Source organism: Oryctolagus cuniculus, chromosome 8 (genome assembly GCF_051225735.1).
Source record: "Oryctolagus cuniculus isolate XC-2025 breed Fujian yellow rabbit chromosome 8, ASM5122573v1, whole genome shotgun sequence".
Taxonomy (NCBI): Eukaryota; Metazoa; Chordata; class Mammalia; order Lagomorpha; family Leporidae; genus Oryctolagus; species Oryctolagus cuniculus.
In genome coordinates this window covers 83,867,677-84,156,034 of record NC_142874.1, presented here as the reverse complement: position 1 = coordinate 84,156,034, position 288,358 = coordinate 83,867,677, and the positions used below count along the sequence as shown (strand labels likewise).

Here is a 288,358-nt window from a genome sequence, read left to right as displayed (position 1 = left end):
ATCAAATATAAGTTGGCTGTAGAAGTTTGGATTGATTTCTGGTGTTTCTATTCTGTTCCATTGGTCTATCCATCTGTTTCTGTACCAGTACCATGCTGTTTTGATAACTGCCCTGTAATATGCCCTGAAATCTGGTATTGTGATGCCTCCGGCTTTGTTTTTGTTGTACAAGATTGCTTTAGCTATTCGAGGTCTCCTGCATCTCCATATGAATTTCAGCATCATTTTTTCCAGATCTGAGAAGAATGTCTTTGGTATTTTGATTGGTATCACATTGAATCTGTAAATTGCTTTTGGGAGAATGGACATTTTGATGATATTGATTCTTCCAATCCATGAGCATGGAAGATTTTTCCATTTTTTGGTATCCTCTTCTATTTCTTTCTTTAAGATTTTGTAATTTTCATCGTAGAGATCCTTAACATCCTTGGTTAAGTTTATTCCAAGGTATTTGATTATTTTTGTAGCTATTGTTCAAAAATAATTTTATTTCTAAGGGGGGTGGCTAGAGAGAGAGAGAGAGAATGAAAATGTTCTCATTCACTTGTTCACTCCCTAAATGCCTGGGAGCCAAGAGTTAATCCTGGTCTCCCACATGGATGAAATGGATCCAAGTACTTGGGCCACCACCTACTGCCTCCCAGGGTGCACATTAGTAAGAAGCTGTAATTGGGAGCAGAGCTGGAACTTGAACTCAGGCACTCTGGTATGGGATTCGTGCATCCGAAGTGGCATCTTGACCACTGGACCCAATGCTCACACTAAAGGGAGGTTTTTAAAGGTGAAATGAGGAAGATAACATAGACATTTTGAAGCAATAATCCTTGTCTACAATGATTGATAAGAAGGGTGGTGCCAGTCCAAAGTTGAGCAGACAGTTGTTGGGCAGATGTCTTTATAGACTTTTTTTGTGTGTGTATGCAAGATTGCAGTGGCCTTTGCGCAATGTTGTGGTTCTGGCAGTCTTTTGTAATACTTACAATCAGACAATCTAGCATGAGAACTGTAAGGAGCAAAAATTAAACAGCTTTGAAATCATTTTACTTATTAATATTTCTGAAATTAATAAGCTGTGTGGGCTCTGGCCATGTATTCAGAGAATTCTGAATACTGGCTCAAATAGACCAGGCAAATAAATAAATAAATAAATAAATCTTAAAAAAATAGGATAGCAGTGGGAATGTGTGTGCATATTTAACTATGAGAATATTCAAAAAGGCAAATAAACCAGTAAGTTTATCCTTAAAAACATGGTAAGTTTTAAGGATTTTATTCAGTGAGAGAAATGCCTAGGAGAGTGAAGGCTCTATTTAAGGGAGAAAGAAAAGTCTAGAAATTAAGTTGGGATCCATACCAAGCAGAGAGCAGTCCTGGAACCACGTGCAGCAAGCATTTGGTTATGAGCAACCACGAGCAGCTTATCACTGCTAGCGAAGCAAAGGCAGAGAGAGCAATTCTGGGGCGCTTCTTGCCTTTTATATGCTTTCCGACAGGCAGTGGTTACATTGCTGAGATCAGGTAGTGGCGTGAGATCACACAGGGTGCGTGGTGGAGGGTGTGGTCTCCAGCTTACAGACCTAATAGGCTTTATTCTATTGGCCTGTCTATATCAGCTTCACCATAATATTAACAAGAAATAAGCAAGAGCTAAGCTGACTGCAGATCTGCATAGACTTGATAAGAACCACCCCATGGCCCATACACACACTCCTTGGGACCTTATGGCCCTACCCTGACCACCAAAAGTGCATATAAACTGCAGAGCGAAGAGGCCCAGTGCAGCTCTCTGAACAGACTCCTCTAAGAGGGGCACGGTGAGAACGCTGGGTTGACCCACCACACTCAGACTTTCCTGCTAGAGAGTTCTTCCAGCCAGCCCTGCGCTTGCCCAGCGCTGAGGCTCTGCACCCGCCTGACGTTGAAGTGCTGTTTGCCCAAAGCAGACACTCTATCTGCCCTTTGCAGAACCTGTGTTCTCTGTCTCAAAGGCACCACCCTTGTGGATGGTGTAGAAATCCCCCTTCTGTGTCAGGAGGAGCACTGGAGGTTACTTTGGGAACCTTGGGTGGTTGGTTTGCCCAGTGTGTTGTGTGACTTCCCCACAGCGTAATAAAATCCTTATTGAAATCAATACAGCCTCCTGGCTTTATTTATTATGATAATGATAATTATTATTTGTTCTGATTGACATAAGCAACTTCAATTAATTACGACCTTGTTCACTTGCTCTTCCTTAGCCAAAGGTTGTATCTGGGATAGCTGTGTACCAAGCTGAATGACTGTATTTCCAAACTTCCCCTGCATTATGGGCAGGCGATCAGGAAGATGTGTGAGGACAGCCACTGGCTAGGGCTTCCCAAGAAGCTCTATGGAGGTCCCTGTTCAGCCAGTGGGAGCCTCTTTTAGCCCCCACATAATAAAGAGCTCTAATTTTTAAGCCACTCTGTTTGAGCCACATTGCAAATAGCCTGAATCAATTCCTAACCCTAAAAATTATCTTAAGTGTTGAAAGGAGTGGGATTTTGTAATAGAAATCATGCTACAATTCTTATGTGAACTCCACAAGCCTGCAAGCCTGTTTATGCACTGCAATATGTAAAAACTGCTTTTCTCATTTGACCAGTAAGGAAAGGCCCACCTATGCTTTTCTGTTCCCCCATTTAAAAAAAAAAAGATTTATTTATTTGAAAGGCAGAGTTACAGACAGAGGGAAACGCAGTGAGAGAAGTCTTCCATCCACTGGTTCACTCTCCAAACAGCCACAATGGCCAGAGCTGGGCTGATTTGAAGGCAGGAGCCAGGAGACAGGATCATCCCCCAGGTCTCCTGAACTCCTGGGTTCAGGGACTCAAGCACTTGGGCCATCCTCTGCTGGATTGGTAATGGAGCAACCAGGGCTTGAACTGGTGCCCATATGGGATGCCAGTGCTGTGGGTAGAGGCCTAACCTGCTATGCCACAGCACCAGCCCTGGCCTACACTTTTTTTTTATTATTAAAAAGAGTTATTTATTTACTTGAGAGGAAGAGTTACAGAGAGGTCTTCCATCCACTGGTTCACTCCCCAAATGGCTGCAATGGCTGGAGCTGGGTTGATCCAAAGCCAGGATCCAGGATCTTCTTCTGGGTCTTGCATGCAGGTGCAGGGGCCCAAGCTTTTGGGCCATCATCCACTGCTCTCCCAGGCCATCAGCAGAGAGCTGGATTAGAAGTGGAGCGGCTGGGACTTCAATTGGTGCCCACTGGGATGCCAGCGCTGCAGGCGGATGTTTAACCTATTATGCTGTGGCATAATAGGTTATATACTTTTAGTATAGTGGGTGAGGAACCTGCTGAGGCAGGGACTGGGTCCTGTGATGCCAGCTTCCCCCGCCCCCCGCACTGGATATCACAGTAACCAAAACAAAATAATAAAATAACTTCATAAAGCCAGTTTACCTAAAGTATAGTGGATTTAAAAAAAAAAAAGGTTTCCATTTACTTGAGAGGTAGAGTTATAGACAGAGAGAAGGAGAGACAGAAAAAGGTCTTCCATCCACTGGTTTACTCCCCCAATGGCCACAATGGCTGGGGCTGTGCCAGTTTGGAGCCAGGATCCAGGAGCATCCTCTGGGTCCCCAACATGGGTGCAGGGGCCCAAGCATTTGGGCCATTTTCTACTGCTTTCCCAGGCCATAGCAGAGAGCTGGATTGGAAGTGGAGAAGCTGGGACATAAACTGGTGCCTATATGGAATGCCGGTGCCACAGGCAGAGGCTTAGTCTACTGTGCCACAGCACTGGACCTAGGATAGTGGTTTTTAATGACTGCAATCCACATGTGCTATGAAAGGCAGGATGGAAAAAAAGGCAGGATGGAGAAACGGCTAAGAAATGGTTAAGACTGGAATTCTGGTTCAATCACTTCCTGCTATAGTCTGGATGTGATTTTCCAGCAAGGGTTCATGTGTTGGAAGTTTGGTCTCCAATGTGGTGGTACCAAGAGGTTATGGAAACTTTAAGAGGTTGGGACTGGTGCTGTGGTGCAGTAGGTTAATCCACTGTCTGTGGAACCAATGTCCCACATGGGTTCCAGTTCTACTCTCAGCTGCTCCTCTTCCAATCCAGCTCTCTGCTATAGCCTTAGAAAGCAGTAGGAGGTGGTCCAAGTGCTTGGACCCCTGTATCCATGTGGGAGACCTAGAAGAAGCTCCTGGCTCCTGGCTTCAGACTGGCTCAGCTCCAGCCATTACAGCTATTTAGGGAGTGAACCAGTGGTTGGAAGACCTCTCTCTCTGTTTCTACTTCTCACTGTTTATAACTCTGCCTCTCAAATCAATAAATAAAATCTTAAAAAAAAAAGAGGTTGGGGCTAATGGGAGCCGACTATGTATCTGAGGTATCACCTTCAGAAGAGATTAATGCTGGCTTCCTGGGGTGAGTGAGTTCTCACAAGAATGAGTTGTTTCCAAAAGAGTCAGATGGCTCCTCCTGGCTCTCTGGCTTCCTGTCTCGTCCTGTCATCTCTTCCACGAGTGCCTGCCTTTCGAATGCCACCTGCTGTGGGGGCTTTGCTAGAGGCCAGATCAATGGGGCTGCCTCCCCTTGGAAGACACTAAAACTCAAAGGCTGTGAGCAAAACAAACTCCTTTTATTTATACATTCCTTAGCTCAGGCATTTTGTTACAGCAACATAGGATGGGCTAATACACTCATTGATTGTGGGACCTCGAGCCAAGTTCTTAGAAAAAGTTTCATCTAAAAAGCAAGAATGATACTGTAAACCAGAGAGTCTGTGATGATTAAGTAAGTTTACCAATGTCCAATATTTAGCACTGATCTTGGAACATAGTAAACAGTTAATGCTGGCCATTATTATTTTCATGGCCCATGGAACTGAATATTTTACCTATAAGAAAGTTCATATTTAAATAACAGAAAGAAGTCAAATAGCAGTAGCTTAGGCAAGATAAAAATATGATTCGGTAGAAGTCCAGGTTCCTGTTATCTGTGCTTTTCCCTATGAGAATTCTCATTCAATTTAAATATTATTTCTACTATTTATCTTTACCTAGCAAATAGGTAATGTGTGGAGCAACTGGGAGCAACTCGGACTAGACTAAGTTACTGGAATTAAGACTTATTCTATGCATCTGCTCTCCCACAATATGGCGCTGAGAAGGGAAACAGCTTCTACACAGCTGCCTCCAGTTCAACCAATAAACTGTAGGACCTGCTCCTGATTGGAGGAGAGCAGCGTACTCGGCGTGTGGGTAGCAGAGTTGGGATTGGTGGAAGAGGTCTATAAAGGAGGAGAGAGACAACATGCACCAGGAACATCTAAGGGGAACATCTGAAGGAACACCTGTGCAGCCCCCGAGAGAGCCGGCCAGCGGTGTGCCGCCCCCCCGCGGAAGTGGGGAAAGTGGCAGGGGGAACCGCCCTTCCACGGAGGTGGAAGGGACGGTAGCCAACCCGGGAAGAACCAGCAGCAAACCCAGGGAGGGCCGAGCAGACAGAAGAACAACGCAGTGTCCTGTGTCGTTCCTCCACGAAGACGGGGAGCGACATAATGGTGCCGTGACTCGGATATGAAGCCTAGGCAGGGCTTAGCGTCGTTCCTCCATGAAGAGAGGGAGCGACAGGTAATATAGTATAATATAGTAACTTTTTTTTTTGACAGGCAGAGTTAGACAGTGAGAGAGAGAGAGAGAGAGACAGAGAGAAAGGTCTTCCTTCCATTGGTTCACCCCCCAAATGGCTGCTACGGCTGCCGTGGGTGCTTCCTCCTGGTCTCCCATGCAGGTGCAGGGACCAAGCACTTGGACCATCCTCCACTGCCTTCTGGGACCACAGCATAGAGCGGGACTGGAAGAGGAACAGCTGGGACTAGAACCCGGTACCCATATGGAATGCCGGTGCTGCAGGCGGAGGATTAGCCAAATGAGCCGCAGTGCAGGCCCATAATATAATAACTTTAAAACTTGTGACTTTTCATAAGTTAAGCCTTCGCCTTGGCCCCAGCATCCCATCTGGTCACTGGTTTGATTCTCAGCTGCTCCACTTCCCACCCAGTTCCCTGCTGATGGCCTGGGAAAGCAGTAGAAGATGGCCCAAGTGTTTGGGCCCCTGCACCCACATGGGAGACCTGGAAGAAGCTCCTGGATCCTGGCTCTGGATCGGCTCTGCTCTCTGACTGTTGTGGCCATTTGGGGAGTGAACCAGCAGATGGAAGCTTTCTCTCTCTCTCTGCCCTCTCCCCCACCCTGTAACTCTACCTCTCGGATAAATCTTATAACAAAAGAAACAACTTGTGACTTTGAAGAACAATGTCCAACTACATCAGCAATTAAAGTTATGTTATCGGAGATGGGTAGAGATTATAAATCTGCATGTGGCATTCTCAGAATCCAGACAAGAGAGAAAGTTCTGAAGTTGCTGAGGTTCAAGTCCATAAAGAAAAGAACCCTTAGAGAAAAAGACAGAAAGTCAGTTACTACTTGCAGATATCCTTGTTAGGATGTGCAAGGAAAATAAACAAGTGAAAAAGAAGAAAAATTGAAAAATGATTAGTTTTAACCCCAAAGGTTTGTTTGTAGACAGATACTTGTCAGGATCCATGGAGACACAATAACCCACATACAAAGGGAAGCAAGAAGGGAAGGCTGAAGATGAGAAACAGCAGGACAGCTACCAGAGGCGAGGTGACAGAGAGGCTGAATGGAGAGGATTGAACGCTTACAAGTCACAGATCACGGTCAAGGCCTCAGCGTTAGCATAATGGCTCCGTGAGTATTTATTGCTTAGCAATATTACTCTTTTATGAGGATGGATATCAGAAAAGAAATAAACCCTAACAGACTAACTATAGAATAAATTACTTCCAAACAGAAAATATGAAAGGGGAAAAGACCACAGTGATAATATGAACAAAAAAGATAAACTCTTAGAAAGAAAATTTAATAATGGGGCCAGCGCTGTGGTGCAGTGGGTTAAAGCCATGGCCTGTGGCACCAGAATCCCATATGAGCACCGGTTCGAGTACCAGCTGTTCCACTTCTGATCCAGCTCCCTGTTAATGCGCCTGGGAAACCAACAGAAGATGGCTCAAGTCCTTGGGCTCCTACATCCACATGGGAGACCTGGAAAAAGCTCCTGGCTCCCAGCTTCGGCCTGGTCCAGTCCTGGTCTTAGTGGCCACTTAGGAAGTGACCCAGTAGATAGAAGATTCTCTCTCTCTCTCTTTCTGTGTGTGTGTGTGTGTTGCGTGTGTAACTCTGCCTTCCAAATAAATAAATAAATTTAAAAAGATAAATATAACTAAGAAATGTCTACTCTTAGTGTTTAGGAGATTGGGGTTTCCATGTCAGCCTTAGAAGTGATGTCATTTTTCTGGTCTCTGCATCCTCTTTTAATAAGAGAGCTGGGTTAATTTTAGGGTCTGTTTCAGCTGTATTGTGCCATATGAATCAAATCTTCCCTGTTGACATCTTCAGTGAACTTGACCATGACTACTCATGGTCTCTAGTAGATACCTCAGGTAACTGAACAGAACAAGAAAAAGAAAAGCATTCCTTCTAAAACCTGAGCAGGAGAATTGTTTAAGGCCGATGTCCTTGCATTTGTTTCTTTTATTGGGGGAACTGATCCGAGTGGCTGGGACATGAGATCTCGCCTGCTGGTTAGTGTGATCTGTGTTACACCTTTCCTTCTGGCTTTTTTTATGCATGTATTCCTGAAATTATCTTTGAAGGGGAATCATGGAAGGTGGTGGTTCTGTAATGAAGCAAACAATATATTTAGATCAAAAGAACTGTGTTCAAACTTTAGCTTTGCTGCTTAGTAGCTATTTGACATCACACAAGTCAGTTCACTGCCACATAGCATAGCCCTGGTCTATACAACAAAAAACTGTATTTTTTACAAGGTGCTTCCAACATTGAAAGGAATAGTACTATGTTGCTTCATAAAATGTAGAACACTAGAGTCTGTGTAACTGGGCTTGTCAGAGCCATTCCTCCAAAATCTAGCACAGACTCAGCCCATCATAGGGTTTTTTTCTTTATTGTTCTTTTATTTAAAAAAAAAGTCCCTGCTATGTCAGTTCGAGATTTTTAAATCTTCAGTTGTAGGAGGGTAATCAAATCAACTTGCTTTCTTGCTATCCTTGCTTCTGCTAAGGATTCATGTGCAATTGGAAGCCTCTGTAGTATTTCCATTCACAGGGCATTGGTAAGCTAAAGAAAACACAACCCGCGGACCAGTGCTGTGGTACAGTGGGTTAAACCAGTGGCTGCAATGCTGACATCCCATATGGGAGCCAGTTTGAGTCCTGGCTGCTTCACTTCCAATCCCGCTCCCTGCTGATGCACCTGGAAAGCACTGGAAGATAGCCCCAAGTCCTTGTGTCCCTGCTGTTAGGAACTAAGAGGCGCAGAGGGCCGGCACTATAGCATAGCATGTTGAAGCCATGGCCTGCAGTGCTGGCATCCCATAAGGGTGCTGGTTCGACTCCTAGCCACTCCACTTCTGATCCAGCTCCCTGTTAATATGCCTGGGAAAGCAGCAGAAGATGGTCCAGGTAGTTGGACTCCTGCTTTGGATTGGCTCAGCTCTGGCTATTGCAGCCATCTGGGGAGTGAGCCAGAAGATGGACGACCTTGTCTCTGTCTCTCTCTCTCTCTGTCTCTCTCTGTAACTCTATCTCTCAAATAAATAAATTAAATCTTAAAAAAATACAAGAAAAGTGGCACAGAATAGAGAGGGTGCAGTATACAAATTTATAGCCAGACCAATTGTATTCAGAGAAAGTAAATTCATAGAGCTGGGTGACCAAGTGGCACGCACTTTGATGAAACATGAGGCAGGAGCCCCCATCCCAGGGGCCGGGCCTTTTTATATCTTAGGAGGGCTAGGGCTAGTGATGGGGGTAGGGGCAGCAGGCAGAGGTGAATTCCTGGAATTGGTCTTTCAACTGGCCGTGTGGTACCTCTGAACCTGGGGAACAATACAAGGTGTGAGATGGAAATGATCTCTTGAAAGAAGGCAGAGGTAAAAAGAACTTAAAATGGTTGAGGCTTATGTCCTTATTCCATCACCTGCACACTTGTGGAAGACCTGGATGAAGCTCCTGGCTCCTGGCTTTAGCCTGGCCCAGCCCCAGCTATTATGGCCATTTGGGGAGTGAACCAGCATTTGGAAGGCATTCCTCTCCTCTCTCTCTCTCTCTCTCTCTCTCTCTCTCTCTCTCTCTCCCTTTCTCTCTGACTCTGCCTTTCAAATAAATAAAATAAACCTTAAAAAATAAATAAATACATATAACTCTTAGTCTTGCTTCTAATTGTTTTAGGAAAAAGCCAGTCTGCCTGATATTATCCCCCTAGGCAAAATTTCCTTCTTTAGTAAGTTGCTGTCATCTATTCCTTATTCAGACAGAAAAGTAACATTTATACAAAGCAGCAAATGATTTTCATTTCATTATAAACAGAGATGGCAGTTGAAATCTGCCAAGAATTGCAGTAAGTATGCAAACATGGCATAACTCCGGGGCAAGTTACTTTCTTATATTTTCATTAAGGAACTCTTGTAATCTTTTATTGCCAACAAAGGACTATTGCTGGAATCCAAGAGCCCATAAACAACTAATTCTGACCACTCTCTAGCACAGTGTCCAAAAAACCCACAGGCAGCCTCTGTTTTGGAGTGGGTTCCTGCACAAGTCAATCTAAGAATGCAATCACCCATGCTCCAGTTCCTCACCATGGAAGGGGGACTAAATGGTTAACTAGCATTCCAAGAAACCAGAAGTCATACCAGCTAAATTTCCCAAAAAGGCTAGTTTTCATTAGCATGATAATGAAGTTCCTACACTTTTAATACATATATTAAAAGAAAAAAAATAAAGCAGTAACTTGGGGGGAAGGTGGTTGGTATGTGCTTGGGATACCCGAATCCCATGTTGGAGTGTCTGCTTCTAGTCCCAGTTCCACTCTGATTCCAATTTCCCGCTAATGTGCACGCTGGGAAGCAGCAGGGATAGCGCAAGTATTTGAGTGCTCACCTCCCCTGAGGGAGACTGTGGCTGAGTTCCTTGCTTCCAGGTTAGGCCTGGCCCAGCCCCAGCTCTTGTGGGCACTTGGGGGGGGGGTGAACCAGCAGATGGGAGATCTATCTATGTCTGTCTCTGCCTTTGTCTATGTTTATGTGTCTATTTCTCTGCCTTTCAAATAAATTAAAATACAGTAAATAAAGCTTAAAAAAAAGGAACCAGATGTTAACCAATTAATTTTCGATTGTTGTGTTCTTGCTTTATAAAGAAAGTCAGTTTGAAATGACTGATGTGCTTTTTGTTCACTCTTTCTCCTTCTTTCATCCATAAAACCAACCTCTTCTGCTCAGCTCATGGAAATCCCTACTCTACTGTCTGGAATGAAATTTCACCTTATTCTAGAATCATAACATAAAGCCAAATAGGATCTTTAAAGTGCTGTAATTTTGTCCCTTGAGAACAATAAAGGATAACGTGGTTTTTTTTTACTGCTAAATGTAACCTTTTTTTTTATTTGACAGATAGAGTTAGACAGTGAGAGAGAGAGAGAGAGACAGAGAGAAAGGTCTCACTTCCGTTGGTTCACTCCCCAAATGGCTGCAAAGGTCGGAGCTACGCTGATCCGAAGCCAGGAGGTGCTTCTCCTGGTCTCCCATGTGGGTGCAGGGCCCAAGCACTTGGGCCATCCTCCACTGCCTTTCCGGGCCACAGCAGAGAGCTGGACTGGAAGAGGAGCAACCGGGACTAGAACCCGGAGCCCATATGGGATTCCAGTGCTGCAGGTGGAGGATTAACCAAGTGAGCCATGGCGCCGGCCCGTAACTTGTTTTTCAGAATTGCTGGTGTTAAATCTTGCTATCAGTGGCCAAACCACCAGCTTTTTATTGTTAGCCCACCACTCCGACACGGGAATTCAGAGGAGTACTCACATAAAGGCTCTGACCACAACCCGGAACGAGGATTTGTTTTATGTCCTACAGGTGAGGATGGTAAGGCCCAGTGGGGTAATTGATCAGAATCACAAAGCAATACAGTGGAGGAGGAGACATCAGTCCAAGGTTGGTTTAATTCCAAACTCAGGGATCTGTGTGGTCACGCTTTACTGGTGGTTACTATACAACACTTTGCAGAGAGCATATCAGGGGAGATTCTTTTGTTGCACTTAGCAAGAACCCAAAGACATTCTCAAATGTCTCTAATGGAAAGTTAGAGAGCTAGGTGGGACCAAAACCACCTTAGGACAATCCCCAGATACCTAGAAGTGGGGTGCACTCTGGCCCTGACTTTAGAATGATTTCCAAAAGTTATTTCCATCACCTTAATACAGTTTGCTGATATTTCAAAGCTCCAGGGGAGAGATTTCTAATGGCTCTAATGAAATGAAATGCTTCTCGACGAAGGGAAAGTGGAGGTCCTGAATGCATACAGTGCCATTAAAACTGCTTGTAACAGGAAGAAATAGTTCTCCTACAGGAAATAAGGGTGCTCTTAGGAAAAAGGGGTGCTGAGATGCAGCCCCCCAGAAGTCAACAAAAATCCATCAACAGTTGTCCTTCACGTCATCAACCTCACCAAACACTAAAAACAGTCCTTAATTTCACTTAATAGTTTATTATGGGGTTCTTCTTACATGGGTTTGTTCGGATCCTGCATGGGTTTCTTCTTATACAGGGCCATGACTGATGGAACAGACATAAGCCTCAGCCGTTCTTGCTCATTGCCCAAATGATAGATAAAAATCAGAATTCATCCCTCGTCTCTGCTCCCTACCCCACCCCCAGCCCTCCTGAGATATAATAAAAGCCGAGTCCCTGGGGTCTGGACCCTCTGCCACGTGTTCTTTGTGTGCATGCTGGCAGTTAGTTGACCTCTGTAAGTTTGTTTTCTCTAAATAAATGTGGTCTGGCTGTGAGTTCGTGTTCTGTCTCCTCTCTGATCTGCACCCCTTCTCCTTACATTTGGTGCCCTGGGTGAGGAGGTGCCAATCTGCACTCTTTTCCTTACAAAGACCACCGACTCTGATAAAATTTTGATCAATAGGTCATATGTAACTACTTTATGCCAAAAGTAGTACTTTGAGCTAAATGTCCTCTTTTAGGATCTCAGTAATGTCTATATTCACACAATGAACAGTGCTGTTTATTCGCACGTGTTGGGATTTGTAGGAGAGCTTGAACGTTCTGTCAGGTCTCTGCTTTGCAGCGTGGCCCACTCAACTGTAACAGGATGAGGCAGTCTAGTCGCAGCCAGAGCAATAAAGCCCTAACCACCCAGGTGGCCACACTCAGAATGTGATGGCCAAAGCCTGTGATCAATGATCTCGGACTTCCAAACAAAACCCGTGCAGCACCAAAGACGACAAGCCCAAGAACAGGAGACACTCTCTCATTTCTAGGTAGATTGGGGGGTCAATATCGGAAGCGTTCGTCAGAGGCAATATGGTTCAAGCCAGGGAGCTGTGGTGCAAGGGGCAAAACTCTGTCACTCACTTGTCCTCTAAAATCCTCATCCGTCTATAGAAAGGCTGCTACAGACTCCGTGCTCTTTGGTTGGAAGTCCTCCATTCTGCCTCCTACTTGGTCCAGCAGGTAACTGTCATTGTGGCCTTCTTAGTGCATTGATTTCCTGCACTGGGATCTTGTCCCTCAGCCTCCTTCTCCTGAGCCTGCTTGCTTTGTAAGAAGCTCCTGGTTTTTCACCTTGTTCATGTCTGCTCGCTACCTCTGGTCCCTGCTCACTATGGCATTAAACAGATCACTAAGAACACTTGGCTCTGGAGTCTGGCTGGACCTCCTTCCACCGGAGCAAAATTGGACAAGGAAGAGCATGACCAGCAGTGAAGACACTGGATCTCTCCTGCTAACCCTCAGACTAGTCCCGGAGGAGGAAGGCAGAGGCCAGAAACCAGCCAAGGCCTGACACTTGCGAACAAATAGCCCCATTTGTTCTCAATCCTTCAGCCTGATTGATGATTTTATTTGGGCTCTTCTGCCTGTAGTGGCTTCATTATATCTTCCCAGGGGAGTGGCAGCAGTAAGCCTACATAGAAATTGAGGTGCACATCAGTCATGTTTGGGAGAAGATTAAGAAAAAAGTTTTCCCACATACCTGACAGCCTTCTTAGCTCAATATTACAGTGGAATGTTCTAGGAGGAAGAATAAACTAGATAGAACTGCTAATTCCTGTTTTAAGAATTCCTTTTCTTAAAAGATTATCTTAGAAGAAAGTTCAGATTGCATTCTCCCAAGGGTGTTTTTCAGATCCCTTTCAGCCTTTCAAAAGCTGCTGACAGTGATTTCCACGCACTTGGAAATCCGTTCACACCGAGGCTGCAGATTGGTGTCTCAGGCTTCTGATTTGGTACACTTGTACTTTAACAAACATATCTTTTCCATCTTTGTGGTTCTTCATAACTGCTTGCTCCTGTGTCATGCTCCCACATTCTTTTTATTGTTATAAAGGTATTTACTGCATTTCTTGTAAATTCCCCTTGGTTCTGCATTCTCTGGAAGAGGGTGCCCTGTTTATTGTCTGTGTTACAAGGCTCTCCTTCCTCAGCTGCTGCCTATAGCTTCCCACTGTGAATTTATCTTTATTGCCTTGGGACAGCAAGAGTTCCATGGCAATACTGTGGTTTCATTGTTTTCTGTTTTGTAAAACACTTAGCACAGTGACTGCTGAAAGAGGCACTCAATACTTACTAGCTACGGTACACTGTGTTTTGCATGGCTGCATAACAAATTACCCTGAACAATTTCTCAAAACAACAATGGTCCATTGGTGCCCATGGTGAGTTGATACCAGGCTCCCTTGTCTGTAAGACTCGGTTTCTAGCTATGGTCATTTTCACAGGGAATGGGGGTTAGGAATTTAACTTCTTTCCTTCCTTCCTTCCATCCTTCCTCCCTACCTTCCCTCCTTCCTTCCATCCTTCCTTCCTTCCTTCCTCCTTTCTTTTTTCTTTCTTTCAATATGTAACTATTTGTAGACTTAACTACATCTGCAAAAATACCTTTTGGCTATACACTAGAACATAATTGCTGGAGTACCACCAAAGCAAAGCATATGGTGGCCATTTCAAAATGGTTATTCCTATGTCTTGTAGTACTTACCTCTGAGAGGTTTCAGCCTACATTCTTAAGGGCAAAAAGTCATACCTTCTGGAACCTGAATCTAGATAGGATCTTGTTCTAACCATAAAGGTCTGAAAGGGAATTACCATATTTTAAAGACATAGTACCAAATATTGAAACTACTAACTCATTTCCTATTTCTCCTTAATTACTGATGTGAAAATATTATAATTACCTTAGAAGTATTGCTTTATTTTGAGAAATAAGATAAATAATTGCAAAAATAGAGGGTCAGACAAGATATTCCGAGTTTTTGGCCCTTATAACTGTAGTAAAATCTTTTAGCTTAGTTAATAAGAATGCTGGGAAGTAAGTCTTACAGAAGGCCATTCATTTGGACTAAGCTGAACTAGACCAAAAATCAAAACAGTCACCCAAATTAAATCCCATGTCACCAACCCAAAACTAAGCTGTTACCTGACTTTCTAAGAGATCAGAAGAGAGATATAACAGCTGATTTCTCAAACAGATCAGCTTCAATTGGCCTGATGAAGTTCTCTCTGCCTTAATCCTACACAAAAAGTAACCTATAGTAGAATGAGGTTAACCAGTTGTTTTTCTTTTGTGTTTTATCTCCCTGTCCCTGCTTAAAAGGAAAGTAACTTTTTGAAATGATCAATACGCATTTTCCCCCCAAAGAAACCTTTTATTTAAGGAATATAAACTTCATGCATTTTGTAAGCACAACTTTAGGGATAAATGATTCCTCACACCATACCCACCCTCCCACCCACACTCCCACCCCTCCACCTCCTCCCTCTTCCGTCCCCAGTCCCATTCTCCACTAAGATCCATCTTCCATTAACTTTTCTTAATAGAAAACTTTTATTTAAATAAATATAAATTTCAAAATACAGCTTTTGGATTACAGATTCTCCCCAAAACCATCCTCCCATCCATAAACCATCCCATTTCCTACTCCCTCTCCCATCCCGTCCTTTATTAGGATTCATTTTTAATTATCTTTATATACAGAAAACCAACTCTATACTAAGTAAAGAGTTCAACAATTTGTATGAAAAAAAAAAAAAAAAAAACAACTCTTCCCCAACAGTTGAGACAAGGGCTGTTCAAAGTCATTGCATCTTGAAGTTAATTTCCCTTTTATTTTTATGAAATTTAATTGACTTTAAAGAAGTACCCAAGAATGATACATCTTTTGTATATAAACATAATTATAATACAACTATTTGAGGATAGAGGTCCTGCATGGGAAGTTAGTGCACAGTGACTTCTGTTGTTAATTTAACAATTAACACTCTCATTTATGACGTCAAAGATCACCTGAGGCTCTTGCCATGAGCTGCCAAGGCTATGGCAGCCTTTTTGACCACAAACTCCTTGAGTATTTGGACAAAGCCATAAGCAAACTGGAATTTCTCTTCTTCCTTCAGAGAAAAGTACACCCTTCTTTCTACTGGGGTCTTACTCACAGAGATCATTCATATAGGATATTTTTTGCCCCAGTGTCTTGACTTTCCATGCCTGAAATGCTCTTGTGGGCTTTTCAGCCACATCTGAATGCCTTAAGGGCTGATTCTGAGGTCAGAGTGTTACTTAAAGTGATTGTCATTCCATGAGTCTGCTGTGTGGACTGCTTCCCATGTTGGACCACTCCCTCCTTTTTAATTTTATCTATTGTTATTACCAGACCCTTCATCCTATCCATATGATCACTTTAACACTTAAGATGGTATTTTTACCACTGTGCTTAAGGGGTTTCCCCATGGCAAGTTTTTAAACTGTAGTCTTAGAAGAAAGTCTGTAGGAATGTATGCAGACCTATACAGCTTTACAGTTATAAACTTCATACACTTCATAATTACAACTTTAGGAAAATGGTGATTCTTCCCACTGTGCCTGCCCTCCCACCCACACTCCATTCCCATCCTCCTCCCTCTCTTATTCCCACTTTTTTTTTTTACTAAGTCTATTATCAATTGACTTTAAACACATATGATTATGTTAAATAAAGAGTACAACAAATAGTATTTAAAAGAAACCTGTTCCTCAGCAGCCAAGACAAGGGCTGTTAAAGTCATTAATTCTCAAAAACTAAGTTTCTTGTCTACAGATTGCCTTTTAGGTGCTGTATTAGTTAACACAGGTCAAGGAGAACATATGGTGTTTCTCCCTCTGGGACTGGCTTATTTCACACTGCATGCTGTTTTCAATATTCATCTAATTTATTGCAAATGACCAGATTTCATGTTTCTACTTCTGTGTAGTATTCCATAGTGTACATATCCCATAATTTCTTTATCCAGTCTTCAGTTGACAGGCCTTTGGGTTGATTCCATGTCTAAGATATTGTGAATTGAGCTGCAATAAACATGGGGGTATGGATAACCCTTTCACATGCTGATTTCATTGCCCTTGGATAATTCCTAGGAGTGGGATTGCTGGATCATATGGTAGGTCTATATTCAGATTTCTGAGGTATCCCTATACTGTCCTCCATATTGGCTTTAACAGTTTACATTCCCACTAACAATGGATTGGGGTACCTTTTTCTCCATGTCCTCAACAGCATCCGTTTGCTATTTCTGAATGAAAGCCATTCTAATTGGGGTGATGGGAAACCTCATTGTGGTTTTGATTTGCATTTCCCTGAAGGCTAGTGATTCTGAACATTTTTCATGTGACTGTTGGCTATTTGGATTTCCTCTTCGGTAAATGTCTGTTTAAGTCCTTTGCTCTGCCTTTTGCCCACTCCAGAACCCAACTTAGGAGTGTTGACACCAATATCTGAAACATTAACAGCAGGTGAAAAAGGAACTGTGGCATGTTTCACATCTTCTATTCAAAATGGCAGATCACTTAGGTTCGCATTTCCTTCACCATGGTAGTTAACACAGCCATACCTAACTTTGTTAGGTGAGAGGACTGGGAAAGTAGTCTGACTAGTTTCTTAATGTGTTTTATGCTGCTGTCACAGAATCCCACAGATTGAGTGATTTATAAACAATAGTTTATTTGGCTCATGGTTCTGGAGGCTGGGAAGTCCAGTATCGAAGGGTCATATCTCGTGAGGGCCTTCTTGCTATGTCATAACATGGGAGGTGTGTGTGTATGTGTGTGTGAGAGAGAGGAAAGAGAAAGCAAGGTTTGGGGGGTGGGGTGGGGCTAGCTTATCTTTTTTTTTTTTTTTTTTTTTTTGACAGGCAGAGTGGACAGTGAGAGAGAGAGAGACAGAGAGAAAGGTCTTCCTTTGCCGTTGGTTCACCCTCCAATGGCCACCGCGGCCAGCGCTGCGGCTGGCGCATTGCGCTAATCCGAAGCCAGGAGCCAGGTGCTTTTCCTGGTCTCCCATGGGGTGCAGGGCCCAAGCACTTGGGCCATCCTCCACTGCACTCCCGGGCCACAGCAGAGAGCTGGACTGGAAGAGGAGCAACTGGGACAGAATCCAGCACCCTGACCAGGACTAGAACCTGGTGTGCCAGCACTGCAGGCGGAGGATTAGCCTATTGAGCTGCGGCGCTGGCCGCTAGCTTATCCTTTTTGCAGGAACCCACTCCTACAATTACTAATCCATTCTTGAGATAAAAGCATTAATGTAGACATGAAGGTAAATACCTCATAATATCATCACCTTTTTAAAAAAATATTTATTTATTTATTTGAAAGGCAGAGTTAGAGAGAGAGGGAGAGACACAGAGATTTCTTCCAATCACTGCTTCACTCCCCAAATTACTTCACAGAGCATCATTCAGGTCTCCCACATGGGTGCAGGGGCCCAAGGACTTGGGCCATTTTCCACTGCTTTCCCAAGTGCGTTAGCAGGGAGCTGGATTGAAAGTGGAGCAGCTGGGACTGGAACTGACACCCATATGGGATGCTGGCATTGCAGGCAGCAGTTTAACCTGCTATGCCACAATCCTGGCCCCAGATCTCTTCATTTTTTAAAGGTCCTACCTCTCTATGCTCTTGTCTTGAGGATTAAGTTTCTGATACGTGAACTTTGGTGGTGTGGGGGCATGTTTAAACTATAGCTTGCTTGGAAAGAGACCTCATGTAGAATATTTGTGAAACCCTTAATATCAATGGAGACCACTTACTAGTGAGTGACATTATTGAAGCAAGTTATTTGGACTTCCTAGGCCCTCATTTTCCATAATTAGGAACAAAAGGGAGAAGGTGCTAATATTAACTATCAAAAACGTTCTTCTGAGAATTAAATGAGACAATGGAAAAAAATACACTTGGCATAGGTTTGGAAGAGTGAATGCTCAATAAATGTTAGGTATTCTTTATTATTACCAAAAATAACATTAGAGTTGTCCTCAGATGGAAGGAACTGTAAATGTATAGTCAACCTTCCTGTTTGTAGATGAGGGAACAGAAGCCGAAGAGTCTATGGTAGAGCCCAGGTGACACAACCCATACTTCCATCCTTTATAGTGTGTTGCCTTTTAGTCTGCCTCAATGTCTTTTAGTCTGCTGTGTGAAGGACAGTAATAGTAATTTAGAATTTGGGAAAACTTCTGATCCCACAATGCTTTGATGAACTGGAAGACCACATCTGCTTTGCAGCACAGCCTCTTCATCGATAGCTTAGTGACTGTGAGGTGGAGAAGGGAATCCCTTGAGGAAGAGTCAGATGAGTTGCTGAAAACAAGAAAAGGTGAGCTGGCGCTGCCGCTCGCGAACAGGAAGTCTCATGTGCTGACAGGTGGACTATGAACTGCTTACAGCAATACTAGGTAAAAAGAGCTATGAGTATCCACAGCTGCCTTCTCACCGCAGGGTTCCCCACCCCCTCCCCCCAACATATTTCCTACACTAACCGTTCTCAGCAGAGAAATGTTCTCCCCGCTGGGAATAGCAAACAAGACTTTCTCTACAGCTGCTTGCACTCCGCGGTCTTGTGCCTGGGAGGAGTCTGCACTTTGCTGTAGTTTGCAGAGTGTCCAGGAGAGGAACATGATATGGGAACTTGCTTTCTTCTAACTCTCAGAAAGACATGCATGACAGTCTAGTAAGAGTCTGTTGAAACGATGTGCTGGCACTGAAAGATTTAGGAAACAGTGATGGCAAATGCAGAATTTCTGAGAGACGCAGAATTTTCTGGAATAGATTTGGCTCAGACATAACCTCTCAGCAGAGAACATAGAGCTTGGAATTATGCCAAGTGACCTGGGTTATAACTCTGGCTCCAATTCTTTTAACTATGTAACCTTGTACAAATTACTTAATGTTCACTAACTTCCCTTTCCCTAACTATAAAATAGATAATAGTGATAATAATAGTAACACATTCATACTTTGTGCAACGCTATGAAAGTCAAATAAAATCCATCATCAAGAAATGTTAGCTGGAATCATCATCTCATAATCAAATTCTTTTCAGACCCAAATGGGATATTTTCTTTCTTTCTTTTTTTTAAGATTTATTTATTTGAAAGTCAGAACTACACAGAGAGAGAAGGAGAGGTGGAAAGAGAGAGAGAGGTCTTCCACCCTCTGGTTCTCTCCCCAGATGGCCACAATGGCCAGAGCTGTGCCAATTGGAAGCCAGGAGCCAGGAGCTTCCTCTGGGTGCAGGGGCCCAAGCATTGGGCCAACTTCTATTTCTTTCCCAGGCCATAGCCGAGAGCTGGATCGGAAGAGGAACAGCCGGGACTAGAACTGGCGCCCAAATGGGATGCCGGCACTGCAGGCCAGGGCTTTAACACGCTGCACCACAGCACCCACCCCCCAAGGATATTAACAGAAGTAGTTTTTGTCATCTAAAATCTATCTTTTCTTTTGTAAATTGTTAGTGAAGATAAACTTTTTCTTTGTTGAATGCTCAGTATTTTATAGTCAACTAACTCAGCATCCTAAAATTATGTTGATATCCAGGAATATATTGCTCACTAAATTTTTGTGGCTGAGAAAGTTTTGCCAAGAGTGCAGTAAATTCTGTTGGCACAAAGGCAGGCACAGTGAAAACAATACTAAATCTGACTGTTAAGTAACCTAGATTTTATACAGCAACCTTGTCGTCAGCCAACTAGATGTCTTCACACAAGTCCCTTACCCCTTGGTTTCCTTATTCATCCATCTTAGTAACTAACGAGATCTGACTGAGCTAGCAAAAGGGACTCAAAGAAGAATCTCTATTGGGACAATTGTAGGAATGATAATTCTGGCAATCAAAATCAGGAGGACAAAATGTTTTTATGTAAAAAAAATGAACCTGCTTTTAAAGACATGCTGCATTTGAGGATGGTGACAAAGCAGCATATCAATAGAAATTTCTAGAAGGTAGCTGGGGATCCATGACTAAATTACAGCAACAAAGTTGAGGTAGAAGATGACAGTGTTAAAGCCATCACTTGGATAGAACATTTGACATAGAGTGAAAGATAGACAGATGGACATAGATATAGATATGAAATGAATTAGATGAATAACAAATTATCTTTGGGGAGAAGAGTGAGACTTAGAGAAAGAGCTGAGGGGAGAATCACAGCAGTGTCCACGCTTGTCCTGGCGGCCAGGCAGTCACGGGTGAAGTGGCAGGCAAGGACTGTGGGAATGGCTAAGTCCCTGAAATAAATAAATACAGCTTTTGCTACAATTTCATGCTGAAGAAGAAAAAGAAAAATCTCTTTGGGCCAAATCAGGCACTGAGTAGGCCAATAGCTTCTAACTCCCACCATCGGGGGAAGAGAGAGGCAAGAAAAGTCCAGAAATAAAATATCATTACAGCAGAAAATTCAAAGCATGAGGCTTGAGAATGACAATCCATTAATTTAATACTTAAGAAAATTTCTGTGGCCCTTGACAGGGCTGGTCCATCAGAGTACAAGCCATCTTGTTGGGGATCAACAGGGAAGCAAATTATGAAGAAGTAGATAGAAATCCTATGAGGTCAGGAATGAAAAGAAGGCAGTCTTGGCGTGGTAGCCCAGAGGGATCAGGAGGGTGAGGGAAGAGAAACATAGAACATTGAACAGAGAGGAGGGGGAGGGAATTGTTGAGGTGACATCACAAGGTGCCCATGTCATCCAGCGGAGAGAAGCTTTGAAATATGAGGCTGGAGTAGCAACTATTCCGTAAATATTTACTCATTTGGAAGATTGATTAATTAAGAGGCTACTAAAAATATCTTCTCTGTTTCTAGAATTCATAAATAAAGGTAGACTGTAATTGACAGATGTGTTAGTGTTCAAAGGTGTGAGATTATTTCATTAATCCGAATGGACGGCTTTTATTCCCTTCGATTCTTAATTTGTGTTCAACTAATGCTGACTATCCCCAGGAAGGTTTGTTTGCAACAACTGCCTCTGCTGCCGGCACACGGTGGCCTGCCAGCCTTCGGCAGCCAGTCTTCACGAGAAGGGGAGCTAGCGAACTCAGACTCGCAGTTGAGGAAAATATCGGTCGCTGTCCCCGCCCAGGCCAGAAAAGCTACCAGATGCGAAAACCTAGCCTTTGGGCCTGCCCAGCTGTCCGAGACTGCTTGTCTTGGGCTCTTATCTCACACTTGGAAAATTGGGATCGTTTTACATAGAAGTTCAAGAAATTTAGGGAATAAAAACTATATTTGAGCCGGCGCCGTGGCTCAATAGGCTAATCCTCCACCTTGCGGCGCCGGCACACCGGGTTCTAGTCCCGGTTGGGGCGCCGGATTCTGTCCCGGTCGCCCCTCTTCCAGGCCAGCTCTCTGCTATGGCCAGGGAGTGCAGTGGAGGATGGCCCAGGTGCTTGGGCCCTGCACCCCATGGGAGACCAGGAAAAAGCACCTGGCTCCTGGCTCCTGCCAGGATCAGCGCGGTGCGCCGGCTGCAGCGGCGGCCATTGGAGGGTGAACCAACGGCAAAAGGAAGACCTTTCTCTCTGTCTCTCTCTCTCACTGTCCACTCTGCCTGTCAAAAAAAAAAAAAAAAAAAAAACAAAAAAAAAAACAAAAAAAAACTATATTTGAAATGATATCTACTCTGGGATCTGAGCATATTTGGAGCTACCACCCCACTGTTTGTCATTAATGAAAATGTTTAAATTGACAAAACAGCAAAATCCACTTCAATGACTTTAGTCATTGAAATTTTGAGGACAGCTTTAAGGAGGATTAAATTTCTTGTGCCACACAAACAAGCAACAAAAGCCCCGTGTATTGGCTTGGGAAACAGGATGTTTTCCTGCCAGCTCCCGGTGACCTGATCTTTGCTGAACAAGGCTGTTGTTGGGGCGGGAGAGGGGAGAGGGGCTGTGGTTTTCAGTGCCAGAAGAGAGGCCAAAGGTAAGCTCTAGTATTTCTCAACCCACTGGCCACCTGCTTCACAATCACCTATGGTCTCATTTTTCCAAATGCAAGCTGTAAGTTCTCATTCTGAACCTACTCTTTGAGAGGGTGTTGAGAAGTTGCTGCTTTAATAAGCTCTCAGGTGATTCTTATGAAACTGACAGCTTGTGACCTGAATTTCAGAATACACAAGCACACTTGCCTTCAGCCCTGCTCAGAGCAACTTGAAATTAGCATGCCATAAAGGACATGCAATCTTTTTATCAGAATCTTAAAGTGCTCATATCCTTTGATACAGCAATTCATTCTACTTCTAGTAATGTATCTGAAGAAAGAATTGGACAAATTTTCAAAGATATATGTAAAACAAAAACAGCTACCTATTGCAAAATTGATTATTTTAGTAGAAAAGTGACAATAAAGACCTTTCAGGAGAATGTGATGAAAGCTATATACCATTATCTAGGGCTACTTATTATGGACCAGGCACTGTTCTCAGCATCAAAGTGGTATGTCATTTGAGTCTCATAACATTATATAATATATAATAAAATGGCATATCATTATTATACCCACATTTTACAGATGACAAAACTGAGGCGTAAAATAGTTAAATCCTTGTCCAAAACCACACAGCTAGTACACAGAAGAGCTGGGACACAATGCGGGTAGTCTGGCTCTGGAGTCTGTGGGCTAAACCCTGCCGTATCTGCCTCTCTGAACGTTCTGCTGCCTTGGGGTAACCATTATATTAAGCAAATTATAAAAACCATGTCTGACATGACCACACTATGCAAAGACGCACATTTATATATTTAAAGTGAATAAATTAATGAACACAGCCTTTAGAAGCAGGAACACTGAAGACTGATCTGTGAGAAAGTACAATTAGGGATGGTTTCCTTTGTTCTTCTTGATTGTGATTTTTTTTTTAAAGGCATGAACATATTTTGTTCCTGTAAAAAGAAAAAAGCCATCAGGAACATGTGACGGTGTCTGGCACACAGATATGTAGTAAAGTTTATGTTGTTTGTACGAGTGACCCTTAAAAAAGAGGTTATAGAGAGGAGGGCACATACACACTCTCCTTCCTCCCCACCAGGCCACTGTATGTCTAGTCTGCCGGTCTTCTCATTAGGCTTCTTTGTTAGGCATGAGTTAGCATAGATGGCTTTTTTCTTAGTTAGCAATTTTATTTTCCATTCAATCTTAATTTTTCTCCATCAAAAAGGGATAAAAGTTCTCTTTTGAAGTAATGCTCTTTGCCTCACTTATCAGCCTAAGTTCTCTTGGGTCCATTAGAGAAATAGGCTTGATCTAGAACTGTCTGAAGGGCCCCCAGATGGATGGCTGTCACACCAAAGTTAATGTTGGCTTAACTGAATATTGTAAAGTGGAGCATTTCTTCTATTCATTTTACTTGGGTCTAGGCAGGGATAATTGACATTTTCTTCATGTTATAAATGCTGCTATTCTGCAGATGAATCTGATAGTGCAAAATGATTTGCTTGTTTTTTGAAGAGTCTAATTCTGGATTTTTATGTATTTTGCTGATGAGTTATTTTAGTTGACCATGTTGCTTTTAAATGTGAGACTAAGGGTGGGTTTTTAGCCTGGTGGTTAAGACACCTGCATCCACCCTGGGAGGCAGCAGGTAAATGGCTCAAGTTGTTGGGATCCTAACATCCATGTGGGAGATTTGATTTGAGTTCCCAGTTCCCAGTTCCCAGTTTCAGCCTAGCCATTGTGGATATTAAGGAGGTGAGCCAACAGATAGGGGCATTCTCTCTCTCTCTCTCTGTACCCCCCCAATAAAAAATAGAAATAAAATAAAAATAACCCAAACACCTATATCCCACATCAGAGCACCTGGGTTCAATGCCTATCTCCTGTTCCTAACTTCAGCTCCTTGCTTATGCAGACCCTTGGAGGCACTAGTGATGGCTCAAATAATTGACTCCTGCCACCCACAGGGATACATGGATTGAGTTTTCAGCTCTTGGCTGAAGCCTGGCCCAGTCTAGTCTGGGCTATTGCAGGCATTTGAGGAGTGAACCAGCAGGTGGGAGCTCTCTCTCTCTCTGTCTGCCTCTCTAAATAAATAAATAAATATTTTATCCACTTAAAATGTACTGCCACAACATGCCATTAAAAAATGGAAGTAAATGAATATTCAAAATGGATTTGAGCTATTTTATAATGAAAGAAGACACTTTTGAATAATGACTTGTAGTTTCTCAGAAAATTTCAATCGATTTTTTATATCTTATTTTCCGAAATACTCACATCTATCAGAATCAGGACTTTTAAACCGCAGGCCCAAGACTTGAATATAAGTCTGGGCTTTTGACTTCAGCCTGGTCTAGCCCCAGCTGTTGTAGCCTTTTGGGTAGTGAACCAGCAGATGGAAGATAATCTGTCTCTGTTTATCTTTCTCTGCCTCTCTACCTTTCAAATAAATAAACAGAAATAAATTTTACCAAAAAAATTACATCCCCAATCTAATCCATACTTGCAAATATCTGCAATATAAGAACTTTTCCACTTGAAATAAAACTATCTTCTTTTTCTCATTTAAGAAGTACACCTTACTTATCCAAAAGTAGCATAAAGAGAATAAAGGCCAAAAGGTAATCTCTTGTGGGGTTGCTAATTTGCTAATGAAATGTTAAATATTAACTCATGAGCATTAATTTTCTTTTTTGAGTGAGTTTTGAAATACATCTTATTAACATATATTCAATATATTTTCTTTTTAAAACAAGATTTATTTATTTATTTGAGATGTGGAGTTACAGAAAGAGAGAGAGGTCTTCCATCCACTGGTTCACCCCCCAAATGGCCGCAACATCTGGAGCTGGGCCTATCTGAAGCCAGGAGCCAGGAACTTCTTCCAGGTCTCCCAGGTGGGTTCAGGAGCCCAAGGGCTTAGGCCATCTTCCACTGCTTTCTCAATCTAAAGCAGAGAGCTGGGTCAGAAATGGAGCAGCTGAGACTAGAACTGGTGTTTATATGGGATGCTGGCAGTGCTGGCCCTGATATATTTTCCTACCATTATAATTTTAATAATTTTGTCTGTTCCTCAGACATATGTATTAAATTTATTGTTAAACATATAAAACCATTTATGAGATGACTTCAATGTTTATAAGCACTCACATAAGTCTGACTCATTTGCAATGAATAATAAATCTTTGAAAAGTACTTCAGGTGTTTCAGGATAAAGACTTTAGCATTTACATAAGGTCAAGAAGAAGTAGTTATTAGATACGCTCCAAAGGAACTCAGTAGATACTGGGGAGTAATTGCACTGTAACTGATAAAAGTATATTGCTTGGTCTTTTATTGTACAATGTCCTTCCTATTGTGCGTTTATATACCTACCTCATTGCAAATTTTAAATATTTTAAAAATTCTTTCTAGTGTCGCCATAAAAAGTGCTCATTCTTAGGAGTATGGAATTACATGGCATCTAGTAATTGGAGGAAAATCAACCTGAATATTTTAATCAGCTCCATTGACTGTAGGTAGCACCTTCTCTAATACAACTGAGAGAAAACTCAGAACTTACTGCTCTAGATAAGGAAAATGTCCCTGAAAAAATTTGACTGATATTGGGAGTTCCCGTAGGTCTTCAAATTGCTTCTGATATCTACAAAAGCTTACTCTGAACTGCTGCGAACAAAGACAGCACTGTAGAGTGGGAAGGCTGTAGAGTGGGAAGACTACGCTGTGAGTGGGAACACCAGGCTGCCTCTCATTTTGCCATGTCCTCCTGAGCACAATAATAGCAATCTCTCACGATGATTAGGAGGAAACTGCCTGCTGCAGAATCAGCTCACAAGAAATGTTAGTCTCTGTTCCCTTGAATGATGAGTTGAGTAGAACATCTACTGACTTTTCCATGCCTTAGAATTATTTTTCTTCCATTCTGGAACTATTTATTGAACCGGTCATTCAGAATTTGGCCATGAAAACAGAAGCCACTCATTGTATTCTAAGTACAGAGGCCTTTGACTACAGTTCGAGCCTCACACACTGATTGAAAGGCTGAGAAATCAAGGTGAAGGAGGCTGTTAGCCACAATCTCAGCCTATCGCACTGTGGAGTTCGCTCTCAAGAGCTTGCACAAAGAGATCTTGAATACCAAGAGCCTCTGTGAGATTCCTTCTGACCCTTAGAACTGCACAGGTGGTTCTTCAGGAAGATCACCTGGAAGCTGTTTCAAACCTCTCATCTGCTTGGTCATCTGCCTGCCATTGCTTCTAGAAAATAAAGATTCCCCCTTCCCTTGAAACCTTGTGCAAGCGTCTCCCATTGCAACAAGTTTCCTGGAAACATAGTTCCTCACTTCTCCTGCAATAGAAACCTTAGAGGTGGGTAGCAGCGCTGCCAAATTGACCATAGATAACTCAGCACACGTACTAAGTGCATGGCCCTGTGCTGAACATATGGGAACACAACAGCGGCTCACGTGTGGATCTCGTTCCCCCCTTACTCACTGTGAGCAGAGAAGATAAGACACATGAATAAAACTGGTGTAGTTGTTCCTCCTTACCTATTCTGCAGATGCTTGAAATGAAAGATAATACAAGAACTCTGTATATATACTATGTTTTTTCCTATACATAACACCTATGAGATGACAAATACTAGCTTACAATAAAAAAGAACAATTATGATCACACTAATGCAAGTTATGGGAATGTGGTCTCTGTCTCTTAAGATATCTTACTATACTTTCTGGCCAGTGCCACGGCTCACTAGGCTAATCTTCCGCCTTGCGGCGACGGCACACTGGGTTCTAGTCCCAGTCGGGGCGCCGGATTCTGTCCTGGTTGCCCCTCTTCCAGGCCAGCTCTCTGCTGTGGCCAGGGAGTGCAGTGGAGGATGGCCCAAGTACTTGGGCCCTGCACCCCATGGGAGACCAGGAAAAGCACCTGGCTCCTGCCTTTGGATCAGCGCGGTGTGCTGGCCGCAGCGCGCTGGCCGTGGCAGCCATTGGAGGGTGAACCAACGGCAAAGGAAGACCTTTCTCTCTGTCTCTCTCTCTCTCTCACTGTCCACTCTGCCTGTCAAAAAAAAAATATCTTACTATACTTTCACTTTTTTCATAGAAAGGAAACACTTTATGGCTTCTCTTTAGCATGTCCACACTGTCAGCAAAATTACTCTTGCACTTTGCGGCGATTATTTAGTAAAATAAGCATTACTTGAACACAGGCACTGTGGTATTGTGACAGACAATCTGATAACTGAGATGGCTACTAAGTAGCCACCATGTACTGTGTGGATGCATTAGACAGAGGGATGATTTATGTCTCAAGCAGGGCAAAGCAGGCTGGCATGAGATGTCATCACACCACTCAGAATAGTGCACAATTTGAAATGCATGAATTGTTTCTGGAATTTTCCATTTCACATTTTTTTACTGTGGTTGATTTAGTTAGTAAAACTAAAATTGTGAGAAGCAAAACTGTGGATACGTAGGGACTACTGTAGTTCAAGGCAAAAAGACTAAACTAGGGAGTACCAAGTTAAGCCACCATCACCTTTGATGCTGGCATCCCATATAGGTTCTGATTCCAGTCCCTGCTGCCCCACTTCCCATCCAGCTCCCTGCTGATGTGCCCGAGTACTTGGGTCCCTGCACCCACATGAGAGACCCAGATGGAGTTTCTGGCTCCTGGCTTTAACTTGGCCCAGCCTCAGCTATTGTGGCCATTTGGGGAGTGAAGCAGTCTCTCTCTCTCTCTCTCTCTCTCTCTCTCTCTGTATTTGCCTTTCAAGTAAATATATAAATCTTCCTTCCTTCCTTCCTTCCTTCCTTCCTTCCTTCCTTCCTTCCTTTCTCTCTCTCTCTCTCTCTCTCTCTTTCTTCTGAAGAAAAGTGTTCTTGAAAAGGTGCAAAATGGAGCGGAAATTCCAGAAGTAGTTTTTTGTTTAATCATAGGACACTATGGTCCAATGGGAGTTGGGAATCTCTTTCCTAGGGCATGGGGACAAATGGAAGGCTTGGAGAGTGTTGTGATTCAGTGGCTCCAGGAGAATGTGTGCGTGCCGCCCTATTATGGAGGTGAGTGCCAGCAGGATCTCCACGAAACCAGGATGGACCTTGCAATGCCATTCAGGTGTGCAGGCTCATTGTCACAACCCTAGGTAAGAACCCTGTTAATTCCTGTAATGTAATAGAAGAAACTGGGGTTCAGAAAGATTGTGGGGGCTACCCAGGACCGGAGTTGGTGGAACTGGAATTTGAGGCTTGTGACATTTGATTCTAAAGGTAAAATTGTTTTCCTTACTACTTGCTATTTCATATCCCTACTTTCCACAGCCCCAACAAATCAAAAATACCCCTTCAGCTGTTTTTGTATATATTTTACTCTGAAATCCTGAAAAATAATCTGAGAGTATAAAATTTGCTCCATCTGAGAATAAAATTTGCAATCCAGGATTTCTTTTTTCTCATCTGCACCTACAGTGTAACTGCTCTGTGATTTTACATAGTAAGAGAGATTTTGAAAGTCCTGTGAAAACGCTGAGTCAGTAAACGCTCTGGTAATATTCTCTGGCAAATGTTCTCAATCTGTGTCCTTCAGGTGTGAAAATGGCTCTGGTTTAAGGTTGCCTATTCTTCTTAGTAGATTATTTAAAGAATTTTATAAACCATTCCACCTTATGTCAGCATTGCAGTGCCATCACCATGTTTAAGATGAACTTACCTCTTGTGCGTCAGAAGTTTTCAAATTGAAACTGTGACCTAAAACATACCCAGCCTACATTTCTGCTCTCCTGTGTCAGTATTTTCGTTCTCACACTTTGGCTGCTTTGGCTCTATGTCCCAAGTTTTCTTATTTCAATACTGATTTCTCTACGTAATCTGCTCATGTCTGTAGACTCAAATTCCACCCTTCCTCTAAATCCAGTATAAATTCTATTTCCCCAGTGAAATCTTTATTTATCATTTGCCTCCCCATCCCCATCATCACATTCAACCCTCTGTCCTTGGACAATCTCACAGCACTTTATCTGAATCTCTCCTCGAGGTGTCTATTAACTTTTAATTATTAATGTATACAGATTTATCCTACTCACTGGTTCACAGTTCCAGAAAGGCAGGAACTATGGTGATTTTTATCTTTGAATGTGAAACGCATACTTTCACCTTTGTTAGCAGAATGTTTTAAAGTCGCAAGCAATCAGTAAATAATTATCGTGCTTGGTAGCATGTGTTTGCTCTTCCAGATCTACTCCTCACCCTTCTTCCCCAGTTCTGTGCCCTGGGAAGCTGATTGACAAGCTATGATTGGCCAGTGGAGATGGGGGAGGGAGTACAGTGAATTTGGGATGTCTGTCTTGCTGCTTTCTCCCAGTGAGGTTACTAGAAGTTGATCCTTCCCTTTAGCAAGTCACAGCTCTATTAAGGTCATCCTCTTCCATGGCCTCAGGTTCTAGCGGCTACCTATACCCCTCCATGCTTTTAGGCCTGGCCATGTGTTAAAAGAAAAACTGAAACTAGTTTAATCTAAGGAACTTAACTTGAGCAAGAAAAGAAAAGTTCTACAACTGAGCAGCATTTTGGTACAAAGATAGTCCCCTGATTACAATGTGATGAGCTACTTTTATAGCCAGAACGATGGGGGACAACATACAGGGACTGCCTGATTGGTGCTTTTGGCATCTGTCTAATGTGGACATAGTTTAGCAGACTCCAGCCTGGGATTGACTGAGTAGGTTAGCTGCTGTGATTAGCTGAGGCCCAGTTGCTTAGGTACAAGATATAGGGCAAGCTTTGGTTCGCTATATGTGGAATCCCCTTTTGGCCAACTCATCATATAAGTTAAGTAGATTGGTTTAGGCAAATCTATTCTGGTTAAATAATTTTCCCTTTTTGTCATCCTCTCAAGAGATTGATTAAAACCATGGGCATAGACAGTGATATCATCTTTTGCAACCATCAACACAATGAATCTACTTGATCCGAGTATAGAATTAACAATTTTCTGGGGCCAGCATTGTGGCACAGTTGGTTAAACCACTGCTAGTGATGGCAGTATCCCAAATAGCTGCTGGTTCATGTCCTAGTTGCTCCTTTGTTGATCTAGCTTCCTGCTTATGCACCTGGGTAAGCAGCAGAAAATGGCCCAAGTACTTGGGAGGCCTGGATAGAATTCCAGGTTCCTGGCTTCCTCCTGGGCCAGACCATTGTGGCCATTTAAGGGATAGAAACAGCAAATGGAAGATCTTTCTCAGTCTCTCCCTCCCTCTGGAACTCTGCCTTTCAACTAAATAAATAAGTCTTTAAAAAAAAAAAAACCCACAATTTTCTAATGTCAAATTAGATGATCCTTGTTTTTTATACCTTTGTTATTTCAACTATAACAAAACCATTCCACATGCAAGGACAAATGCATGTTGGTATTTAAACCTTAACTGAGTACAACACAACACACACCAGAGTATCAAGAGGAAACTATTGAAGTAGACTTTTTAATGGAAGATTTCAGAAACCAAATTAACCAAATTCAAACAGTTCAAGTTTCAGGCCCTAGGGGCTTTTACAGAACATCTGAATTCCTTTGGTTGGAATCTGATGATGATTGAGGACAATGGTGATTGATCTGGAGGGATCTTCTGTGACACACGGCAGAATGATCTGGAGACCCACTGGAGAAAAGCAAGGATTGGGGACCCCTTGGAGAGTGGGCTTACCATCCACCATCTAGGATGCCTGAAAACCAGTTGTTGGCTATGCCTGCAAACAAATTCGGTGCTCCTTTCCTGTAATGTATTTGCTGACAAAGTCTAGAGAAATGACAGAATCAGCCACTCTTTAAATTCTCTGTAGTATCAAAATGAGGAGAAAGATGAGGGCATTATTCAGTTTTGTTCAGCATTGTGCGCAAGCTTCCACTGTGAGCAAAAAGACACCAAGATCTGCATGATGCTATAGAAATGTTTGGCTGACTATGATTGCTTCTAGCCATGTGTTGTGTGGAAGTCACTGCCTGACTGAATTCATGAGAGGCCTGATTAGCTACAACATCTAGAATCTTTCCCAATTAGCTTTAGGTTCCACATAACTGGCACCCCACTATCTCCAATGGTGAATCTCCAAGAGCCCCACTGGAGCTCTTCCCCAGTGGAAAACACCTCATCCTTGTCAACTTCAAGGTACTAATTTCAGTAACTGACCACTTCGCTCTCAGATTAAGGGAAGTAGTCTGGGAATTTTCAGAAGAAGCTATTTGAAAAGCAGGAATGAGCCAGGCCAAATGGCAAGACCTGAGCCAATGGAGAGGCAGAAAAAACAGGAACATACTTCCTCAATTCCATCTATGCCCTTGGTAGTCGGAAAGCAGGGGCATCCTGTGGCCTTTGAGAAGGGGTCAGTTTTCTCCACTTGCTCAGAAATCTCATGGCTCCTGCATAAGGTCCAAAGGGAAATTTGTTCGTAGGTGGACTTTCTATGGCTGTTGTTAACAGTGCATCACCACATCTCTTGGCACTGATTTTATCTAATTACATTATATAAGCGACCACTTAAACTCATGCAGACAGTTCCCAGCTCTCAAATGTGCATTGCTTATAGCATAATATACCATGTAGGGTATCACTGAGATAGGTTTTCTGTATCTGGTGGCAGTAATGGGAGGTTACAGCATTATTAATAATGAATAGAGGGGGCCGGCACAGTGGCGTAGCCAGTAAAACCCGCTGCCTGCAGTGCGGGCATATCCCATATGGGCGGCGGTTCAAGACCCCGCTGCTCCACTTCCGATCCAGCTCTCTGTTATGGCCTGGGAAAGCAGTAGAAGATGCCCCAGTCTTTGGGCTCCTGCACCTGTGTGGGAGACCTGGAAGAAACTCCTGGCTCCTGGCTTCAGACTGGCACAGCTCCGGGCATTGCAACTAATTGAGGAGTGAACCAGCGGATGGAAGACCTCTCTCTCTCCCTCTCTCTCTCTGCCTCTCCTTCTCTCTTTCTGTGTAACTCTGACTTTCAAATAAATAAATAAATAAATATTGTAAAAAATTAGTGAATAGAGGAAAACAAACTACACTGATATTTAGAAGGTAATGTTCCACTCTTTTCTTGAAGTTTTAGAGTATCTTTTGTTGGGAACAACAGAGAAGAATTGGCCCTAAGGCTATGGTCTTTCTGATCTTTTGGCATTAGTCCATACACTCAACAATCACTCTGTTTCTTGCTAACATATAAACCTTTGATAAGGTCATCCAGAAGCTATAGCCCCACAGGTTCTCCTGTGAGGAAAAGAAAAGGGTTAACATGGTAGAGCATAAGAAAAAGAAGAGGAAAACTAAGGTCTTCAAGTTGGAAGAGAAGTCTTGATATGAGATCTTGGACTATCCATCCATGTCTTATACTGCTTCAGCTTTGGGGTTTGAGTTTCTCTCGTTAGTTTTGCCTTAAAGTTTCCAACAGTTGTGCTGTTTGTGAGTTGTAAGGTATAGTCCTAATGGTTGAGGCCTTGAAGCTTTACCACAGTGTGGGTGGTACAGAGGATCTACTGGTCCTTTCTAATGAGGTTCTAGGGCAGTCTTTGTCTAATGGACCCAGTATCCACGTTCTTGACAGTGAGAAGTCTAATTTTCCCTTTTCAATGGATCATGGAAAGCTTCTTTTACCCCATGGAAATGCATTCTGGCATAACGCATTGAAAACTTCCAAGGTCGTATCAGAATGTTGCGGTAGTTCTGGCGTCAGTGTCGCAGGAGCAGTCTGCGGCTCCAGCCCCATTTTGCATGTCATCCCTGAGAGATGTGGCAATTCTTCTTTCCACCAGATTCTGCAGGAACAGCACAGCTCCTGTGCTACAGCTCTTTGTGTCGAAGCTCCTGGTGTGACAGCTCTCTCCTCTCTACTGGGTCTTAGTTTCTCTCTGCTGGTTTCGTCCAGCACGGCAGTCTTCTGGATCACATCTGCCCTTCTTTGCTGGGTCTATCGAGGACTGCCACTGCCTTCTGGGTTACAGTTTCTTCTCCCTGCCAGATCTTTGTCTCATAACCATGAAGAATGAGGCACTCAGACAAGGAAGAAGTGAGCAAAGCAAAGGACGTTTATTGAAAGAAGCAGAGAAAGCTCCCTGCAGCTGGACAGGGATGCCTTGCAGGGGTTGCCTTGCCTGAAGGTCTGCTTGCCCTGAGCTGCTGCTCAAGACTGCCTGCCTGGCTTGGATTTTTCCATGTTTCTAAAGGAGGAAGGCTTTACCTAATTGCTTGAGGTGTATGTTAATGAGGTATTCTACATGAAGCAATCAGGGGCCTGACATTGGAGCAGCCTGTTTTGCACACAAGTTCCTGGAATGCTCAGTAAAGTCCATTCAGCCATGCAACAACATCTGGAGATTACATTATATATGTTTCTCCTTTCTCCCCCTTTCTCTAGGGCCCTGGAGGATTATGTCATGGATGTTTTTTTCCTTTCCATTCTAGGGGCCCCTGGAGCCCTTTCAATGATTCAGAAGACTTTGGGACACATTAGGCTCTGTTATTATTTTTTTAAAATTAATTAATTTATTTGAAAGGCAGAGTTACAGAGAGAGATCTGTCCACTGGTCCACTCCCCAAATGGCTGCAACATCCAGGACTGGGCTCCTCTGAAGCCAGGAGCCAGGAGCTTCTTCCAGGTCTCCCTTGTGGGTAGTGGGGGCCCAAGGACTTGGGCCATCTTCAACTGCCTCTCCAGGCACATTAGCAGGGAGCTGGATTGGAAGTGAAGCAACCAGGACTCGAATTGGCACCCATATGGGATGCAGACACTGCAGGTGGTGGCTTTATCTACTACATCACAGTGCCAGCCCCATTTTATCTCTCTGTGTCTGAACAAAAACTGTATGGAACCAACACCACTGTGCTCTGTGGGGAAAAAGAAAACCTTCTGCTCCGTTCACTTTGCTGGAAGCTGGCAGATGCTAGGCCCCTGTGTAGTGGTGCATAGAATTCTAGCTTTTTTTTTAACTGCTTTTTCTGTATATTGGGCTCAGAGATCACACTGCATCTCTATGTGGATATGGGATGGTGGCATGGGTCTAAGAAGAGTTGTTTAATAGACTGAGAGGTTCCCATGGGGAAAGAAAGGGGTGTGTGTGTGTGTAAGGGAGGGGAGTGAAGCCTTTGGGGACTTCTCTTAATGGAAAACAGTTCTAATGTAAAAGTGGACAACTGGAATGGGTGCTTGGCATAGCAGTAAAACATCTACATCCCTTAGGGCCAGTGCTGTGGCACAGAGGATTAAAGCCCTGGCCTGAGGCGCAGACATCCCATATGGGCACAGGTTCTAGTCCTGGCTGCTCTTATTCCGATCTAGTTCTCTGCTATGGCCTGGGAAAGCAGCAGAAGATGGCCCAAGTCCTCGGGCCCCTGCACCCACGTGGGAGACCCAGAAGAAGCTCCTGTCTCCTGGCTTCAGATTGGCTCTGCTCTGACTGTTGCGGCCAATTGGGGAGTGAACCAGCAGATGGAAGACCTCTCTCTCTGTCTCTACTGCTCTGTGTAACTCTGTCTTTCAAATAAATAAAATAAATCTTTAAAAAAAAAATCTACATCCATCTTAGCATGCCTGGTTCGAGTCCTGGCTCCTCTGCTTCTGACCTAGATAGTGTATTTAATACAACAATCCTATGAGATAAACATTATTACTATCATTAATATCTATTTTACACGTGAGAATCTGAGGCCCAGAGAGGTTAAATAACTTGCCTAACATCACACAGCTGATACTTGAGGAAACTAGAATTCAAAGTCAGCTAGTCTGACTCTAGAGTCTGGCTTTTCAATCACGTGGAAATTAAAGTCCTTGAAGAAAACAAACTCAATTCAAAACACAAAAACAAGCAATTCAGATGTCCCAATACTCATAAATTAATGAAACTTCTGTAATCTGAGGTTTCCTATTCATTGGTGCGTAATGAATTGAATCACTCATTTGTGACAAAGGACTTCCTGCTACTTCAAATAAATTAAAAAACAAAGTGTTATTCTTGTTATGTCACAATTGCCATCCCCCCCCCTTTCACTAATTTGATTTCTCCATCACAAGCCTTACATTTCAGCTATGGATATGAAAACATGAGAGAGAGAGAGAGGGAGAGAGAGAGAGAGAGAGAAACCCAATCCCCTAACTCTGCAAACTATCATGTGGCGTTTATCATCAAAATGAAATATGGGGGCCGGCACTGTGGTGTAGTGGGTAAAGCCACTGCCTGCAGTGCTGACATCTCATATGGGTGCTGGTTCAAGTCCCAGATGCTCCACTTCCGATCCAGCTCTCTGCAGTGGCTTGGGAAAGCAGTAGAAGATGGCCCAAGTCCTTGGGCCCTGCACCCGCATGGGAGACCGGGAGGAAGCTCCTGGCTCCTGGCTCCTGGCTTCGGATTGGCCCAGCTCCAGCTGTTGTGGCCAAATCTGGGAAATAAAGCAGCAGTTAGAAGACTTCTCTGTCTCTCTCTCTTTCTGCCTCTGTAAATCTGCCTTCCAAATGAATAAATAAATCTTTAAAAAATGAAATATGTCCATACACTCATAGTTATGTTGCTATAAATATTCAAATTCCGGAATGAGCATGACTATGCAACCAGTTATATTGACCTTTATTGAGTAGTTAGAGTAGTTACCAGGGATCATAGTCTACACTCAGTGTTCTGCTTGTATTATCTCACCAGATTCTCCTGATACGGAGGTCAATCTTTCTGTTACCCTGATGGCAGAGATGAAGCAGGCTTTAAGAGTCTGGCTTATTTATCTGATGTCTCCAGGAGATAAACAGGGGAGCCAGGACCTGAACCTATGTGGGCTCCCACTCAACAATGACGCAAACCAAGGGCAAACCCTCATCTCCAGATGGCAACATGAAACTGCATCTCCTTGTCTGTAAGAATCACTTGCTGAGCAGAAAAAAACCAAACCTTGCTCGCAAGCAGATCGAGTTAGTAGATTCTATTCCTTAGGTCTCAGGTGGTAGTGAAGCAACTAATATGTGAGTCAAGAGATTCTGATGCACAGCCAGAATCAGGAACCAAAATATGCTGTCTGAATTTGTAGAGGCGTAGAAACATTTCTTCTTAAGTACATAAGCATTACATGTACTTTTCATTGAATAAGTCAAATAACACACAGAGCAAAACAAACATAGATGCCTTTCCATTATAACACGTGTTTTGCTATTTCCAGCACACATTCTGAAATCTGCTGATTAAACTAGTTCTTGTGATGTCTGAATCAGATGGATTAAAATGTAAAATGACACTTCTGTCAAGACAGATTTCATTTACCCATAGGTGGATGTCATAGCTTTGAATATTGTGTCCCTTCCATAAATCATTACCTCCCATATTCAAAAATCCCTGCTGATTCTGCTGGTGCACTCACAAGGCTGTAGAGTTTACCGTGTGACTAACACTGGTTTCTTCACAATTTGGCACCTGCTTTGTAGGATTTGGCACTGTTTGCAGTGCTGTCACTTTTTCCCATGGCCTATCTGGCAGTCTGATTTAAAATAACTCGCCTGTCTCTGACTGCTGAGTGAGGCATTGGTCCATCTATCCAGGGGCTTCCCAGCCTTTCTTGCCAAAGATATCATTTTGACTTTCCAAAACTTACGTCCCATCCCACTCTGGAGCTGGGGTTGGAGAAAATGGGGGAAGAGTGACTGTCACCCATGGAGAGATCTTCACTGTGCTGTAGCCTGATTCAGGTGGCCACTTGCCATATTGTCTTTCTTGCAAGATTTCCCAAGAGCCATGAAAAGCAGTGAGGCTCCTGCAGCAGGCTTAGGGACTGGTCCAGTAAGTGTTCAAGAGCAGCCAGTTAGTTGGTCACTATGACCTTCCAGTTCATCCAAGCTCAGTGATTTTTAGTCTCCTGTAATTTGCTTGTCGTATTCTGAAGAAGGTGCATTGATGTGATTTTTTTAAAAATTTATTTTATTTTATTTATTTGAAAGGCAGAGTTACAGGAAGAGGAAGAGAGAGAGAGAGAGAGAGAGAGAGAGAGAAACAATCTTCAATCTGCTGGTTCACTCCCCAAATGACCTCAATGACCAGAGCTGGGCCAGACCAAAGCCAGGAGCCAAGACTCTCTTCCAGGTATCTCATGTGGGTTCAGGGACCCAAGGATTTGAGCCAACCTCACCCTTCCCATCAGCTTTGTGCCCTGGGTGGGGCTTCCAGATTCGACGAGAGAAGAAGAGATGAGCCAAGAGAGAAGAACCAAGAGAGCACGTGTTCAGGAACAGGCCCTTTTAAAACTTCGCCCGAGGGTGGGCAGGGAAGTAGGAGCAGCGAATCCCATTAGGATGGGGGTGGAGCTTGACCAGAGTTGGGCCATGTGGCCACCTGGCTAAAACTGCGCCAGTTTCCTAACAGGCCGGCACTGTGGCACAGCAGTTTAACACCCTGGCCTGAAGCACCAGCATCCCATATGGGCACCGGTTCGACATCCAGCTGCTCCACTTCCAATCTAGCTCTCTGCTGTGGCCTGGAAAAGCAGTAGAAGATGGCCCAAGTCCTTGGGCCCCTGCACCCATGTGGGAGACCTGGAAGAAGCTCCTGGCTCCTGGCTTCTGATGGGCGCAGTTCCGGCTGTTGCAGCCAATTGGGGAGTGAAGCATCGGATGGAAGACCTCTCTCTCTCTCTCTCTCTCTCTGCCTCTCCTTTCTCTGTGTAACTCTGACTTTCAAATAAATAAATAAAAATCTTAAAAATATAAATAAAATCTTTTAAAAATATTGCTCCTCCATCGCAACTAGAGAAAACAAAATGATGTATATAATCATAACTTTTTTTGAGAGTTGAGGTAACAAGGGAACTGAATTCCAAAGAGTGAAAAACTCTGCACTTTGGAATGACAGAAATGCCAGACACAAGGACAAATTGTATTCACCTGCTAGCTGCTCTGCACAAGTCTAGGCATAAATGCTCTTTATCTCAACATTTATTATCCTTCAACACACAATGTTCAATGTTCACCAGTCAATAAAAAATTATGATACCAAAAAAAAGCAAGGAGAGATAAGTCAATCAACAAAACCAGGCTTAGAAATGACCAAGATGTCAGAACTATCATACAGGGACTTTGACATAACTATGAATAATGTGGCAAAGTATATCATGAAAAGGTGAATAACATGCATGAATATATGAGGAATTTCATCTGGAAAAAAATGAAAACTACAAAAAAAGTCTAACTGAAAAAGCTCATGAGCTTAAGAATCCCTTTGATAAGTCCAACTGAGGAAATCATCATTAATGTTGAAGACAAATCAGTGGAAATTACCCAGAGTTAAACACAAGGGGAAAAGGTGATAAAACAGATAAGAGCTTCCAAGAGCTGTGAAACAATAACAAACAGGATTGTATAGGTGTAGTAAGATTTCCAGAAAGGGGAGAAAGAAAAGGAAAGAAAAGTTGTTTGAGGAGATAACAACCAAAGAATTTCTGAAAGTAATGAAATACAACAAACCAGGCTTTTGAACCCAGGCAACATGACGATTAGCTAGAGCTCTAAACAGCTGAGCTACTGCCTCTTGAAACTGCTGCTTCCTCCATCTTTGTTTGAGCATATCCTCCTCCTTACACAGTGGACTTTACAGAGGAAAGAACACAGTAGCTGTGCCAATAATTGCACCACTAATAGTTATTAAATACTTACAGTGTGCCAGGACATATCCCAACTGCTTAAATGTGTTACTGTGCTTCATCCTCACTTTCACCCTGTAAAGCAGGTATTGCTCCAAGCTCTGGAGAAACTTCTCATTTAAAATGAACAACCAACATCTTTAAGAAAATTATTGAGAGATTTTTATTTCAGAAGTATAACTGGTTCATAAAAATATGCACAGAATGAGAAATTTAGTAAAAAACAACTCGCAACAGTCAGGGAAGCTCCAAATTGATGTCACAGAACGTCTGCTGTGTCACTTCTTACTTAGTGCAGTGACAACAAACATTAAAATAATGTCTTGAGAAAAACTGGCAATCTACTGCAGTGTAGAGTTAAAAAGCATAGATCCTCTGGCTAAAAAGCCCATGAGAGCATTTCAGGCCTGGAAAGCCAAGACACTGTGGCAAAAATGTTCTATGTGAAGGACCTCAGTGGGTGAGACCCCAGTGTAAAGAAGTGGTCATCAAAGAAGGAAGTACTTTTCTCTGAAGGGAGGAGAAAACTTCCACTTTGCTTATGTCCTTGTCTAAATATTGATGGAATTTGTGGTTTCAAAAGGCTTCTATAGCCTAGGCAGCTCATGTCAAGAGCCTTGGGTGATCACTGACATCACACATAAGAGTATTAATTGTTAAATTAGCAACAAGAGTCACTATGCACTAACTTCCCTTGCAGTACCTCTATCCTCAAAGAGTTGTATTATAATTATGTGCTCACAAAAGATAAATCATTCTTGGGTGCTTCTATAAAATTAATTAAGTTCCTTAAAAAAAGTGAAATTAACTTCAAGATTCAATGACTTTGAACAGCCCTTGTCTTCACCTGAGGAACAATTTGTTTTGTTTTTTATTTTTTCCATGCAAATTGTTGAACACTTTTCTTAGTATAGAGTTGGTCTTCTGTGTATAACATTAATTGACCATGGATCTTAGTGGAGAATGGAACTGGGCAAAGAAAGCATACATTTATAACATGTTTATTGCATCATATTGCAAAGTATTCTAAAAACTCGTTTTAGTTAATGGGTATCTCAGTTAACTTCCCTTAAGCTTATTCCTAGTGAGCCACACTGCTTCAGTGGAATTGACCACATGGAGACATCATCCCATAGTTAAATTAAGTGGAGTTTTCCCCGTTAGTAATCAGGAGAACTGCATTACAAACCACCTCCATGATCCACCTGATGGAAGCTGCTTCCAGCAGCTCTTGAGACATAAACACAAAAGTTTGTGTAATGGGAACACGCAGGTCATTTTGCCCTCAGAAAACTGACATTGGAAAATGCTCCTGTGGTTTTTACTTGAAGTGTATTTGCCCTCCAACAAAGTTGGCTTGTTTGTATTTTTCTGACAGCAAGTTTTAGCAGCAGAGATATTACAAGATACTCCACAAGTGTAGTCATAATCTCCATATTGGAGTGTGGCCCAAAGCATTAGTTATCAGGCATAAAATCGTTGTTGTTGAGGGCTCTTAAGCGGAGAAAAGTATCTCCCAGACACTTGGGGAGTGGAAAAGCGTGCACTTGGAAGCTGGGACATCTTTAAGCCATTAGCTTTTCACTTCTTTTCCTTTTAAAGTCTGGTTGAGTCATGAACACTATGAGTTGGAAGTTGGCAAGAATGGAAAACAGTCAAAGAGCTCGTTTTGAAAGTCAGTTGAGAAAAATTACATACAACACATGCTTACCTATAAGATTGCTTGTCTATAAGACTGTATTAAGGCCATACTCAAGACTCTGTCGACTACAGGTTGTGGTTGTGTGAATGTCAGTGTACCCAAAAGAAAAAGAATCATACAAAGATACTATTATTAACTGTTTTGTTTGGTTTTTGGCATGGATAACGTGGGGAGTGGAATTTGAAAAGAAAAATAGCACAGGTGCTATCCTAAATCACATGGTTCTTCCATGCTGCAAGGATCTTTAGAGCTAATTTAGTCCATGGTTTTTCAAAGTGTAGCCCATGAAGCTCAAGATTTTCTTAGTTCTTCTAGGGGCGTTTTTGGTGGACAAAGTTATACAAGTGCAGCTGTGGGCCATTATGCTCCCCTTCAACCTGAACAGCTCCATTGTCATGTTTTCAGTGTTGGAGATGTGCATAATTTATTTGTGCACTTTAAAAAGTGTTCATCTCTTCAAAGAAAAATTTTTTTTTTTTTTTTTTTTGACAGGCAGAGTGGACAGTGAGAGAGAGAGAGACAGAGAGAGAAAGGTCTTCCTTTTGCCGTTGGTTCACCCTCCAATGGCCGCCGCTGCAGCCGGCGCACCGCGCTGATCCGATGGCAGGAGCCAGGAGCCAGGTGCTTTTCCTGGTCTCCCATGGGGTGCAGGGCCCAAGCACCTGGGCCATCCTCCGCTGCACTCCCTGGCCATAGCAGAGAGCTGGCCTGGAAGAGGGGCAACCGGGACAGAATCCGGCGCCCTGACCGGGACTAGAACCCGGTGTGCCGGCGCCGCAAGGTGGAGGATTAGCCTATTGAGCCACGGCGCCGGCCCTCAAAGAAAATATTTTATAAATCAGTCCAGCTTCAAAGAGACTGAATATGCTAAAGCTATAGTAGCTACCTCTTGTCCTACCAGCTCAAAAATAAGGTGTAGTCTTTCTTTTACTCTTACTAGTAAACAATGTACTTTGAGACTTTGAGTACATAGGATAAATCCCATACCAAAAAAATTTCATGAGACTATTTAAATCATTATGGTGTCCTTAGTAATTGCTGTAATGTGAGAAAACACCAAAAAAAAAAAAAAAAAAGAAAGAAAAGAAAAAAATATGAGAAAACACCAACTATGTTTGAGAATTGGGAATTTTGATAAAATGATATACAGAGTATCTGACTTAATGGTGCAACTTAAATTTTTTTGACCTTATGATGGTGTGAAACAATAAGCATTTAGTAAACATTTTACTTCAAAGTTTGAATTTTATTTTTTCAACAGATTACACAAGATATTAAATACTTTATTACAACACTGGATTTCTGTTAGATGACTTTGTTCAGCTATAGTCTAATGTAAGGGTTCTTGGCATATTTACAGTAGGCTCAGAAAATCTATGATGTTAGGTGTATTAAATGGACTTTCAACTATGGATGTGTTTATGGAGATATGACCTCATCCTAAGTCAAGAAGAATTTGTATTTAAACTGTGAATTACAATTTTTTGTTGCAAAAATGTATTGTTTTAGATCTTTAACTTTAGAAATAACTTCTCTCAGGGGCGGGCATTGGTGCAGTGGTCAGGACAGCACTTGCAACACCTGCATCATAAAACAGAGTGTCTGGATTTGAGTCTCAGCTCTGCTTCCAATTCTAGCTTCCTGCTAAGGCAAACCCTGGTGATGATTCAATAATTTGGATCCTTGCTACCCACTTGGAAAAACTGAATTGAATTCCTGGATCCCAACTTTGGCCTTACCCAGCTGTGGCTATTACAGGCATTTGGGGAATGAACCAGTGGATGGGAGATCTCTTTGTCTCTTGTCTGTCTCTCTGCCTTTCAAATATGCTTTAAAAATAGAGTAACTTAAAGATAGCTTCTTTTGATTCTGTTTTGATAAATATTATGAAATAAATGAGTAATTGACACTATTCATTTAATTTAAAGGAATTGTGGATGAAACAAACTCTTAAAGCACTTCAGTCCTTGCTCTGAAATCAGTCCTTGTGGTATTTATGTAGTTGTAAGTATAGGAAATGTAGCTAGCTTAGCTGAATTTGTCTTTGCCTGTTGGTTACATCTGGCAAAGTCACTTTTTAACCCATCCCCAATCCCCAACCCCTTTATAGACCTGGAACAAGTGTTTCTCTCTATACTCCTAAGAAAGGAATTGCTGTGCCATAAGGACTTGCAAATCCTCAAATCTACTGAACAAACAAAGCCAAATTATCTTTAATTTTGTTTTTCCTAGTAGTATTGTATTAACCATGGTATATTTTGAAGAGTATATTTTTAATAAAGTTTATTTTACATCTAGTAACTTTTGGTAGATCATAAGAAAACTTTGCCTGTTCCAAATATTTTTTTTAAGATTTATTTATTTGTTTGAAAGTCAGAGTTACACAGAAAGAGGAGAGAGAGAGAGAGGTCTTCCATCCGATGGTTCACTCTCCAGATGGCCACAATGGCGGGAGTGGCGCCGACCCAACGCCAGGAGCCAGGAGCTTCTTCTGGGTCTCCCACGTGGGTGCAGGGGCCCAAGTACTTGGGACATCTTCTACTGCTATCCCAGGCCATAGCCGAGAGCTGGATTGGAAGAGGAGCAGCCGGGACTGGAACCTAGCACCCATATGGGATGCCAGCGCTTCAGCCCAAGGTGTTAACCCGCTGTGCCACACCGGTGGCCCCTGTTCCAAATATTTTATTCCAGAAGTTTTGGTTTTAATTTTTCGTTTTGGTCTTTGATCAATTCAAGTTAACTTTTTTTGCATAGTTAATTATGATTCAAGATCCATTTTTTTTTCCATACAACTGGTATCTTCTATCTAGTTATTTTAGTATTACTGTTGGAAAGAGAGAGGAAGGAAGGAAGCAAAGAAGGGAGGGAGGGGAAAATGGTGGAACAAAGACATAAGTCTCAGCCATTCTAGCTCATTGTCCACAAATAGATGAAATTGGAATTTATCCCTCATCCCTACATCCTTTGAAGTCTGGAGTGTATCTCTCATCCCTGCATCCCAATTCAGTCTCACACCCTGTATTGTGCCCCACTCCACTCCCTGCATTTTTCTCCAGGTTTGGAAGCTGGACCCTCCACCTATTGCCCTGCCTCCCTGGACCCCTAGCCCACCTAAGATATAAAAAGTCCCAGCTTGCTGGGGTCTGGGACCTCTGCCATGTGTTCTGTCTGTGTGCACACTGGCTGTTGGTCACCCACCTCTGAGAATTTATTTTCTTTCACTAAATTCCATTTGGCTGTGAGTTCCTATCCTGTCTCCTCCCTGATCTGTGTCACTTTTTTCTTACAGAAAGAATTATCCTTTCTAAGTGAAATACTTTGGTCTATTTGTCAAAAATGTAAATAATGTGGATTTATCTGTAGTCTCTTTATTCTGTTTCATTGTTCTATATACTTGTGCCAGTATGTCACCTTTTATGTTACTGGAGCTTAGCAGTAAGATTTGAAATCAGGCTTAATTTCTCTCAAACTTTATTGAATGCTTTCAAATTTGTTTTGGCTTTTCTAGGTTTCTGTGCTTTTTACTTTAAATTTTGACCTGGATTATATATTTCCATTAAAAAACTCTATTCAAATTTTGACTGAAATTGAGTCTAATCCCAAGGTCAGTATGGGAAAGCTAATATCTTAAAAATATTGGGTTTTCAGATCTATGGTCATGGTATAGCTCCCCAGTTTTGTAGTTTTCAGTGTTTAGGTTTTCCACATATTTTAATGAATTTATTTCTATGTATCTCATGCATTGAATGCTAGAGAATGACATTTTTATTTCCTTTTCAATATTTATTGCTATTGCATAGAAACATTTTTGTTTGTTTGTTTGTTTATTGGCCTTACTTCCTGTAACCAGCTAAACTAACTATTTAGTGATTCCTTGATCTATTGTTCTTGTCAGTTCTTGGTTTTGCCCTTTGAACTCTCAGGTATGTTCTCTGTGACATCTTTGATTTTTGGGAAAAAAACAAACCCTATGTTTGAGTGGTTTCCTTGAGTGACTTTCTTCTTCCTGCTCTCAAGAAATGTTTGGACCAACGGCCCCTTTTTCATTTTGTTCTCCCCCTCTCTCTAATCAAAACTGATGGTGCTTTCTCCCACAGAGGTCTCTCAGAAGCCCCTCCAAATAACATCTCATCAGTCCTGCTTCAGGGTCACAGGTTCTGAGAAAGTGAAAGGAAATATGTGAACTTCATTCTGATACGGTTGTATTCTCTCCCCGTCTTCGGTGCTTTTTCTCTCTTATGAGTCATAATTATTTCTTTGCACAATTATGTCTTTTACAGGAATGAAGAAAAGGAAGAACCTTGTCTGTTAATCCACTTATCTTCCATGTCTGATGTTCACTTCTGCTTGTGGATTTGAGCTGCAGTCTCATTTCACTTGCTTGCTCCCATGTAGCTCCATTTTGCCCCTACCTCTACCCTTCTCTTTGTGCTATTATTATCATCTTTTATTAATTATTTACTTAAAGATTTATTTATTAATTTAAAAGGCAGAGTTACAGAGAGGCAGAGGCAGAGACAGAGAGAGAGGTCTTCCATTTGCTGATTTACTCCTTAGTTGGCTGCAATAGCTGGAGCTGAGCTAGTCTGAAGCCAGGAGCCAGGGGATTCTTCCAGGTCTCCCATGCGGGTGCAGGGGCCCAAGGACTTGGGCCATCTTCCACTGCTTTTCCAGGCCATAGGAGAGAACTGGATTGGAAGTGGAGCAGCTGGGTCTTGAATTGGTGCCCATATGGGATGCCGGCACCACAGGCGGCAGCTTTACCTGCTACACCACAGCACTGGCCCCTATTATCATTATGTGCCATTACTCTAGCAATATATTTTTTAATTTATTATTTATTTATTTGAAAGTTACAGGGAGATCTTTCATATGCTGGTTCACTCCCCCAGATGTCTGCAATGGCCAGGGCTGGCCAGGCTGAAATCAGGAGCTAGGGGTTTCATCTGGATCTCCCACATGAGTGGCAAGGGCCCAAGTACTTGGATCATCCTCCTCTGCTTTCCCAGGCGTACTAGCAGTAAGCTGGATCAGAATTGGAGCAGTGGGACATGAACTATAGCCCACATGGGATGCTGGCATCACAGGCAGCAGCTTTACCTGCTATGTCAGAATGCTGGCCCTTCTAGCAAAATATTTTGACATTTACTGTTGTTTGTAAAAAAATTTTTTTTTAATCTTTGAAACCAGTTATCAGAACAAAACAGAAAAAAATATGTATGTCCACACACTTATATTTTTCTTAAAAGATTTATTTATTTATTTGAAAGGCCGAGTTACAAAGATGCAGAGAGAGAGAGAGAGAGAGAGAGAGGTCTTCCATCTGCTTCTTCACTCCCCAGATGGCCACAATGGCTGGAGCTGTGCCAATACGAAACTAGGAACTTCTTCTGGGTTTCACAGGCAGGTGCAGGGGCCCAAGGACTTGGGCCATCTACTGCTCTGCCAGGCCGTAACAGAGAGCTGGATCGGAAGTGGAGCAGCTGGGACTGAATCTGGTGCCTATATGGGATGCTGGCGCTGCAGGTGGCAGCTCTACCCACTACGCCACAGTGCCAACTCCTGCACTCTTAATCTCCACAAACACCAGTGTTCTTTATTTATATAGATTTAAGCTACTATCTAGTATCATTTCCTTTCAGCCTGAAGAGCATATTTTCTATTTCTTGGAAGACAAACCTGCCAGCAGCCAAGTTGATCGGTCTTTGTTAATCTCAGAATGTGTTTATTTTATTTTATTTGGAGAAACCAATCAGGTTTTTTTTTTTTTAAGATTTATTTCTTTTATTTGAAAGGCACAGTTACAGAGAGGCAGAGGAAGATAGATAGATAGGTAGGTAGGTAGATAGATAGATAGAGAGAGAGAGAGAGAGGTCCTCCATCTGCTAGTTCACTCCCCACATGGCCACAACGACTGGAGCTGTGCCAGTCCGAAGCCAGGAGCCAGGAGCTTCTTCTGGATCTCCCATGTGGGTGCAGGGGCCCAAGGATTTGGGCCATCTTCCACTGCTTTCCCAGGCCAGAACAGAGAGCTGGATTGGAAGTGAAGCAGCCAGGACTTGAACCAGCGCCCAAATGGGTTGCCTGCACTGAAGGTGGTGGCTTTACCCAATGAACCACAGCACCAGCCCTAGAATGTGTTTATTTTTAAAATTTAGTTTTTTGGTTAAGACTGACACTAGGATAAAGCCAGTCAGGATGAAATTTAAAGGAAATCAAAAGTCTCAGTAATTAAGGTAAGCAAAATTTTAATGCATTAGTTAAAAAGTCAAAATGGATACAAGAAAATCCATGAACAGCATGTCAAGATGTAAAGTCAGGTCAGGATCAGTATGACTGATTTTTCCTTTTCCTCAAGCTCACATATGGCATGACACAGGACTGTTGGATAGAATTCTTTCTTGACAGATTCTTTATTTCAGAATTTTGAATGTTATATCATTACCTTTTATTCTCCACTGTTTCCAATGAGAAATCAGCTGGTAATGTAATGTGGTTCCCTTGTACATGGAAAGTTGTTCTTTTCTTGTTAATGTCAAGATGTTCTCCCTTCCTTTGACTTGCAATGGTTTGATTGTGGAATCTCTAGATGTGGGCCTCTTTCTATGTCTCCTACTTGGAATTCTTTGAGCTTCTTGGGTGTATAAGTTGTTTCTTGGAGCAGTTTGGAGAGATAATTGGCCATTGTTTCTTCCAATATTTTATTGTCTTCTCCCTTCTGGAACCCCCGTTACAGCTATGTGTAATGTCTCCGTAGGTCTCAGGAGCTGTGTTCATTTCCCTTATGCTTTTTTTTTCTTTATTTCAGACTGGATTATCTCTATTTTCCTATCTTCAAGAGTTTTTTTGTTGTTGTTGTTTTTCCTATCAACTCGAATTTGCTTTTAACTGCAATTTTTTAAATTCCAGATTTTAAAATTTTGTTCTTTTAATAAGTAATTTCTACACTTGTATTGATTTCCTCTACAAGATGTCTTTGGCATCTGTCTTAGCCTGTTTGGATTGTTTTGAACAAAATATTACAGCTTACAAACCACAGAAATTTACTTTCACTGTTCTGGAGGCTGGGAAACCCAAGCTCAGGGCACCAGCATAGTCAGATTCTGGTGAGGGCCCTCTTTAGCCTTTGGGCTGTTTGCTGTGTTCTCATATGGCAAAAGGGACAGGGCTTGTCTCTCCTGGGCCTATTTTATATGGCACAAATATCATTAGTGATGGGCTGCCCTTGTGATGTTATCACCCCTCAAAGGCCCATATCCCATTACCATCATGTCAGTAATCAGATTTCAGCATAGGAATTTGAGATGAACACAAGCATTCAGACTATAGCAATGTCAACTTCCTTTAATTCTTTTTTTATTTTTAGCTTTTTTTTATTAATATAAAGAGACCAAATTTCATATATACAATTTTAAAAACACAATGATACGTCCTTCCACCCTACCCTCTCTCTCCCTTTCTCTCCCTCTCTCCCCCTCCCCCCTCTTTTCTTATTATTACTTTTGCATCCTTTAATTCTTTAATCATAGTTTTCTTAATATATTTATCATAGTCTCTTTGAAGTTAGCATCTGGTGTCCTGCCAAACAGTACCTCTTTTTTTTTTTCCCCTCCTCGTGCATGGCTCACACTTTCCTGAATTTTGCTCCTTCGTAAATTTTGTTGAAAAGTGGACCTTGGAGAATATATTTTAGCTACTTTCAGTTCTCAATTTGCCCTTCTGGGAAGCAGTGTCTGCTATTTAGTGACTTTCCTGTATGAATTAGTTGAAATCTGTCTCTTCTGCAGTGTGTAGCCATTGCTCTCTCGGCTTAGTTTTTTAGTTTTAAACCTGGTTTCCTCAGAGTTCTCCTGGATCAACTCAGGAGTCTGTGATTGGCCCCAGGATTTGGTTAAACACCTTGTGTCAATGAAGCTTCTACCCTTGCCATTGGCTCTATGTGCAGCAGGGGAATGCTTTGGCAATTCAGGAAGGTTAGGAGTCCACTCGGAGTTTACCCTGCATACACAAGGCCTTGACAGCCAATGAGAGTAAGAGAGCTGGAGCCCTCTCCAACCTCTGCATGGGCCGTGTGTGCCTTTGTGTGTGCGAGCATCCTTCCTGAGCGCCAGGGCTACGTGGGAGCTTGTGTAGACCCTCAGTGGCTGCCTCATTCATTTCCCAGCTCTCACTATTCAGTATCTGATAAGTATATCTGTTCCTTGCTTCAACAAGTGAGGTCTAAGGCTCCTTACATGGTTGGCCTTCCCAGTTTAGGAATATTTGTAATGTATTATTTTATTTATTTGTTTGAGAGGTAGAGTTATATACAGAGAGAAGGGAGAGACAGAAAGGTCCTCCATCCTCTGGTTCACTCCCCAAATGGTTGCAACTGCCAAGCTGGGCCCATCTGAGGCCAGGAGCCAGTAGCTTCTTTCGGGTCTCCTATGAGGGTGCAGGGGCCCAAGCACTTAGGCCATCTTCCATTGCATTCCTAGGCCATAGCAGAGAGCTGGATCAGAAGAAGAGCAGCCTGGACAGGAACCGGCGCCCATATGGGATGCCAGCATGGCAGGTGGAGGCTTAGCCTACTGCGCCACAGCTCTGGCCCCTGTAATTTATTACTCCTCAGTGCCCCAGGACATGTGCTTTCCAGCATGTGCTAAATCCAGGCAGCTGTCCCCTGGTAAGCCCCGCCCTCAGAAGTCCGTGCCTTGCAGGTGGTGGGAGTGGGTAGTGTGCAACAGACAGCAGCAGCTCCTGACTAAAACCCCACAGATTCGTACTGTTCTCGCAGCAGCTCAGTAGTTTTTCTGGAATAAATGCTTCTCAAATGTGTAGTTGGTCAGTCTCCAAGGTCTTGAAATTACTGGGTTTGAAAATGTTTGTTCAGTTTCATCATTGCTGCTGAGGGTGAGAGTGTGCTAGGCTTCTTTCTCAGCCATTCTGGAAGTCCTGCCCTCAGCAAAGCCTTTTAAGAACTAGCCTTTTTTTTCTTTCTTTTTCTTTACTTTGTTTTATTTATTTGGAAGGAGGATATAGTTTTTAAGAGCAGACAACATCAGTTTTGCCTCATTCTAGAAGTCAAAGCAAGTCATGAAGCCAGCCAGATTAAAAGAATGGGGAACTGGACACTACCTCCTGATGAAAACAGGGACAAGCATACGGGGATCAGAAGATTGTTGAAATCATCTTGCCAACGTCTTTCTTTTTTTTTCTTAACTTTTATTTAATAAATATAAATTTTCAAAGTACAGCTTATGGATTACAGTGGCTTTCCCCTCCCCCATAACCTCCCTCCCAACCGCAACCATCCCATCTTCTGCTCCCTCTCCCATCCCATCCTTCATCAAGATTCATTTCCAATTATCTTTATATACAGAAGATCAATTTAGTATATATTAAGTAAAGATTTCAACAGTTTGCACCCACACAGAACACAAAGTGTAAAGTACTGTCTGAGTACTAGTTATACTGTTAATTCACAATGTGCAACACATTAAGGACAGAGATCCTACATGAGAAGTGCACAGTGACTCCTGTTGATTTAACAATTGACACTCTTATTGTTTATGACATCAGTAATCACCCGAGGCTCTTGTCATGAGTTGCCAAGGCGATGGAGGCCTTTTGAGTTTGCCAACTCCGATCTTATTTAGACAAGGTCACAGTCAAAGTGGAGCCAACGTCTTCCACAACATGAAGTGTTAGGGACGTGGATACAGATCTGGAAATGGATGTGCATGTGGGTAGAGATGTGGATGTGCATCGAGACATTGGTAAACATTTAAGTAATTATAACTCTCACATACTTACCAGGGAGAAGCAAATGACACGTTAGAGGAAAGAAAGAAGCAAAAGAACTTATTGAAAACAGAGCTGCTATTTTAGATCTAGCGTATCAGTCTTCGTCAAGTTAAAGTGAATATAAGTGGCCGGCGCTGTGGCACACTGGGTTAAAGCCCCAGCCTGCAGCACTGGCATCCCATATGGGCACCAGTTCGAGTCCCGGCTGCTCCACATCTGATCCAGCTCTCCGCTATGGCCTGGGGAAGCAGTAGAAGATGGCTCAAGTCCTTGGGCCTCTGCACCTACGTGGGAGACCTGGAAGAAGCTCCTGGCTCCTGGCTTCAGATCAGCTCAGCTCTGGCCATTGTGGTCATTTGGGGAATGAACCAGTGGAATGGAAGACCTCTCTCGCTGGCTCTACCTCTCTCTGTAATTCTTTCAAATAAATAAAATAATTCTTTTTTAAAAAAAGTAAATTTAAGCAAAATGTAATGAATCCTACATTTGCAAACGTGTTAAGAGGCTAGATCGCAGGTTAAATGTTCTTGGCCTACATACAAAAAAAATGTTTTAAGTGAAACAGCTTGAGCAAAAAAACCTGCGTAGTTAGGAAGACATACCAATGGCTGGCATTTCATGTTCTAATTCACAGGTGCGGTGGGTAATAGCATACTCCTGATGGAGCAGAATTGCAAGGCAGTTTTCTAAGCAGAGTTAAGGGCTTGGTTGCATCCTCACCTTAATAGCCTTCGAGGTAGAGGGTGCCAATGAGCGAACTCAGGGGTTAAGCAGGTTGCAGTCATTGCCGATAAATCATGGAGGCAGGATTTCAACACAGGTGCTCTTCCATCTCTGCTGCAGCCCAAACGGTGTACTGTCTACCACCCACTGTGTGGAGTCCCTCAAACCCTTTCAAAATCTTCTAGTCATACCTTGGAATTGGCCCCATGTGTCCCACGCACATGGCAGTTCCCACTATTTTCTCCTCTCACTTCCCTGCTCTGTCCCTGTGGTTCTTGTCCCTGAGTCAGCCAGGCCTCTGGAAGGCCACAGCTGTTGGGTTCTCCATTCCTGCCAACCATACTCCCTGCTGTGCTGTGGCCACCCCTCAGAGGCAGTCACGGACACCCAGCGGGTGCGGTGCTGCCCGCCCTGGCACAGTCTTCTGTTGATGCTGAAATTGGTTACCTTTATTTCAAAGTTATTAATTATTTTAGTATTCATATCTCAAGGGTTCTTGCCATCTATTTAGATCAGAATTCTAAATAGTGGCTTGGATAAAACAGGCGACATGGTAAGGTTTAGCATTTATTTAGAGAGTGAGAGACATGCACATGAAAGTGAGGGCTTTATAAATGGGAGAAGGGAGCCAGAAATTTAAGCTGAGAGTTGCATACCAGAGGCTGCAAGGGAGAAAGAACAGGTGGGCAGGAGAGCAGCTGAATGGGCAAGCAGGCACCAGAGCCGGTTAGAAGGCTGCCCGTGCTAAGAGACATGGGGACAGGCGCTCCATGCCCTTTATTCACTTCCAAAGGGGAGCGGTTATGCAGTCTGATTGGCAGGCGGGTGGACGCAGACGAGCTCCTGTAGGAGCAGGGGGTGTGGCTTCCAGCTCATGAATCTAATCAATTTAATCCTAGCTGCCTGACCATATCAATGCTACCTGTTCAGAGTGCTGGCTCTCTCACACTGCCACAGGCTCAGGCCAAGTCAAGGTGGGCCACCTGAGCTAAGAGAAGGACACTGCTGTCTTCAACAGTCTTGCTCTCCCGACACTGAGTACTGGTGTAGACCACACCTGGGGCCTCGCTGTCTTCTCTAGGATGATGAATTTTTGTGTTAAGAGGTAATTCTCTGCAGATGTAAACGGACGCTTGGTGGATCTGCACCATCACCTACCTCTCAATCCAGACTGAGGCAAATCTGAGAAGTTCTATTAAGCTCTGTCAAATCTAAGCTGAGATCTCCACACTGATATCATCTTCAGAAATTAATAGAATTTGGCATAATTCAACAGATATGTCTTCATAGACTGGGCCATGACTATAATTATTACTATTCATATTATATAGTAAATAATAACAGACTGAAAAAAGTAGGTTTCTGGTAGTTCTTTTTTTTTTAAGACTTATTTTATTTGAAAGGCAGCGTTAGAGAGAGAGAGAGAGAGATCTTTCATCTGCTGGTTTACTCCCCAAAAGGGCCACAGCAACCAGTGCTGCGCCAGGCTGAAGCCAGGAGCCAGGAGCTTCATCCAAGTCTCCTGCTGCTTTTCCTGGCACATTAGCATTGAGTTGGATGAGAAATGGAGCAGCAAGGACTCAAACTGGTGCCATGTGAAATGCTAGCATTGTAGGCGGTGGCTTGATCTGTTATGCCACAACACCAGCTCCATCCGGTAATTCTTTTTTTTTTTTTTTTAAAGATTTTATTTATTTATTTGAGAGGTAGAGTTACAGACAGTGAGAGAGAGACAGAGAGAAAGGTCTTCCTTCTGTTAGTTCACCCCCAAATGACCACTACGGCCGGAACTGCGCTGATCCGAAGCCAGGATCCAGGTGCTTCTTTCCGGTCTCCCATGCGGGTGCAGAGGTCCAAGCACTTGGGCCATCCTCCACTGCTTTCCCAGGCGGTAGCAGAGAGCTGGATCGGAAGAGGGGCAGCAGGGACTAGAACCGGCGCCCATATGGGATGCCGGCGCTGCAGGCAGAGGATTAACCCACTGTGCCACAAGCCAGCCCCCCATCTGGTAATTCTGATTCTGAAAAATATTTTTTTTTTATTTTTTGACAGGCAGAGTGGACAGTGAGAGAGAGACAGAGAGAAAGGTCTTCCTTTGCCGTTGGTTCACCCTCCAATGGCCGCCGCGGCCAGCGCACTGCGGCCCGCGCACGGCGCTGATCCGATGGCAGGAGCCAGGTGCTTCTCCTGGTCTCCCATGGGGTTCAGGGCCCAAGCACTTGGGCCATCCTCCACTGTACTCCCTGGCCACAACAGAGAGCTGGCCTGGAAGAGGGGCAACCGGGACAGAATCCAGCACCCCGACCGGGACTAGAACCCGGTGTGCCGGCACCGAAAGGCGGAGGATTAGCCTAGTGAGCGGCGGCGCCGGCCCTGAAAAATATTTTTATACACAAGGGAATGAATAACTTTGATGACAAATATTAGACTGACTTGTACTTTGAGATGTTAAAAAATTTTTTTGGTATTCAACTTAGAATAATTCATTTTGGAGAATCAACTGACTTCGTGTAATTTTCAGTGTGAATGTGATTTTTAACGTGTTATTTTGCCTGTAGATTAAGATGTAATCTCTTAGAATAATTTGTAATACATAGTAAAGATGATTAGCAAGCATAATTGTGTGCTTGTTTTTGTTTTCTTGTTCTTGTTTTCATGAATGAAAAAACTATTTCTCAGGACAAAGTTAGCATTCCATTTTTAGTGTTCCTAATTTCTTGCATTTTTCCGGCAAAGAAAAATCCACTTAGTACACTGGGATTAAGTTTAAAAAGTGGTCTAAAAGAGTGAATGTGCAATCTATCATGATTTATTTGTTGCCTTTTTCCTAACTAGTAGCTTTGGGCTTCTTTAAGAACTGTAAGAAAAATAAGCATATTTAATACTCAGTTTTCACTCAAATCTGTAATGTTATAGTCTAAGTTTTTTTAATGTTTAAAGCTAAAAAAATTAAGACATACAAAACTGTGCATATGTATGAGGTATTATTTGATGTTTTGTTACCTGTATATATCTGTAATGTCCAATCAAGGTAAATATAGCTATCTCTTTCATCATTTGACATTTCTTTATAGTGAAAACATTCAAAATCCTATCTTCTAGGATTTTTTTAAATAAATATTTTTTAAAAAGAGGCAGAGAGGGAGAGAGAAAGAGGGTTTCCTTCTGCTGGTTTACTCCCCAGGTGGCTGCAATAGCCGCAACTGTGCCGATCCAAAGCAAGGAGCCAGGAACTTTTTGATTTCCTATGTGGGTGCGGGGGCCCAAGGACTTAGGCCAGCTTCTACTGCTTTCCTGGGTCATAGCAGAGAGCTAGATTGGAAGTGGAGCAGCTGGGACTTGAGCCAGTGCCCATATGGGAGGCCAGCACTGCAGGCAGCAGTCTTACCTGCTCTGCCATGGCGCCAGCCCCTAGGATTTTAAAAGTAGAGAAATGTACCATACATTAACATTATCTGTGGCTACCCTAGTGTGCAATAGCCACCGCCTATGACACCAGCATCCCATATGGCAGTGATTTGAGTCTCAGGTGCTCCATTTTTGAACCAGCTCCCTGCTAATGTCCTAGGAAAGCAGTGTATCAATAGAAATTTCTAGAAGGTAGCTGGGGAATCCATGACTAAATTACAGCAGCAAAGTTGAGGTAGAAGATGACAGTGTTCCGCTGGCGCCGCGGCTCACTAGGCTAATCCTCCACCTTGCTGCGCCGGCACACCTGGTTCTAGTCCCGGTTGGGGCGCCGGATTCTGTCCCGGTTGCCCCTCTTCCAGGCCAGCTCTCTGTTGTGGCCAGGGAGTGCAGTGGAGGATGGCCCAAGTGCTTGGGCCCTGCACCCCATGGGAGACCAGGAGAAGCACCTGGCTCCTGCCATCGGATCAGCGTGATGCGCCGGCCACAGTGCGCTGGCCGCGGCGGCCATTGGAGGGTAAACCAACGGCGAAAGGAAGACCTTTCTCTCTGTCTCTCTCTCTCACTGTCCACTCTGCCTGTCCAAAAAAAAAAAAAAATGACAGTGTTAAAGCCATCACGTGGATAGAACATTTGACATAGAGTGAAAGATAAATAGACAGATGCATATAGATATAGATATGAAATGAAACGAGATGAAATGCCACCCATGTGGGAGACCTGGAAGAAGCTCTTGGTTCCTGGCTTCAGTCTGGCCCAGCCCTAGCCATTGTGGCCATTTTGGGGAAGGGAACCAGTGGATAGATCTCTTTCTCTCTCTCTCTCCCTATCTTCCCTCTCTCTCTGTAAATGTGCCATTTTTTAAAGATTTATTTGAATGTAGGAGTTACAGAGAGACAAGGAGAGACAGAGAGCAGGAGTGGGAGGGGGTTTTTCATCTGCTGGTTCACTCCCCAAATGGCTACCATGGCCAAGGCTGGGCAAGGCTAAAGACAGGAGCCAGGAGATTCTTCCAGGTCCCCCACGAGGGTGGTGGGGGCCCAAACACTTGGGCCATCTTCTGCCACTTTCCCAGGCACATTAGCAGGGAGCTGGTTGGGAAGTGGAGCAGCCGGAGGTAGAACTGGCAAGAATATGGGATGCCGACCTCAAAGGTCGTGGTCTTAGCTGCTGTGCCAAAATGCCAGCTTCCTCGATATTTTTTAAATGGATAAAAAAGGAAGCTGTAGTTGGCATTTTTACTTTGGGACTGATAAGATCTCTATAGTTATAGGGATCATAATTAGAGAGTATAGGAATTTTTAAATATATAAAATTGCTGGAAACAATTTCTATTGTAATGAGGCAGAAGAGACTGCTCGGAGTGCTTGAAATTCGCAGGCATGAGCCATTCTGTTTAAGCTAGTGCATCTGCTTCCTACGACTTCAACTGCTTGTTAGTCTCAGATTCACAAGCACTTTAGGTGAAAACACTTTCAGAGAGCTGATGCTCCACATGACGTTACACGTATTACAAATGTCTTCATGTTACAGGCCCTAACGTGACATTCAAGGGTTGGCATGTCTGCAGCTGAATTAAAGGGATTTTGTAAAAGATAATCCAAGTAAAGTTTTATCATGTGGAATTTGTGAGTAATTTTAATTCCACATCAAGTTATGTCTTGTACAGACAGAATTTATTTTTATTACAATCTCCTATTTTTCCCACAGGAAATGCTTCGCATTCTAATGATGTTGTGTGTGTCAGGGGGAGAGAGAGCGTGTGAGAGTGAGCACAGGGAAGCTAACCTCTAACTGCTTAAATAGGCCTTATTTAATGAATTAAAGCACATGTAGAATATTACTGGCATATAAGAAATCATATGTATATTAGATGTTACCATTCAGAATACTGGGAGCTTCAGACAAAAATAAAGGGTCAGTAGAACTGGGTAAGAGTTATACACTTATCTTAATAACTTCCTCCTTTGTCACTCACAACACAGTAAGATGTTGAGAGGTGGGGTTCAGTGGGATCTGAAGTAGTTTAAAGTGGGAAGAATTTCCTAAAATCTCTGTCCTAGGGTTTTATTTTGCTGCTTCCCTCTAGAAACATTTTCAAGAAAAGCAGACTTCCCGTATGTAACTGGAGTGCCCAAGCTTCAATCTGGCACACAATAACTGTCCCCCAGGAATAATTCAAAGTATAATCGTCATGTCCCTACTAACAAGAAGACAAGCATCTCTTACTCACTAAGTTCTCCCTCTCCAATATGTCCCAGAATCCCCCAGAATGTGTACTTGTTACCAAAGACCAGCCATGTTTGCTAGCGGCTTGCTGCTGGAGCCTGAACTCAAATCACCCTCTCTGAGAATGATGAACTCCATCATTTATAATTCTTTTTTTTATTTAAAAATTTATTTTTGAGAGGCAGAGTTACAGAAAGAGAAAGGGAGAGACAGAGAGAAAGGTCTTACATTCACTGTTTCACTCCCCAAATGGTGGCAATGGCCAGAGCTGGGCTGATCTGAAGCCAGGAGCCAGGAGCTTCTTCCAGGTCTCCCATGTGGGTGCAGGGGCCCAAGCACATGGGCCATTCTCCACTGTTTTCCCAGGCCATTAGTAGGGAGCTGTATTGGAAGTGGAGCAGCTGGGACTCCAACAGGCACCCATATGGGATGCCTGTGCCATACAGACTTAACCTACTATGCCACAGCGCTGGCCCCATTTTATAATTTTTTTAAAGATTTATTTATTTATTTGAAAGTCAGAGTTACACACAGAGAGAGGAGAGGCAGAGAGAGAGGTCTTCCATCCACTGGTTCACTCCCCTGAAGAGTTAAAATTGTATATGTACGGGTGTAAAAAGTTAAGCTTAAGCTTACAGGTTTAAACCTTCCTGGTGCAGCTGTGAAAATAAAACAGAGTGAAGTAGCACCTTGACAGTAGGGACTCCATTTTGGAGCACTTGAGACTCCATTCTGGGAAAGCACCCCCCCACCATGAGACTCTGGTCTGAAACTATGATCTCAAATAGTCGGACAATAGCAGTGCACTACATCACCCTTGGCTACGGACAAAAAACCCCTAGCATGATTGCTCAAGCTTAAAAGTAGAAAGGTTGCACCTGGGTTACCTGGGCTAATAATAAAGATGTGATTTGTCTGTGTCTTACATTAATGTCAAGTCCTAATTGCTAATTGTAATATTGTAACTGGTATTGTCAAGATTATGATAAATATTAATTTCACTTAGGTTTTAGGTTATGTTGACCCCAGTAACCATATACTCTCTTTTGATTTTAGCAACTGTGTATAGCAACCGTGCATAGCAACCATGTATTCCCCCCCTTCCCGGTTTTGCGGTTTTTGCCTTTATAAACCCTAACCTTTGGTTATTCGGGGCTGCTCTGTTCATGTATGATCAGACAGCCCCAGCATGCTGGATAATCAATAAATCTTTAACCCTTTGCTGGTTGCATGAGAGAAAAGTCTCTTGGAGTCGTTCCTTGGGTGGTGGGCTTTTTCAGACTCTAACACCCAATTGCCTGCAAAGGCCGGAGCTGCATCAATCCGGAGTTGGGAGCCAGGAATTTCCTCTGGGTCTCCCACGTGGGTGCAGGGGCCCAAAGACTTGAGCCATTTTCTACTGCTTTCCCAGGCCATAGCAGAGAGCTGGATTGGAATTGGAAGTGGAACAGCAGGGACTCGAACAGGCGCCCATATGGGATACTGGCACTGCAGGTGGCAGCTTTACCCGCTAAGCCACAGTGCCGCCGCCTGCCCCTCCCCCCATTTTATAATTCTAACAAGAAGCTGAGTGTTCAGAACATGCCATGGATACTGCTTCCTGTTCTTGCAACTGGAACCTTGGTGGTGTGAGGAAATCCTCCATTCATCACAGCTGGCATTGTATCAAGTACTGCAGCCCTCATAATGACTGTTGCCACAATTGTCAGACTGATTCTTTTAAGATGCAAAATGATGGTAAACATTATAGCCAAGAATGTTAGAATCAATACTGGGCTGAGCCTCCAACACGACGATCCTTTGTTTCACTCAGACTTCCATTAAGTGCAAAGATTTCCCACCCTTATCCCACAAAAAAAGGTGGATGTCTAATTTGGTAGTGGTTCTAGTGTGGCACCCCATTAGCCTGAATTCATGGCTCCCCTGACTGCATGCTCAGAGCAAGGAAAAGTTTACCATTTTGTCTTTTTCCAGCCTCGTGGAAACTTTCCCCCCAAAAGCTTAGTTGCAATGCTTTCCATGACCAAGTCAGGATAGCTAGACCCATTAATTTGGAATAGTTTCTGCTGCCATGCCTTCACACTCGCTGACCTTTGCTTTTACAATGCCCAAGCTACTTTTTTTTTTTTTTTTTTGACAGGCAGAGTGGACAGTGAGAGAGAGAGACAGAGAGAAAGGTCTTCCTTTGCCATTGGTTCACCCTCCAATGGCCGCCACGGCTGGCGTGCTGCGGCCAGTGCACCGCGCTGATCCAATGGCAGGAGCCAGGTGCTTCTCCTGGTCTCCCATGGGGTTCAGGGCCCAAGTACTTGGGCCATCCTCCACTGTACTCCCTGGCCACAGCAGAGAGCTGGCCTGGAAAGGGGGCAACCGGGACAGAATCCGGCACCCCGACCGGGACTAGAACCTGGTGTGCCGGTGCCGCAAGGTGGAGGATTAGCCTAGTGAGCGTGGCGCCGGCCCCAAGCTACTATTAATCCCATTCAGTGTGTTTTTCAGCTAAGACATTATAGTTCAATCTCCAGAAGTTCAATTTGGATCTGCTTTGATTTCATCCATGTTTAGTTGATTTTTGGACATGTGGAATGTAGTTATAATAATTATTTTAATATGTTGGTCTGCCAATTCTAACATATACAAGGGTTCTGGTTGGATTGATGGATTTTTCACCAGTTTAGGGATTCTATTTTCCTGGCTCTTTGTATGCCTGCTAATTTTTGATGATATGCTTGATGTTGTAAATTTTATCTTGTTGTATGCTGGATATTTTTGTGTTAAATGTTCTGGAGTTTTGTTCTGGGACACTAAGTAAATAGGAAACAATTTGATCCTTTTGTATCTTGCCTTAAAGATCCAGTATGTGGGACTGGAGCCATATTTAACCTCCGGCTTATTATTCCTCACTACTTAAGCTAAATTCTTCTGAGCACTCTCTCCAATGCCCCGTAAATGATTAAGTTTTCCAATCTGGTGAGTAGAAGAGAAACTCAGCCCAGTCTTATACAAGTGTTGACAATGTTCCCACTAATCTTTTTGGGTGATTCTTTCTCTCATCTGGGACAGTTTCCTCACGAGTATGCACTAATGAGTATCCTGCTGCAGTCAGGAAAGGGATTTTGTGCTGTTCTCTGCTCTTTGGTACTCTGTCCTACAAACTCTAGCCAGATTGGTCTCAATGGATTCTCAACTTTATCTGTTTGGCTCAGGAAGTCTGCTAGAATTCTCTTATGTTCCCCTTTTTTGCACCACAGAGCTGGAAATATTCTCAAACAGTAGGCTAGAGCCAGCCTAGGGCTCATCATTTGTTTCCTGTTTTTCAAAAATTTCGCTCCCAATTGTTTGGTTTTTCAAGTGCGAGGATAAATCTGGTCCTTGTTACTCAGTCTCGGTTGAAAGCACAAGTCCACCAAAATCCATTGAGACAGACTTCAATCATTTTCCCTTTTGGGGAGAAGGTTTTGGGTAAGTGATGGTTTGAGAATTGTCTAAATAAGAAAGATTTAAGGATGGCAATATCAGGGAAATAAGGAGATTAAGGCTTTTGAATCATATTTTATCAGAATATTTGCAAAAATATACATTATGTCAAAGAATGAGGGAGATTATGGGAAGGGGGCTTGGCACTGCCATTGGGTTGGGGTCCCAATCTCTTTTCTGCTAATAAGGCTCTTAGGATTCTCAAACAAATTTATCCTAAATATGCACAGCAGATTCAAACACCATATTTGAAAAATTCTTATTAACACATACTTAAAATTCTCCCTACCTCTTCTCATTTCTTCTATCCATGGGAAGGAAAACACTTGGCAAAAAAAAATTATTTATAAATATGTATGTTTAATAGTAGATCATTCTGCTTTGGAACTTTGCATGTTCTGGCTGCTTCTTGTGGATCTGGGATGGAATATGCATGGGAACGCACTTTGGGGTAGGGCAGGAGTGGGATAAAACTACACCCCAATGATAACAGGTGATGACATTTGGGAAACTTACTGCACTATCTTTATATCATGTGAGTACAGACTATGAAGTCTAGGTGCTTCCCCAGAGCAGGGTTATGGGGACCGTGGTAGAAAGACACAAGCCTTACTTTCCTTTCCATGAGTGAAAATGGACCAACCTAAGAAACACTTTCCTCAGTTCTGAAGGAGACCACCGTTTCTGGCACCTCCAAATCAGAGATTATATTTTCAAGAACCTACACTCCAGTCCCACATGGAAATAAATTCATATTTTAATTTTTCAAGTAACTTTTTTTTTTTTAAAAAAGGACAGCTTTAGATGCTGTAAGGACTAGAGAAGTGCTTGAACTGGAAGTGCTTGTGATCTAGTTGGGATATAAATCATGGCTTTATTGAAAGTACACAGGGGAGAGGAAGCGTAAATCACAAGATCGAGAGCTCGGAGACGAACTGTCATGAGATTATCAAATGAAGAGTAGGGAAAGTCAATGTTTTTAAGTTCAGAGGAATTGCAGTCTGGGATGGCTTAGAAAATCCTCAAGACCTCGCAGAACTTGGGGGACTTGCACTGTGGGTGATGAGATTGCACTTAGCAGATTTGGAATCTCCTCACTTCATTAGATTCAATGTGGCTTATTTTCATCTAACTTTTTTTTTAAAAGATTTATTTATTTGAAAGGCATAGTTACAAAGAGAGAGCGAAAGAAAGAGAGGGAGAGAGAGAGATCTTTTATCCTCTGGTTCACTCCCCAAACAGCCACAACAGGCCAAAACCAGAAGCTAGGAGCTTCTTCAGGGTTTCCTACATGGGTGCAGGGGCCCAAGCACTTGGGCCATCTTCCCCTGCTTTCCCAGGCCATAGCAGAGAGCTGGATCGAAAGTGGAGCAGCTGGGACTGGAACTAGCGTGCATATGGAATGCCAGCATCACAGGCAGAGGTTTAACCCTCACCTTACTTCCCTTCATGACATCACTCTCAGAGGTAAAGTTTCAATAAAGGTAATGTGGCAACAAATACAATATTCAACATTCCTCTCTGCAAACATGGCAAAAACTACTTCCCAGAAAAAGCTGAATCCCAACTGCTCCTGACTCCTCCAAGTAGGCTAATGCCATAACATTGCTTCTAAACTCTCCTTTCTCTATGGTGAGGAGGGAGGGCTGTCATTCATAACTTGGGCACTGGTTCATTGAGGAGGTGACGGCAGGCAGAGTGCCCATCGTTCAGGTCATTACATGAGCCGGTGAGCATGACTGCTGGACAAGACACAGGCTGCTTCACCTGCTACGTTCATTCACCCATGAGAGGTAGCATCTTTTTCTGCTGTCTCAACTATCTTACAGGCTGATGTTAGGAAACATGCTTACCAGTGAAGGACAGGGTGGTAGCTATTCCCTCTGCCCCCACCTCCTGCCTAGAACACAGAACAGCAATCGTGTTCCCTATGGATCAAAGGAAATGTTAAATAGAGGTAGCCAAAGTGAGGACTTAGGAAGTGGACAAATGAAAAGTAAATTCATGAAAGGGGAGCACAACCCCATGTCACCTCCTTCAGCACAAAAATAAAGCTGGGCAAATTAGACAGATACACATCCCAGTGGGGGAGGTGGAGGGTAAGGGGTCTCTACACCTGGAACTTTATACTGAAAGCAGAAACACTTCTGCAGTGTTTGTTCATATGACTTGATCATCCCCTCAAGAGATCATGGCCATGCTAGCAGGAAGTAGCTCTAGGAGACAGATCATCGTCCCCCCACCCCTCCTGGACTTTGGGGGCTGATGTAATCCCATACAACTCTTGCTTTATAAAAAAACAAAAGGGGGGAATGTTAGTGAAATGGTGCTTCTTATCTGTGGTGCTATCTTAAGTCCCAGGTGCCACATTGGACTCTGCACATGGATTCACAGTTTTTTGCACAAAAACAAACTTTCCTCTTAATTCCATTTTCCATGGCCTGTGTGAGGTGTCTCCATACAGACAGTTGCATTATTGTGACAGTCAGATGGGCTAAACCAAGCTAGAAAGGGGTCCATTAAGACTGCTCCTCCCTGGGGCGGGCATTATGCCTCAGCAGGTTAAGGCCCTGGCCTGCAGCGCTGGTATCCCATATGGGTGCCCGTTCTAGGCCCAGTTGCTCCTCTTCCTATCCAGCTCTCTGCTGTGGCCTGGGAAAGCAGTAGAAGGTGGCCCAAGGACTGCACCCATGCGGGAGACCCAGAAGAAGCTCCTGGCCCCTGACTTCGATCAGCTCAGCTCCGCCATTGCTGCCATCTGGGGAGTGAACCAGAGATGGAAGACCTCTTTCTCTGTCTCTACCTCTCTCTGTAACTCTGTCTTTCAAATAAATAAAATAAATCTTTAAAAAAAAAAAGACTGCTCCTCCCCTTCCCAGTAACTAATGTATAACCACCACCTTTGTTCCTTGGAGATAAAGCGTTAAGGACACACAAATACCCCTAGACCGCGAGACCTTGGTGGCAGCTTGGTCTTTCTTTGTACCAGCCCCTCCATTTGTTCAGAGTTTTTATTCTTTTTAGTTAAATAAAACGTCACTTCTACTCTCACTGTTGTGTCCTGTCTTGGAAATTGTCATCGACACCAGGACAGGAACTTGGACTTAGCTCACAAGTGTTCCTGCAACGGTCTGTTTATGAGTGTACAAGAAGCACGCGTCTCCCCAGAAGCTGCCTTTAGCAAGATAAAATGCCAGTCCCACTCCTCTGAGTCTCCAGTTCTATCACTAGAACAGCAACGAAGTTGTGATTCGACCCTTCTGAGTTTTTGGTTTATCATGAGAGTAGAAAGGAGAAGTTATGAATCACACCATTCTAATGGCTTTTTTTTTTTTTTTAAATTACGAGCAGGCTAGACAAGATTGCAACTGAAGCCCTCTGATGGGTTTTGTCCATGCCCTTTGATTGATTGTTCCCTGCATTAGGCTTAAGACTCCACTTCCACCTGCTTCTCAGACCCTTCTCTCTTGGATCCCCTCTCCTGGCTGCTGCAGAAGGACGTTTCTGACTTCTATACATTTTTGCTCACAGCCTTGTCGCATAGAAATTCTTCTTCTAACCTGTGAGACAAGAACCGAGGCCTCCCTCTGATGTGAGAAAAGCCAGGGAGATAGTTCATGAGCTGGAGGCCACACCTCCCTCTCCCCCTTGTAATCCTTTTTTTTTTTTTTTTTTTTGACAGGCAGAGTGGACAGTGAGAGAGAGAGACAGAGAGAACGGTCTTCCTTTGCCGTTCGTTCACTCTCCAATGGCTGCCACGGCCAGTGCACTGCGGCCGGCGCACCGCGCTGATCCGAAGGCAGGAGCCAGGTGCTTCTCCTGGTCTCCCATGGGGTGCAGGGCCCAAGCACTTGGGCCATCCTCCACTGCACTCCCTGGCCACAGCAGAGAGCTGGCCTGGAAGAGGGGCAACCGGGAAAGAATCCGGCACCCCGACCGGGACTAGAACCTGGTGTGCCGGCGCTGCAAGGCGGAGGATTAGCCTAGTGAGCCACGGCGCCAGCCCCCTGCAATCCTGACATCGATCAGATTACCCCTCCCTAGGTTGTACCTCTTATCTGGGACCTGGGGGCAGTACTGTGTAACCACTCCTCTTTTCAAAGTTCATAAAAAGCATGGTGAAGAGGAGGGGGCTCTCTTTCTCTCTCTCTCCACCTCATGGACTCAGTACAAGCAGAGCAGGGTATGAAATTCCTCTTTTTACCTTTCCTGGCCCCCTCTCCCTAAAGGAAGCCCTCACGTGCCTGTAGAGTCTTCTCACATTCTAAATAAACCTCACCATGCTGCATGCTGTGTTTGTGTCTGTGCTTAGAATTCTCTATGCAATGGGCAAGAGCCTGGAATGTTCATTTAGGCCCAACCTAGCCCACAACACCTCCTTCATCGCCATCTTACCCCCCACATGGATTCCAACACGGGGGCACAGGACGTGAGCATCAAGCAGAGCTGCCTGGGGAAGAAAGAATGAGAGAGACAGCTAATCATATAAATTACTACTTCTGAAGTCACTGCATATGGTAGTCATGGTTGTGTTCTGTATCCTCAGACTACAAAGATAAATGAAAAGCACCAAAACTTTATAGTCACAGTTTGAAATGGAAGCCAAATCTATAAACTTAAAAATGTTTTTAAAAGCTTTGTATCGGGGCTGGCGCTGTGGGGCAGCAGGTTAAAGCCCTGGCCTGAAGCGCCGGCATCCCATATGGGCACCGGTTCTAGTCCCGGCTGCTCCACTTCCCATCCAGCTCTCTGCTATGGCCTAGGAAAGCAGTAGAAGATGGCCCAAGTCCTTGGGCCCCTGCACCCACGTGGGAGACCCCGAGGAAACACCTGGCTCCTGGCTTTGGATTGGCGCAGCTCCACCATTGCGGCCATCTGGGGAGTGAACCAGTGGATGGAAGACCTTTCTCTTTGTCTCTACCTCTCTCTGTAACTCTTTCAAATAAAATAAAATAAATCTTAAAAAAAAAAGCTTTGTATCAACTGTTTGTTCATTTATTGCCAATGTTACCGGCCACCTTCCGTGTATCTGGCACCGTGACAGAGAAGCAAATATCAATATTATAAAATAGTTGAGCCTATCTAAACATTCCATTTCATTAGATGTATTGGGAAGAGTTCTAGACTGGGTGTCTAAAAGTGGCTTTGCCTTTGCCTGTCTTGGTGACCTTTGGAAGATTTCACAGCCTCACCCAGGTTTTAGTTGGTTAATAGATATCTAAATGATATTGCAGTTCTCTGTCTCAGTGTTCTTATTAAATATAAATTTGTCTTATTTTTAAATCAGTGCAGGCATAATTAGTATGGTTGATAAAATTTTAGGATAAGTTAGAACAATCAGTTAAGTCATCATGCTTTGCAGCCATGCTCGGAATCCCTGTTTTGGCCTAAGTTTGAAGACACTGCCGAGGTCCTGTTGCCCAGCCCTGCAGATGAGTGCCCTGACTCAAGGTTAGGGCATCGGTGTGATAAGTGGTATGACAGCAACTTGGCTAGATAAGAGATCATTCTACTAAAAGCACATACTCTGCTGATGATAACACTGTAACCTTTGTAGATCAGAGGTCAATTTATCTATATATATTGATATATATATATCTATATATATTGATAAGGCTGATTGTCTTTTACAGGAACTACTCATGGGTGGGTGTGGAATCCATGCCATTGGCAGTTTAGTTTGAGAATCTGATGAAGAGAAACCGAAGGGACTGGGAGGAAGGACTTTCTCTGCTCCAGGAGGGAGGGTGGGCTCCTCAGGTTTCTGGACAGCAGATCATGCTCCCTGCAACCCAGGCACTGGTACTGACTGTGACTCAAAGATAGTTTTTATATAAACCCTCATACAAAAGGCATTTATGATGTGCCTACTAAATACCTGGCATAACTGTCACCTCCCCTCCCCACCAAGAAACCTTCTGTTTAAGGAATACAAGCTTCATGCATTTCCTAAGTACAACTTCAGAAACACAGTGATTCTTCCCACCACACCTGCCCTCCCACCCACTCTCCCATCCTTCTACCTCCTCCCTCTCCCATTCCCAGTCCCATTCTCCATTAAGATTCATTTTCAATTAACTTTGTACAGAAGACCAACTTTATATTAAGTAAAGAGTTCAACAATTTGCGTGGGAAAAAAAAGCTGTTTCTCAACATTTGAGACAAGGGCTGTTCAAAGTCGTTGCATGTTGAAGTTAATTTCACTTCTTTTTTTTTTTTTTTAGAAAATTAAATTTAAAGAAGCACCAAAGAATGACACATCTTTTTAAGCACTTAGAAATAATTAAAACACAACTCTTTGAGGACAGAGGTCCTGCATGGGAAGTTAGTACACAGTGACTCTTGTTGCTAATTTAACAATTAACACTCTTTTTTAAAAATTATTTTATTTATTTGAAAGACAGAGTTACAGAGAGAGCTAGAGACAGAGAGGGAGGTTGTCCATCTGCTGGTTCACTCCCCCAGATGGCCACAACAGCTGGAGTTGTGCCAATCCGAAGCCAGGAGCCAGGAGCTTCTTCTGGGTCTCTCACGTCGGTGCAGGGGCCCAAGAACTTGGGCCATCTTCCACTGCTATCCCAGGCTATAGCAGAGAGCTGGATCGAAAGTGGTGCAGCCAGGACTAGAACTGGTGCCCATATGGGATGCTGGCACTTCAAGGCAGGGGTTTAACCCACTGCGCCACAGCGCCAGCCCCAACAACAAAAAAATTTTTTTTGACAGGCAGAGTTAGACAGTGAGAGAGAAAGACAGAGAGAAAGGTCTTCCTTCCATTGGTTCACCCCCCAAATGGCTGCCATGGCCAGTGCTGCGCTGATCTGAAGGCAGGAGCCAGGTGCTTCCTCCTGGTCTCCCATGGAGGTGCAGGAGCCCAAGCACTTGGGCCATCCTCCACTGCCCTCCTGGGCCACAGCAGAGAGCTGGACTGGAAGAGGAGTGACCAGGACAGAATCCGGCCCCTCCACTGGGACTAGAACCTGGGGTGCTGGCGCCACAGGTGGAGGATTAGCCTAGTGAGCCGTGGCGCTGGCCGAACAATTAACACTCTTATGTATGACGTCAGTGATCACCCAAGGCTGTTGACATGAGCTACCTAGGCTATGGAAGCCTTTTGAATCCACAACCTCCATCAACATAAGCCATAAGCAAAGTGAAAGTTCTCTCCTCCTTTCAGAGAAAAGTACCTTCTTCTTTGATGACCCCTTCTTACCACTGGGGTCTCACCCACCAAGATCCTTCATGTAGGACATTTTTTTTTGCCACAGTGTCTTGGCTTTTTATGCCTCAAATGCTCCCATGGGATTTTTAGTAAATACCTTGCACAATTCTAAGGCAATAGGGATACAAGAAACAGGTCTCTGCTTGGTAGAGCTTACATTCTAATTATGGAGAGATAATCCGCATTCACAAATAAGTGAAATAGATTGGTCTGGGGAGAAACCTGTGAAAAATGTGAAGTGGTTTAATGGGATGAAGATGCTAAGGAGGAGGAGGGCAATACCTGGGAAGTTAAGGGAGTCAGCAAAATCCCCTCTGTGGAGGTTACATCTCAGATGAGATCTGACTGCTGAGAGGGAGACAGCCTTGCAAAGATGGTGGGGAAATGTGCTTTAAGCAAGCAGAATAACCCAGAAATGGGACTCCAGAGAGTTCCAGGGACAGAATGAAAGCTCAAGAGAATGAAGCCAAGAACACAGGAAGAAAAGATTTTGTAGGTATTTGTAGCCCACAGAAAAGTGTTTTCAATTAGATTGAAATGCCATTCAAAGTTTTAAACAGGAAATAATGTCATTGCTCTTTTTAATAGATTACTAAGGCTTCTGTGTCTACTGTATTTTTCTAGGTAAAGTTTCTTTTTTCCTATAAAAATTACATGGAAAAATTTCATGCAGTTTTCTTGAATAAAATATAAAGTCAGACCAAAAATGTGAGACCTTAGCTTTATCTGCATGTGTATCTGAATGGCAGATGTATTTAATAAAGCCTTGATAAGGTGTATTGCCTGTCCTGCAGTCCATGGTGTAAAGACAGCCTCCAAGGGAAGAAGTAATATGTAATAATACCCTAAAGAGGGCCAGTGCTATGGCACAGCAGATTAATGCGCTGGCTTGAAGTGCCAGCACCCCATATGGGCGCTGGTTCGAGACCCGGCTGCTCCACTTCCGATCCAGCTCTCTGCTATGGCCTGGGAAGGCAGTAGAAGATGGCCCAAGTCCTTGGGCCCCTGCACCCACGTGGGAGACCTGGAAGAATCTCCTAGCTCTTGGCTTTGGATCAGCACAGCTGTTTCGGCCAATTGGGGTGTGCACCATTGGATGGAAGACCTCTCTGTCTCTACCTCTCCTCTCTCTGTGTAATTCTGACTTTCAAATAAATAAATAAAATACCCTAGAGGGTCTTGGGAGAGGTAGGGTGGATGGGAAGTGGAAAAGATGATTAGAGGGGAATGGAAAACACATGCGTTGAAAATCTCAGCACAAAGAGGTCAACAATCTAAAACAATGTGTGTGCAGGCCTTTGGCCCAGCAGTTAAGATTCTGCCTGAGACACCAGCATAACACCCTGGAGTGCCTGGTTTGAGTTCTGGTCCCTCCCCATTCCAGCTTCTTGCTAGTGCACACCCTGAGAGGGCAACAGGTGATAGCTCAAGTCACCCATGTAGGAGAACTGGATTGCGTTCCTGGCTTCCAACTCTTTTGGGCATTTGAGAATTAAATCAGCAGATGGGAGTTCTCAGTCTCTCAAATAAATAAGCAAAATTTTTGAAATACAATTTATGAAAAATTGAAAAGGAGGAATTCAAATAAGGAATTAAACTGGCAATAACTTAAATGTATGGGAAATAGACCTGTGCTTTTTAGAGACAGCATAAACATCTTACTTTAGTTCATTGAGCTTAATGGATTGAGATTTGGAGGAGGGCTGTTACTATAGTACAGGCAAGAAACAAATGCTTATAAATACCTAGATTTTTTTCAGGTGATCTTTGATCCAGTATAATGGGAAGTGTGTATGTGTGTGTGTGTGTGTGTGTGTGTGTCTGATTATTTGTAATGGAACTCTAAAGATGTGTACCTCCAGTAAAACATTATAAACAAGAAGAAAATAAAAACAATACTATAAAACTGCAAAAATTTTCCCATAACTCTATATTGCCAAAGAAAATAATTTTAACATTTTAATTTATTCTTTCCTGTCTTTTTGTATACATGAATATGTCAGTATTTTTGTAACAGCAGTTTCATAGAGTACACGTCATTTTGTTATTTGCTTTTCTAATTTTGTGAAAACTTACAAGAAGATACTTTAAAAAGTTTAAAATGGAATTAAAAGATGTTTATTTGGTCAAAACAATTTTTAAATCTATACATACAAGGTATCTTTAAAAATTCATGAGAAATGCATATTTGAAAAAACTGTGCATGGACTTCAAAACTGTTTTGTGTAAAAGTAGAGTTATCTTTAATTCTGCTTTCCTATGAACTTTTTTCTTTTAAGATTTATTTTATTTATTTGAAAGACAGAGTTACAGATAGAGGTAGAACCAGAGAGAGAGCGCTTGCATCCACTGGTTCACTCCCCAGATGGCCACAGCAGCCAGAGCTGAGCTAATCCAAAGCCAGGAACTTCCGAGTCTCCCACATGGGTGCAGGGTCCCAAGCACTTGGGCCATATTCCACTGCTTTTCCAAGCCATAGCAGAGAGCTGGATTGGAAGTGGAGCAGCCGGGACTAGAACTGGCACCCATATGGGATGCTGGCACTGCAGGCAGCAGCTTTACCTGCTATGCCACAGTACCAGCACCAGCACCTCCTATGAACTTTTTGAAGGATCCCCATATTACATTATTTTTATTTTCTTCTTTTTCTGCAATGAATCTCTATTGGTTTAATTGAAAAATCTTAATTAAAATAATTAAGTACAGCATCATAATAAGAATCAATTAATATATTATAGAGAAAACATGGTTTAATACTATTATATGAACATAATGTTAAATATATAATTAGAAGAGGAAATAATCTTTTCTTTCAACTTATATTTTACCTGGACATAATTTTATCGACTCATTCCATCTGCTTCATATTTTTTTATGAATTTGGTGCCATATGATGCAACGTGGGGAATACAAAGGGATGAGAAAACACAGTCAATGATCACAAAATACTGTCTTCAGGGGGAAAAGATACATATTATGTCGAGAAAGTAGAACTCAATTTAAAGCAGCAAATACAATGTGCCATGAAAATTCTGTAGCACTCTCGAACAAATAGAAACCAATTCCATGAAAGTGAGTTTAGTCTCTCTGACCAAATACACGTGTGCACCAAATTTCATGAATACAAACAAGCATGAGATAAAGCTCCAGAGCTCTGCCCATAGCCACCTCTGATAATGATTCCTTGGAATGGGTCCAGCCCAAATTGAGAGGTGCTGTTACCCTAAAACATACCGGGTGTTGAAAGTATGGTAAAGTGTAAAATATATTACCTGTTTCTATATTAAGTACTTATTTTTATCTTGCATACCTTAAAAGGTAATATTTCAGGTATATTGGTTTAAATAAATCATATTATTAAAATGAATTTCAACTGTTTTTTTCATTTTTAATGTTTTTTATAGAAAGTTTAAAGTTGCATATGTAGCTCATCCTATATTTCTATTAATCCATGTTGCTCTGGATTTTAAAAACCTAGATAAGAATCTGGCAAATTAAATCTGCACAAGATACTAAGTGCCTAAAGACTGGCAATCAGAGTTGTAGATTACCTCTGATTGACAAGCCCTGGCCTCAGGTAAAATTGCAGTGACTCAGTAAAGCTCACATGTAAGGTTAAAAAGTATTAATTAGCGGTGGGCTTCATGGTACAGCAAATTAAACCACCGCATGGCATACAAAGTGTTGGTTGGGTCCTGCCTCCATGGCTTCTGATCCTGTGAAGTAGTGGATGAATATCTACGTACTTGGGTCCCTGCCACCCATATGGGAGACCAGGATGGATTTCCTGGCTTCTGGCTTCAGCCTGGCCCAGCCCTGGCTGGTGTGAGCATTTGGGAAGAGAACTAGTGGTTGGCAGATCTTTCTCTCTCTTTGTCTCTCTCTCTGCTTTTCAAGTACATGAAAATATGTAAATAAACACAGAAAGGAGTATTAGCAAAATCATGCTGGATGGCCACTCCTTCAGTTCATGGTAACTCGATACCATGACTATTTCATTATGGCTCACATAAGCATCAGTCAAGGGTGTGGTGTTGGGCTGTGTTCATTTGCAAGTCCAGACCCCTTAAATCTGGTTGTTCAGTGTGTGGCCTTTGCGATTTCCCTGGGTGTTAACATCTAGTTGCAGGCAAAGGTGAGTTTTTGCGGATGTGATGGGGAAAACACTACATATATATGACTTTTCTCACACATTCTACTAGCTGAAACAAAATTACATTTTCCTGACAAAGAAGGATAAGAAACCCTGTCCAGCTATGAGTTCAGGAGGAGAGGAAACACGCTTTAAGAAGAGCTAGCCAGGAACTGCAATGGGCTAAAAAGCTTATACCCCACACAGAATTTTGCCCTTGATTATCAAATTTGAATGTCTATGTAAGTCAAATGAGTAAAATTGCCAGGTGACTCTCCATGTTCTTATGGCCATGTACAGGTATTCTTGCTTTAGAGTCAGCAGTATGGAGTTTCAATTGCTGAGAAAACGACATAACAAAGAATTCTGAACCAAAGAACACACACTGATTATGCAATTACTTTTTAAGCAGTTAGGGGAGGGATGGGTCGGGAATTAGCACTGCTAGCCTTGAGAGACATGCAGAACAGAACGATTAACTGTTGATAGAAATCACAGGATTTGTTTAGAGCTTGAACTGTACCCAGAGTTACCACTGGAAAAATGACACAGTCACCTCCCTGAATGTAGACATGGGTGAGGTTCCATCACTGGAGCTGAAAATGAAAATTCAATGAGTAAGAAAATGAGACAACCTTTGTGAAAGTCATCCAAAATGATCACTCACTCAGACCTCATAGTCAGAACCTAAGGCATTCTGATCAGGCTGAAAAACCCACGAGAGCATTTCAGGCATAGAAAGCCAAGACACTGTGGAAAAAAGTGTCCTACATGAAGGACCTTGGTGGGTGAGACCCCAATGGAAAGACGTCTGACATCATGAATAAGAGTCTTAATTATTAAATTAGTAACAGGAGTCTCTGTGCACTAGCTTCCCATGCAGGATCTCTGTTCTCAAAGAGTCGTATTATGAGGATTAATAATAAAACTTGTTCTTAAAGAATTACTTCATTTTAGTGTATTAAGTAGAAGATATTCTTATGTCTCAAGTTACAGTTATTTCTAAGTGCCCGTGAAACATGTATCATTGTTGGGTTCTTCTTTAAAGATAATTAAGTTCCCCCCTCAAAAAAAATGCTTAAAAAAAAGAAGTGAACTTAACTTTGAAATGCAATGACTTTGAACTTGTCTGGACTGTTGAGGAACAGTTTTTTGTTTTTTTCTTTTTCTTTTTCTTTCTCATACAAAGTGTTGAACCCTTTTAAAAAAAAAAGATTTATTTATTTATTTGAATGTCAGAGTTAACACAGAGAGAAGGAGAAACAGAGACAGGTCTTCCATCCACTGGTTCACTCCCCAACTGACTGCAACGGCCAGAGCTGTGCTTATCCGAAGCCAGGAGCCAGGAGCTTCTTCTGAGAAGCACCATGTGGGTGCAGGGGCCCAAGGACTTGGGACATCCTCCACTGCTTTCTCAGGCCATAGCAGAGAGCTGGACCAGAAGTGTAGCAGCCAGGACTTGAACCAGCACCCATATGGGATGCTGGCACTGCAGACGGTGTCTTTACCTGCTATGCCACAGCACTGGCCCCAGTGTTAAACTCTTTACCTAGAATAAAGTTAATCTTCTATGTATAAAGTTAATTGAAAATAGATCTTGTAAAAAATAAGACTGAGAATAGGAGAGGGAGGAGGAAGAGGGGTGGGAGTGTGGGTGGGAGGGCGGCTATGGGGGGAAGAATTACTATGTTCCTAAAGTTGTATTTATGAAATACATAGAAATATAAATCAATAAATTAGACTTACAATCAGTTTTCCTTATACAGCAGCAGTGTATCACACTTCCCTGTCTTACTCTTTGGTTCTTAAACTAGCCTAACATTTGCCATCATTTCTGTTATGAGAGCAGTGGTACTGAACCTACCTAGATTACAAGAGTGCTGTCTGACTTTCCCAAATAAATTGAGGATCCTCCAGGATGTAAGGGGATAAAACATAATGCAGTGGGGCCGGCGCTGTGGCGCAGTGGGTTAACACCCTGGCCTGAAGTACCAACATCCCATATGGGTGCCGGTTCTAGTCCTGGCTGCTTCTCTTCTGATCCAGCTCTCTGCTATGGCCTAGGAAAGCAAGAGAAGATGGCCTAAGTCCTTGGGCCCCTGCACCCACATCTGGCCATCTGGGGAGTGGATCAGCAGACAGAAGCCCTCTCTCTCTGTCTCTACCTCTCTCTGTAACTCTTTCAAATAAATAAAAATCTTCTTTTTTTTTTTTTTTGACAGGCAGAGTGGACAGTGAGAGGGAGAGACAGAGAGAAAGGTCTTCCTTTTGCCATTGGTTCACCTCCAATGGCCGCCAAGGCCGGTGCACTGCGGCTGGCGCACTGCGCTGATCCGATGGCAGGAGCCAGGTGCTTCTCCTGGTCTCCCATGGGGTGCAGGGCCCAAGAACTTGGGCCATCCTCCACTGCACTCCCTGGCCACAGCAGAGAGCTGGCCTGGAAGAGGGGCAACTGGGACAGAATCCAGCGCCCCGACCGGGACTAGAACCCAGTGTGCCGGCGCTGCAAGGTAGAGGATTAGCCTAGTGCACCGCAGCGCCGGCCTCAAATAAAAATCTTAAAAAAAAATAATGCAGTGTTGATCCCAGCTGAGCACATTTTTGGGAAAAGACACTCCCAGTGTACTGATCAGCTTGACACCCCAATAAATATGCCTGATGTGTTGCATCTTGGAGAGTATTTCCTTTTAGAAACAGTATTATAAAAGTGATTTGTTGACTGAGTTATCTACAAAGGTCTGTATAGCCCATAATGTGGCTAATGTACCCAGTTATTCATAGAGCTCTGGGGTAGCCATAAATAGTACCAAATTCCTTCTATTAGATTTGAAGGAAGCATAGTGGTAAGTGGCAGCTGGGGCTCCCCATGACTAGTTCAAAGCATCGTTGGATGCACTAAAATGACAACAAATAAAAGACATCTGGCTCCAAGTGTGTACCAGGAAGGCCAGTTTTGTTTCATTCCATTTCCTTCCCCTTTTCTTCCACCTGAATGCAATTACCTCTACGTGCAATTGTTTCTATGGCATTCAAATGTGCAAAGAAAATGGTCTTTTGGAAAATAAAACCCAGCATTGATTCTAGAAGGAGCGTACTTTGCACGTCCTCCCCTAGTAGTAAAACAAATCTCCGGAAAAATAAGTTACCATGGATAACCAGCGCAGCCATGATGGGAAGCAAGCATAAACCATGAGCAAGTAGTCAAACAGTTTCCCAGGTGTGTCAACAGAGCAGATTTAGCCTTGGATACACACTTAGGCTCCTATACAAATTTGAACAGCAACAGAATTTCTTTTTTTATGACCTGAATCACAGCAATGCACCAGCAAAATAAATCCTAAAATGTGGGGGAGAGGAAGGCAGTATAGGGCAGAGATGCTAGCTAATCACCAAGACGCCTGCTCCACCCTCAAAAGGTAGAGTTATTGATGCCTGTGTGTCCCAGGCCCCTTGCTGTTAAGAGTAATTATGCAGGGGTGAGCAATTGTCCTAACAGTTATGACGCCTGCATCGCATGTTGGACTGTCTAGGTTCTGCATCTGTCTTCAGCTCCTGATTCCAGCTCCCTGCTACTGTAAACTCTGGGAGGTAGCAAGGATGGCTTAATTAGTGGGGTTCCTACCTACCACCTGGTAGACCTGGTGTGAGTTCCCAGAACTTGCTCTTGGCCTGGCCCAGCCCAGGCCATTGCAGGCATTTGGGGAGCAAACCAGTAGATGGGAGCTCTAGCTGTGTATCTATCTGTTTCTCTCTGCCTCTCAAATAAATATATTTTTTTAAAAAAAGCAGTCTTGGGGCCAGCATTGTGGCATAGTAGTTTGGGCTGCTGCTTGCAATGCCAGCATCCTATACAGGCACCGATTCCAGTCCCAGATGCTCGCTCCACTTAGGATCCAGCTCCCTGCTAATGGCCTGGAAAAAGCAACATAAGATGGTCTAAGTGCTTGGCCCCCTGCCACCCAAGTGGGAGACACAGAGGAAGCTCCTGGCTCCTGACTTTGGCCCAGCCCAGACTTGGCAGCCATCTGGGGAGTGAACCAGTGGCTGGAAGATCTCTCTGTACATCTCTTTAAAATAAATAAAAATAGATTCAAAAAAAAAAAAAAGTCATTCAAAAGTAGCTTTAAAAAAAAAAAGGCAGTCTCACAGCTGGCACTGGCCAGTGAGTGTGAATCAAAGTAATGTGTATCTGGCCTCAGAATCAGCCCTTAGGGCATTCGGATCCGGCTGAAAAGCCCATGAGAGTATTTCAGGCATGGAAAGCCAAGACACTCTGGCAAAAAAAAAAAAAAAAAAAAAAAAAAAAAACTAAATGAAAGATCTCTACGAGTGAGATCCCAGCGGAAAGAATGGGTCATCAAAGAAGGAGGTACCTTTCTCTGAAGGGAGGAGAGAACTTCTACCTTGTCTAAATATGGTAAGAGTTGGTGAACTCATGACAAGAGCCTAGGGAGATTACTGATGCCATAAACAAGAGTGTCAAATTGTTAAGTCAACAACAGGAGTCACTGTGCACTTACCCCTCATGTAGGATCTCTGTCCTTAATGTGCTGTACATTGAGATTTAATGCTATAACTAGTACTCAAACAGTATTGTTCACTTTGTGTTTCTATGTGGGTGCAAACTGTTGAAATCTTAATATATACTAAACTGATCTTCTGTATATAAAGAGAATTGAAAGTGAATCTTGATGTGAATGGAAGGGAAGAGGGAGTGGGAAAGGGGAGGGTTGTGGGTGGGAGGGAAGTTATGGTGGGGGAAGCCATTGTAATCCATAAGCTGTACTTTGGAAATTTATATTGATTAAATAAAAGTTTTTTAAAAAAGTAAATTATAATTTAAAAAAAAGAGAGAGAAAGTAATGTGTAGGGGCTGGTGCTGTGGGAGGAGTGGGTAAAGAGGTCGCCTGAAGCACCAACTTCCCATATGGGTACCGGTTCTAGTCCTGGCTGCTCCACTTCCGATCCAGCTCTCTGCTGTGGCCTGGGAAAGCAGGAGAAGATGGCCCAAGTCCTTGGGCCCCTGCACCCACGTGGGAGACCTGGAAGAAGCTCCTGGCTCCTGGCTTAGGATCTGCACAGCTCCAGCTGTTGGGGCCAACGTGGGAATGAACCAATGGATGGAAGACCTCTCTCTGTCTTGCTCTCACTCTCTCTCTCTGTAACTCTAACTTTCAAATAAATAAATAAATCTTTTTTAAAAAAAGAAAGAAAGTAATGTATGGTGTTGGAGACCACGCAGCATGTGACCTCTTAGTGGAAAGACAGGACTAGACAGCCCAGACCAGATAGTACTGATCACGCAACCTTGTGTGACCTTGTGCCTCAAGACCTTGTAACCTTTCCCCTACTTGCACAAGCATTGCAGCTACAAGATAAGCTCCCCCTCCCTCCCCCGCCCGACACCCTGCCTCTATGATATCTAAGTGTGTGGTTGAAAAATAAAAATCGCAGCTTGATCAGGACTTGTCTTGCTGCCATCTTTGTGTCTCCTGTCCCTTTCATTTCTCCTTCTAGGTGCTCGGCCCCAGTTGCTGTCCCGCGGGACGGGACAACCGGCACCCAACATGGGGCTTGAGTGCGGCCCTTGGGGCTCGAGTGCCTGTAAGATTGGAGGAACGCCGCCTTCCAGGAGGAAAACTTGGATCCAAGTGATTGTGCGACCGGCTCGGAGCTGCCCACCCGAGATCATTAGCATCGGTTGACGCTGCAGAGTGAAAACGGCGCAAGGTAAGTGACGGCCATGGGACAGGCATTATTGTCACAGGAAATGTTCATTTCAGGTCTCAGGGAGGCCCTCAAGACACGAAGAGTTTGGGTTAAAAATAAGGATCTAAAGGCATTTTTTGAGTATGTAGAAAAATTGTGTCCCTGGTTCCCCAAGGAAGGAACAATTGATGAGGTCACGTGGGAAAGAGTTGGAAGTTGTTTAAAGGATTTTCATGAAACCTTTGGCCCTGCAAAGGTGCCTATTATGGTTTTATCATATTGGAACCTGATTAATGACATTCTAAAAAACCGTCACCTAGATAAGACTATTTATGCCCTAGTAAGGGATGGTGAGGAGACGCTACAGCAATCCTCCCGACCCGCATCAAAATGCCCATCTGTCATTCTGGATACACCCTCCACTGATGATGACCCCAAAGATGAAATCAAGGAGCCCATTTCGGCCCCTCCCAACGGGACGAGCCCGTTATATCCTGCAATCCGAGGCAAATTAGACTCAGACGAGGAAGCTGTTCTAGAGGAAGAGGCCGCACACTATCATGATTCTGATAGGCCCCCAAATGTTAAAAATCCCCCGTTGTACAATACTCACCCTCACCCTCCCATTTGTGCCCCTGCTCTCTATGACCTTAACCCTCCCATGCCTGACTTGTCGGCCTTGCGACAGTCCCTTCAACACAGACGAGAGCACATCCAGCTCCTTAAGGAAATAAAATCCCTCGACGAGGAGCTCCGCCACCTTGCCTTGGAGCAGCCCCTTACAAAACCTGAACAAGGTAAAGTCAGGTCCAAAACCCAACCCCTTCTAGCCTTCCCTGTAACCCGGAGGCAAGCCGGAGGTCGCTTTGAGCCTGCCGCTGATGGGGAAAATGAAGCTGAGGAAAATTTGCCCCACCACTCTGGGGAAGACAGTGAGGAACCTGAGTCGGAGGATGAAGACCAGGACCCCAATCAAGGACCCGGTAATGGACAACTGCCACCCTATAAAAAACTTAGTCTCCGATTTATTGAGAAACTTAAAACTGCTTGCACCCAATATGGCCCCACCGGCCCGTATACTCAGGCCTTACTGGAAAGCCAGAGTGCCCGGTGGCTTACACCTAATGATTGGGACTTCCTCGCCAGAGCCGCTCTCAACAGAGGTGACTATGTTCTGTGGAGAGCTGACTATGTTCAAATTTGCAAAGAAATAGCCCAATGAAATTTTGCTAAAACTTCATCTAAAAATTGGACCCTCAAAAAATTTTTGGGAGATGCCCCGTATGATTCCAACAATTCACAAGCCCAGATCCCTGATGGACTTCTGGCGCAAATTAAAACTGCCGGACTAGGGGCTTGGAGAAAGCTTCCTCAAAGGGGAGCAGTCGCCACCTCCTTGGCTAAGATTCAGCAGGGGCCCGACGAGCCTTATAGTGATTTCGTCTCGTGCCTTAATGTTGCGGCTGAGAGACTAGTTGGCCCAGGAGAAAATGGAAGTGCATTTGTTATGCACCTTGCCTTTGAAAATGCCAACCCAGCTTGTAAAGATATTCTCGGGCCTCATAAACATAAGGGTGATCTTTCAGAATATGTGAGGCTCTGCGCTGGTGTGGGGTCGGTCCTTGCCGTGGGCTTGGCAATTGGGGCCGCACTCAAATTGACCCAAAATCCCTCCAACGGGACCTCCACTTGCTACGCCTGCAAACAGCCTGGACATTTTGCCCGTGAATGTCCAACCGCCTTATCAAACAGGCCCATGGCCCAAGGCCCAGCTCCATCTCCCCCAGGCAGGCCGCTCCCCTCCACCCCATGCCCCCCCCCCATGTCATAGGGGTTATCACTGGGCAAATGAATGCAGGTCAAAAACTAATTCTTCAGGACAACCCCTCCCTCCTCCATGGGGGGGGGGACTCCCAGAGGGGCCAGCCCTCTCAAAGGACAAACCCTGGGGCAGTACAGTTTGTCCCCTCCCAGCCTCAGGCTCAACAAATACCTCAACAATTGCCTCCCTCCAATGAGCAACCCCAGGTAGCACAGGACTGGACCTCTGTGCTGCCTCCATACAATATTAGATTCCACCCAGGGCCCACAAATTATCCCTACAGGGTGCGGGACCCCTTGCCTTCGGGTACCTGTGCTTTTATTCTAGGCCAAGCGTCAGCCACCCTTAAAGGCATTCAAGTTTTTCCCGGTATTATTGATGGTGACTTTACCAGGGAGATAAAAATCCTAGCAGCCGCTATTAATGGAGTGGCTGTCGTTCCACAGGGCACCCGTCTAGCACAACTGGTTCTTCTGCCTTTAATTACTGGAAATACATCCTCAATTTCTTCCAGGCCCCGAGGAATTACCCCTTTGGGCATCCTCGGATGCTTATTGGGTCCAGCCAATTACAAAAGATAGGCCTGTGTTAACCCTTACTATTGAAGGAAAGGATTTCAAGGGCATTTTGGATACAGGGGCGGATGCCACAGTCATATCTCAAGATCATTGGCCCGCCCATTGGCCGCTGACCGCATCTCTCACCAATTTGCGAGGTATAGGCCAGTCCAATAAGATTACACTGGAAAGATAAGGTATTACATTGGAAAGATAAGGAAGGCAATCAGGGCGCTGTGACTCCTTTTGTATTACCAGGCCTTCCTGTTAACCTGTGGGGACGGGACATTCTCTCCCAAATGGAAGTTATCCTGTGCAGCCCTAATGCTGTGGTCACACAACAAATGCTGCGCATGGATTATGTGCCTGGCACAGGACTTGGAAAAATGAGACAGGGCATAACTCAACCTATTATAGCCCCCTCTAAAACAGATAGACATGGGCTCGGATATTCGGATTTTTAGTAACGGCCGCTGGCCTTCCTGTACCCCATGCAGATAAAATCACATGGAATACTCAAACTCCTGTTTGGGTGGATCAGTGGCCGCTTACTCAAGAAAAGCTAAATGCCGCTACAGTGCTTGTACAGGAGCAGTTCGCGGCTGGACACCTAGAGTCTTCCAATTCTCCCTGGAATACGCCCATTTTTGTCATGAAGAAAAAATCTGGTAAATGGCACCTCTTATAGGATTTGCGCGCCATTAATAAGGTCATGGCACCCATGGGAGCCCTCCAACCTGGCATCCCAACCCCCGTGGCCATCCCAAATGGTTATTACAAAATAATTATAGATCTCAAAGACTGCTTTTTCACTATTCCTCTACACCCTGATGATCGTCCTTATTTTGCCTTTAGCCTCCCCTGTGTTAATTTCCAGGGACCGATGCAAAGATTTCATTGGAAAGTCTTGCCCCAGGGGATGGCCAATAGCCCCATCCTTTGTCAAAAGTTTGTAGCACAAGCAGTGGACCCGGGTTTACGCTGGCCTCACATTTATATTCTACATTATATGGATGACATTTTACTGGCGGCTCAGAACAAGTCAGACTTACAAGATTGCTTTACAGCACTTTCTAAAGCCCTTCTTGCGCTTGGTTTACAAATTGCTCCTGATAAGGTCTAGTTACAAGACCCCTTTACCTATTTGGGTTTAAAATTACAACAGAATTTGGTTTTTGTGCCCCGCATCCAGTTCCGCTTGGATTGCCTCCATACCCTTAATGATTTTCAAAAACTTCTAGGAGATATTTAATGGCTCAGGCTCTATTTAAAAATACCTAATAATGTCCTTTTACCCCTCAATGACATCCCCCCCCCCCCAGCTCACCCCTGCTGCGGGAGATGCATTAAACCAAGTAATTAGCAAGCAATTAGCCAACAGTTTGTCTGGCAAATTTCTTACACTCTCCCCCTACTTTTTGTAGTTTTAGCCACACCACATACGCCCACTGGAGTTTTTTGGCAAAAATCCCTCATGCCCAATAAAAAAGGTCAACCTCTTTTCTGGGTTCATCTCCCCATTTCCTCATCTAAAGTAATTACAGTATATTTGTCTCAGGTTGCTTCAATAATCATCAAGACTCGCTTCCTTTCCCGCCAATATTTCAGAAAAGACCCCAATGTTATAGTAATGCCATATACCCAAGAGCAGACTCAGTTCCTTCTTCAAACTTCTGATGTCATGTCAGGATTTATGGGAACCATTGACGATCACCTCCCTGATGACCCCGTGTTACAGTTTGCCCAATCCTATTCCTTTATTTTTCCAAAAAATACAAAAAACAATCCCACTCCAAAGGCTGTTACAGTATTTACAGATGGTCATCCAGTGGGATGGCTGCCTTCGTGGCAGACAACCGTTGCCATGTTTTTAAAACATCTTATCAGTCGGCCCAGTTGGTCGAGCTGTATGCCATACTTCAAGTCTTTACACAGTTTTCCAGTCAGGCTGTAGATATTTATACTGATAGTGCATATGTAGCTCACTCCATTCCATTGCTTGAGACTTCTCCTTTTCTTTTTTTTTCTTTTTTTTTAACTTTTATTTAATGAATATAAATTTCCAAAGTACGGCTTATGGATTACAATGGCTTCCCCCCATAACGTCCCTCCCACCCGCAACCCTCCCCTTTCCCACTCCCTCTCCCCTTCCATTCACATGAGGATTCATTTTCAATTCTCTTTATATACAGAGGATCAGTTTAGCATACATTAAGTAAAGATTTCAACAGTTTGCTCCCACACAGAAACATAAGTGAAAAATAATGGATGATTTTTTAAATGATGATGAAATCAGATCAGACCTATGGTCATGTTTAATCCCAGTGAGAGTCAAGTTGGGAATTGATAATTTCTTCTTCTTCTTTTTTTTTTTTTTTTTTACAGAAGATCAGTTTAGTATACATTAAGTAAAGATTTCAACAGTTTGCACCCCCATAGAAACACAAAGTGAAATATACTGTTTGAGTACTCGTTATAGCATTAAGTCTCAATGTACAGCACATTAAGGACAGAGTTCTTAAAACAACTTCTAACGCTACGCCCTTGTTTATACAAATTCAAAAGCTAATATGAGAAAGACAACAGCCCTTCTATTTGGGATGTATTAGGGCGCACACAAGCCTACCAGGATCACTCTCAGAAGGTAAAGCCCAGGCAGATGCTGCTACAAGGCTCACCTTCCCCATAATTGTGGGATCAGTGCAGGAAGCTCAAAACTTGCATAGGTTGCATCACTTAAATGCTCAATCTCTCCATTTGTTTTGTAAAATTTCACGAGAACAGGCTCATGAAATAGTCAAAGAATGCCCCTCGTGCATTACAAATCAACCTGTACCGCATTTGGGAGTCAATGCGCGTGGTCTTCTCCCTAATCAACTGTGGCAAATGGATGTCACACACTTCCCAAAATTTGGCTAACTAAAGTATCTCCATGTCTCTATAGACACCTACAGTGGCTTTGTCTTTGCCTCCCCCGATACAGGAGAAGCTGCTAAGGATGCTATCTCGCACCTTATCACAGCTCTTTCTGTACTGGGAAAACCTGTTAAGATTAAGACAGACAATGGTCCTGCTTATGTCAGCACTAAGTTTAAACAATATTGTGAGGCGCTCCATATTAATCACATTACGGGAGTTCCCTACAATCCACAGGGTCAGGGAATCATTGAAAGAGGCCATCAAACACTAAAAACTTGGCTCATTTGGCTTGAAGCCACTTCCTTACTCTTTGCCTCTCCCCGTGATCGATTAAATCATGCGCTCTTTGTACTGAATTTCTTAACCTTGGATAATAATAACCATTCAGCTGCGGACCGTCATTGGCACCCTTCCCCTGACACGGCACCGCCTATGGTAATGTGGCGAGACCCCCTCACCAGTAGCTGGCACAGCCCAGATCCAGTACTCATTTGGGGATGTGGCTCGGCCTGCATCCTGGAACAAAAACAATCGGCACCAAGATGGCTACCTGAAAGATTAATTAAACAAGTTAACTCGCCAATTCCTACAAATAATGATGTTGTTCCAGAGCCTGTACTTGGCCCTGAGAACGCTCTTTCTTTATACCCACAGCAATGAAAAGACCCGGCTGGACGCTACTGGGACTCATTACAGGACTCCTTATTATTGTTGGCATTGTTGCCATTGTTGCTAATATCTTCTAATATCTTCTCTCTACTCTCTCCTCCCCCGCCACATTACCTGAGGGCTCACTGATTAACCCCTCCAAAGGGCCCTAATAAAATGGCCCTCTTCCTTGCTCTCCTGATGATGGCAATCTACACCATCCATTGGGCTCCACCAGTCTTTGCAGGGTTGGACGACCCTCAGGGCATTCAAAAACTCCTTCAACAGCATCACCCTTGTATCTGCTGGGGGGGTGTCGCTCCCCCTCTTCGTGGAGGAACGACACTAAGCCCTGCCTAGGCTTCATATCCGAGTCACGGCACCATTATGTCGCTCCCCCTCTTCGTGGAGGAACGACACAGGACCCTGCGCTCTTTCGTCTGCTCGGCCCTCCCCGGGTTTGCTGCTGGTTCTTCCCGGGTTGGCTACTATCCCTTCCACCTCCGTGGAAGGGCAGTTCCCCCTGGCCGCATTCCCCACTTCCGCAGGGGAGCGGCACACCGCCGGCTGGCTCTCTCGGGGGCTGCACAGGTGTTCCTCCAGCTAGATGTTCCCCTTAGATGTTCCTGGTGCATGCCGTCTCTCTCCTCCTTTATAGTCCTCCTCCACCAATCCCAACTCTGCTACCCACACGCCGAGCACGCTGCTCTCCTCCAACCAGGAGCAGGTCCTACAGTTCCTTGGTTGAACTGGAGGCAGCTGTGTAGAAGCCTCTTTCTTCTCTCCCAGCGCCATATTGTGGGAGAGCAGATGCATAGAATAAGTCTTAATTCCAGTAACAATATAGTCCGAGTTGCTCCCCACAGTGGGAGAGCAGATGCATAGAATAAGTCTTAATTCCAGTAACAGTATAGTCCGAGTTGCTCCCCACGGGGGGGGGGCATAATAGTATCCTTCCCACAAACATGGACCTCCTCCGCATCCCGCGTCCTCGATCGATCCCGCGTCCTCAATCGTAAGCCGCACTTTACACACAACTGCGGAGATAAAACTGCTTATTGGGCCCCCACAGATTCCAAATGGCGCTGTATTCTCAAACCTAAACTAGACTCTTCCCGCCCTGGGGATCAATGCAATAGTACTATCCATTACTCCGTGCACTCCTCCTGTTATACGCAGTATCAAACCTGTAACAAGGGGGACCAGCGTTTATTGTTTGCCACTATAACAGGAGATTATGGGGGAGCGTTCGGAGGAGACTTGTCTTCTTCACGCCTCAGCTCTCCTCCCTGCCCCGCTAAGGGACAAGTAGCCTGCTGGTACCCTATAGCCCCTGTGGGAGTGTCTGATGGTGGAGGCCCTCAGGATACCCTTACACAATTAAAAACACAAAAAACACTCAAAACCCTATTTGAGAGCCTTTACCCTTCCCTCCAATACCACCCCCTGGCTGAAGTTCATTCCAGAGGAAATGAAGGCTTGGATGTCAATACCATCGATATCCTTACCAACACCCATGAACTGCTTAATCTCTCTGCCCCAGACCTTGCAAGAGACTGCTGGCTCTGTCTACACCAGGGACCCCCCCCCCTTCCTCTTGCCATTTTTCTGCCGCTTAATGATACCCTTGGGTTTAATATCCCCTTTGGTTGCCCCCCTATACAGCCTTTTCCTGTTCTTCCTGTCCCAACGGAAAATATCACTTGCTTCTATAAATCTCCTAACAATAATCCCTTCGATATCGATGTAGGCCTTGCTCCTTTCTGTACAAATAGTGTGACAGTAGATTACCCTCTTCATGCCCCTAATTCCACCATTTTTGTATGTAGGGATAATTTAGCTTATACCATTTTACCAACGAATTGGACCGGTAGTTGCATGCATGCTATGCTTCTTCCCGATGTAGAGGTTATTGATGGAAATACCCCTGTCCCTATCCCCTCCCTTGATTATATCGCAGGGAGACAAAAGTGAGCTATTCAATTTATTCCTTTATTGGCCACATTGGGAATTTCCATAGCTGTGGTTACAGGATCCACACGGCTAGGGATTGCGGTCCAAAATACAGAAAATTGTCCCAACAACTTATTAATGATGTACAAACCCTATCCACCACCATTCAGGACCTTCAAGATCAAATTGATTCCCTAGCGGAAGTGGTTTTACAAAATCGTAGAGGCTTAGACTTGCTTACTACTGAACAGGGAGGTATTTGCTTGGCTTTACAGGAAAAATGTTGTTTTTATACTAACAAATCCGGCATTGTTCGCGATAAAATCAAGACACTTCAAGAAGATCTGGAGCGTCGTCGACGTGCCATGGCTGAAAATCCCTTTTGGACGGGATGGAATGGACTGCTTCCCTATTTGCTACCACTTTTAGGCCCCATTGTTGGTTTGCTTATTATACTATCTGTAGGTCCTTGTCTTTTCAATAAGCTGATGACTTTTATCAAACAGCAAGTAGATAATTTAGCAGCCAGACCAATTCAGATACATTACCAAAGTCTGGCCATGGAAGATCCCCTGGAGAATGTTGTCTCTCTCTCTGGCTGGTGATGTCTGGCCAGTGAGGTCACGGTCCCTCCAACAACTGACTCTCCCTTTCGGTCTGCTGCTGCCCCAGTTGGGAGCCCAGGAAGGGCCCCAGGCCTATCAATAAGACGAGCAGTAAGCCAATGATGGGCACCTTCCCGGAACCTCACCCACCTAAGACAGGAGTTCTTGGGGACTGGCAAGGATGTCCAATGACGGGTAAGAGGTGATGGAGCTCTGGGTTGATTCCTAAGACAGGCACTGTTCGTTCATCACACTTGGCCTAACCGGTAGCCATTTCTGTTTAATTGATAAGAAAGGGGGATATGTCGGGGACCACGCAGCATGTGACCTCTTAGTGGAAAGACAGGACTAGACAGCCCAGACCAGATAGTACTGATCACGCAACCTTGTGTGACCTTGTGCCTTAAGACCTTGTAACCTTTCCCCTACTTGCACAAGCATTGCAGCTACAAGATAAGCTCCCCCTCCCTCCCCCGCCCGACACCCTGCCTCTATGATATCTAAGTGTGTGGTTGAAAAATAAAAATCGCAGCTTGATCAGGACTTGTCTTGCTGCCATCTTTGTGTCTCCTGTCCCTTTCATTTCTCCTTCTAGGTGCTCGGCCCCAGTTGCTGTCCCGCGGGACGGGACAGTGTGGGACTTCCAAGCCGTGATCATGAACAATTCACAGAGTCCCCATTCTTCTTCCTTCTGTGACAACCTTGGAGGCCATCAACGAGGTGTCTTCAAAAAGATCATGAAAAAACTATGCATGGATTTCAAGCTTTTGTTTGGTGCCCAAATAAATTTGTCTTTTAATTCCATTTCCCCACAGGGGACTTAAAATACTCTTATACTGACGATGTCAGGCACCCCGATGCAAGGAGCCCAAGTGCCCGGAGTGCCTGCTCGAAGGAGTGTCATCCAGGAGACTCCCCCGACAAAACACCACTGAGGAGGTGGCCCGAGGGAGAAAGAGATTTCTATGGTTGTTCCGTCTCTCATGCTGGCACTGCTTTGGCAGTTAGCCTACCCCTATATGCTCCAGTTATACAGCTACGCTACACAGAATAATTAGGGGGCAGTGCTGTGTTGTAGTGGGTTAAGCCTCCGCCTGCAGCACCAGCATCCCATATGGGCACCAGTTCGAGTCCCAGCTGCTCCGGCTCTCTGCTGATGGCCTGGGGAAGCAGTGAGAGATGACACAAGCACTTGGGCCCCTGCCTGTACTTGGGAGACTCAGAAGAAGCTCCTGGCTCCTGGCTTCGGATCAGCCCAGCTCCTGCCACTGCGGACAATTAGGGAATGAACCAGCGGATGGACGACCTCTCTGTCTCTTCCTCTCTCTGTTCTGTAAGTCTGCCTCTCATATAAATAAATAAACCTTTAAAAAAAAAATGCACAGCATGGTCAACCAGATTGAGGTTGGTCTGATAAGTGACTAGGGAGTGAGATCAGGTACAAGCGTTCTTAGGGGTGTAAAGGAGCGTTGCTTGTTGGCAACTGTCTGGATCACAGAGGGTTTTCTGGAGAAAGGTGAGCTGTGTCCTGAGACGGTGTTTGGAAGAGAGGAAGGGAAAGTGGTTACGGCCATTGTAATGTGTGTTTGCAGGACAATAAATGCAACAGTTAGGCTTAGGGGTAAATTTGAAAAAGGATTCGGGCAATTAGGAAGCTTTTGCAGAAGAGGGAAGTGGGACTTTCGACAGCATGCAGGACCTCTGAGCTTGTCAGTGCAGTGTTTGCGAAGCGCAGTGACATCATGGGAGACGGTTTGAGGAAGTGAGATCAGAAACAGAAGAGGCAACAAACACACAGAGCTGCCCAGCAGTGACGGTGCTGGGGAAGACACGGAGCTGCTGGCCTCAGGTGCCTCCCCTCCCTGCACATGTTATATATGTAGGCCACACTGTGCTTCTTGTAGGATATCAGCCGTCTTCACCGCCAGCCACAGCCATATCCCCTTCTTATTTGCCAACACGTATTTTGACTTTGTCACCAAATGTGCCGTTCTGGAGAGGAACTGGGGTTATTCAAGTTGAACATCTCTGTTACATTCCTCTCTACCAGTGGAAGCTCCAGAAGGAACATGAGGCAGACTGGGCTAAGCAGATAGTAGGGGAAGCCTGATGAAGGCTGCTGGGAAAAAAAAGTTTTTTTGTTGTGATAAGAGAAAAGAACTGCTTGAGGGAAAACTCTTTCCTTCTACTTTCTACTTTTGGATTTTTGGATGTGATTGTGATGGCCGGAGCTATGGCAGCTAGTTTCACATCCCTCAATAAAGATGGTAGAGTGGAAAGACAGATAGACCTTAATTTCTTGGTGACCCTCCCAAGCTGCCAAACTGTGTTGATACTCCCTATATCTAGACTTCTTGCTACAGGAGGTGTTTACATTTCTGTAGGAATTAATTCTGGGTTAGCTAAGGTTTCTCTTACTTGAAACTAAAGGTATTCCTGATTTAGGAATTCTAAAATAAATTCTTTCTCAAAACACATCTAAAAATTTCATATGCTCCAATCCCTGGTGAGCTGTAGCTGATGACTTCACACATGTAATTGTGTCTAAGTCTTCAGTGGAAAAATCTTAAGTAGTAAAGCTAAGACCCTTGCAATACATACAAATACATATCTTAAGTCCAGATACTAAAGATATCAGTTACCAAGGATGAGTCACTTGGAATGCCTTTAAAAAAGTTGAATGGAGAATCCACACTATGGCATAGTGGGTAAAACCAGCGCCTGCAGTACCAGCATTCCATATGGGCACCAGTTCGAATCCTGGCTGCTCCACTTCCAATCCAGCTCTCTGCTATGGCCTGGGAAAGCAGTAGAAGATGGCCCAAGTCCTTGGATCCCTGCACCTATGTGGGAGACCCAGAAGAAGCTCCTGGCTCCTGGCTTCAGATTGGCCCAGCTCTGACCATTGTGGCCATTTGGGGAGTGGATCAGTGGATGGAAGACCTCTCTCTCTCTGTCTTTCCTTCTCTCTGTGTTTAACTCTGACTTTCAAATAAATGAATAAATCTTAAAAAAAAAAAAGTTGAATGGAGGGGCTGGCATTGTGGCATACGGGGTGAAGCCACTGCCTGTGACACCAGCACCCCATTCAGTGCTGGTTCAAGCCCCTACTGTACCACTTCCAATCCAGCTCCCTGCTAATGACCTGAGAAAGCAGCGGAAGATGGCCCAAGGACGTGGGTCCCTGCCCCTCATGTTGGAGACTCAGATGAAGCTCTTGGTTCCTGGCTTTGGCCTGGCCCAGCCCTGGCCATTGCACCCATCTGGGGCATGAGCCAGTAGATGGGAGATCTCTCTCTCTCTCTCTCTCTCTCTCCATCGCTCTCTCTTTCTGTGCTTCTCTCTCTCTCTCTGTAACTCTTTCAAGTAAATACATAAATCTTTTTAAAAAGCTGAATGGAAATTGACACATCAAAGGAAAGTAAAATGCAGAAGTCAAATTTACCAAATTAGCTATCAATGACAAGAGTGGAAATAAATGAGGCAAAGTATTTAAAAGATAGAATGAAGTTACTGTATCCATAAGAAATTGTTTTCCCCCTGGATTTTTTTTTTTTTGATAGGCAGAGTTAGACAGAGAGAGACAGAGAGAAAGGTCTTTTCCTTTTCCGTTGGTTCACCCCCCAATGGCCACTATGGCCAACGTACTGTGGCCAGCGCACTGCGCTGATCCGAAGCCAGGAGCCAGGTGCTTCTCCTGGTCTCCCATGTGGGTGCAGGGCCCAAGCACTTGGGCCATCCTCCACTGCCTTCCCGGGCTGCAGCAGAGAGCTGGACTGGAAGAGGAGCAACTGGGACAGAAGAATCCGGCGCCCCAACCGGGACTAGAACCCCGGGCTGCCAGCACCGCAGGCGGAGGATTAGCCAAGTGAGCCACGACACTGAGCTTCTCCCTGGATTTGTAACATTATTGACAAAAAAAGAAAAATCTCAAAACTTCAAAATCAGAGATAAATATAAATTTTTCCCCAGACAGAAATGTAGTAAAGAATTCTAATAAAATCAATGGGAGTCATGTTGTTTTTACAGAATGGCATATATTATAGCCACTGAACAATTTATCAATCCTGTTAACAATATTTGCATGGTGAAGTCAATTGGAAAAGAAACAGATTCAAGTCCCTAAAATCCTAGAGCAAAATCTATTCAATACTCCCAAATAATAAAATCGGAATTCTGCAGTGTATCTTCCCAGAGTTAAAAGCGAATGAAAGAAGAGAGTGCGCTCTTGTGCATAAAGCCAATACTCACCGTAGTTGAAGAACACTGTTCTGTCCTCAGACTGTTTCTATTTAGTGTTTTTTTTCCATCACCTGAAGTTCTTGGCATATTACAGTTCTCAATAGATGCTCAATGAATGACCATCTAAAATCTGCTGAATTAGTGTCCTGTGGCTGCTTACAATAACAGAAATATATTCTTCCACATTCTTGGAAGCCAGAAGTCACAAATCAATGTCCCTGGGCCCATAGTCTCGGGGCCAGCAGAGCCACACTGCCTCTGGGAGCTCCAGGGGAGAATCCACGCCTTGCCTCTCCCAGCTTCTAGTGGTTGCCAGCATTTGTCTGTGGCTGCACCAAAAGATCAGCACCTTGAATGCTCTCTCTGCTTTGTCCTCACATCTCCTCTGTCTACATGTACAGTCTCTCTCTGTGCCCCTCTGAGAGGAATACAGATTGCATTTAGGACCTACCTCAATGATCCAGGTAACCACCTATCTCAAGATTCTTCACTCAGTCATGTCTGTAAAGACTTTTTTTTTTAATCATGTAAGGTAGCACAGGTTTCAAGGATTTTTTTTAACTTTTATTTAATGAATATAAATTTCCAAAGTACAGCTTATGCATTACAATGGCTCCCCCCATAACTTCCCTCCCACCCGCAACTCTCCCCTTTCCCACTCCCTCTCCCCTTCCATTCACATCAAGATTCATTTTCAATTCTCTTTATATACAGAAGATCAGTTTAGCATACATTAAGTAAAGATTTCAACAGTTTGCACCCACATAGAAACACAAAGTGAGAAATATTGTTTGAATACTAGTTATAGCATTAAATCACAATGTACAGAACATTAAGGACAGAGATCCTACATGAGGAGTAAGTGCACAGTGACTCCTGTTGTTGACTTAACAAATTGACACTCTTGTTTATGGCATCAGTAATCACCCTAGCCTCTTGCCATGAGTTGCCAAGGCTATGGAAGCCTTTTGAGTTCACCGACTCTGATCATATTTAGACAAGGTCGTAGTCAGAATGGAAGTTCTCTCCTCCCTTCAGAGAAAGGTACCTCCTTCTTTGATGACCTGTTCTTTCCACTGGGATCTCACTCACGGAGATCTTTCATTTAGGTCATTTTTTTTCTTTTTTTGCCAGAGTGTCTTGGCTTTCCATGCCTGAAATACTCTCATGGGCTTTTCAGCCGGATCCGCATGCCTTAAAGGCTGATTCTGAGGCCAGAGTGCTATTTAGGACATCCGCCATTCTATGAGTCTTCTGTGTATCTCGCTGGGGGAGTGAGGCGATATTATTCAGGTTAACATAAAAAGATTCTATAATAGCAATCTACTGGAAGCAGAGGAGATGCAAAGACGAGAGAACACCAGGAAGAGAAGCAATGTTTCTGTTTCTCCTACGTGTGACTTTGGTCATCTCAGTGCATCTACGGTCTTTTCTTCCAAAGAAAATAAAAAATGAGGAAAACTCTATTTGCTTAAAATTAATGTGGCCATGAAAAAACTTCCAAACTGAACAATGTTAATAGATAAAATCTGGAAAATTACAGGCATTTCTTCTAAATGAAATAATTAATATCATCTAAGGTGAAGAATGGATCTTTTAGAATTTTTATGAAGGAACTTAATCCAGAGTCATCATTGCTGGTCTAATTCACTTGTACTCTTTATGGAATGAAAAAACATTGGGTGTGATAGTTTCCCTATACCAATTATATTTTTTGTAGACTTCTGCAGTTAGAAGAGAAAAGAAAATATTGCAAAGAATTCTGACACTACAAAGGCTCAAGTGAAATGTTGAGTAATTAAGCATTTTGGAAAGTTTTAAAACTCTCTCAGGATGCAAAACCATTATTTAGTGCACTGAGAAAGTACAGGAAGGTAATTTTGAAACTCTTAGAACAGAAATCTGGTTGATATTATCACTATTTGTTTTCTCGTGCTGCTTCAATATCTAGCCACTTTCTCCCAATGTGTTATTGCACATTTGGGAACTGCATTATAGAGGCAATTTAAAGTCATGGGAATAATAAATCTTTTAGTTTTATTTTGTTTGCTTTTCTGAACTTTTTTTTTCAAAATTTCTACATACTGAGACCACAGGAGGGGTTTACAAAAATGACTAGAAGAGTATTCTCTGATATTTCTTATAGTGTCCCCATTTCAAAGTTTATCTTAGAATTGATTTCTTAATAAATATGTGTTGAAAAGTAAATATTTGGGGCTGGCGCTGTGGTGCAGTGGGTTAAAGCCCTGGCCTGAAGCCCTGACATCCCATATGGGAGCTGGCTTGAGACCCGACTGCTCCACTTCCGATCCAGCTCTCTCTCTCCAGTGGCCTGGGAAAGCAGTAGAAGATGGCCCAAGGCCTTGAGCCCCTGCACCCACGTGGGAAACCCAAAAGAAGCTCCTGGCTCCTGGCTTCGGATCAGCACAGCTCTGGCCATTGTGGCCAATTGGGGAGTGAACCAGCGGATGGAAGACCTCTCCCTCTATTTCTCTCTCTCTCTCTGCTTCTCTTCTCTTTGTGTAACTCTAACTTTCAAATAAATAAATAAATCTTAAGAAAAATAAAAGTAAATATTTATTGAGTTATGAAAAATTTGATGACTGACTGAATGAATGAATGGTGGCCCAGGAACTCATCTTCTTTGACATCTTTCTTCTTTCTCCCTCTCCTCTTTGCCTGCCCCTCTGTTTCTCATTCTCCTATTCCTCATATTCCCTACTATTACCTTCCCATGGTGTGTTGTTCTCATGTGGAGAAAGCCATCACTCACTAAGCAAGACACTAAATGTGGCATGCTGAACATTTTCTGCTTTCAAACTACTGACACCTGCAGCAGTTTTTAGCTGTTAGAAAAAGTTTATCTCTTTGACTTAGTCTTAAAACTAGATGAAGTTTTAAAAGCTGTTGCTGAGGCCAAATTAAAGATCAAGAATAGGGCACAAGCATTGAAAGTGCAAACTAATTGATTGGGCTCATAAAGAATGACCAGTATGGATTTAGAATACAGGATGAATCAAGTCAAATAGAATGTGCGCTCCTTTGTCAGCTCTCCACCTTTAAAATTTGGAGATGTCTGGATCCATCGTGAGGATTTATAAATTTTCACAGTTGCATATAAGGAGATTGTAGCAAGACAGAGAGACTTATTTAGATCCTCCTTGTTCCTGGATTAAGACAGCCCAGTTTGCAGGTTCTGCTTCCTTCATTGGGAATGTAGCTGAGCAGTTTTGTTTGTTATGTGACTGAGCTATAGGGTGCAACTATCAGGAAAACAACAACAACAACAACAACAAAAAACTGAAAGGAATAAAGGGCCAGCCAAATAATCAGAGTTGTGTTCACTGCTGAGACATTTTTATTTTTTTATTTAATTTAATTTAATTTTATTTGACAGGTAGAGTTATAGACAGTGAGAGAGAGAGACAGAGAGAAAGGTCTTCCTTCTGTTGGTTCACCCCCCAAATGGCCACTACAGCAGGTGCTGTGCCAATCCAAAGCCAGGAGCCAGGTGCTTCTCCTGGTCTCCCATGGGGTGCAGGGCCCAAGCACCTGGGCCATCCTCCACTGCACTCCCTGGCCACAGCAGAGAGCTGGCCTGGAAGAGGAGCAACCGGGACTAGAACCCGGCACCCATATAAGATGCCAGCACTGCAGGCAGAGGATTAACCAAGTGAGCCACAGCACCAGCCCCCAGAGACATTTTTAGAAAAGGTCGTAACGCACCAGTGAGCCAGCAGCATCAGAGTCCACAGGAGGCCCAGTGGTTTCTGTGGAATGTATAATTCCTAGAGCCCTGGGGAAAAGCTGGAAACTGAACTTCTGAGTGAGACTGAGAAGTACACTACATATTCATTTTTATAGATAGTTTTTATTTAATAAATTTCATAGGCACAACTTCTGGATTATAGCAGTTCTTCCCCCCCATACCCACCCTCCTACCCCCAAACTGTCCCACCTCCTACTCCCTCTCCCACCCCATTCTTCATTAAGAGTCATTTTTACCTACCTTTATATATAGAAAATCAACTCTATGCTAAGTAAAGATTTCAATGTGGATCTTCTGAATCAGTCTACCTGCCGTAGGAAGGCATTAGCCAAGAATCCCATTTTAAATTTAGAGCAGTTCAAAGTAGAACCTCTTAAGAGCGTTCTCCATGGAACACAATGCCTCTAAAGAAACCTCACCAAAAAAAGTTCTGCCGTCGACTAAATGTGGAAATTACTCCATGGTGTTTCCTTTCTGGGAGCCTTACAATGTGTGTCACCATCTGGAGGCACTGAGAGAATGGTGGGCAGGGTTTTTTTTTTTTTTTTTCCAGTTTATCTAATCCAGCATTGCCTGTTCTGCAAGCATATCTATTAATAACCATGGATTGTACTTTGTGAAATTCTGACAAAGTTTTTCACTGGTACTTAACCTTGGAATGTCCCTGCTCCTCAAAGCATGGAGGCACTGGAATGTAGTACTTTTAGGTACGTGGAATTTCGATTCAGATAAGTGGTTCAACCGGCCTTTCTGCTACTGATCAATTGTGTGACTTTGATCAATGTCAATCTTTCTATGTCAGTCTCTCCGTGTCTAAAATGGGTATCATAATGTTGTGGAGACTTGGGCCCAGCTAATTTATTCCAGGTTCTTGCGTCTGTGTGAGATAAAAATTCAAAGCAGTAACATAGAGAAAGTAGAAGAATGGGAGCAGGATTTACTTAAAGAGGTAGAGGTAGATAGAGAGAGAGAGAGAGCAAACTCAAATGTGAACGCAGCAGCCCCACGAGGTGGGATGTGTGCCATGAGGAGAGAAATGAGCCATTCCCCAGTTCAGTGGTCACCTTTATTGAGTAGGGCGGTGGTGCCCTAATTGAATATACAAACAAGGTGGAGTTTGGTGCACATGATGATCTCTGGGAAGGTTTTCACGGCATCTCCAATTGGAGATCAGGGTGCAAGGGTCATAGTGTTGCAAACAATAACTCAAACTAGTTGGAGGTACTTATATAGAACCCCCAAATCTGGGTCTGCTCACCCAATGTGCAGAAAGCCAATCACTGACAACAGGGTGGTTGAAGAAAGTAGATTTTTTTTTTGCAAAGTGGAGAGCAAGAAGCTGGGCAGCTATTGCTTAATTCTTGGTATCCCCAAGGAGTTAGGGGTAAAAGTTCTTATAGACTGAAATTGGGGCTGAAAGGTGCAGATCAGCTCATGTCCAAGTTCACTACTGGTCAATGATACTCATGACCTTCCTTTGATGGTTGGTGATGCCATGCTCTTTGGGGAATTTATGATGGTCGGTGGGCTTCAGTTGGTCTGTCGGGGTGGCATGCCTTCTGCTCCAGTGTCGGGGACCACACAGCTTGTGGCCTCTTAGTGGAAAACTAGTGAGGCAGGACTAGACAGCCCAGGCCGGATAGTACTGATCACGCAACCTTGTGTGACCTTGTGCCTTAAGACCTTGTAACCTTTCCCCTACTTGCACAAGCATTGCAGCTACAAGATAAGCTCCCCCTCCCTCCCCCACCCCACGTCCTGCCCTCCTAAACGCCCCTCCTTCCCCCGCCCGACACCTTGCCTTTATGATATATAAGAGTGTGGTTGAAAAATAAAATCGCAGCTTGATCAGGACACTTGTCTTGCTGCCATCTTTGTGTCTCCTGTCCCCTTCAGTTCTCCTTCTAGGTGCTCGGCCCTAGTTGCTGTCCCGCAGGACGGGACACTCCAGACCTTGACTTTCCCTGTCTGGACCTGGAATTCTCATAAACAACCCCTGCTGAACTATACTTGCCAACAGGATTTTGCTATTGGAGAAGCAAATGACTTCTTGAGTCCAGCGATTAGAACCCTCTTGGGCCAGCTGTATCACTCCCTCAGTTTAGTGAATTCCTTTTGTTAAGGACAGATAAAGATATCTTGGGCTAAGGGAGAAAGAAGAAAGCTTGGATCCTGCCTTTATATTTTAAGGGTTCAGTCTCAATGGCATCTTCATCATAAAGGAGACACAGGTGCATTGTGGGAAAGGGGACATGCTGAATTGGCATGCAAGGAGGTGGAGTTATTGACTCAGGGCTGTAAGACATAGAGACTACTGGAAATCACCCAGCTCCTCTCTTCAATAACTAACTCCTTGCCTAGCCCATACCAATCAGTAGTACCAGTATTGTTGGGAAGCTTTAAATAACTTCTACAAAGTACTTAGCATAGTGCCTAGCACATAAAAAGCTCTCAACATTTTGATAATTATTTTTATATTGCTACTGTTAGAGGTGACTTGGGAGCCTGCACCTAAGATACCCACAAGGGGCCAGAGTTGTGGCTCAGGGTATTGAGCCCTGTATCAGAGGCCCTGTAGAAGTCCCAGCTTCTCTGTTTCCACCCAGCTTCCTGCTAATGTGCCTGGGAGGGTAGCGGAAAATGGCCCAAGTACTTGGGATCCTGACACCCATGTGGAAGACCAGAATGAAGTTCCTGACTCTTGTCTGTGACTTGGCTCAGACCAGGCTGTTGTAAGCAACAGTAAACAAGTGAAGTAAATAAGTGGATGGAAGATCTCTCTCTCTTTCCATCTCCCTCTGTGTGTCTTTCAAATAAGCAAACAAGTCTTTTTTAAAAATAAAATAAAGAGTAAGGTATCCATAAACGTGGAGGTCATTGTGATTTCCCCCCAGGCCTTGTCATTCAGATATAACAGGATTGCATTGATAATGGGGCTCCCAATAGGCCAATTTTTGCAGCTGGAGTGTGCTCCAAACCTGGGAGGAATTTTCACTTGATTCACACTAAGCAAACCCTCTGTGGGGGGGGGGGGGAGGGGGTAGGGAGAGGGGGAGGGGAAGAGGCAGGGGGAGGGGGAGGAGGTAGGAGGAGAGGGAGGGAGGGATAAGGGAAGGGGGAAGAAGTAGGAGGAAGGAGAGGGGGAGGGGAGGGGGAGAGGGGAGGAGGAGGGGGAAGGGGAAGAGAAGAGGAAAAAGAGGGAAGGGGGAAGAGAAGGGGAAAAAGGGGGAAGGGGGAAGAGAAGGAGGAGGGAGACGGGGAGGGGGAGGAGGAGCCCCTGACTGAATACAGAGTGCACGATGAGCACTCAGTTCTCTGCTGAGCCGCCTGCCTGGCTGCCTTAAACCATATAACCTGGCTTTCCCCAGTCTGCGTGACCGGGCACTCTGATTCTGTCCCATCCATTCTGACGGATGCCCTACCCCAATAAACCTTGCTTCCCTGCTTCCCGCTGTTCTCTGTCTCACGTCTGAATCCTTTCTTGCACGGAGACAAGAACCTACCACCTATCTCCCCTAACATTTGGAGTGTCCTCTTTTTGCTTTCTCTCTCATTTCCTTTCCCCTTCCCCAGCTCTATTGTGAATTTGGCTCAGTTCTTCAGCCCCACCCCCACCCCCCACCCCTTTTTCATCCAGTATTCACTGAATTAACTTATGGTCACCTGGCTATGTTTTACTACTCTGCCAGTTCAACAAATATCATCAGCAGAGTACCTACGCGGTCTGGAATTCATGTCTCACTCCCAACACCCATCTCCAGGATAGGACTTCTCCGAGGGCAGAATTGGGATGTTTACAGAACATGAGATAAAAGGATGAAAGCAGCCTCTTTGGCAAGCTACCTGATAAGACAGCTGAAATTCGAGAAGGGAGAGAGTATGAACACAGCAGGAAGAAATCAGAACGGGTGGCAAAGGTTGAGTTTTTCTATGGCCAGCACACCTCTTACCCAAGGGTTTTCTCCCTCAAAGCTGCTGACAGAGCTTTGGCAGAAGATCATCCTCCCCTTGGCTGATAAGCTAAACCCTGATTTATATTTAACTCACTGCGGTGCAGGAGGGGTAGGGGTGGGGACGCCTTGTTTATAAGGGGAGCTGCGGGCCGATCTTCTCGGCAGTCCTCTCCTCCAACTCAGCCCTTGTCCCACCCCCTTTGTTTCCTTGCTCATCCCTGAGCAGCTGGCGGGATCCTGCAGAGAGCGAGCAAGACCAAGACGCAAGGAGCCCGAGAGAGAGGTGTGGGGAAAGCGAAAGGCGGCTGCCAAACCAGGGGACTCTTTCCAATTCCTTTTAAAAAGGAAGTCAGCTGACGGGAGTTAGTTAAATTTCACATCCTCTTATGTGTAACCCTCGACTTCGGAAACAGAAATGAAGTTTGCCGAGGAGGAGAAGGCCAAGAGATACTGCATCAGAGGAAAACATGTGGCCATCATCTGCGGCGTGGTGGTGGCTGTGGGACTAATCGTGGGACTTTCCGTGGGCTTGACCAGATCGTGTGACTCCTCGGCAGACTCTGGCCAGGGCTCATCCCCGTCTCCTTCCCAGTTTCCAACCTCTGCCAGTCCCTCCGATCGTCCTCCACAGGACCAGGGGGTCTGCCCTGCCAGTGAAGATGACAGTGGAGAGTGGAAAAATTTCAGGCTGCCGGCGTCCATCAACCCCGTACACTATGACCTGGAGATGAGGCCCCAGCTGGAGGAGGACACGTACACGGGCACAGTGACCATCTCCATCAACGTGAGTTTGCCCACCCAACACCTGTGGCTGCACCTGCGGGAGACCAGGATCACCCAGCTGCCGCAGCTGAAGAGACCCTCCGGCGAGCAGGTGCAAGTTCGGCGGTGCTTCAAGTATGAGACTCATGAGTACTTGGTCGTCGAGGCGGGGGAACAGCTTCCAGCCACCACTGGCGAAGCTTACTACCTCTTGACCTTGGAGTTCGCTGGCTGGCTGAACGGCTCCCTCGTGGGGTTTTATAAAACCACGTACACGGAGAACGGACAAACAAAGTAAATATTAATTTTTGTTTTACTTGTCCTAAGTTCACATGTCTGCTTTCCATTTCTTTTCACTCTCCACCTTTTAATTATTTCCTCGGTCTGATCTTTATCTGCCCTGGGTTTCAGTTCTGCCTGTTTGTCTGGAAGCAGAAAATTCGTGCCCTGTTGTATTTGCCAAGCATATCATGAAACTTGAAAGTAGTGAATGAGCTGGATGGGGTCAAAAATCAGCACTGGGAGACACCACCATACACAGCATCCTACGCTTAATATTTACATAAACTCTCCAGGCTTTAAAACTAGATGTGTTTAGTGAATTTCACTAGTGATATTTTTGGACTATGAGGCAATGATTTTTAACCTGCACTTTTAAGGTGATATTACACCACGTGAAACAAAATCCGTAAATGTCAATGATTATTTCATCCACCTTTTTGGAGAAAAGAGACACTGAAAGATTACATGAGATCCGGGGAAATGTGTCTAGTCGTCTTCTAGGAAGGAAAGCTGGGTTGGTTCTTTTTTTTTTTTTTTTTTTTTTTCTCTTATAGTTAGAAGTGTGTTTTACATACAGGCTTTCAGGAGACACTCATTGAGTCCACACAGTGGAGGCAGCACATGGAGGAATTTTGGGGTCATGCAATATGCAATCATAATCCTTTTTTCTTTTAAGATTTATTTTATTTATTTGAAAGACAGAGTTACAGAGAGAGGTAGAGACACAGAGAGGTCTTCCATCCACTGGTTCACTCCCCAAATGGCTGAAATGGGCGGAGCTGTGCAGATCCAAACCTAGGAGCCAGGAGCTTCCTCTGGGTCTCCCACATGGGTGCAGGGGTCCAAGGCCTTGGGCCATCTTCTACTGTTTCCCCAGGCCACAGCAGAGAGCTGGATTGGAAGAGGAACAGCCAGAACTAGAACCAGCGCCCATATGGGATGCCGGTACTTCAGGCCAGGGCTTTAGCCCGCTGCGCCACAGCACCAGCTCTGGCAATCATAATCTTAGACCTTCTGCAACATACAAGCTGTATTAAGTAATTAAGTACATGCAAATATTTTTTCTCCTCAGAGTACTTCAAAAAATTCTCCTTCCCTCCCTCCCTTCCTTCCTTCTTCTCTTTCTTCTATTATCTATCTATCTATCTATCATTATTTCTATCAAGCAGTGACTGTTACTTGAACTGTGCTAAAGGCAAAACCTCTCTTGTTGCACTTCAAAACCTTCAGCTTCATGCTGTGGATGTAGCCGGTGCATCTGAAGAGGGAGGCGAGGTGTGCTGGGCTTGAAACTACTCTGACCTTTGCCTACTTAGATTCTGAAAGGGTAAATGATTAAGACAGCCGAGTGTCACAGTTTGGAAATGCGAGTTGGGCCAGCCCCTGCATATCCCTTTCCTCTCTGTTTTATGGATCTTCCAGAGTAAAACAAACTTTTTGGTTCTATTGTTTGTCAGAGAGACCCAGAGACTAAAAATATTTAAGTATCTTTGTGTTACTCTGTGGTACACCGATACACTGAGTAGACATGATTTGGAAAATATATTTAGAGGGCTCCTGCTCCTATAAATTCTGTATCTTAATATTGTAAGCAGTAAAACAAGTTTATTTATTGTTTACATAATTTTTCTGTAGCTAAAAATTACATTGTTGAAAGCATAGACAATCACTAGAAAGGAAAATCAACACAGATTTCAAATAACTTCACCTAGTGGTAATCCCTGTTAAGGTATTAATGTGCATTCTAAAATTCTTCCAGGGCAAGTAGAATTGTAATTGCACTGTGTCTCTCTGTCTCTCCGCCTATCTGCCCTTTTCACTTAGTATTTCATAAGCGTTTTCTCTCATTCTTAAATATTTTCAAGAATCTGATTTTAAAGATTGCACAATACTCCAGCGCATGAATGCACTGTCATTTTTAACAGCTGGTCCCCTGTTGGTGGGTATTTAAGTTGCTTCCAGTATTTTCTTATTATTGACAAGTCAGCAAAGAACATAGTTGTAGTATGTCTTTATGTGTACATCTATTTATTTCCTTAGGTTAGGATATTATCCTACAAACAGAATTTCTAGATCAAAGAGTACAAATATATCAAGAAGCTTGCAGCATTTACTTTGGTTATTTAGCATATAAATTATACACATTCATCTCAGGAAACTCAGAAAACAGAGAAGATTGTAAGAAAAGGTAAAAATCCATCTGTATGTTCATCACTCAAGTAAACCCATTGTTAACATTTAGGCACATATTCTTCCAGTATTTTTTCTGGACACAGTTAAACGTGGCTTTATTATGTTGTGTGTAGTGTTGTGTAAGATGCTTTGTCAGTATAGCTCCAAAACTTGAACATGACATTTGCTATTCTTCCACAAATAATTTGATGAATACATAATAGGCCATTATATCACTATAATGCAATTTATTCAACTTTTTGAATAAATATGGGTATTTAAGTTGATCCTGCTTTTTCTCCTGTAAGCCCTTAAAAGAATGCAGGGAATATCTTTATAGAAAACTATCTAGGGAGATTTTCTAATATTTTTGTAAGAAAATTCCTAGAAAATTGTCCAAAACTACATATGAATGAATACATGTTTGTATGTATGTATGTGTGTATATACATATATAACATGAACGTGTACAATATGGGGAACTGCCTTTCAAAAAATATGTCCTAAATTACATTTCTACCAACAATATATAAAAAATGTCTATGATTTTACAAAGTGGATGTAAATTTGGTAGAGGAAAAGTCCTTTCTGAAGAATATCTACCCTTAAAGAGACTAAAGAAAAAATTGTTAGTGTGAAGTGAAAACAAGGATCAAAAGTTTAAATTATCATTGCTAAAACTTTAAATCTTATTCTTACGTTGACAAGACAATAGAAATTTCATCTGAGTAAAGCTAAAAAATATTTATAAAATAAATAAAGCCAAGTTTTAACCCTTCAGGAAGGCCCCAAAATACGAAACACGTTTTCGTTCATGAATTCTGTTATGTAATCAGTATGTTTAAAAATGTATTGTGCTGTGCCTGGGAGCAAGGGATGATGGCCCAAGGACTTAAGTTCTTGCTATTCACGTAGGAGACCCAGCTGGAGTTCCTGGCCCTTGTCTTTGACCTGGCCCAGCCCTGGCTGTAAGGGCATTTAGGGAGTGAACCAGAAGATGAGATTTCTCTCTCTCCCTCTCTCTTTCACAAAAACAAATGCATCTTTATAAAACATGCACCATACACCCAAATACATACTATTCACTCTGATTCTCTGGATGACTTGACTGTGCCAGTTAATCTTTACCATAAAAAATATACCCAAGAGCCACCATTCTGAGACCCAGCTGACCCAATTTGGGGCTGGAAAATACTCACAAAAAATGACAGGGAGATTGATAAGGCCAGGGCTCAGTTGCGTTCTCACTGAGGGGTGGTATTCCTGAGTTTGTCTGTTTTCACTGAAAGCAATTGAAGCTCTCACATTCCACAGTTCTGCCAGTTCTGTACTGCACACTCAATTTTAGAAAAGTTCTGGCATTGCTCAATAACTTCACTTAGGCTAAGTAGAAGATACGGTTTTGTTTCCCAAGCCTGTGAGTAGCATTTTGACAATGCAGGCTCTAGGGGCTCTCATCTACAGAGTCCATAGAAGGCCTGCAAGGGTGACTTCGGGGGACAGCTCCATTCTCTCTTATTACAGAACATCATCCTATATGATGTTCATACAACTTTTAAAAAATCACCATAATGGTGCATCTTCAGGATGCAATAAAAATTATACTTTCTGACCTTTCTGCCTTGATGTAAAACTTATTTATTTATTTATTTGTTTGTTTTAAAGATTTTTATTTTATTTATTTGAGAGGCAGAGTTACAGACATAGAGAGAGGTCTTCCATCCACTGGTTCACTCTCTCCAAAAGGCCACAATGGCCAGATCTGGGCTAATCCAAAACCAGGAGCCAGGAGCTTCCTCTAGGCCCCCCATGTGTGTGCAGGGCCCCAAGCACTTGGGCTATCTTCCACTGCTTTGGGCTATCTTCCACTGCTTCCCCAGGCCATTAGCAGGGAGCTGGATCAGAAATGGAGCAGCTGGGACTCCAGCTGGTGCCCATATGGGATGCCGGCCCTGAAGGCAGAGATTTAGCCTACTATGCCATAGTGCTGGCCCCAATGTAAAATTTAACTCCAGGATTAAATGTGATCAATGTGGTATCTTAATTGGACAACCACAATGAAAACTAAACATCATGGCACTCAACAATAACTTGTTTTCTACAGATACAACCAAGATTTAAACTTCACAAAGGAAACAACTATCTGAGATTCTTTCCCTTGAGATTGAAAGGCAAAGAGAGAGATGGAGAAGAGAGGGGAGCCAGTGTACACTTTCTTAGCAATGCTGTCTGGCTCATCTTGCTGTAGACAGAGTTGCAGTGAGGGCTGGAAGTGGTAGGAGGCCCATATCTTCTTTCTTTCTAGTCTTTGGGGGGTCCGAGGCATCTGTCTTAACAGGATTGGAACCTTTAGAATGTTTCCTTGACCACATCCCCTTCTTCCCACCCCTCCTCATTGTGTTATGTAGGATTTCCAGGCCTCTTCCCAAATGGTTTCCCCCCAATCAGTGCTCAAAAATATGTTATTTGCTCCTCTCCAAGGCTCAGCATTTTCTTTGCAGCATTTGAATTGCTCTTCCATAGTATTTTCCATGGTATGTTCCAGGGAGTCCTAGCTGCCTGGGATTTTAGTAGATATTATCAGAATAGCAGAGGAGGGATTCTGTGGCCAAATTAGTTTGGTTAATACCATAAATACATTTTTTGGTTGTTGTTTTGTTTTAATTAATTTATTTCTTTGAGTGGGAGAAACAATAAGCTTCCATCCCCCTTTTCACTTCTCAAATGCCCACAAGCGCCAGGCGTGGGCCAGGCTGAAACCAGGAACCAGGAACCGGGAACTCAACTTAGTTCTCCCGCATGGGTGCTGGGGACCCAGTTACTTGAGCCACCACCTGCTGTCTGCCGGGATGTGCATCTGCAGGAAGCTAGGATGGAAGTGGAGCCGGGGCCTGAACCCTCGCGTTCTGAAAAGGGTGCTGACAACCCAAGTGGCATCTTAACTGCTGCACCAGCACTCACCTGTAATTCTTGTTGTTTGACTGTGGGACTTTTCCAAAGCTTTTCTATGATGACATCATTATGGCTCTCCAAGGCACTGACACAGTATGCAATTTCCCAACTCTCTGTGAATGCGAGACTTTCTCTGAGGTCCCTGAGGATAAGACTATGTTTCTCTTTTACTACCCACCACACACTGAGCACTCAAATTTTATTGACTGAATATATGGGAACATTTAATATAGGCTGCCCTTCATGGCTAGGGTTCTCTGGCACATGCCAGGCCAGGCCACATTGCCACAGCTACTCTCCCGTGAACGAGTTCAGCTTTCACCAATGACACGTCTACTTTCCCACTTAGAGTGGAAATTTTCCCGAAGCTCCTCTTCTACCCACCCTGTGGAGGGGAAGAGTTGATATGATCTTTTTGGACTTAGGAATGCAATCTTCATACTTTAGGGACTGAGGCTTATTGGGATTGACAGGAAGTACAAGAAGAATTTAAAAGAGGAACAGATGATTACTGGTTTGGGTTTTCAGCGTATCCTCATACCATCAGTAGGATTTAAGCTGAATTTGGACATTGAAATGGGATACAATAGGCAAGGAAAATGAGAGAGTTAAAACGGGCCACAGTGAAAACCACCACCTCAGAAAAGCATAGTAGAGACAAAGAAATTTGTGTGTGTGTGTGTGTGGGGGGGTGTTCCAGTGGAGGGTCTAGCTTGAGATAGCTCTGGAAAACCTTAAGGGAGGAAAGAGAAGATCAGCTATGCTAGGAGTTAGGAAGGAAGGATTAACTGGTAACTCTTTGGATGTAAGTGGTGATGGAAAGAGGTGAGTCAATACCTGTATGGGAGCTACTGCAAGGATCCAGGAAAGAGGAGAAAAGGATCAGATAGGGCAGCGACTTCATGGCAGAGGGTAGGAGAGTTTGGAGGGAAACTAGACAAGATTTGCAGGTTCACTGAGGGAATGGAGAGTTAGAGTTAGGGGTGTAGACTTCCCAGATATGTGATCTGAGAGATTGCGCTCATCTTTAATCTGTAACACTGGAAATAGAGTAGAAGGAACTGGTTTAGAAGGGAAAGACACAAGCTTGGGGTGTGTGTGTGTGTGTGTGTGTGGTGTAGTCTCACATTCATGGATGTGTATACTCAAGCTTGCATAATTTTGTTTTTTGTTTTTATTTGAGAGAAAGAAAGAGAAAGACAACTGGTGTCTGCTGGTTTGCTCCCCCCAAAACCTGCAACATACTGCCAGCTAAGCTGGAGCCAGAGCCAGGAGCTGAGATTACATCCAAGTTTCCCATGTGGGTTGGCAGGGACCCAATTATCTGACCCATTACCCCGCCTCCCAGGGTTTTCATTAACAGGAAATGGGAGTCAAGAGTCAGAGTGGGGAATCAAACGTAGGGACTTGAATGTGGGATGCAGGCTTAACCTAGCATCTTAACTGCCAAGCCAAATGCCCCTCCTCATATGTAGTTTTGATCCTGCAATTTTAGCTGTCTCTCAATTTATTTATTATGTCCTTGGATCAATATGTTAAGATATTATTCCATTATCAACAAAGAACAGATTTCTTTTTTGTATCATTAGTAATTTCTTTCTTTTTGTGTTGGCAGCAAGGAAACAAAAAAGTAATTTTTACTTGACCTTAAATATTTTTTGCTTGGGAGAAAAGCAATTGTTTGATAAAATTAAATAATTTACTGTTTCATTCAAATCACCAGAAAAATGCACTGAGATCTGGATTGTCTTGGTGGGTTGTCTTGCAAGGATCAGTTCCCCTACATAGTTCTGGAACTTTTCACTTGGTCTGCACAGACCCTGAGCAGTTGTGGCTGCCTCTCTGGAATGGGGAGCTCTTTGTTTAAGGTTTCACCCAGATCTGCTGTTTACTTTGTTGGCTTGAGTTATGACATTACTGGAATAGCCTGAGAGTCTTCATTGGAAATAGCATGCCAGATGATTTATAGGATACGAGGTAGTTTTTTGGTTTTGTTTTTAAAGTTGATTCACAGCAAACTGAGCTGTGGCTCAATTTTCTCTAAAGTCACCTTGATTTGATGCACTCACAGGAGTCAGAGGTTGTTCTTCCCTTGGTTAAATTAATAAACTACATGGAATTTTTTTTAGTGTACTAGGTCTAGAAAGTGACTTATTAACATAGCTTGGAGAGGCCCCTATGATAAAGTGGTTGACATCAGCACATTTGTGTGGCATGATAATCATTCAGGACATACCCTAGCGCCACTCCTGGACATACTGTGCTATTAGTCAGGCTTTTTCCATTAAGTTGCTACATAGTTCATCTGATTTTAAAAAAAGAAATTAAGAAAAGTACTTATTTGAGAAGTAGAGAAACAAAGAAACACACACACACACAGAGGCACACACACACAGATCCCATCTACTATTTCTCTTCCCCAAACACTTGGCAGTGAGAACTCAATCCAGGTCTTCCACATGGGTGGCAGGGACCCAATTACTTGAGCCATCATTGCTGCCTCTCATGGTGCACTTTAGAGGAAAGCTGGAGTCATGAGCCAGAGCCAGGGATTGAGCCCAGGCACTCTGGTGAGGGATGTGAGTGAGCCAAACATGTGCCTCAAGAAGACTTTTTAATCTGTCAATCATACATTCCCAAAGTTGTGATCTAAAGCTGTCTTGTATTGCTCTCACACATATCTTGTTCTCTAATTTGCATATATTTAGAGAAGTTTTGTGACTATTGACAGAATTTAGCATACTTACATATATGAAGTCTCTGGAAAATTCATAATATGAAAACAGCATGCATGGATTTCAAAATCTTTTGGTACCAAAATAAACATTTTTTTAATTCCACTTTTCTGCACACTTTCTGAAATACTTTCTTAACTAGGGGATTTTTTTTAATTATTCAGAAGTTCATGAGAAAAATAACAGGTTGCAATTAAAAAAAATTCTGTTGCCTATAGTATTTACACTCCAAGTAACTTTGATCTAGTCAAATTAGTGAGCTTTAAATATGTTCAATTGTGGAAAGTGCTATGTCAGAGAGCATGGATAGCTTTCTAGATTTAAAGGAAATAGAATGGGGTTAAGTAAACCTCACTGTGTAAATGTCAAGGGAGTTTCAAATACACTAGTATCACCTGATGTGACCTGCTCCCTCTCCTTCTCCACAACCCTGAGAGGAAGCCACATGTGCTCTGGGCACCATGCACTACAGGGGAAGACACACATTCAGAAGGGGTTGTGAGCCAATCAAGAGCACAATGTAGTTAGAATCCCCACATTTTTACTTTTAGAAGAAGGTTCCCCCATCAAATCGTATGGGCTCCGCAGCTTTACCAAGTGCACCTTGTGCAGCCTTGGGGTTGATGTGTGTCACGTTCCCCGCACCAGCCTAAGTCCCTGTGATTTACCTCCCACTCTCTTCGGTTGCACATGCGCAGGGAGTTCAGCAGTGCTCCCCTTTCAGAAGGCACTTTTCGTCTGCAATCAAGCAGAATTCTCTTTTAAAATGGGAAAGTGAGAAAAGGACTGACAATTCCTCTTTCTCCTGGGTTCCCAGGAGTACTTGCTGCAGCATCTAGGAGAGAGTGGAACTCAGCATTTGAAAACCCTACCTGATGGTGATTACTTAGGAATGTGTAATCCCACTCCCTGCTTTCTCTCACCCCCACACCCAAAGGCACACACTTGCTCACACGGGTACACACACACACACACACTCATATTCCTCAGTCAGCTGGTGCTTTTCTGAGGTTGACTAAGCTGAAACATTCTCGCAGGGAGTGATCTTTAATTTTCCTCTGCCTCTGGAAGAAATCAGAAACCAAAAGAATCCAAAAGAAAAAGGCAACTGACTAAGCATGGAGTGGGAGTTTGGTGGATCTTATTGTAAAACCTTAGTATCCTGTGAAAGAGTATTAAGGAGTTTCTCTATATACTGATGTGTTTGCGGCTTATTAGAGTCTACAGTTTTTAGAAACCTCAGTAGACTAACTGCTCATGTCACAAACTAATCAGTAACTATTCTATTGCACAATAAGCTCATGGCTGACACTTTTTCTGTTTAATTTTTGAATTTCAAATCACTCAAACTTAGAGAAAAGTTAACAAGAATAGCATGAGAAACTCCTAGGAATAGTTTACCCAGATTTACCAACTCTCTCTCCTCCTTCAGAGAGTACATTGTGACATCATTTCCTTTCACCTCTTGATATCAGAGTACACTTCTTAACTACAGGAATGTTCTCTAACATAAATACAGTTCAGTTATCAAAATCAGGAAGCTTAACATTGCTATGAAGTAACTATCTATTCCGTAGGTCATAATCAAAATTCACCAACTGACTCAATAATGTATTTTGCTTTGATTTTTTTTCTCCAGTGCGCTGTCCAGTCTGGAATCATGCTGTGTGTGTAGCCCTTTTAGATTCCTCTAAACTGGAACAGCCCCTTAGCCCTTCTTTGTCATTCTCAGCCCTGATATTTTTGAAGAGCACGGGCCAGTTATTTTGAGAATGTCCCTCAATTTTAGTTTGCCTGACTTTAAAATGCAAATGCAAGATTAGCATTCGTCAGGAATTTCACAGAGTAATGCTATGTCCCTCTCAGGAAATCACACCAGGAGACACATCCTGTTGGTTTGTGCTATTATTAGTGATGTTGCCTTTCATTGCTTGTTTAGGGTAGTAGCCCACAGATTTCTCCATTGTCAAGTTATAATTTTTCTCTTTGCAAGCAGCTTTCTGGAGATTCTTTGAATTCATGCAAATATTCCTTTCTCATCAAAATTTTACCCTCTTGTTTTGACACACACTGATGGCTGTCTAAATCCAGATGATTCATTTTAAAACTATTAACTTAAAAAATTAAAATTATCCACTGTAAGAAAGTTTCCCCTCATTTATTTATCTATTCATTTTTTGATTGAAGAAGAATTTGTGTATTCTTATTAAAGGAGTTTCAGCCTCATTATTTATGTAGTTTGATATTCCAATACCCCCAGATTTGGCCAAGCACAGCCCCTCAAGCAAACTCCTATGTGCTTTTGACCTGTTCCCATGATTCTTTGTGTGCTTCATACTTTTTGCCACAGCAAGACATTCCAGGATCATCTTGGTCTTCTCCAGCATTGAAATCATTCATTTTTCAAACAAGTCCTGGTTCCCTTAATGGACAATGGTAATTAGAAAGAATAATTTGGGAGCTAAGTGTGCCCATTACTGAAAACGTTTCATTTCTTCTGATCTTGTTTAGCAGACAGAGCTAGGAAATGTATGCCTCTTTGTGTGTATTTCTGTATCTGCATATCTATAGCTTTTTCAAAAATCATAGAGTTATTAATGAAATATGTAATTATAATTACAATTAAGTACCATAGGGCATATTCTAGTCTTCCTTTACAAAAGTATAGCTCCTTGGGGCTGACGCTGTGGCATAGTAGGTTAAGTCTCCACCTGTGGTGTTGGCTTCCCATATAGGCAGTTTGAGTTCTGGCTGCTCCACTTCCAATACAGCTCCCTGCTAATGAGCCTGTGAAAGCAGTGAAAGACAGTCCAAGTGCTTGGGCCCCTGTACCCACGTGGAAAGCCTGCATGAAGCTCCTGGCTCCTGGCTTTGGTATGGTATAGCCTGGCCATTGTGGCCATTTGGGGAATGGACCATTGAATAGAAGACTTCTCTCTACCTCTACCTCTTTCTATCTCTGTAACTCTGCCTTTCAAATAATTAAATCATTTTTAAAGAACAGTATAGCTCCTTTCCTTAAAAGTGAAAAATCTTCCTTTCATTAATCTTAATTTTTTTTCATTTGTTTATGCACAGGAAGCAGAAAAAGTTGTTTCTGAATTACTAGCACATAACATTGCAAAAATACAAATCTACTTACAAGAGTTCAACATTTATTTACAGTTATTTTACACAGGGAAATGTGCAAATTTATATATTTTTGAAGATTTATTTATATATTTGAAAGGGTGACTGAGAGAGAGGGACACACACACATACACACACACACACACACACACACAGAGGAAGAGGGGGAGAGAGAGAGAAAGAGAGAGAGAGAGAGAGAAACAAAGAAAGAATCTTCCAACTACTTGTTCACTCCCCAAATGACTACAACAGTCAGGGCTCTGTCAGATTGAAGGCAGGATCCAGGAGCCAGGAATTCAATCCAGATCTCCCACATGGGTGGCAGGGGTTCAAGAACTTGGGCCATTCTTTACTGCCTTCCAAAGCACATTAGCAGGAAGGTTGGATTGGAAGTGGAGCAGCTGGGATTTGAACCATAACACCAATATGGGATGCTGATGTAGCAAGCTGAAGCTTAATCTGTTGCCCCACAAAGCCAGCCCTGCAGTTATTTTTATGCAGGGAAATGCACAAATCTAATGTGCACAACACAATGAACTTTGACAAATACACATACCCCATGACATTCTACTTATTTGATTGATTTATGTTTCAATCATCCATGAAAGTTCCCACTTTGAGTCAACACTCTCCAGAAAGACTGCAACTTTTCTCATTTTATATTTTTACATAGATTAATTTTTTGGCTGAGTTTTTTTTATCTTTTATTTAATGAATATAAATTTCCAAAGTACGACTCATGGGTTACAATGACTTCCCCCCCCCATACCGTCCCTCCCACCCACAACCCTCCCCTTTCCCACTCCCTCTCCCCTTCCATTCACATCAAGATTCATTTTCAATTATCTTAATATACAGAAGATCAGCTTAGTATACCTTAAGTAAGGATTTCAACAGCTTGCTCCCACACAGAAACATAAAGTGAAAAATAATAGATGATTTTTTTTTAAATGATGATGAAATCAGATCAGACCTATTGTCATGTTTAATCCCAGTAAGAGTCAAGTTGGGAATTGATAATTTCTTTTTTTTTTTATTACAGAAGATAAGTTTAGTGTACATTAAGTAAAGATTTCAATCGTTTGCACCCCCATAGAAACACAAAGTGAAATATACTGTTTGAGTACTCGTTATAGCATTAAGCCTCAGTGTACAGCACATTAAGGACAGAGATCCTACATGAGGAGTAAGTGCACAGTGACTCCTGTTGTTGACTTTACAAATTGACACTCCTGTTTATGGCATCAGTAATCTCCCTATGCACCAGTCATGAGTTTCCAAGGCTATGGAAGCCCCTTGAGTTCTCCGACTCTTATCTTGTTTAGACACGGTCATAGTCAAAGTGGAGGTTCTCTCCTCCCTTCAGAGAAAGGCACCTCCCTCTTTGAAGACCTGTTCTTTCCACTGGGATCTCACTCACAGAGATCTTTTTGCCAGAGTGTCTTGGCTTTCCATGCCTGAAATACTCTCATGGGCTTTTCAGCCAGATCCGAGTGCCTTTAGGGCTGATTCTGAGGCCAGAGTGCTATTTAGGACATCCGCCATTCTATGAGTCTGCTGAGTATCTCACTTCCCATGTTGGATCACTCTCCCCTTTATTTATTCTATCGGTTAGTGTTAGCAGATACTAGACTTGTTTATGTGCTCCCTTTGACTCTTAGTCCTTTCATTATGATCAATTGTGAACTGAAATTGATCACTTGGAATAGTGAGATGGCATTGGCACATGCCACCTTGATGGGATTGAATTGGAATCCCCTGGTATGTTTCCAACTCTACCAATTGGGGCAAGTCAGCCCGAGCATGCCCCAAATTATACATCTCTTCCCTCTCTTATTCCCACTCTTATGTTTAACAGGGATCACATTTCAGTTAATTTATTTTTATATCTAGAGAGTTCTTGAAAAGGTTAGTATTGTGATTCCTCATAAGTAGTTGTTGACCTATGGCACGTTAATTTTAGAAAAATTAATGGCCATAACAAATTCTTGAATCAAAATAAAATTCAGAGTCTTCTAATGGTCTGCAATACCTGACCTTTACTGACCTCAACAAACTGCTCTTCTGCCCAAGTCCCCTGCTTCACAATAACCATTCAGTTCCTCGGCCACATCAAGTTCTCTTCCGCTTAGATACTATGCACTTACCATTCTCTCTGCTAGAGCACATTTTCCTTCATCTTCATCTGGCTGGCTTCTTCTCAATACTCAGATCTCAGCACACCATCATCTATTCAGAGAATGTTTCTAAAGCCTCTCACCACTTTTCCTAGTAGTTCTCTGTCATCTCCCTTGTTTTGTTTTATAAAGCTTTCACCATTCTCCATTTCACCATTCATTTATTTGTGTCTATTGTCTATCAATGAGTATGAAATTAGGGACCATATCTATTGAGACTTTGTTTTCTCAGCACCTAGAATAATGACTGAAAGTGTGTGTGTGTGTACATGGATGTGTGCATGTGTGTGTGTGTGTGTGTGCATGTGAGTAGGGTATAGGAATGGTCTTGAAAAATATTTGTAGGAGGGGCAGGCCTTGTGCTGCCTGGTTGAGCTGCTCCACTTCCCATCAAGCTCCCTTATAATACACCTGGGAACGCAGCAGAAGATGGCCCAAGTGCTTGGGCCCTTGCCACCTATGGGGGAGACTTGGATGCAATGCCAGGCTTCTGGCTTTGGCCTGTTTCAGCCCTGTCATTGTGGCTATTTGGGGAGTGAGCCAGCAGGTGAAAGATCACTGTCTCTCTCTTTGTCTCTGTCTCTCTCCCTCTCTGTGTAATTCTACCTTTCAAATAAGTAAAATAAATATTTAAATAAATATTTGCAGGATGAGTGTATGATCTAATAATTGATCCTGGTATTCTGTATATTATGCCTTTTTTAGTTTCTAAGAATCCTGCATGACAAAATATTTTCATTACATTAATTATTAATGAATGTAAATCAGGATTACTTTTCCTTTTATGCTTTTTTACTCTTTAGTTCACTATTGAGCCAGTATTTAACAATACTGTCTTTCTGTAATATCCTTACACATAAAAAGTGTGCTTATTAATTTTTTAAAACAATTACTCAGAAAAAATCACTTCACTGTGAAATTGTGTAAATGCTAAATATTAACATTTTCTTTAACTCAAGCATTTGCCTAGTTAGAGCTATAAAAGAAGTTTGTTGTCTCTGGCTGGCTCTGCTGCTCACTTGGCTAATCCTTCGCCTGTGGCGCCAGCACCCCGGGGTTCTACTCCCAGTTGGGGCGCCGGATTCTGTCCCAGTTGCTCCTCTTCCAGTCCAGCTCTCTGGTCTGCTGTGGCCCGGGAAGGCAGTGGAGGATGGCCCAAGTGCTTGGGTCCCTGCACCCCCATGGGAGACCATGAGGAAGCGCCTGGCTCCTGGCTTCAGATTGGCGCAGCGCGCCGGCTGTAACAGCCATTTGGGGGGTGAACCAATGGAAGGAAGACCTTTCTCTCTGTCTCTCTCTCTCTCACTGTCTAACTCTGCCTGTCAAAAAAAAAAAAAAAAGAAATTTGTTGTCTCTTTTTAAATATTGGCTTTAAATCAGGCCAAAGATGATTTCACCTGGGGGATTACTTAGCGCTGCCTTTGCATGGACATGAAGAGGGCAGGGGGAGTTTGTCCCTGGTGTAACATAAATAAGAAAGAATGTGCCACTGGGGATAGGAGCCGGGGACTCTGCCATATACTCTTTCCTCTGTGACAGAACACAGCTGTGGACTTGTCATGAGCACAGTTAGAAATAAGCCTGTGAACCTGCTTTTGTGTCACCTACTTGTTGCTCAGTGACTTAGGGGTGGAGAACAACAGCTCATAATTGGATTTATTTTTCTCATCTATAAGTTTCTAGTTATGGTACCAAAATATCTCAGTCTTTGAATAAATATCTGAAGTTGTCTGCCTCAAGGTTTTCATTATGTACTAAGCTAAAAATTCCGGGGGATTTTGATGGCTAGCCTTCTAGATGGAACCCGTTTTATGAAATGTCATAGTTGCAGGTGAGTTTTTTGTGTAGCAGTTAAGATGCGGCTTGGGATATCCACAGTCCATATCAGTGTCTGGGTTATGGTCCCAGCTCAGCTCCCATTCCAGCTTCCTGCTAATTTGCACCCTGGGAGGCAGCTGATTGGCTCCAGTGGTTGGGTCCCTTCCTCCTGTACAGGAGACCTGGATTGAGTTTCTGGCTCCTGGCTTCAGCCTGGCCCATTCCTCACTATTACAAGCACTTAGGGAGTGAACCAGCAAATGGGAAATCTCTTTGTCTCTGTCTCTGTCTCTCTCTCTTGCTCTGCCTTCACTTATTTATAAATAAATAAATAAAATGCTTAAAATGTAATAATTATTTTTGAAATAGTAGATCTTTTCTCCTAGGAGTGGAAAGAAATACAAGGGCTATCCAGAGGGGCAGCATGCATTTGGCTTGTTTGTGTGTTTGTTTCTAAGGAGCATAGCGGCCACGGATCATGAACCAACAGATGCCAGGAAATCCTTTCCCTGCTTTGATGAGCCCAACAAAAAGGCAACTTATACAATATCTATCATCCACTCCAACGAATATAGAGCACTTTCAAATATGCCAGTAGCGGTGAGTATTCTTTGCATGTTTAGTTTATACTGATAGTCTGTTGGTAACATCAGGTCATTTTACCTTATTTGCTATGGAAGAGAAACTGTTGAATTCTAAAACTAATTGTGCGCTCATACTTTATGTAGAAGATTGAGAACACATTTTGGCAATCTCTTTTTTTTTTTTTTTTCAGTCCTAGAAGTCTGTAACCTAAAATATCACAGTCTACTTTAAAAAGAACGCCACCATGGAGTTTTAAAGCAAGAGAACATACAGAGAGACACAGTCCCTGGGGTGCTGCTTACCAGACAGAATCCCTTGAGCAAGACAGACTAATGGAATTATAGACTTAAAAATACTCCAGTACCTACTCACTATGTTTAGGTTTTGGTTGAATATAGGCCTAGTTGTTAGAAAGGTAAAACTACTAATTCTGGATTTGTTTTGACCAAGTCCAGGCAACACCATGCCCAAAGATTTTTATGGTGAGCAGGAAGTACATAGTAAATGTTTATTTTAAAAAAAGGAAATAAAAGAGCCTGCATTAACTTCTACTGTATGATTATTAATGAGCATGAAGCTCTTTCCCAGTAGTGCTCCTCATGTCCATAATGGGTGATGCGGTTAACTCTTTACGTCAATGGCATTGCCTCAGAGTTGAAGTTTGCCATACTTTTTCCATTCGCCAAGGAAAAGGGTCAGGTTCATCCTTAGGTGTTAAGTGTCACCTTGCACCAGAAGGAAACCCATCTCCAGACTCTCACCTCCCAGGTTTCTGACCGCTAGCTGAGAGAGCATCACTGAAGTTCATCCTTTTCAATAAAATATTCTTTGAAAAAGAAAAAAACAAATGAAAGTGTAAGAAGGTCCAGATAATAAACTCTGGTCAGCCATCCATGCCTCAGTGTGAATTCATTCACTTGTTTTCTTCTGGTGTCAGGTACTGGAAAAATGAAGTTTCAATAGGAGAAGAAAGAGGAAAAGATAGATATAGAGTGTGACACTGCAGGCCGGAAGACTAGACCATCAGGATAGTTTGGTGTAAATGAGAGGACGTGAGTGGGGAAGAGAAAGAAGACAAACTGGCCAACCCCTGCCTAACTAAGATCGCGCCTCTGCTTTCCATTTACCAGTTATGCTTTTCACCTTCTGCTACATCCAGATGCCAGTCCTGGAAGAAGGTGAACATTTTGTGTCACTGGGAGATCAAGACCAATACTTCCGGGCTTTGTCATAGAGTAACTTTCTGGATCTTCAACGCTTTTACCGAAGCACACACACATGCGTGCTTGCCGTGTTAATCTTGTATCAATTCCAGTCCAGCTTCCTTTGCTTAATCTCCTTTCAGAGCTTCCCACTTAATGATTTAGAGAGTATCTGCAGGGCATGCCGGGATATCCAAACAATGGTAGCAGGAGCTGAGCAAAGATTCACGATTGAAATATCAGAATTGGTGACTGACAGTAAGGACATTTAAATTGGCATGGACCAGAAGGTCCAGATGGATTAACCATTACGTCAGGCAATGGAATGTTTCTCTATGTGCTTAGCGATCAAGGCACTGACTTTAGCAACCCTACCTTGGGTCTTCTACACACAACCTTCTGCTCTGCCCAATACAGCTGCTGCCCTCCCACGCCTAGTCAAGGCAGCAAACATCTACTTGGTTTTATCTCTGAGACTTTCCATGAACAGATCAGAGCATCCCCTCAAATATTTTGACCAATACTGTATATTTAGGGCAGAAAGATAAACTCCTATCCAGTTGATCTCACAGATAAGTTTTTTTTTCTCTCTGGGAAATCTAATCCAGTGGATATAATCACTCTCCCACAGTACTGACAATTAAATGAATTTTTGTTGAGTCTTTTTAACATCATCACAATTTTATCCCAAAGCTCTGACAAAGGACTTTTGACTAGAAAACCAGATTTGGGGCAACCATTTGTTTGTCCTAATGTGATGGCTCTTCGGTAAATAAAGATCATCTTCTGTTTTCAACAGGAACAAGTGCCAGTGGAGGGCAACTCGATTCGAACAACTTTCCAGAAGTCTGTCCCCATGAGCACGTACCTGGTGTGCTTTGCTGTACATCAATTCACGACTGTAGAGAGAAGATCAGAGAGTGGAATACCTGTGAGTTCCATCATGTTTTTAAAATGTGCCACCCATGCCTTTCTGATGAACTTGCTTCTGTTTCTGCAGTTTCTGTCTTGTTGTTTTGTTTTTTCACAAAAGAGGCCTGAAAAGACCATTAGGACCAGAGTCTATAAGCTTAATAATACATTAAACAATATAGAAAATTATAAGCTGGGGGCTGGTGCTGTGGTGTAGTGGGCTGAGCCTCTGCCTGCAAAGCTGGCATCCCATGTGGGGGCCAGTTCGAGTCCCAGCTGCTCCACTTCTGACCCAGCTCTCTGCTATGGCCTGGGAAAGCAGTGGAAGATGGCCCAAGTCCTTGGGCCCCTGAACGCATATGGGAGATTCAGAAGAGGATCTTGGTTTCCGGATCAGTCCAGCTCCAGCCGTTGCAGCCATCTAGGGAGTGAACCAACAGATGGAAGATCTTTGTCTCTGTCTCTCCCTCTCTATGTCTGCAGCTCTGCCTCTCAAATAAATAAAAACAAAAATATTTTTTAAAAGAAAATGGTAAGTTAAAAGTGCACAGATTAAAAAAATAAGTAAACACAACAAACATGGATATGCATGACTTTGAAGTAGTAAAGGAAAACAATTCACTATACAGTGAAAAGCTAGATCTTAAGTACACCAGTACAAATGCATTAAAATAACTGGACATACACCATTTAATGAAATGGTTTGGTGTATATGTCTTGGCATGAGGTCCCAGGGAGAAGACCAGAAAGGGAGGCAGAGACCAGAGTTAGATGAGTATCTTTTGAATAACCAAGCACTGAGAAATGTGTGGTCCCAATCCTCTATATAATCCTGAACAGAAGAACAAAGGGTCAAAAATCATTTTTTAAAAACAGTGTGAGAATATATAATTTTTTAATCAAGATGACTAGGTCACTAATTTTGAGAAATAGAAATATATTTCCCTAATCAATATTTTTCATTGCAGAGGTCTCCATGTGCTTATGCTCTGAAAACTAGCTTCATCTGTGATTTTAGCCTGTTAGTCCACCTCTGTGCCATGTATTTTAAATATATTTAGACCTCATTTGTTTGCAATATAATTACACGAGGAAGAACTCACCACCCCTATTTTACAAATGAGAAAATCAAAGTTAATGAGTTGCAGTCATTTGCTTAAGATCCAACTGGCAAATAAATGGTAGTGATGCAAATTTCAAATATTTTCCAAATACCGCTGAGCCTTCTTAAAATATGCTTTTTTGCACATATCTTTACCTCTTCACAAATCTTGGATAGAATAGAGAGGTACCTCAATTACCTGTGAAACAGGCTCCCAGAAATTTTACTTTCATTTTAGAAGAGTAGGAGTTGAGACCGAGACATCCAGTGAAAACACAGAGTTTTCAGCAGGTTCCCTATCCTGTATCCAGATGACAGTGAATGGAGAACCGTCCACATGCCCTTTAAAAAACAAACAAAAACTTCTTACTTACCTGAAAGTCAGGGTTACAGCGAGAGGGGGAAAGACAGAGAGAAGAGAGATCTTCCATCTACTGTTTAACTCCCAAGATGGCCACAGGGCCAGAGATGGCCCAGGCCGAAGCCAGGAGCCAGGAGCTTCATCCGAGTCTGGGAGTTGGATTGAAAGTGGAGCAGCTTGCACTCACACTGGTGCCCACATGATGCTGCAGAAGTGGCTTAACTCGCTGCACTATAACACTAGCCCCTCCAAATGCCTTTTCAAAGGGGCTGTAGGTCATGATGACTTATCCAACTTCTGTATTTATTGCAAAGCACAGAGCAAGGAGCCAGGCAGTTATTGCTTAGTTCCTGGGCTCCCTGAGGAGTTAGGGGTGAAGGTTTTTATAGATTGAAATTGGAGTTGAGAAGGTGCATGTTCAATTCATATCCAAGTTCCTGCTTAGTTGGTGGTGCTCGTGACCTTCCTTTGGTGGTGATGCCATGCTCTTTAGGGAGTTTTATGATGGGCATGTGGGCTTCGGGTGGTCTGGAGGGGTTACATGCAAGTGGTAGTTACCTTCTACCTCAGACATGGAATTTCCCTGCCTGGACCTGCAATTGCCCAAAACAAATCCCTCTGGACAATCCTGGCCAACAAAGTTCTTGTCTATTGGAGCAGAAAATGACTCCTTGAGTCCAGTGAGTAGAACTTTGTAGGGCCAGCTGCATCACTCCCTCAAGTCAATGAATTTCTTCTGATAGACAGAGGACAGGCAAGGACACCTTGGGCTAAGGGAGACAGAGAAGAGACTGGGTCCTCCCTTAATATTAGAGAGGTTTGGCCTTATTACCACTGGCTAACAGATAACATTAAATATGAAAAAGAACTGGAATTGAACAAGAGAGCTGTTTATTCAAGATTGTGCTCAATGAAGTTGGTAGTACTCTTCTTGCTTAATTTAGAGGTGACAACAGTAGTCAAGCTTGTTTTTTCTTTCAATCCCAAAGCCAATGTGAGGTTTCTGTCTGCATATATTTCATCACCTAGAATTTAATTGCATGCTGTCTTCCATCACATGCAGGTGATTGCCACACCAATTTTCAAAAATTATGGTTATACTCTGGGAAAATAAAAATCTATAGTAATGCCGAGACAAAGCAGACAAGCTAAACAATTCTACTAATTAAGATACGGTTTTGTGAATAAGAACACTGTACCAGTTAGTGGAGGGCCTTATCTTTGGAGTTATTTTCCAGTAGTGAGAATGAGCTCGAATCTCCAATATGACTTCATGACCTGGCCCTCTGACTAAGGACCCTGACTGGTTTCATTAGGTGGATAAGCCCTCAGGCCCTGGACCAGTTATTAGGTTGTAAGGATGGAGTTTACATAAAGGAATTTTGGTAATACAATGGAAATACATTTTGAAAAAAGGTCCCCAAACTTCCTGTACCTGGTAAATATTTCTGTACTGGTTCTTTTTTTTTTTTTTTTTGACAGGCAGAGTGGATAGTGAGAGAGAGAGAGAGACAGAGAGAAAGGTCTTCCTTTGCCATTGGTTCACCCTCCAATGGCCGCCACAGCCGGCGCACCGCGCTGATCCGAAGGCAGGAGCCAGGTGCTTCTCCTGGTCTCCCATGGGGTGCAGGGCCCAAGCACTTGGGCCATCCTCCACTGCACTCCCGGGCCACAGCAGAGAGCTGGCCTGGAAGAGGGGCAACCGGGACAGAATCCGGCGCCCCAACCGGGACTAGAACCCGGTGTGCCGGCGCCGCTAGGCGGAGGATTAGCCTAGTGAGCCGCGGCGCCGGCCCTGTACTGGTTCTTGAGGAGAAGATGTGAGTATAACGTTCTAAGCCAGTGAAATCCTCATCTGGAAAGGAAACCAAGCAAATACCTTCCTATTACTTTTTGACCATTTGTTCAATAAAAGAGAAACAGAGCCAGATTCCTGGGACTGGTGGCTATGCCACCAGCTACGAATCATGTTTTGTGCTATACTGGAGTACCTGGCTTTGATTCCCAGCTTTGGCTCCTGATGACTTCCTGCCATTGCAGACCCTGGGAGGCAGTGGTGATGGCTCAGGTAATTGGGTTCCTGCCACTCACAGGGGAGACCTGGATTGTATTCCTGACTTCAACTCTAGCCAAGTCCGAGGCACTGCAGACATCTGGGGATTGACCCAATTCTTTCTGTCTCTGTCTCTCTGCCTCTCAAATAAATAAGTCAAATTCCCTTTCAAAACTTCCCAGAGGCCCTGCATCAGAGGAATTGCCTAAAAGTGAGGCATGAAACTGAACACAGTGAGGGCCCCTTCCTCCTTCCTCACCCCTTCTTAATAAGACAGGTGACCAGAGCCCTCTCCCCCTGCAAAAACATGTGGTGCGTTCCCTTTAAAAGTGGAGCACAAGGGTGAACGTGCTGGCGCAATGGGTCTAGCTGCTGATTGGGATGCTTGCTTCCATATTGGAGTGCCAGGGATTGAGTCCTGCCTCTGTCTCTGATCCAGCTTCCTGCTATCGCACACCTAGGGAGTCAGGTACTTAGTCTCCTGCTCTCCTCTCTAGAGACCCAGATGGAGTTCCTGGTTCCTGGCCTCATCCTGGTCCAGGCCCAGCTGTTGCAGGCATTTCAGGAGTGAACCAGTGTATGGAAGCTCTCTCTTTTTTCTCTCTTTCACTCTGCCCTTTAGAGAGGTATATACATAGGTAGATGATGGATAGAACTGCTGTAAACACAGTTGAATAGAATCTTACAGGGGGAGTATAGAGCACCTGGTGTGACTGTTAATGCGCCACAGTAAACTCCTCTTTTTGGGAGCTTCCCCAACCTGGCTCTTTACCCACTCACTAGAAATATAATCACTGACACCCAAGTACAAAATGATCCCAGTAGGAATTCCCACTCTGGAGAGAGAATTACAGGAAAAACAACCTACTTAAATCTTCAATGAAATGGAACATCAGAGGAAACCCACACCAGGTTCCTGAGCCCTACATTCTTAGAGCTGCATAGACAGCCTAAGGCAACCAGAGACAAGAGGAAAACAAGTCACACCAAAGAGAAAGTCCAAGACAAATTAAAAAAAAAACACAGTGAGAGAACTGGTGGTAATTGGAGAAACAAGAAAATTCCCAAAAAAGCCATAAAAAGGTTCAACATTCACATGCACACACACACTTTAATTAGTACCAGAGATTCAAGAAGATGTGACCATCCTAAAATGAAAACAAAAAGCAGTGAGAAAACAATCAGAAATAGTAATTTGGAGTTTAAAAATATGCCTTCCCAAGCATGACCTGGACCTGACCTCAGGAGCGTTTTTCTGATCGGTTCCTTCCCACACTAGATACCAGCAGCCCTATAGTTTCAGTTCTTACCCACAGCTTTGTATTTTTATTGAGAAAACTCTGTAGAGAGTTTTTTACTTTTTCGATCAAAAACATAAAACTGAAAAGCAAGAGCCAAGCAGTTGCACACATCAATTTTAGTAGAAATTTCATGAATCAGAAGATAATTCTTATCCACTCTGCTTCCGAGAGTATTATTCCGGTACATTAATCACCTGCTATTCATAATCAGATTATACTATGCAATCCAAGAACCTATAACACCCTGATCAAATTCTCCTGGGTATGTTCACCTCTCTGACAAGATTTCTTTTATTTCAATAAACACAGAATCAAGGCCTAAGTTCTTAATTTTTACCTGAAGGCAACATAGCATGTGTTAGTATTGAATTCTTCATTATATTTAATATAGGCTGGTGCCGCGGCTCACTAGGCTAATCCTCCGCCTTGCGGCGCTGGCACACTGGGTTCTAGTCCCAGTCGGGGTGCCGGATTCTGTCCCGGTTGCCCCTCTTCCAGGCCAGCTCTCTGCTGTGGCCAGGGAGTACAGTGGAGGATGGCGCAAGTGCTTGGGCCCTGCACCCCATGGGAGACCAGGAGAAGTACCTGGCTCCTGCCATCGGATCAACGCAGTGCGCCGGCCGCAGCGCGCTGGCCGCGGTGGCCATTGGAGGGTGAACCAACGGCAAAGGAAGACCTTTCTCTCTGTCTCTCTCTCTCCCTGTCCACTCCGCCTGTCAAAAAAAAAATATTTTAATATATTCGTGCTGCTCGTGAAAAACATTAATTTGCTTTTGAAGCTCAGAATATTTTTGACTCAATATATTTTCTTTCTTGAAGACTTTGCACTACATTTTGATTCAATGCTGGAAAAAAATGGAGTAATTTGAGGAGTTACTTAGAGTAGTTTAGCAACAGTTGAGACACTGATGGAAGTAGTTTTCACAATTCTGTTGGCAAATAAATCTATTCTTGAGGTCTCTTTCAGATTTAGTTGTTTGGTTAAACATCTAAAAATAAATAAAATCGCTGAATTCCACCCTAGAAAAACAACCAAACTCTGAACTGTACAAAGTGGAAAGAGATCATACGACTTTTTAGTTATGTGAACCAACTTTTGAGTTACTGACTTAAAAAAAGATACAGTATTATTATTCATGCAGGAATTATAGGAAATAATATCCCGGTAAGCACATTATTAACCTGATAGTTCAGCTTGGAGTCTACCATTGGGACATATAGGAATTCTTTTTGATATCCAAAAAACAATGTATATTATAATCATATTTTAAAATGTTTAGGTGTAAGTTTAATATATGTGCATTGTAGAACATTTCAAAGAGAAACAGGAAGCAGGAAAAACAAAAATTTACCCATGTTATCATTATAAAATCATATTGTGTTACTAGGCTTCTGATGGCTTCTGAAGGGTATTTGACTTTGCTAGATGATTAGCTTTGCATCAGTATTCAAGGACTAAAATTCAGTACAAGTTAAAAGGAAATCATATTCCTGAGAAAAAAGTAAGTTCTAATTAGGCTTTGAATTTCCTTGGGACACTTGGCCTCTGTGTTTGGAAAGGATGTACAAAAAGCATAATTACCATATTAGAGATTATTTCAATTGTAGTCAAATTCTCCTTATGTTTCCTGATCACAGGAAGAATTTGGGAAGAACTGCTCATTAGAGAATTCTGGTGGAAGGATTATCCAATTGACTAGGTTTATAGTATAACCATGTTCATTCTAGTCAATAGAAGAGATTGCCCTGTGCTTTCTTTCCAAAAGCCTTAGAAGGTAATTCCTGAGTAGCTGCACCCAGACTTATACCTTTGAATGAATCCTTCCCACTTGACTATGAATTTTTCCTTGTTTACATCTTACTCCATTGCTTGTCTGGATTAGAAAAGTTTGGTTTAGGGCAGAGGATATACCGTCTATGATTTTTTAAAGAAGATTTATTTATTTATTTGAAAGTCAGAGTTCCAGAGAGAGAGGGAGAGATAGAGATCTTCATCTACTGGTTCACTCCCCAGATAGTTGCAATAGCTGGAGCGGGGCCAAGCCAAAGCCAAGATCCAGGAACTTCTTCCAGGTCTCCCATGTGAGTAGCAGGAGCCCAAGCACATGGGTCATTTTCTGCTCTTTCCCAGGTGTGTTAGCAGGGAGTTGGATGGGAAGTGGAGCATCTGGGACTCAAATCAGTGTCCATATGGGATGCTGGCTATCCCAAAACTCCAGCCCCTACCATGGATGTTTTTAAATGTGTATTTATTTTACTTATTTGAAAGGAAAAGAGACAGAAAGAAAGAAGAAGAAAGTGATCTTCCATGTCCTGGCTCAGTCCCTAACTGCTCACAACAGCTGAAACCAGGAGACAGGAATTCAATTTGTGTCTCCCCACATAGGAGGCGGGCACCCAAGTCCTCAAGCCATCATTGGCTCTCTCTTGTGGTGCACATTATCAGGAAGCAGAAATCAGAACTGGAGCTGAGACTTGAATCCAGGCACCCCATTATGGGATGCAAATGTCCTAAGTGGCATCTTAAACATTGTATCAAGTACTTATCATGGATTTGTTTAAGTAGACTTTATTTTTATGACAATTTTAGGTTTTATGTGAGGGGTTTTAATTTATGCATCCTCTGCATGCAATTTTCTTATGAGAAAAAAGTTTTATATCTGAGATATATTTTCAAACTTCTTAGTTTGAAATGATTTTCATTAACAGTGTTGCAAAGATGCAACAGAATCCTTATGTAAACTTACCTTCGTTTTCCTTAATGTTAGCATCTTATATATTTATTTAATCATGCATTCATTAAAACTAAGAAATCAATATCTATATAAATTATTAACTAAACAACAGATTTGGATTTTGCCAGTTTTTCCTTTATTTTTTAAAGATTTATTTATTTGAAAGGCAGAGTTGCAGAGAGGTAGAGGCAGAGAGAGAGAAAGAGAGAGAGAGAGAGAGGTCTTCTCTGCCCTGGTTTACTCCCCTGCTGGCTGCAATTCCCAGAACTGGGCCCATTCTAAGCCAGCAGCCAGGAGCTTCTTCCAGGTCTCCCATGTGGGTGCAGGGGCCCAAGGACTTGGGCCATCTTCCACCACTTTCCCAAGCATAGCAGAGAGCTGGATCAGAAGTGGAACAGCCAGGTTTCAATTGGCATCCCTATGGGATGCCAGTACTGCTTTACCTGCTAAGCCATAGCACCGGACCCTGGTTTCACCAGTTTTCCACTAATGTGTTTTCCTCTTCCAAGACTCAATAGATGATACATGTATATTGTGTTCAGTTTAGAATTAGACATTTCCAGGCCGGTGCTGCGGCTCACTAGGCTAATCTTCCGCCTAGCGGCACCGGCACACCGGGTTCTAGTCCCGGTTGGGGCGCCGGATTCTGTCCCGGTTGCCCCTCTTCCAGGCCAGCCCTCTGCTGTGGCCAGGGAGTGCAGTGGAGGATGGCCCAGGTGCTTGGGCCCTGCACCCCATGGGAGACCAGGAAAAGCACCTGGCTCCTGGCTCCTGCCATCGGATCAGCGCGGTGCGCCGGCCGCGGCGGCCATTGGAGGGTAAACCAACGGCAAAGGAAGACCTTTCTCTCTGTCTGTCTCTCTCACTGTCCACTCTGCCTGTTAAAAAAAAAAAAAAAGAATTAGACATTTCCCTAATTTCCTCCAATCTGTGACATTTTCTCAGTTCTTCCTTAGATTTTGTGATCCTGACGTTTTTGAAGAGCACTGGTAATGTATTTTCTAGAATGTGCCTTTGTTTGTATTTTTGTAATGTTTTCTGAAGATCAGAATTCAGCAAATAGTTAGCGCATTACCTGAAAAATTTCAAGTGCCAAATAAGGGTAACAAGTAATCACAATAATTGCATTGCTGAGCATTGGACTTGAGTTTGCTTGCAGAGACCTAAGTAATCACTGAATTTAAAGATGGTACATGGCATCATTAAGTTGGTCTAAGGGAAGTTGATCTAGTGGATCTAGTCATGACAGTCAAGTAATATAAAGTGTAGCAAGTGGACATATAAAGGGAGTGACAGCAACCAACTAGGAATCCATTTTTGTGAACTGACATCCCATCTCTCAAATTGTTTGAGATACTTGAATGGAAGGGATAATACTAAGAATTCCCAGGGTGGACAGTCAACCTAACAGTAGAAACATCTGTCAAGATGCCAGTGTCCCATATTGGAGTCCTTGGGTTGTATTCCTAGCTCTGGCTCTGAACGCTAGCTTCCTGATAGTGTAGACCCTGGCGGGGCAACAGTAATGGCTCAAATAATTGGGATTCTGCCACTCCCCTGCGAGACCTGAATTGTCTTCATAGCTCCCAGCTTCAGCCTGACCCAGCCTTGGCCATTGCAGGCATCTGGGGAGTGAACCTACAGATGGGAGCTCTCACTCTCTTTGTCTGTCTGTCTCTTTGAATCTCTGTCTATGTGCCTTTTAAGTAAATGAGAAGTCTAAAAATCTCCTTTGCAATAAGTTCCAGTATGATAACGAAGGGACCAAAACAGAAATGATAAAGCAGATGTATGGCATCTCCTAGAATAATCAGCTGAATACAGACTCAATAGATTCAGTGCTGTGAGATGTGACTAAGAGTAGCCCCTGGTGGTTTATCCAGGTAAGTTAGTTTGTTTAGAGAACTTGCCGTCTATTTTTTTTTTTTTAAGATTTATTTATTTATTTGAAAATAGAGTTACACACACACACAGAGAAGGAGAGGAAGAGAGAGAGAGAGAGAGAAAGATCTTCCATCCGCTGGTTTACTCCCCAGTTGGCCGCAACAGCCAGAGCGGCGTTGATTCTAAGCCAGGAGCCAGGAGCTTCTTCTAGGTCTCCCATGTGGGTGAAGGGACCCAAGCACTTGGGCCATCTTCTACTGCTTTCCTAGGCAATAGCAGAGAGCTTGATTGGAAGTAGAGCAGCCGGGTCTCAAACAGGCACCCATATGGGATGCCGGCACTGCAGGCAGTGGCTTTACCCGCTATGCCAGAGTGCCGGCCCTGAACTTGCGTCTTTAAAAAGACACAAATATATGCATAAAAATTAGGCTCTTGAAGACTTACAAACATGTTTTTACTTTACATATAAAGTTACAAAATTTGCATATCAGTTTTATATTTAAATTCTAATAAGATCCTTGAAAAATAAAGGCATATATGACTCTTTCAAAAGATAAAAAGAAAATAGCTGTTACGTATCCCTGGGGCCTTGCTCCAGGCTATTTCAATATGCTTAGTTGTGTACTTAAAAAAAAATCATCTCCGTAGAGCAAGGACATAAACTATAAAGATAGTGATTATTATTAAAGAGTAATGACAATTCAGGGGCTATTTACTGGACTCCGGCATGGAAAGGAACGCTGAGGCTTATTTGGTGATGCCAAGGAGCTAATCTCCTCTGCCAAACTTGGAGAAAGTGGAGGCAGCACAGATGAGCATGTGTGGGGGTGAGGCTGAGAGCAGGACAGGTGTATTGGAGACTGAGTGAAGGTGCTGGCAGAGGGGAGGATGTACTGTTTTCTAAAAGCAGAGAAAGAGAGAGAGAGAGAGATCACCTATCTACTGGTTCATTCCTTAAATGCTCCTAAATGCCCTCAACAGCCAGAGCTGGGCCAAGCCAAAGCCAGGGGCCCATAATTCAATCCAGGACTCCAGCGTCGGTGGCAGGGACCCCAATGCTTGAGTCATTATCTGCTGCCTCCTGAGGTGCACTTTAGCAGGGAGCTGGAAACAGGAGTGCCGCAGTTGTTGAATCCAGCAACTCCAAAGTGGGATGCTGGTATCCCAAGCTTAACCACTGGGCCAAATGCCTGCCCTAGGACACTTTTTTTTTTTTTTTTTTTTTTTTTGCAGGCAGAGTGGACAGTGAGAGAGAGAGACAGAGAAAGGTCTTCTTTTGCCATTCACCCTCCAATGGCTGCCGCAGCCGGCGCACCATGCTGATCCGAAGGCAGGAGCCAGGTGCTTCTCCTGGTCTCCCATGGGGTGCAGGGCCCAAGCACTTGGGCCATCCTCCACTCCCTGGCCACAGCAGAGAGCTGGCCTGGAAGAGGGGCAACCGTGACAGAATCTGGAGCCCCAACTGGGATTAGAACCCGGTGTGCCGGCGCCGCGAGGCGGAGGATTAGCCTATTGAGCCGCGATGCCGGCCCCTAGGACACTTTTTTAAACAATGACCAAGTCCCAATATCACAGGTATACTGCTATTAAACAGATGCAAAATAAACTACTTTGGAATTTCAAATGACAGATGATACTGGCATTTGGCTAGTCTTTAATATAAACACATGTTTGTGACATATGATAGGATGCACTCATAGAAATGCTTTGGCTAATTGCATTACAAAATTACTGGGCATGGGGCTGGTGCTGTGACTCAGCAGGTTAAAGCCGCAGCCTACAGTGCCAGCATCCCATATGGGCACTGGTTTCAGAACTGGCTATTCTACTGATCCAGCTCTCAGCTATGGCCTGGGAAAGCAGTAAGAAGATGGCCCTAGTCCTTGGGCTCCTACATCCTCATGGGAGACCCAGAAGAAGCTCCAGTCTCCTGGCTGTAGCCATGGCTGTTGTGACCATTTGGGGAGTGAACTAGCAGACAGAAGCTCTCTCTTTCTCTGTCTCTCCTTCTCTCTCTATAACTCTCCTTTAAAATAAATAAAATAAATCTTTAAAATTTGAAAAAATTATTGGGCAATATCTGTCTATTCTGTGACTGCTTAGCTCAGTAGATCAAAGCAGTGTTTATAAAATTTGCTCTATGACCCTTCAAAGTTAGGGTCATAGATCACAGCTAATTTGCAGACTGGCCAAAGACAGACCATACTTCAAGAGGTTCTGTTTCTCAGAAACAGGGGGTGAAGGGACTGCTTTCATGTGGACTGAATTTGTAGTAATACCAATCTTATTTAAAGAGCCCATATTTCTGTTGCTGTCACCAACAGAAATAAGGGAGTAAGAAAAAACACAGTATATTGTCTCAGGAGTATATTGCTTAAAGAGGCATGGGGAAGGAGAAAGTAGTAGTAGAAAAACTCCACCAAGTCTGTTTCTTTCCTGTTGTTCTAAGTACTCACTGTTATCTCTTTCCCAACCATCTCTCGTTCCCTAGACTTAGATGCAAGAGAAAAGCACAAAATTTATAGGCAACAGTGGAATGAGTGAAGAGAAACTGCCCTTCCTGAAATTGGAATGGTAGAGAGCAGACGTGGTAGAAATGCAAACGGAGTTTCAACACACTAATTAGTTTGCAGATGAAAAATTCCTGAGACTCTGAGTTTATGACGGACGTGGCAATCCTGGAAGATCATGTGGTCGGTTACCTTTGTTGTGTCCAGTGCCCCTCCACTGGAACCTTGGTTTCACTTCTTGGAAATGCATGGCATTGTTCATACAGAAGACAGGAGGGCAGTGAGGAATTGTGTCATCACTCCCAGCAATTAAAAACCAAAAGGCAGCCTCAAAGGATGTTGAGATGCTAACTGAGTAAGTTGTCTTGTTTTGGAGCACATCATTATTCATTCAGAGAGGGTAAGAATGTCAGTTATGCAGTGGCCATGAGAGCAGTGAGTCGGTGCAGATAGTTTAAAAAGATGTTTTTATTGTCTTCTTAAATTATTGGGTCTTTCTACTTCTCTTTCTCTTTTTTTTTTTGAAAATAGATTTAGTTAATGCATTTCTTTTTTTATTTTCTTTTGTAATTTTTAATTGAAAGGCAGAGTTACAGAGAAGCAAGAGGTAGAAAGAAAGAGGTCTTCCCATCACTCCTCAAATGGCTGCAGTGGCCAGAGCTGGGCTAGGCTAAAGCCTGAAGCCAGGAGCTTCTTCCAGGTCTCCCACATGGGTGCAAGGGCCCAAGGACTTGAGCCATCTTCTGTTGTTTTCCCAGGCACAGTAGCAGGGAGCTGGATCACAAGTGGAGCAGCCAGAGCTTGAACTGGCGCCATATTGGATGCCTGCTATGCCATAGCACTAGTCCTTCTACTTTTCATTTCTAAGAAATGATGGCTCAGCCAGCGCCATGGCTCAGTAGGCTAATCCTCCGCCTGCGGTGCCAGCACCCCGGGGTTCTAGTCCTGGTTGGGGCACCTGAGTCAGTCCTGGTTGCTCCTCTTCCAGTCCAGCTCTCTGCCGTGACCCGGGAGTACAGTGGAGGATGGCCCAGGTCCTTGGGCCCTGCACCCGCATGGGAAACCGGGAGGAAGCACCTGGCTCCTGGCTTCGGATCGGTGCAGCACGCCAGCTGCAATGCACTGGCCGTAGCGGCCACTTGGGGGGTGAACCAATGAAAAAGGAAGACCTTTCTCTTGTCTCTCTCTCTCACTGTCTAACTCCTCTGCCTGCCAAAAAAAAAAGAAAAAGAAAAGAAAGAAACGATGGCTCGGATATATACTTAATTGAGAAGCAGAAGTAGCAATGCACTGAGAATACTAAAGGAAGAAAGTAGGTCTTGTTCTTTTCTTCCTTTGTGTGTGTGTGTGTGTGTGTGTGTGTGTTTTGACAGGCAGAGTGGACAGTGAGAGAGAGACAGACAGAAAGGTCTTCCTTTGCCGTTGGTTCACCCTCCAATGGCTGCCGCGGCAGGCGCACCGCGCTGATCCGATGGCAGGAGCCAGGTGCTTCTCCTGGTCTCCCATGGGGTGCAGGGCCCAAGCACTTGGGCCATCCTCCACTGCACTCCCTGGCCACAGCAGAGAGCTGGCCTGGAAGAGGGGCAACTGGGACAGAATCCGGCGCCCCGACCGGGACTAGAACCCGGTGTGCTGGCACCGCAAGGCGGAGGATTAGCCTAGTGAGCCGCGGCGCTGGCCTTCCTTTGTTTTTTTAAAATCTTGAATCACATGGCAGTCAGGTGGATGAGCCTGTATTTCCTAGATGACTGTGTCTCTAGTTTTTCTTCAGGATTTTGAATCATTCTTAGCAATGTTTCATTTGAACGTCTCACAAAATTTTAGTGGGCACTGGTTGTCTGAAGCACTGAGAAGTTCCCGAACACCTAAGGGTGTGTGTGTGCACACTCCAGCCCCCAGCAACCACATCTGCTTGCACAACATTATTTTTGAGAGGGTCGTTGATAATTTTTATAAAGTCCTACGTGCTAGGAACTAGGGGAAAGTGTATACTTGGTTTGATTTATAAATTATGTCACTGAGGCATAAAATAAAACCCTAGTGAGTTGGAGAATTGATGTAATTTACCAAGATGACCAATTTAGGAAATTTTCAGATCATTATAGTGTAGGCTCTGGGAGTAGAACAGCCACAATATCAGAAGGGTAATTTGCAAGAGCTAGAAAGAATGGCAAACATGGAGTGTATGTATTCAAGGGTTCTTTGCATGAGAAAAATTGCATGCATTCATTTCTTCAAACTGCACACACAGAAAGGGAGTGGAGACAGAGGGAGAGATAGAGGTGGGTAGACAGATGGATAGATCCATAGATTCATAGATATTAAAAAGACAGTATATTTTCCAATTAAAAAAAGGTCATAGTTTTTGATGTCTGGGATGCTGTGCCAACTATTGTATCTTACATTGTTTCTAGCCCTTAAGATCACTCAGTGAATGATGTAATTTTATTTATCTTTTACATAAGTCTCAGAGATGTGATTTGTCTGAGCCCACACAGCCTGTATGAGGGACTTCAAAATGTTCATGGAAAAGCCCCATTATATTTCAATGGCATTGTGCACAAAACTTTGCAGCCCATCCTATGCAACAGAGCTGAGATCCAAACCAGACTTACCTGACTCCAAAGTCTACTCCTTTTCAACTATATTGTGTATTTTTGTATTTTAACAAATAAATAATTTTCCCTGAATTTTTTGTTTTGTTTTATAGCTTACTATTTATGTCCAGCCTGAGCAAAGTCATACAGCTGAATATGCTGCAAACATAACTAAAATTGTGTTTGATTATTTTGAAGACTACTTTGGTGTGAGTTACTCTCTTCCTAAATTAGGTGAGAATCAATTTTTTTATTTTCATGTTTTTAGTATTGCCTTTGTTTTACCTAACTCATTTCTTCCAATTATGTCACCATCAGTCAATGCTGTAAGCCCTAATGCTTTTATTATATGACTACAATATGTGTCTTTTGCTTACAGAGCCATTCTGAATCCCTGCAAGAACAATGTCATTTCTCTGTTCTCATCTGATACACATATCATCTTTTGTTTCCAAATAAAATGAAAGTACGTGCACACAACTGCAGAGCTTGACAGTGAGGGAGCCAGAAAGAGCAACCTAGATGAGTTGATTTCAAAATCGGAACGCCTCCCCCGCCATGGCTCCCATTTTCTTCCTATCATCAGTGGCTTGGAAACTAATAGGGCTCAATGATGTTGTAAGAGTTCCATGTGTTTCCAATCTTTCCATTCTTGCGCAAGACTACTAGATTTTCCAGCAGTTAAAATCAAACATCGGTGCTCCTTCCAGAAATATTTTTTTTCATATATGAGATATGTTTCCTTTTTAAAACAAAAGTGGGGCTATGATCAAAATGGTGTGGGTATGATGCTTCCATCAATAGCAGAACCACTTTATTAACAAATTTGGTTGGTATTGGCAAAACTTTAAATGGAGCATTCATGTAGATTTTTGTAGGAAAGAAATGAAGGTAGTAAGAAAACAAAGAAACTGATGATTGGCTTCCCCATTTCTGCCCTTACTTTATTTTTTTAGAAAGCTTTTATTTAATAAATGTAAATTTTATAGGTATAGCTCTGGGAATACAGCAGTTCTTCCCCTCCACACCCACACTCCACTCCTACTCCTGTCCCACCTCCTACTCCCTCTCCCATCACATTCTTCATTAAGATTCATTTTTACTTATCTTTATATACAGAAAATCAGCTGTATAGTAAGTAAAGATTTCAATGCTTTGCACCCACATAGACACACAAAATATAAAGTACTGTTTGAAGAATGGTTTTACCGTTAATTCTCATAGTACAACTCATTGAGGACAGATGTCCTACGAGGGGAGTGACTCCTGTTGTTCATTTAACAATTGACACACTTACTTATGACATCAGTGATAACCAGAGGCTCTTGTCATGAGCTGCCAAGGCTATGGAAGTCTTTTGAGTTCACAAACTCCGTCAGTATTTAGATAGGGCCTCTGCCCTTACTTTAACACAACATCAATGAAAACCCAAATTCTCTGAATGAGGTTTTCTTGTCAATGGAAGCAGTTCCATTTGTTGATGGCTTGACAACCATTAGAAAAGGAGATAGAAAGAGAAGCAACTTTTTGTGAAAGTCAGAATGATATTCAGTAAAATATTTAGCACAGGAGTTTTAAGGTCTTATCTCAGTAGTACTACCCAGGGTAACCTAACAAGTGGGAATATCACGAATTTATTTCTCTTTCCCCCACCTCCCACTCCTTCAGTACACTTTATTATGTGCATTTTCAATCTTTGCAGAAAGATTTAACTCTATGTAGACTGCTTAGAAATGACTTCTGTATTTATTATGCTCCAAAAGTCAAATGTATTGGGGTTGATTAAGAATATTGCCAGAAAAAAATGAGAGTGCCAAAAATTCCTTTTGTTCATGGATTATGTACAAGTTATACTCTACAACATTATGGAAAATGTTGGCCTATGGAGGAGACATTTTGCCCCTTTAAGCTGAAAATGGAGATAATATGAAAAGGAAACTACTACTGTCATCTTGACCTCTAAGATATTTCCCTTTTCATTCTTTTATAAGGAGCTTCTAAAATCTTTTACCAGCACAAAAACCCTTTTTTTTTAATCTGTTAGGTGAAAACTCAATTTATTTGCATTCCTGTACCTTATTTAAATTATATATAATAAAAGAAATTACATTCTGATTATGGTTTGTTAACTGGGGAAGCTGTGTTTTGTCCACTTATCAAGTGAGCATTTTCTATTTGAGAACTTAATGTAGAATTTGCTAAACACTGCCTGCTCCTGTTAGATAATATGTCTAAGAGTATAAACTCAATTAAAAATAAAGAGAAGGAACTGCTCACAGAATGCAACATTTTAGGTCTGGAAGGGAATTTAGATTGAACGTCCTCAATTCCATATTTTCCAGCTTGTTCAAAACATATAAGTGAGGGCTGGCTCTGTGACGTAGTGGGTAAAGCCACCACCTGCAGCGCCAGTATCCCATATGGGTGACGGTTCAAGTCCCGGCTGCTCCACTTCTGATCCAGCTCTCTGCTGTGGCCTGGGAAAGCAGTAGAAGATGGCCCAAGTCCTTGGGCCACTGTACCCACATAGGAGAACCAGAGGAAGCTCCTGGCTCCTGGCTTCAGATCAGTCCAGCTCTGGCCATTGCAGCCATCTGTGGAGTGAACCATTGGATGGAAGACCCCCCTCCCTCTGCCTCTGCCTCTCTGAAATTCTGTCTTTCAAACAAATAAGCAAATCTTTAAAAAAAGTAAGTGGACAGTATGCTATTAAATTGTTAGGGACTCTGGTTGACTTAAAATTGTATAGATTTGGGGGAAAATGGAGGTTTTTTTTTTTTTTTAAGATTTATTTATTTGAACAGCAGAGTTACAGAGAGACAGAGGCAGAGAGAGAGGTCTTCCATCCGCTGTACCAGCCAGAGCTGAGCCAATCCAAAGCGAGGTGCCAAGATTTCCTTCCAAGTCCGCCACACGGATGCAGAGGTCCAAGGACTTGGGCCATCTTCTGCTGCTTTCCCAGGCCAATAGCAGGGAGTTGGATTGAAGTAGAACAGCTGGGACTGGAACCGGAGCTCATATGGTATGCTGGCACTGCAGATGGTCATTTGCAAAAAAATGGAGGAATCTGGAAAACTTGCTGTGTGAAATAAGCCAGTCCCAAAGGGACAAATATCATATGTTCTCCCTGATCTGTGACAACTAACTGAGCACCTAAAAGGAAACCTGTAGAAGTGAAACTGACACTATGAAAAGCAATGACTTGATCAGCCCTTGTCCTGACTGTCGAGAAACAACTTACTACTTTATTCCTTCTAGTATTTTTTTGTTCTACTTAATACCATTGGTTGAATTATTTACTTATCACAGAATTATTCTCAGGTGTTTAAATCCAATTGAAATTTGATCTTTGTTAAAAATAAGAGTGGGAATAAGAGAGCGAGAAGATGTACAGTTCAGCACACGTTCCCTCGGACTTACCCCTAAGGGTAAAGCTAAAAACTTGCCATGGGACTCCAAATCCCATTAAGTTGGCAGGTACTGATGCCATCTTACTAGTTAAAGTGATCAGTTTAGGTTCTTAACTGATCATAAAGATAGGATTAAGTGTCAAAGGGATCACATAAATAAGACCAAGTGTCTGCTAATAATAATTGATAGAATTAAAAGGGAGAGAATGATTCAACATGGGAAGCAGGACACACAGCAGACTCATAGAATGACAAATGCCCTAAACAGCACTCTGGCCTCAGAATCAGCCCTTAAGGCATGTAGATCTGGCTAAAAAGGCCATAAGAGCATTTTAGGCATGGAAAGCCAAGACACTATGGCAAAAAATGACCTACAGGAAAGATCTTTGTGAGTGGGATCTGGGTGGAAAAAAGGGGCCACCAAAGAAGGAGGTACCTTTCTCTGAAGGGAGGAGAGAATTGCCACTTTGATTATGGCCTTGTCTAAATAAGGTCAGAGTTTGTGGACTCAAGAGGCTTCCATAGCCTTGGAAGCTCATGACAAGAGCCTCAGGAAATCACTGATGCTATAAATAGGAGTGTCAATTTTTTTGAAAGATTTTTATTTATTTATTTGAAAGAGTTACATAAAGAGAGGAGAGGTGGGGGTGTGTGTGTGTGTCTTCCATCTGATGGTTCACTCCCCAATTGGCTGCAACGGCTGGAGCTGTGCCAATCCAAACCAGGAGCCAGGAGCTTCCTCCAGGTCCCCCAAGAGGGTGCAGAGGTCCAAGGATTTGGGCCATCTCCTACTGCTTTCCCAGGCCATAGCAGAGAATTGGATCTGAAGTGGAGCAGCCAGGTCTGGAACCGGCCCCATATGGGATGCTAGCGCTTCAGGCCAGGGCGTTAACCCACTGCGCCACAGCAACGGACCCAAGGGTGTCAATTGTTAAATCAATGACAGGTGTCACTGTGCACTTGCTTCCAATGTAGGACCTCTGTCTTTAATGTGTTGTACTATGAGAATTAAAGGTAAAATTAGTCTTCAAACAGTGCTTTATACTTTGTGTCTGTGTGGATGCAAACTGTTGAAATCTTTACTTAGTATAGAGTTGATCTTCTATATAAAAATAATTAAAAATGAATCTTAATAAAGAATAGGATGGGAGAGGGGGTAGGAGGTGGGATGGTTTGGGGGGGAGGGTGAGTATGGGAGGAAGAACCACTATAATCCAAAAGTTGTACTTATGAAATTTATATTTATTAAATACTTTCTATAAAAAAGAAAATGGAGTTTTATATTCTCTAATATTCTGCATCTTTAGATAGAAGTTTATTTCTGTGTACTTAAAAGCTCTATACTCGAAGTCCTCATATAAAAACTTAATTCTCTTTTTTATCACGGCTTAATCCCACAAACAGATGCTTTCTATTCCTAAGTGAAAATCATGGGGTACAGAAAGCTAATGAAGTACCATATAGACAGAGAAACAAAAGACAGAAAGTTATGAAGGCCTGTAAAAGAGCAGTGCCATGAGCATCCTTCTTGGAACAAAAAGGAAGCATTGATATCTAGAGCCAACCGGAAAAACACCATGGAAATTTTGAGTGCATTAGGACTGCAATGTTTGCACAAATGATTACTGTTTTTGACTCTAAGAAATTATTTTTAGCCTTTTAAAAAACATTCATCTGAAGAACTTAATTTGGTAAGAGCTGCTGTGAAGAAATGGAAAGAATGTATGTCTCACTGGACTCTTTCTTTTTCCATAGATCAAATCGCTATTCCAGACTTTGGCACTGGTGCGATGGAGAACTGGGGACTCATCACTTACAGAGAAACCAACTTGCTTTATGACCCGCAGGAGTCAGCCTCATCAAACAAGCAGAGGGTGGCGACTGTGGTTTCCCATGAACTTGTACATCAGGTATAGGAGCTTGACTTCAAATTAGCTTGTTTTAAAAAGTGGCTTAAGGGACAGGCATTTGATACTGCAGTTAAAGACATGGCCTGGGATGCCTGCATCCCACATTGGAGTGCCTAAGCTGAGTTCCAGCTCTGCTTCTGATTCCAGTTACCTGCTAAAGTGCACCCTGGGAGGCAGCAGGTGATGGCTCAAGTAGTTGGGTCCCTGCTACCCATATGGGAGACCTGGATTAAGTTCCAGGTTCCTAGCTTCAGCCTGGCCCAGCCCAGCCTAGCCCCAGATACTACAGGTATTTAGGGAATAAACCAGCAGATGAACATCTTTCAAACAATAAAATGAAAATAAATATATAAATATAAATAAAATAAAATATATAAAAGTGGCTTAAGACCCAGAGGTAATTCAGATTATTCACAGTGTAGCAAATAAGGATTAGGCAACCCAGAAAATAAACATTTAACCATAAAGAAACAGTAAAACACATTGTTTTGCTGTTTGTAATTACACAGGAAGCCCTACTATAATGTTATATATTCCCATGATACCTTTTTATAAGACTTATTTATTTATTTTGAATGTCAGACTTAGAGAGAGAAAGATCTTCTATCCACTGGTTCACTCTCCAGATGGCTGTAATGGCTGGTGCTGGGCCAGACTGAAGCCAGGAGCTGGGAGCCAGGAGATTCATCCGGGTCACCCACATGGGTGGTAGGGACACAACCACCTGTGCCGTGTTCCACTGCTTTTGCCAGGCTATTAGCAGGGGGCTGGATGAGAAGTGGAGAAGTTGGGACTTGAACCTGCACCATATAGGATGATGGTGCTCTGGTAGTGGCTTTACAGTTATACCACAATGCTGCCCCCTCCATAATATCTACATAAAGTATTAAATTAAGGGGAGTTTAATAACATTTAAAAATTTGGACATAAATGGTGTGGGGAGCAACTCGGACTAGACTGTTACTGGAATTAAGACTTATTCTATGCATCTGCTCTCCCACAATATGGCGCTGGGAGAGGAGGAAACAGCTTCTACACAGCTGCCTCCAGTTCAACCAATAAACAGCAGGACCTGCTCCTGATTGGAGGAGAGCAGCATACTCTGCGTGTGGGTAGCAGAGTTGGGATTGGTGGAAGAGGACTATAAAGGAGGAGAGAGACAACATGCACCAGGAACATCTAAGGGGAACACCTGAGCAGCCCCCGAGAGAGCCGGCCGGCGGTGTGCCGCTCCCCCGCGGAAGTGGGGAAAGTGGCAGGGGGAACCGCCCCTCCACGGAGGTGGAAGGACGGTAGCCAACCCGGGAAGAACCAGCAGCAAACCCGGGAAGTGCCGAGCAGACAAAAGAACAGCACAGGGTCCTGTGTCGTTCCTCCGTGAAGAGGGGGAGCGACATAATGGTGCCGTGACTCGGATAGGAAACCTAGGCAGGGTTTAGTGTCGTTCCTCCACGAAGAGGGGGAGCGACAAATGGGTGTTTGGCCTAGTGGTTAAGACACTGGTTAAGATGCCTATGTCTCACATGGAAATACCTGGATTGATTCCCCTGCTCTGATACCTGACTCCAGTTTCCTGCTAATGCAGATCATGGAAGGCAGCAGATAGTGGCTCAAGCATTTGTGTTCCTGCTACCTACATGGGAGATCTGAATTGTGTTCCCAGCTCCTGGCTGTGGCCCTGACACAGCCCCAGCCATTTTGGGTACTTGGAGAGTGAAACAGTGGATAGGAGCTCTCTGTTTCTTTCTCTGTGTCTCTCTTCCTGTCAGATTAATAATATGTTTTAAAACTCTTAGTTTATCTATTTGGAATGCAGAGTAACAGAGACTGAGAGAGAGAGAGAGAGAGAGAGAGAGAGAAAGAGAGATCTCCCATTCACTGGTTCAATTTCCAAATGACTCTGACAACCAGGGCTGGGTCAGGCCAAAGCCAGGAACCAGAAATTCCAACTGGGTCTCCCACATGGGTGGCAAGCACCCAAGTGGATCATCATTTACTCTCTCCCAGGTGCATTAACAGGAAGCTGGATTGGAGGTTGAGACAGGACTGCATCTCAGGCTCTCCAACATAAGATGTGGATGTTCCAAGCAGTGGCTTAACCCACTGCTCCACAGTGCCTGTTCCAATAAGTAAAACCTTTAAAAAACTGAATAAATAAAGCAAGAAATAAATGTTCAGTACCATGCCTACCACTTCTGTGTTATAGTGACCAAATTAGCAAGGACAAATAAATATTCTGTAATTTTCTAGATCTCTCTAACATAAATATGAGGACTTACTGATCTCTTTGTTGCTTATAATTTCAGTGGTTTGGAAATATTGTGACCATGGACTGGTGGGACGATTTGTGGCTAAATGAAGGATTTGCTTCTTTCTTCGAGTTCCTGGGAGTAGACCATGCAGAAAGTGATTGGCAAATGGTGAGTCCTGAATACATAAACTCCTAATATCTCTTTTCCTCATGTAAAGCAGATTGAAGCCTTAGACCTATATCAGGGGCCAAGCTCAGTGCTAAGTTGGGAATTCCATTGTGAGAAAAGGGTGGAGTCAGCTGGTTTCCAAGGGACATTACCTAGCCCACGGCTTTTGCCCAGTCTCTAGATGGCAAACTGACCCCCACAGTCTGAAGTTCCCCTGACAGATTTACTCAAAACTGATGTTAAGGCCAGAAAAAAAATAGCTATTATAGAAAATTACAACCGTTGGTGGCTGGTGCTGTGGCATAGTGGGTAAAGTCAACACCTGCAGTGTTAGCATTGCATACAGATGCCGGTTTGAGTCCCCGCTGCTCCACTTCTGATCCAGCTCCCTGCTGGTGGCCTAGGAAAGCAGAGCAAGATGGCCTGGGTGCTTGGGCCCCTGCACACATGTGGGGAAGAAGCTCTTGGCTCCTAACTTCAGCCTGGTCCAATCCTTGCCATTACAGCCATATAGGGAGCAAACAAGCAGGTGAAATCTCTCTCTCTCTCTGCCTCTGCCTCTCACTTTCTGTGGCTCTGCCTTTCAAATAAATAAATTAAAAAAAAAACAACAATCCTTTGTTCAAGAAAGTATAGCACCAACTCTTTTAAAAATGTCTGTCTTACAAGACAAGTTGCTGAAATAGTATGGTAAAGAGATAAGAGCATAAGCTTAGCAGTTAGACTCAAGTTCAAATTCTGAATACATCATTTCTTAGATACATATAACCAGGAAAATGACCTTGAGCAAGTTACATAATCTCTCTGAGTCAGCTGTCTCTGTGTTCAGCAAGGATATTGTTCTTTATTTTGAAAAAGCTTAAAACCTCCCCAAATTTACACTTAGTGACTGTTAATATATAGGGTGCACCTGCAGGGCCTGCAACAAAACTTCTATGAACTCTATAATTTTTTTTTTCAAAAAAACTTGCTTTGTTATTTATACTTAGATTGTACAGACATTTTAATCTAATTGAATACATGGGAATACTTCAAAAACCTTGTGACAAATGGAATCAAAAGATAAGTTTATTTTCACATAAGGTATTTTGAAATCCACACATCTGAGTGTCTATGAATATATAAATACATAGATGTGCGAAAGTAGAGAATTACAAGAGGTTGTGGACTATGTAGAATACTTCCCTCTACTGGACAAAATTTTAAAAGTTAAGTGCTTGAAGCCCTTGTAGTTTCCTTTTGCTTATTTTAAAAGTTTAAAAAAGCTAATTTGCAACATTTGGTTCTTGAAAAATTTAACCATTCAACAACTGAGATTGAGGACAAGATAATCCTTTGTGTGGAAGGCCATCTTGTGCAGTGTAGAATGTTGAACACCAGCCCTCCTTCTCGCTACTTGCTAAATGCTAGTAACCCTCTGGCCCAGCAGACAACCAAAAATGTCTCTAATCATTTCCAAATGTCCCCAGGAGGACAAAAATCTTTCCTGAGAACCACTCATCTATACTGAAAATGAGTGATTTTATGATAGAATGGAAATAAACCACAGAAGTGGAAAATATTTTTGCTTTGTTTTCCCAAAATAACTTGTCGCCCTAATATCAAATTGTTATAAGAAATTCTAACACTTTAAAATTATCTAGGAGCCAGCATTATAACACAGCAAGCTAAGCTGACACCTGCAACCCCAACATCCCATATGAGTCTTGGTTCAAGTCCTGGCTGCTCTGCTTTTTTTTTTTTTAAGACATTGAGAGAGACAGAGAGACAGAGAGACAGAGAGAAAGGTTTTCCTTCCATTGGTTCACCCCCCAAATGGCTGCCACGGCCAGTGCTGTGCTGATCCGAAGCCAGGAGCCAGGTGCTTCCTCCTGGTCTCCCATGCGGGTGCAAGGGCTCAAGCACTTGGGCCATCCTCCACTGCCTTCCTGGGCCACAGCAGAGAGCTGGACTGGAAGAGGAGCAGCTGGGACTAGAACTGGCACCCATATGGGACGCCAGCACCGCAGGCAGAGGATTAACCAAGTGAGCCATGTCGCTGGCCCTGCTCTGCTTCTAATTCGGCTCTCTGCTAATGGCTGGGAAAGCAATGGAAGGTGGCCCAAATGTTTGAGTCCCTACCACCCATGTAGGAAACTTGGATGGAGGTCTGGGCTCCTGGTTTTGGCTTGGATCAGACCCGGCCTCTGCAGCCATTTGGGTAATGAAACAGTGGATAGAAGATCTCTTTCCCTCTATCCCTCTTCCTTTCACACAAATAAATGAATATTTTAAAAAAGTAGCCGGCGCCGTGGCTCAATAGGCTAATCCTCCACCTTGCGGCGCCGGCACACTGGGTTCTAGTCCCGGTTGGGGCGCCGGATTCTGTCCCGGTTGCCCCTCTTCCAGGCCAGCTCTCTGCTATGGCCAGGGAGTGCAGTGGAGGATGGCCCAGGTGCTTGGGCCCTGCACCCCATGGGAGACCAGGAAAAGCACCTGGCTCCTGGCTCCTGCCAGGATCAGCGCGGTGCGCCGGCTGCAGCGGCGGCCATTGGAGGGTGAACCAGCGGCAAAGGAAGACCTTTCTCTCTCTGTCTCTCTCTCACTGTCCACTCTGCCTGTCAAAAAAAAAAAAAAAAAAAAAAAAAAAAAAAAAAAATTACCTAATATCCCCATTTCAGTGTTTCAAAAATACTGATTAAATTCTGGAAGAATTTGGCATGCAGTTCTTGGTATTTAAATGAAATTTAAATATAAGGTACAACACATTCATTCTTTCCTTCATCCATTCATTTTTTTCTTATTCAACAAACAGTAGAGAAGATCTGCAAATGAACAAAATATACTTCTTGTCCCTTAAGGAGCTCTTAATTTAAAGTGTTATGGGTGAGGAGATTAAATAAATAAATATATAATATAATTTGATAAGTATCACAGTTTTCTCTTAAAAAATCTGAGAGTGGAAATGACAGTGTAACTTGTCAACATTATACAGATAACTGGTAACAAAAACAGTTACAACAATCAAATTTATTGATGCCATGAGCAGTATTTTTTCTACTTATCTAAACCTCTTGAGTACACAAAAGTCAAAATCCAAGTGAAAATTATCTTAATTGGCAGTTATCACTTGACAATAGTAACTTGTCTATTATAAATGGAAATAATAAAATTGGAAAATGTAAACTAATACAGCATGGTTTGTTTTAGAAATATCTTTAGGGCCGGCACCGTGGCTCACTAGGCTAATCCTCTGCCTGCGGTGCCAGCACCCGGAGTTCTAGTCCCGGTTAGGGCGCCAGTTCTGTCCCGGTTGCTCCTCTTCCAGGTCAGCTCTGCTGTGGCCCCGGGAAGGCAGAGGAGGATGGCCCAAGTGCTTGGGCCCTGCACCCACATGGGAGACCAGGAGGAAGCACCTGGCTCCTGGCTTTGAATCGGCGCAGCACCGGCCGTAGTGACCTTTTGAGGGGTGAACCAACAGAAGGAAGACCTTTCTCTCTGTCTCTCTCACTGTCTAACTCTGCCTTTCAAAAAAAAAAAAAAAAAGAAATATTTTTAATTAAGTAAGACCAATAAAGCTTCTTTTTAAATCAGTAAGGACTTAACAGAGTTAGATTTCAGGATCTTATCAAGAATCACATAGTAACTCATTTGTTAGGCTTCCACTCTGTGCCAGGTGCTATGCCAAGAGCTTAACATGAATTATATCATTTAATCCATGCCATTATTACACTTAAGGGTTAGGGTAATTTGTTTAAGCTTCCATATCCAGAAAGTGGAAATATCGAGCTTTTACCCAAACAAGTCTGATTAGATTGCTGTACTTCTCAACCACTCTTTCTTTTTAAGAAAACCTAGGACTGAAATGAGAGGCGATTATTAGAACTACTTTTTAAATTAATTTAGACTCATTCCAATTTCAAATTGATATTAATTTAAAGCTGAGCATCAAGTTTTGGCAAATTGACGTGGCACCTCACGTGAGGCTCAGAACAAATCTGTTGGGTGCTGTCATCATTCCCATCACACAGATGCAGAATCAGGGCTTGAAAATTCACACAGAGGCAGCAGAAACAGAATTTGTAGATGCTATGTCTTCTCGGCCTGGCATACAGGGGAAGAAGTTAAAGGAGTTATAAATAGAAGAGGGGAATGATAACTCAATAGATCAATCAGTGTAAAATATGACTGATTTGAAGTCTTGTTTGTTTTAAATAATTTGTGTCATTTATATTTACTTTTCCTGTATTTTATTATATATTAAAGTTCATATATATTGTATCTATAATCTTATATATGATAAGTATAAGATTATATATTGTATATATAACCTTGTATATGATATATATAAGATTATATATATATGAATCAGTATTTTAAAAGTGCTTATTTCTTTGGTTCCTTCTGCCTTTTCAGCGTGACCAGATACTAACTGAAGATGTATTACCTGTACAAGAGGATGATTCTTTAATGTCATCACACCCGATTGTTGTCACTGTGTCAACCCCTGCTGAAATAACATCTGTTTTTGATGGAATATCCTACAGTAAGGTGGGCAAGATAAGACATTCTTTTGAGTATCTTCCTATTCATTGACTTTTATTTTAGTAAGTCCCAACAGTCGTAAGAATAGTTAGACTATGCTAGTGGGTTCTAGAATACAGTACAGAATTTATTCTGAGTGCTAAACATTAAATAGTTTGTGCTTCCAGTGGAACTGGTAGTTATTGCCATGAGATTTTGAATTCAATTCTTAAAAATTTTCCCTTTTCACTTTTGTTTATAACTGTTTTAATTCTAATCATTTGGGGCTGGTACTATGGCATAGAGGGTAAAGCCGTTGCCTGCAGTGCCAGCATTCCACATGGGCACCGGTTTGAGTCCCAGCTCCTACACTTCCAATCCAGCTCTCTGCTGTGGCTTGGAAAAGCAGCAGAAGTCTTTGGGCTCCTGCACCTGCATGGGAGACCCGGAGGAAGCTCCTGGCTCCTGGCTCCAGATTGGCACAAGTCCGACCATTGTGGCAAATTGGGTAGTGAACTAGCAGATGGAAGACCTCTCTCTCTCTCTCTCTCTCTCTCTCTCTCTCTCTGCCTCTCCTTCTCTCTGTGTAACTCTGACTTTCAAGTAAATAAATAAATCTTTAAAATAAATAAATAAATATGTTTTAAAAGTTCTAATCATCAAACATTTAGAATTTAAGCATCAAATTGTAAATTGTTTTATTTAAGATTCTTTTGAATACAGGAAATCTTTTTTTGCCATGTGCTCAACAAGAAATGCTGCATCTGGGTATACCTTTTCTAGTAGAATCCTTTACGACTGACAAGAAATACTGAAATTCTCAGAAGAAAAGACTTTTAACTATCTTTTTTTTTTAATTTTTTTTAACTTTTATTTAATGAATATAAATTTCCAAAGTACAGCTTATGGATTACAATGGCTTCCCCCCCATAACGTGCCTCCCACCCGCAACCCTCCCCTTTCCCACTCCCTCTCCCCTTCCATTCACATCAAGATTCATTTTCGATTCTCTCTTTTTTTTTATTTTTTTTTATTTTTATTTTTGACAGGCAGAGTGGACAATGAGAGAGAGAGAGACAGAGAGAAAGGTCTTCCATTGCCGTTGGTTCACCCTCCAATGGCCGCCGTGGCCGGCGCGCTGCGGCTGGCGCACCGCGCTGATCCGATGGCAGGAGCCAGGAGCCAGGTGCTTTTCCTGGTCTCCCATGGGGTGCAGGGCCCAAGCACCTGGGCCATCCTCCACTGCACTCCCTGGCCACAGCAGAGGGCTGGCCTGGAAGAGGGGCAACCGGGACAGAATCCGGCGCCCCGACCGGGACTAGAACCCGGTGTGCCGGCGCCGCTAGGCGGAGGATTAGCCTAGTGAGCCGCGGCGCCGGCTTAACTATCTTTAGATAAGATTGAAAGGTGACTTTGTTCATATGATATAGATGAAGTATTTTTATCCACCAAAATTTTTTGATAATTTATTAGAATTCTATAACCCAAAGCTTTATGTTACCCAAGTGTCTCCCACAATACCTCCTACAGTCTCTCCTTCAAACATATAATGGACTTGTGGATAACATAATTTAAAATTTGATTATAGTCATTTTCCATGTCAGTTTCTCATGGCTTGCCTACTACACTTTATTGCTCAAAGGCTACTGCAAGCTGATACAATTTGTTATCATAGGTGATATCTAAAATTTTATTCAAGTCAAGCATATTATAATTATGAAAATTAATCCTAGATAAAATTGGCTTAAATTGGATGAAATCTTCTGTACATTATTATTTGAAATTTATAACATCATACTTTTTGACTTTACCTCTCATATTCTTCTTAGAGGTACTTTCAATCTTCTGTTCATTTTCATTTTAATGATTATCTTCCTGTTGAAATGAAAAATTTCTTATCTACTTAACAGCCCATTCCAACAACTCACATGGGAGAAGTTTGCATTTACTGAATCAGTTTTCTCCTGAGTCCTAGATACTCCATGGATTAAGATATTAGGTCAGGGACCATTATTGTGGTATAGCAGATTAAGTCACTGCCTGCAGCAGTAGCATCCCATAAGGGCACAGGACCAAGTCCTGGCTTCTCCACTTCCATTCCAGCTCCCTGCTAATGTGCCTGGGAAAGTAGCCCAGGATGGCCAAGTCATTGAACCCCTGTACCCACATGGGGGACCCAGAAGAAGCTCCTGGCTCCTGCCTTCAGCCTGGCCCAGCCTCAGCCTCTGTGGTCATTTGAAGAGTGAACAGGGGGTGTAACACCTCTCTCTCTCTCTCTGTCCCTTTCTCTGTAACTCTACCTTTCAAATGAATAAAATAAATATTTTATATATATAAAAATATATTAGGTCAGAAACAAATAAATGTTTCTAAGCCTTTAACTTTCTTAATAGGCACAAAAGTATTTAGAATATTTAATAAACGTTAGTAAAAGTTACTAACTGAAGTGGGAGGTGTTTTTTTCTGGTCTGTTACTTGAAAATTGACTTAAAATCTCATAAGTAGTGCATTTTAGTACTACTTTTATAACACATGAAGGATAGGTGGAGGGCAGATAGTCATCAGATTGTTCAGATGAAAGAAAACCAAATGATACAAACCACTCAAATAATTTTGTGCCTAAATTATGTATCTATATATTAATATTATATATTAATTTTGACGATGTGTTTATATATACCAAATATAATTATTTTTTCCATAAGGAAATATATTCAATAAATTGCTTGATTTTTACCCTAAACAACTTTCTATTCATCAAAGAACATTTTTTTCTGTTTATTTTTATTTCATTAGGAAAGCGCCATCTGCTGGTCCATTGCAGAAGTGCAATAGTTATTTGAGCTTGCGGTCACAAAAATGATGACCCTTTAAATGATTTCTCCTGATCTTTTAGTATTTTAGTAACGTCGATAAAGGAGAGTGCCAAGTGATATTTTTATCCTAAAACCATAGGTATATAGCCCTATAGCTTATCAGAATAGCTTTGAAGAAATAATTTCATAAATAGGAGCATGAAACACTCAGCATAGTGGGAACTGACACTTGTCCCTTACATATCCATTGTTCTTTTTTTTTTTTTTTTTTTTTTTTGACAGGCAGAGTGGACAGTGAGAGAGAGAGACAGAGAGAGAAAGGTCTTCCTTTGCCGTTGGTTCACCCTCCAATGGCCACCGCTGCAGCCGGCGCACCGCGCTGATCCGATGGCAGGAGCCAGGATCCAGGTGCTTTTCCTGGTCTCCCATGGGGTGCAGGGCCCAAGCACCTGGGCCATCCTCCACTGCACTCCCTGGCCATAGCAGAGAGCTGGCCTGGAAGAGGGGCAACCGGGACAGAATCCGGCGCCCCGATCAGGACTAGAACCCGGTGTGCCGGTGCCGCAAGGTGGAGGATTAGCCTATTGAGCCACGGCGCCGGCCCCATTGTTCTTTTAACTTTTCATTTTTTTCCATCTTAGGGAGCTTCCATTCTGAGAATGCTTGAAGACTGGATAACACCTGAGAGATTTAAAGAAGGATGCCAGGTATCATTTGTTACTTCTAGTGGTATTAAAAGTAAACTTGCACTAATATGTGACTGGTGCATGTTAAGGTATGTGATTTATTAAGGATCATTTTCTTATTACTTTCCTTATTCAGAAATAGATTCTACAAAAAATGATGAGAGGTGACTTTGTGTCTGGTGATGTGCTTCCGTTGTATCTGTAATCATTAAGCAGAGGTTTCACGGAGAAGCTGGAGCAGACTATGCAGTGATGTTGGAAAGCCTTTGTATATGTAGTAGTCCCCTGGCTTGGGCTGCTGTGGCACAGTGCAGTAGGCTTGGACAACAGGAGTTTCTTTTTCACAGTTCTGCAGCTTGGGATGTGTAGATCTAGGTGCTGCTGAATTCAGGTTCTGGACAGGGCCTTCTCTGCGCTTGCACATGCTTGTCTTCTCACTGTGTACTCACATGACATATTTATATATATATATAATAAAATATATATAGTGTGTGTATATATATGTGTGTGTGAGTATGTGTATATATACACACACACACATCAAGGTTGTATATATATATGTGTATATATAATATACACCCTTAGCTCAGGTGTTTTATACATATATACACACACACACACACACACACACACATGCATTAAGGGTGAGGGCCCCCCTACAGGAGTTTCAGGGGAACACAGTGTGATAGGGAGATTTGAATCTACCTGTGAGGCTCTCCCCTTAGAGTGCATAGAACATTTTTCCTTCGATTGGATTGGAAAATGCTTCCTATGTAAGAGGGAAATATTATTATAATGGAATCAGTGAATGAAGAGGGCTGCTTCTTCTTCTTTTTTTTTTTTTAGAATATATCAGTTTATGTAAGTAAACAACACACTTTGTACATGTTTTACATGGATATTCACAGGATTTTTTTTTTGATTTTTTTAAACTTTTATTTAATGAATATAAATTTCCAAAGTACAGAATATTGATTACAATGACTTCCCCCCTATAATGTCCCTCCAACCTGCAACCCTCCCCTTATCCATTCCCTCTCCCCTTCCATTCATGTCGAGATTCATTTTCGATTCTCTTTATATACAGAAGATCAGTTTAGCATACATTAAGTAAAGATTTCAACAGTTTGCTCCCACACAGAAACATAAAGTGAAAAATACTGTTTGAGTACTAGTTATAGCATTAAATCTCAATGTACAGCACACTAAGGACAAAGATCCTACATGAGGAGGAAGTGCAGAGTGACTCCTGTTGTTGACTTAACAATTTGACACTCTTGTTTATGGCATCAGCAATCACCCTAGGCTCTTGTCATGAGCTGCCAAGGCTATGGAAGCCCCCTGGATTCACTGACTCTGATCATTTTTAAACAAGGCCATAGTCAAAGTGGAAGTTCTCTCCTCCCTTCAGAGAAAGGTACCTACTTCTTTGATGACCCGTTCTTTCCACTGGGATCTCACTCGTGGAGATCTTTCATTTAGGTGTTTTTTTTTTTTCCCCCCAGAGTGTCTTGGCTTTCCATGCCTGAAATACTCTCATGGGCATTTCAGCTGGATCCACATGCCTTAAGGGCTGATTATGAGGCCAGAGTGCTGTTAGGACATTTGCCATTCTATTCACAGGATTTTACTGATAGTTCTGCACTAAATTATTTAATTGCAAAGGAAATTTGCTATTGCTGGAAGAATTCACTGGCTTTAGACAACAAAGCAAAATAACGATTAGTCAAGTGACCTTTGCCCAAGATTTCAGATCCATTAAGTAGTAATGTGTGGCACCATCTAATTAACACTCTGAGATGAAAACTTCTAATGAGCATCAGGTATACTAAGCTAGGAAATGTTAAACTCTGCCAGGCATTTTATGGTACCTACAGGGCAATTACTGAGATGTCTCATTTTCCTCCCCACAAGTTTGTTTATTTTTTTTTAACTTTTATTTAATAAATATAAATTTTGAAAGTACAACTTGTGGTTGCTTCCTTTTGAAAACAGGAAAGACAGCAGCTCCTCTACACTTCCCACTGAAGTGCTTTACTCCAGGGGATGTTTCAGCTTCTTCATTTTTGTTCTTCCTGCAAACACAAAGCCGATTGCCTCAGGCTTGGTTTTTATCAAAGCAACTACAGTGGGGCCCTGCAAATGTCCTGTCAGCAGGTTGGACCCATTCCAGCCTAGAAATGGAATCATCTTCCTTCTCTTTCCCTTCCACATCCATCGTCCCTGCTGTGATGATGGAGGAAGTTAGGCAGAGCAGTGCTGATGGTGGTACCCAGTCCATCAAATGGGAAACAGATGGGGGCAGCACCCGACAGCTTTCACAAGGAGAACCAGTACTTCTTACAGGCATGACTCCTTGGGATCGTGCCGCCATCCCAGTCTCCTTCTGATGGCCACATCCAAATGTGTCATCTTGTTGTCTCTGTACTTCCCCAAAGGGACATGGTCTCCTTCTATCCAATACTAAAATTCCTGTGTAATGATTAAAAGTAACAAGATGGGCTGGCGCTGTGGCGCAGCAAGTTAATGCCCTGGCCTGAAGTACCAGCATCCCATATGGGTGCTGGTTCGAGACCCAGCTGCTCCACTTCTGATCCAGCTCTCCGCTATGGCCTGGGAAAGCAGTAGAAGATGGCCAAAGTCCTTGGGCCCCTGCACCCGTGTGGGAGACCTGGAGGAAGCTCCTGGCTCCTGGCACTGTTTCGGCCGTTGCGGCCAATTGGGGAGTAAACCAGCAAATGGAAGACCCCTCTCTCTCTCTTTCTCTCTCTCTCTGCCTCTCCTCTCCCTGTGTAACTCTGACTTACAAATAAATAAATAAATCTTAAAAAAAAATAACGAGACCAAGGCTACTATTTAGGAGTGCACTGGTACGTTGTACAGCTTTGTCCATTAATAGACAATCTGTGGCACTGGGTGCAAAAGAAGCCATACGCTGTGCTTGCATGTAGGTGAGACCTCGGTGACTTTTCCTTCAGCTTCAGCTTCAGCTTCAGATTTCATCAGCTCTTCTCTTATTGTAAGCAACTGTAGTCAGGAACCCTGTCCTCCATAGTTTTGTATATACATCAAAACTGCATACTCACAGGCATAGTAGTATGCACCACACACACAATTATTAGGTGATCCAGAAAATACCTGGTGAATGAATGAGTGAATAGTCTGCAATAAATAAAATAAAGCATAGAAATACAGAAAATGCATGGGGCCAGAACTGTTGCACAGTAGGTTAAAGCCCTGGCCTGCAGTGCTGGCATCCCATATGGGCACTGGTTTGGGTTCCAGCTGCTCCACTTCTGATCCAGCTCCCTGCTAATGTGCCTGGGGAAGCCGTGGACAATTGCCCAAGTCCTTGGGTCCCTGAACCCACATGGGAGACCCAGAAGAAGCTTCTGGCTCCTGGCTTTGGATCAGCTCAGTTCCGGCCATTATAGCCATTTGGGGAGTGAATCAGTGGATAGAAGACCTCTCTCTCTCTCACTCTCTGTCTCTCTGTCTTTACCTCTCTAACTGTCTTTCAAATAAATAAAATACATCTTTTAAAAAAATAAAATTCATTTTTAAAACCTACATTAAAATTCCATTGAATAGTTTCATTCCAAATGAAACTGTAATTGATAATACATTCTTGATATCTTCAGAGCTGACTCCAAGTTAAGTGATATTTCATATTCACTTCTTAAGAGAAGGATCAAAGTAGTTCTTGAAAGCAAATAGTTTTTCTAATAATTTAATAATACTCTCAGATTTCCTTTAACTCAGTATCTATGCTATAATTACTTTTTTAAAAAATCTTGTCTAAAATGAATATTTATGAAGTTAAAATAGTTTTCCTCTACCCTAAATCTCTGTGGTCCTGTAAGCTGAATGGAGATGAATAGATATAAATTTGTCATACCATTATTGCTCTATGGAATAAATGTACAAAAAAAAAAAAAAAAAACGACCAAACCATTCACTCCTTTCCTTCAACCATCAAATACTAGGTAATAGCTGAAAGTAACCTATGATCAATGTAGGCCATGTTCAGTCAGCTCTTAGGCCAACCAGAACATTCCCTCACAAAGTTCAAGCATCCAAACAGTATCTTCCTTAAGCTATTATACACAAAGTGTGATTCTTGCCCTTACATTCCATAATCCATGCTCTGCAGTAGCTGACCTGGTCAGGTATTGAATCTGGTGATGGCTGGTTGTCCATACCTTTTTTTGTTCTCATTGCCTTCTTTTAAACCCAAGCTCAGATAGCAAAACAGATACAGAGTTGAAGGAAAGGAGAGCAAAATCAACTGGAAAATCCTTGATCCTTTGGCAGTTCATAAAGAGTATAATAGATAACATAAAAGGCTACCAAATAGAAACTAAAAAGTCTACCCACCCTTCTGCTTTTCTTCTGGTATCGGAGAGGGCAGGAATGGCCTGGGTGGGAAGTGTTCTTTCCCTTTCTGGAATGACTTCATCGTGATTATTCAGGGTGGTGAAGAAGGAAATTTCCTAATATAGAGAATTCGGAAGCACTAATATCGACAAAACGAAATCAGCACTGTTTAACCTAATGTTTATGTAAATTCCCATTCAGCCTCTAGTTCAGAAGCAATGCACTGCAGTTTAAAAGACAAGGACAACAAGAATGATGACAAAAACCAAAAACCTGGATCTGAGATTGAGAATTCTACTCAATAATGATCTCAGGCAAATCCTTTCACCTTTACAGCCACCCAGGTAGCAGGTTTCTTTGCCTCTAAAATGTAGGAGTTACATTAAATAATACAAAGAGCCCTCTAGTCCCAAGATTGCAGGTTGCTCAAGACATTATAAAATATCTCATTGTAAGATAATCTCTGCCACATTAATTTTAAGATGATACTATTCCATAAAAATTTTTCATTAACACATGATGATAATTATTACTATACTATGTCCAAGTATTTTATCAAGCTACAGTAAATGACACAAGGACCCTCTGGATTGCTTACCTAAAACTGACACAGAGAACGGTATTTGCTGTTTCTGCCTTCCTTTGCCTGCCCTCTGGTGGTAGTGTTAAGAAGTGAATTAATCAAAAGAACAAATATGGAGACAACATTCCAAGTTAGCCTCAGCCCTGCTCCAAGTCTCTTGGAGTGGCTATTGTTGGAGTAAATATTGTTCTCGCTAATACTGTGTGCCTGAAAAGAAAAGGAATTTAGAAGATAACATGACTTGGATGGAAAATTATAGCAACTCAGACTAAAAATGATATGTTCAAAGTTAACCAGTAAGAACACTTGTGAAGGTTCTACAAGTATTTCTATTCAAAGCTTCCATGTTTTAAATGGAACAATTCTAGAAAGTAACAAGAGTGAGACAATAAGAACTTTGGAAGGTTCCTGGAAACCTCAGGTAGCATCCAGTTACAGGATTAGCAGACATAAAGTCCCCCTGAGGATTTATTACACCATATCTGAAAACCCCAGTGTTGAGAGAGGTGTTGTGAACAGAATTTCCCAAAGTGGGAGCCTTCTATTTGAAAGTTTCATATTTTTAAAATATTTGAGAGTAAAGCCTTTGTTCTGTAGGGTAAATAGTTTCCCAGTTCATCCATCAACTCATCCATCTCATCCATCATCTCATTATTCAAAAGATTATTCATCCATTTCTATAGAACAGAGGAGGGCAAACCTCTAGCTACAGATCAGATGTAGCCCAAGTGTCTGTGTTTTAAGATCCAAGAATGCAAAAAAGTTTCTACCTTTTCCAGTGGTTTGGGAAAAATCAAAAGAAGAATATTTCATGACATATAAAACCGATGAGACTCAATAATAGTTTATTGGAATAATGGTTTATTGGAAGATGGCTTTCCCATTCATTCACATATTGTCTTTGCTGGCTTTAGCTTGGAGGCAGGGGCTGAACTGAGTAGCTGTGAGTGGGGGTTCAGTTCATGTTGTGGAAGCATGAGAAAATCCAACTTTTATTTCTAAAATGGTTGTAATCTTTCACATTCAGATTTACTTGAGAAGATTCCATTTTCAAAATGCAAAAACTTCAGATTTTTGGAAAGCACTGGAGGAGGTAAGGAAGAAATACTATTTTGTCTGACTTACAAATGATTTATCCGTCATTTATCTGACTATCCTATTCTTTTATTTTCCCTTACTTGTTAATTAGTCAATCTCTACTTCTTTTTCAATTGTAGGCAAGTAACCTTCCAGTGGGAGAAGTGATGGACACTTGGACCAGACAGATGGGTTATCCTGTGCTTAATGTGAACAACGGGAGGAACATCATACAGAAGCGCTTTCTGTTGGACTCAAAAGCTGATCCTTCCCAGCCACCTTCAGATCTTGGGTAAGGCACTAGGATGCATTTCAAAAGAAAACAGAAATATAGTAGAAATACTGGTCATTAACTTAGATCCTACTCTTGAGGACATGACTGATGGGTGACGGTATAAAAGCACAGTACCTTTATGGAAACAAAAAGATTCAAAAATAGCTGAGTGGTCTCCAGGTTCCATATGGTAGCTGCACACACACATGCCTATGTCCTGTTTACCTTGGGTATCACTGAAGAGAGAAATAGAAGCACAAAAAGAAATAAGCCTGGAAGCACCAAGGAAATAAAAAGAAGGGGCCATATGCATCATAGAATTCTAGAAGAAAAGTGAAAGGAATATTGACAGAAATCAGCCAACCTGAAGAAGATGTAGCCAAATAATACTAATGGGACAGGCTTAGGGCTCAGTGCAGCATGAGAGTGAAGGGCAAAGATGAGAAGCGAGCCTGGAATAGGGCAACTAGTTGGAAGTCTACATTCAGGACAATTGTGCCAGTGGGGCATGTCCCTCCCACTTTCTCTCCTTCTACTACCATTCCTTTCTCCGTACAGAAGTCTCAGAAATCTGCCCAGGACTTCAGGCAAAAAATCTAGAGAAGTTGATTCCTAAATAAATGGTTGAAGACAGTGGAATTAAACTAAGGGTTTCCCTTTGGTTAGGACCCCCACAGTAAAGTCATCCTCAATGTGGCATTTATGGCACAAGTAGGCAGCACCCTCAAGCACGGATGGAGTGCCCAATCAGACTTGCTGTTCAGCTGGGAAGCCTGTTCCCAAAATCTATGTAGCATTTCAACGGTACAGAGATTGCATACCAGCCATTAAGAGTAAACATTTTAGTTTTATCCCTTTTATAATGATTTATTTATCATTTATTTATTTTGTAATTTATGTGAAAGACTTGAGACAGATAGTGAGAGAGAGAGAGAAAAATAGAAAGACAGAAAGAGACAAAGAGACTTCAGAAAGAGATCTGTCTGCTGTTTACTCCCCAGATGCCCACAACAGCCAGAGCTGGGCCAGGCCTAAACCAGGGGGCTGGAACTCAAATAAGATCTCCCACTTGGGTGGCAGGGACCCAAGTACTTAAGCTACCATCTGTCACCTCCCAGTGTGCATTAGCAGGAAGCTGGGATCAGAAAGAGAGGCAGGACTTGAAGCTGAGCATTCTGATATGGATGCAGGCATCCCATGGAGTGTCTTAGATGCTCTGCCAAATGCTCACCCCTGGTGTTTTCTTAAATATGAAGGGACAATTGAGGATCACAAGATACATGGAAAAGTCTGGAAGGATAAAAAGCTATGTCAGCAAATGAAAAGCCCTAACTGTAAGAAGCATAAATGAGGAAACAGAAAATACATTTGTGAAATATATTCAGATCAAAGAAGCAATTGTACTCCTTAAGAGCAGAAGGTCTTGGAAAAACCGACTGAAAATACAAAAAGAGCCCTAGAAGACTAAACCTTTGGTTGTCAAAAAAATTAATAAGCCAACTAGAAATAAATTTGAGAAATTCTCAAAAAATGTAGGGCAGGGGCCGATGCTGGGGCTCACTTGGTTAATCCTCCGCCTACAGCGCTGGCACCCCATATGGATGCTGGGTTCTAGTCCCAGTTGTTCTTCTTCCAGTCCAGCTCTCTGCTGTGGCCCCAGGAAGACAGTGGAGAATGGCCCAAGTGCTTGGTCCCCTGCAGATAGGGGACCCAGAGAAAGCACCTGGCTCCTGGCTTCGGATCGGTGTAGCTCTGGCCGTAGCAGCCATTTGGGGGGGTGAACCAATGGAAGGAAGACCTTTCTCTCTGTCTCTCTCTCCCACTGTCTAATTCTATCTGTCAAATAAATTTTTAAAAAGTAGGAAAATACAGGTACAACTGGCAAATATGAAAGAAAAGACAATTATGGCAAGTATAGCATCAAACTAAGAATATCCTTCAAAAAGAAAAACTTGAGGGGTAAATTACATCTAAGGAGTAATAGAGGAAACAAGGGTTCCAATTAGAAAGCTACACTTAGTATATGGAACAAAACGAAAAAAAAAAAAACACAAAAATATACCTAGCTATAGCCTCAGGAAAATTCAGGATATAGACACACGGGTTAGCATGCACTAGACATATCCACAGCAACCCTGAATGTAAGAGAATTAAAAAAAAAAAAAACCTCCAGAATATTGAATTAATAAATATTTTTCAACAGGTGGGTGTCTTTAAAATTAATTAATAAGGCTGGCGCTGCCGCTCAATAGGCTAATCCTCCGCCTAGCGGCGCCGGCACACCGGGTTCTAGTCCTGGTCGGGGCGCCGGATTCTGTCCCGGTTGCCCCTCTTCCAGGCCAGCTCTCTGCTGTGGTCTGGGAGTGCGGTGGAGGATGGCCCAAGTGCTTGGGCCCTGCACCCCATGGGAGACCAGGAAGCACCTGGCTCCTGGCTTCAGATCAGTGCAGTGCGCCGGCCGCAGCGCACTAGCCGTGGCGGCCATTGGAGGGTGAACCAACGGCAAAGGAAGACCTTTCTCTCTGTCTCTCTCTCACTGTCCACTCTGCCTGTCAAAAAAAAATGAATAATTAATTATTTTAATTTAAAAAGCAGAGACATGGAGACAGTCAGAGAGCACCCATCAAGTGGGTTCACTCTCCAAATGCCTGCAATAGCCAGGGCTAGGACAGCCCCAAACCAGGAGGCAGAAACTCAATTCATGTTTCCCACATGGGTGGCAGAGACCCAACTAATTGAGCCATTGACTGATAACCTTTCCAGGAGCACATTACCAGGAAGTTGGAATTGGGAGCTAGTTGGGTCTCCAACCCATGAACTCCAATGTGGGATGCAGATGTCTTAATCACTATGCCAAACACTCACAACCCCACCCCAAATATTTTCAACTTAGAATTCTTTACCCATTCAAACTAAACCAAGTAGGAAAGTACAATAAAGACACTTTCAGACATGCAGCCACAGAAAACCCTTTCCACATACATTTCTTAGAAAGTTACTTACGGCTGAATTCAGGTTAAAGGGAGAAAGGTGGAAAAAGGAGGGTATAAATAAATTTAAAAACAGGAAGACAGCATCCAGGAAACAAGGTCTCCATCCTTGAAAAGATGTGAAAAGAAATGCACCTGGTATACCATGAATAGCTGTAAGAGCTGAATAGCTGGGATTCTGGTGGGTGATCTCCAGGAAGAAAAGAAATGGCCACCACATCAGAGACATGGATTGAGTTCCTAGCTCCTGGCTTTGGCCTTAGCTCAGTCTGGACCTTTGTGGGCATTTGGGGAGTAAATCAGCAGATGCAAACTCTTGCTTTGCCTGTCTTTGCTTCTCAAAAACAAGAGGCATTTAGAATTATCAGTGGACTGCAGAACTAAAACCAGGAGCCTTTAAAAGATTCCTGAGAGAGCAGTGAGAAAGGTGGAAAAGACTTGGTGGCTTTTCAGCATCAGCTTTTCTAATGTTGGTTAGTGATTAGTTTATCCACAAATTAACTTCTCCTGAGCATGCAAAATAGCATTTAGAAACTTAAATTCTCTTGCATGTATCATTTGTAAGGAACTTGTATACTTAATAAAATTTCCCTAAATAGTATATTAAAATCAAACCCCTAACTCTACAAACAAAATTTTTCTAGACATTAAAACCTGGCTATTGAGTTAACATTTTCTAAGCATTTCAATTAACATTACAAATCCAGTACAAGTGTTTGGCCTGATGGTTATGCCAGGTGGGACATCTATATCCGATTTCAGAGCACCTGTTCAATGTGTGCATCAAGCACTTGAATCCAACTTGCTGCTAATGCACAGCCTGGGAGGCAGTGGTGATGGCTCAAACACTTTGGTCCCTCCCACTCTGTGGAAGGCCTAGATTGATGTCTAGGCTCCTGGCTTCAGCGTGGCCCAGCTCGGGCTGCTGCAGTACTTTGAAAGGGAACCAGTAGATGAGGGGGATCTCCATCTGTCTCTGTCTCTGAAATAAATAAATGCAACAATATAAAAAAAAAACAAAGTCAACATGTCATTTTCTCTAAGTTGTTGGATTTTTAAAAATCTATCAAATATTATAAAAACTGACAAAGCATGTGCAATACAATTGATGATCTCAAAACTTACCATACTTGTATGGATACACCTTTACAAAAGTTTTAATACTTCCAGCATTTCTGCATAACTGAATAGCTATTTTTTGCATGTATTTCTGGGGTGCCAGCCCCACCCCAACTGAAAGGAACAAAATAAGAATCTCATGGACCCCAGTCTTGGGGCTGCCCCAGGAGCCTGGATGCACCACTCTGGAGGCATCATCCCAGCCCAGTGTACACAGCCTAGCCCTCCTACAGTGAATCCTGACTAAAGGAGGAGACAGAGAATGTCACTGGTCCCTGGACATTGATCCGGTTTCATGTATACCCAATTCCATTGTCCATTATTTCAACTCTTTAGTACTTAATTTGAACAGAGAGAATTCTGTACCCATCTGTACTCTGGTGTTCTCTAATCCCACTGTCTGATTCTCACTGAAGAGGCCATTTGTCGTCCTTATCTCTTTCTTAACGACTTTCTTGACTTAATTTCACAGTCACATACATTAATGATCACCTGATCAATTATTCCACAGCAATGAGAACACCATGAAGAAGGAGAATTATAGGGTATGAAGAAAGTGGTTCAGAATATATTTAATAACTAGAACTGTTTCCTTTATAGTTATATTATGTTCTTGGCCAAACTTAATATTGGTGGTTTTCAATATTTTTAAAAATATTTATTAATTTATTTAAAAATCAGAATTACAAAAAGAGAAGGAGAGACAGAGAGAGAGAGAGAGAAATAAAGGGAGAGAGAGAGAGAGATCAATCCTCCATCTGCCGTTCACTCCCCAGATGGCCACAACATCCACTGTCGCTCCCCTTCTTCGCGGAGGAACGACACAGGACCCTGTGCTGTTCTTTTGTCTGCTCGGCACTTCCCGGGTTTGCTGCTGGTTCTTCCTGGGTTGGCTACCGTCCCTTCCACCTCCGTGGAAGGGCGGTTCCCCCTGGCCACTTTCCCCACTTCCGCAGGGGAGCGGTACACCGCCGGCCGGCTCTCTCGGGGGCTGCACAGGTGTTCCTTCAGATAGATGTTTCCCTTAGATGTTCCTGGTGCATGTTGTCTCTCTCCTCCTTTATAGTCCTCTTCCACCAATCCCAACTCTGCTACCCACACACCGAGTACGCTGCTCTCCTCCAATCAGGAGCAGGATCAGCTCCTGCAGGTTATTGGTCGAACTGGAGGCAACTGTGTAAAAGTTGTTTCCTCCTCTCCCAGCGCCATATTGTGGGAGAGCAGATGCATAGAATAAGTCTTAATTCCAGTAACTTAGTCTAGTCTGAGTTGCTCCCCACAATCCACCAGGCTGAAGCTAGGAGCCAGGAGTTTCTTCCGGATTTCTCGTGTGGGTGCATGAGCCAAAGCAGTTGGACCATCTGCTGCTGCTTTCCCAGGCTCATTATCAGGGAGCTGGATTGGAAGTGGAGCAACCAGGATTTGAGCCAATTCCCATATGGGATGCTGGTAGTGCAGATGGCAGATTAACCCACTGTGCCACAGCACTTGCCCTGTGGTTTCAATATTAAAATGAATAATTCTCTTGTGAAACAATCTTCCATTCAGAAAGTTTTGTAGGAATTATGCTCTCCTGTCATTTGTATCCCTGACTTTCTGAGATTGAATTAGTTCTGAGCAGGGGCAGGAAGTGTGGTGGGATAGGGAGGGTCACAGAAGACTTTCTTTTCTAAGGATATGATATTCAGGGTGAGCAAGTTGGTGTGGGGGCAGAGACCATGTGGGATGTTTAAAACATAAATTTCGGGACCAGTGCTGCAGCACAGTGGGCTAGGTTTCCCCCTGCAGTGCCAGCATCCCATATGGAAACTGGTTCGTATCTCACCTGCTCCTCTTCTGATCCAGCTCTCTGCTGCAGCCTGGAAAAACAGTGGAAGATGGCACCTGTGTGGCAGAACTGGCAGAAGCCCCTGGCTCCTGGCTTTGGATTGGCTCAATTCCAGCCATTGTGGCCATTTGGGGAGTGAATCAGCAGATGAAAGACCTTTCTCTCTGTCTCTCCCTCTCTCTGTCTATAGCTCTACCTCTCAAATAAATAAATAAATCTTAAAAAAAAAAAAAGTAAACTACAACATGCATGAAGGCCTCAACGTTAAACAGGAGCCATGTGCATATAATAGGCGACCCTTACTGCTAAGCACAGGCTAAGTGACTGGCACTATTTTAAGAACGTTGGATATATTTTATTATAACACATGAAGAAATTGAGGCAGAGAGTTATTAAGTAACTTCTTTAAAATGGGGCCTTGATCTGAAGGCAGGCAGCTGGAATCCAAGAAATTAACAGCAGAGAGTGACTAGGGAAAGTAGTGAGAGATGAAGGTGGAGGGCAAGAAAGGCACCAGGCATGCAGACTGTGCTCAAAATTTTGGATAGTAGAGTCCAAATTGAAGAATTTTTCTATGTATTTATTTTATTTAGTAATTTTTAGGAAGAGAGAGATCAGGGCCGGCGCTGTGGCTCACTTGATTAATCCTCTGCCTGCGATGCCTGCATTCCATATGGGCGACGGGTTCTAGTCCCGGTTGTTTCTCTTCCAGTCCAGCTCTCTACTGTGGCCGGGGAGGGCAGTGGAGGATGGCCCAAGTGCTTGGGCCCTGCACCTGCATGGGAGACCAGGAGAAGCACCTGGCTCCTGGCTTTGGATCAGTGCAGCTCCAGCCATAACGGCCATTCTGGGGGTGAACCAACAGAAGGAAGACCTTTCTCTCTGTCTCTCTCTCTCACTGTCTAACTCTACCTGTCAAATAAATTTAAAAAAAAAAAAAAAAAGGAAGAGAGAGATCTCCCTTCCACTGTTTTACTCTCCAAATGCCCACAATAGCCAAGATAGGGTCAGGTTGAAGCCAGGAGCTGGGAACTCCATTTAGGTCCCTTACACGGTTGGAAGAGAAGTTGGAATCAGGAGCAGAGCTGGGTCTTGAAGCCAAGCACTCTGTCTGAACAGCTGGGCCAGATGCCGGAAGGATTTTAAAGATAGAAATGGTAGCATCATGCTTACATCGTTTAAAGTGTCCCTTCTCAGTGGGGATAAGTGTGGAAGCAGGGAGGAGACCCATGTGAGAGTAGATGGAGCTGACATGGCCTTGGGCTGGAGGGCTGTGGCAGAGGTTCCAATGACTTCAATGGAGCTAACATTTTTAAGAGTACACAGCCTGCAGAGAATTGAATCAGGAGAATTTACTAAGAACAATCTGCTCTGAACTGCTTGCTGGTCTCTTTCACAGTCATGGTCAGGCGTAGGTCCAGAGAGCTGCCAGATCTGTGCAGACCATCCCAGGATGCGTGCTGCATGAGTTGGGGGACGGAGCCTGTCTTCCAGGTTACAGTTCCGGGCTTGGGGAATTAAGTCACGCTAGCAACACATTTAGGTGCTCCCCAAAGTGGAAGCACTTCCGCATGCAAGGCAGCAGATAATGAAGAGCCCTCAGGATTATTGAATGAGCTACTTTCTAGAAGACAGCTGGCACCTGAACTGGCGAGGCATGGAGAACACCCGCTGTGCTCAGCTTGTGGGGCTCACTATGGGCCTCTCCTAGAAACCTCGGGTTCTCAGAGCCCTCACAGTAAATGCAGTTTGGAAAAACTGGGTACCTTGCTATAATGCAAGTTCTGAAAAGTAATAGTTCACGCCTGAACAAAGGACACTTTGTGTGCCTTGGATGATCTGAAGTAGCTATAGGCAGAGTGTCTTCATGATGAATGAATTGAAATGTGTCGCTCCCCATCTTCGTGGAGGAACGACACAGGACCCTGCGCTGTTCTTTCGTCTGCTCGGCCCTCCCCGGGTTTGCTGCTGGTTCTTCCCGGGTTGGCTACCATCCCTTCCACCTCCGTGGAAGGGCGGTTCCCCCTGGCCACTTTCCCCACTTCCGCGGGGGAGTGGCACTCCGCCGGCCGGCTCTCTCGGGGGCTGCACAGGTGTTCCTCTTAGATGTTCCCCTTAGACGTTCCTGGTGCATGTTGTCTCTCTCCTCCTTTATAGTCCTCTTCCACCAATCCCACACGCTACCCACACGCCGAGTTCGCTGCTCTCCTCCAATCAGGAGCAGGTCCTACAGTTTATTGGTTGAACTGGAGGCAGCTGTGTAGAAGCTGTTTCTCCCTTCTCAGCACCATATTGTGGGAGAGCAGATGCATAGAATAAGTCTTAATTCCAGTAACAGTATAGTCTGAGTTGCTCCCCACAGATCCCCCTTTCTTTTTATTTTTTGGTGTTGATACGTGCCTGTCTTCGGTGCCCTGCGGCACACACTCTGCTCTGCTTGCTGGAGTTGCCCACAGGTGCTTACAAGCCCTATCAATCAGGCAAACCGAATCCGGGTCCTCTCTTCACCATGTTGTGAGGAGGTTTTTAGGCGCTGATGCGTGCCTGAGTTCGGTGCCCTGCAGCGCATGCTCTGCTCTGCTAGAACTGCCTGCAGGTGCTTACAAGCCCTAGCAATCAGGCAAACCAAATCCAAGCCTTCTCATTGCCGTATTGTGGGGAGACTTATTGGTGTTGATAACATGCCTATCTTTGGTGACCTGCAGCCGCCCGCAGGTGCTTATCGTCTTACTAATCAGGCAGACCGAATCCAAGCTCTCTCATTGCCGTGTTGTGGGGAGGCCTTATTTTTCCCTATTTCTCTACCTCCGGGCATTCCTATCTCTCCTATTTTACTTCTATCTGCCAGCATTCCTATTTCTCTCATTTTACTTCTAAACTGTTTCTCTTATCTTCGCGGCTTCCCGGCGCCCGCCCCGAGGCTGCTTCTCAGCGCCTTCCCGGCTCTGAGCCGCTTCAGCCCGCGCTTCTCTCATCTGCACGGCTTCCCGGCTTCGCGCGCGCACTCCGCGGTCTCCGCGCCCCTTCGCGCCCGCACCACGGCCTTCGCGCTAGCCCCACGTTCCCTATCTGTTCACGCCCCGCGCGCTCTCTCTGCACGTGGCGGCTTACGCGAGTCACACAGCGTAGCTTACGTTTCCGCCACCGGTATTCAATCTAAGTTCCCCGGGCTAACCTGGCGAATTCAACCTAGCTTACGCGTCTCCGCCTTATGGTTTGGCTTCCCGTCTTTTGCTCCCCAGGCTAATCTGACGGATTCCAACCTGGCTTACGCGTCCACCTCTAGTTTTAGCTTTTCGCCTTTTGTTCCCTGGGCTGACTTGACGAATCCCAAGCTGGCTTACGTCTCCGCCTCGGCCTGCCCCCGCGGCTTCATCCTCCCTAACATTTTTCTCTACCCGGTATGTTTCCTAACTTTTCTTCCAACAACATTCCCCTCTCATTTCTCCTGGCTTCTCCCCACAGTCCGTATCTGAGTCTGTTTGTTCTAGCTTTCACTTTCGCTTTCGACCTTAGAGATTTCTCCCAGCTTCCCCCCGTAGTCCGTATCTGAGTCTATGCCTAGGCTTTTGATAGCTTCTTCCGGCACCTTTTCTGTCCGGCTTTTCCCTAGGCTCTTTGCTAGTCTCTCTCTCCAGTATTTTCCCACTTCTTCCCGTTTCTTCCCTCCTAGGTTTTCTATCCTCTTAGGTTTTCCTATCCGAGTCACGGCACCATTATGTTGCTCCCCGTCTTCATGGAGGAACGACACAGGACCCTGCGCTGTTCTTTCGTCTGCTCGGCCCTCCCCGGGTTTGCTGCTGGTTCTTCCCGGGTTGGCTACCGACCCTTCCACCTCTGTGGAAGGGCGGTTCCCCCTAGCCACTTTCCCCACTTCCGCGGGGGAGCGGCACACCGCCGGCCGGCTCTCTCGGGGGCTGCACAGGTGTTCCTTCAGATAGATGTTCCCCTTAGATGTTCCTGGTGCATGTTGTCTCTCTCCTCCTTTATAGTCCTCTTCCACCAATCCCAACTCTGCTACCCACACGCCAAGTACGCTGCTCTCCTCCAATCAGGAGCAGGTCCTACAGTTTATTGGTTGAACTGGAGGCAGCTGTGTAGAAGCTGTTTCTCCCTTCTCAGCGCCATATTGTGGGAGAGCAGATGCATAGAATAAGTCTTAATTCCAGTAACTTAGTCTAGTCCGAGTTGCTCCCAGTTGCTCCCCACAGAAATGTAGATTTTTTTTCAGGTGATGATTCAGTTACAAAAGCCATTGCAGTAATTTTTGTAATCAGCGTGGCAACAGCTATCCACTGTTCTTTTCATAGTTACTGTTTTATATTCTAGTAAATTAGATTGGCCATAATCAATGCTTTTAGAGCCTTTGGATATTGTTAAAACTTTTTAAAAAATCTCTCTTGGGGAATAGAAGTCTGTGGGGAAATTTCCTAGTAAGTGTCCCTGCCTGACTGATTTATGAAATCAAAGCCATTAGCACTGGTTTTGAGTCCATGGACTGGGTTTTCTAACTATTCCTTGGTTGTGAATTCCTCTCCACACAGAAAATTTTATTGCCATGGGAACTTAATATATCCTCTGGTATAAAATCACTTATCATGGCAAAAATCTTTAAATTTTATTCACCAAGAAATAGTACATAGAACTACACTGATATTTACACTTTTTCACTTTCAGGTACCATTTTCATTTTATTTAGATGCATAGAGACAGAATTCTTCTGATCATTTGTCATAAAGTCAATATACTAGTCCCATTTATATATATATATAAAAATGACAAGTGCCTAGGAAGAAAATTGGAAGATATATTCTTCACTGCTGAGAACATTTGTTAAGTCAGTGGTAGCTCTTGAATAAATGAGGGAAATCCACACTGCAGCAAAAGTGATCCTTGTTTTCTGCTTTGAAAAAAAAAATGTGATTAAAATAAAGCCTCATGCATCCAGAAAGGAAGTAGTCCTTTCCCAGCCCTCATGCTCATCTGTTGTCTGTTCAAGTATATTCCCATTTGGTAGCCATCGTGGTCAATGAGGTTGTGCTATGAGTTGAATGACCTGCTCTAAATATTTCTTACTGTTTGAATAATCTAAGAGTTGGGAAATCTCACTGACCAGAGTCTTTTTATAATTCAAACGGCCCACTCATGCATAAGTTGTTATTTTTAACTAAGACCTCATCCATCTCTTAGAAATGGGCCAAATGGATATCTTCATCAGGAATCTTTCTCTATCAAGCAAACTTGCATGGCTTTGACCATCCACTCAGTGTACACAGGAAGGAGAAAGGAAGTAGGAGAATTGTCTTGGTGCCTTCAAAGCCAGTTTCCTGAGAGAAAATAGATTGGTTGTATTTAATACTGCTAGAGACTGTTTGATAGTGAATTTTACCTTTAAAAAATGAATTTGACACTCCTACATTTTAGATAACATACAGGAGATTCTATGATTTCACTTATGTAATTTATATTTCTTGACATTTTATATTCCCCAAAATGATACTTGACTAAGATTAGGTTAATCCTATGACTCAAAATCTATAGAAGTGACATCTTAACCTGCTATCATTTTTGTCTTGTGAGACTGTCTCAAAGACTTTGGGGCAGGATTTCTGTACATGACTTAGAAGTAGAGCTTCTGCCCACGTTTAGGCATGCTGTAGTCCCAGAAACCATGTTTGCGAAGGAACAAGGTGGGAAATCTTGACCATGCATGTAGCTCATCTAGACACTGCCTACTCTGTTGTTCCAGACAGGTTAGTAATGGGGAAAGATCAGGAAAATGAAATCTTATTCTACATGGAAGCCCTTAATCATCAGGACAGTGAAAAAATGAACTCTATTGGTAAAATGTGGAGGCTTCTTTTAATCCTATTTTGTCCATCATTTGAGAAGTTGTAAGAGTTCTCAAGTTCACTTCCCTAAAAGCAGACTCCAAGGTATTCAACCAAGTGCAAGTGGCTCCCAGGGAAGTGGTTCTAGGAAGAATGGCAGGGCAGTGGGAGTGGGACCAGGTAGGAAGAAAGCCCAGAGAAGGGGCTGTGTGAAGCAGACGTGGCGGGGTAATTGGGCTCCGTCCTGAAGGGAACTCTTGGAGCTGGTGCAGATCATGCTTCAGAGTGATCTTGAGGGACCGATCAAGAACAATTCTCACACCATCAGTCTTTGCTAATGGCCACTTCCAGAGAATGTAAATTCTTGAGATCTTCCAGCTTTACTTGCCTGGGGAGCTTGAAAGCAGCCTTTGACAGAGATACCTGGGTGTTGGTCATTGGGAGCAAAGCACACTAGGATGTGGATGTACACAGATGATAAAGGGATTCAAGAGATAAGGGTGAAGCACCAGCAATGTCTGCTGCAGGGCCCAAGAAACGATTTTGGTTTTATGAAACTTATAGCCAAAAACATCCCACTGCAATAAAATACTCCAAAGGAATGAGAAAAACCTCTATCCAGTAAGGTACTTCAATAGTTATAAAACAAAGGATTACTTCTTTCATGTAGATAGCAAAAATATATTCTCCTCGATGACACAAATTTTATTACATCTTGAAAAGGAAAAATGTCAACCCTAATTCTCTGTTAGAGGATTGCATGTCAACAGATAAAACCACTTTGTGTTGAAACCAAACCAGTCACCAGTACACAATTCATCTTCCCTCTATAACACCTGCATGTTCTGATATATGAGATGATGGGAGAACAAACTTTCAAAAAGACATTTAAGATCTCCTTTATGAGATTTTGAGACTAAAATGTTAAGTAAATATTATATCAAATTGCCAAGTTAACTGCCCCACCCCTGCTCTGTGGGAAATTCTAAGCAGCCAAACAGAACAACTGTAAACCCCAACACGTTTATCTGATGGTCTTTCCTTTGTAGCACCCTGCTTCTCAGAAGATGGCAAATAAGAGGTATTTAGAGAAGAGCACAAGATGCTCTGGGGGATGGTGGTGGTGGTAGAATTGCCATGTAATTTGTAACAGGGTCATTTTCTTCCCAGTTTTCCAGGTTGTCTTTGGAATTCTTAAAATCTTTTCTATTCCTTGAGAGAAACAGCATTAGAGTATGTGTGCATCTGTGTGTGAATGTTCATTATTGTATTTTAATGTTTTGTCTATGCAATTTATGCACTATCTTTATTCCAAAGCCTCAAAGCATTTTATTGAAATAATCCTCTTCATCCTTAGCTAATGCTATGATAAAAGTGGTTACTTTTCATAGATTTATAGAAATTGAGGGCAGTTACACAACCTGTCTTCATCACTACAGAGTGTTGTATTAACTGTATGAATTGTATACCATCCACTGAATTATAAGTTATAAGGAATATGTGCTTTTCTATTGTTTTTTATATTTTGGATTTTTCATCTTTTAGCAATGTAAGTTAAACTCTGCTCTTTTACAAATTTTAGTTACACATGGAATATTCCTGTAAAATGGACTGAGAACAATGAATCAAGTACTATAGTCTACAATAGATCAGAAAGTGGAGGTAAATATTATCAATTGATTTATTTCTTCTTTGAATTGATCTACACTAAACTAATATAAGTTTAAAGAAGCAATAATAAAGCTGGAACTTATGTAAATTTCAGCTAAAAGCATCTATTAAATAATTTCTTGATGATTCCAAATCTTCATCTACAATGAGAACTTTTCTACCTTGAGATATTTTGTCTAATGATTTACTATGACTCACACAATAATAAATGCCCATATGGCAAGAAGGATCGACACACAGCCATCAGAAGATTAAAGTGCTCCTTTCCCTCTCCTTCCTCCTCTCCTTCCTTTCTTTCCTTTCCTTTTTTTTTTTTTTACTTTTTATCAGATAAGTAATTCACTGAATTTATTAAATTGCTATGTGACAGGCCTCATTTTTTTTTTAAAATGCTCTCATTAAATCAGACCAATCATCTTCTTGAAATAAGTTTCTTTATTTCATCTCCATTGGTTTGTCTTTTCCTTACCTGAGAAATCTTGGAGTTGTGTAAAAAATAAAAAGGACCTCCAGGTTATTGAAAAAATAATCAACAAGACAGATGTTAACACCAATTCCATTAAGAATTTTGCTATTTATGCTTTTACTGTTATACTTGTTTGTTTGTTTTGAAGCTGTTTATTATTTAAGACAACCTAGACTTCTTCACTAAATCCCATGATGACTTGGTTTCTGAGCACTACTTGGTGGGGAATCTCACCCAAGGTTTCTTAAGGATAAAGCAGATCACATGGCCTTTACTTATATTTACTCCTGCAAAATGTTCTGTAATAATAATTTGATAGGATTTCTCCTGGCAAGTAAATTTTTATCCTGATTCCAGTAGATTGCTTTTTCAAAACTGCATTATTGAGATTTAATTCACATGCCATGCAATTAACCCAGAAAGTATACAATCTGATGATTCTTAGTAAATTCACCGACATGTCAAATCATCGCCACAGACAATAATAGAGCATTTCACCACCTCTGGAAAAAAATCTCATACTCTTTAGCTCATTCCCACACCCCAGCCCTAAGCAACCACTAATCAGTCTACTCTATGCCTCTATAGGTTTGTCTATTCTGGACATTTATATTATAAATGAAATGATATATATATATAGTATTGTATGACTGCCTTTTTGATTAGCATGTTTTCAAATTTCATCCATGTTAGAGCATTATCAGTACTTAATCCCTTTTATTGCAAAATTATACCCCATTATGTGTATAGAACATCTTTTGTTTATCCATTTGGATCATCTCCACTTTTATTCCATTATGTATCTATAAGCATTTGTGTGAAAATTTTTCTATGGATTCAACAGGGTTTTTTCACCTTTGGATTTTCTTTTGTGATTTTTTTGAAGTTTATTTTACTATAAACTCTTCCAGTTTTGCTATTATGGAGTTGGGATTCCTGTCTGGAGCTCTTCTTGACAGGATTGCTATTAAAATAAAACTTCCTGTTGATCACTTATGCCAACAGTTATTGTAACAAAACAGCAAACAATTCTCCTGAATTGTTCCAAAATCCCCAGATTCTAAATGTGTTTATGCTGTGTTTGAGTACCAAGATTTTTCCTTTGTGGTTGTCTGCTGATCATTTTCTTACTCATAAACACATTTGCCAAAGGAAATTGGAGAAGACAGAAAAAAGACATTTAAAAATGTCTAACAACACTGACAAAAAGGCATAATGAGCAGGTCAGGATTCCAGTGGGAGTTTTCAGTGCATTTAGTTTAACTATTGCAACATGTTTTTCCCCACTGATCACTGTGGTTAACTGAGGGTTCGAAGAATGTCTCAGGAGCTGCTGGATTTTCTGTTTACAAATTTAAAAACATGAATAATTCATCTACCTTAACACAATTTACCCAATATTTTCATGAAATGAAGTTTCTGTACAAGTCAATTTTTCTTATAGCTAGAATTTAGTCAAATACCTTGTGAAATAAATTTCAAGAGTTCACAATAAGTATTGTTCTAATCATGGACTTGTTAGGTGGAGCATTTTGGATAATTAATTTGATCCTTAATGAGTTAATTATTTTAAATAATTTTTTTTAAACTAACTCACATGTCAGACACAGGAAGTGGGCCTGAAGATAGTACTGAAGAAAAATAAAACACAAAGCACAATCCTCACCCTCCTGTAGATTATTATCTAGGGATGGGTCAGTAGGCAGATATAACACCGTCATAAGTACCTGGGACAGTAATACAGATGGCCAAGGGCACTCCCAGGAGCACTAGCCCAGATGTGAAGGCCCAAGGAAAGTTACTAAAGAAAACCAAAAATCTGGGCCAAGAATTCAGGAGCTAAAGGTAGAGTGTAAATGGGTGATGAGACTGAGCAAGTGCAGAGGGATGCGTGCTCTGGACAGAGTGCGAGTGTGAACGTGACAGAGCAGCGAGCTCTCAGCTCTCTATCCCTCTGAAACTGTTGACTTAGCTGCGTCTCCTCTCCCCACAGAATACTTACCACTTGAGGAAGTGGGGCTTATTGTTGTTCCACATCCCCAGCAGGCACCTCATAATTGTCTATTGAATGAATGCATGATAGGGTAACAAATCTACCTCTATCTGAAACTTCAGAATCATGACTGGTCACTTAGCCAGAAGCAAACTAGACAGCTCTTCCTACTTCAAAGTGCCTGCTCCATTTTTAGACCATGCAGTAGGTTCCTGTTTCCTGTTTGACGGCATCTCCAGCTCTCAGCCCAGAGTGCAGATGACTAATGTGTCCTGAGTGTACTGAATGGGCAACCGGCTCGTGTTACCAGTCCTGCCTCCTCCTCTTGGTTTCTTTGATGATGATTCATCAGCTAGAAATCCCCCAAGCAACAGTGTGATTCCTCCCAGGTCTTTTATTTGAATTTGTATTGTACATGATATTTTAAGCATTAAAAAAACAACAGCATGTAATTTCCTAAGAGGAAGAAAAAATATCTTTATCGCAAACCCTGTCCTGGTTATTTCAACTTGACCTGAAGGATCTCTCTTCCCATTTTTATGATATATTTTATACTGCCAGTTTCATCAACCTTATTCCAAGTATTAACCTTTATATTCTAAACAAAAATCATTATTTAAACTTCATATTTTCTCTCTTTCTCTCTCTCTCACTTTCACTCTCATTTCAAGTAAATTGGGAGCATCTTGAAGACAAGGATATTTCTTACCCCTGTCTGCCCTATTACCAATAAGATGCTATGTGCATCTTAAGATCTTACTAATTCTTTGCTTAATGAAGGCTTGTTTGCCCCAGACTGCTATACTTTCAGAAGTTGCCTCTGTGTGTTTTACTCTGCCTCTGTTTAGTATTGCCTACTATTTTTAGCTATTATCAATGAGTCTACCTTTAGTAGCATACCGTCTTTTTGCACTTAAAAAAAGACATTTATTTGAAATATACAGAAACAGATTTAGACAGATATTTTTCCATTCTTCGGTTTGCTTCCCCAAATACCTGCAACAGCCAGGACTGGGATCTCAATCTGGGTCTCCTATGTTGGTGGCAAGGATCCAACTACTTGAGCCAACTCTTGCTACTTTCCAGCAGTATGCATTAGCAGGAAGCTGGAATTGAGAGCAGAGCTGGGACTATGACCCAGCACTCTGATATGGTATGTGGGCATCCCAAACAGCACCTTAACTGCTAAGCCAAAATCATGCCCCTTCTTTGGCTTTGATTTTCTGCTTTCTAATATTTAGATAGATCAAAGGTTGTCACACAATATCAGATAACCAATCTTATTAAAATATTGTGTTTTCAAGTAGACTCTGAAGGATAAGGTCTGGAGAGGGTCTAAGGCCTACAGCATGGTACCAACTTTGTGAAGGCGATTTTAATTTCCAAACTTGAGGCTGCATTCTGGATGGTTTAGATAACACCCGAATTCTGACTATCATAAAAATAAGACCTACTAAACAATTAGGGCTTTCATACTTAAATATTTAATACAGAAACAATGATGAACATAGATTTTTGCATATGAAAACAACAAGGGGAGAACTTTATTTTTTTCAAGCTAAGCCTCATGGAATGTGCAAACTTTGATTCGATGATGGTGGCTTCAGTTGTGCTGATTCATGAGTTCATCCCTGGTCAGTGAAGTCTTGGAAGATTTATTCACCTAAACCAAACATGCAAGAGATTAACCAAGAATGCTAATTTGTTAATTTACACAGATAAAACATACTGGCCTTGTGAACCAGAATACTCATGTCAGCCAATAAGGTATCTCTTCCCAGAAAGAAAGTTTACCTAGTAAGGATTAGAGGAGAGTTCAGGTGGATCAATTATTTTACAGATGTCATCAATCTGTGATAATGTGATATATTGTGTTAGGTAAGTGAGTCTAATTGTTGCAGTTAGAAACTGTCAACAGTAGCTTGATGCCATAAATGTTTCTTGTTCATGGAATAGTCCAAAGGAGGTATTCTTGACCTGCCATCCATCCTATAATAGTTCTCCATCAAGTAGTGACTTAGAAACCCTGTCTTCTTCCCTCTTGGGGTCTCAACACCTCTTGGAGATACTGGAATCCCTTGCTTGAACTTTTGCATCTGGGCAGAATCAGGAAGTGCAGACATTACTTCTGCCCTTGTTTTATGGGCAAGGCTCAATCATACGCTACTACCACACCACAAGGGGCGCTAATACAGAAGATCTAGCTCTGAACCAGGAGGAGAAGAGAACGTTGTGGTAAACAACTAACAGCGCTCTCCCACACGCACTGCTCTTTCTATGCCCAGATGACCTGTCAAAGGCCTGGAACACACGTGCAAACTCAGCTGGGCACTCGCTTCCCTGGGCATCAAATTTTTATTTTTAAATAGATAAAATGAAATTGCAAGATGTTCACAATATAATTACAAGTGAAAAAGGATTATTAATCACGAAGAGTAGGTTCTCATTATGTGTGTGGTATGTGGAAGATGAAACACAGAGGGATAATAAAAACAGATTAATTTGATGAGTGATTTTGATATTGTTCTTTATCTTGCTTTGCGTTTTCTAAGCGCTCCATAAGGATCACATACAATTGTTACAGTCAGAAAAAAAAAATGGTGGCAAATGAAGAAACAAAAGGAACCATACACCTTTGCTTCTCCGAGCCACCAGGAACAGGCATTGGTATTTTAGTCCTACTTACTTCATTATGTAACTAAACAACCCAACAGTACTTTGCTGTTGACAACTGTTCTGGAAAGTCCTTAACTACTGACTTCCTGGATCTCAGCTTCCTCATCTATAAAGTGAGAAAAATCACAGTAACTCTAGACAGGCTTAACTAGGTACATATAAAGCACACTAAAATACTGCAGTATTTAGATGGATTGCCAGGAACTTCTCAATGTTATTTATATTTGCTTCGCTATTTATAGATCTGGCAACGTATCCCCTTTCATAGTAATGGGGACAGCCACCATCTGTTGGATACGTAACACATAACTAATCCAACCAACACTTTACCTGTGTTATCTTGTTTAATCTTCACAACAGCCCTGTGAGGGATTTTTATCCCTGTTTCTCTCGTGGCAAACTGGGACACTGAAGGGTCAAGTGATTTGGCCAAAGTTCCACAGCAAGTAAGTCACAGAGCAAGGATTTTATCCTGGGTCTGTCAGATGCAAAAGTTCATGCTCTTTCTCCTATAACATATAGCTCTATACTTAGCAGGAGACTCTCCTCCTGATACAAACATTCCAAGTGTAAGGTTGCCAAAAGATTAGCTTCCTTTCAACAACCTGTCCATGGGAGAATGACAAAGAAAGATAAATACTACAAGAGTGAGGTAAGGGTTTATAATTTGTCAAGTACCTACTCGGAAAGTTCCTAAAGAAACTTATTGTCTTGTTGAAGAGCTTACTCATATATTATGAAAAACTACTGTGTCCTGGATATCTTCCAGGCCTTGCAAACACTTCCAAAATTTAAATCATCTTTCCTCTTGAACTGACTTCCCTTCCTCTGTCCTGCAACGGCAACCCCACCTCCAACCACGCAAGCCAGTTTCCCCGTCTCTGTGCCCATCGAGTCTGTAGAGGGCTTCTTGTAATTTTATGTGTGATAGTCTCCCAGACACATCACCTGCCTTCTGATTTCATCATCTCTTTCCCCAGATAGATGATTATAGCACACTCTGAATTAGCCTTCTTGTCTCCAGAATCTTCTCCAAAATGTCTCCCATCTCACTATCAAAATTAGTTCTTCTAGAAGACAGAATTGATCACATTGTTTCTCTGCTTCAAACTGTCCCTGGGTCCCACTTTCTGAAGATGGGTTCTTTAGCACGGCATGAGGTTCTTCACACTGAAGCTCTATTGATGTTCAGTGCTTTATTTCCAGCTCAGCTCCTGTTTTCCAAAATCACACGTTACGCGGACACAACATTAAACTATTTGAAATTCCTCAAGTATCTGTACTGTTCCCACACCAATATTTAAATTGTATGTATCCAAGCAAACAGAAGAGCCCATGAATTGGAAAGTGTAGGAGGATTGCTAGCAAACACTGGTCATGTCAGAGCACAGCTATTATTGTAAGTGTGTATCTTTTACCTAAAACATAAGCCACAGTTCCTTCAGTCTTGGGTTTCTAGAATCTATGTACTAAAACACTATGTAAATATTGGATTCTACCTTAGAAAGAAAGTTAATGCTACAAATCCATTGCTGAAAAAAAAAAAAAAGAGTTGATGTAATTGATTGAAAAACGAAGTAGAAGAGCGTAAAAAGGTAAATACAATTGGAAAAGCAAGTATGAAACGAATTACAAAATTGGGAGTGTCACATTTGCATTTCAGTTCTGTAGCAGGTCTTTTTGACATTTTAAAAGCATTACTGATTTCCAAATCTTATTTTGCTTAACAGTAGCCACTTCCATTAACTTCAATGTTGATTCTAACAAACAAAGTATTCTTTAAAATGTTTACATTTTACCTCCTCCCCAGGCTTCCCCAGTGAACATTCTTTGTGTAGTCAATTCATTATGATCAAGAATATAGGGACTATCCTAGAAGACACAGACTTCTCTTTCTTTAGGTACCATTTCCTTTTATTGAAGGATGACCGGCACAGAATCATTTCACCCATTTGGCAAGCTTCTGCCAGTAAGAAGTGGAAGTAACAGACGACAGGACATCTATTTTCATTACTTGTTTATTTTTCAGCTCATCCACTTCAGTGACATACCAGTGTTAGGCAACAAAATCAGAATTAGACTTTGGGGCCACATCACACTTGACTCCTTGAGCTAATGTTTCTTGTCTTTTTGCCCTCTGGGTCTCATTTCTCTGGGTTTACAGTATCTGTACTTGTGTTTCTCATTAGTGTTTATTCACTACTACAGGAATTATTTTGAACCCTTCTAATTCTGGTGGAAGTTCTTTTGCCAAAATAAACCCAGATCATATTGGGTTTTATCGTGTAAATTATGAAGAAGAAACTTGGAACACGATAGCTGAAAATCTTTCCTCAAACCACGTGGTAAGAAATAGCAATGGTTGTGAATTGCTTTATTTGTGTTCTAAGAACAACATCCTAATGACATTATTTTTTCAATATGCTTTGCTTGAAGAATTATGTTTCTTACCTCTTTTTCTTCCTTTTCCAAGGACTTTTCTTCTGCTGACCGTGCGAGTTTTATTGATGATGCTTTTGCCTTGGCAAGGTGCGTTTTGGAAAGATGTTGGATCACGTTAAGCACCATAGGTTTTGTCATAAACCTTTCTTTAAGTGATAAATTAGAATAACATTTAAGTATTGGTGAATTTTAGTTTAAAATATCTGAAGCCATTATTTAAAGCATTATTGTTTTCCTTAGCCTTCTTTTTAAAAGTTTGTATGCACCTCTTAGCCAAAATATGGATATTAACTGTTAACATACGTGTAAACACTCACCCGCTCTACTGACTGCGAGTCCTTGAGGTTATTAAGAGTGGCATTTACAAATGCCTAGAAGCGCACCTTCATAATTTGATTTAATAAAAAGACATCAGTAGATTTAATTAATTGAATTAGGTGAGTCCAAGCTTACTGTAGGATTCCATGACTAGAACTCTGAAATCCTTTTCAGGTCACAAGGGTAAGAGAAAGAAGCCATGGTGCTCCAGGGCTGATCAGAGCTAAGGGGCTTTTCAGGGAATTTGACTTTTTTTCCCTATAAAATGAAGGTGACTTACACTTAGAAAAAGATAAAATAGATTGGGGGAAGCAATCTAAATTCTTTAAAAATTTTTTACTAACATTCTATTTATTTACTTGATAGAGTAACAGAGAGAGGGAGAGGCAGGGAGAAAGGACCTCCATCTGCTGGTTCACACCCCAAATGAATGTCTGATCTGAAGGCAGGAGTCCCGAGCTTCTTCCAGGTTTCCCAAGCAGGTGCAGGGGCCCAAGCACTTGGGCCATCTTCTACTGCTTTCCCAGGCCACAGCAGAGAGCTTGATCGGAAGTGGAGTAGCAGGACTCGAACCAGCACCCAAATGGGATGCTGATGCTGCAGGTGGAGGCTTAGCCTACTATGCCACAGCGCTGGCCCCAGTACCTGCAAATTCTTATCAGGAAATCTACATCCCAGATAGGAGTGTCTGCTTTGAGTCCCAGCTACTCCTCCTCAGATCTAACTTCTTGTTAATGAGCACATTGGAAAATAGCAGACAATAGCTCAAGTACTTAGATTCCTGCTATCCATGTGGGAGACTCAGATATGACTTCTGGGCTTTTGGCTTTGGCCTGGCCCAGCCCTAGCTGTTTTGGGCAACTGAAAAGTGAACCAGTGGATGGAAGATTTCTGTCTGTGTGTCTTTCTCTATGTGTGTCTCCCTGAGTTTTGAATAAAAAATAAAAAAATAAAATTTTAAAGAAAAGATTTTTTAAATGACTTCAAATATAAGAGCTCCTGACACATCCATCTTGCTAAATTGAATCATTTTAACATTAGTCTTTAAGCTTTCAAAATGTAGTTTGGAAAAAAAAGATTCCCTTCTAAGATTTTTTTCAAAAGCTATGCTAAAATTTGAAGTAGAACAGGATCTCGAAAGCATAATTTCAAAAAGTTCTACAATTCTTTTGAAGAGGGAAGAAATAGGACTATTTAAACTTTGAAATGGCAACAGTATCTTCAAATTTTCCGGAAGAAAAAATCCATTTTATTTATAAAAGTTAGTGGGGAATGCATGAAAAGGAGATATTTTAAAAGAAAATGTAGGTTTAATTTTAATGTTTTTGGTATTTGTGACTCATGAGTACTTTTATTCATGTTCCTTCATAAACAAATGTAAATAATTTCAATAAAATAAATTGATACTAGTTCATTTGCATATTATAATCCATTTATGAACCTAAAATTTTAAAGTTACTATTCATCAATGTTACCTGTATGTCAAATGGCTTTTGTTTTATCTGAAATTTGGCTATAATGATTTCCAAATGTGTGTCTTACATTTCTGTCTTTCTCATTACTAGTGAATATATGGGGGCACTAATCAATTTAAATGAAACTTTATGATTGGACCTCAACACCAAAATGCTATTTATTAATTGTTAGTAAAAGAATTCTCATTAACATGGAATGCTAATCCCCATATTAGTTCTTCCAGCTGAATGAAAGCTAAAGTCTATGATTTTTGATTAACTGTGTTTTTTTTTTTCCTTTCTCAGAGCTCAACTCCTAAATTATAAAGTGGCTCTGAACCTGACCAAGTATCTCAAAATGGAAATGGATTATTTGCCATGGCAAAGAGTCATTTCGGCTATAACCTACATCATTAGCATGTTTGAAGATGATAACGACATATACCCACTGATGCAGGTGATGTGATTGCTATGATTATATTATCAAGTAAATGTTTAGTCATTAGTGGGCCGGGATGGTTTCTGAGAGAAGGAGCACCTGGGGAACACAAAGTCTATCTACTGCCAAGTGAAATCAAAAGAAAGTGCAGGGGTGTTGCTGTGGTTTAGTGGGTAAAGCTGCCACCTGCAGTGCCAGCGCCCCATATGGGTGCCGGTTTTAGTCCTGGCTGCTCCACTTCCATCTAGCTCCCTGCTATGGCCTGGGAAAGCAGTAGAAAATGGCCCAAGTCTCTTGGGCTCTGCACCCATGTGGGAGACCAGGAAGAAGCTCCTGGCTTTGGATCAGCCCAGCTCCTGCAGTTGAGGCCATCTGGGTAGTGAACCAGTGGATGGAAGACTTCTTTCTCTCTCTCTCTGCCTCTGCCTCTCTGTAACTCTGTCTTTAAAATAAATTAATTAATTAAAAAAAAAAAGAATGCAACAAGCTGAGTAATCAAAGTGAAGAGATGCTAGCTGTTTTTTTTTTTTCAATTTGAGGCATATTTTTTATGGTTCTGTATTAACACTTGAAGGTATATTTTAGTGTTAAAAGGAAAACAACAAAATTTTACTTAAAATTTATAATATTTTAAACTACAGATTTTAACTAGATTTTATTTTATTTTCAATGTTGAAATGAATCTATTTTTTAATAACATATAACATTATATTTTCTTAGTTTTTGTGCTGAGAGTTACACATTGGGATTTTATAATACTGTCATTCTAAATATTTTTTCTTTGCTTTATGATTTCTGTAACACATTGGCAGGACATTTACAATTATTAAAAATTCCAGATTCAGATCTCTAGCTCTTTCACTTACTGAATGAAAGATCTTAGACAAGTAATTTAATATTTGTGGGTTTTTTTTTGTTAACCTTCTTTGTATAGTAGAACATGAACACTTATCTGCTGTGGTAATGAGATAGTGAGTGTAAAATAATACAAAAGTCCGCTGTAAGTCTGAATTATCAGTTATTTTTATTATTTCCTTAATATGTGAACGATCTTGGTGCAGGAATTGTGTCACATGTTTTTCTATTTATTACATGTTAACTAAGAAAGTGAGGTCAACAAGAGCTTACCCAAAGTCTTACAAGACATTAGATCCAGATTCAGAATGGTTCTGTATCTTCAGGATTGAAGCAGAATTACAATGTGGTGAAGACTGAATACATTCTTCCCAAAATTCTTCTAAGTAGTAGGAAAAGATTGCAATAGAGGATTTCAAACTATAATACATGGGAGATGGTTAATGAATAGTATTACTCATTGTGCATGTGTTTTTATTTTAGGATTACTTCAAAGATCAAGTGAAGCCTGCTGCAGACTCTCTGGGATGGGATGATACTGGAGACCACCTCACAAAGTGATTTCTCACCTTTTTAAATATAATATTCATTTGACATTTGCTTGTGTGTTTTAAGGCATGTGGAAAATGCTAAGGCCCTGGCTCTGTGCTTTCTTTCCTTCCTAAGGTTACTGCGTGCCTCCGTGTTAGGGCTCGCGTGCAGGATGGGCGATACGGAAGCCTTGAACAACGCCTCCCAGTTATTTCAGGAGTGGATAAATGGGAGACAGAGGTGAATGACTTTTCACTCTGTTTTCATTTCTAGAAGACTTTGATCTGAGAAATGAGTAACAGAAACCTCTGCAACACTGTTTCTTCTTCCAGTCTTCCTGTCAACCTCAGACTCCTGGTGTATCGCTATGGGATGTACAGCTCCGGCAATGAGACTTCCTGGAACTATACTCTTGATCAATACCTGAAAACCTCCTTAGCGCAAGAAAAAGAAAAACTGCTCTATGGATTAGCATCAGTAAGGAATGTTACTCTTTTGTCAAGGTAAGGTGGGCTTTTATTTCACTTTTGTAAATGGCATTTGTTTATGTCCCACTGTCTCTTTAAAACTCTGATTAAGTGTGATCTCTTTTCCAAAAAGAAAAAAAAAATCCATTAAAATTATTTTTCCTGTAAGAAACAAAACATCCATGGAAGACTGGTTTAAACAATAAATAAATTTAATTTCATCTGAAAAAATATTCTGGAGGTAGTTTCCAGTTGTGTGCTGTGCTTCAACATTTTCACGCAGGACCGGGGTCCTCTGTTCCTGTCCTGAGTGTTGGCTCTCTCATGACTTCTAAAGTCCCACAAATTTTGTCTTCACACAAATATGTTCAATGGAGGAAAGACAGGAGCCCCTAAATGTTTCTCCTCAAGGGGCTGCTTTATTCAAAGACACAATTATTTCCACTTTGCTTCATAATCCAGAACCGAGTCAGACTTGATCATTCTGGGTCACACCCTAGACCTACTGCTTGATCATCTGCTAACTGGGATGAATTTCAATTCCTCCAAATGATTTAGGCCAGTGATGGTTCTCCAAGTCCTTCTCTAAGGCCAAGGATATCTAGTGATACCAGGACAAAACAACAGATGAGTATCCACCACAGTGCACACACACACAGGTTTATATTCTGCTCAAAAGGTACAAAGGCTGCTTAAGTAAGGCCCAAAAAATGAATCATTGCCCATTCTACAGCTGTGTCCCCAATTAACTAGCTTCTGCCTTAATTCATGCTTTGTTTACTTATGGAATCTGAATTACTTAACATCACTCAATTAACAGGTATGGTGTCTTTTGTATGTATAAGTATATATTTTTAAAGATTTATTTATTTATTTGAGAGACAGAGTTACACAGTGAGAGAAGGAGAGGCAGAGAGAGAGAGGTCTTCCATCCATTGGTTGACTCCTCAATTGGCTGCAACGGCCAGAGCTGTACCGATCCAAGCCAGGAGTCAGGAGATCCTGCAGATCTCCCATGTGGGTACAGGGGCCCAAGGATTTGGAGCATCTTCTACTGCTTTTCCAGGCCATAGCAGAGAGCTGGATCAGAATAGGAGCAGCTGGGACTAGAACTGGCGCCCATATGGGATGCTGGTGCTTCAGGCCAGGGCTTTAACCCACTGTGCCAAAGTGCTGGCCCCAACAGTATACCTTCACCATCTTACCTGAGTACTGTGTGTCAACTCTCCTGTTCTCTGCTGTTAAGATAGTCCATCAAGAACTTGGTCATCTTGACATCCACAAAAAAAATTTCAACGATCCATTGCTTTGATGGTTTGCCTTGTGGTCTTTACCTATCTTGGTCCTGGACCAGAGTGCATTGAGTTTTTCTTTATCCCATTTTACCTACTGGAGCACTGTCTGTCATGCAGAGGTGCAAGCTGTGGTTCCCATCATTTGCTTCTGTTCATAAAATATCTGTGCTGTGTGGCATTTTTGTGTTTGAGCAGCTCTTCCAACATCCTTGCATCTTATTGCTAAGCTATACAAACTATTAGTACCCCCCCCCCATGCAGTACTCACAAGTCAAAGGAACAAAGGGCATTACCCTAAACCTGACAATATGTTCACTTCATTTTGCTGAGGATGTACAGTCACTCTCCATGCCACGTTGGACATAGCACAGAAGTAGATACTGAACTCTAGGTCTTTATTTAGGGACTGGAGAGAGTGATGTTTTCCAATTTCCCTTGTGGAATGAGTTTCCCTTGAAATTTGCATTTTCTGCAGTCTCACATAGGATACATTTTTATGATCAAGCACCCTAGTTTGTTATCTTGGCTCTTGATATATTAATGAAAATGTGAGAAATATAGAAATACTGTTTTTCCTTGACAAAGGATGACTCTCAAAACTGTCGCCCAACTTGGCCGGCGCCATGGCTCACTAGGCTAATCCTCCACCTGTGGCACCAGCACCCCTGGTTCTAGTCCCGGTTGGGGCACCGGGTACTAAACCCGGTGGCTCCTCTTCCAGTCAGCTCTCTGCTGTGGCCTGGAAGGCAGTGGAGGATGGCCCAAGTGCTTGGGTCCCTGCACCCACATGGGAGATCAGGAGGAAGCACCTGGCTCCTGGCTTCGGATCAGTGCAGCACTGGCCGTGGTGGCCATTATGGGAGTGAACCAACGGAAGGATGACCTTTCTCTCTGTCTCTCTCTCACTGTCTATAACTCTCTCTCAGTCTCTCTCTCTCACTGTCTAACTCTGCCTGTCAAAAAATTTTAAAAAATAAAAATAAAAAAAACTATCGCCCAACTTAAATATAATGGTAATTTTTTTTGTTGTAGTTTCCCATGAAAGATACTAATAAATAGAAACAATGGGTAGGAAGCCACAGAGCAATAAGATTTAGGTAATATGAAAATATATCTGCTCTATCTGCAGTAGAAATTTATATTTGAGGTACTTTTCTCACAATGAATAAAATACAAGGGTATTTCAAAACATTCATGTAGTTAAAATTGAGTTTACTTTGACACAAGAACAATTTTGAAATCAATGCATAGTTTTTCATAATACACATTTTTCAAGTTTGTACAAAATAATTGGTGTTTATTCCACTTTTCCATAAAAATTTTAAGTACCCTGTGTTGTTTATATTTAAAAATATTTTTATATAATATACAATTTAAAGGCCTTAGGCTAGAAATGCAACTGTAGGTATAGCAAATAAAATTTAATAAAATCCATCCATTAGGTCATTCAATTTATCTTGGGCTTATTTGCATTATGTTAAAATTGAAGCTACTTAATCTAACTAGATAGATTACATTAGAAAGCTGTTTCTTTCAATCTAGGGAGAAGCAAGCAAGTTTTTATTGCTGTCTTATAGAAAATAAATGCTATATTTTAATTTATTGGCTCCTTTTCAAAATTCAGTGAGATTGGGGCTGGTGAAGGTTAAGCCTTCACCTGCAGTGCCAGCATCCCATATGGGTGCCAGTTCAAGTCCCAGCTGCTCCTCTTCCCATTCAGCCCCCTGCTAATGTGCCTGCAAAAGCAGCAGAAGATGGTTCCCAGTGCCCACATGGGAGACCTGGAAGAAGTTCCTGGCCGCTAGCTTCAGTCTGGCCCAGCCCTGGCCACGGTGCCATAGTGGCCATCTGGGGAGTGAACGAGCAGAAGAAAATCTCTCTCTCTCTCTCTCTCTCTCTCTCTGTCTTCTCTCTCTTTCTCTGTATCTAGCTCTGCCTTTCAAATAAATAAGTAAATCTTAAAAAAAACTTCATTTAGAAAAAGAAATTCAGTGAGATAATAGGTAAGTGGATAAAGGGCTTGTAGTCAATAAAAGCCATTACATTAAAAATTAATGGCTAAAATTCTTTCAAAAAAATTGAATTTTAAATGTCCCTATAACTTACATTTCACCAGTCCTCAAAATCACATGTTATTCTTTCAAAATGGTTAAGTATATTAGAAAATTTTAAGTTGTTTGCCATTGCTTGCCAATTTAATTAACTTCAGCAATTGAAACTTAAGAATTGAGTTGCTGGAATGAAAGCCATGTGGTACTGGAATTTAGGTAATGGTATACATTAAAAGTTCATTTTGAGTTGTTTTTCTGTTTGGTTTCTCTTAGGTATTTGGATTTGCTCAAGGACTCAAACTTTATTAAATCTCAGGATGTGTTTACAGTCATCCGATATATCTCCTATAATAACTATGGGAAGAGCATGGCCTGGAACTGGATACAACTCAACTGGGAATATCTGGTTAACAGGTGGGATGATGAGATAATGATTCCTTGTCTTTGGTACCATTTGCAAGTTCCTTCCTTATCTCTTTGGCACACTTCCTCTGATATCCATACGATATCTGAGATGGCATATTATTAGAGGTAAAGGATCACAATATTTTCCCTCCAGGGATGAAAGGCATTAGTTAATTTTAAGCACAATCCCTTTTCTGGAAATTATTGTTTCCAACTATTCTATAGGACTCTGAGGTTTTGATAAACGATCAAATTACATTACTATAGTTTGGTTAAAACAAGTTCATCTAACTCTGCCTGTAGTGCTGGTGCCATGCATAACTCTAGGCACATATTCAGTTCTCAATTAGTGTCTGGTGAAAACAAAGTGAGAATTCCTGGGTCCGAGATCAAATTAGAGCTCTATATCTTACTGAACTTAAGTGAGTGATAACTTTTATCTCCCTTGCCCTGATAATTAATCTTCAAGAATTTCCAGTAGTCTGTAAAAAGGAACTGTATTTTCCGAACAACAGCAGTTTTAAAATGGTAAATAGTAAAGACAGGAGATGAGCAAAGTCAATGAAAGAGATACTTTCCCAAACTTCTGATTTCTTCAGAAGAACTACTACTGTTCTTGGTTCTGGTCCTTTAAATTTGGTGTTCAATTTCCATTAAAAAAGCATATCCTTAACACAGTATAAAGTAGAATATAGAATAAACAAATATAAACATTGACGAGAAGATTGTTCCCGTCGGTAATTCCATGTCCTGATGTCACCTCTGGTGCCTCCTGTCCATGTCTCCTGTCAGCCTAGCGGCACTGCCTGATCGTTTATGGCTGCCTTACAAGAAGTGCCAGCTTTTCTATTTGTTTTCTTTTCTACCCTACAATTCACAAGAGCATCACTGTGTCTGTATGTATTTCTTTTCCTTTTGTGATCCAGATTACATCGCTAACTCTCAAACAAAATTTTCTACATTGCTTTTGTCTATTTGTGATATTTTTTTTCTTTTTCTATTCTTATATCTACTGTTCACCCATGACTGGTGTGCATGCATGTGAGTGTGTGTGTGAGAATTGGTCAGCTGTTTATAAATGGGTTTAGAATGAATAAATCTGCCTGTAAGCATGTTGAAAATGTATGATTGATGACATGTACTGTGTGTTTTGTTTTAATCAAAAAGAACACAAATCTTTTTAGGGGGCAGATGTTATATGCTACATGAAACCTATGTGGATGAAACACAATGCTTATTTTTAAATTATTTTGCAAAGATAAGTAATAGTGTTCTATATTGCACAACAAAATGGCCATTCATTCATTATCTATTAAGTAAAGTATTCATTAGGCCTATTTGAGCAGTTCTGAAGTAATTTATACAAATAATGCATTTCTCATTTTTTAAAATGTGTTTATTATTATGCTAAGAAATTAAGTAGAAAAAAATAGGTTTTCCTTTGTTATAAAGTTCAGAAACATCTAGCCTTAAAATAAAGGTATTAGACTTAATAAACTGAATTTTTAAATAAAAATAAATTGATAAACTATTTCCAGAACTAGTTTGAAAATTTTTGCCAAGGGCATTTAGTATTTATCCATTGTCTAATGATCTAATTTTCATGTTATTAATTCAAATGTCCCCAAATGTAAAATTATATAATAACCGCATGTATAACACAAAAACCCAAATATTAGTTATGTTGGTTTGAATAAATAGAATTTCCTCGTGAAAACTGGAGAAGACAAATTAAACAGAAATGATCCAACTGTATCCAAATATTTCCAAACTCTTGTACATGTTCCAAATTTCAGGATGAGTGGTTTTACTGCCTCCGTTCTGAAAATTTTATTGTCACTCTAAAATAAATAAGCTACTATTTAATAAAATTTTTTTGTCATGTGACTTTTATGACAACTGATGACCACAGCATTAATGTCCTTGCCAGTTTGAGACTTAACCACAAGTCCCCGAAGACACTTTGGAAATTATTCTTTGTTGTTGTTTCTTTCATTAAATTCTTAGACGAAACTTTGAAGTTGAATGAACCCAAATAAGCAATAGTTTGCTGTGATAAAGTTTTATTTTTGTTGTGATTAGATGAAAAATTGATAGGGCATATCTAAATGCTACTTCATAAACAAAATAATTTAATAAGCACTTAATTAAAAGTTTTGCATGCACACAAAATAATTTCTTTTGGGTAACCCAATAACACTTATATAAACATTAAGCCCAAAATTATTTCAAAGTAATTATTTTCAAAGTAAAATATAAATAAATCCCTATTTTAGTTTTGCAAACAACTAATGTGATACATACAGCATATTTCTCTTTTCCTTTTTAAAATTATGTATTTGAGAGGTAGACAGACCCACCATATGTTAGTTCACTCCCCAAATGTCTGCTATAGCTGGGGCTGCTTTGGGGCTGAGGCCAGAAGTCTGGAACTCAATCCAGGTCTCCCGTGTTGGGACAGGGACCCAATGACGTGCTCCTTCACTGCAGACTCTCAGGGCAGGAAGCTGGAGTCAAGAGCAGGAGCTGGGTATGGACACCAGGCACTCAGAGATGAACGAGTTTTACCTGGTGTCTCATACTACCAGGCTAAATGCCTTCCCTCCCCTTTATTTTGCTACACTTGACATGATATTAGGATCTGGGGATGAACATGTTTGGTTCTCATCGTTTTAGTAGGTACACAGGTGGTTGCAATTTTCATTCAGTGTCTTCCTTGGTAGTTCTCAAATAAATTTTTAAAATTTTAGTCATTATGAAAACAAAACAAAGAGGAAAATTACAGAAACTACATGTTGCTGAAAAAATTTATTTTTTATCTTCAATTAGATTTCTTTGAATCTGTGTTACAGCAACTTAGCTGGGCTAATCTGTCACTGAGCAACTGGGACAGAATCTGGCGCCCCAACTGGGACTAGAACCCAGGGTGCTGGTGCCACAGGTGGAGGATTAGTGGCACCGGCCCCCAGCCTTGTTTTTTGTGGATAATCTCTCTCTTTCCCTTTCTCTTTCTCTCTTCCCCTGTGTGTGTGTGTGTGTGTGTGTCTCCCCTGCCTTTCAAAAATATAAAAACAAGTTTGCTGTTAAATCAATTAAACAAATTAAATTAATTTGAAAAGAGAGGGTATTAGTTCGTTGATAATCATGGCTGATCACTAGGACATTTTATGTTTTTCTCATTGCTACATTTTCATTTCTTTGTTCATTTCACATCAGCACACTTACCCCTTTACCAATTTGTAATGATTTTTTATATAGTAAACATGTTTTCTCTTAGTCATATGAGAGGATTTTAAAAAGTCTGTGAAACTGGCACTCTTATGGGATGCCAGCTTTGTAGATGGCAGCTTTATGTGCTGCACCACATTGTTGGCCCTACTGTTAATATTATCAATGGTAGGTTTTCTTTTTAGTATAAAACCTTATGGGGCTGGCACTCTGCCAAAGTGTGGTAAGCTGCTGCCTGCAATACCAGCATCCCGTATGGGCACTGGTTGAGTCCCAGATGTTCCACTTCCAATCCAGCTCCCTGCTAATGGCCTGGGGAAACAGTGAAAGATGGTCTCCCATGTGGGAGACCCAGGCTACTGGCTTCATGGTCATTTGGGGAGTGACCAGTGGATGGAAGACGTTCCTCTCTGTCTCTCCATCTTTCTCTGTACCTCTGCCTTTCAAATAAATACTTCTTTTAAAAAAGCTTTAAGGCCAGCGCCGCAGCTCAATAGCCTAATCCTCCACCTGTGGCGCCAGCACACGGGGTTCTAGTCCTGGTCGGGGCGCCGGATTCTGTCTCGGTTGCTCCTCTTCCAGGTCAGCTCTCTGCTGTGGTCTGGGAGTGCAGTGGAGGATGGCCCAAGTCCTTGGGCACTGCACCTGTATGGGAGACCAGGAGGAAGCACCTGGCTCCTGGCTTCGGACCAACGTGATGCGCTGGCCTCAGCGTGCTGGCCAAGGTGGCCATTGGAGGGTGAACCAACGGAAGGAAGACCTTTCTCTCTGTCTCTCTCTCTCTCTGTCTACTCTGCCTGTTAAAAAAAAAAAAAGCTTTAAGATTTCTGAAAAACAAAATTTATCATCCTGTTTTCTGCTTTTCCATGTGATAACCTTTAATGTAAAATTTCTCCTACTGCTTTATACATTGATAGTTTCCTGTATTTCTCTTCAATACTCCAGAGATTCAAGTTTCCTTGAATATTGTTGTACTTTTCTTGCACCATGATTAGTTGTGATGAGATGTTTGCCTCTCTCTCTGAACTGTTGGCACTGTCATTTGTAAGAACACATCTGATTTTTGGCAAAACAGCCTGAGAATAGACTACTATCACTGAAGTTCTGTCTTGGTGCTTAGCTTTCCGTGGCTTTGCTTAGTCAGCCTGATACAGATCATGTAAGACATTGGCAATGCTTTCTGAAAGCAGAACAAACAGCCTATATTCAAATTTCTGTACTGGTGGGAAGGTTCATAAGCTATAGGATAATGGTGCTAAAGTGGTTCTTCCACAACACAACACAGCAACACAGCAGCTGGAAAGATGTGCACCCCTAATTATTGCTACTGAGGCCAAACTCCTGAAGTAAGTAGGTCAAGTCTGTAGAGCATTTCTACTGCATGAGACCTAGTATCACTGTGGTTGAAGTTGAATCACTTGGAGGTCCATGTTCCAGCTTGGAGAAGGGGGTGGGAGGATAAGAAGTTTAAGTCAAGTAATTTGCCTTTATTTAAACAAGGACTGAACATACCACTTGTGCTCATGTGCTATTGATAACAATTTGGTCCTTTGTCCACATTGACCTGTGAGAAAGGCTGAGAAATTAGTCTCTAGTTGACTGTTCAGTTGTGCAGGGCAAAAGAATCAGATCTGGAGACTACAACAGGCAGTCTTCCACATCTAAGTGATGTGATTCTATCTATATAAGAAGTGCAGAAGGGCCGACATTGTGGCACAGCAGGTTAAGCCACTATCTGCAATGCTGGCAATCCCATATAAGTGCTGGTTTGAGTCCTGGCTGCTCCACTACCCACCCATCTCACTGCTAATGCACCTGGGAAAGCACTGGAAGATGGCCCAAGTGCTTGGGCCCCTGCCTCCCACATGGGAGACTCTGATGGAGTTCAGGGATCCTGGCTTTGGCCTCACCCAGTCCCCAATGTTGTCATTTGGGGAATGAGCCAGTGGACAGAAGATTTCTCTTGCCCCCTTGCCCTCTTGCCCTCTCACCCTCTCTCCCTCTCTCTTTCTGAGTGTGTGTGTGTGTGTTTCTCTCCCTCTCTCTTTGTAACCATGCCCTTTGAATAAATAAATAAATCTTTTTAAAAAAAGTACCGAATGTCTTAAAAATTTCGGCTAAACAGAATTAGTTTAACTTGCATGTGTTTTCTGTCTTTAGCTTATTCTGAAAATTACTTTGAAATACACACACACACACACACACACATGTTCATGAAACAGAAATGTCTGCATCTAGAAAAAGATTTGAAGTTCTAGGAACTTATACTCCCTTTCATTCCTCTAAATTTCTCTTCAGATTCACAATCAATGACAGAAATCTTGGCCGGATTGTCACCATAGCAGAGCCATTCAACTCTGAACTGCGACTCTGGGAGGTACGAAGATCAAGTCCTTCATGCTTTTCTGGGAGCTTTCTCTCAAATAGAAATAGAATAGTCTCCATTTGAATCACAGAAGACAATGAGAAAGAAATAATTATTGTATCTAATAAAGTCTACACCTCCTTCATTCCAAACTGGAAAAAAAAATTCAACTGACCATGAAGCAAAGTTTCATAGTTGAGAAAGTTTGGAGACTGTCCGATTCACCAGAGCATTAGTAGTGTGTCTCCCTTTCCTGGTAAACGTAACTCTAGAATAAATTGGTCAAGACATTATTCCGCTTGGAATGCATAGTTTGGGACTTTCAAAAGTAATTCCAAATCTCTCAAGTATCCAGAGGGGAAAATGTCCATTAAAACTGGACAGACTTATGACGTTTCCATACCTGTGTGTTAGATACTGGGATTTTAAGATCTTGCATATGTTAAGAGACAAAATACTTCTTACTTCTATAAACAGCAGTTGAATTGGAGGGAAAGAATGTGCAAAACCGCTATTCTGCCATAGTTTCCAGGGAACACCTTGGGGAAAACCCAGGAAATAAGAAAGCAGCAGCAGCAGCAGAAATAGTGGTGCTGGCCTCTGGCATGCCGCCCTCCTTCCCAGCACATCCCATGCCTGTTAGCTTGATGTCAGCAGGAGTCTGACAGCCAGGGCAATGGTGCTAATCTGAGAGATGGGCTCAGTCTGAATGCTGGGCCAAGAATGTATCTCAGTATTGAATTTCCAGATGAGAAGGAAACAAATCCAGCTTGCAGATGAAATTCTTGAGGAATCATTGAGCTTGGAGTGACTTTCTTGATTATTTCCCTTTGTTTTCTAGATGGAGAGCTTTTTCGCAAAATACCCCAATGCGGGAGCAGGAGAAACACCTAGGCAACAAGTCCTGGAGACGGTGAAAAACAACATTGAGTGGGTCAGACTCAACAGAGGCGCCATCAGAGAGTGGTTTACTGACTTCGCTAGGAATGAATAGTGTCTTCAGATGTTATGTGTTGATTGTGTGAATCTGCGGTTTCTCCTGTCAGGCATTTGGTGGCCTGATTGACGAGCACTACAGAGGAAGCCTTATCAATAGATACTGCTTTCCTAAGTACTGTATTTATGTGTCTTGGAAAGCTTTCAAATTGTCCCTCTCTCTCTCATTCTTTTTTTTTTTTTTTTTTTATGAAGGAAGATACTAATGGAGTATTTAATACACTCAGGGATTTCTTCTAAGTGTACTTCATGGGAAACTCTTTACCAATGTAAGGCAATTTAATAGTCATTTTAATGTCTTTAAATATCATCCTTTGTATCTTAAATCTGTGAAAAGAGAACAATTTGGTCTTAGCTTTACGTTTCTAGTACCAAAGAAACACCACTTAATCTTCTGTCTTGATTGATTTTTAAAGTTTAAATACCAGTACTTGAGGGACCAATATTACCATCTTAATCTTTATTTTATCATTCAGAATTACACAGACCTAATATCATTTTATTCACATATGTCTTACTACTTTAAATCCTACCAAAGTAAGCTGGGCTTAAACTTTGCTTGAAGATTGCGTGAATTAGCCAAGAAATGGCTGACTGTTGCCTTTACTCTGAAAAAACCAACAAATGAACTCCTCTCTTTTTTAAAAATAAATCTGAATGATTATCTTTTAAAAATTCTGTTATCCAGTGTCACTTTACTCTTGAATAAAAATGAGTATGGCATTCCCCCCAAATAATTTAGCACATTGCAAATATGATTGAAGAACCCACCTTTTCATGCCTGGTACTCTGTCATCTTGTTTATTCCTTACAAAGCTCCTCCGGATATGCTATGAAATTAGAGGGACCACAGTGCTTAACTTGACTCCATGGATCCTAGAGAAAAAGGGCAAATAATTGGAAAGTGTTCAAGAAAGAAGGAAAGTAAATTTGTACGTAAATCTAAATGGAATTAGAATTTAGTTTGGACCTCATCTAGCAAACAAAGTGTGAAAATAGGAAAACTTGTGGATGTCTCCAGCATGACTCCACATATGTGAGGCTATCTTCTTACAGATATATTTTATGTATAAACCTTTACATCCTAATCCATACAGATTAGCACTGATCAAGTTTATATGCAAGACGTGATTAAAGAAATCACTTTTGTAGAAGCTGTAGGCAAGAATATGTTTAATATGGGACTTGATGCCTGACATGTCTACAGTATGAGTCAAATAGGCAGAAAAGATGGCAGATGGCTATGTTCCAGTCCTGTCTCCAGAAAACCTGAATGATTTGAAGTCATGAAAACAAGACAATTTAGATTTGACTTGATGAGAATCAAAGCACCTGGGAACCATCAAAATCTTAGCTTTGACTTCATTTATGCAGCAATACACCCTAATCCTGTGTTCTGAATCTGTAGAACCTTTCCTACTGCTTTTTCCTAATTGTCACTTTCTTAATCTGTGCATCCAACCTAGAAGATTCACATAGAGACTGGGGAGGAAAAAAGGCAAAAAAAAAAAAAAAAAGAAAAAAAAAGAAAGAAATTTCCAGACATTTTAAAAAGATTACTTGAAATTATTTCAGAAGCAAACGCCTGTTAACATCATAAATCATTAGGAAATTTTTGGAGGGATGATACTTGTAAATAAAAGAGATTCCGACTTTTTTAAAGTGATTCTGCCTCATTCCATTTCATTCCGAATTCTGTTCATCCCAATTTAAGCTGAAAATTGGGAACCAATTCTGGAGTTCTCCTTACCCCATGTGGAAAGTGCTGTGTGTTCTTTCTCACCATCAGTCTACTAGATCATCAGGTTATTCTCAAAACAGCCCATGATTTTTAAAACGCTGATGTCCAATAGGTTAGATCTATGGTATTGCCACAGTTTTCACAGGGAGGTGAATTTAATACTCTATGTTGTTTCCAAAAATTAAATCATAATACAATCATCAGATTTTAAGAATTCACTTGAAAATACAATCAACAAGATCATGTAGCAAGAAACAAGGCTGGTGTTACTGTGTCCCCCCAGGCAACCTACTTCTGTATTCCAGATCATTGCTATGCACCCACATAAATATAAACTGCGAGTTTAAATCATAAACCAAAAATGGGAAACTGACCATTCAGGAAGGTTTGAGAAGCAAAGATGAGACATACAGCCAGGTGGAAGGCAATAGTGTTCTTGGTTTATTCTCCAGGTTGATGAAGTGATAGTCCAGGAATAGATAAATACAGGTAGAGACAAAAATATGGAACAATAATTCTGCAAGAGGGTTGGGGATGAGGAGAAAGTAGAGGGAAATGATTTGAATTATCAACAAAGCTTTCTAAAACATGGCTTAATAATAATAGGAATGATAATAGTAGTAATAATATTCAGCAAATATGTGGATGGTTTGGGTATTTTTTTGCACCAAGCACTATTAGCACTAAACAGTAGCACTCAACATACATTAATTTTAAAATTTACTCTTTAGAAAAACCCCAGGAAGTATACCATGTTGTTATTCCTGTTTGGTAGACAGAAGAAACAGATGAATAAGTTACAGACCTTCCCAAGTCCATAAAAGTAGTATCTGGCACTGGCCAGGATTTGAACCTAGGCAGTTAGTCAACAGAACCTATGTTCTTAATCTATGCTATAGTAGAAACAGAAGCTTTACTTGGGTTTGAGTTTCTGCTTCTTGGTAGTTGAGTGTTTTAGTCTCTCTGTTACTCAGTTTTCTCATCTATAAAGTGGGGATAAAAGGGATGACTACCTCAGCGGGTTGTTGTTTGGATTAAATGCAAAAACTCACGTGGAGATGCATGTATGGAGAACAATAACCACTCAGTAAACATTAGCTGCTACTATTGTCACTTGGAAATCTCTCCATCCTTGTGTAAGATGCTCATTTGAAGAATATGGCAAACCTGGGCTCAGGAATAATTAATCTTAAACAACAAAAGGCATTGTGTTAAACTTGGTTGTTCCCAGTCACTGCCTCTGCCTGGGAGAAGATTCTACTGTCCACCCCATTGATGTTTAGCATAGGTTTGTGACTTGCTTTGGGCAGTGACATATGGGAGAAAGTGATGTGTGTCTTATTTTAGGCAGAAGTGTCCAGAGCCAACATCTGGTGTGCCATGCTCTCTGTTTTGCTTCTGCTACCAGATCCAGCAATGTTCCAGAGGGAGGCTACCCTCCCACCCTGAATTCCAGGATAAAAACAGCATGGGGCAGAATTTAGCCAGTGCATAGTACACATGTATTGTGAATGAGAAATCCACCTTTGTAATTGTAAACTGCTGAGAGTTTGAGGTTGTTTGCTACTTTAGCATAATCCAGCCTAATCTCGCAGATGCAGACACGAAAATGCTGTGGTGCTCTGACATAATCATTTATTCCCCATTCTCTCTCTTCCTTTTTCCTCTGTTGAAGCGGTTAGAGTTTCTGCCAGTCTGCAAGCTACAGCTAGTTTTTACATTTTCAAACAGTTGAAAAAAAATCAAAGAATGAGTAATAATTCATGACATGAAAATGATATGGCTTTCAAATGTCAATGTCCTTGAGGTTTCACTGATCACAGCCATGTACACTCATTTGCGTACTGACTATGGCTCTTTCCTGCAACAACAGCAGGGCGGAGTAACTGCCATAAAGATGTGAGTTCTGCAAAGCCTCAAGTATTTGCCATTAGGTCCTTTCCAGAAAAAGGTTGTCAGCCCCTATTGGATCTTTCCTCCTTTTGCATTCAATTCCTCCTCCCCTCCCACATTTTTTTTTTCTTCCTCTGTATTCTAACCCAGGATTTCTCAACCTCAGCACCATTGATTTTGGAGACTTTGAGGTGACACTTTGAGGGCTATGCTATAGAAGGGCTTTCCTATAGTAGGAAGCTGAGCAGCATCTTGGGCCTCTACTCTTTATTTGCAAACAGCACCTCTCCTAACCCAAAATGTCTCCCGACACTGCCAAATGTCCTCTGAGAGGCCAAAGAGTTCCAGTTGAGAAACTAACTATGAATGGATGTCGCAGGTGTTACTTGACCACCTTGATGAAAGGGAAAGAGAATGCTGCTGACTTCAAGCAGTACCGCCTTGGATTATGAAATTGTGAGGGAAATAAGAAGGGGAAAGGAGCAAGAATGAAGAGAATATGAGTAACAGCCAGGGTTCTCCAGAGGGCAATAATCAATAGACTATATATTATAAATGAGGATTTTGTTTATTTATATACAAAAGGAGATACAGGCTAAATATCCCTTATCCAGAAGTATTTAGGATTTTGTATTTTTTCCAGATTTTGGAGTATTTGCATATTGGTGAGATATCTTGGGAATGGGACTCAAGTAGAAACACAGAAGTCACTCATGCTACATACACACCTTATACACAAAACCAGAAGGTAATTTTATGCATATTTTTAGTATGTTTACATTTTAGCTTCATAAGATCCTATGAGATCATATGTGGAAGTCTCTGTTCATGGCATTGTGTCAGTGCTCAAAGACTTTCAAATTCTGGAGCATTTTGGACTTCTGGTTTTTTGATCAGAGACGCTCAACATGTATGTAATATATAAAAGGAATAATATCATGAAGACGGAGAAGGCCCATGTCTGCCATCTGCCAGCTGGAAATGTAGAAGTCAGAGGTTGTAGTTCAGCCTGACTGAAGGCCTGTGAAGCAGGGAGCTGATGGTGTAAATCCCAGCTCAAGGGCAGGAAAAGATAAGATGAGACATCTCAAGTAGAACAGGTGGCCAGGAAAAATGGGAAAAATTTCTTTTTCCTCCACCCTTTGCTCCGTTCAGGTCCCCAGTGGATTGGGTAGTACCTGGTTGCACTGGAGAGCATAATCTATTTTACAGAACCTACTGATTAAAATGTTAATCTCCTCTGGAAATACCATCACTCCCTCACATCTGTCTACACTCAGAAATGGTGTTTCATCTGGGTGCTCTGTGGTCCAATGAAGTTGATGCAGATGAGTCACCATTAAAGGTACCATTGTTGTGGTGCAGCCCATTAAACTACCACTTGCAACATATTGGAATACCAGTTTGAGTACTGGCTACTCTGCTATTTCCAATTAACTTCTTGTAATGTGCCTAGGAAAGCAGGGGATGGTATGCCAAGTATTTGAGTTCCTGTCTCCCACGTGGGAGACCCAGATGGAGATCCTGTTTCCTGGCTTCAGCCTGGCCAAGACCTAGATTTTGTAGCCATGTGGGGAAGTGAACCAGCAGACTGAAGACCTCTCTCTCTATTTCAAAGAAATAAATACATCTTTAAAAAAATCATTACACCTGAATAAAGTACTCACTCATTCATTCAAATAACTAGTATTTATAAAGTTTCTATTATGTAATAAACTCTTTCAATTTTCATAAATTGTCTAATGGAATCTGGAGAACAATGAGAAAAATTGAGTTAAGATGGTAACGGGGTAGTATATTAGCTTTTGGTTGTCTTAATTAAAATACTTGACAGAGTTCAACTTACAAAGGAAAATGTTTACTTTCACTCATGGTTTTGGAGGTTCACAGTCTAAGATTGGGTGGTCCCATTTGTCTGGGCCTGTTGAGGTTGGTAGATGATGGAACTATGCAGCATTACATAGAAAGCCAGAAAACAGAGGAAGAATAGCTGAACTGAACTCAGTTTATATAACCAAACGTCTCCTGAAAACTACTTTCTGAGGGCATCCCCCAGTGCCCTAAGGATCTCCCACTGGGCCCATCTCCTAATTAACAGCATTATTGTATCAAGTCTCCACCATTAATCCATTAGTCAATAACATTAGTATATCAACCATTAACATACTAGTGTGAAAACCAATCCTTCAACACATGGACCTTTGGGAGACATCCAAACTATTATCCAATCATAACAGGTAGGATGAGACAAACAGGGCAAGGAGAATGAATGTTGACCAAGCTTAGCAATCAATAACACTTTGATCTGAAACTTCACTAGAAAGTCCTTACATATTAACATCTCTCACATATGTAAATAAAAAGCTTTTAACATAATGGCAAATTAGATTGTGTTATTTAAAGATCACTTAAAGATGCAGTATATATTGTCTCTTGGCTCTAGTGCACAGTTTCTGCAATGTTCTATGTCCCTTCTTCCTGTATTGTAGGGCTGGATTGCTAACGACTGCACTTCCACATGATTTAGGTTCTACCAATAATATGCATTTGCATTATTTGGGAGGAAAGGAGAGAAGAGACCCTTCTTTCCATGATAGTGTAGAAGGGAACAGTTAGGGTAAGAATGAGTTGGTAGCCTCTGCACTCATGTCCTTATTTATTTACCATCTCTGAGGTTTAGGTACGCTCTTATGTGACGTTAGAAGTACCTATATGTTTATTTTTGTTTTATCTGAAAGGGAGGGGGAAGAGAGAGAGAGATGGAGAAAGAGAGATATTGATCTTCCATCCACTGGTTCACTGCCCATCTGCCCACAACAGCCAGAAATGGGTCAGACAGAAGCCAGGACCCTGGATTTCGGTCTGGGTCTCCAGGTGGCAGGGACACAAGTACTTGAATCATCCCCTGTTACTGCCAGTGTGTGTATTAGCAGGAAATTGGAATCTGAAGCAGAGCCAGAACTCAAAACTAAGCACTCCAATATGGGGTGAGGGTGTCCCACGTGGCATCTGAACCACTGTCCCAAGTTCTTGTCCCTGTAATAGCAGTTTTTAATCTTTTGATCAGAAAGATGGTGAAATGCAATCTTGACAGGACTGGTGCTATGGCATAGCGGGTAAAGCCACCGCCTGCAGTGCTGGCATCCCATATGGGCATTGGTTTGAGTCCTGGCTGCTCCTCTTCCAATATTGCTCTCTGCTATGGCCTGGGATAGCAGTAGAAGATGGCCCAAGTCCTTGTGTCCCTGCACCCACATGGGAGACCTGGAAGAAGCTCCTAGCTCCTGGTTTCGAATTGGCCCAGTTCCAGCCATTGCAGCCATCTGGGGAGTGAACCAGTGGATGGAAGACCTCTCTCTCTCTCTCTCTCTCTGCCTCTCCTTCTCTCTGTGACTCTGACTTTCAAATAAAATAAATAAATCTTTTAAAAAAATAAGAAATGCAACCTTGGAACCACAATCCTGGCACTGATACTCTAACTTCTATTCCTGAAGCCCTTTTCAAGGAGATTTAAGAACCTAATTCCCTGTATTAAATCCTTTTCTGCTTGGACTGCCTGGAGTATTTCCTGAACTGCTCCCTGAATGATACAGATTTAATTTAGTTTTATATTTTACTTTATATTTATTTAAATTTATATAAATCCAGTACTCTTTTCCCATTCATTGTCTTTAATATATGAAAATCTGTAAGTTGTGTCTTTTGCTTAGAACAGGCTGATGGACTGAAATAACTCTCAGAGAGTCCTCTCTAGCCCTTATTTGTTAGGTATGGGGGAAATTATGACAGGCAGCATTTGGAGCAGATTATTTCCTGTGATAAAGAAAAAAGAGGTGGAGTATGTCTTTCTCTTTTGTGTTAGGATGTGTAATCACATTAGACTGGACCATTGGCAAAGTTATCAAAGTTGACTTCCCTGTTCCTCAATTGTTAAATGCAATTACCAAGTGACATAGCAGTTCCACTCCTGGGAATATACTCAAGGAAACTGAAAACAGATGTCCATACAAAAAAACTTGCATATGAATGTTCAAATACACATTACTCATAACAGCAAAAAGAGAAAATAACCCAAATCTCCATCTACTGATGAACAGATAAATAAAAAAGTATAGTTATAAAATGGAATATTATTTAGCCATAATAAAGAATGATGTGACGGTACATATGTTACCATGGATGAACCATGTAAACATTATGCTAAGTGAAAGAATATGGTCACAGAAAGACACATAGTACATGATTCTGTTTATATGAAGTGTCCTGAATAGGAAAATCTATGGAGACAGAATGTAGATTGTCCATTGTCAGGGGCACAGGAAGGGGTCATGGAGAAGAACTGCTAATTTAAATTTCTTTTCTTCTTTTTTCTTCTCTTTTTTTTTTTTTTTTTTTTTTTTGGACAGGTAGAGTGAGAGAAAGAGAGCAAGAGCAAGAGTGCTCTTCCATCTTCTGGTTCACTCCCCAAATGGCTGCAATGGTCAAAGTTGGGCCAGGTTGAAGCCAGGAGCCAGGAACTCCACTTGTGCCTCCCTAGTGGATGGCAAGGACCCCAAGTACAGTTACTTCCTCCCAGGCACCTCAGCAGGGAGCTGGATCAGAAGCAGAACTGCCAAGACTCAAACTGGTGTTCCGATGTGGGATGCTGCCCCCTAAAGCCTCTTTTGGAACAGATGAAAATATTTCAAAATTAGACAGTGGTGATGACTCCAGAATTCTGTTATTATATGAAAAACACTGAAGTGTATACTTTAAGAGGGTGACTTTATGGCATATGAAGTATCTCTCAATAAAGCCATCATTTAAAAAGTTGCTGCTCCTCCTTGGAGCATCAATGAACTACATCACAGGGTAGCACCGGCTCATGAGGAAGCCTCGTCTTCCCTGCAAAGCAAGTGACAATTTCCCTCCGTCAAGGTGCTACAAAGCGTGCCTCCTCAAAATTGTCTCTACTTCTACATGCAGGACTTTTGCCACTAACTCCAAAAGGCCCTTCCGTTCTGATCCAAAGATTAGACTGACTCCTGTGTTCCCTTCTTCATCCACAGGACTCCTCGTGGTCTTGGTGGAACTGAAACCCCACTTCCCACCCCAAGGTCCCATCCCCCATCACTCTGCGAAGCTCAGGAGTGACAGCGAGATCTAAGCAGAGCACTGGATGCACCCAGGGTTGTGGTCTATGGACACTGAAGGTGGAGGACTTCCTCTGTCCGCTGGGATCACTAAGCTGGGCGATGCCTGGAGCTGTGGTTGGCCATCTTACTACCACATGGACAGAAGCCGGGCAGAAACAAGCGCTGTTGAGAGAGGAAGGATCCAGAGGCCTGACTACACTGTTTGAGCCTCTAGCTCTTGCTTCCTGTACACGGACATCCTTGGCCCAGATCTTTGAAATACAGGAGCCTCTAAATCGCTTCTCCTAACCTAGTTTAAGTTGGTTTTCTTTCGTTGTCAATGAAAAAAGACTGGCAAGGTGATGTTTTTGTATTGTCTTCCAAGGAAAATGGGTACAGTTTGTGGAGAACATTACGGAAGAAACTGCTGAGGCTAAGGAATAGAGCCAGTGGGTGTTACTGGAAAGAAAGCAGGAAGGGAGAAAGTGAGTAAAGGAGAGAGGGAGGAGAGTAGGGCGGGGGAGGATGAGAATGAAAGGAAGACAATAAAATCACCATAATTACGTCCATTTATCAGTATGTGAATGGAAGGAATCTTCTCATTTGTTTTCTAATAATTTGTCTCCCAAAGGGGAAAATGACAGGAAATTGTTTCTCTCCATTTGAAAATCGAGGGATTATAAAAATTAAATAAACTCCTTATAGTAATAGTTCTATTCATTATCATTAAAACAAAGGCAATCAATCATTGAAATTCCAGAGCCATGTGAAAATGAAATAAAAGAGCCCTCCTTTCCTTCCACCAAAACTGAGAATAGTACGGAGAGGAGAAGCCAAAGCACATGAAGACAAAAATAAAAACAAAATGCAGCAGGATGAAGCACATGGCCTAAGGGACATTGGTTTCTTACGTTAACCATGTGCCATAGTAAATTATGTATTTTTAAATGGGTACCAATTAAAACAACTTTTTTATTGTGTGTTACTTTCAAGAGAAGGAAAAAGTTTGGAGATAGTAAAGCCTCATTCAGCAACCTTGACTCCTTGCCCTTTCCTGGAATGTGCATAGCTGTTTAACAAAAACAACACTAGAGCAGGTGCTGTGGAGTAGCAGGTAAAGCTGCTGCCTGCAGCACCAGCATCCCATATGGGTGCCGGTTCGAGACCCGGCTGCTCCTCTTCCAATCCAGTTCTCTGCTATGGCCTGGGAAAGCAGTAGAAGATGGCCCAAGTGCTTGGGCCCCTGCACCCGTGTGGAAGACCCGGAAGATGCTCCTGGCTCCTGGCTTTGGATCAACACAGCTCCGACTGCTGTGGCCAATTGGGGAGTGAACCAGCAGATGGAAGATCTCTCTCTTTTTCTCTGCTTCTCCTTCTCTCTCAGAGTAACTCTGACTTTCAAATAAATAAATAAATATTTAAAAAAAAAAAAAGAACGGCAACATGATCTGATAATATCCTCAGGGTCCAGAGATGGGGAGCATATTTTCGGGAAAATAATCACAACTATTGTCTTGCTTTTTATGCATGTAACTTATATACAGTGTTTCTCTCAACCAAGGCATTGCTGTCTTTATTTTTCTCAGTCTAACACACACTTTTTTAATTTATTTTTTATTTTTTTATTTTTATTTTTTGACAGGCAGAGTGGACAGTGAGAGAGAGAGACAGAGAGAAAGGTCTTCCTTTGCCGTTGGTTCACCCTCCAATGGGCGCCTCAGCCAGCGCGCTGCGGCCGGCACACCGCGCTGATCCGATGGCAGGAGCCAGGTGCTTCTCCTGGTCTCCCATGGGGTGCAGGGCCCAAGCACTTGGGCCATCCTCCACTGCACTCCCTGGCCACAGCAAAGAGCTGGCCTGGAAGAGGGGCAACCGGGACAGAATCCGGTGCCCCGACCGGGACTAGAATCTGGTGTGCCAGCGCCGCAAGGCGGAGGATTAGCCTATTGAGCCGCGGTGCTGGCCCTAGCACACACTTTCAAAAATGATGATTATTCAATACAATGACTCAAGTGACATGTATAGAACACTGCAGCCTACAATAAATTAATAGACATTCTCCACAGGTTCATAGATGATTTTCTCCACTTATGCACCATGTCCCGTCATTAATAACTTCACAAAGCATCGCGCTGGTGGGTCTTCCTCCTCTTTTCCATCAACACTGCTTCCTTCACTTCTGGTTCTTCATATCAGTAGAGAAACATGCTGTTATTTCCCCCTCCCCCAAATAAAAACCTCTCGTGACTCCATTTCTCTTTCCAGATCTTGTCTTATTGTTACTGTAAAAATTTCTTTAAGAGTAAGTGATCCTGTTAAATATAAGAAAAAAAAATTTCTTTAAGAGTTACCTATGCCAACTAAAATGTCACCCTTGAGTGACATCCTATTCTGACTTTCATCACTACTGTTCCAGTAAAACTGCATTTGCTTGTTGCTGTGGATTCATTCTGAGAGGAGGAGCGTGGTGGGGGCAAGAGGCACGAAGACACCACACAGACCCCGGGAGCTGGGTGAAAGCAGGCCAGAGGGAGCAGCCCTCAGACTCGTTTATTTCAGTTGGTACAGCAGCTTAAATAGCCAAGGCAGCCAATCCGGTCAAGGGGCAGTTTATGCCCTAACCAATCACAGCCTGTTGCCAGGAAGGCTGTGTTGCCAGGTGGTTTCCCAGGGGGTTTCCGAAGCCACTCCTGAGTAATTGACACTCGCTTGCCAGTTGCCATCTTGGCATGGCTTTCTCATTCCACCATACTTGCTGAGTTCCCTTTTCTAAATTCAATTATCAATTCCCAAAACAATGATATAGAAAGCCAAAATATTGGTATCACACACAGATCTCATTGATAACTAGCTTAATCTAAATTTTAGGATGTCTACTTGGGACATTCATTTTACTAAGTATAATGATTTCCAAGATTATTTAAAACCTATGATCGGCTGGCACCGTGGCTCAATAGGCTAATCCTCCGCCTTGCGGCGCTGGCACACCGGGTTCTAATCCCGGTCGGGGCGCCGGATTCTGTCCCGGTTGCCTCTCTTCCAGTCCAGCTCTCTGCTGTGGCCAGAGAGTGCAGTGGAGGATGGCCCAAGTGCTTGGGCCCTGCACCCACATGGGAAACCAGGAGAAACACCTGGCTCTTGGCTTGGGATCAGTGTGATGCGCCGGCTGCAGCGTGCAGGCCGCAGCGGCCATTGGAGGGTGAACCAACGGTAAAGGAAGACCTTTCTCTCTGTCTCTCTCTCTCTCACTGTCCACTCTGCCTGTCAAAAAAAAAAAAAAAAAAAAAGAAAAGAAAAGAAAGAAAAAGAAAACAAACAACCAAACAAAAAAACCACCTATGATCAATATTCACTTGGTCTACTTCTCACTCTTCAACTCATCACATCATGATTTTTGCATCTGAAATCATTCTTTCTTGCCTACCATCAAACTATTAATAACTACATCACTGGGCACTTTTCCCCTTTTATCTAACCTGAACAATCATTAACAGCCAAGATGATTAACCCTTCCCTCCTATTCTTTAGAGGGGGCTAACAGGAGACTTCAACTAGAGCAAGGCATGGCCTTGTGGTTCCAGAGGCTGGCAGTCCAAGTGCTGGCAGCGTGGGTTCCCACTGAGGGCTGCAAAGAAGAACCTGTTTCGGGCCAGTCTCCTTGGCTTGTAGGTGCCCATGTGGATGTTCCCATGGTGTTCTCTCTGTCCTTGCATCTTTGTATTGAATTAGGGCCCACCCTAATGATCTCACTTGGATTTCACAATATCTGCAAAGACCCTACCTCCACATATGGTCACATTCTGAGATACTGATGGATGCAACTTCAGTATGTGAACATACAGAGGCTCAAAATTCAACCCTTTATATCCCCTTACTTGGGGATTTTCCTCTCCTGACTTCCTTAGAGCTCCTAACGCATCTTTGACCATTCCTTCTCCTTCTCCTTTTCTGCATTCTCTTTGTTCACTTGCCCTTGAAATGCTGATGTTTCCCAGGATTCTATGCTCCTTCCCCTGCTATTTTTATCTCACATACTATCCCTAGGACTCCATGCCTGCATGTTTTTAAATATCATCTGTATAGTGATGCCTCAGTAATCTGTATTTGGGTGTCTTTACCTTGCTTATGTCTTACCTAGACTTATAAATGCATTCATTCATTCATTCATTCATTCAATACATGTTTATAAATCACTTATGTGTGTTACATACATACAGTGGGTGAAATAGACAATGCCCCTGCTTCATGGCAGGCAGAGAAGTCTTTCTTAACGAAAATCTGACCATGCTATTCTTCAGTTCTAACAGCACCTCCCTTCTACCCCGTCCTAAGAACAGACTTGAAAGCACGAGACTTGACCCTCATTACTCCCCAAGATCTGTACCTCTCCAGCCCTATCCCTACTGTCAAACCATTGCACCCTAAGTTCCAAAAGTGAACTCACCAAACACTGCTCCTACCTCGGATGCTTCTCCAGGTTTTATCCCTGGGCAAATACTTATATCATTTCTATGACCCTGTTTCCTTGCTCTTTCTGCAAAACTATCTACTTCATCATTTTGTACTCATGAGGTTGTAACACTTATCATATTGCTTCTTAAAAACAATGCCCAGGTCAGCTGCATTTTTATAAATCCTTTATCTACATAGTACCAGGTATACAACAACGAATTTGTGTTTTTTTTTTTTAACAGGCAGAGTTAGACAGTGAGAGAGAGAGACAGAGAGAGAGTTATAGACAGTGAGAGAGAGAGAGAGAGAGAGAGAGAGAAAGGTCTTCCTTCCATTGGTTCACCCCACTGATGGCCACTATGGCCAGTGCCACGCCTATCCGAAGCCAGGAGCCGGGTGCTTCCTCCCAGTCTCCCATGAGGTTGCAGGACCCATGCACTTGGATCATCCTCCTCTGCCCTCCCAGGCCACAGCAGAGAGCTGGACCGGAAGAAGAGCAACCGGGACAGAATCTGGCGCCCCAAGCGGGACTAGAATCCAGGGTGCCAGCACCGCAGGCGGAGGATTAGCCTAGTGAGTCACGGCACCAGCCACAACAACTAATTTGTAACTCAGATTTCATAGCTATGGAAAAAGAAACAAAGGAATATCCAGATAAATGGAGAGAGACTCCACATTTATGGATTACAAGATTCAACATTGTTAAGATGACCAGCCTCAGCTTGGCCCATAGAATTTTAGCATAATGCCAATCAAAATCCTAGCAGGCTGCTTTATAAATGTTGTTAGACTGATTCTAAAGATAATATGGATGGCAAAATACTTGGAATAGTTCACTTTACAATACTGAAGTACAGAACAATGTTGCAGAACTCTACCTAATTTCAAAATGTACTATAAGGGGCTGACGCCGTGGCTCACTAGGTTAATCCTCTGCCTGCAGTGCTGGCATCCTATATGGACGCCGAGTTCTAGTCCCGATTGCTCTCTTCCAATCTAACTCTCTGCTGTGGCCCGGGAGGGCAGTGGAGGATGGCCCAAGTGCTTGGGCCCCTGCACTCACAATGGGAGACTGGGAGGAAACACCTGGCTCCTGGCTTCGGATCAGCTCAGTGCCGGCCGGGGCAGCCATTTTGGGAGTGAACCAAAGGAAGGAAGACCTTTCTCTCTGTCTCTCTCTTACTGTCTAACTCTATCTGTCAAATAAATAAATTTTAAAAATGTACTATAAAAATATAGTCCCTGGGGCACATATATGGTGCAATGGCTGAGCTGTTGGTTGAGAGATGGACACGGTGGTGCAGTGGGTTAAGCTGCAGCTTTAGATGTCCACATCACACACCACAATGACCAGTTTTGAGTCTTGATGGCTTTGCTTCTGATCCAACCACCTGCTGATGCATCCTGGGAGGCAGCAGGTGATGGCCACCCATGTAGGAGACCCTGATGGGGGTCTGGGCTCCTGGCTTTGGCTTGGCCAAGCCCTGGCTTCTGCAGGCATTTGGGGAGTACACTGATGGAGGAGAACTAGCTCTTGCACTCTCTCTCTCTCTCTCCTTCTCTCTTAATTGGTTCTACCTAACAAGTAGATAAATATAAAGTAAATGAACATTTAAACAGAAAGATACCACTTAGGATATCTGCATCACATATGAGAGTGTCTGGGTTTGGGACCTGGCCTCTGCTTCTGATTCTAACTTCCTACTAACACACACCCTGGAAGGCAGCAGGTGACTCAAGTACTTGGATTCCTGTCACTCAGGTAATAGACCCAGATTGGGTTCTGGGCTTCTGATTTCAGTCTGGCCCAGGCCCCACTGTTGAGGGCATCTAGGGAGTGAACCAGTAGACAGGAGACAGGATAGATTTTCTGTCTGTGTCTGCCTCTCTCTTTGCATCTCAAATAACTAAAAATAAGCAAAAAATTTAAAAATATACTCATCAAAACAGTATAGGCAAATAAAATATAGATCTCAGGTTTGTAATGAGATTTTAAATACAATAATAAAAGCATAATGCATGAAAAATCTCTGTGAAAGGCACTGTTACGAAAATGAAAAGTCAGGAAGAAAACACTTGCAAAACATGGTAAGAGAAACACAAAACATTTGTGAAACACTTGCCATAAGAAGTGGAAGTCACAAAAGGCAGTTCTTGTATATTATGCAGAAGAGCTGAATGTTTATTCTAAGTCTCCCATCATAGGTTAATACTTTGCCATTTGACACTAAGGGGTGGGCACACTTACCAGAAATCAAATATTTTGAACGCAATATGCCTTTGCTAAGATAGATAAAACCTCTATCAACTATTAAAACTTTTCATAAATCTTCACTTTGTACTCATCCTGTATTTGCTTATTTGAGACCTAATTATATATTGGCTATTTGAAAAATCCTTTCTGAATATTCCTCATTTTATTAAAAAAGAGAGTGGGGAAAAGAGAATGATCATTTAATTCAGTATAATGGTTAACAAGAGAAGGGATAGACACAATGGATTTTGATCATGAATCATGCCTTAGTAAAAAAGGTGAGTTTTCTTTCTAATCATAAAAAAGAAAATTTAGTAACAGCAACCAAAAATACCCCCAGGGCAACATACTATGCTGAAATACTAAAACATAAGCCCAAATAGAGTTTTTGTCTTTCATTTGGCTATCAACAAAAATCAAACAACCGCTATGAACCAAAGGAAAGAAAAAGAAGAGAGTAAGAGGAGAGACAGGGAATGAGCAAGACAAGGCAAGAGAACTGTTAATGGGAAATAAACCAAGTTGTGAATGGCAAAGTAATTTAACTTCCAAAAGTAATTTCCTGTTCTTCACTGGCTGGAAAAAAGCTCTTTTTACTGGATTAGTCCTCACGTATTAAGAATTAAGAGCAGCCTCTAGTGGCAGATTAAAGATTTTACAAAGTGGCCTAGCAGAAACCAAAATGCCTTCCATTTCTGTTACTACTTGCTCTGAGCAAGCTGAAAACCAGATTTACTAACCACCTGTAGCAATTAGGTATCCCTTCACCCGACTGTGAATGTCCCTAAAATTTACATTATCTTTGTATTCTTTATAGGTAGTTTCAAAATCTCCTCTAAATCCTTTGTAGACAGTTGGGGGCTATTCGCTGAATTGGCTGTTAGGTAAACCATAGCGGGGGAGGGAGGGTAATATTTTACTTTTAAAGAACAAACCAGCCACTAAAACCTAAATGAAGACAGATAGATGAGAAGAATAGCAGTTGTCACTGAACTTCTTCTATCTTAAATGAACGCTCAAAAGGAAAAACCGAGGAAAACAGCAATAGCTGAGAAACAGGGCACTAACTCCCCTGGACTTCATCTTTTCAAACGAAGTGCTGTCTCTAACACTGCGAATACGCCAACTCAATGGTTTCGCATTTTGCACACCTACAGTTCTGCTTCCTCTGAACTCCGCCTTCCAGACCCTTGGTTTCCCACCTATGACGAAATGTAAAATCAGTGAATGAATAATATGTTCTTCCTCGTTAGTACTGTTATAAAAGACACGGGTGTTACCTCTGCATAAAACTCATCCAGAGCTGCCCAGGATTACCGATCAGGGCAGCTGGACTACCGTGCAAACATCCGCAAACACCACACGCCACGCACGGAGCAGCCAGAAAAGCGTCAGGGACGCCCAGGAGCACCTGTTTTTATTTGCCACAAAGGTCGGAGTCAGGGAGTTGGGAAGGGATCGCTGAGAGCTGGGACGCAGCTGACACCGAGGAGTGTCGCCCACCACAGCCTCCTTGGACTATTCCCCAGGCCACCTCGGGGACTGCGCGGGCTGGGAACCGCCGCAGAACCGGCGCGTCTGGCGCGCGTGGTCACACCCTTCCCTGCTCTCAGAGGATCACCCGCTGCGCTCCTGCGCTGGTTCTGCTCGGCGAGGGTCGCCACGCGCCACCTGAGCAGGGACGGGGAATCAGGGGGACCCTCGGGCCGGCCTCTGCAGCGGGATTCCCTGCCTGCGGCTTCCGGCCGGTTTCTCCTCCAGCTCAGAGCGTCGCTGCCCCTCGGAGCGGAGAACCAGCGATGCGCACAGAAGCCCCGGGGCCTTGGAAGGAGTAGGAGGAGGACTCCGGAAAGGCTTGGAAGGGACGGAGGCCGTGACAAACACCTGGGTGCGTCCCGGGGCCGGGATCGTTGCCCCGGGCAACTGGGGGCGTGCCTAGAATGCGGGGGCGGGGCCTCTGCTCCAGGGGCCTCGTGAAGCCCGTCGGAGGTGGCTCTGGGTCCGAACCAGGCCACAGTACATGGGGCAAGGGTTGTGCTTTGGCTAAGATTTAATCACGTCTCCATGGGAATATTGCGAACTGTTCCCTCACTTGAAAAATGAGAATGGGAAAAAAATATATTTAAACCTTGACTGACCTCTTACTCCCATGGGTTCCTCCTAAGATTATTTGGAGGGAGAATGAACTATAAAATAATATTACGTCCTTTCATATAATTAATATGATTATTTAATTTTTTAGTTTCGCTGCTTGATTTACACAGGTGCTTTCAAATGCATTCATCTAAATTATATTGGATTATTATTTTATTTATTAAAAATCCCTGCTTCCACATAGGAGTGTTGCAATGAAGAATTAATATTTGCTAAGCACTTGGAAGGTGAAAACTACATAAAACTTGATGGAATTACTCTATTATTATTGATGCTGAAAAACAATAACTTGATGCAGCTGCAAACCAGGGCCATCTGCTATGTTAACTGAAATTATATTGTAAAAGGCTTTGCCTATTCAAGCAAAGTAGTGAGTACAGAAATAATTATGTAGGTAATTCAATTTCCCCAGAAAATGGAATCCTATTTTGAAGGAAAAATGAGTCTTTTGCCTGATTTCATTTTGTTTTGCTCTATTTTTATTGCCACATTTAAATAAATCGCTTGCATATATGTAATTACTTAGATAACTTTTCTATTTTAATTTCTCTTTCCTGCAATTTCAAATGAATTATTCTAAGGCTAGATCTGCATTAACAAGCTGAGAGTTAAATAATGTTCTTTCTTTTATAGCAGCCGCACTAGTTCACTTTATATTCAGGTATTGTAGAAGAAATTTTGGTAAAACTCCAGAGAATTGCAAATACTTGAACATCTGTATCATTGGTTGCTCGATATTTCTGACTGTTACAGTCAGATAAGGTTGATAATGTCTTATTTTTTCTGAGATATATTGCAAAGGCAGGCATTATGTTTAGATATAGATTTCCAAACATTTCTACTATCATAATCTTTTAATTACTAGGACAAATGCATTAATTCTCCTCTTTCTTTGCTAATGTCAACTTGGCCATAGCCTTCAAATACCATGGTAACAACTGTGTTTCAAAAGTAATCTCAAGAGGTTTAAAAACAAATTATTTCTTCAACACAGAGTTCTTAAATGTAATATTCTAAAATGTCTGGCAAGCATCTCTAATCAATCATTATGAAACCTCTCTATTCAAAACATTAACATTTAATATCATAAAAGCAGGCCAGACCACTAGCATCAACATGATAATCATCATTCATATCATTTATTAAATTAGTCAGTGGAGTGCCCAAAAGTGAAGTAATCCTGTGCATTCACTAGAGGGAGCAATTCCTGTTAGTAAACCGGAATGGCACAGGTCTAGATACTCAGAACTCCTAGGGTGGATCTAGACATTTAACATAATTCGAGAGTGAAAATGTGCAGAATCTGTGAGAACGGTCTCAGTGAAGCTGTCTGGCACTTCACGAGCTGTTCAGAGCTTTCCTGAAGCGTCTAGAACATGACTGTGAGAGCAGATGAGAGGAAGTCCAAGGCAGTGATACCTCAGTTGACGTTTCCATTTCACTTTAATTTTCACACATGTGTACTTCTAGGTGAGGAGTTACTGTCCACCAAAATTGGCCCAGCATCTAGTCCAGCAAAAATTTAACAACACTCATGGGAACCATCGCTGGCTTCTGTTCTGGAATGAATGTAAATAAACCATGTTCAATACACTAAGGAGACTTTAGTTAGCAATCTAAGTGACAGATGTTCAGACCTATTCACGTTTCTACTGTACTTTCCTATTTTTAGCTGTTCATGACTTAACCTCAACAGTTTGTTTAGGTTTGTGTTCTGTTTGACATATTTTTAGTACTTTGGGTAGTAAGACATTTTTTAAGCAAAAGTTAATATGAGACTGACAAACAATATTGTTATAATTACACCTAATTGTATTATTTTGACTACCTGTGAATCTCCATGTTTAATGGTATGAATTTGTTCCTTGAAAATAAAAGGTAATTTGGGGCTGTTGCTGTGGTGCAGTGGGTTAAAGCCCTGGCCTGAAGTACTGGCATCCTATATGGGCTCCAGTTCTAGTTCTGGCTGCTCCTCTTCCTATCCAGCTCTCTGCTGTGGCCTGGGAAAGCAGTAGAAGATGGCCCAAGTTCTTGGGCCCCTGCACCCACGTGGGAGACCCAGAAGAAGCTCCTGGCTTCTGGCTTCTGGCTCCTGGCTTCGGATTGGCGCAGCTCTGGTGGTTGCGGCCATCTGGGGAGTGAACCAGCAGATGGAAGACCTCTCTCTCTCTGCCTCTCTCTGTAACTCTGTCCTTCAAATAAATAAAATAAATCTTTAAAAAAAGAAAAGAAAAGGTAATATGAGTTATTGTCATTGAATTAATGCCAAATTGGATAATACAAAATGTCAAATTTTTAAAATTGCAGTTTTATTTTTGAAATATTTCCTTCATGTGGATGAGTATGTAGTGTATATCTACCTGGTGTGAGTTACTGTTAGGAACTGAGTACACAAAAATAAATAAACTCTGACTAGGCTCATCACTTAACACTGATTCTTTTAAAATAAAATTGTTCTCCAATAATTTAGCTATATTTATGTATTCTTTTAAAAAATGCATTAAAAAGGTTCTTCAAGTCTTTTACTGAAAGAAATGACATACCTTTTTTTAAAATTCCTGGGACATCATGACAAGCGCTTGAAATTTAAAGAAGGTTTTAGGGTCTTCAAATCTATGTGACATGTTTGGAATATAAATTGCCAGATCTGTCAGCTCCAAGTCAAGAATTTACTACTATTGTTTGTATGTAGACGGACTAAAAGTTCTCCAGACCACACTCCCCAAACTCTTTTCTCTAAAGCACTTCTAAAAAATGCAATCTGAACACTTGCACTATTTTGCATTGATGGTTTCAATATTGTTTTTACTTAGGAATGAAGAAAGAAGACAAGTGATCACGAGTTTCTGGGAAGAATTAGTGTATTCTGTACAATTTCTTCTTTCCTCATTATGCCTTCTAAAATAGTAGGTAGCTCTACAGTGTGAATATGGAGATGCATATCCTTTTTGAATTAATAATATCACTTCAAATGTTTTAGTACTATGAATTAAAATATAAATAACAGAGACGTAAATGAAAAACCATGACTCAAATATAGTAAGCCTAAGAATTATACAAATTGGAGATGGATTTATTTTCTTTTAAATCAACACTGTGAAACTTTACTTTAAACTGTGTAAGAAAAGGATCATTGGACTTTGATGAATGTTCTGTATACCAATAACAATGAGACATTTTGACATTGGCAAAAAATTTAGACATATGATAAAATAGATATCCACTTATTTATATTTTATAGTTTATTTTCTTTTTACAATTATATAACATGAGCTCCCATTATAGAAAATAAGTAGATAGCAATAAAAATTATACTCCATTGTCTAAGATATTCTGAAAGTGTTTTACTTGTTTTGTGCTACAATATCCTTAAAATGAAATCTTCAAACATAGTCTAACAGTGCTTTGCAATTAAAAAGCAGCTTAGCCTTTGTAAAAGGGAACTGAATACATTAATTTTTCAGTATTTTAAATATTTAACATTAAGTCACATACAACATGAAAAGTTGTATCATTATCAGAAATATATTTTCTTATACATTGGCAAGATTCTACACTCAGACCATCTAAATTTTCAGAAAATTTGAATTTAATTTCAGTATACATTGAAAATTAGAGTTTTCCATTGCCTTAATAAAGAATAGGGTTACCTCATCTTCCATTGCAAGGAAGCTTGTTTGTATCTATTTGGAAATCCTTGGCTCTTGGCATTTTGTGTATTTGCAGTTTATAAATGTTAATCCTGGTGGATCCCAGGGACTGGTGAAGGCTCAGAGACTGGGATATATGTTTTGTAAGAAGTGAAAACCGGGACATTCGCATTGCTATAAAGCCAACATTTGAAGAACTTTGAACTGCAATCTGACAATCTTGGCATAGTAACTTACAATTTTGAAAGGCAGATAACCATGCTAGAATGTTGATGTTTTCAGCACACTTTGCCATATATATGTTTTCCATTTAATCTGTACTAATAGAAAACAAAAATAATGTTGATGAAAAATAATTTGAGCAGCTTAGCCAAGGATAATAAAATGTCTTGAATGTAACATTTTCTAAGACTGCAACTGAAGAACGGGCTTTGACAGGAGCCAAACTCTTGCAGAAGATCTCAGAACATTTGGGCTTCATCATATATATATAAATATATATATATGAAAAATCATCATTTTAATATAGATTATTCTAGTGAAAATATGATTACTAATTTTAAAAACTTGAAATGAAACTTTTTTTTTTGACAGGCAGAGTGGACAGTGAGAGACAGAGAGAAAGGTCTTCCTTTTCCGTTGGTTCACTCCCCATTGGCTGCTGCGGTCAGTGCGCTGATCTGAAGCCAGGAGCCAGGTGCTTCCTCCTGGTCTCCCATGCGGGTGCAGGGCCCAAGCACTTGGGCCATCCTCCACTGCCCTCCCCGGCCACAGCAGAGAGCTGGACCGGAAGAGGAGCAACTGGGACAGAATCCGACGCCCGGACCGGGACTAGAACCCGGGGTGCTGGCGCCGCAGGCAGAGGATTAGCCTAGTGAGCCATGGCGCTGGCCATGAAACAACTTTTTTAAAAAGTTTTTTATATTGATTTGAATGACAGAGTTACAGTGAGAGGTAGAAACAGAGAGAGAGTCTTCCATCTACTGGTGCACTCCCCTAATGGCTGCAATGACCTGGGCTGGGCCAGGCTGAAGCCAGGAGACAGGAGCTTCTTCTGGGTCTCCCACTTGGGCCATCCTCTGCTGCTTTCCCAGGCACATTCGCGGGGAGCTGGATAGAAAGTGGAGCAGCCCAGACTCGAACCAGAGCCCATGTGGGACACCGGTACTGCAGGGCAGGGCTTTAACTCACTGAGCCACAGTGCTGGCTACAACAACTTTTAAAAATATTATACTTAACAGGCTCTTCATATTCAAAAAACAATGGGTAACAAACCAACATTTTTATAACATTCAAATATGTTCTATGCAAATATTAATCCCAATATATAAAAAAACGGAGAAAAGACGCTTTTTTTCTTTTTTGAAAGATTTATTTATTTATTTGAAAAGCAGAGTTGCTGAGAGTGAGAGAGAAACAGAGAGAGAGAGAGAGAGAGATCTTCCATCTGCCGGTTCACTTCCCAAATGTCCACAATGGCCAGGACTGGACCAAGCGAAGACTAGAGCCAAGAACTTCATCTGAATCTTCCATATGTGTGCAGGAGTCCAAATATTTGGGCCATCTTCCTTTGCTTCCCCAGAGACATTAGCAGGAATATGGGGATCTGGATTGGAAGTGGAGTGGATCTGTCGGGACTTGAACCAGTGCTCATATGGCTCCATCATATATATGTGTGTGTGTGTGTGTGTGTGTGTGTGTAATAACAGATGCTCATATCCATCCCCTATGCCACGCCAGTCTCAGAAGATTCTTAACTTCAGAAACACTTGGTACAAGACTATGATTTTCTTTTCCACATTTCTGTTTAAGGAAATATTATTACATTAAGCTAAATTATTTAATAACATGTTACAGATAAGTTGTTCTCATAATTGTAAATATTACACTAACAATATTTTCTTTTTTTAAGATTTATTTATTTGAAAGTCAGAGTTACAGTGAGAGAAGGGGAGGCAGAGAGAGACAGAGGTCTTCCATCTGCTGGTTCACTCCCCAATTGGCCGCAATGGCTGGAGCTGCGCTGATCTGAAGCCAGGAGTCAGGAGCTTCCTCTGGGTCTTCTGATGTGGGTGTAGGGGCCCAAGCGCTTGGGCCATCTTCCATTGCCTTCCCAGGCCACAGTAGAGCGCTGGATCAAAAGTGGAGCAGCCGGGACTTGAACCGTCACCCATGTGGGATGCCAGCACTGCAGGCAGCGGCCTTACCCAGTACGCCACAGCACTGACCCCAACTAACAATATTTTTTAAATTATTTTTAAGGATGACATCAACTCATCTTTTGTAATTTTTTATTACTTAAGAAACGTTACTATATCTCTGAAGAGACTCCAAAATTGTATTACCTTGAGAATTAAGACATAAGGATCCTCAATTCCCTTCCCAACTCTGTCATCAAAAATTATGGGATGGGGGCTGGTGCTGTGGTGTAGTAGGTAAAGCCTCTGCCTGCTGTGCTGGCATCCCAAATGGGCACTCATTCAAGTCCCAGCTGCTCCCATTCTTCTATCTGCTATGGCCTGGGAAAGCAGTAGAAGATGGTCCAAGTCCTTGGGCCCCTGTACCCATGTAGGAGACCCGGAAGAAGCTCCTGGCTCCTGGTTTTGGATCGGCACAGCTCTGGCCATTGTGGCCATCTGGGGAGTAAACCAGCAGATGGTAGACCTCTCTCTCTCTCTCTCTCTCTGTGGCTCTGCCTCTCTGTAACTCTGCCTTTCAAATAAATAAATAAATATTTTAAAAGAAAATTATGGGACATGGGTTAATGGGCAAAATCTACACTTATATGTATGGTACATTATGTGCCTGATAAACCTCCAACAGTAGATGATGGAATTATTTCCAGTGGAGAAAATGATTTATGCTTACCTTCATTGTACTTTGTGATAGGCAAGTTAATTTTAAATCTTGTAAATCATTCTAAACCACAGTGTTCTGACTTTAAAGTGAAGCTAAGGCCGATTCTGAATCTTAACTTTAGAAAAATACATCTCTTCCAGAAAAACCTTCCTCCCACCCTTGAACTTTAGATCAAATAAGGAGAAGAGGTGTCTTCCTTCTGCTGGGTTTCTGCTTCCTGTCTAGATGCTTGTGTCACTGGAGAAACAGTAATTGCATTCTGTGTATCTGCAAAAAGTCCACTGTACCAAGATGGTGCTTCCATAAGACTTCGAAGGTTTCTGTAAGGGAATTCCTCTAAATCTGCTATTTATTACAGATAGCTAAATACATATATTTCAGATCACACTGGAAAGCAGCCTTTTGTCTATCGTGCAAAACTGATCCAACATTCTAGTTTAGGAGTCTCCTCTAGCACTTTTTTTATGGGTGATAATTCAGCCTATGTTCCAACTCTTCCAATGAGGAAGTCATTATTTCTTAGAGAATTTGAAGCATCAAAAATATTTCCATATATTTAGTTGAAATATGCCATTCTATAACTTTTAGTCTTTTGTTCTTTTTCTCCCCCTTTGAAGGAACACAGCATATGAGGAATATATCCATCGCATCTTCCTTGTAGTACTGCATTTAACACATGTACAGATACCATGTGCTCTTAAGTCTGCTCAGGGCTGAACTTTGTCAGTTGTCTCAAGCACTCATGTGGTACAGATGCCCCTCCACTTTCAATGGGGTTATATCTCAGTCAGCCCATTATAAAGTTGAAAATACAGTGAAGTCAAAACTGCACCAAATCATCTAATCTACTGAACATTGTGGCTTTGCTGCACAGTACACTGTAGAGTGTTGGATGTTTGCCTTCATGACTTCTGGCCTGGCTGGGAGCTGTGGCTTGTTGTCATAGTATCATAGGAAAGTATCATCATACCGGATATTACTAGCCCAAGAAAATATTAGAATTCAAAGTTCAAGGTATGGTTTCTATCCAATGTGCATTGCTTTCGCATCAGCATAAAGTAAAAAAAATGTAAGTCAAAGCATCCTAAATTGGGGACCGTCTGTATTTTGTTAAGTCTTCATCATCCTGGTAGTCATTAGATGTTCTGAATGTCTTTTTTTTAAAGATTTATTTATGAGGGCTGGCACTGTGGCGTAGCAGATAAAGCCGCCGCCTGCAGCATCAGCATCCCATATGGGTGCTGGTTCAAATCCTGGCTGCTTCCCTTCCGATGCAACTCTCTGCATGGCCTGGGAAAGCAGTAGAAGATGGTCTTGGGCCCTTCACCCGCATGGGAGACTTAAAAGAATCTCCTGGCTCCTGGCTTTCGGACTGGTGCAGCTCTGGCCATTGCAGCCAACTGGGTAGTAAACCAGTGGATGGAAAACCTCTCTCTCTCTCTGCCTCTCCTCTCTCTGTGTAACTCTGACTTTCAAGTAAATAAATAAATCTTTAAAATAAATAAATAAATACTAGGCATTTTGGAAAAAAAGCTTTATTTATGTATTTGAAAGAGTTATGGGGGATGGAGGGAGAGAGAGAGAGAGTAAGAGAGAGAGAGGGAGAGAGAGAGAGAGGTCTTCCATCTGCTGATATACTTTCCAGATAGCCACAATGGCCAGACAGAAGCCAGGAGCCAGGGGCTTCATCCGAGCCTCCCATGTGGGTGGTAGGGACCCAAGCATTTGGGCCATCTGCTGCTGCTTTTCCCAGACCATTAGCAAGGAGCTGGATAGGAAATGGGGAAGCCGGGACTGGAAATAGCACATCCACATTGCAGGCAGTGGCTTTACCCACGTGCTACAACACTGACCCTGTTGTGAGTGTGTTTGTGCTGTCTTTCAAAGAATGTAACTTACATTTCATACAACATCCTAAGCCGGTGTAAGTCTAGAACTAGACTGATACCATAAATGATAGGGAGATTTTATTCAATTGATGCAGCCAAAAAGCACATAACATTTGTAAGCAATCACGTCATACTCTAGCCTCATACTGAGGTTGTAGTTCACTGACTAGTTACCTATTGCTGCAGAACAAATCACACCAAAAGTTAACAGCTGAATACAATAACAAACATTTATTATCTCACACAACTCTGACTCAGGAATTCGGGACTGGCCCGGCTGAGTGATTCTGGTTCAGTGTTTCATTTGAAATTGTGGTTAAATCTCAGCTAGGGCTACAGTCCTCTGAAAGCTTGTCTGTGACTGAAGGTCTGCTTCTAAGATGACTTAAACTCACATGGTGGTTACATTCTTCCTACCTCAGGTCATCACAGGGACTTCTCTATAGGACTGCTTGTGTGTCCTCATGACATGGTGTGACAACTGGCCTCCTCCAGAGTGATGCAAGAGACAACAAGGCTCAAGCCACAATATCTTGTATATACCAGCCTTGGAAATCATATATCATCCATTCCATCATATACAGCTGGGTGCTCAGGTTAGCTCTATCTAGTGTGGAAGGCCACTGAACAGAGGCATGAGTACCAGGAGGCAGGGATTATATGGAAAATATCTAGGAGGCTGGTTCTTGAGTCCATGCTATAGCCTCCAGTGACTAACCTCCCTCCTTCATGCAAAGTATTGTATTTCTCAGGGCCACCGAAAGTCTTACAACATCGCCTCAAAGTCAAGAATCTTGCCGTGCCACCTAGATCCAGATGTAGATGAGGCATTTTGAGTTCTTCAAGTACAAGTCCTTGAGTAAATTCCTTGATCTGAAGACCTGTGAACAAAAGAGATAAGGTAGATGCCCTCCTACACACACACACACATACACACACACACATCCAACATACTGTGGTGGGACAGAAATAGGGTGGGACTGTTCAAAGTGTAGAAAAACATGGAACCTATAGAAGTCCTTGGTCTATAGCCACTCTGAAATCCAGCTAAGCAAACATTGGAAGTGCTTCACTTCTACTCATTCCTGCTGCTCCCTAGGGATGACTTTCTATGACTCTTGCCTCTGATCTTTTGCCTTTTGGTTCTGTCCTCTGCATCAACTCCTTTTTCCATGCAAAGTAGCCAAGGTTTCCAGTGGTGTATTTTTCCTTTTTTTTTTTTTTAAGATTTATTTATTTACTTGAAAGAGTTATACAGAGAAAAAAGGAGAGGCAGAGAGAGAGAGAGACAGAGAGAGAGGTCTGCCATCCACTGGTTCACGCCCCCAGAGGGCCACAATGGCCGAAGCTGTGTCGATCTGAAGCCAGGAGCCTGGAACTTCTTCCAGGTCTCCCACGTGGGTGCAGGGACACAAGGACTTAGACCATCTTCTACTGCTTTCAGAGGCCATAGTAGAGAGCTGAATTGGAAATGGAGGAGCCGGGACTTGAACTGGTGCCCATATGGGATGCCAGCACTGCAGGCAGTGGCTTTACCCACAATACCACAGTGCTGACCCCATGGTGCATTTTTCTAAGTCTGGTTTCCGCCTCTAGAGATTTGGAGGTCCAAAAGCTGCTTTTCCTTTTGTTCTACCTCTGTTCCTCTCAGTCCCACATACTAGTATTTCTGACAATAAAATATACTTTTTTACGGCCAGTGCCGTGGGTCACTAGGCTAATCCTCTGCCTGCGGCGCCGCACACTGGGTTCTAGTCCTGGTCCGGGCGCCGGATTTTGTCCCAGTTGCCCCTCTTCCAGTCCAGCTCTCTGCTGTGGCCAGGGAGTGCAGTGGAGGATGGCCCAAGTGCTTGGGCCCTGCACCCCATGGGAGACCAGGAGAAGCACCTGGCTCCTGGCTTTGGATCAGCATGGTGCGCCAGCCACAGTGGCCATTGTGGGGTGAACCAATGGAAAAGGAAGACCTTTCTCTCTGTCTCTCTCTCTCACTGTCCACTCTGCCTGTCAAAAAATTACTTTTTAAAAAATGTGTTTATTTAATTGAGAGGTAGAGTTATTGGCAGAGAAGAAGAGATAGAGAGAAAAGTCTTCCATCCACTGGTTCACTCCCCAAATGGCCACAACGGCGAGGGCTGGGCCAGTCTGAAGCAAGGATCCAGGAGCTTCTTCTACGGCTTCCAGGAGGGTGCAGGGGCCCAAGGACCCGGGCCATCTTCCACTGCCCTCCCAGGCCGTTAGTAGAGAGCTGGATTGGAAGAGGACCAGCTGGGACACAAACTGACAACCATATGGGATGCTAGTGCTGCAAGCGGAGACTTAGCCTACTATGCCACAGCGCCAGCCCCTAAATACACTTTAAAACCTTTTGAGTCTTCTGTGAACTCATCTTGTTATACAGAAGCCACACTCACACATGTGTTTGAGGTAAACACTTCTCTTTAGAGATATCTGCTTGGATCTCTGCAGCACAGTACCGCTAAGATTTCTCAAAGTCCTGATGTCTGTCTCTCTGAGATACAACATTAGAGCTTTCCAAGGTCATAGCTAAAGATCTGACAACTATATATTCAGTTTCATATGTACAGCCTGCCTATCTGGCAGTCTCAGGGTTTGATCTTGGCCTGAGCCAATTCTTGATTTCATCATTGCTTCTTGTCTCAAGGGACAGGTAATTTTAAGGCCAAGTCTTGGCCTCTCTTGGTTTAAGAATCCTTCCTTGGGGGCCGGCATTGTGGTATAGTGGGTAGGGCCACCACCTGCAGAGCCATCATCTCATATGGGCACCTGTTCGAGTCCCGGCTCCATGTAACTCTGCTATGGCCTGGGAAAGCAGTGGAGGATGGCCCAATTCTTTGGGCCCCTGCACACATGTGGGAGACCTGGAAGAAGCTTCTTGCTCCTGGCTTCAGATCAGTGCAGCTCTGGCCTTTGCGGCCAATTGGGGAGTGAACCAGCAGATGGAAGACCTCTCTCTCTCTCTGCCTTTCCTTCTCCCTCTACCTAACTCTGACTTTCAAATAAATAAATTAATAATAAAAAAGAATCCTTCATTTAGCTTATGTTTCCTACCTTCCCATGTTTTACTATAAAAGGAAGCAGCAGCAGCTCTGTGCCTTCCAAACTCTACCTGGAAATCCCTTATCTAAGTCATCCATTTTTATCAGGCACTGTTTCCAGTTCCACCCAACTTCAGGTGACAGTGTTGCACAACTTTGTGCCACTGTGTGAAAACGAGGCTACTGTATTTCAGCTGTGCGCATGTCCTCCAACTCCAAGAACATTTACATCTTGGCGTGGCCTCCTCAAAGGCCACAAGGCTTATTAGCAGCAATCTGTTAAGACATTTTCAACTTTCACAAACCTTCTCTCCAATGTACTTTCTTTTTCTTTTTTGTTAAATTATTAGTTAATTTATCTGAAAGGTAGAGTTACAGAGAGGCAGAGACAGAGGCAGAACCATCCACTGGTTCACTCCCCGGATGGCTGCAATGGCCAGAACTGGGCTGATTCGAAGCCAGGAGCCAGGAGCTTCTTCTGGGTCTCCCATGTGGGTGCAGGGGCCCACACACTTCGGCCATCTTCTACTGCTTTCCCAGGCCATAGCAGAGAGCTGGATCGGAAGTGGAAAAGCCAGGACTAGAACCAGAGCCTATATAGGAAACTGGTGTTGCAGGTAGTCACTTAACCCGACGTTATCACAATGCCCACCCATGGATTTGTTAAAAGGACAGCAAATTACCTCCAGATCTATTCGTTTCCTATTAACATGTAGCAAATTACTGCAAAACGTGGTGCCTCAAAATGAACATGAGCATTTATTATCTCAATTTCTGAGTCAGGAGTTTGGAAGCAACTCAGCTCCGTGGTACTCCGTGGTTCACAGTCTTTCATGAAGTTGGATTCAAGAGACTGGTTGAGGTTGTAGCCACATAAAAGTCTGACAATTGCTGGAGGTTCTGGGGCCAAGACACTCCATCCCATGGCTGTTAAGTTCGTGCTGGTTCTTGGAGTGCAGATCCCATTCTGTGCCGCATGCACCTCTTCACAGGGCTGCCTGAGTGACCCCATAACAGGGCAGGCAGCTGCTTCCTTCGAGAGTAAGCCAAAAGAAAGCAAGAGGGCACTTGCTGCCTTTCCTCTCTTAGCCTTGGAAGCTGCACATCAGCATTTCCACAACATCCTGTTGGCTGCATAGGAAAACCTTATTCACTGTGGGAAGGGATGGCAAGCGAATGTGAATTTTTAGAGCCTGAAGTCACTGGGACCATTATGGAGGCTGATTATTATGTCTACTATAACCTCTGGTAATTTTAATTTGTAGGACTTTCTATTAAGCTAGCTTCATCCCTTTGGGTATTTATTGATATTTTAAAAAATAAAACCTAAAACTAACCCAACGAAAGAGCATTTGGTACAGTGGTTAAGAATTACTGAGACCCCTGAATCCCGTATCAGAGTGCCTGGGTTCAAGTCTTGGCTCTGCTTCCAGTTCCAGCTACTTGCAAATGCACATCCCAGGTGGCAGTAAAGGATGACTCAAGTAGTTGGGTTCCTACCACCCACTTTGGAGACCTGGATTGAGTTCCTGGCCCCTGGCCTTAGCCTGGCCCAGTTTCCACTGTTGTGGGCATCTGGGGAATGACAAAGCAGATGGGATGCACATCTCTGTCTGGATCTCTCTCTCTCTCTCTCTTTGCATTTCAAATAAATAAAGTTTTTAAAAAATTATAAAATGTATTCTTATCTATAATTAAATCCAAATTTTAGTTTCAGTTCTGTGTTCCATTCAGATCTTTTTAAGTTTTAGTTTTTTTTTCCCCTCTTCAGTTTTGAAATTTCTATTCATATGTCTTCAAATTCAAAGACTCTTTTTTAAAAAAATGTTGGGGCCTTCACTGTGGTATAGCAGGTAAAGCCACTGCTGGCATCCCATATGGGTGCTGGTTCGAGTTCCGGGCACTCCATTTCCTATCCAGCTCTCTGCTATGGCCTGGGAAAGCAGTAGAAGATGGCTCAAGTCCTTGGGCCCCTGCACCCATGTGGGATCAGTGCAGCTCTGGCCTTTGTGGCCAATTGGGGAGTGAACCAGCAGATAGAAGACCTCTCTCTCTCTGACTCTCCTTCTCTCTCTGTGTAACTCTGACCTTCAAGTAAATGAACAAATCTTTTAAAAAATGTTTATTTATTCATTGTGGAGTAGCAGGTTAAACCACCACCCGTAATGCTGGCATCCCATATGGGCATTGGTTCCAGTTTTGGCTGCTCTATGTCCTATCTGGCTCCCTCCTAATGCACTTGAGAAAGCATTGGAGAATGGCCGAATTGCTTGGGCCCCTGCACCCATGTGGGAAATCCAGAAGCAGCTTCTTGTTCCTGACTTCACCTTGGCCCAGCCCTGGCCATTGTGGCCATTTGGGGAGTGAAGTAGCAGATGGAAGATTTCTCTCTGTGTCTCATCCTCTCTCTAACTCTGCCATTCAAATAAATAAATAATACAAATTTTATTTATTCTTTCACATCTTATTTGAAAGGCAGAGTGCCAGAGAGAGAGGAGTCTCTTCCATTCACTGGTTCATTCCCCAAATACCTCCAACTAGCTGCAATACAACACCACCCCTTGAATTTTAATTTTTCATATTGATAACACTCCTGATCTTTGAATTATTGATAAGAATGCTAAGTTTTGGGCTTTACAAAATCCAATTTATTGATATGAATGTTGATAAACATTTGTTTATGTACTTGTGTACTTCTCTATGTACCTTATATACTTATGTACCTTATGTACTTTCTATGTACCTTACCTATGTACTTCTCTGTGTACCTATATACTTATGTACGTTATGTACTTCCAAGTTGGTAAATACATATATCCTCATATGCATCATTATAGAAATGACATGTATGTTAAATTCATTTTCTGCCAAGTATAACTGGGGTCCAATTCTCCCATACACCATGATAATATAGCATGCTATGTAATGTATAGCTCCAACTTCATCAGGAATTTTTTTTTGAAAGACTGGATTAGACAGAATCCTCCAAAAGTGAGTACTAAAGATATCAAGGTCTACATTTTATGCTTTTGAAAACTGAAACATAATTGAATTGCTAGAGTTGTCTATAAAATACCAGTTTCTGCAAATTATGAAGTAGGATAAATTCATTATCCTTTGACCATTAATTTCTTAAGAGTAGAAAAAATATTTTATAGTTATTCTTGTTTTGTCCTATTGGATTTAGGAATATGCCTTATGTCTCATAGATCATTAAGGAATATTTCTTAACTGATGCACTGGTTAGTATATTTATTGACAGGGGTAGGCTTGTGGCACAGCTGGTTATACTGTTGCCTGGGCCACCCACATCCCATATTTGAGTGCCTGGGATCAGGTTCCACCTTCCTTTCTAATTCAGCTTCCTGCTAATGTACCTGGGAGGCAGCAGATGGTGGCCCAAGGACTTGAGTTCCAGTGCCCACATGGGAGACCCAGATGGAGTTCCTAGTTCCTGACTTTGAGCCTAGCCCAGCCCTGACCGTTGCAGGCATTTGGGGAGTGAGCCAGTTGGTGAAAGATTTCTCTCTCTTTCTCTTTCTCTGTGTCTCCCCCACCCCGTTTCCTCTCTCTGTCACTCTGCCTTGTGTCTTCCACATGGATGCAGGTGCCCAAGCACTTGGGCCATCATCCTCTGCTTTCCCAGGCACATTAGCAGGGAGCTGGATCTGAAGAGAAGCAGCCAGGACACACACTGGTGCCCATATAGGGTACTGGAGCTGCAGGCTGAGGCCATAACCTGCTGTGCCATAGTGTTGTTCCCCAAGATGGCAATCTCTAAAAATGTCCCATTACCTACTCAGAATTTGACTGTATTGTACAAGGAAGAAGTTGGGCAGTGTAATGAAATTCAGCAAGCATTTGTTGTCAATGCCTTAATCTACACCAGGGTATCTAATGGATTTTCTGATACAATTGGCAAATAAATGAAAAGTCTGGAGCAAGCTTTTTACTACTTTACAAATTACAATAAGTTACTGTGAGACCACACAGCAGACTCATAGAATGGCAATCACTTTCAGTAGCACTGACCTCAGAATCAGTCCTTAAGGCATTCTGGTCTGGCTGAAAAACCCATGAGAGCATTTCAGGCATGGAAAGATATGACACTGTGCCAAAAAATGTCTACATGAAGGAATTCTGTGGGTGAGACTCCAGTGGAAAGAAGCGGTCATCAAAGAGGGAGGTATTTTTCTCTGAAGGGAGGAGAGAACTTCCACTTTGCTTATGGCCTTGTCTAAATACTGATGGAATTTGTGGATTCAAAAGGCTTTCATAGCCTAGGCAGCTCATTTCAAGAGCCTGTGGTGATCACTGATGTCATACATAAGAGTGTTAATTGTTAAATTAACAATAGGAGTCACTGTGCACTAACTTACCATGCAGGAACTCTGTCTTCAAAGAGTTGGATTATGAGAGTTAACAGTAAAACTTGTTTTCAAATATTTATTTCATTCTAGTGTATTAAGTGGAGGATAGTTTTATGTCTCATAAATTTTAGTTATGCCTAGTGTCCAACTCCATTGCCTGTTTTCTTAGGTACTTCCTTAATTAATGATAAGACCCATTATCAAAGACTTACTTTCTTTTAATGTATTAAGTGGAGGATATTATTATGTCTCATAAGTTACAGTTATGTCTAAGTGCTTGAAAAAGATGTATCATTCTTGGATGCTTCTTTAAAATTAATTAAGTTTCTAAAAAAAAAAGAAGTGAAATTAACTTTGAGATGCAATGACTTTGAACAGCCCTTGCCTCGACTGTTGAGGAACAGTTTTTGTTTTGTTTTGCTTTTGTGCAAATTATTGAACTCTTTACTTAGTATAGAGTTGGTCTTCTGTGTATAAAGTTAATTGAAAATGGATCTTAGTAGAGAATGGGACTGGACGTAGGAGCTGGGGGAGGAGGAGGGATAGGAGGGTGGATATGGTGGGAAGAATCACTATGTTACTAAAGTTGTACTTATGAAATATATGAAGTCTGTATTCCATAAATAAAAGATTTCTTTGGGAAAAAAATAAGTTGCTGTCTACTTGATTTCTCAATAAAGTCAGTCTTGGACAAACATGTGTATTAATTAATTCTTCTCCCAGAAAATCTGGGCTTCTTAGTGCTGGGATTCCAAAACTATATTTCTCTTTGTCTGCCTTGCAATGAACTATTTCTTTTCTTGTTTGCCTAATTTACATGTTTCTCTTCAAATGAATAGCATTTCCTCTAATTCTGGTAATGCTTTCATAATTCAGTCAATCATATAAACTGAAAAAATTGAAGTTTAAGCAAATTTGACTTTCCCTAAACACTCTAATCCAATAAGCCATTGGTTGTCTTTCTCGGGTCTATTTTCTCCTCTCCTTCTTTCCATAAGCCCCATTTCAACCCTTAAATTTACTTCTTGTTGCAGTTCATCTGGCCACTCATTCTTGCTGCCTTAACTTAATTAAGCACAGCATCTATTGATTTAATACACTGCTGAAAAACCTCCATCCCATCATCTCAATGGCCTACACAATGAACTCCAAAGTTCCTCATGTAGTTTTCAATGCCTGGCATATTCTAGCTGCAATTTAGCCTTCCAAATGTTTCCAATACTTCTTCATACCAGGTTTTTCTTGATTCGTGAAACTCACTTACACCTGATCATCAAATCTTTTATCTTCCTGAAACATTCTCTCTCCACTTTTATTAAAACCCTACCAATCATTGAAAATAAAGTCAAAAGGAGTCTCCAACATGGTGTCTTGAGCCTTTCAGCTAGAATTATTCTTGCTTTTCTGAAAGTCCATGAAACTTTTTAGTACTCCACAGATATTCACTGCATTCTAACTTAGGTTTCAGTTCTTAGCCTACAGATTCACACCTTCTTGTGTACATTTTTTTTAAAGATTTAGGCAGAGGCAGAGAGAGGAGAGAGAGATCTTCCATCTGGTGGTTCACTCCCCAGACAGCCTCAACGGCTAGAACTACACTGATCCGAAGCCAGGAGCCAGGAGCTTCCTCTGGGTCTCCCATGTGGGTGCAGGGGTCCAGGGACTTGGGCCATCCACCACTGCTTTCCCAGGCTATAGCAGAGACCTGGATAGGAGGTGGTTCAGCCAGGACTTGCATTGGCACCCATTTGGAATGCCAGCACTGCAGGCAACGGCTTTACCTACTACGCCACAGCACCGGCCCCACTTCCTGTATATTTTAAGCCTCATGAGAGTGCAGGCTGGATCATTCCATGCACAATCATAAGCAAATCTGCTTCACTTAGAGGTAGTTCATTCCTCATGGAGTTGGGTAAGGGTCAAATGTTGCCTTGAGGCTTTAGGTAGGACAGAGTATAATGTGCTTAAGAGTAAAACCTTTCAGCCAGTGTCGCAGCTCACTAGGCTAACCCTCCGTCTGCAGTGCCGGCACACCGGGTTCTAGTCTCAGTCGGGGCGCCGGATTCTGTCCCGGTCGCTCCTCTTCCAGTCCAGCTCTCTGCTGTGGCCAGGGAGTGCAGTGGAGGATGGCCCAAGTGCTTGGGCCCTGCACCCGCATGGGAGACCAGGAGAAATACCTGGCTCCTGGCTTCGGATCAGCACAGTGCACCAGCCCGAACGGCCACTGGGGGTGAACCAACAGTAAAGGAAGACCTTTCTCTCTCTCTCTCTCTCTCTCTCTCACTGTCCACTCTGCCTGTCAAAAAAAAAAAAAGAGTAAAACGAATTTTATCCATCCATAGCTAGATGATCTTACTCAGTTAATTAGCATCTTGGTACTACTTGTTCCTTCCTCTTCAGTAAAATAGGAGTAACGCCTATTTCATAAATTTGTTGTCATAATCAAATGAGATGTTAAATAAAACACTTATCTCAATAAAAAATTATCTTCTATCTTCTGTTGTGCATAGGACAGAACCACACAATAGTGCCCAATAACTTTTTAAGAAACGAACTGTTTAGGTAACAAAAGCTGATTTTTTTTTACTTTATTGAATTATTATGAATCCTCCACTACATTTCAAATATATGAGTATATTTGAGAATTAAGAAGAGAGCATTGGAAGGATATAGAAGAGAGGATTAAAAATGGTAAAGCTAAGTCAAGAGTCAAGATCCTACATTTTTTAAAAAATGAGCAAGAAGATATTTAATTTTTGGCATAGACTTAGGGCATAGTCTCTATAGAATATGCTTGGAATTCCTTACAATTTTCTAACAGAAAAATACAATTATCTATTATTAATTCTAAGAGTTTGCATCTTAAATTACATATAATGATGTTAAAACTCTGAACATACAGGAGGCCTAGGCAGGCTCTGGGGTCTCAGCCACTGGGGAATGTTTGTGCTGGACCACCCACAGGGAAAGCAAAAAATACCTTTGCAGTGGGGATATTTCTTCAGGGAAGCACTGTTAGCTATTGTAATTATTTTTCCCCAGGAGCAGCAAGGGAGAAGAAAATACATGAGAAATTTCTGGACAAACACTATTTGTTCAGGTTTCAAAGTAATAATCAAAGCTAGAATTAATGCCTTTAACACCACAGTTCTCCCAAACTTACGTCTGTTTATGTAGATTTGGGCTGAGTTGTTTCAGTCTGCTTCTTGGGAGGACAAAAACTTACATGAATAAAGCTAGAGTTTCAAGGCAGGTCACGCTAGTTAGTTATAGTTTGAGTCAGATTTGGGGTTCATTTTTCATCGTCTTTCTCAAAAATGTCTTTAGAAGCAAGTCATTCAAGGAATAATACTGAAATAGCATTTGAATCTGGAATCTTGTTTCAAGTTTCTTGGGATAACCTTTTATATATAAAAAAAGAAGAAAGTAAAGCAATACCCAAATGGTGATAAGTTAAACCCAAAGAAGGTATGAAAAGACACAGAGAACTTTTACACAAGATTTTCCTATTTTGTGAAGACTAATGTCTAATATCTTTTATCTTAAATATATCATCATATCTATGATTAGGAACAGTCTGAAAATCTAGTGTCTCAGACTAACGCAGAGCAGATGTTTGTGAAAATTCCTGGAACATAATAGGCCTTCATAAATACTACCGTCTTGACACAAAACGCTAAACAAGTATGTGTGCACGCTTCTGTGTGTGTACACTACGGTCCTTACACACCCCTCGACACTTCCCAGGCAGAGAGAGCAGAAGGCCACCAGAAGATGAGAATTTTCTGCTACAACTGAGCCTTTGAGGCTCCCAAAACACTATGTCAAATCATGGCTCCAAGCGCACTGTTTTGAAGCAGTGGCTGGAGTGCCTGCATCCCATATCTGAGTGCCTCTGGATCTGAGTTCTGGCTCTGCTCCTGATTCCAGCTTCCTGCTAGTGCACAGCCTGGGAGGCAGCAGTGACGGCTCAAGTAGTTGGATGGCTTCCACCTGCATGGTAGGCCTGTACTGAGCTCCGGGCGCTGGCCCAGCCTCAGTCATTGCAGGCCTTTGGGCGTTAACCAGCAGGTAGAGGGTAGCTTTTTATGTGTCTGTCTTTGTCTCTCTTCTTTCCAAATAAGTAGAAATAAAGCCGAGTTCTTTTTAAAAGTACTTTACTCTCCAGGAGAGAAGATTGTTTGGGGCGGGGGAGGGAGGGACATTATACCGAAGCAGGAAGTCTTTCTGCTGCAAGTAGGAGAGACCTACTTTCAACTGTCTTAGGCAGAACAGGGGATCTACTGTCCTGAGCTGCAAAATCTCAGGAGAGGCATGAGTTTAGCTGGGCCTCAAGGATCACAGTAACAGGGCTTCTGTTGAGCAGTGTCTGTCTCACCAGAGACTGTGATCTTCCTCCAGGAAGAACTGGCTTCTTTTTTAAAAAGATTTATTTATGTATTGGACAGGCAGAATGACAAAGAAAAAGAGAGGGAGTGGGGAGAGAAAGAGAGAGAGAGAGAGAACCTTCCATCCACTAGTTTACTTACCAGAGGGTCACAATGTCCCAGGCCTAAGCCAGGTGCCAGGAGTTCTATCCTGGTCCCCCACATGGTTGGCAGGAGACCAAGCACTACATTAGCAGGAACCTGGATCAGAAGCAGAGCACCAGGGACTTCAACAAGCATTTGGATATGGGATGTCGATGTCAGAAGTGGTGGCTTAACCCACTGAGCCACAATGCTGGCCCCAAACCTGGATTCTTTTTTTTTTTTTAAGATATTTATTTATTTGAAAGTCAGAGTTACAGAGAGAGAGGAGAGGCAGAGAGAGAGAGAGAGAGGGGTCTTCCATCCGATGGTTCACTCCCCAATTGGCCGCAAATGGCCAGAGCTGCACCGATCCGAAGCCAGGAGCTTCTTCAGGTCCCCCATGTGGATGCAGGGGCCCAAGGTCTTGGGCCACCTTCTACTGCCTTCCCAGGCCAAAGCAGAGAGCTGGATTGGAAGAGGAGCAGCCGGGTCTCAAACTGGCGCCCATATGGGATGCTGGCGCTTCAGGCCAGGGTGTTAACCCACTGTGCCACAGTGCCAGCTCCCAAACCTGGCTTCTAACAACTCATCTCTTCATCATGAAAAGGACTGCCTCTACTCTCTAAATTCCTATTTGAAAATTTCTGGGGAAGGACCCCAGAGCTAGCCAAGGTCACTTGCTTGCTATTGCTTGAGTAAAGAGAAGAGCAGTTTCCTCAAAAGGAGGACACTTCTACTTCCAGAGAAAGAAAGTAGTTCTGGGTAGACAAATAAATATTATTTTTATTTTTTCAAAGGCAGAGTTACAGATAAAGGAAGGAGAGAGAGCTAGAGGTTTTCCATCTGCTGGTTCACTTCCCAAATGGCCACAATGGCCAGGGCAGGGTCAGGCTGAAGCCAGGAGCCAGGAGCTTCTTCTGGGTTTCCCACATGGGTGCAGGAGCCCAAGCACCTGAGCCATCTTCCACTGTACTTGCAGACACACTAGTAGAGAGCTGAATTGGAAGTGGAGCAGCCAGAACTCAAATGGGCGCCCATATGGGATGTTGGCACTGCAGGCGGTGGCTTAAACCGGTACACCATAACACCAACATATGGAAAATCTCTTTTTCTGTCTCTCCCTCTCTCTGTCACTCTGCCTTTCAAATAAATAAATAATTAACTTTTAAAATAAAAAATAAATTGATTAAATATGGAGCAAAGATGTCTTTTTTACTTGTTTATTTCCTATAAAATGTCTTTTCTGACTGTCACTGTTCATTTCATATTTCTTGTGAGATTTCTTACAAAGTACTATTAAGCCCTCTCCCTTCCCTATATCACATCTCTTCTTAAGATTGACTTATTTGGAATTCTGATAAGATGTGGTGAATCAAGGGGCCAGCACTATGGCGCAATAGGTTAATCCAATGACTGCAGTGCTGGCATTCCATATGGGCTCCAGTTCCAGTGCTGGCTGCTCCTCTCCAGATCCAGATCTCTGCTATGGCCTGGGAAAGCACTGGAAGATGGTGTAAGTGCTTGGGCCCCTGCACCTGCATGGGAGATCTGGAAGAAGCTCCTGGCTCCTGGCTCTTGGCTTTGGATCGGCTCAGCTCTGGCTGTTGTGGCCATTTGGAGAGTGAACCAGTGAATAAAAGACTTTCCTCTCTGTTTCTCCCTCTCTCTGTCTGTAACTCTACATCTCAAATAAATAAGTAAAATCTTTAAAAAAATTTTTAAATATGGTAAATTGAATATATCTTTAATTGCATTTCCCAAAAATGCTTAAAAGCTAGCAAAAACAGAAGAATCAATAAAGCCCCAAGTGCAAAAAAAGGAGAGACTCTAATAGTGGAAAAGCAACAAACCCTTGAAATACAGAAAGTAAGTATAAAGTATATTAGTTGTCTATTGCAATGTAACTGATCACCCCAAAACAGCATCCTAAAGCAATAAATATTAGTTTTCTATCCAGTGTTGAGAGTCAAGAACCTAAGAATAGCTTAGCAGGACAGTTCTTGATTAGAGATTCCAAGGAGGTGGCAGTCAGTTGCCAGGATTGCTGTTATTTGAAGAACTGGAGAATTCAATTCCAAGCTCACTCTTGTGGCTGTCAACAGGTAGCTTCAGTTCCTCACCATAAAGCTACTCGTGAAAACTAGGGACAATGTGAAAAGCATGACATTGATAGACAAGCTATTGATACAGCTTTTTAAACATTACAATAATAAGGCAGAAATCACCTCAATTGAGAAATCAACATCAACAAATGCTGACCAACTGGATGTTGTGTGCCTCGTGATATGATGCACTAAGAAATAGATTCTCTGGGGTTGGCACCATGGCATAGTGGGTAAAGCCACTGCCTGCAGTGCCAACATCCCACATGGATGTTGGTTCAAGTCCTGCTGCTCCACTTCTGAACCACTACCCTGCTAGTGTGCCTGGGAAAGCAACAGAAGACAGCCCAAGTGCACCCACATGGGAGACCCCGAGGAAACTCCTGGCTCATGGCTTCGGCCTGGTCATCTGGGGAGCGAACCATCATGTGCTGCTTCATGGGCACAAAACCAGGGAGCTGGGTTGGAAGCAGAGTCATCTGAACTTAAAACAGGTACTCTCACGTGGGATGCCAGAGTCCCGAACAACGGCTGAGCCCCTCTGCATCACAACACCCTCCCCATGAATGGCATGTCCTAATCACATCAATAGAAAGAGCTAGGGAATTCTTCCAGTGAGGCAGGATTGCTCAATGACCTTGTTGGGTTGTACCTGATTGGAGTTCTAGTCTAGGCCTGACCCTGACAGTCATTAACCAGGCAACCTGAGGTGACTTATTTCTGACATCAGTTTTCTTATCTGTCAAGGAAGGAAATAATAACTGCTTATTAAGATTGTTGTGAGAACTGAGTGAGATAATATATAAGAAGCAGTGCACATTTCCTGGCTCCTAGGAAGTACTCACAGAACTATCTTCTGAGTCACTCTATATTTCTACAGTAAGGTTATGCATAAAATAAAGATGATAATATATTAAGAGTGCTGTGCGAAAAGTCATGACCCATTGTTTTCTGAGTGTGTGGACACTTTTGAAAATAACAATTATAGAAAATCAAAGATAATTTTTCTAGCCTATTATATTTCTGTAAGTTCCATATTTTCCTCCCCGTTTGGGTTTTTGAATCCCCAGCTATCTGACCCTCGTTGTAGTGCCACTTAAGACATGATATGACAGGACTAGGAATTCTCCAGGGGAGTCCAGCCTCCAAGAGTACCATCCACTTCCAATTAATGATATACCATTCCAGTCCCTACCATTTACTTATTGATTTGCAAATGTACTTTTTAAAGATTTTTATTTTCTTTTTTACTTGAAAGGCAGAGTTACAGAGAGAAGAAGAGAGACAGAGAAATCTTCCATCTGCTGGTTCACTTCCCAAATGGACACAACAGCTAGAGCTGGACCAGGCTGGAATCAGGAACCAGAGGCTTCATCCTGATCTCCCACATGGGTGGCAGGGGCCCAAGCACTTGAGCTAACTTCCACTGCTTTCCCAGGCACATCAGCAGGGAGTTGGATGGGAAGTGGAGCAGCTGGGACTCAAATTGATACTTATATAGGATGCCAGCATCATAGGAAGCAGTTTAACCCACTACTGCACAATGCCAGCTCCAAAAGCATCTTTATTTTAATATAAATATATGAAAATTAAAATCAGTCCAGAATCTTAGGAATCCTGATCATGATTCATCATCCTGAAAAGTGCTCTGACATACTGATGATGATGGCAATGATGGTGAAAAAGATTAAGCTGAAATTCTTTTACATATCTGATCTGCTGCAAAAAGGATTAGAAATTAATTAGAATTAATTTGAGATTTAATTAATGCCAATTCAATAGATTTCCTTGTCTTTGAACTTATTTTATGAGCAAATGTACTATTTGATCAATAGGTATTTATTGAACATCTACAGTTTATCAGATCCTATGCCAGGCTCACACAAGAAGCTACAAAAAGACCCCAACAATCTTAACTCCTAATAAAATACTCAACATAGTAATATCCAAAAGAGTAAAATAGACAAAAGTTGGTTTTGGAGTATGGAAACAAGAAGTATCCAGAATTGAAATTTACAAAATCAAAGGGAAGAGAGCTGTGAGATTTAAAATGACCTCTAAGTGGGATTTTGGAAGAAGTCACACAGGGAGAGAAGAGGACAGAGGAGAATGAAATTGGGCAGCTCTTCTGGGAGGGAAAGGATACCTTACAACCAAGCTCTCACCTAAAACGAGTAGCAGGATGACAAGGAAGGTGTTTTCCAATCACACACACACACACACACACACAAAATCACCATAAAAACACTGCTGAGCCAGTAACAACAGAATACAACCCAAAGGAAAAACGAGATGCAGAGAGGGACCCCTATCAGCACACCAACGCTACAAAGGACTGCTCTGTGCTTTCAGGGAGCACCTAATTTGGACAACGCGTGCAAGTGTAAGGGTAGTAGTTTGGGGGGATGGGGGTGGGCAGGAGCTTCCAAAATGAGAATGGTAGACTGAACTGCGGGCTCCCACTCTGGTGTTCGCAATGCTAATGTTTGTGCTGCCTGGCGTGAAAGGAGTGTGCACGTGCCTCCTCCCAGGAGATCCAGGTAGCAGTGGGGCTCTGTGGCTGTGTGCAGTCCCTCTAGTGCTCCGGAAGACAGCACGCTTTCCTGATCGGTCCTGCAGGCACTTCACTGCTCATGCAGGCACCCCAGGTTCAGGAGCACAAGTGGTGTCCAGGTACACTGAGTCAAGCAGCTTTTCATGTAGTAAAGCGAATCGACAAAGCGAACATTACCCAAAGCCTTAATTCATCAGTGGGGACAAGCCAGGGAAAATGGAGGAGCTCCCAGAATTCTAGGGAGAGCCTGCTGAGCTGGCAGAAGAGAAAGAGGAAAAGGAAGAAATGGAGCAGGCAGGAGATGAAGGGAAGGTAGCAAAATGGGATGTGGAGAGAGACTTCAGTGTCTCTCACTGGGGAAGGAAGCCATGCTGGTCGCTGTTCCTAAACTCCCAGTCTGTGGCAAGGCATTTGTGCAAATGCAGGGTCCAGCAGAGACTTGGGGTTGCCAGGCTGCTCCAGCCATTGTGGCCTCATCCTCTCTCCACCTCCGTGGTGGCACCCCACCCAGATTCCTTCCTTGTCAAACTTGTTTCCAGTCACCCAAGCCCTCTAGTTTGTGACCTCTTGGTCAAACTGTCTGTTACCCAGGACACAAATAGATTGAGGGTGTCAGATAACATGGTAATTTGGTGAGGGGGAGAAGACAGTTTGAGTAAACGCTGCAATAGGCTTTATAATACTTCTTCCCTCCACCACCCACACCTTTAGAGTAAATGCCCTTCCCCCACCCTATGTTCCTCTGCGTCTCTAAGTCGCTGAAGGGCAGCTGAGTGTGTGATTCATGCCTCTTTTTATTTATTGGCTTTGATGTGTTCATTATCTCTCAGGAGCCAGCTGGTGGAACCTTTGAGTCAATTCTATTTTTCTTGGGGGAGTGGGGTAATGCAGAATTGGGCTGTCCTGCCCCACAGGAATGACACAGAACACTGTGTACACTGCAGTTAGAGCAGCGAGGCTGCAAGGAGGGAGGAGCACCATGGGAACTCAAAGCCCATCTCCAGGAGCTAACTGGTTGGTGATGTCCCAGGAACGTATGCACATGGTACTCCCTGCATGCTCCACGCCTGCCGAATCTCTCAAAGTCCTCCTTCACTGCGAGTCTCACCGCCACCCTCCACCCCCTGCCAGAAACTCACGCTGCAGGCTGTGAACCCACTGCAGGAAAAGCTAGATGGGGATGGTGAGAGTGCTGGGATAAGGCAGCGTCCACATCACAGGTGCACGGCACCTCAGCCACTTTCTCATACCTCTGAGTGCAAGGATTCGAGTGAATCCCTGGGCGGAAATTCTGCTGCTCCAATGCACAGGTCTGAGGAAGATTCTGGGTTGCCTGGAAGGGTATCATCTATGTAAAAAAAAAAAAAAAGTTTTTTTTCACTTAAATTTTTGTCAATGAAGTTTTTATGGGCTAGTATTGCATTTTAATTAAAAAAACCCTATTTTGCCTAAGAAACAAACCAATCTTAAGAAATACACGCAATTGTTTTGCACCTTTGGCGAGTCACTCCCGAAGCTGCAGCTAGCATCGCTTCTTTCTCTCACTTTCTCTCTCGAGCCGGGGGAGAAGGAGAAAGACTCCCTCTCGGGAGCCCCGTCCTACTCAGGAATTTGCTGAGCGAGTGAGTGAGTCACTGAGGTTTCCAGGTGAGGGCACAAGCACTCAGGAGGTGCCCCCCACTTCAGTCCTTCCCTCGGCTCTGTTATCTTTTCACCAGTCCTGTACGTTTGACCGGGCAGGTGGGCCTCTAGCACAGAAAGAAGTCTCTGCAGAACTATCAGCCGTGTTTAAAGAAACAGGTCAGCGGCAGAAACAGGTAGGGCCCGAGCAAGAGTGGGGAGCCGGGTAGGGGGTGGGGAGTCCACCCAAGCCAGGGGGTTTCCACGCGACCACTGGGCCAGGAGCCTCGTGCGCCCAGGCGCGCTGCCACCCGCTGCCCACCCAGCCCGGCCTCCGGATCCCACCCGAGCGCCAGGGCCGTGGGCGCTGCGGCTCTTCTCGACCCTGTGAGCAGCCGCCCCCCAGCGTTTAGGGATGTAGCACGCGAAAAGCCACTCCAAGCGCGAGAGGCAAGGACACTCGCTCGTATGAGAAGCCCATAACTTGAAGTTCCGCAAGAAGGGTTGGCTCGGTAACCCGCATCTCTCCAACCCCCAGGTCCTCTGTCGCCTAGGAAGTGGCCGCCAGAAAAGTGGGCACGCGGGGCCGGGAACGGGGCTGGCCTAAAGGCAGAGCTCGTCAGAGGGCGTCTCTCCCAGGATCGGATAGATGATTCATTTTTATATGTAACGTTTTAGCCCACTCTATAGCTCTGGCCGGTTAATGTTCAACCCCCGGCCGTGGAGAGGCAGTTCCAAGGAGGCAGGCAGGATGACATTCAAGGTATATGGCCGCGTGGGAGTGGAGGCGCAGAGGCCCGAGACGGGGTGAGAAGGGATGGCGTCGGTGGGAGGCTCCTCGGGGTCGGACTCCTGTGGCGGACTCGGAGAGGGTTACGTTCGCGTCTCTGGAGGTTCGGCTACCACCCCGGGCCCTCGTCAGGCCGCCGCAGCCCTGGAGCGGCGCTGGCAGGGGCGTCCGGCCCGCGGTCGGGAGGGGGCGCTTGTCCCCAGATGGCTTTCGAGGGCCATCGCGCTCAGCCTCAGCGAAGGGGCTTCAGTACACAGCCTGGGGCTTTAGGCTGAGGAAGCCCGCGGGAAGTGGGGGCGCCTCGGCAGTTGCAGAGCGGCTTCTGGTTTTCTCTCCCGGCAGGAGTGCGAACACTCAGTGCCAGGATCCTAGAGGGGCACCCTAGAGGCGCGCGGGTGGCCCTCCTGATTCTCGCTTCTCTGGGTTCCTCTGTAAACAGCGTCAGGGTGAACGGAGGCAGCCCATCTCAGCACTGCCCGCCCCTGTCCCCCGCCCATTGCCGGACTCACACAGGAACGCTACAGAAAAAGCAGCCGCTCTGGTCAGTGGGAGGGGGTAGGACGCAACTGCACCCCGAGCCACTGATCAGGCGGCCAGGAAGGCCCTAGGAGAAGCCGCCCTTGGGAACACGTTCAGGTGGAGCGGCTGCACCTTTCGGTCATTCTAAAGGGCTGGGATTCGTGGAGTCCTGGAGCTGTCCACAAGTCCATTCCCCTGCGCTGCGCAATGGATGAGCCGGCCGGCTATGGACGGGAAGGGGCTTCGGGGCCGGGGAACCAGGAAGCTAGAGCCGTGCGCTGCCGCCTAGCATTCGCGGGAGAGGGTTTTTTTTTTTTCTGTTGTTTTATTTTGTTTTGCTGGACAGAGAAACAGATAAACCAGACCCCGCCCAGTCGCCTCTGCAGATAAGAACGGCCTCCGCGATTTCACGGATCTCAAGCAGGGCCCGAGGCGCTGAGGTCAGCAGAGTCCGGTGAACGAACACCGCTTGAGGCCCAGCGCCCGCAGGAGGGTTTTATTTAACTTTGTTTTGTTTGGTATTATTTTGTTTTCTGACAAAGTGATCTGTAGTCGCAACCTGGGGTTCTGGCAGGCAAAATCCTTTCCATAGCGTCGGGCGATGGCCTGCAGGGACACCACGGTGTCTGCCGCTCTGTCCCTCCGCCTGTCCCCGGAGCGCACGCACACCCGGGGCGGGGGCTGTCACCGAGACCAGCGGTCAACTAAACGCAGTTGGCCAGGTGCAGCCCAGTAGCTCCCTCTCTAGGTGGGACACAAAATGATGCCATCGAGGTTCTATTGGGTGCAGCAACCCCAACGTGATCCCTGCCTGGAGAAGCAGAGTTTGAGCGGGCTGTTGACACAGAGCAGGGGAGCGCGCCCGAGACCTGCGTGGGCTACTAGTGTGAGTTCCAAGTCCCCTTCCTGATGCTGCCCCGCCGCTTTCTTGGGCACAGCAGGGACGGTTTCTAACCAGAGCGACGAGGATCCATCCATTCCTGCCTGTCGTTGGCTCGGGCGGAGGGGCTGGGCTTCTTGTGCACAGAGGAAGCTCCCGGCTCTAAAGAAACCACCTCAGGCCTTGGCCTTGGAACATCAGGTCCTAGCCATCAGTGAGCCATTTTCAAAGCTGCTAGAATGAAGAAAACCAAAACAGCAAAAATCCTTGGCTGTGGACAAAGAAAACGAGAAAGGAAGAGGTTGAAGGAGAAGCAGAGAGCTGGATGGTGAGGAAGACCTTAAGCATTTTTTTGCCCATAGGAGGAGAACTAGGTGTAAAAAGATCCATCAACATCACAGGGCACTGATTGCTCACCCTGTTCGGGGAGCCCCAAGCAGGCTGAACCTCCCTTTTTAGCTCCTATGAAGGCAGAAAATAACAAAAAATACAATCTCTTTCACCCCCCTCCAACCCCAAAGGAAACACTTTACTGTATAGCCATGAAATGCTCTAAAGATGTTTTCAAAATTACAGGGAGTGTAGGTGGTTCTTTGAACCATTCTTCTGCTGTGTAACTTAAGCTTCAAGTTATCTCCTGCTTTCCACAACTGCCACTCCACTGTTAACAGCAGTTCCAAAAGGAGTAGCAAAGATTTTTTAAAAGGTAATTAAGTAGAATTAAATACTCGTATATCTTCCATGAAATACCGTATTTCTTGCAAGACTTCCCTACACTTGGAACAAAATCTAAAGTCAACATGTACATAAAATGCATAAACTACTCTACTTACATAAATCAAGTTTTGTACCCCCAAACACAACAAATGCTGGTTTCTGTCTTTCCAGATAGGACAACCACCAGGAGAAGCCCTCCCCTGGGAGAAAGGCAAAGGAAGGCAGAGAAGGGCGCATGGGGGATCAACTTTTTAGATGGAGTAAAATGTCCCAATTTCATCTGCTGAAACCTGAAAGGGCATATGTTTACAATCCTGTTCCTACCTAACCCATTTGTAAAAGTCGCATCAGAAATCACCAATTTCTCCAGTTCAGTTAAAACGCAATCCTTTGGGAAGTTGGGGGAGGGGGAGGGATATTTTCCAAAATTCCTTCTGGGAAATCTGCTACCAGAAATCTGCCGTTTATTTTGAGACCTGCTACAGAAATCTGTCCTCGCTCGGTCAGCCACCTTCCCTGCTTCCGTGTGCTTAGATTAAGTGTTCGCCGAGGGGTTTATAAATCAAAATCAGTAGGGAGTCTATATTCATGAAAGCCTCTGATCTGATTACACCTCCTGCCCTCCATTCCTCCCCTACCCGCTTCTTGGACAAAGTTAAAAACGCCAGCCGGGGCCTCCCAGCGTAGCCCGCGTCGGCTGCGGGCGGCTGCAGGCCCGGCGGCCCGGAGACGGCGGCCCGGGCGCTCGTGGATTAGAATGTGGATTGCAGGACAGAGCTTTGTTTTGGTCACAGTCGCGACGCGGCTGGGGGGCAGGGTCGTCTTCCTGAGAGATCGCGCTAGGTTTTTATGGACTCACCTTAAAAGGGCTCGCCGCTCTTCCCTGGGTTAATTTATAGGGCTTTCTAGGAATATTAGGATTTTTTTTTTTTCAAAGACGCTGTTTCTTATTTTCCTATTCATTTGTTTGGATTACACGCCTAAAAGAATCTCTGGGTTTCAGCACCTCCTAGGAAGAGGGTGGGGTGAGAGCCAGAGCAGGCCAGGGAGGGGAAGTGGGTTTGCCCCCTCATCAAACGGCTTTCACGGCTCAGGCTTCCCAATACGTTGTTTTAAATTCATTTTTTTTTTTTTAAATCAAGTTGTACACAGCAAGACTCCGATTTAGGAAGCGGGAGGAAATCGATGCCCACGCGGGCTGTAGACACCTTGCTCCAGATCTCCGCCAATCTGAAGGCAGCACGAAGGGAATGACAAGTGGGAGGCCTTGGGAAAGTTTTAAAGCTTTTTAAAAAGTGAAATGAAAACCCAGGGATGGGCCAGAGGTACGGAGGGGAGAGAAAAGTTGTGCGTAACAGGTGGTGAGGCGACGGGTCGGCAGGGGGAAGGGAGAGGCCTCAGACCGCGGGTTGGGTGCAGGGCCAACCTCTGCGCGCCCAGGGAATGGCCGGCGCGGGTGCTGAGGCCAGCCAGGCCTGCACTGCTCCGAGCCTGACCTCGGACTCGCCATTTTGGAACCCAAGCGGGGGAGGTTGATGTTCATGCTATAGATTACGTTAAAGGTTCCTTTAAGCACTTTAATACACAACTAGTTCAGAAATCATTAAGAGACCTAGAGAAGAAGAAAAAAATACCCTCACACTCACCGGTAATAAGTGTTGACATGCAGCAAAAATCGATTGAGTGGAACCGAGCTGGTGCCTGGAGCCATAGCTGGAGGGGGGTAAGGGGGGGCACAGGCTTCCCGGGCGCGGGAGGGGCGAGGGGGCCGACGGCACCGACGGGAAAACCAGGCTCCTCTCGCTCCAAGGGAACGGAACCGGAGGTGCGCAGAGTGGCCGGCGGCCGGGCGTGCGTGCGTGCGCGGAGGGCAGTGGAGGAACAGCGGGAGAGGTTACGCTTCGTCCCTCGGAAGTCCAGCGAAAGGAGCCGAGGTGCTGGAGAAAAGTCTCTCTCTCCGGTCCCAAGTCCCCGCCCCCAGCCTGCGCCACTCCAGTCGGGGAAGTGACAACCCTTCCCAAACCTGGACTTCCATTTTTTTCCCCCCTGCAGATTGATGGGTTTCCTCGCGTCGAGTTCTGTCTGCGCAAAGCAACTAGGCCGAAATCCACCTCCTGTACCCAGAGCTCGAAAGTCACTCTCGGCGCGACCTGCAGGAGACGCAAATCCTGCCGGCAAGTTTCGGCGGTGCTTCTAGCCCCCATCCCCAAATCCCCTCTCCCAGTCCCTGGCCTTCCCTCCCCCTCCCCCTCCCCCTCCCCGCCCCCCGACCGGGCGGAGGCGCGGGGAGGCCGGGCCCCCCGGGCCCCTCGGCTCCAGAAGCCAAAGTCCGCCCGTGGGGACCGTTTTCCTCTCCACTGCTCTCAAGTGAACAACAAGGACGGAGGTGACCCTCGTCCAAAGGGCTTTCATCTGACCCCCACTGCCGCGTGATCCCGCCAAGTTGGTAGCAGAGCTTTGAAAAGAGAGAAAGAAAGTTAATGTGCGCTGAGCACTGATCTTAAATCGGGGACATTATCTTCCATCTCCTTAAGTGGCAGCAGCAGTTCCTCGCCGAACAAAGACTCAGTGTCTGAGTTCTCCCAAAGCTTCTAGGTAGCGTTTCGGTGAGATAAGAGCAACCTCAGCGCGAAAACACAGGTTTTCTCAGCTCCAGAAAACTGGTGGCGGCTGCCCTCCGCTCTCCAGTCCTCCGGGTGGTGTTTGTCCTGGCCCACTGGGGGGCTGGGGGCGGGGATGACAAGGATAACAAAGGACCTCAGCCCCCACCCCCACCCAATCCTCCCTGGGCTGCGGTGCTGAGTATTTGCTACAATTTGTTCCGAAATCAAATTTCACTTAAAAAAAAAAAAGCTGAAAATCACCTATAGAGGAGTGAGCTGGAACTTGAAGTTTTTAAAAACTCTCACGCGGACCTCCTTCCCGGTTTAGATGTCAGACGACGGGAGGGAGGGCCGGGGCTGTAATTCATCTTGATTTGCTTCATTGTCCTGTAGTTTGCAAACTATAATCCTGTATAATTTCACGAACAAGCAGGTTTAGAATTAATGGGTCAATATTATTTAAAACGAAACACAGGGAGCATGACCTTTGCCTCAACTACATATTGCTGGACAAGACTCAGGAAGCTCCACTCTAACCTCTCAACCCCTGGGCTCTTTGAGAAACTGAAGGGCTGTGGTTATTAGAAATGGTCTTTGTTTCTTTTAATGTCTCCAAAGGATTTGGAAATAGCAATGCAATAGAACATGAAGGATCTCTCTACTTAAGTCCAAAAGATAAACGCGGAGGCCTAAATATTTTGAACTGGAGGTGTTCCCTTGTAAATTTATGATAGATGGACTCCTTGTGAGAGGAATGTATATAAACTGTACATTTATACCTGCTCATGTATGTCTCCAGAACAACTTCTGGAGGGGCAGGCTTCCCCCCTAAAGGAGTAAACTTGAGAGTCATTCGAAGCCGGCAGTATTTTCTCAATATTTCTCCTTTTTTCTCTCTTATGTTATTTGCTAGCAATAAAGGAATCCTCTGGGTTTAAGCCAAAGAAAAATCTGAAAGGCAAGACCAGACTTTGAATCCCCTCCCCCCCTCACCAGTGCCCTTTTTTGGTTAGCTTTTTGATGAATGGCTATAATTTATTTCTATCACATTTAAATAAGTGCTGCTGCCTTGTCTGTTTAACTGGGCAGGCAGTGGGAACTGGTTTGTTTAGGAGGCAGTGGCTGAGACGCCCTGTCCAGGTGACAGAGGAGAGCAGAAAGAATCCAGACCGATTTGTATGCAGTATATTTTACTCCCATGAAATAAAACACATTTTTTTCATATTTGCTGAAAAGTAAAACAATAATATTGTACGAAATGTTATACACAGGGTAGGTTGTACATAGCAGTTTCAGAAACATCATTGCATCCACCAGAGAAACTATTCTAAAACTGATATTCACACATTTTTTATAATAATAATATGTTAGAAACATACAGTGTGGCATTTAGTATATACATTCCCTTGCTCGCAAGCGAAAAATCCTAATCGCTTCGGTATAACATGCTTTATTTTAAAGCCTAACCTTTAAAAACACTGTTGTGATATTACTAACAACTGCTTTTATAAAATTAATTTGACATTTCGATATATATACATCCTTTCAGTCATTTTAATGTTAACAATGCTAAACTTAAAAAATAACAAGCTTATAGTTATGTTAAAATGTCATATCCAGTCAGATACTTGTTTGTGTGTGTGTGTGTGTGTGTGTCCTTGCAACTGTTGGAAATACTTGTAGTCAAAGATAGCAGACAGTGAGGACATTCCTTTGAAATCAAAGGAGCGCTCTCTCTCCCCCTCTCTCTCTAATTCAGTGGTTTCCTTTTCTCATTATATCTTCTCTTGCGCTCCCTTTCTTTAGTGCCCACGGCCTTCTAGCGTAATTCCCAGTCTTTCACGGGCTGAGTCGTCAGCGCGCGGCGCGCGGTCCTAGCATCCCGGCGCTGCGGGCTCGGCTCACACGGGCCGATCCACCGCGTACTGGCAGGCGCTCAGGTTGGACGCTGGGTTTTGCACGCTGGCGTAGCCGAAGCTGGAGTGCTGCTTAGCTTTCAGTCTCAGGCTGGCCAGGCTCGAGTTACACGTGTCCCTGTACACGTACGGAGGAGTCGGCGGCGCGTAAGGACAGGCGGGCGTGGGCACCGCGGAATTCAGCGACGGGCTGCTCAGGTTGTTCAAGTTGTTCAGGCTGTTGAGGCTGGAGCCCGGGACTCCCGTCACGGCCGAGGGCACCATGCTGGACGACATACTCATGGACGAGATGGAGTTGGGCGGGGAGAACATGCTCTGAGACGACAGGGGGTTGACATTCATAGAGTTGAAGAAAGGGAAACTCTTGGTGGACAGCGAGGCCGACGTGAGGCCCTTGGCGGCCCAGTTGTTGTAGGAATAGCCCGGGTACATGTCGTCATAGGGCTGCATCAGCCCGTTGAACTGCGGCCCAAAGCCATTCTTGCACAGCTCGGCCTGCTGGTTGCGCTCCCTCTTTCTCCACTTGGCCCGGCGATTCTTGAACCAAACCTGAGGGCGGTGGGGGGCAAGGGAGCAAAACAGATGCCACAGCGCCGATTAGTCAAACCTGGATCGCGCACCCCCGTGACCCTGAGGCGCTGCCCTGCTTCTCTGCGCCGCCCCCCCACCCAAGCTGCCCCGGCCAGCCCTCGCTCGCCAGCCCTGCGCCTCCGCCGGGCGCGACAGGCGGGGCCGGTTCTGGCCTGTGAGCCTGGGCTCTGAGCTGCGCCACAAACCCCAGTCGGTCGCCCGGCGGCCTGCGGGCCGCTTGATCACTCACCCAGACCCTGCTTCGTGTCCAAAAACACTTTGCAAAATAAACGAGGAACGGCCGGCTTTCCGCCCAGCTCTTCACCGGCTACCTTACAAACTCGCTTCCACTCCAAAGCCACAGACTCAGCGATGAGAACAAGGGGCTGGGAGGACCACCAGAAGACCTCTCTCTCTCTCTCTCTCTCTCTCTCTCCCCCACACAACAGCTCTTCCCTCCCCTTCTGGACCGCCACTGTCCCCCCCCCCCCCCCTCGCAGTGTGCTCCTTGGACAGGGGTCTGGCTTCGACACCCTGGCTCGTCTAGAAAAACAACCAAATAAAAAGCAAAAAGATCACCTCCTCCTTAAACTCCACGAGCTTGGAATGTAGAGCCCCGGGAGCCCCGGACTGATCGGTCCACTGCTACCTTCCTCATCCCCCTCCGCCCACCTCAGGCCAGGCCGTCGCGCCTGGCGATGTTCCGAAAGGGCCCGGACCCGTGGTTTGGCTCCGTAAGCGGCCGCCCGGGCCAGCCAAGCCCCCACCCGCGTCCGGTGGCCCCGCCACAACCCTGCTCTCAATCCACAACGGCCCGCCGGTCGCCCCAGACGGCGGCTTTTGTGTATTGGAGCGGGGCCTGGCCCGAGATCTCTCGAGCTGACACCGGTGATGTTTCACATTACACATCTCCGCCGGGCCCAGCCGCCTAATCCGCTTTTTTTTTTTCCCCCTTTTTTCCTTTCATTCTCGATTTCCTTTTTATCCCCCTTCCTCTTTGCACCCGACTGCTATAAAAAGCACGCCTCACTCCCACTTGGCTGGATGAGCAGCCGCGCTGGAAGGAGGCAGCTGGAGGGAGCCAGAGCCCAGCGTGCCGACTGCAGGAAAGGGGTGAGGGGTGGGCGGCGGGGGGTGCGGAGTGGGGGGGAGGGGGGAGGGCTGCAGAAATTCTGGTGGGGTGGAAGGGCTTTTCTGAAGGATTTCAGAAAGCCCACGGATTGTATCTTTATTTTAATCACTTGCCATCTCCATCCTAGGCTGTCTAAACTTTGCCCCGGCAGAAGAGTACGTGCAAGGCCCGTGCCTCCGATGCTCGGGAAGCGAATGAAAGACTGACCTTGCGAAAAGCCACACGGCCCTGGCCCCCGCGCTGGCTCTGGGCGGTTAAACTAAAACCATCTCCATCTTCAGTCTGGCTCTTTTATCCACCAGCATAGCCTCATAACTCTGCACAAACGCCGCTCAGAGGCAGTTCTTTCTGCTTTGGAAACACATTTCCTTCTTTATTCATCATCGTTGTTGCCTATTTTTTTCTTTTCTTCTTTTTTTTCCTTTTTGCTTCTCTTGCTCTAACTGGGGGCTTCGTTTTTCCACCGAGAGAGCTTTTATTTTTAAACAGCAACACCTCTGGATGCTGCTTTGTTCTGTTTTCCACTTCCAGAATCCAAACAAATTTGGAATTTTCCACCGACGAACATAAACTAGGATGTTACTACGGGGTCATTTATTTAAGTTTTTTTTTTTTTTTTTGCCAATCCATAAAGTACAGATTTGCTACAAAGTTAAGGTAAGCGCTTTTTATAAAACTTATTATTGTTAGGAGGAGGGGGTGCACATATCAGTCTCCAAAGAGTTCAACTCTTGAGAGAAGATAAATAAACCAAACCGAAAAGTCTTTTTTTCTCCTTTTCCTTTCGACATAACCAGCAGAATAGTTGTGTACTGAAACTTTGCTTCCAGAGATCACAAAACCAGCGAATACGGTATAGGAGAGACCTAAATGTCTGGGGTGGGGGGGACCCAAAAAGCATGGAAGGAGCGCGAAATCAAGAAGCCCTGGACTTCCTGAGTTGCGCCAGGTTGGGCGCTAAAGTTTGCAGGGAGGGGTAACCCTAGGGCGTCTCTGGTGGGTTTTCCTTGTTAAAAACGCACAGGTCGGAGCCTGTTGGAGGCTCCCGGCCTGGGAGGGATTTTATTAGCGATCGTCTGGCGACTGCAAGCCGAGAACACAATGCCCTCTGCGGAGGAATGCCGGTGCGGCCCAGTTTCGGAGCTCGCGGGAGCGCGGGGCGCCGAGCTGGGGCTGCTCCGGCCGCCTGCGCCAGGCTGCCAGCTCGGCCTCAGAAGGGGGAGCCGCCACTTCGTCATCCCGGCCGCCGCGAGGCCTTCTGCCTTGGCAAGGCTGCTCCCGGGCGGCGCTGCCTTCCACAAGCACTCCTTGGTCTACACGGCCTGCACCTCCACAACGCCCTCCCGCCAGCCCTCCCAGGCTCCGTGGTGCCTCCTACCCGGACTCGGGCTTCTGTAAGGTTGGTCCACACGGCGATTTCCTCGCGCGTGGACATGTCCGGGTAGCGGTTCCTCTGGAAAGTGGCCTCCAGCTCCTGCAGCTGCTGGCTGGTAAAGTGAGTTCTCTGCCGCCGTTGCCGCTTCTTCTTGGACGGGTCCTCGGCGCCCACGTCCTCATTCTTCCCCTGCTGGCTCTTGTCTTTCTCTGAAAATGAAACACACCAAGGTTCCCATCAGCACGCCCACCTGAAACCCACCAACCCCAGCCGGCCCCAGCGCCGGCGCCTCCGGCAGAGCGGGCAGAGCGGCCCGAGCGCGCGCGCGCCAGCCCAGGCCGCGGAGCGCGGCGCCTGCGGGGCGCGCAGAAGGAAGAGTGGGTGTGTGCGCCCCGTCTCTCCCCTCCCCCAGCGCCGCACGTTTTATTTACATGTTTATCGCTCTGCGGCGGCACGTTCATTTTTACGGCCTGCGCTTTCAAGTGTATTTATATACCTCTGAGCACACACCAAATCTCCCGGGACACGCACACGCGCTACAGACCCCCCTCGTTGAAAGCTCAGATTTCGCTGTGGTTTGGGAAGGCTGGGAAAAGTAGATGTTTGGGATTCCCCCAAACTCGCCAGTTCCTTAGATTAAAAAAAGAAGAAGAAGAGGGAAAAGAAAAATGCCTCTGTGCGGACGGCATTTCCAAGTAGTTTTCCAAATACTTTTCTAACGAGCGGAGCTCCCCAGATCAGCAAGCTGAACCGAGAGCAGTGGCAGAAGCGGGGCGGCCTCTGAGCGTGCTCCGATCGCGATGCTGGGCAGTTGTGACCCAGGAAATAGAAGGGAGGCGAGGGTGGGAACTGAGAGGGAGGCAGAACTGCTGGCGCCGCTCGCGCCCACTCGCGCCAGGCCGATCGCGGGCGGACGGAACGCACGCGGGGTCGGCAGAACCCGAGCTCCCGGAAGTTCTGCGGAGGACGAGCGGAACGACCACTCCCGCCACGCCTACCCCAGGAGGGGCCCGACTTCCTCGGGGGCGAGACGGGCCGGGCGGCGCCGGGCGGCTGAGCCGGAGTGTCCGCGGGGCGGCGCGGCGCCTTACCTGCGGCCTCGGGGCTGGAGGTGTCGGAGATGGTGTGCACCTCCAGCCTGTGCTTGGAGGCGTCCAGGGAGCGGGGCTGACCAGGAGCCAGGACCGAAGCCATGGCTGTCGGAGGGGGATGGTGACAGGAGGAAGATGAGGAGGCGGCCGACAGCTTGGTCCCCGCTGCTCGGTGCTCCAAGTGCAGCGGGCCTTTCATGCAGTTCATGGACGAGGCAGCGCGCAGCCCTGCCGAGTCCTGGGCTGCCGCCCCGCCGAGCCCCCGTGGCCGCCGCTGCCCGCTCTGGGTCGCGCTTTAGGCGCGGAGTTTCCCGGCGGTGGCGGCCGCGGGCAGAGCCAGGGGACGCAACCCCCGCCGAGTCCTTGAGCCAAGCCGCCCCCGTCTCCTCCGGAAGGCTCCGGCGAAAAAGTCCGGCGGCCGAAAGTCAGCGGGCGAACGGAGACATGGGGATGTGGCCGGGAGGGCAGCGCTCTCAGCGTCCTTAGGGAGCCGGCTTCCAAGCTCCGAAGCGAAAGGCGAGTGGGTCGAGACCCCCTTCTCCCCACCCTCCCTCCCCCACGTACCCCTCCAATAAGGAAAGCTAACGCCGGTCGCGCTCTGCCCGCCCCCCGCGCGCAGCCCTGACGGCGAAGTGTCAAGAGTGACAGGGACAGGTAGCTGATATTAGATTCCCCGCGCCGGCGGCGGCGGCGGCGGCGTCGCGGGCCTCGGAGCGCACCCTCCGCAGGGCGCACACGCACACCCCCTCGGCGTCGAGCTGGAGCCCTGCCCCGCCGCAGCTCAGCTCCAGGCACCCGGGCGAGCGACGGACCACATCTGCGGCTCCACGCTTCCCTGTGGGCCTAACATCTTAAAACCAGAGGCGGGCTTCCTGGTGCCGAGACGTCACTCGGTCGCGGCCCTCCCCAGCCCTCTCCGCCTCCACCTCCTCCCAGACCCTTCGCCGGGCCCGACTGACGTGGCTTCGCACCAATCAGCAGGCCCAGAGCCGCGCCGGAGGGACTGTCCCATCTGCGCCTATCAGCAGAGAGGGGCCGGACTAATCGCTCGTGGTGCCCACCGGGTCTACACGGGCAAGGTCTCGGGAATTCTACTCCCGCCCGACCAAAGGTGATCCGACTTTTAGTTCGGACAGGGAGATGCAGAGATGAGGCTAGGATTAACGGGCTAGGAAGAAGGGAGCGGAAAGATCGAGGGCTGAAAGGTACAGGAGTCAACAAGCCACCGCCTCCACCACCACCACCACCACCACCCCCCCCTTTGTGTCTCCCTTCATCCATTTCCAATTGAGAGCTCCCTCCCTCTCCCCCATATAGAAAGGAGAGCTGCTACTTAAAACTAGAAAATTAAAAAAAAAATCAAATCACCTCTCCGATTTAAATTTTCCAAACAGTCTGTCAAGTGAATGCTGCGCTGGTCTGAAAAAGTTTTAGTTTAATTGCGAAGAAGACAGAGCCCTAAAAAGGCAGGCTAATAAATTAGAAATCGAGAAGCAAATGGACCCGTCAAAAGAAAATTACCTTGACTTTAAACGAACAACTGTTTGGTGGTTCAGTCTGGATTTATACAATAATAAAAGTCGCTTCAGATCACGTCTTCTGTAATGCTTATTAGTCCCCAGACAGAAAACACACAATAGAATGGAAACCCTAACCCAGCGTTTTCAAAATGCTGAAAGCTTATCCATTCTACTTAACGTTGATTAAGACACATATCCTAGATCTTTCAAATTCCTTGTACACTGTATTAAGCTCGTCCTAACCCGGGAGAGCCACGCTTTAAATTTGACTCTCTTGTTTACTTTATTATCAATCAGATTCAAATCCATAAAGCCTGCAGAATCAACAACCTTGAGCTAATTATATATAAAATATGCTTTAATGAATTTCCATACAATTAAGAATGTTGCCAAATAACCAATTTCAAGGATAATTTTTAACAGTCATTTTCTTTTCCTGGGGAGCTCAAGGCTGTCTTGAATCGTTAAAAGTCCAAGCAGGCAGAAGCCGTAGGGTGTGGGCTACAGGGAAAAGCTTAGTGGAGCACTCAGCTAGGAAAAGCAAAGCCTTATTCATTTACATGAAACAACAACAACAACAAATCACCTTGGGGGACGTTGGCTCACTACAGCCCGATTCTCACGGAAATTTAATTTCCAAAGAAATGAAAGAAAGCCAAAGGTATTTGAAATAATTTTTGAAAGACCTTTTGTCCTCCAGCTGAGGTCCGCGGGGAGAGCACAGGCTAATCTCTGGGTTTCGGCATTGGTGATCGCTGTATTGTGGAGTTAGTGTTATCATCCCTGACTGTGTTATTTGTTTGACATTACAGTCAATGATTTGCAACAGCAGTACGAGGTATCTGCAGAAAACTCCATCCTTGTCCTTGTTCTCAAGATTGGGAAACTTACTTAGTTTGCAAGGGTGAAGCAGATTCCAAATATGTTTACAACCTACATGTCCCCTTACCCTGCCCCTCCGCCCTGCTCCCCCAAAATCCTATCCACAATTCCTTTCCCAGTTTAGGTACACTTGAGAGCAGTCTGAGGAACCAAATGAGAATGGTTTTTCACTTGCTGCCCACCAACATCTAGTCACTTTAAGAAGAAATTAACTAATGGGAGAACTTTCTTCCTCATAAAGTTTAAATTGGTGTTTCTGGGTTTAACCTTTTATTCCACTTTACTCCATTCCCCACCCCCCACCCCCATACACACCTGCTCAGAGCAGAGCACGTCCCTATGTGACAGGTCTGCATTAGCCAAGGCTGATACATCCAGCTATATTAGGTCCTGAAATCTTATCACTAAATTATACATATTACACCAGCAGCCTATTGGTAAAGAAGGTTAAATTAATTTACATTCTGCTCATTATCTGGCGCTTAAATGACGCATTTTATCCCTGAGATTTGGCAGAGAATCTCTCTTCCAGACCCCACAGCATTTCACGGAAGACAATGCACTTAGATTTGTAGTGGTTTTTAATCTGATAAGACTCTAATTTGCTTAAGTCTTTTAAATAAGGGTTTTAAATGTTTCTAGCCGTTTTTCTTATTGAATTTCCTCTAATTCCCCCAAGATCATAAAGTATATGTGTAAAGTAAATATTTCCTCCCATTGCACTGCCAGCCGATGGATGACCTATAACTAAGTCAATACGAATTCAGCTCTTTTCTGCCCAAAGTGTTTACTAATCATATTCTAGTTTCTTCTTTTAAACCTCAGCCATAGCTGTAAGTGCCCACAATACTGTGCCCCTTAAAGCTTCATTTCAGGAGACGCCATCACATCAAGGATAAAAATTCCCATCTGTAGTGACCAGACCACTTTCCTGGTTTCTTCAAGACTGAAACCTGGAACTGCAAGGCTATTATGGAAGCTTGGGGTGTTTTTTTGAGTCTTTACTCTGGAAAGCTGAGAAACGCGGCAGAGCCATGTAGATTTCTAAGCCCATCTCTCATTTTGATTTAAATTCTGGCGGTTCTGCCTGACTGATGGAGCTTTCCCCATGGCAAATACACATGTATGATACACACCCAGCCTCCAAAGTGGGTGAAAAACCCAAGAGTAAGTGACAGCTCCTCATGATGCCAAAGTATGGGTAATGTTGGAAGTGCTGCTAATCTGCCGGCAGCCTAGAAGCCCAAACTAATAAGGAATCTTAAATTGTATGGATCCATTGAAATTTAGAGAAAAACAGAGACAAAACAGCTAGAGAATGCTGGTTAAAGTAAAAACTATATACAGCCGAATATATGGATTCCCAATCTCTTTACCTATCCCCCCAGCTCTCTAAACAGCTGACTCAAAATGAGGATTTTCTTTGCATTTTTTCCAGCCAGAGTTTCCACCTTTTCCTAATCTCATCATCACTTTACCTTCTTGCCCAGCTCCAAGTGAGGACCCTGGAGGTTGGCAGGAGAACACCCATGTGAAGCCTAGGTTAGGGAGACCAAGACACGCTTGTAAATGAAAATTCTGTTACGGTGCCAGGCAATTTGGGAGATTTAATCTACACAAGATCTGAGCACAGGTAGGGGTGGCAGAGGTGAGGAAAGAGGTTGGAAGTCAAGAAAGTGTATGCATTTTTTGAATACAGCGCTTCTATGACCTCCGGCTGGATTCTTCTGGGTTGGTTCTAAAAAGCACGGAGACTGCACCTGGGAAACTTTCACTCCAGCCGGGACTAGATGAGTGTGGTCTGTGCTCCTCGGTCTACGTGGCCAAGGAAAGGAAGCCCAGTGTTGAGGTTTTGAGTCTAGGAGACATGGTGTGTACTCTCAATTGGCTTTAATAGGTTGTTCTTTCAAAGAAAGACCCTCCAGGAAGGAAATGTGCATGACGTGGGGTCAGGTTTTAGCTCATATTTGCCACCTATGACCAGCCTTAAAGTCTTATTTAATTTCACACTCTTTAGTGTTAGTTGCAAAGTGCCTCTGGCCATCGCGGGGAGCGCTGGGTTAGGTTGCAATGTTAAACTGGCTCTGGGCTGGGACCCAACCAAGCGATCCCCACTTTTGGAAAGAATCTGTCCTCTGAGTTCATCCAGAAGATGGCTCAATTAGAGGTCTCCCTGAGCTGTCAGGCCATGGAGGGGCAGGTGTCCTCCCAGGCCCAGGCCAGCTCAAGGACGAAGACCGCCCCGACTCAGCTCCCAGTCACGTGTTGGACGTGAGCGTGAGTGAGTGAGTTTGTGTGTGTGTGTGTGTGTGTGTGTGTAAAGCTCAGAGGTCAGGTGGAGACCTTGCACCCTGCCCAGCAGTAGCCCTTCCTCCCCTCTTTCCACTGCCTGGCTTTTCTTTGCACGGCAAACCAAGCTGGAAAATGGTCCCCATAGCCACAAAACCGTCCCAGACGTCCAAAACGTTGCTGTGGCTGATTTTTTCCCATTCCCCAAATGGAATTTTTAAAAGTGCTGGTTTGTTAAAAGGGGTGGATCTTTTCAAAATCGGAAGTCTGTAGATACACTGATCTTTGCAAATGGTGCCCATGTTTCTGTCCCATAAGCTCTGCTCACTCAAACTCTGGAGGTTTGGCATCACTGGTTGGGGGAGGGATCATCCAAGGGCACTGGGAAGTATAGGAAGAGAAAGCGAGAAGGACTAGAATCGCTAAAGCAGCAAGTCCTTAATGCCTGCTCTCATTTGCGCGGGGCGGGGGGGGGGGGCCTGCAGATTTACTAGGCGCTCATCGAAGTGTTCATTTAATCTCTGAAAAGCAACTATTCATGTAACTAAGTAAGAGAGAATGGTGTAGTGCAAACATGGAAAGAGGGACACACACACCATTCACACACACACAGATAAACATAGATATCCAAGCTCAAAGGGAAGAAAGTGGCAATGGGATAACTGAAGTCACTAAAAAAAAAAGAAAACCAACAGTTGGATAAAATTACTGCTCTCTTTCTCCTTTTCTTCTCTCCAGCTCATGTACATCTCCCTTTTCTACTTCTCTTGCTCTTCTTTCTTTCTGTTTTCTCTCTCCCAGACATGCTGGTAGCTAACATTCAGCATTAGTTGTCATGGTGACCATAAATCACATAAATCCAAAAATACCCACCTATAATCTGAGATGAAGCTTTTATTTCCCTAGCGAAATAATATTTTAAAAGCTGTCAGCTGACAAAAAGAAAAAAAAAAAGGGAACCCACCTCATTGTAGTAACCCAGGTAATATATTACTTCTAAAGGTTTAAATTAAAATGTCAGCCTGTTAAAAACATGCTTGGAGAATCTTGGGCACTCTTCGTGTCAAATCCTCACAAAGAAGTTGACTCCATCGCTTGTGGTCACTCTTTCACCCACGCTCTCAGTCTTTCCGTTAATGTCCCCCTCCCAACCAGCCCAAGTCCTCATGGACTCTGTGCATTGGATGGTGAAAGAAAGGAGACTCCTCTTGGATCAGGGATCTGTGGCTGAGCCTTGGGGGGGGGGGATCTCATGTGCTCCCTATTATTCATTCATTTCCCCAAGTGAAAGATGTGAGTCTTATGGGGAAAGGTGCTGGTGAGGATCCCAGTGGAGGGGTGAGAGGAGGCATCCTAGAAGTGTTAGGGAGAACGTCAGAGCAGAAGGAGGGAGAAATGGAGACTGGAGCTGAGTGGCCAGGTGCTGTGGTTAAGTCTAGCTCTGAAATGGTTGGCCACATTCTTCCACTTCTTTCACTGCTGCGGGAGAAAACTTTCCCAGTGGGAGAGCCTGGGGGTGGGGATGCGACTGCAGTTGGGCCTTTTGTCTTCTACCTTGGGCTTGTTGTCTTTTGCCTCTCTTGGATTATTGGGTATTCGCCTAGATGAAGAGCCATTAATTACCCATTCAGTCAATATTAGGAAGACGACAAAGCTTTTTACATAGGATTAAGAAGACATCAGATTGTTCCATTAGTATATTCCTGCTCACGAATAAGCTTTCGTTATACATTTCCTTTTCCCCCGAGTCGCTCTAACCACTGCTGCATGTATTAACAGCCGGCGGCGTGAAACAGCAGCCCGCGCAGCCCTAGGAAACTTTGCGCACGCAGCGGCGTGTCGGTAGAGAGGAGCGGGACCGATAGAGACCGCCTTGGCGGGCGGGCTCCGAGGGAATGACCCCCTTTGGACCACGGGTACAATCTCGCCTGCTGGGGAGAGCGTGCGAAGCCTACAGGTAGCTTCAGCCGGTAAACTGCAGGTGTGATGGCGGCGAGGGGAGGGTGGGGTTGGAGAACAGAAAATGGACAACTTTCTTTACTCAACTCCCCTCTTTTTTTCCCTCCAGCATCCTGGCCCTTTTGCCAAACGCATGCCCTTTGCTCCTGGCCAATGTCAGAGCCCTCTGCTCTCTTAGCCATCACCTTCTTTCTGGCCACCCTCAAGGGTTCAGGGCCAGGAGAGCCGTGCCCGCGCACCACCATTTTGCATTTTGCTAGAGACGGTGCTGATGTCGCTGGTATCTGTGTTAGCTTTAAAGTAGCTTCATTATTTGCTTTGGGGGGGGGGTTACATTAGGAGTCCACGTACTATGTGCTTGGCAAACATTTGCAGATCGAATGACTGTGGGGAGGGTGGTGGCTGCGGACGCCGAGGAGGCTGGAGTTAACCCGGGTCCTCGGAAGGTGACAAGGTGCTCCCAGCGAGGGCCAGCCAGCGCACCCCTGAGATGGGAGTTGAACACTGTCACTCGGCATTTTGTTAAAGTGATTTCCAGGGAGTGGCGTTGCTGGGGGAGGCCGGGCCGAGTACCGGAGTACCAGAGACCCCTGCCAGGATGCAGGGCCGGGCCGCGGGGTCTAAGGGGCTACTGCACTGTCCGCTTTCAGCCCTGAACCCAGAGGCGCCGCCCCCAACTTTTAGAGTCACAGATAGGGGAGGGTCAAGGCCTTTTTTTTTTTTTTTTAAATTCCACAAAAATTGAGAATCCTTGCTGGACTCCTAGAGCAAGAAGAGCGCTGGGCCTCTGTTCTGGGCGCTTAATGCCTTGTTTCCTGGGTGTAGCCACTTAGCTTGCTAACTTTTCTTCTCTCTCCGCTCGCCATTCCTCTGAAAACCCTCTCTCCATCGTCGCCCCAAGCTCCCTCCCATTTAGGGGTTTGTGCCAGCCTAGGGGTGGTGGTAGGGAGGAGGGTCCGCCTAGTGAGTCGGAAGGGGAAGGGGACTTGGCTGAGTAGGGGAGCAGACACGGTCCTCTTCTACTGATTTTTGGCCTTTAAAAAGGACAAGGTCGTTTGGGGGCAAGGGGGAAGGGTAGGAGAGTGTCAATAATAGGACATCACTATTCCGTATCCATGGATAATACAACATCACTATCATTTCTCCAAACACAGCACCTCTTGTAAGCATTTTCGTTGTTACAAGCAAAGAAAAATTGGGGGGGGGGATGGGGACCCACAGCAGATAAACCGTTTTGCCTTAAAACCAGGCCACGGTCAAAGGGTTACAGGGTCCCTGAATTAACCGGTAGTCAGCAAAGGGTGTTCTGGCCAGCTCCCCTCTGAGTGCTACAGCTTTGCCCTCCCGTGCGACTAGTCTGCCAGCTCTCCCAAAGCCAGTAAGACCAAGATCTTCAGCATTTCTTCCCATCCCAGCGCCCGCCTCTTAACCCGCGGCGTTAAGCTGGCCTGGACACCCGTTTTTCTCTCTGGTTCACAAGATAGAGAAAAGGTGTTGTCAGCACAGGGGGAACGAGCCGCTCGCGCGCACGAAAATAATGCGGGCCTGGAGGTACTGCAGACAATCGCTTCTTCCGTCCGGTCTTGGCTACTCATGCAAAGCGAACGCCCAGCGTGACCGGCGGGGACAGGACTCCTCGCGGCCGCTTCCTTCCTGCCCACCTAGGCTGCCTCCATTCTACCCTGGGCTTCTCCCCATGCCCCCGCCGAGCTCTCGGGGGCGGCCTCCTGTGCTCCGACTGTCCGGTGCGGGGAGGGGGCCCCTCGCCTCTCCCCGGCTCCCAGATCGGGGAGCAGCAGCAGCCTGGGCCCGCCCCGTGCGAAGCCATACTAGGGGAGCTGCCCTCGGCCACCAGGAGCTCGGGCCGAGCCCGTCCCAAGCGTTCTCCCCGGGAGTCTTCGCTACTCTTGATTTTTAACCATATCTCAAACATTCTCCAGTCTAATAATTTATTTTTACGACCGATTATCAAACAGAAGAAGAATTTAACGCAATCTTAATGACAGAAATCACCCGACGTTATCTCTGCTTTGCCCCCAGTTAACTCCACGGGGTTAATCCCAGACAAGTGAGCGTTTAACCGGCCCAGCAGGACGACCCGCGGGCGGTGAGCCTCCACGTCGCTTTAGCCATTTTCGATCAACAAACGACGTTTTTCTCTCGGATTCACGGGGAAGCCAGAATTCGGGGCCTTTGTTTTTCTTTTTAGTAACGCAGTTTGTGTACTGGGCGGAGGATGGGGGAGCAAACCGCCGCCCTCCGATAGCCGGTACAGCTGTATCCTTGCACTTTAATCCGGAAGGAGGGGGTTAGGGGCCCGAAGGCTGTGGGGGGCGTTATCTCCTCAGCTATCAAAGGTCAACAACCTCCTAAGGCTAGGCACTTACTTAGGAGGGAACCTGGAAACCCCGAAGAGAAACGGCGCGTTGGAGTTTTTCACGTATTCCCAAAGAAAGGCTTCCCTCGCCCCACCCCACCTCCATCTCTTACGCGCGCGCGAGCGCACACACACACACACACACCCCACCCCCAACACACACACCCCACTAAAGCACAAGTGTCAATCCACCAAAGGCCCACACAGTGGGTTGGGGATGCTTTAACTTTTTATACAAGCCTGCAGGCTTTTTACAGCAATGGCCCCGATTCGTCCAAGGTGAAAACAGCCAATCAAGCAACGACGCCGGCACAACCCGAGACCTGGCGAGCAGCAGCACAACAGGCGCAGGTTCGCGTCAACAGGGGAGCACACTCCATTCCACCCTAGCGTCAGCACCACCGCCCCTCCCCCTCCTCCACCCTCTCGGCGCCCTCAACCCGCAGAGGCGCACCTTCGCCAAAACAACTCTCCAGGGCTCGCCTCCCGCCAGCACAACTACGCACCGCAAGGCTGGGTGGGGCGTAGGGCTGAGAGCCCAAGGGTCCGGGAGGACCCCGGTGGTACTGCGCGCAGTGGGCCACGGTGAGCGACAGAGGTCGCTGTTGGACCACTTTTGTACGCCGGCTGGAGGCGCAAGAGGTAGGCTGGGGCGTGCGCCGGGGACCAGACCACAGGGAGAGAGCCAGAGGGAGAGGCGCTGGGTCTCAGGAGTGCAATATAATTTGGGGGAAAGGAATTACTGTCCCCGGGACGGCTGCTTCCCGTCCCACCCAGAGGCCAGGCGTCCAAGTTCAAGCCGAAGGCGCGCGGAAGCTGGCGGCCTCGTCTGCGTGCGCTTCCCCTGAGGCCCAGAGTCTCGGGGGCGGCTGCCCAGCGCGCGGCCTGAGCTTCCCTCCCCGGCCTTACCATTGGCGCCGGGATGCTGCCGCGGGAAGAGCTTGCTGCTGGCTGCCTCTTTGCGGCTCTCGGGAGAGTCTGTGAACTCGACCTTTTGGATTTCGGAGTCTTTGGAGAAGAGGCATTCAATGGCCGCGGGCTGCACGCCTGGGCCGCGCCCGCGCCCGCCCCACGTGCGGTGGAGAAGGACGCCCGGGAGAGCGGCCGAAAGGAGCCGGGGACAAGGTTGGGGGTGGGGGTGGTGGACGAGGCAGGACGGAGAAGAAAGGGACAAAGAGCAAAGACCCAGTTAGAGGAAAGGGCTAGCGGCACTTCCATACCCTGGAACCTGTGGCAGCCCCGCGCTGGGCTGCGGAGTCTGCGCGCCTGCCGGCTGCCGGCGCCTGCAGCTGGGAGAAGGGCATCAGGGCCTTGGGCGCGCCGGACACCGCTGCCACCTGGTCCACCGCCCCCGGACGCGGAGAGGCCGCGGGCGTCCAGGTCCTGATGGCTTTCCTGCCCGGGTTGGCCCCTCGGCGATCATCCCCGGGCCTTGGCAAAGGGTCGGTGCCCCCTCGCCGCCCTTGCGTGGCGCCGTCGCCTGCCCGGTGACCCGGCCAGGAGAAGCGGGCTCTTACCTAGTTGCACACACGCGGACACCAGTTTGCGGCAGTTAGTCTCCATTCCCCGCTATCTGCAAACCAGAAGAGAGGGAGAGTTGTGAGCGGCGGCGGCCGACGGGCGCACAGGGCTCTGAGGCGCGACCTCTGGAGCGGTCCACGTCTACACTAGCTATTAGGCGCCTACTGGGTACGAGGTTGCAGGCGTGTTTCTCGGAGTGACAGCCTCTGGTTGTCCAGCAGCACCTCCGCTTGAGTCTGAGGCCCAGGACCTCTGAATATGTACCTGGAAGGGGTCTCTGACTCCAGAGTTGCAGCCTATGGGCCCGCGGGCTCGAGGCCCGGAGAACCAGCGAATTCTGGGAAGACGTGGCACCACGCGGGAGCGCGTCGGAGCACGAGGGCCACTTCAGCCCATACACAGTTCGAGGCGGACTCTTTTCTTTGGGGACATGTGTGCACAGGCCACCATCCAGCACGGGGGTCGGTCCGTCAGTTGGCGGTCGGAAAACAGTGAAAGCACGCCCCGAGACAAAGTGCCCCAATCCTGGGCGTCATTTTTCCTCGGTTTTCGGGAATTCTACAAGTAAGGGGCTCTTAGCCTAGGGTCTTCAGAGGGTACCAACTTCGGGTCTCTCACTTTTCCATATTTAGCCACACTTTCCCCTGGAGATACTCACCCGGCCATTTATTTACGCTAAAGTATGATTTAAGATCGCAGAGCAGCCGGACTAGACGGGGCGAGACTTAGGAGAGCGAGGCAAGCGTTCGCGGAGGGCTTCCTGCCTGCCCGCGAAGGAGCGAGAAGGACCTCAGGGTGGGGGTGGAGGACTGCTCTCCCAGGTCTCCCCCCCCCCCTCCCGCGCGAGTAAATCGTTTTCAAGTTTCCAACCACAACGCAGCGAACCCAGTGTTCAGCGCGCGCCCCCTTCTCCGCCACAGGCGAAGCTGGAATGGTGGGTGGCGCGGGGCTCGATCCGCTGGCTGTGGTGGGGCTATGGGGTGGGGAGAAGAGCGGCGGTTGCTTTAAAGACACAAGAAAATAAATCCTGGGCTCTGCAGACCTCTTCGGAGCTCGGCAACGGGCCCTCTCTACGCTAACCAGGGTGGGTGCGGCGGCGACCCGAGGACCCACTTCGCGCGCGCCCAGGACTGGGGGTGGGAGCAGGCGTTGCCGGGGTGGTGCAGGGGCAGAGGCGGGGCAGGGCGCTGAGGGCCTGGCTCTGCCCTGAGACGCACTGCCCCGGCTTCTCAGCTTCCGCTGCCCGGCCCCCAGCCTCGGGCCAAGGTCGCGAAGTCTAGAGGAGGGGCGCGGTGGCGTGGAGGCCCTAGGGTGGGGACTGCCAGGCGGTCCCTCCACCGCCCGCGAGGACGCGGGCAGGGACTCTGCCGATCCTTGTGGGCCCGTGGGCCCAGAAGTAGCAGTTTGGCGACTCCAGATTTAGTGATTCTGCAGTAAAATCACAGGATTAGTCCCTGATTGAGATGTCTGTTCGTGAGATATTACAAAATTCATTATCACAGCTTTCTACTAACTCGATATGAAGTAACACAGATGGGATTTTATTAGTCCAGACTTCAAATGTTTACTTATGATAATTTCAGAGGAAATTTGCATGTCATCATCATTTCGATAATCTTTTTTTTTTTTTTGGTATGTCTGAACTGGCTGCATTATTAGCCAGTAGCCAGCGCATTGCAGATGGTAACTGCAACTAGTTTTTTATTTTATTTTATTTTAATTTTTAAAGACAGAAATATACAGAAGATAAAGGGTCGCTGAGTATAAAGTCAGTCAATTATTACACATTCTCCCCTGCATGCTGTCCCTACAGGCTTCAGTACTGAAGACCAAACAAAGCCACACAAAACAAAATTTCAGAAACTCACACGGCTGTGCTCCAAGGACTGGCAAAGAAGGTCAAGGCGTGTTTCTTTGCTCATGCCAACATGCCCCTGTGATTTCGGAATTTATTTTGCAGTCTCAATGGGCCCCTAGACCTGCATTTTGTGTTTCTTATAATGACCAGGCCTACTAGACAGATTTAAGTGGGGAAGTTCAGTTTTTAAAAAGGGACCCTCAATTCCTGCCTGAGATCCTGAAACTTGCCCTGCTAAGACAAGTCCTGTGTGATGACAAATGTGGCTGCCAGGTTTTGGGGCTGACTTCGATGGCTAACCTCACAAATTGAGACGTGGGACTTTTCCTGACGAGAGGTTATTCTCACCCCAGAAGTTCTGTCCTGGCTGGAATGTATAAGCCAAGCGATCTCATTTTGGCCAACTTGAGTTTTAGATTGTGACCACACTCAAAAGCACTACACAGCTAATGGAGTACCAGGAACCGCACTGGCAAGGCAGGCAGGCAAGCCTGAAGACACAAAACAATTTGCTTACAAAATAGTTTTCTGGAGATTGCCACAAGACTGAAGTTGCAGGAAAATATATCGTTCTAATAATTCCAAACCCTTTCCCATTTCTCTCCTGCCATGTACGTTGCTGCCCCGTAGCAAAATCCTTAATGGAAAGTTTAAAAATAAACAGCATGAGAACATATGTTTTAAATAAAGTCAATTGGTGCGATTAGCCAGTAAATTAATTTGTAGTGGGTAATCGTTTAAGAAAAATAAAATACAGCTTAATGCAGTCTGTATTTTACCATGTGTAAGTGTTCTTTTAAACCAATTACTGGAGATGCTGCAGGAACATTTGAAGACAAACACGCTCAACTTAAGGAACAAAGCACCTGAATCATTCGAGTGTAGTTTTGCTGAGGTAAAGCAATGCATTCCATAAATGAAAGCAGCTATTGGATTTTTAGGGAAAGTTTGATTATTGGAACCTTTCATGCTTATTTTATGTTGCATCAGCAGAATCCCTCAGTTTGTTTTGCTTTTGTGTTTTGTTTCTTTACCATGATTGGTATTTGGATTTTTGGCTGGATTATCCCCCTGGAATGATAGGTCCTGTGTCTAAAGCATCTTTAATTCTGATTAATGGTCTAAAAGGCATGCAAGGAAATCCCTCTAGAGCAAATTAATTTTTCAGAAAAATATTTTCTCGTGTGGATTTCTGTTATTTTAATTCGTAATAGTAAAAGTTTTTCTGCATTCAGTTTACCTGAGTAGTACATAATTTTCGCACAAAAAGAGTAAAGATAGTCAAACCACCCTACTATAGTTTGCTTTCTGAATTGCCTAGGAGAGAAAGATGATTACGTTCAAGTGAACGGAGGAACGGATTTCTCAGGTTTAGAGTTGCAATTTTCTCTTAGTCGCCGGTTGAAAAACAGCCCTCTCCCCTGCATCCATTTAAAATGTATCTCCTGAAGTGCAAGACTGGAGTTGACCGGTGATCAATTTAAAGGATTTATAATCCGCAGTAATTGTGTGAGCTTGGCATCCAGGCCTGACTCCCAGGTAATTCGCTAGGGCCTAAGAGGTCGCTAACTGCCAGTTAAGATGGAATCTCTGTTTCCAGTGGGTAATAATGGGAAAGGGGCTAATCTTCCAGTAGCTGAAACTTCGTCCCCGGCCCTTTATCTGGAGCATGCTAATCCTCAGCCTGAAGATTCGTCCCTGCCGTGCTGGCACTGAGATTTCCGGGAAGGTACCTCGTTTTCAATGCCAGCGGTGGTCTGGCTTCCCACTCGACTTCAGCACCGCGTAGACTGCCAGTGTCTGCGACTGGGGCCCGAAAGGACCAGGGCTTTGCAAGGTCTGCTTGCCAACTGCGTTACTTTGGGGTGGGGGAAACTCAGCCCCGAGAGCCACAAATCACCTACGATGAAGATTCTCCGAAGTGGAACAAATTTCCAGACTCGCATTATCTCACATCCCTACGGGAGAGAGATGGCCTCCACTTACCAGCTACCGGGAGCGCGCTGCTGCCTCCGCGTCCCACCGCTTCCCAGGCGGCTTCCAGCAAGCCGAGGCTCGGGCTGCACCGCCAGCGCCCACCAGCCGGGCCCGGGAGGACGGCGGGGCTCCCGAGGGTGCCAAGTGCGTGCCAAGAGAGTCCACGAGTGCGCGGGGGGCCTCCGAAGTCTAGCCGTCACTGGCAGTTTCTTTCTGCTCCTCTCCGGCTTTCTCGCTCGGTCTCGCACTCGCTCTCCCCTCCCTCCCTCTCATCCCTCTCTCTTTCCCTCGGCTCCGACTCCGTGTGGGGAGTGACGTGACGTCAGCAGAGATTCCACCAAACTCCACTGCACAGTGGCGCGCGGGCGGGCGGCCGAGCCCGGCTGCGCGGCGTGCGATCCAGGAGCGAGCACAGCGCTAGGGCGAGCGCGGGGGGAGCGCGCAGGGGCGCCGAGAGGCGAGGCAGGGGAGGGCCGCGCACGGCCGCCGGCCCCGGAGTCGCGAGTCGGAGAGGCAGCCCCGGTGGGGCGCTTAGACAGGAGCCGACTGTGCCGCAGGAGCACGCGGGAGCACCGTGGAAAGGAGGACAGAAAGAGAGGACGGGGTGGAGGGGGAGAGAAAGGAATCCGCGCCAAACTGGGAGCCCTAAGAAATCAGAGTGGGGAGCCCCAGGCCGCCGGGAGTCGGGATCTTACTCCTGGGAGCAGATCAGGGCGGGGTGGGACGAGGGGACAGGGACAAGTGGCCCAGGAAATGGAACAAAGGACAGGGTGTGCACGGAGTTGTTTGGGGCGAGGCGAGCGGAGTGTGGGGGTGAGAGTGAGTGTGCGACCTCTCCCCAGGCCCGCATGGGGGAGGGAGGAGGTCACAGCCGGGAAGGCCCTGGGAGGGAGGGGAAGTGAGGGGCTGAAGGAGGGCGGCAGTGGGGGTGGACAGAGTCGGGGTGAGTAGAAATCTGGAAAGATGTGCAGTGCGAGGCGGAGAGGCGGGCGGGCCACGACCCAGGACGGTAGAGCCAGACCAGGCAGCGGGCGAAGGCCAGCATGCTCGGCCCAGCGCGGCCAGCACACCGCGCCCGAGGTCTAGGCGGGTGGGACCAGGCGCTCTGCGGTCGCAGGTGGGCACGGCCAAGGTCTGACCAGGCAGTGGTCACGAAGGGATTGCGCTGGACAAGGCTCGGACGCTCGTAGCGTCTAGAGTTTCCTCTGCTGTGTCTACACTCAACAAGTTCACCCTGGGTCACGGATATCTCATTTTTTAAAATGACGAGGTTAAGGTTCCTGGCGAGGATGGTATTAAATTGCAAGGGATGGAGGTGGGGGAAGGGGACGAAGCTTCCCTCCAGTCCACATTTGCTCCTCAAAGCCAAGAGTGTGTGAAGTTAGCGGGGCCATTCTCACGCGCCAAGTATGCCCTACTTCTGAACTCTGGTTTTGCGGGCTCGCGACTGGAGCAAGCCGCGTATTTTGGTAGCGAGCAGGATATTTTGGCTGTGTCCCGCATTTGGGTGGAAGAGCTATAAATACAATGTGCTTTGGAGGACCAGGTGCGAAGGTTTCTGCGAGGCAGATGGGACAGAGTTCCCTCAACGCCAAGGACGTCCAGTTAATGTGTGTTTTCGAGAGGTGTCAGAGAACAGCCCGGGTTGGGGGTGGGGTGGGGTGGGGGCCTCGGTTAGGACTAAAAACTCAGTTGGGCCCACTATTAAAGAGACCTCTTCGTGGGTCCTCAGTGGAGAATACAATTCCCCCTGGAAGTTGACTCGCTCTTCCTAAATCAGTATAGCGATGCACGCAATTTTAGGAAAATAGGGTGACTCGCCCGGAATACTTGCGAGACTTACATAGGTATGCACCATTGAAGGAGCTTGCTGTTCAAAATCAGCCTTGGGTCACCACACAGGTGCTAGGCTTTCTCTGTATTTGGGGGTTGTCTGAAACATGTTATGTGTTTTCTTGAATTACTCCGTGTTTTGAATTCATTTGAGTTAGCAGTAAAAACAGGCAAACAAACTCGCTCAATTTGTTTTGAGTGCTAAATCCCTTCACTTTGAAATAGCTAACAGTCGACAGATGGACTCATTTTATGGAAATGGTTAGTCTCTTCAGCCACGAAGAAAACCGTGGAGGGATCTACATTTTAAGCCATTCCTCACCTCCTTGGAACATCCATGAACACTCAAAACTGTCCCCCCCACCCCCCGTGGAAACCTAAAGCAGTGTGCTCACGGGGAGAGAAAGGAGGGGGAAACGTCCACGAGCTGTTTTTAATTTTTATTTCCTCTCTGTCTCTGATAATTTTTATTTCTGGTTTTTGAAATCCTCCCCAGCGGCCCCCCCCCCCCCAAAAATCGGATTTCGACGACCAGTCCTACTACTGAGCTCCAGTCATTGCAGCCCGGAAAACATAGTTCGAGAAAGACATTTTCATCTCTGCCTATCAACGATTTTTGCTGCCTCCCCACCCCCTGGGTAATGGGTTAATGTGCCCCCTCCCCCCCTTTCATTTTATAGAGATTAAGAAGTGCTCCTAGTACAACAGCCTCGTCTGCAGTTGGTGGCGAGGATGCGGGATCTCACGGAGAAGTGGGAAGAGAGAGGACCAAAGACAGGAAGACTCCGAGACGCGCCGAGAGACCTGGGGACTGGGACGGTCGCTGCGCTGGCGAGAGACGCGCGGCTGTGCGCGTGCAGCTCCCCTCCCCCCTTCCCCGCCCCCTTGCAGGATTCCGAGGTCTGCAGACCAGGGCTGAGACGGAGGGTCTCCGGGAAGCTCACGTTCCCCTTGCCCCCCTTCTGTCTGGAGTCTGGCCCGCCCGGGCCTGGTTAACCCCAGTCCCGGCTGCAGCAGACACCGCGCTGAGCTTTTGGGTCCTCGCCTCGCCCAGCGCCAGTGCAGCTGAAGTGAGCAGCTGGTGGGAAATGCAAATGGCTCCTGGAGAAATAGAAGATCCAGAATGATTCTCATTCCCTCCTCGAGTGTGTGGAAGGAGCTGGACATACGTTTCACGCTCCTAATCCTTCTTTTACATTTTTAGTCATACTCCTATTAAACAACTAATTAATGCCCAGATTCACCAGGGAAAACATTAGGCATGCAACGCAGAGACAGGGTGCTGGGGGGCTGCACACCACCGAGCTGATTTAAGACGTGGATTTCAGGCTTTTCCCTCGTCGTGGCGGTAATGGAAGAGTGGGCCGTGGCGATTGTATTTAGATTCCGATTACTACTTCCAATTAGAAGGGGGTGGAGGGAGCGTCCAAGCAAAGCAAGCAATTCCCTGCGCTGCAGATGTAAACAAGATTGTAGCATCAAAGGTACCAGCTCCTTAAGGGCCAGATCGCCTGGGCTGGGAAGGGGGGCTGGGGTGGGGTGGGGTGGGAGACACTGACTTACGTATCTGTGAATTTCAAGGATGTTACACTTTTACATAAACAACTCCAGTATGGATCCCTCACGGTAATCTCTAGTAAATCCCACTGTTCTTGAATATCTTTAATTTTTTTTTCCCCTCCTTGAACTCGCTCTCCAAAATTTTGCTTTTCCAAGAGAATACCCTTCCAGTACACCAGTACATTAGGTCAGTTCCTTCAGGCATTCCTTCTGACTTTTCCATTATTTGATTTATTTAATGTGCTGGGGTACAGAGAATTGAACATGACCAGAAAAACCAAGCATAGCAAGAGCTGTCCTGGCTAACTGGGAGCAGAGAATTGGTGATGAGGTTTTGACTTGTACTCCTCCCTAGAGTATTTTGAAGCAAGTGACAAAACTGTTAGAGCAAGAATCAAACTGAGAAGCCGGGAGAGGACAAAACAGTTGTGATCGGAGTGGGACAAAACCAAGGACAAACATAGGGCGACCTCCAGCAGCTCCCTCTCACACTGGAGTCAGGATTGGGGAAACGTACAGTTTTATTCTAGAGCCTGCTGTGACGGGCTCCGTGCTACCATTTACTTTCTTCACTTTGGATTATGATCTCAACCCTGGCAAGCAATTTGCCCAGCTCCTTATCTGACAACAAGCGAGTATGTAAATACCAATGGCTGGCGATGTTTAACTGCTGCAAACATTATTGATTTGTTGGCTGTTCTAAATTTTCTTCCCAATCCTGATCTTCTTTTCGAATTGTCTATTCAGGGGGTTTGATCTGTGTCTCCGATGCTACAATACAATAATTGTTTTTTTAAGGCATTTAAGATGAACCATTTGATTTGCATATAAATTAAAATTACTATGCGTTGCCTATTCCGGTGTTTTATAATCATCTCGAAATTAGTGCTTAACCACTTGAGCTAAAGAATATATAAATGTCTGTATTGACTCACTAATGAATTACCTAATTAAAACGTCCGATCCTGCCGGACGCTGGAAAGATTGTTAAATCACGGCATATTAGGGGAGGATTGTATATTGGAAGGATAGACCAGGATCTGGACCGCAGGACGAGGTCTTTCCCCCTAGATTGTTAATGATTTGGGTGTTGTTTGTAAATAAATTAAGGGGAGCGCCCTGACGGCCGCGGTCGCTGAAGCCCTTTGCTCTGATACGGATCTTACAGTTCTAACCCAGAAACGCTAAACCCCGAGAGACTCGGGGTCAGCCCGCGAGGTGCATGGTCCCGCGGGCCGCCAGGCCACGTTCCCTTCTCTCCTGCCCCGCGGGTTGGCTGGAGAGCTGCGGCAGCGCTCAGTCCGCGCAAAGCGAGAGCTGGAAGCGGAACCGACTTTTAATGGATATGCTAACTGAGCATTTACCTTCGTCCTGAGAATAGGAATAAAAGGTAGCGCTTCTGAAGAGAGGCGGTGCAAAGGCACGCTAAGAGTTCAGAAAAGGCTGGCGGCGGGAAATCTGTAGCCTGGGGGCTAGCCAGCATTCCCTTTCATTTCAAGCACTTATTGATTTGCTGTTGTCATCTTTGGCGACGCAGAAGGACACTTGAAAGAATTTCTGATGGAGCTCTGATCTGAGGAAGGAGGTGACCTGCCTAGGCTCCCACCAAATTCTTAATTACCACATCAACTGATTTTTTTTTTTTTTATTCCCCATCCCACCGGCTTCCCCCATAGCAACCGAGTTTGCTTTTTCTGAACTTTTTAATTATTCAGAAACTCCCTTACCTCTCAGTGGCTTCGCCTCCGTAGCGGGTTTTCTATTTCAACCTTTCCCCCTCGTTTCCGTGGAAGGGCCTGTGTATTGATCCCTCTGACCTTTGACACAGCTGGGCCCTCCGAAATCTCTCAATCTTTTCAGATTTGAGGGTGGGAGGCTCCACCCTCTCCCCTGCGTGCACGCGCTGCGAGATAGGAAGACCCGAACAGACTGCCCTCAAACTCAGCGGATTTCACAGATGTTCCCTTGGCAGCTCATCTCTTGAAATCTGAAATGCCTGCCTGATTTCAACGCGGATACCACTCTGTCTCGCTCTTTCTTTTCCAGGGCAGCTTGAACATGTGCATAAGTGTGTCCGAAACATCTCCACCCACATGCTTTCCCAACTCATAAATCAAGAGGAACTAATGCCACAGATTGGGATATAGGTTGCATCCGGAATCACAGCCCTCGATTTCAGGATCCCTCAATCAGCTCAACCATGTATACCCTGAGAGAGTCATTCTAAGCTGGATGACCCTGGGCCCCAGCATTCTTAGATAACAGGTAAAGCCACAGTAAAGAAGAATAATTTCAGGATCAATTCATTAAACACAGATTACATTTTGGAGTTTTTGCTTTAGTATGTGCAGAAGTAGACAGGAAAGGGGCCGGTGCTGTGGCGCAGCGGGTTAACGCCCTGGCTTGAAGTGCCAGCATCCCATATGGGCACCGGTACTAGTCCTGGCTGCTCTTCTTCCGATCCAGCTCTCTGCTATGACCTGGGAAAGCAGTAGAGGATGGCCCAAGTCCTTGGGCCCCTCACCCTCGTGGGAGACCTGGAAAAAGCTCCTGGTTCCTGGCTTCATATTGGCACAGCTCTGGCCGTTGTGGCCAATTGGGGAGTGAACCACCGGATGGAAGACCTCTCTCTCTCTCTGTGTGTGTAATTCAGACCTTCAAATAAATAAATAAATGAATCATTTTTAAAAAAGAATTAGACAGGAAAGTATATGTCAGCATGGCTATTGATATTAGAGAGGACAGATTCCTTGGACTCATCTGTGGGAAGAAGATCCCCAAAGTCTAGAACTTTTGTTATTTTAACTTCCTTTATATCTGTGGGGATGAATAAGAGATAAACTGCTTTATCTATTTAATTTACATTGACTACTCTGAGTTTCCATTAAAAGCAGCTAAAATGAATGTTTTTTCTCTGATGCCACGTTTAGAAAATGAAGCCATGGAGACACTCTAAATGGGATGTCTTTTGGGTGGACCATTCTTGTATGCTCAGGAACATACTATGTTGGCTAGACTGTTGGCTAAGGCTTGCAAGTGCTCACCAGGCCTGACATCATTGCTTGGGTCCATGTTCATTACAGATAAATTCAATTACTATGCTGATTTTGGAATAGACTGTTCTGCCAGAAAACTCTCCAAATTGGTGTTCGAATAACAAAAATCTTTAGCTTAATTTTAAACCAAGTCCCCCAGTTTTATGCTCTCAGAATTCCCATTTTAATTGCTGTAAGGATAGCTTGCATTGCTGTTTGAATTCCTTTCACTCCTTCTGGATTCCAAAGAGGACACCACCATTACCACCCGCTTCAACACCAAAATCTAAAAGCTAAGATTTTTTTTAGATTTATTTATTTACTCGAAAGTCAGAGTTACACAGAGAGAAGGAGAGGCAGAGAGAGAGAGAGAGGTCTTTCATTCTCTGGTGCACTCCCAAATTGGCTGCAACAGCTGGAGCTGTACCGATCTGATGCCAGGAGCCAGGAGCTTCTTCTGGGTCTCTCGTGGAGATGCAGGGCCCCAAGGACTTGGGCCATCCTCTACTGCTTTCCCAGGCCTTAGCAGAGAGCTGGATGGGAAGTGGAGCAGCCAGGAAATGAACTAGCACCCATATGGAATGCTAGCATTGCAGGCAGCAGCTTTACCTGCTGTGCCACTGTGCTGGCCCCAAGATATTTTTTTATGTGTGTGTAAGAACTGATACTTGAAGGGCTTTGGACTTTCTTACCATCATCCTACCCATGTGATGCTTTTTATATTTTCTTAGAGTTTCTAGCAAGAGTTTGTAGCAGCTGGAGCAATTCCTCTCTAGAAAGACATCCTCTTTGATGGACACTCAGGTCTCTGCTTCAACCATCTTTTGTAGCTGTTGGGCTCTTAGTTATCATAATCTCAGTGTTTAGGCTTTGATGTATTTAAGTGAAAGCAGATCTGATAGGAAGCTGTGTCAGCCAAGGAGAGCTGGGGACAATAAAGACCCAAAAGAGCTCGAATCCAGACGTGTTTAAAAGGCTTCCACTGTACAACGTGTGGCAGTGTTTCCTGCTCTCCTGGCTTTCTAATTGGAGTTTCGTGGGGACCATGAGAGAAAGCCTTTGGCTAAGGAGGTGTGATACAGCCCGAGCATTAGAACTAATCATAATTGTTGAGGACAAAATGAAGTCAGGAAACCTTTTATATACAAAATGGATCTAGTGATTCAAATTAGTAATAACGATAATAGCCAATATTTGTAGGGTGCTTAGCTTCTTTAGCTATTGTGCTAAACACAGTTATATTGATCATCACATTTATTCCTTATGACAACACTACAAGGTAGGTACTGTCATTTTACAGGTTTAGAGTGATTATATCACTTGTCCAAGACCAGCCAGCTAGTAGGAGAACCAGCTTATAACCACTGGAGCCCCGTGGGTAGGAAATTTACTCAGGTCATGTGATCAGTAAGTGGTACAGTGAAGATTTAAATTGTCCAACTCCAAAGTCCAAAATATTGGCTCATCCTCTGAGCTAATGGAAACCAGAACTGGAAGGCCAGAATCCTCTTGTGGAATGGCAAACATTTAGACTGGAGGCTGCGGTACTAGTATCTCATATCTGAGGGCCCGGGTTCAGTACCAGGCTCTGGCTCCTGACTCTAGCTTCCTGCTAGTGCAAACCCTGGGAGGCAGTGGTGATGGCTCAAATACTTGTGTTCCTGTCACCCATGTGGGAGACCTGGATTGTGTTTCAGGTATTTGAGAAGTGAGTCAATGGGAGGGAGCTCTCTGTCCATTGCTCTCTGCATGTCAAATAAATAAATAAATAAATGAAAATTTAAAAAGTTCTCTGGTGAAAAGAAATACAGAATTTCAATGTGGAAATGTCAAAAAAATGAAAGGAACATGCAGTAGGAAAAGCAGTTATATTACACGGATAATTGAGAGACCTGGGAGATGGAGAAGGAAAGGAAAAATGATTAGGTGACAGAGACAGAAAAGTCAATATCTAGTACATGTGATGGCCAGATCATTCAGAGAAAGAGAAAGGCAAGTTCAAGGATATTCCTCAATCATAGGAAAACTAACTTTTAGATTGTCAAGTTGGCCTGAGTCTAACATACAAGGGTATTCCATTAGTTTCATGGAAAGGTCAAATGAAAAAGTAAATTTATTGTGGTACAAAAAAATTGGAAAGTTATAGATAGTTTTTTCCATAATGCACATTTTCCATGAACTTTTTGAAGATCCCTCAAAATATTTCAGGAACATAATTGATAAGAACTCTTTCCCAAAGATTAAAAGGAAAGATAAAATTTCGGAATTGGGTGTACATAGTTTTATTTTAGAACCAAAGAGAGATGGAAGTAAGGGCTGAGTAAATAAGACATCTCTATTGCAGGAACACGCAAGTCGAGTAGGGAGTGACATCTAGAAAAACCTGTTAGGAATCTGGTTTTTGTGTTAAACCCTGCCAAGCTCAAAGGGGAAATGATATTTTTACCTATGATTGCCTACCTCTGTCAAGTTTGTGTTTGTGTTGCTGGGTAAGGCCATGTGAAACCTTTAAGTGAAATGACTTCCTGTGCTGAAGAAGAAATCTTGGGTGGAAGGTTTCGGGAGACAAGTGCAGAGGAAGGATAGTGACCGCGAGGACACAGTCTATGTTAGAGAGCAGGGTTGGACCACGTAGCCCTTACTGGTGGTGGAATATTAACCTGAAAGAAGGCCAAGTAGAAGAATGGAAGAATTAATCCACCTTCTTGTTTTGTGGCAAAATGCTCTTGTTCTGTTGTGCTGTATCTAGAAAAAGGTTTATGGAGAAGTGGGGTCATATCACAGCAAAGGAACGGGAGTTTTTTTTTTAATAAAGATTTATTCATTTATTTCAAAGGAGGGGGGAGAGAGAGAGAGAGAGAGAGAAAGAAAGAAATCTTCCATCCTCTGGTTCACTCCCCAAATAGCTGCAATGGTCAGGAGCTTCCTCCAGGTCTCCCACGTGGGTGTGGGAGTCCAACTACTTGGGCCATCTTCCACTGCTTTCCCAGGCACATTAGAAGGGAGCTGGATCAAATGTGGAGCACTCATATGGAATGGTTCAGGTGGTGGTCTAACTTACAATGCCACATCATGGGCCCCATGAGTTCATTTGAAAGGAGATCTCACCCTGTGCTGTCACAGAAATCAAGACTCTGTCCCAGAGGCTGTGGTCATGTTGAAAGTAAGATTTGAGGGTGCAGAGTCATATTTTCTATTTGTACCTTGTGGATATCATAGTTAGCATTTCTCTAAATGGGAAAGAGAAATTACATCAATATAAAATGAGTTCTGAGAAGAATGTAAGAGGTTGCTCTCTCCCTTACCCTGTGTTCACTGCACCTCTAGAAGGACAGCCAGCTGCCTTTTTCAGTAACAAGCTGCAGAGGTCCATGGGCAATGCATTCTGATGCTTCAGAATTTCACAGCCGCGCTGACGATCTGTCTATGCCTGACCTCCAGTTACCACAGAAGATGATGTCACGTCAAATAGCTCTAATTCATTAATAGAGGGCCTGCCTTCCAGGGCCCTCTAAATATTTCATATGTCTTTTATCTTAAACAAAAGTTATACAAACACATCACAAGTCTGCTGGAACAGGTGGAAAACTGTTGTAGGGACTTTCGGAAAGTTACATCCAGTTAGGAAGCATGACGCTGGGAGAAGTAAATGAAAAACCAAGTCAGGAACATCTGTGTTCACGCCTTCCTAGCTCACATGCCACTTCTTGGGGGCTGGTTATTATCTTTGTGCTTGAGTAAAGTACATGTTTGATTTCAACTGTATCTGCCCTTCTGTCTGTCTGTGAACAGTTTATCTTTTAATCCATCACTGTACCGCCTCGCTAGCTTTCTAATACACCATAAGTTAACTGATGTTGATAAATTTCACCTTAACCATGAGTGCAACTTGAGCAGACCGAGATGGTTGTCAGATTTTTCAGATCTCACATGTAGGGAACAGTGCTGCTACTGTTTCAGTGTCGTGATTTTGTTCTTATCTGGGAATTGAACAAATAGCACACCTTTGGTTATAAGAAAACTGCCCCCCACTGATTAGGGCTTTTTGTCTTTGTGCAGTCTCTTGGGAGGGTGTTGATCATAGGGCTCATGTCACTTCTGAGGTTATAACTGCCTTTTTTGTCTAGCTGTGTTTTTTTTCCACAGGTTTATTTAGGTTTTTTCCCAACTCTGACTTCATGACACTGGTGACTCACTGAAAAATGTTTACGTTTCCTGAGAGAAAATGTTGGAGTAATCCTGGAACAAGTGTGATTTTTTTTTCATGTACAGTCTTTTATTGGAGTATACATGTTTCTTCTTCTTTTTTTTTTTTAAGATTTGTTTATTTTAATTGAAAGTCAAGTTACACAGAGAGAGGAGAGGCAAAGAGAGAGAGAGAAAGGTCTTCTATCCAGTGGTTCATTCCCCAATTGACCGCAACAGTCGGAGCTGAGCCAATCCGAAGCCAGGAGCCAGGAGCTTCTTCCGGGTCTCCCATGCGGGTGCGGGGGCCCAAGGACTTGGGCTATCTTTTACTGTTTTCCCAGGCCATAGCAGAGATCTGGATTGGAAGTGGAGCAGCTGGGACTAGAACCAGTGCCCATAAGGGATGCTGGCGCTTCAGGCCAGGGCATTAACCCACTGCGCCATAGAGCCAGCCCCAGTGTTTTTTCTTCTTTAAAATTCATATATTTCAGGGGCCAGTGGGTTAAGCTACCATTTGCAAAGCTGGCATCCCATATCAGTGCCAGTTTGAGTGCTGGCTGCTTTGCTGCCTGTCTAGCTCCTTGCTAATGTGTCTGGGGAAGCAGTGGAAGATGGTCAAAATGCTTGGGTTCCTGTCACCCACCTAAGGGACCTGGATAGAGTTCTGTGTTCCTGAGTTTGGCCTGAACAGCCACAGCTGTGGTAGCCATTCGAGGAATGAACCTGAGGATGCAAGATCTTTCTCTCTCTCTCTGGGTGTGTGTATGTGCCTACCTATCCCTTGTTCCTCTAACTTTTAAATCAATTAGTTAATTTTTAAAAGGTGGAGAGTAGAATGGCAGTTACCAGATGCTGAAGTGGCTAAGGAGGAGGAACAATGAGGAGATGATGGTCAAAGAGTATAGAATTCCCATTAGATAGGAGGAATAAATGTCAAGGAATCTATTGGCTGGCGTGGTGACTGCAGATAATGGCAATATATTGTATTCTTGAAAAATGCCAGAAAAGTGGACGTTTCACCACAAAAATGATAATTATGTGAGGTAATGCATTTGTTAGTTGGCTAGATGTAACCATTCCTTAAAACATGCTGTACATGATAAATGCCATTTTATTTTAATCTATTATTTTAAAAAAGTACAGTATTAGGATTCTTACATATACCCTTTGTGAGGTTTGCTCTTCTGATTCTCCCCTGATACAACTTCTTTTCTCAGAGATGCCTTTACCAAGAGCATTTTTTTAAGAAAGCTTTTATTTAATGAATACACATTTCATAGGTACAGCTTTAGGATTATAGCGATTCTTTCCCCCATACCTGCCCTCCCTCCCCTCCCGCAGCTCCCATCTCACCTCCTACTCCCTCTTCCATCCCATTCTTCATTAGGATTCATTTTTAATTATTTTTATATACAGAAGATCAACACTATACTAAGTAAAGATTTCAATACTTTGAACCCACACATACACACAAAGTATAAAGTACAGTTTGAATACAAGTTTTACCATTAATTCTCATAGTACAACTCATTAAGGACAGAGGTCCTACATGGGGAGCAAGTGCACAGTGACTCCTGTTGTTGATTTAACAATTGACACTCTTATTTATGGAGTCAGTGATCACCCAAAGCTCAAGAGCAGTTTGAATTATCTTCCTCTCTCAAGAGGAGAGTAGCTGCCAATGGTACCAGTTAGAGCTGTACCTTCACCATTGAAAACAAAACAAAACAAAACAAAACAAAACAACAGCTTATTTGAGAGACGGAGAGGAGAGGGACAGGCACACAGAGACAGAGTGCTCCCATCTACTAGGCTACTTCACAAATGTCCCCAGCTGCCGGAGTTGGAATGCAGTTCAAGTCTCCTACTTGGGTAGCAGCAACTCAAGTACAAGAGCTTGCTGCCTCCCAGGGTGTGCATTGCTAGGACTTTGGAATCAGAAACAGAGCCAAGTATCAAACCCAGGCTCTGGGAGGTGGGATGGGAGTGTCTTAGCTGGTGTCTTAACTGCTAGCCAAACGCCCTCCCCACCGTTCTTTTTCTTTTAGCGCCATTGCCGATTCATTCTTCTTTTCCTGTGTCATTAACGTCATTCTTCTGGCTTCTGAGTTACGAAAACCAAGTAGGATCTACAACAGTCAGTGAAAGTGAAAATAATATTTCCACCTTGAAATACTTATTTCTTGTTTATATTTTAGAAAAGGTACTTGTATCATACTTGTTTTCCTCATTTCACTCTTTCCAAATGCGCAAGACAACATTGAATAGGAAGAAAAAAAATCAAGAAAGAAAATGAAATGACTAAACTGAGAAAAAAACAGAAATAAAGTTTAGGATTGTAGCTCAACAAGATGGTAATCTAGTGGATTTTTTTTGTGGTTATTTGTTGAAATGAGTTCTGGATGATGAAAATAATATTTCTAGGTCCTTAATGGTCATACATTGAGTTGAGACTAATGAACTCTGTTAATTACACGCACATGAGAACAGAAAAAAAAGCAAAATGGTTAAACTGATACAGTAGGGTTCAGAATTAGGGGAAGACGAGAGATTACTCCTACAGAGTAGGATGATTTGTAGATTGACTTTAGAAGGCTGCTGTTTGAGTCATTTGCTTCCCAGATTAAATTTAAACACATTCTTTTAAATGGAAATTTTGCTTTTAATTACAGATGAGGTTAACTTCTCACCTCTCCAATCATTTTTGTTACCATCTTTTATATTGTAAGGAATCCAGTGATTTAGTTTGCACATTGCCAGCTTAGCTCTTTCCTTTAAACACTCTTTTTTTTTTTTTTTTTTTTTGGGTGAGACTTGGAAACAGAGAGGAAGTGCATTGTTGCTAGGTCCTTTCAGAGATCCTTTCACTTCAAAGCTTTCACTCAGTGAGCCAGCCCAGGCCTGGGGTGGAGACCGCGCCTTGCGTTTGGAAGAAGGCAAGGATAGGGACCACCTTCAAGACTGCCCTGATCTTGCTTGACTGTGAAACCAGCAACCCTGGGTTTCTCATGGATGAGCAGATTTAGGAGAGTTACTCAGAAGAGGAGATGTCTCAGAGATGCCAAATTTGGCGATGGCATGGTTCATGTGGAGTGAAGAGTCTGCCAGGACAGAAGTTTGAGTTGAGAGACTTGCATGGAAAATATGGCAGCCTCAAAGCCACTCTGCTACAATGGACGGGAGTCTTTGCTGCCCCACAGGAATCTACTTTTGTATTCTATTTATTTTTGGCCTATGCCTGCTTGGCTCTAGCCTACGCATTGTGAAAGACAGAGTAGAATTCAAGAGTGGGGAGAAAATAAAAAATCAACATTTCTTTGTGAAATTTAAAAACATGAACTCAAAATAGAATGCTTTACTGATCTGGATACAGTTGATTTGAATGACTCATCATGTCTGATTCCTTACCTTAGGTTGAAAGCAGATATTTGAAAACTATAAAATTAGAATAAATCTAGACCTTCAAAGCAGCTGATGACCCAGGGAACTGTGATATCACAGCCACAGAATCTTTCCTAGTATTATGTTTTGGCTAAAACACATTACTACTGAGCTGAAAACCGTCTCCTTGTTTTTGCAGTCATTAACAAATTTTCTCTATTGCTGTGAAGAATGGATTTTTGAGGTGGTTTTTCTTACCAGAATTTTTTTCTGTATATTTGAGTTCATATCTCCGAAAAATACAAATAAGCCAATCAGGAGACATTTAGACAACTAAATCAGACCTCACAATCTTACTTAGAAGTAAGAGTAAGCTTCACAACACTGTTGTGTTTCAATTAATTTTTAGTACTTTTTCATCACAAAAAGACAGTTTAAAATCATCATGAATTATGAATAAATTCTTTTTCTATACCCTGTATCATATATATAGAGAAAGAAATAAGTGTTTATTCACACTGTTATAACATAACGATTTTAAATAGGCTGCCATGTATAAATATTTATGCACATGTATACATACATTACATTTCAACATTTCCTGTAGGTCCTAGATGCTTATATAATTTTGACTACAAAAATAAATTAAGAATAGTATAAATAATAATCAAAATGGAAAAAACCTCTTACTCATTTAGAGAATTCATATAAATTCTTTAAAAACTCCCAATTTAGCAAAAAATATTGTCTCATTCCCATGTGAGTTCATGTAGTCCTTGTTTAAGATCTGGCACAGAATTCAGCAGCACACTTCATTCAGCATAGGGTAATGCTTAAAATGTGAAAACAGCAATTTATGTTTTTACAAAGCCTTCTCTGAAGTGTTGATAAATTGTGAAGGAACTGAGCAATTCGATTCGGGTTCTCCCTGCCTCTCCTTTCCCTAATCTCTTCATTCATAGAGGCGATTTTCCCATCATAGTAATAGCTAGTTAAAATATATTTAATAAGGGATTGATTCTTAATTTAAATAAGAGTAAAGTCCCCATGGTAAGATTCTTAGAAAGGGTTATGAGGGAGCCTTTTATTTTTCCTCCCCCAGAATACCTTGGCATAGCTACACGTAATTAAAAAAGTGCATGACTTTATCTGAAGCTGGCTCTTCTTTGGAATAATGTTGGTGGAAGTTAATGAAAACCTCCTTGTCTCAGGCCAATTAAAAAAATACTACCAAGACTACATGGTCTTGTAGTACGAAATGATAGGCAGAAATATTTTTAGATGATATATCATGTGTCCATTCCAACCACTAGATCGTTGTGGCTTCACATGAAGGTAAAAATCCCCCTTCCTCTCCCCCTCCTCCTCTTCCATCCCTTTCTTCCCCCTCCCCGCTCTCCCTCCTTCCTTTCCTTATCCTCCTCCTTTCTTTTCATTCATCTTTATACTCTAATGTCTGATTAATTCTGTAAATTGAAAACAAATCAGAATTTATGGAAAATTTCATTTTTCCCTATGACTACAATTCCGCATAGGAACATTGACTGTTCTGGATTATCTTCCATATCCTTTGCTACTTGCACTCATGCTTTATTTATATTAAAGTAACTAGAAATCCAAACCGGGTACTGTGTCATAATGAAGGGAACACTCCTCAGTTGACAAGGCTGCAGCCTGTGAAGCAGTTTATCTTTCCAAAACCAAAACCAAAACCAAAGCACCAGGTAGAGGAAGAAATGGCACAATTAGTGGAACTCTAAGTCGGAGTGCATTTTGAAAGAAAGCAGTTCTATTTTCTTTCAAGTGTACATTTATGAGAAGGAGCCTGGGTGAGGCTCCTAAGTGCTTGAGCTATTTGTGCTGTTTTCCATAATTCTTGGGATCAAGGAAGAAGAATATGTAGGAAGTAATACATGTGTGAACCGAGGAATAAACGAATCAAACTGACTACTCCAAAAGCCCACTTGAAGTAGTCAAAATTTCTAATCAACTTTCTTTTTATAAAGATTTATTTATTTAATTGAAAGGTAGAATTACAGAGAGACAGAGGCAGAGAGAGAGAGAGCTAGAGAGCGAGAGAGATCTTCCACCTGCTGATTCACTCCCCAGATGGCCCCAACGGCAGGAGCTGCATCCATTGGAAGCCAGGAGCCGGGAGCTTCCTCCGGGTCTTCCCACATGGGTGCAGGGGCCCAAGGACTTAGGCCATCTTTTACTGCTTTCCCAGGCCATAGCAGAGAGCTGGATCGGAAGTAGAGCAGCCGGGACTTGAACCAGCAGCCAGATGGGATGCCTGCACTGCCGGCGGCTTTACCTGCTATGCCACTCCTTAACTATATTTTTATTTCTTAAAAATTGTTTTAGTATTAATGCAAAGTCAAAACAGACATCATAATATAAACCGTGTACTTCCATTTGCTGTTGAGTCAAAATTTGAAATATTTTATTTGACAAGTTCTTTAATTCTGTCAATAGTCGTTTATCACAAAATAAGTTTGCTTTAAGTGAGCCAAGATCTTTGAGACATTAAAACGCAAGGAAGTCTAGTTCCATAAACTGATGTATGCATCAGAATAAACCATTATCCACCGAGGCACAGGCAAAAATAAGGCCTTGACTTAAGGATGCTTACTTCTCTTAACTGCGGTGGTAGAAGCAGCAGTTCTGCTCGCAGTACTCAGGCTGCCTGACAGCAACAGGACGCTGCGGAACGCGAGGACCGGATGAACCGGCCTTCCAGAACTCTCCAAGTCATCATCTCAGGTGGGGCCCGTGATTCGCTATGCACTGATGCCAGACTGATGCGCATGCTCCTCACTTGCATCTGTTAGTTGCTTCCTGAGGACTGGGCTTCCGACTTGGCTATGGGATCGAGTCCACCAACCACGCCTACAGGTAGAACACCGACGGAGTTGCTCACTTCCTGCACCGCAAACCACCCCAGCTGCATGGGCATCTGGTTGGGAAGTAGTAACCTTCAGCGCCTTCTTCAGCTACTGCGCCGATGCCGCTGGCACGTTCTCCTGGGCCCTCAGCAGTCCCGCGTGGCTCACCGCACGTGGCCACTAGTGGCTCTTGTGGGAGTCCCTCCAGTCAACTGTGAGAAATAAGGAGTGAATGTAATTATTTCCACTGTAACCATGGAAAATAGGGCTAGCTAAACTTCTCAATGGTTATGTAGACTACTTAGATCTAAGAGGATGGAAACTTTACGTTTGCTTGCATGTGTGTTGTCCATATATTTAAACTTTTAGGAGGGGTGGCTCGATGTTACCTTTGTGTTCCTATCACAGTTCCTTGATATCAATAACTGCAAGTTGTTAAATGCAGGGATAAATGGATCAAACTGAAAAACTGTTCATGTGGTGAAAACAAAACTATAAATGGCTTTTTTGATAAGAATTTATCAAAATCTGGCAATTTTGATAAGAATTACAATGGGACTGACTTGTGGGCAGTGTGTGTGTGTGTGTCTAAGGTTCACTGAAGTCAAATTACCCTTGAGAGTTACCTTATATAGGTCCACAATATGTTTTTTCTTTCTTATTTTTTTTTTTTAAGCACAGCGGGTTAAAGCCACAGCCTGCAGCACCGGCGTCCCATATGGGTGCTGGTTCTAGTCCCAGCTGCTCCTCTTCCAATCCAGCTCTCTGCTATGGCCTGGGAAAGCAGTAGAAGATGGCCCAAGTCCTTGGGCCCCTGCACCCACGTGGGAGATCCGGAAGAAGCTCCTGGCTCCTGGCTTCGGATCGGCACAGCTCCAGCCATTGTGGCCATCTTGGGAGTGAACCAGTGGATGGAAGACCTCTCTCTCTGTCTCTACCTCTCTCTGTAACTCTTTCAAATAAAAACGCAGTTCTGAAACACAGTTTCACACACACACACACACACACACACATACACTCACAGAGAGAGAGAGAGAGAGAGAGAGATATCTTCCATCTGGTTCAGTCCCCAAATGGTAATGGGCCAGGTCAAAGCCAGGAGACTGAAACTGCCTCCAAATCTCCCACACGGGTGGCAGGGGCCATCCTCTGTTGCTTTCTCAGGTGTATTAGCTGGAAGCTGGATCAAAAGTAGAGTGGACAAGACTTGAACTGGTGCTCATATGGGATGCCAGCATTGTGGGTAGTGGCTTAACCTGCTACCACACGCTGGCCCCAACAAATAAGTCTTATCTATGAGAATTGGTTAATCAGACATGTAGGCTTCTTACCAGGGATTGGAATTCTTTCCCATTCTTCTCTTTAAAATTATTTTTCAGGGGCAGGTGTTTGGTGCAGTGGTTAGGAACCCACTTTGAGAGACCTGCATCATGCCTGGGTTTGAGTTGTGGCTCCCTCCCCACACTTCCAGCGTCCTGCTAATTTTTTTTTTTGACAGGCAGAGTGGACAGTGAGAGAGAGAGACAGAGAGAAAGGTCTTCCTTTGCCGTTGGTTCACCCTCCAATGGCCGCTGCGGCCGGCGCACTGCGGCTGGTGCATAGCGCTGATCCGAAGCCAGGAGCCAGCACTTGGGCCATCCTCCACTGCACTCCCTGGCCACAGCAGAGAGCTGGCCTGGAAGAGGGGCAACCAGGACAGAATCCGGTGCCCCGACCGGGACTAGAACCCGGTGTGCCGGCACCGCAAGGCTGAGGATTAGCTTACTGAACCGCGGCGCCGGCCCTACTAATTCTTACCCTAAGAGACGGCAGTGATGACTCAAGTGCTTGGCCCCTGCTATCCACATGAAAGCCCAGGATGAAGTTCCTGGCTCCTGTCTTTGGCTTGGCCCAGCTTTAGCTGTTGTATTTGGGGAGTAAACAGTGGATAGAAGATCTCTGTCTCTGTTTCTCTGTCTCTCTCTCTCTCTCTGCTTTCAAATAAAATGAAAAAAAAAATTGAAAACATTTTGCAGTTAAATATTTCATGCATTCAGTTTATTGCTTCTCCCATTCCCAAGACTAAACTAGTAAGGTTTATTTTCATATATTTGTGTTTTGGAGGAAGATGATAGCTCATTTCTAATGAGTGTCCTATACTAACCAGTTTACCATGTAGATACTATGATTATCTTTGTTTTGCATGAAAGTTTACTACATTTATAGAAAATTAAGAAATAAAGAGGGACAATAACTTTCCAAAGATGTCACTATAATGGAGAGTGAGCAAAATAACCACAAGTTGGGATGCAAATGTAGACTCTAGTCAGACCCTAGAGCCCGAACTCACTTTTAACTGCCTCTATGGGTATCAATGAATAGTCTAATTCTGGCACATGTACTTTTTGGGACCTTTGTAGTTAGGAGTTATAAGGGTGTTTTCTTGGATAACAACTATGGAAAATACTTTGGAATAAAAAAATCACCAAATATGGACAAAAGACAAATTGTTGCCCCGAAAAAAATCATTCTATATCCAGATATTGTAGAAGAAGTGGGCACAAGGTGTAAATTTGGGGAAGGCAAATGTTGCAGTGGAATAGTCTTCAGTTCTTAAGAATATGCATTCCTCTGTCATTATTTTACTTAATCACCTCTAGGTGCAAATTTGAGTGAGAGTCTAGCTTTCAGTCTGGCTTCAGTGAGAAACAGGAGAGTCCGTTGACTTTGCATTCAGTCCTTAGCTCGTTTCATTTCGTGAGACTTCTCCACTTCCACTGTTTCATCCCCAGTTGTCTTTTTGCTCATACCAAATCTCCTTCGACATACTTCCTACCAGTAGAGCTGGAGTGATTGGATGGCTACTTCAAGTAACATTTTGCTATGAATAATTTCAGTTTAATCAAGAAGCACTTGGAAATGACAAGTCCTTTGCCTGGAAGGGTTGCCATTAACAGGGAAAAGAAAAGTACAGGAAAGCAGGTGAAAAGTAAACTTCAAACACTTTACAACTTTGTTTAAGGTCAGATCTGTTTGCTTTCGCCTGGGCAGGGCAAACAGAAGGAAACCACACATGCCAGGCAGCTGCTGTAAAATGCCTTCCATACCTTCCTGAGTTGGGTCCTCACTGTTTCCCCATGGAATACACATTCTTATATTTTTCCCATTTTTCACATAAGCATACAGGTTCTGGAAACTTAAGGGATTTGTTCAAGGTATTACAGAGTATGGACTGATCTCAGATCAAACTGAATCCAGAAGTCACACATTTTTCCTTCTTCCACAGTGCCTTCCTAGCACAGTACAAATCGGGTGTGTATCAGGCAGTTATTAGCTGCAACTAGGCAGTCTGCTTCAGATTAGTTATGCCAGGTTTTTCCCCCTTCTTTCCCTCCTCTGTTCTGATCTTTTTTTTTTTTGTGATAGAAATAGACTTTTTGTAAAACAGTTCAATTTGTTGATGCTTGTTGATTTTTAGCATCACTGAAAGATTCTGGAAAATATTGTTTTAATTAATGCAGTGGCTTATTTATCAATGTACTAGGACCTTCTTTTCCTGGGAAGAAGAAGACATCAACAGCATTTGCTGGACGAAAGACTAGCTGTGATAACACTACTTTTGTCTGTTTTCTAACTGTTTGTGCTGGGCTTTAAAATATGTTTGGAATTTTCTGTAGAACCAGAAGATGTTGAAGCTGGAAGGGTACTCAAAGAACATCTGAGCAAGCCCTCATTTGTAGATAAGAAAGCTGAAGCCCTGGTAGGATAAATGAATCATCCGAGATCACATGCCTGGTTGACAACATGGTTGTGGCTGGAACCCGATGCTCTTTTCTGGCTTTCTCTTTAAGGGATCACCAAACAATCTCTCACTTTAGTATCTTTCTCAACGAGGCCAGAGGTCAGGGGCTACAAAATACAGTCCTGGTACTCTGTTATAATTTCCCATTTTTATCACTTGAGTTTCTGGTGTGGTGTAGTGGGGTGAATACTCCTTTTCCTCTACCCCAAAAGACATGTCAGCATCCTACCCCCTGGAAGCTGTGAGTGTTAGCTTATTTGGAAAAAAGGATCTTCATACATGTAGGTAAGTTCACATGTTGACATGAGACCAACAGAGGAGAAGGCAGTATGAAAACTGAGTCAGAACCAGGGTGATGTGGCCACAAGCCAAGGAAGCTTAGGAGTGTGTCCAGCCACCAAAAGCTTGGAGCGCCAAGGAAGGATTCCCTCCTGGAGCCTCCACAGGGAGTGTGCTCCTGCCCACGCCTTGATTTCTGGCGTCTGGACTCCCAGACTGGGAGAGAAGGAATTCCGGCTGTCTGAAGCCATCAGTCTGTGATGATTTTTTCCAGCAGCCACAGGAAACTCATACATGGAGGAAGAGAGTACAGCATTAGTGCTCTTGCTACGGTCTCTGACTTTACTGACTTAGAGGCAGAGGTAGTTTCTCGTCTTGGAGGTGGGTGGTTGAAGGGCTATGGGGACACAGGAGTGTTTTTGTTGTTTTAGCAACAGGAAATGCTGACCTTTTGGCAAATGACAGGGCTTGTATAAGAAAATCCCGCAAAGAGACTTGAGAACATCACGTCAAATGAAGTGAAGGAGTGAGGGAAGGGCAGACTTGCACTGTTTCGTGCTCACCCCCTTGCAGTCCTCAGTGCTCTCACACTGCTCTGGGAAAGCTTGCGAGCCCTTTGGATCCAGCCACACACCCTGAGAACCCCATGACCTTCCCTAGCCTCTCACTCACTTCCCCAGGGTGCCAACTCCCACCTCCAAATTAATGTACTACAAGGAGATAAAGGCTGATTGTAACTCATTGTTACCCTGTATGAATAACACTGAAAAGTTTTCCAGCTGGCCTTGAAGAGATGAACATACCTACTCTCCTTTCTGTCAGGTCCCAATGAGGTCAGCCCAGTTCTTTTTAAAAGGTTTATTTATTTACTTCAAGGGCAGAGTTACAGAGAGAGAAGACACAAACATACACACCCACACACATACATCTTCCATCTGCTGGTTCACTCCCTAATGACTGCAATGGCTAGGATTTGGTAGGGTTGAAGCCAAGAGCCAGAAGCTTCTTCTAGGTCTCACACATAAGGCCCAAGCACTTGGGTCATTCTCTGATGCTTTCCCAGGTACAGTAATAGGGAGTTGGATTGGAAATGGAGCAGCCTGGACATGAACTGGCATCCCCATGAGATGCACAGACAGCAGATCAACCCACTAGGCCACAATGCCAGTCCCACCCTTCTTTTTAAAGATTTGTTTATTTGAATGGTAGAGTTACATATGGAGGAAGGAGAGATAGAGAGACAAGAGATGGGGAAAGAGAGAGGAATATCTATCCACTGATTTACTTCCCAGTTGATTGTAACAGCCAGGACCTGGATAGCCAAAAGCCAGAGCCTAGTACTACATCCTGGTCTCCCACATAGGTGGCAGGGGCTCAAGTACTTGAGACATCTCATTGTTTTCCCAAGCACATTAGCAGGGAGCTGGATTGGAAGCGGAGCAGCAGGGTTTCAAACCGGCTCTCTGATGTGGGATGCCAGCATTGTGAGCAGTGATTTAACCCATTGTGCCACAGTGCTGACCCCTAGCCCAGCTCTTGAGAAGCACTTCATGTAGCTATTTTCCATGGCCCTGAACATACTGGGAACAGGAACTAAAAAAGATGCATAGGAAAATCTCTTTTGGGGTGGGCATGTGGTGCAGTGGTTAAGATATTGCTTGGGATGTTTACATCCTATATCAGAGTTCCCAGTTTGAGTCCTGGCTCTGCTTTTGATTCCAGCTTCCTGCTAATACACATCCTGGTAGACAACAGAAGATGACAGGAGTAGTAGTTGGGTCCCTGTCACCCATGTGGGAAACCCAGCTTGAGTTCTGCACTTCTGACCTTGATTTGACCCAGCCTCAGCTGTTGCGGGTATTTGGGAAGTGAACCAGCTCATAGAGGATCTGTCTGTCTGTCTCTTTGTCTATCTGTCTCTGTTTTTCTCTCTCTCTGTGTGTACATGTGTATGTGTGCACACACCAAGCTGTCTTTCAAATAAAAATGAAAAATGAGTTTTTAGGGATTTTTAATTTTGCCTTTCACATTATGTGAAAGAGAGAGAGATATCTTTCATCCTCTGGTTCACTCCCCAAATGGCTACAATGACCAGGCTGGGCCAGGCGAAGCCAGAAGCCAGGAACACTGTCTGACTTGAACCAGCGCTCGTAGGCGATGCCGGCTTCTCAGCTGTGGCTTAACCTGCTGTGCTACAACTTTGAAAAAGCAACTCTTCCATCTAGGCTGGACTTTTTCATGGAGCTCTACAAGTGATGTGATGTTCCTGGAAATGATTTTCTTTTCTCTCATTTAGTTTCTAAACCTTTCTATGCTTCAGTCTCCTCATCTGCAAAACAGAGAAAATAATGGCACCAACCTCACAGGCTCCTTGTGAGGATCACTGTGTTAATCCAGGTGAAGCTTTTAAAGCAGTGCTTGACACACAGCGAGAAGGCAATCCATGTCAAGTCTATTATTTCTTAGGGCAAAAGCCCGCTTCTGCTTCCTGGTTTCCATGGGGCGGAGCCATCTCCAAGCACTCCACACCTTTTGGTTGGTTCCCTGCTCCGGCTCCTGGTTGGCCTGTGTGGCTAGTGCAGCCATGATCTTAATTCCCTTCATGGTAGCTAGTAGAAGTCGTGAGCTCGAGGACACCTGGGTGCCCTGCTTTGTCATTCTCCCCTCAGAGCAGTGGGGACAATGCCCTGAGTACATGAGTCTGCTCTGTGGTCCCCGGCTTTCCCCCAAGGAGGGCTGGGAGTCTGGGGGACCAAGAATTGGGAAAGAACAGGAAGAGTTTTGTTCTCACCGCCGAGTCCTCGGACCTGGTCCGGATCGGTAATATAGCTGATACTTCCAACCACTTGTAAACTTTTGTCTTAATCCTTAATCGGAAATACCGAGATTATTATTACTGTTCTAGAGAACTTCACCCTCGGTAGGTGGAGTCTTGTTTGAGGACAGGAACTTGTCCCTAAGGAGATGCTCCAAATGCTTTGCCGTGTTTGAAGGTGAAGGGCAAGGCTGCAGATTCACACTCCCTGCCAGCTCCAATGCGCCAGTTAAGCTAACTTGTTCCCACGTCTCACTTTTTAAGTCCATCAGCAATGAGGGAACACTTGCAGTCACTCCTCTTAGGAGCTCACAGCCTCCCCTGGAAGAAGCCTTTAGGGATACAGCAACAATTCCATGCTGTGGAGTGAGGAAAAACTGTGCAGTGAGGGATCATAAACAGAAGATTTTTATTCCTGAGCAAGCAAAATGAAAATTCAGCAAACAAATCGAAGAATCAAGATAAAGACCTGAAAGATGAAATGGGAACACGAACTATATAACAATGAACATAAAACAAAATCCTCTCAACACCTGGCAATTACGCTGGTCCTGTGGTGAGTCAGAGTGAGCAAAATGCTCCTGGAGGAAAGAGGAAAATGTTCCTGCTCATAGAAATCCTAACATTTGCATTGCTGTGTTACTTTGGACTGTGCAAAATGCTTTCACATCTGTTTCCTCATATGGTTTTTATGCCAACCCAAAGGTGTTGCTAAGAGATTTTGCTCTCCTTATTATAGATGTGATAGAAAGGAGGTTACAAGAGGTCATCTAAATTTCTGACAGTGATGGCTGATCAGATGACTGGTGTCTGATCCAATATTAGAAGAATGCTACCTTTTATCATACATCTGGGCCTACCATCTTTGGTAGTGATGGGAATGATACTTGAGCTAATTTTTCTTTTTCCCTTTTTAATGTTTTGCAAACTATAGATCTGGGTTCCAAATGATGACATTGAAAAATACATTTTATTATCTACCACTTTGGAAACACACGAGACCTTCCATAGCTCCCTTTGTGAGTTTATTAATCAGAGACTTAGATCTTCTCATTTTAACAGTGACTTAACAGCGATCATTTAACAGTGATTCAGAATCAGAGAATTGTCTTTCTTGATAAACTCAAAGGTTTAAAAAAGGACAGTTTCATTGAAAAGGGTAGGAGATGCATGACTAGGAACAGAACCACTGAAGACCTGAAATGAGCTGGGTATTGGTTTTAGCACAAAAACAATCTTGTCTTTAGGATTTATGCCAGTGCCCTCAGATTTTGGTTGATAAAGAGTTTAACATGGTATTTTAAGTACAAATGTATGCCTATTTTAGAAAGTGCTGCTCAGTACTTTCCTTGCCTACACCTGTCCCCACTGTTTGTGAATGGATGCCATCAGGCTGATGTGTGGTAACCTCACTCATTGAGGTAATAGGATGTGTTTTCCCCACTTACTATTTGTCACATAGTGTTGCCATCCTTGCTTCTTAGAGCAAAGATCTGGAGGGTACTGGATCTGTGGCTGTGGTATCTGACAGGGGATTTCTGAATGCATTCTTGATAATGTCATCTGGCAGGCTACCTGATTTTTCTCTCTGGATTTCTTTTTCTTAGCTTTCTGGTCTCTAATAGGGGCAGCTGGTTTATAGGGGCTTGTTTCCTGGTGTTATAAGATCTATTCCCTATAAGCTCTATTTCCTAGGACTGTGTTTCCTCTCCCGAATGGAGAGGACATTAAGCCGTCTTCCCCAGGGAATGTCATGGCCTATTATGGACTTTGAATATTGTCATTACAGAAATTTCCAAAGCTTCATTCATATCAGCTCACCTTGGCCTAATTTTGTTGCTCAGTAGTTTCCTTTTTACCATGATCTTGGGTGAAGTGGGCTCTCATTTCCTGTGAAATGGTAGCTGTTGCTTCTGCCCTGATGTCTTCTCAGAGTTCACACATTTCTTTCTAGATGCTTTCTCCCATTGCTTGCATCTTGCTCTTTTGCTTGTGTGGTGTATCTATTATTCACGTCCATTTTTAAGATACACTAGAATGCTACTTCAGTAGTAGAGTGGTGGCAATAAACAGTATTGTTAAGACTGTTCTAATAATCAATAAATATAATTGCTTTCTGATGTGTACTTGGTAGAGACATCACAGAATTCTGTGAGGACCAAATAAGCAAATAAATGATCCTAAAGACAGAGTTAAAGAGAGGCTATTCCAGACATTAACACAGCTCAGGTTTTACACGGGCATGGACTCCTTACCAATAGGAATTCAGGATTTTCAATTCTTCAATGTAATCCTGCGATATTATTTTCTACAGGGGCAGAGATGTTTAGGTGTTCTTCAATATTACTTTCTATTTCCTCCTTAGTAATGGAATTCTTAAATTTTAGCTGGAATAGTGTTTTCCTAGAGTAAACACTATAATTTTCAGTTTTTCTTACAGCAAGGTTTGCCATATGACCAAAATTCAGGCAATGGATATAAGTGGTAGGATTAAACATTTCTGGGATGTTTTGTTTTCTTTTTTTTTTTTAAAGATTGTTTATTTATTTATTTATTTGAGAGACAGAGTTATAGACAGAGAGCGGGAGAGCCAGAGAGAAAGGTCTTCCATCCATTGGTTCATTCTTCCTATGGTTGCAATGGCTAGAGCTGGTTCAATCCAAAGCCAGGAGCCGAGAGCTTTTTCCAGGTCTCCTACATGGATGCAGGGGCCCAAGCATTTGGGCCATCTTCTGCTGCTTTCCTAGGCCACAAGCAGAGAGCTGGATTGGAAGAGGAGTAGTAGAGACTTGAACTGGTGCCATATGGGATGTAGGCACTGCAGGCAGCAGCTTAGCCCACTACACTACAGTGCTGGCATCTGGGACATTTCCTTAAAGGAAGAAGATCTGTCCTCATTTCTCCCTTTCTCCCTCCCTCCTTCCCTCCTTCCGTCCCTTTCTCTCTCTCTCTCTCTCTCTCTCTCTCTCTCTCTCTCACACACACACACACACACACACTTTAGGTATCTAAGATACAGACATGGTGGCTACAGATAGGACAGTCATTTTGGTCCATGTGATGAACTTAGGAATGGATGCCATCTTCATACAAACAGTAAGATGGAAGTAGTTTGGGTCCTTGACAGTATGGGTAACCATATCAACATTGTCCTCTCTACTTGAGCTTTATTTTGAAAGAGTCACTTATTTAAGCCACTTTTATTTTGAGATATATCTTATTTGTAGCCAGTCACGTTAGCTATAAAAGTTACATATGTGTAGTGGGTTGAATTGTGTCCTCTGAAAGGTATAATGATGTCCTAGTACTCAGTATCTGTGAATGTGAACTTATTTGAAAATATGGTTCTTGTAGATATAACTAAACTAAGGATCTTGAGATGAGATAATTTTAAATTTAGAATGGGTCCTAAATCCAAATGTGTGTACTTCTGAGAGAAAGGAGAGACTTGGGACTCAGAGAGACACAAGGAGGAATATTGTTTGAAGACAGAAGCAGTGATAAGCGTTATGGTGCCACAAGCCACGGAATGCCAGGAGCTGGAAGATGTAAGGGAGCATCATTCTACCCTAGAACCTACTGATTTGCGACTTCTAGCCTCTAGCACCCTGGGAGAGGAAGTCTGGTTTTAAGCCACTAAGTTTGCTCTGTCTCTTCTGAAAGCCCTAGGGAATAAATACAAAGGATAACACTTTTTTTTTTTTTGTAAACAAATAAGAGATTCACCCAAGTCAAAATGATAATTTAAACACAGACCTGGAGTAGGGGTTTGGCACAGAGGAAAAGCTGTTGCCTGGGACATCTGCATCCTACATTGGAGTGCCTGAGTTCGAGTCCTGACTCTGCTTTCTGTTCCAGCTTCTGCTACTGCACACCCTGGAGAGCAGCGGTGACAATTCAGATAACTCAGTCCTTGCCACCCAGTGTGTGCTGTTGGCTCCTGACTTCACCTTTGCCCAACCGTGGCTGTTGTAGACATTTGGGGTGTGAACCTACAGATGGGAGTTCTTTCTCTGGTCCTTTGTGTCTCTGTCGCTCTGCTTTTCAGATAATAATTAATTAACTAATTAAAAAAAACCACCAAGCATAGACCTTATAATTTTCTCTTGGACGCTTTATTCCTACAAGGCTCATAAAAAATTATTTGCAGCCATTAATCTGTCACCCAGAAAAAAAGTTCTTTTCCTCTCAGAGAATATTTATTTGGTGGGGATTCTTCACAGGATCAACCCTATTAGTGTAACAGAAATCCATTGCACTTATATTTGGGTAAAAGTTTCCCTTTGAAGATTTATCAACTGGATAATTTTCATCAATGAAAATCAAATTAACAGCTTTTGCTTAAATGATACTGCTTTCCCTGGGCAGATGGATAAATTATTTTATTCTTTTTAGAAGGAACTCAGCTTCTACAATGACACAAAACAGCAGATAGATTTGGAAATAAAATAAAGTGATTAAAAACATCGTTTATCAATTCTGCAGAATGGCACAATACTGTATTAAAAATCAATTATTAAAATAAGCACTACAGGTTAGTATTGATCTGCTTACTAAATACGTTGAAATCAGGGGCCAGCACTGCCATGTAGTAGGCTAAGCCTTTGCCTATGTCTCAGGTATCCCTTATGGGCACAGGTTCGTGTCCCAGCTGCTCCTCTTCTGATCCTGTTCTCTGCTTATGGCCTGGGAAAGCAGTGGAATATGGCCCAAGTGCTTGGGCCCCTGCACCTGGGTGGGAGACTTGGAAGATGCTCCTGGACCCAGGCTTCAGATGGGTCCAGCTTCAGCTGTTGTGGCTATTTGGGGAATGAACCAGTGGATGGAAGATCTCTCTCTGTCTCCCTCTCTCTGTCTGTAACTTTACCTTTCAAATAAATAAATAAAATCTTAAAAGCAGAATACATAATTATTTTAAAAAGTTTTGGAGGGGGCTGGCACTGTGGCGCAGTGCGTTAAAGCCCTGGCCTGAAGCACCGGCATCCCATATGGGCGCTGGTTCTAGTCCTGGCTGCTCCTCTTCTGATCCAGCTCTCTGCTATGGCTGGGAAAGCAGTAGAAGATGGCCCAACTCCTTGGGCCCCTGTACCTGTGTGGGAGACCTGGAAGAAGCTCCTGGCTCCTGGCTTCGGATTGGCGCAGCTCCGGCCATTGTGGCCATCTGGGGAGTGAACCAGCAGATGGAAGCCTTCTCTCTCTGTCTCTACCTCTCTTTGTAACTCTTTCAAATAAATAAACAAAAAAAGTTTTGGAAACATTTTACTTTTATTTATTTATTTACTTTCATTTTATTTGAAAGGCAGAGACAGAGGCAGACAAACAGATCTTCCGTCATTGACTCACTCCCCTGATACCATCGATTGCCAGGCCTGAGCCAGACTGAAGCCAGGATGCTGGAGTCTCCCAGGTGGGAGGCAGGGATCCATGTACTTGAGCCATCACCTGCAGAGAGATGAAATTGGAAGGGGAGCTAGCACTCTAACCCGGGCGCTGCAGTATGAGGTGTGGCCTTCCTAAAATGTCATCTTAATCACTGCCTCAATGCCTGCCCTTAACATGATTTTAAGGCCCTAGGAATATGCCTTACCCGAAGTTAAATCCCATTGTTTATATTATACTGTAACTGCAAATGAAATAATTAAAAAACAAAGAAGATAACACTTTAGGAATATGTTGGAAATCAAATGTTTTCTTTATTGTCTTTGTAATTAGAATAATAGCCTGAGATGATGACTTTCATAGTGAATTTCTCAAGAGTG

General features: G+C 43.6%; 3 protein-coding genes, 1 long non-coding RNA gene and 1 other non-coding gene across 11 annotated transcripts; 3 read left to right on the top strand and 2 right to left on the bottom strand.

Moving 5' to 3' along the window:
* The first annotated feature begins 97,945 nt into the window (after nt 1-97,945).
* On the top strand, nt 97,946-189,322 carry ENPEP (glutamyl aminopeptidase). The gene is made up of 20 exons (XM_002717183.6): nt 97,946-98,958; nt 114,388-114,529; nt 116,516-116,647; nt 131,285-131,405; nt 136,337-136,491; nt 138,798-138,911; nt 143,307-143,441; nt 146,872-146,937; nt 152,904-152,969; nt 153,094-153,245; nt 166,578-166,657; nt 174,010-174,146; nt 174,275-174,330; nt 176,322-176,472; nt 177,793-177,866; nt 177,976-178,080; nt 178,173-178,343; nt 181,927-182,067; nt 187,585-187,663; nt 188,493-189,322. The coding sequence occupies exons 1-20, from the start codon at nt 98,318-98,320 to the stop codon at nt 188,643-188,645; spliced, it is 2,871 nt and encodes a 956-aa protein (XP_002717229.3). The 5' UTR covers nt 97,946-98,317; the 3' UTR covers nt 188,646-189,322.
* LOC138843511 (uncharacterized) lies at nt 170,587-237,976 on the bottom strand. Of its 3 annotated transcripts, none has more exons than XM_089302591.1 (3): nt 237,419-237,976; nt 189,419-189,523; nt 170,587-170,788 (listed from the first exon to the last, which is right to left on the bottom strand). In XM_089302591.1, exons 1-2 carry the CDS (start codon nt 237,974-237,976, stop codon nt 189,449-189,451), a joined length of 633 nt encoding a protein of 210 aa, XP_089158717.1. In that variant the 3' UTR covers nt 170,587-170,788; nt 189,419-189,448. The 3 variants fall into 3 exon arrangements, with proteins under 3 accessions (XP_089158717.1, XP_069903848.2, XP_089158718.1); XM_070047747.2 differs by lacking the exons at nt 170,587-170,788; nt 189,419-189,523 and adding exons at nt 214,870-215,534; nt 232,497-232,594; XM_089302592.1 differs by lacking the exons at nt 170,587-170,788; nt 189,419-189,523 and adding an exon at nt 234,480-235,326.
* On the top strand, nt 237,572-238,641 carry LOC108178092 (uncharacterized). Its single transcript, XR_011378306.2, has 2 exons — nt 237,572-237,706; nt 237,825-238,641. It is a non-coding gene; the product is annotated as an uncharacterized LOC108178092 (transcript).
* A 907-nt stretch (nt 238,642-239,548) lies between these two features.
* PITX2 (paired like homeodomain 2) lies at nt 239,549-259,294 on the bottom strand. Of its 5 annotated transcripts, none has more exons than XM_017347346.4 (4): nt 258,852-259,294; nt 255,004-255,059; nt 243,372-243,577; nt 239,549-240,840 (listed from the first exon to the last, which is right to left on the bottom strand). In XM_017347346.4, the coding sequence occupies exons 2-4, from the start codon at nt 255,047-255,049 to the stop codon at nt 240,277-240,279; spliced, it is 816 nt and encodes a 271-aa protein (XP_017202835.1). In that variant the 5' UTR covers nt 255,050-255,059; nt 258,852-259,294; the 3' UTR covers nt 239,549-240,276. The 5 variants fall into 5 exon arrangements, with proteins under 5 accessions (XP_017202835.1, XP_089158714.1, XP_017202834.1 ...); XM_089302588.1 differs by having other exon boundaries at nt 254,396-255,059; nt 258,852-259,258; XM_017347345.4 differs by lacking the exons at nt 255,004-255,059; nt 258,852-259,294 and adding an exon at nt 244,460-245,286.
* Nucleotides 241,610-242,758, top strand: LOC138843512 (uncharacterized). The gene is made up of 2 exons (XR_011378307.2): nt 241,610-241,974; nt 242,121-242,758. It is a non-coding gene; the product is annotated as an uncharacterized LOC138843512 (long non-coding RNA).
* Nucleotides 259,295-288,358: the final 29,064 nt, after the last annotated feature.

What these genes read in the sequence shown, in the direction of transcription:
- LOC138843511 (XM_070047747.2), bottom strand. Translation starts at nt 237,976, where the DNA reads ATGGGGGCTAGAAGCACCGCCGAAACTTGCCGGCAGGATTTGCGTCTC. An exon ending in CATGTCAACACTTATTACCG is followed by an intron (nt 232,595 to 237,418) that starts GTGAGTGTGAGG and finishes TTTTTTACATAG; the next exon opens with ATGATACCCTTCCAGGCAAC. An exon ending in TCGAATCCTTGCACTCAGAG is followed by an intron (nt 215,535 to 232,496) that starts GTATGAGAAAGT and finishes TTTTGTTCACAG; the next exon opens with GTCTTCAGATCAAGGAATTT.
- ENPEP (XM_002717183.6), top strand. Translation starts at nt 98,318, where the DNA reads ATGAAGTTTGCCGAGGAGGAGAAGGCCAAGAGATACTGCATCAGAGGA. An exon ending in TTACTCTCTTCCTAAATTAG is followed by an intron (nt 131,406 to 136,336) that starts GTGAGAATCAAT and finishes CTTTTTCCATAG; the next exon opens with ATCAAATCGCTATTCCAGAC. An exon ending in TGGATAAATGGGAGACAGAG is followed by an intron (nt 178,081 to 178,172) that starts GTGAATGACTTT and finishes TTCTTCTTCCAG; the next exon opens with TCTTCCTGTCAACCTCAGAC.
- PITX2 (XM_017347345.4), bottom strand. Translation starts at nt 244,667, where the DNA reads ATGAACTGCATGAAAGGCCCGCTGCACTTGGAGCACCGAGCAGCGGGG. An exon ending in CTCCAGCCCCGAGGCCGCAG is followed by an intron (nt 243,578 to 244,459) that starts GTAAGGCGCCGC and finishes TTTCATTTTCAG; the next exon opens with AGAAAGACAAGAGCCAGCAG. An exon ending in TTACAGAAGCCCGAGTCCGG is followed by an intron (nt 240,841 to 243,371) that starts GTAGGAGGCACC and finishes CACCGCCCTCAG; the next exon opens with GTTTGGTTCAAGAATCGCCG.